We start from the raw sequence: 231,748 nt of genomic DNA, 5'->3' as shown, positions 1-231,748 counted from the left end.
GACTGATTTCTTTTAATTTTGTTCCTAGTGAGTCATGTCAGACCAAATTACAGACATTACAAATCCTGTCAATCAGTTTGTTAATGTCTGTAGTATCTGTATTACAAAATATTTAGTATTTGAATCCAGTGTATGAAGAAATAGTAAATAAGTAATGTATGTTGTGAATAAAGGTCTTTTTCTCTTTTTGAATTCAAAATAGTTCTGAACAAAAAATCAGAAAGAGGTTATGTTGCAATTTTTCAGTTGTTGGTAGCCACATACATCTAAAAAAACAAAATAGAGCAACCCAGTTTCTGTTCCCTGAATATCATACCTGGAAAGCATGGGAATAACTAAAACTAAATTATTTTTGATCACAAGCTCTGAGCTATTTGTCTAGCGTGAACACATGTGGAGTGCTCTACCCAGAATGATATATTATACAAAGCACAGTACATTTTATTTTGTGAAGTATGGTAGGAACAGATATGTTACCAGGTATTGCAGTTTACATGACTAGCAGTGAGTCAGTTACTCCTGGGACTTGTGATCAAGTTCCATACTCACAGTGTTGTAGGTGCAAAGAGAGGTTAATAAAAGTCAGATCGAACAGGCAAGTGAGTTAATACTAGTTGTGGTAAGTTAAAACTCATGCCATTGTGGAATAAGTTTTGCTTATTTACAGTGGAGGACCTTTGGCAGCCTGCTATGCAAATTCATACAACCCAGCCCCTGCGCTGCCCTGCTTCAGAGCCAGAGCTAAAACCCAAGCCTGCTGTCATCCAGCTTAGTCCCTGGCTACTGGCTGAAGAACTGGAGGGTGACTTCCTCCCTCTTTCCACTTTCTTGAAGAAACTAAATACATTTACAGTAACTCCTTTGTCTCAGTTTAGGCCGAGAACATTTTTTGGGGAAATTAAGCTTCCTGCTTGGTTCTTACTTTTAATGACATAGCTTCTAAAATTCACTGAGGACTGGTGGGCTTGTAAACCTCTGGTTTGCAACTGCCTCTGAACAAGGGTTCACAATCAGCAAAGAATACCGAGGTTCAGAGCATTCAAAAGTTCTCCAGCTCCCTACCAGGCTTAATGAAGTAATGAAAAGAAATTAATGAGCTTTGTCCCCATTGTGAAAGGAAAGAGCAGCTAGAAATACATAGGGACCTGATATGAATTGAGCATGATTAAGATGTTGTAACTATTGTTCTGATTAAAATGGTGCTGTTATACCTAAATAACCTACAGCAGTCCCTTGTCATTACCGCCATTTAGCTGGTTCTGCTTTAATTGCCTCTGAAAGCCACCCAGAAAGGATTCCTTTTACACCCTTCCCAGTTTAAAACTAGGGACAGAAATATGTAAGCACTAACCTGCATCCATTTAGATAAGGGGGATTCAGTGGGCGAGCCAGGAAGATAGGTATTTTATAATATGGAACTGCTTGGTACTTGACATGCAGGGTGAAGAAACTGATGGGCATGAGCATGGCTGCCACTGGACAATGGCTACCACAGCCTGTGAGGTGGGCTACAGAGCTCTGGGGTTAGTCACAGGCTACACCACTGAGTCCCACAGCTTGGTCCTGACCCCAACTCAAAGGGGCACTCAGGACCAGAGGGGTGGCACTGTGTCCCCATCCCTTCCTGGCTCCAAGCAGAGTCCCCCAGCATCCAGCTTCTCTCCCATGGGGACTGTCATTAACCAAAGAGGGGGCAGCAGACAGCAATCCTCTAATTCTATAATTCTCCTCTATGAGCATGTATTGTACCAGGACAGGCCTCTCCACACATGATTTTGTGCTACCTAAAAGGCAAGGGTCTCATTAGTACAACACCTTATTGTGGCAAACATCCCCTTATCTCAGGCCACACTACCTCATGCTCCACAGACGGCACCTTATTTGCTCCATGCTGCTAAATTCCACCAGCACTTCAGCTTTTTCCTTATTGACTGTTGCCACATTTGCCTGAACAAACCTATCATCGCACCACAGTGGGAGAAGCACCCCCTGACTTCTTCTGTGCCAGGTATAAGCTCCAGCGCACACAGGACTGAGTCTTTGGCTTGGCTCACAGCAGGAACACAGCATTGAGTCAATTCTGGAGATATCATCACCAAAATCATTTGAAAGAGGGCAAACCACATCACAACCACAGCATCCCTAAAAAAAAAATTGTAAGTATTATACAAGTTTAAAATGAAATGTCTAGCAAAAATTACTTTAAATTATTAAACCAAGCATTACTAATACAGGTTTACTGCATTTCTTTGCTGTATTATCCAGTGACAGAATAAAATGGTAATGTTCTGTGTAAGAAGATAATGTCATGGATAAAATGCAGTTTTTCTTGTGATACAAGAAGGGTGAAGGAAGGTGAGATCTGACACTGAAGTGCAGCTTTCTAGTACATGCAAGTTTGGAAAGTCACAAGGAGGAATGTTAAGGAGTGCTCCACCAGGGCACCAAGCATGTTTTTGAATCCATGTTTTAACACTTTCTGGATAGTTTGCAATGGCTTTGTTACACAATCAGTGTGTTTCACTGGGCAACACCAGAAGTTAAATGACTGCAGCTGAATTAGCTGGTGCTAGAGACAGTCTTCTAGCACAGTATTCACGTGTGCCTGTTTCAGTCGCCCTACCTCTCTGGCAAGTTTTTCTTACTTGTGATACAATTCTTCCATAACTGCTTTGCCTGAATTTAAAAGATAGGCTCATGGTAGCCATTTCATCTGCTGCCTTAGCGGAGAGTAGCTTATTCTGGGAATTTGCTGTTAGGTGATCTGTTCACTAGTGAATGCCAAAATGGAGTTTCTCTTGAATGCATTGGCCATCTTCCTTTAACCAGCTGTCTGGTTGCTGGAAAGGAATAAACCGCATGAGCCCCTTCTGTTGGCTTAAGTGTACTCACAGTGACTGGGTCCTCTCAGTGGCTGGGAGCCAGCTAGGGATAGGCACTGGACTGCCATCAGCCACTGAAACTAAGATTTGAAATGTCAGCTAGCTGCAGCGTGCTGTAGCAATGTAATTAGTAGGCATGTATTGTGCCTTAGCTTGTACTTTATATCCTTACAATGTATGTGAAGGGAGAGTGAGATAGATGGAAGAAAAAAACACAAGATGTTGAAACTCAGTAGTGGAAATTTAGCCGTGATGTTTATATTTGGTTTACTTGTAGAACTAATAGGATTAGGAAATAACAATTCCATATATAAGACAGTTTATACCAACAAGTAGCAGAAAAACGTCCAGCAATACTATGTCTTTAATAGGTCTGTACACTTAACTAACTTTCCATCTCTTAACAACTCTTGCTACTTTAATAGCATGTTTCATAACTCTTCCATAGTGTGTCAGATGATTAGATGATTGACAGACTTGTTTCATAAAAAAGCAGACCCTCGAGAACAATGGCCCTCTCTTATCTACTATTTTGAATAAAAATATCCGTTAGGCATACTACTATGTTGACACATTTTTACATATTCTTGACCATAACAAACAGTTCCACTTAGTTATCCACATTCTGCCTTGCACCGTCCTTGAGATTTCCCATATGTATGTGCCAAATCAGCCTGTATATGCAGTTTATTCACTTTTTGCTGTTTTGATTTTATTTCTTAGCTTACCAGTTTGAGGCTACTGAAATAGGTGTATGCAGTATGTTGTTTGCATGCTATTGTTAAAAGTTTTCTTAATATTTACATTTGCATTTGAAAAAGCAGCTATCTTTGTTCTGACTAATGATGCTGTAACTTCTACTGCATATAATTTTTCTAAAGATAGGACTTCAATTTTTTTATTCCAAAGAAACTTATAATGGTAGCTGAGGGCTTTCCCATCTGTGTCATCATTCCCTATAGAGACCACCAGTAAATGTTTAAGTGCTTTTAATCTCATGATTGTGCTGCACTTCCATATCAGCTTGAGATGTCTGTGAACAGAGAGGGAAAAGCGAGTATCAAATTCCACTGAAGAGGAGAGAGGTCTTGAAATTTGCTACGGAATTTTTAAGATGGAAAGGAATGATATGTGTGTGAATTCAGGCATTATCTGCGAGTTTCACGTAGGCGAGATCACTACTGTCTTTTCTGCAGACACGACAAAAATACAAGTAGTGTCTCCTCAGACCACTAAATTTCTTAATCAAATGCACTGCAAATGACATTATTATGTTTCAACTTTCCTTTCTTGTGGGTTTGCTTTTTTCTTTGCTAAAACACAAAAGATCAGTGCTGAGCAATACACTGTACAGCATACTTTTAGGGCCAGACTGAACTGTTAAAGAGTTGCTTTCTCTAGCCTGCTTGACATAGGCCATGGAAGGATACTGGAGAAATGTCAAGGCCAAACCTTGCCATTAAGCTATAACATCCATTTTGGAAAGTTGATTCTGTTGATGTAAAGGTTTCAGATCATAGCTGCTGACTATTTTTCATTGTAGCTTTTCTCATCTTGATTTCAGTGGTTCTGGTTCTACTTGCTGTATTCGCAGAGCGAGCTCTTTGACACAGTTGCTGTTTAGACAGAAGCATTGCCTTTTTTTCTCTTCACTCTCTCTCCCTTTCTGCCCAGGATCCAAGATAAATGTGGCTGTGATCCTTAATAGGTTTCTAGTAGAAAGTGAAACAAGCAACCAAAACCAGTTGTTTTTTGCCTAGCCCAAGTGAGGTAACAGTGCAAGTCACCCAGTGTACCTGTCAGGGAAGGGGAAGATACATGTCTGAATTGCTGAGGTGAGTAGCTCGAGAGAGGACGCCCTCAACACCGGAGCGGGGGGAGATCAGCGTCCAGGAGCCTCTACTCAGGGCGGCAACAGCCACCGAGGGAGCCTCAGGTCCTCGACAGGACTTGCCCAGGAGCCGGCAGCTCAGCTGACGCGAGCAGGGACTCACAGGGGGCGGAGCCACGAGGAGCGGCACCAGCCCTGACTGGTGAAAAACCTGCCCCAGGGAGCGTGAGCGACCGGGAGCGCGGCGAACAGGACGAGTCGAGGCAGTTTGCGCGGGCAGGTGAGCGGGATGGTGAGTGCTCGCCGTATGACCAGGGCCCGGTCTGGGAGCTCTGCTCTGGCTGCCCCGGCAGTGGCCAGCGTAGGCACCCAGACAGAGCCAATGAGAGGGGAGGTTGCAGTGCAGAGCTCGGAGTGTAGAGAGTGCCTGCACTGGTCTCCTGAGGGAACGGTGCACAATGGGCAGGGCTGCACTCGGTGCTCCCTGGTGGAGGTCCTCCTGCAGCAGGTGGCTGAGCTGTGGGATGCTGTTAATAGGCTGCAAGATATCAGGGAAGCTGAGAGGAAACAGGACTGCCTCCTCCAGGCCCAAACTGTGCAGGGGCCTCCAGCGTCCCCTGAAGCTCATGGAGTGGAGGAGGCTGTCAACCCAGGAAGCTGGGAAATAGTAACAACAAAAAACAACAAAAAAAAGAGGAAGAGGACAATTAAAAACAAGGGGCTTCCTCCTAAAGCTGTTGTCCTCACCCAGAACCGCTTTGCTGTCCTGCAGGGGGCTAAGAAGGAAGGGCACTTCCACCAGAAACAACCAGCTGCTGCGCCGGTAAGGAAGATCACTACTGGTGCTGCCAGGAAAAAGAGATGGGTCATAGTGGTAGGGGACTCTACTTTGAAAGGGACAGAGGCACTCATCTGTCGGCCTGACCCAGTCTCGAGGGAGGCGTGTTGCCTACCTGGGGCACGGATCAGGGATGTTGCAGAGAGGCTGCCTGCTTTAGTGAGTCCCACGGACTATTACCCACTTCTGGTAATCCATGTGGGTGCTAGTGATGTTGATAGAAGTAGCCTGGAGAACATAAAGAAGGACTACAGAGCCCTGGGAGAGGTGGTTAGGGGCTCTGGAGCTCAGGTTGTCTTTTCATCAATTCTCCAGGATAAGGAGGAGGACCCCAAAAAGGCTAGGAGGATTGGCCAGGTTAATAAATTGTTAGAAGGGTGGTACCATAGTCAGGGGTTTGGGTGTTTTGAATACGGGACCCAAGTTAGTAGGCCAGGTCTACTGGGGGCTGGTAGAGCTGATCTGACAAAGAAGAGGAAGAGTGGTTTTGGTAGGAGGCTTGCCAGACTGGTCAAGGTTTCTTTAAACTAGATGTGTTGGGGGAGGGGGGCATTGTTCCATCCCAATACATCCAGTCAGTTGCCAGCACCCATAATAAATGCTTGGGGCTATGCCGAGATATTCCAGCCGCTCCAGCCAATGAGCTGGCTTCATCTGGAGCTCAGCTCAGATGCCTCTGTACAAACACCCGTAGCATGGGGAATAAACAAGAGAAATTAGAGATGTGTGCACAACTACGGGAGTATGATATAGTAGGCAACACAGAAACATGGTGGGATGGCTCCTATGACTGGAGTGTTGGAATGGAAGGTTACAGGCTCTATAGAAAAGACAGGCCTGGCAGGCGGGGAGGGGGAGTTGCTATTTATGTTAGGGATAGGCTGGAGAGTATGGAACTCTGTCTGGGGACGGGTGAGCAGTCGACAGAGAGTTTGTGGGTCAGGGTTAAAGGGAGAACAGCAATGGGAGATATTACTGTGGGGATCTGTTACAGACCGCCTGATCAAGAGGAATCTGTGGATGAAGTGCTCTACAGACAGATAGGAACAGCCTCACGCTCACAGGCCCTTGTTCTCATGGGAGACTTCTACCACCCTGACATCTGTTGGAGTGAAGGTACGGCCCGGCACAAGCAATCCAGGAGGTTCCTCGATTGTGTGGAAGACAACTTCCTTCTGCAAGTAATGGAGGAGCTGACAAGGAGAGGTGCCATGCTTGACCTCGTGCTCACCAACAGGGAAGGGCTGGTTGGAAATGTGATGCTCCAGGGCAGCCTTGGTTGCAGTGACCATGAGATGGTCGAATTTGAGATCCTCAGGACAGTGAGAAGAGCGTGCAGCAAGCTCACTGCCCTGGAATTCAAGAGAGCAGACTTTGGCCTCTTCAGGAACCTGCTTAGTAAGGTTCCATGGGATACAGCCCTAGAGGGCAGGGGGCCCAAGATTCTTGGTTGTTATTCAAGGATCACCTGCTCCAAGCTCAGGAGTGTTGCATCCCAGCTAGAAGGAAGTGCAGCAGGAGGGCCTGGAGACCTCCATGGATGGATAAGGAGCTGCTGAGGAAAATTCAAAGGAAAAAAGAGGCTTATAGAAGGTGGAAGCAGGGACAGGCGGCCTGGGAAGAATACAGGGATGTTGGCCGGGAAGCTAGGGACCAGGTGAGGAAGGCTAAGGCCCAGTTAGAATTGAACTTGGCTGGGGATGTTAAGGATAAAAGGAAGGGATTCTATAGGTACGTAGCGAGTAAAAGACAGACTAGGGACAACGTAGGCCCCCTTCGGAAGATATTGGGAGAACTGGCTACCCTGGATTTGGAGAAGGCTGAGGTTCTTAATGACTTCTTTGCCTCGGTCTTCACTGGCAAAGTCTCTGACCGCACCACCCAAGTCTTAGAAGGCGAACGCAGGGACTGTGAGAATGAAGACCCTAGGCCCACTGTGGGAGAGGATCTGGTTCGAGACCATCTTAAGAACCTGAACGTACACAAGTCCATGGGACCTGATGAAATCCATCTGCGGGTCCTGAAGGAGCTGGCGAATGAAGTTGCTAAGCCACTGTCCATCATATTTGAAAAATCATGGCAGTCAGGTGAAGTTCCCGATGACTGGAAAAAGGGAAATACAACCCCCATTTTCAAGAAGGGGAAAATGGATGACCTGGGGAATTACAGACCAGTCAGTCTCACCTCTGTGCCTCTTGGAGCAGATTCTCCTGGAAGGCATGCTAAGGCACATGAAAAACAAGGAGGTGGTTGGTGACAGCCAGCATGGCTTCACTAAGGGGAAGTCCTGCCTGACCAGTTTGGTGGCCTTCTATGATGGGGCTACGAAACTGATGGACAGGGGCAGAGCAGTTGACGTCATCTACCTGGACTTGTGCAAAGCGTTCAACACTGTCCCACATGACATCCTTGTCTCTAAATTGGAGACATCAATTTGATGGGTGGACCACTCGGTGGACAAAGAACTGGCTGGATGGCCGCACGCAAAGAGTTGTGGTCAATGGCTCGATGTCTGGCTGGAGACCAGTAACGAGTGGTGTCCCTCAGGGATCGGTGTTGGGACCAGTCTTGTTTTAACATCTTTGTTGGTGACATGGACAGTGGGATTAAGTGCACCCTCAGCAAGTTTGCCGATGACACCAAGCTGTGTGGTTCGGTTGATACGCTGGAGGGAAGGGACCTCGACACTTGTGAGGTGGGCTGATGCCAACCTTATGAAGTTTAACCATGCCAAGTGCGAGGTTCTACACCTGGGTTGGAGCAATCCCAGGCACAGCTACAGGTTGGGCAGAGAAGAGATTCAGAGCAGCCCTGCAGAGAAGGACTTGGGGGTGTTGGTCGATGAGAAAATGAACATGAGCCGGCGTCAGTGTGTGCTCGCAGTCCAGAAAGCCAACCGTATCCTGGGCTGCATCAAAAGGAGCGTGACCAGCAGGTCGAAGGAGATGATCCTGCCCCTCTACTCTGCTCTCATGAGACCTCACTTGGAGTATTGTGTGCAGTTCTGGTGTCCTCAACATAAAAAGGCCATGGAACTGTTGGAACAAGTCCAGAGGAGGGCCACGAGGATGATCAGGGGACTGGAGCACCTCCTGTGTGAAGATAGGCTGAGAAAGTTGGGGCTGTTGAGCCTGGAGAAGAGAAGGCTGCGTGGAAACCTCACAGCAGCCTTCCAGTGTCTGAAGGGGGCCTACAAGGATGCTGGGGATGGACTCTTCATTAGGGACTGTAGTGACAGGACAAGGGGTAACAGGTTCAAACTTAAACAGGGGAAGTTTAGATTGGATATAAGGAGGAAATTCTTTACTGTGAGGGTGGTGAGGCACTGGAATGGGTTGCCCAGGGAAGTTGTGAATGCTCCATCCTTGGCGGTGTTCAAGGCCAGGCTGGATGAGGCCTTGGGTGGCATGGTTTAGTGTGGGGTGTCCCTGCCCATGGCAGGGGGGTTGGAACTAGATGATCTTAAGGTCCTTTCCCACCCTAACTATTCTATGATTCTATGTCAGCCCCTGTATGTCCCTATGTATGTAGTGCCACCTCTGCTCCCAGGCACTACCTGAAGTTCTAATATGTTGATTACTGCTAATTTACACCTATAAATTCAGTTTACTTTTAGTAAGATTCACTTTTTTGTGACAACCTGTTCTGCCTCTCCAGCTAGAGACAGTATTTCTTCTTTTGCCTATCCTCAGTGATTGGTGGGCTGTACAAACAGTAGAGCCAGTCACTTTATTTTTTATTTTAAGATGGAATACCCCAAAGTTATGCAAACATCACAGAATGAAGTTGAAGAACTTGCATATAAAATCACGTGAGATGAGTATCTGTTCTTCCTACTGAGCTCCTTCCCGTAGATACTTAAGTCTTAACCATACAGCAGTCTGTAAGTAAGTCAGCTGTTACCTGCCACAGTTTCTTTAGACTTAGCTAACTTAATTGTCATAGAATATTGAAAGAAGGGAGAGAGTTTCGTATTATATCCATGCTGTCTCCCCTCTACTTCAAAAATCAAGCATTTGAACAGCCCAGTAATGGTATGCCATTAAACTGTTACTCTGGGACAGTTCTTCAATATATATTGCAAAGTCTGGCAATCCACACGTATCTTAAGAAAGTACGAGAAGGACTGCCACTCCTGTGGTCCCTTTCCTGTAATTTTCATGTTTTTCAGTATTTTTCAATATTTTCCATATTTTTTGTATCAATTCAGTTTTGTGAATCTGAAGGACAGTTTAGCTTCAATTTTTCAGATGTTCCGAGAGTAAGCTCCTTCTTCCTGACTGCACTGGACGTAGTGGGTCCTTACCACCTCTAAAACATAAAGAACCTCCAGTCTTTACTAACTGTGTTTCAAGACAGAACAGGGAATAATTTTGGTGATTTTGTTTCTCACCTCTTACAAACCTGTGGTTTTGGTGCTGGATGCTCTTGATGCCAAAATAATGACAAAAATACACCAACATGTAGCACTGACCTTCATTCTGGGGTGTAGGGCAAATCCTACAGCTGACGCTGGCATTACTTGACGTTAGTAAAAGAGAACTGGCTAGTTTAAGATGTCAGTAAGACTTAATCTTTTTCGTGTGTCTGTGAATGTCTTACTGTTTTCATTGTATGACTGTTTCCTAATTCCCACTCTTTGCTCCCAGTTATCAAGTAGAAAAGCTGTGCATTCCTGTGATTTGACTGACAAAAGGATATGCAAGTGCTAGGGAGTAGTGGAGAAGGTGTGTACATAAAACGTCAGCAGACGGGCTTGGTCTTGCATAACGTGGACAACCTTGTGAATGATTATTCAACTGACCATCCATGTAAAAAAACCACCCAAACAAGGAAATAATTTATGTCATGTAGTTGCATTTTTCTTTATATTCAAGCAAATCCTTCTTGTAGTCAAAAGGAACAAGACACAACAATGAGTTTAGGGCATGACGGGCAGTATCTGCACAAGTGGTGGCAATAACAAAACCTTAACAGCAGACTTGCAGGGTAATATTGCCATATAACAAAAAGGGAACAAGAGAGAGCCCAGAACAGATGATGATGCCATGGCTGTAAAAAGGGACATGTGAAAGGCAGAATGAGGGAGGAGAGGGATTACATTTTACATTGGAGAACAAGAAAAAGGAATAGTACTTTTCAGGTATAAAGTTAAATAATCTAGAATGACATTTTAAGTGGTTAACTTTGCAGTTAAACAGGTGAGTTTCAGACACACCAAGAGGTAGATGCAGAATGCAGTAACATGGCTGCTGGCACACTGCAGTTGTTAATTTTGTTATGTTTGCAGGAGTTGACTGTATGGGGATACAGTTGTAAAGCAGATAGCTGTTACTACTAAATACAAAAAACTGAAGAACAAAGTTAGATGATACTGTGATGTAATAACATGAGGTTAATATAAGACAAACTGAAATACATTGTGGTGCCAGACACCATCATCTCGAGCTAGTCTGTTTAGGTCTGGCAACATTTAGGCAAGATGGCTAGGGATGATGCTACTGGCAAAACAGATGTCATTGGCTCAGGAAGGAAATGTTCCAGAATTTCAGCAGGGAGTCCCAGTGCTGGGACACTGCTCCCAGCAAGACCAGAGGAAAAGCCTGGAAGTAGTCTCGGAAACGGCATTTTTCAGAGATGAAAACATTAACTACATTAACTGAATGTTACAATGATGTCCAGCTGCTCCTTGGAGGCGTGCAAGGGGTCAGCACAGCTATCATTTCTGCAATGGGGCTGATTGATAGGCAAAACCAGGCTTTTCTATGGTAGTACTATGGGCCATACTGCTGGCAACTGTGCCAAATCAAAGCAATGCTCAGCTGAAAACTAAGATCTGTTTTCTGAGGCATAACATTACCATGAAAAAGCAAATCTTTACACAACTGCAATTCCTGTATGCCTTTAAATGAGTTATAACAAATGCCTGTTCTTCTGGCAGCTATAAGCAGAAGGAATCCGACCCTTAATTTTGTGCAGAAAACACACACTTAGTTTAACTCATACTAAACAAATGCAGTTTATCTCCCAAGCACTGTGCAAGTGTCTCAATTTCTTTATGAATGGGTACACTTTACTGGCACAAAATACCAGCCTGCCAGCAAGGGAAGTTTTTAAAATGATTTTTCCAACGTGTTGTGCTCAAACAAACAAGGGAACTTATCCATGCTGGTGTATACATTCAGTATTTGTATGTGCCTAAACTCATTATGCTTCTGGTGAAATTCTGGATGAGTAAGGCTCTTTTTTTGGTTGCTTCCTTGTTCTTTCTTGTAATCAATTTTTTCTTGTTGGTGGTTTTGACTACTAGTCTGGGTATCAAAGATTGGGGCAAAGAACAGGAATGTATTTAGATGTCTGTTAAAATCTGTGCCTGTTACAGAAAACATAAAACCGACTCGGGAATCCTGGGAATTGTAGCACAAAGGTAGGTATTTTATAGTTTTAAAGACCACAAAATACATTGATTTACTTTTAGATACTAAGAACTAGTGTCCTGGAGTAGGGCTTGCAGTGGATTAAAGTAAGGATCTGTGCTCAGCATGTGGCTTTATGTCCAATGGTAGTCTTACTATGTAAGTATATTATATGAGACTGCTTTGCTCAGAGGAAAATACCATGAAGTTACAGATGTAAAATTTTAATGTTCTTAGGTAATTCATCTCTAACTACTCCTGACTCTCTTAAATCATGCGTATGGAAGGACAGTCCTGTGAAGGCATGGAAGTGCCTCCCTCTTCAGGCACAAAAGCTACGTCAGCAGTGAGATAAAGCAAGACAATCTGTAACATGTGACTTGCTGTGTTCATGCACCAGCACTGCAGCACATACAAGACCCACGAGGTCCATGATACAGAGCCCGGGGGTGACCCAGTGTGACCTGGAAGGTCTGCGTTTTTCAGATACTGCCAGTCCAGTTTCTACATGGAAAAGATCAACACATAACTAGTAAAGCCTTTGGCACATAATGGCACACAGTATCTTAACTGCATGCTCATTCTTACCTATGCAGAGGAGCCTGCACCTGCCAACTAGCAAAACAGCTAAAACTTTCTGTACTAGAAATAGCACTTTTCAAGACTTTCATCAGCTGTGGAGATAGATAAACTGGCTGGCTGCAGTATTCTACATCGGACATTATCATGGCCTAGCTTTCTAGAACTTTTTTGTTTTCACAATATTCTTTCTCATAGTGATTTCTGTGTCAGAAATCCATATAGGCTCTTTATGCCTTGAGTCCTGTTTGTTTCTTCAAGCAAGCTGCCTGCTTGCTCAGGCTGTGTTTCTGGCTAGACCTGCTGTTTCCAGTCTGGGCTTTTTTACTTCCCTCTGATGTGTGAGGAATGGGCAATAGGGTACAGCTAATTCCATTCTAAAGGAGAAAGAAGCACAGAGCCAGCAGCAGCTGCAAACACCTCCCAGCAAAGCTGAAGACAGAAAACAAAGTGGAGAAACTGCTGTCAGTAAAGGTATGTTTTATGTAACTTCCTGTTTGTACCAGAAGGCACATGACCAGGAATGCAAATCCTCTGAGGCGTCAAGAGACTTGTCTAGCTCACATGCTCAACATGGTCTGCCTTTACTGTGAAGAAGCGACTCCAGTAAGCAGCACAGGATACTAATGGTGATCCTTGGCTAACTCTACAGTTTTAGCTTAAAAATTTACAGCTAAAGCTAAGTCCTGAAGAGAATCTGTGACATGTGAACCAGCTGCGGGCCTCGTGAAATAATCCGGTGTTCTGCAATGGGCTTTGTAATGCTATCCAAAGTAAAACTGCCACTGTGTTTGGAAACGACTGAATCAGGAATGGGAGAAAACCCAACAAACAAGAAAACAACAACAACAAAAAAACCCCACAAAATCCGAAAAGCTTTATTTTATTTAGAGGGGGCTGACTATGAAACAGAAGTAGAATGAAACCCACTTAGGGCAAGGATGCACTTAAATGAATGCCTACGCTTGTCATAGGCTTGTCATGTTGAAGTCTTTAAGTCTTCATTTTCAGCTCTGAACAGACATTTAATGCCGTAACCTTCCTGCCACTTTCCCCAATTGCCTAACCATACTTACGAACAAATGACGACAAATGGGCCATTCCCCTGGATTGTAGTGTGTTGATAGTCAAGTCTGGATCAATATATGATTCGATAAAACATCACTTCCAGTAGTAATTTGAGTTACAGTAAGTTTGGAAATGGATTTTTTTGTTGTTTGCTTTTATTTACTATAATTAGACTCTACTTCCTCCTCTCAGGCAGTTAATATGGAAACCTCCATGTTGGGAGAACCTTGGGTAAAATGAACAGTAACTTTGGCTTATTTTTTGTTCTGCTAGGCTTTCAGTAGAGCCTATTAAAAACTTAAATGGCACTTTGTGTGGATCACTGTGAGGTTTTTACATGATTCGGAAGGATTTTATGATAGTGCTTATGTCATATTCAGGAAGCTACAATATAATACACACAGGTATCTCCTGTTCTTCTTACTTCTGATGAATTACGGTGACAGTAACTACTTGAACTCAGCTTTAGCTTCCTTCTGGATGTGGAGCCTCGCTCTATTTAGCATAGCAATGGTTGGATTAGCAACAACAGGCCATACAAGCAAAGATACAGGGCCACAGCACACCTCTTTGCCATGTTTTAGGTTGTTTGGTGTTTTATTTTCTGTTCCTTTTATCAGTTCCTACAATGCATGATGGATCACAAAGTTGTGAGGGAAATCAATGTTCAAGTTCATGCTCACATTAATACTGGTGAGACAGACTGGAACAGCTGCAGCAAGTGAAATACACTACTGCTGTGCTCAGTCTTCAAAAAAAAAAAAAAAAGAAGAAGAAAAGTGGATAGTTTTTAAAGAATGAAAATTTGGTGGTATTTGCAAATCGTGAAATGTCTTACTTGCCATGTAGTTTTAACAGTATTGGCTATGAAGAGGCTTACAATGCATTTGATTCCTGAGCATCTTGTGCAAAAGCATTATCTGGCTTCCTTCCCTTACACAATGGTAAGGCAAAAAAGGCAAGCTGGTTTGCCTTGCTGGCATTTGCAGAAAGACCTGTGAAATGAAGTGTAACTCTTTTATGAATGGGATCCCTTAACAACTACATCTGTGAACAAAACTACATTAAAAGTCACTGTGGTATCTCAGCATGTTCTTGGACAACTCTCTAATTTTTGCTGCATTTGAAAGAAGTTGCCAAGTGTCCCATAATTCAGGTATTAACACTGTGCACCTCAAGGCGGAGGTCAGACAGTGTAGCGAGGTAAAGAAGAGCTGTACCATTTGACCGAAGTCGCTGTTGAGGCAGGCTCCAACCACCAGAACTATAAAATGAATCACCACATTCCATTTTGCTTGTTACTATCCATTAGCTAATGACTTTCAGCTGCTTCTGTCCTACTGCAAAAGCAGAACTGGGGTCATTCTTTTTCCTAAACTTGTAAATTAATGTTGAACCACTGTGCAACAGAAAGACTCAACATACTTGCAAAAAGTATTTATTTTTACAAGAGTATCTGATGTAAAACAAGAGTGTACGGGTAAGTACATTCAGAAATTTGTGCAATTTAAATTCCTACTCTCTGAAAGGAACAATTAGGATGTTTTCTGATCAGCGGGGCAGTATGTTCCTAGGAAGGAAGAGCTACACTCAATATAATCACTGTGCAAAAGGAGCACCACAGGGGTATGGAAGACATTTCAGAAAGTGGAAGGTCTGGCATTTCTGGTAAAAGTTAACCTAAACAAGACAGAGACAGAATGCTGGTTTTGTGCTTTCTGTAGTTCCAGGATGATAGCTGGTTACTTTTCACAGGCTATTTCCCCTTCCAATTAATCTCCCCAGCCCTACCCCAAATCCTGCTAATTTTGTCTTTTTAATTTGGCATAAAGGTTTTAAACAAAATGTTAAGTACGGAATATAGCTTCATTGAATTTCAGGGATTATTAATGTTAGCCAAATTACTGAAGTACATGAAATTATTCAAATCAAGAGTCCCTGGCATCTGCAAACTGGAATGGTTGTTTCACCAAAGAGCAAAGATAAACCCCAAATTTTTTGTACTAAAAAACAACCTAAAGCCACAGTAACGTGTCTGTGTGTAGTTTGTTTTGTACGTGTGCGATCTTGGGTACAGTGAGCCTCTGGAAGACATAAATACTGAGAGGTAAATGTTTCTCTCAGATGATTGTTTTAGCAGTCATATAATCCCTCCTTTGATGTCTTGGGTCAAAGAAATCCTAGTACCATCAGGGTTTAGTAGGAGATCTATTAAAAGAGTTTCTCTGTCATCTTTCCTGCAACAGAAACAGCAGTAGAAGTTATTACTCTGTCACGATAAAGGACTACCTGTGTATTCTTGATTGCCCCAGCTTTCTAATTGGAGTTACCGGTAGAACATAACTGTGGTTACAGAGTTATAATGATCTCTTTAAATTTCTAGAGCTGCCACAACAAGGTCTGGAGAAAACAAAGATTCACAGTATAAGCACATTCGCTTGGTTATTAGCAGGTTACTCTGAAAATAATGCTAGAGGTCAGTTACCAGAGCAATACTGTGTGATATGCTACATACCCACATACCTTCTCATCTCAACAGTTGTCTATATAGTACTGAGGTAGTTTTTCCACCTTGGGCCATTTAATGTTTAACATCAGGATATCACATAATGTATACTGATTTGGGTTTTGGGAGTAAACAGTAACATTTCTCAAAGGCTCTGACAAAAGGTACATCTTTTTTTGCTCTAGGGCTCGACTCCTGTTCCTGCTGAACTGAGCCAGTGTGTAAAATCAGAACTGATATCAGCTCAGTAGGCACCGGAGGACGGGTCCATCAACAGCCTGGAACAACAGCAGCAGCTGTAAGTTGTTTCCAACTGGAGCTGCCACAATTTCATGCAAACAACACACGGTGCTAAGCTATAACTGCAGAGAGATCATGACAGCATCCATTAAAGAGAAGACTATGAAACAAAGCTTTATAGACAATTCCAGGTTAAAGTCACATACATTTATTTACTGTGACATTTAGAAAAGCATGGTAACCAAATTATTGTAAGCAGTGCCTTACATCTGCAGTCAGGTGGAGAACTGGACGAGTGCCATTTATTCTCTACTGAAGCCAAGAGTCTTTGGTCCTCCCCAAGTCATCTCTGCCTCTTATCCTTGGTATCCTCCATCTCACACACATGCATTCACTGTAAATCTGCCCATTCAGCAGCAAGGTATCTCAGCCAGCAAATGCTCTCTGCCCTGCACAAGCTGACATTAAGTGAAGTTTCAACCCTTCTCTTCAGGTGTAGAACTTAGCCACTGTGAACAAAGAGGGAAACAATCACTGTTCACCAATTAGCTAAGCTCTGCACCTCGCCAGAGAGGTTCCCATCTCAGTGTAGCTAATTATCAGAGCAGGTTCTTCCACAAGCCATCTGCTGCTTTCCTCTGTTGCCTTCCTGTTTCACGGACAGGGCAGGTTCCACACTGAGCACAGATCAGGTAGTTAGCTGAGTTGCATAGGAGGAGCTGATTATGGCTGTGTGGTAATCCCTGGCAATGTGATTTTAATCTTAAGTCACAAATCATCATGCCAGGAACCCAAACAACCACAACATTAAAAGAAAGCTGTGCAGTCACACGAAGTGGCGTACTCCTAACAGTATCTTTAGATTACAGCTCACCATGTGCTTCTAGTCTGTCTGAAAGGCCAAATGGGCAATTCTAAAGTACTGCTAACATGTGTATCACCACGTAATTTTCCCATGCTAGATACTCACCACCAGAAGCTTGTACAAATTTTGATTTTCATTTTATTATTGAAGAAAATATCGAAGACAATTCCTAGTACACAGTGCCAGAACAAACTGCATCTCCATGTTTCTGGCCTTCAGACACTTGAACGCATCTACTAGACTAAAAATTGTTTAAAATTTTCTTGGCAGGCACAATTGTTGTCTATACAAAAGAACAAAATGGCTGTTCATAACCAAACTTGTTTTCATGGTATATATCATCTACTATATTTCATATAAATACAATAAACACCACAAATTCAAGTGTTCGCTACAAGCACTACTACATGTACAGGCTTGAATGGGAGAAAATGAAGATTTCTGCTCGGTACCCATTAGAAATTGATGATTTTGATAATTCAGATGCCTGAATTTTGATACCATAAATCAACTGTAAAGTTACGTGAACAATCAAGGCAACCAGAGTGTCAGTTGGGTTATATCATTAAGCAAAAATCTGAGGTATGCTGTACTGGAAGAGACCTTCATACCAATCCTAATTGGCTGTGTGTTAAACATGCTTGTACAGACACTGTAAGCTTACCTCTGGTTACTCAAATAGACTGAGAAATGGAGAATATGTTTGCAAATTACCAGTTTATAGCCTGCAGCAATCTTTACTCCACGAACATTTCTTGCAATTCTGCTTTTTCTCTGGCGATTCCTTCCCCGGCTAATTTCAGATTATATATGACAGTAAGCAGTTTTTTCATGTTAACATTGCTCTTCTTACCTCGTAACAAGTCTTCAAAGGCCTCACTACTCTTAACACAAAACCATTTGAATCATCAGCTTGTTCTCACATGTTTCAGATTTGCTTCCAAGCGCAAAGCTTCATACATCCATTGTAAGACTGTGCTGTCTATCAAGTCAACACGCAGCTTCATTAAACAGAAATGCTCCTTACACAACTTCAATTTCTGTGAGTGGAGTTAAGAATACAGAATGGGAAACAACTGCAGGTGAGGCCTGGCCCGCTCTGGCCATTTGGACTTACAGTTGCCTCTTCTACAGTCCATTGCAAAGTTTACAACAAAGCCATGCTCCATGCTCTCCAGCTAGGGTCTACAGGTATCTAACCCACTGCTACAGCAGATGGAATTAAAAAATAGAAAGAAGAATTAAAAAAAAAAAAAAATAGCAAGATACTTTTAACAAGAGTTATTTCTCGAGCGAAGCAGCCACAAGCTCTATGGTTTGCCAAAATTTACTATGTCTGCGCATTATTTCAGCATGAGGCAAAGCCAGGGTGTTTAATCTAAAAAGAAAAAATCACCTCTTCAGAACAACATCTCTGCCACCACTTTGGCTGAGGATGCATCCATATGTTCTCGTGCTGCAGCAAAGCATTTACGTGCAAGTTCTTGTTGTTCCACATCTTCATTCACCATTAATTCGCCATAGAGATACACACCCATTGCCTGAAAGAGGAACACAATACACAGGCATCCTATCACCAGTAATAACTAGTTAGCTGGTTTTCATTCTACTGACCTTCTAGTACTCATTTAACTAAAATCAAAACAAGACAAGACAATCCAAAACACACAAAATAGCATACACTCTAGAACATTTACCCTTCCCCCCAAACAAGTAGTTTTCTCTGGACCTCTTTAGCCTAAGGATGCTTGTCTGTATGTTGTATTGAGTGTGTAATAACAGGACACTAATATAAGGGGTATATGTTATGTCGTGACAAGAAAATGTTTTCTTGCTCCATTTTTCTTGCCACTTTTCAAGTTGAAATCTGTTTTCTTTTATTCACCAGCTCAAATATTTCCAAACGCCCATTAAGAAAACAGCTTTGTCCTTCCGTTAAATGGTTTCTGTCCAACTGGGATTTTTTACACACACATGAATGAAGAGGACATCAACTGAAACAGTCCACTCCAAAATTCCCATTTGGCAGTACCTGGATGTGAGCTGAACTCAGTTAGCTCTGTTTCAGACTCTTCTCTTTACATCTGAGGTATGGCCTGAACATGCACAAATTCTGGCTTGATAAGGCAGCAGGCTTTTCCTAAGCACTCATTCTGGATATAGCAGCTCTCAAGAAAGATAATGGGGCATCTGGAGGTGAGGTCTGGACCCCTTCGATGGCAAGCAGCAAAGCACTGTGTAATTTAACAGGGGATTGCCTTTTGTTCTGATGATACACTGGTTTTTTGCCTAATTACAGAAATTCAGTGTTAATCTGCATTTACCAAAGCAGGATTATACATGTGACAAAATACAAGCAGGTTAGCACGCTGACTTTTACAGTTGTACTTGATGTTTGGACGCTTGCCTAAGAGGAAAAAATTGGATAGCACTGAAAAAACAATTTTTAGTACTATTTCCCACAATTCCTACTATTGCTGGTAAGCCTTAGAAAACATTAGCTTCAGTAGGAAGGGAAGAAGTTTAGCAAAGACTGACATTAAAGGAAAAAGTCCCAGAGTGGTAGAAACCTGCCAGATTCCTTGCCAATCCCCTAAGTGTGTGTTCTGCCACCCGGAGACCCAAGAGCTCACATTTCCAGCGTCCACAGCTGCACCACGCACACACACAGAGCTTCGGAGCTAGGCTCCAGCTGCTTTCATACAGCATTTCAAAATGCTGGAGTTTAGTTACAAAAAGGAATATTACCTTCTCTACCCAGTGTTAATAATTTAGCCCCAAGCCTAAACATTGACAAGTAGTAAACACACAGAGTTTCTGCAGACCTGAAAACAGTCACATTTGCACTTTTTCCCAACTTTCAAAAAAAGGTAAATCTTGTGCAATCAGTAAGGAAATGCAAGTGCTCTGATTTGAGTTGTAGTCACTCCAGAAGCTGGTTGTGCCATAGACTGCAGGCACTGCTGGGGTAAGTAAATTAAATTAAAGATACTGAAGATTACATTTTAAAAAAAAAGCTGCAAGAATTATGTCCCTGCACTGCAGAAAACATTAGTCTTTATTTGGCATAGTATCTGTTCCAAACATAATGCAAGTCAGTATGTTTGGCTTTATGAACTCATGGATTCCCCCTCCGCCACGGTTTCTACTATGGTTATCTCCCTCCTTTCATGGGATGAACATAAGCACAATCTACGTAACTCCTTATTTTCATAAAGAATGTTGGTTTATGCCTTCTTTTTTTGTTTTGTTTTGTTGTTTTTTTTTAAGAGAAACAGCTTGCCAGGATGTTTAGCTCCTGTTTATTGGCTGAGATATAAATAGAAGGTATACTACAGAATTGGAAGAAAGACTGCAACAGTTTTATTGTGCTGTTGTGACAAAGTATATTTGCCTGAAATCACAAAAACCTCACTGGCCATAAATGGCTTGGTTAGTTGTCGACATAAAAGGTAAAAACATTAATATCTTGCCTAGACTTTGACTTATCTTGCAACATTTGCTGTTTTTTACATACATACATTTTAAATATGTAACAGTCATTCTAGGCAGTGAATTGTAGAGTTTATAGTGAAAAAAAATAAATAAAGGTGAAATAGAAAGAACGAGGCAGACGTGCAATTAGAACTGTAAGCTCATAATACTGTAAATAAAAAGCTATCGTAAAGATGCCACATGCAGCCAGCCTTTCAAGACCTTCAAAATCTTCTGGTAACATTTCTCCAACTATGGAGAGGCCTGTATTCTCTGGATATATATCACTGTGCTGTGCTTCTCCTGGACATCATCTTGAAAACCTGAAGTCAGCACAGCACTGACTTCTTTGCACCTAGCTCATATCTGTGCATTAACATTCAGAGCTATACTTGCCTTTGTCATCCTAAAAATGGAACCAACGCTGAGAAGTATCTTCCTAGCATCGTTTCTACCTTACATGATATGGGAGGAGAGGAGAAAATGTTCCCTATTACACCACTTATCAGAGGATCAGCATGCTGAGGAGGGATTGAATAAACTTCCTTGAACTACAGTGTTTAAGGGCAAAAGAGGCAAAATCTAAATACATATTTCAGTTTTTGACAAATTTAAGCAAGAAAATACATTTAAATAATCTTCTGGTTTCACACTAAGAATGTCAAAAAATGGATTATTTTGAAAGGGCTGATTAAATGTAACTGACCTGATCTTCTCTGAGAAATTTCTCAACATCTTCATACCCAGGCACATACTTGTGTTTAACAATAAGCTCGCACCACCGATGCCGAACCTTTGGGAAGAAAAAAAATATCAGAGAAAAAACCCAAACTGTACTGTATCTGCATACGTGCTGATGAAGGATACATCCCCTAATCAGTATGGTTTTGTCAGCGTTGTTGGGTCTGGGTTTTTTTGTGGGTTGTTTCCCCACTCCCAGCAGCCAGGCAGGTGCCTCTCAACACCGGTCGGTAAGCCGGTTGGTGCAGTGCTCTGCGTGTGCGTGTGCGAGCCCAGGCTTTGGAAACCCAGAATGCCTAATGACAAAATCCTGGTTCCAGGCACAGATCTGCAGCGTCTTCACCTCCACTGTTTTCAGTCTTGATTTCTTTTCCCTTAAGTTAGGCTAGAGGTGGTTTCTTTTATAGTGATGGAAGGGGGGAGGGTGAGGAGATTAGCACTGGAAACATCTGGAAGAGACACATGATACAACTGATAACTTCTCCTATGTAAGTGTATAGTCCAAGGGATAAAAAGGCTTAAGTATAATTCTGTACCAATATTAAATCCATGCCAAGGTAAGAGTTAGATATAAAACCATGAAACAGGGAGCTTTCAGTTAAACAAAACACAGTTGCCATCCTGTCTTTTGACAGTAAGAGATTTTAAGCACCTTGCAAAGCACTTAAAATGCTGGGCTATTCTACCAAATGCGCATTGACAAAAACAGTTATTAACATACAGTAATGAAAAGCATGGAGATTTGCAAGCAAATCACAACTGAAAAACATTTTTAAGTAGGGTGAACATTAATTACATGTGGGTGTTTTTTGTTGTTGTTGTATTTAGATTTCTGCCACTTCTGTGGCGTGTCACCTTACTCTCCAGCAAGGCTTCCGCAGTTGTAAGCAGTGATCAGCCTAACATTTTATATTCCATTAGTAGCTCAGCGCTGATTATAAAGGAAAACAGTCACGTGCAATAAAACTCCTCCACCCTCGCAATCCTTCTGTTTCAGCCTTTGTTCTTACCATATTCCAAAAGACAGGGCACCTAATAACAACAACCTGTCACAGTAAAGTGTTAGCAGTTCTAATACTTTGCAAAACCAAGTCCAAATTGTGCTCATGTCGAGTAACTGAACATGTACCTTTTTCTGAATGACAGATTTACTGGTAACATTGAGAAGGGAAGCCAGAAAGGGAGGGAAGAATGTCACACTTAAGTATACTGTTGCTCTTGGAGATAGGGTATTTGAAAATACTTGTCTTGTCCTAGCCCTTGCCAACTTTTCATCTCAGGAAAAGAATTCACAGACTTTATGTAATTAGATGTTAATCCTATTAGCATAATTAACAAGTGATAAATGCTCACAGGTCCTGAAGAGTCCTTGTTTGGGTACCTGATGCCTCTTTCCAGCTGACCTCCTCAATGAAAAGTCTGAACACCACTTACGAATGAAATAAAATACTGAGGGGTTTTGTGGCTATGTGGAGTTTGCACTCACAGCATGTAAGATCCTGAACAGTTACAGTGCAATGGGTGATAGGGAATGAAAGCAGTCTCTCGAAGCTTTCTGCTGACAAAATAAGAGCTGTTAAGACTCCTCAAGTGGGAACCAGAGCTAAATCTACTAAAGTACATGGCTTTCCAGGATTTATCTCACTTTGCTGTAGATGCCCATATCCATAATGTAAACCTTCAAAACCCTGCCCAGCTGCTGCTTCTCCCTGGAGACATTAAACATTTCACTAGTAAACCTTCCCAGGCAATCCAGCTTTGTTACAGAGCATTCCTCATAATACCGAGCAGCTTCATGCCAGGACCAAACCCTTCAAGGCTCAAAAATTAAGCATATGCCTATCTCATCCATAGAGTGAGTGAACCGAACAGAATACAAGCACATTTAAAGGGCTGTATATCTTCATCTGATACGCATTATTCTGCACATATTTTAAAAAAATCCTTATGTATTCTCATAATATGTATGAGAAATGTAAGGAGAAAGAGGCTGGTTACTCTCCTCTGATCACTGCTCTTCTACATCTCATGGTCCATCAGTTACAGCACTTACTCAAGAGGTGAACCGTCAGGTCCAGTTTCTGTGTCTGAAACTGCGTCATGAGTGAGAACATTCCATCAGCAGATTATAAAGCATTCTGGGGTTGGGGCTCTCTTCACACCTCCTGATGAAGCTGGTTTTGCCCCTGCAGTTACTAAAATATTTATTGATACTAAAGTAAGAGGTCACAAGACTTTAGGGCCTAAACTTCTGAGTGGTTTTGACAAGAAGCAGGGACCTGGTTCACATAGTGCACAAGCCAGCTCATCCCCACCACGCCTTTTCTGGTGCGACTGCAGTAGCTGCAGGGAAAGCAGAACACAAGTTCTCCCTGCGAAGGCATTCGTGTGGCCCTACTACCTCACATCTAATGTCGTGTATGTCTGCCTTACATTTGTATCATGGCCTGATTATCTGAATCCCAATGGCTTTGGAGAACACGCAACAATTGAGCTGTGTCTCTTCCCTTGATTTTTCCTTCCTCCACAGGGCTCGTCCTTTCAAATAGTTTAAAAGAAAAGTATTTATTTGCTGAGTGAGGCCTGGGATAGCACATGCTTTTCTTTCTTTCACTTTTCCCCCTTTCTTTCCCAGGGAAAGCACAAATCCTGGCAAGTTTCCAGACCTGACGTCCTGGCACTTCTCCAGCTGGGGCAGAAGCAGCACGTCTGTTAACCTCAGATTACACGTTTGCCTCCTGTTTTCCAAAATGCCCAGATGCTGCCATGGCAAAGCAAGCTGCAGGAGAGCCAACTGCTGCTGAAGTGCCCGCAAAGCCAGTCGGAGGGTCAGCCCCACCAGCTCTCCCTTGTCTCATATGGGACTCAATGGGCAAAGCACAGAAACTGAGGATGGCTCCAAGTGAAACAGGGCAGGGGGTGACCTGCACAGTGCTGGCACTGACATCTTCATTGCTACTTTGACTGAATATATATATTGGTTACTTTCCTGTCCCCCACGCCCCCCATGCAGTGTGGCACCTAGATGGCCATGTAACACAAACTGCACCTAGACCAAACACAGTCGTTTCTCTGGTACACGCACTATAAATAAGAATTTTTTCTAGTATAATCCACGCCCTAGGCTTACACCACAAACATGGGAATTTTATTCGCATAAGGATGGAAAAAGAACCATCAGTTCCCAATGTCTCAGCCAGTGCTTAGATCAAGAAAAGTAAAATGGGCCCCATAGCTTCACAGCCTAATGAGTGAGTCATATGAACAGGCACTTTTAACAAACAAGTCTCAAAAGGAAATTCTGGAAACTTAAGTATCTTGTGGTAGGGCTGAGCTAACCATACCGCATCCTGTACATGCTCCTCTTGGTTTTTCTGTTCCTACCAGGAGCAAATACAGGAATTCATTGGTCCTCTCTGAATCTCCTTTCTACACATTGCTCTGTGCTCTGATGCATGATTCAGAAATGCATACCATATGTAGTTCTGGCTGGTTACACCATAAACAATACAAACTGAACCTGAAAAGCAATTTACAGCAATCCATCCTGCTTTCTGCTGGCAGAAAGTACATACAACTTTGGCTCTGAAGCAACACCTGCAACCGTCGTCCTACCCACACACACACTGGTTTGGCAGCTGCAGGGACCCACATGCCAAACTGGGAAATGCAGTTTCTTCTCTCAGCCTCCAGTACTGGGCTGAGAGCTGACCTTCTGAGCCTGTGGCTGACACCCGGTACTCCCAAGGATGGGGAGAGGTGGATGGGCTGATAGAGGTCTACCAGGAATTCCGGTTTTTTGTGGGTGGGTCCTCATCACCTGGAAATTTTTCTTCCCTCCTGGCCTCCTTTTACAGCTGGTGTGAACGTCTCCACTACCGGCTTTTCAAGCTAAATGAAGACTGTTTTGCAAGACACAGCCCATATTAGTAGTGCACTTCTGAGGCACGGTTCATTGCTAGGAGAACACTGAGACACTCACTGTCTCGGGTACAACATTTGGAAACCATCTCTTACATTTTCATAAGTATTAACCACATCATAATCAAAGTACTGGCAAGCACTGAGATGAAATGTCTCGAAGGGATGCTACTGTCAGATAGCAGAGCGTTCCAAATTTAGAAGCAACAACTTACACAACTCCAGTGGTCTTGTATTATTCCTTTAGTTTCATTTTAAGAAAAATACACAATATAGCGCAACGGTGTTTGGAACTCAAACATTACCTGAATTTTGGCAGTGCATGGAAGATGTTGAGAACCAAGATTAACTACGCTGACTTAGTCTGTTCGCAGACAATGCAAGCTGTTGTGTAAAATTATTTAACTGAAATATAACATATACTAATAATCTACCTCTAACACAGACCCTTTGGTGTTAGCAACCTGGGTCAAGGCCTTTTGGGAAATGGTGCTTGAAGCTAACTGACGAAACCCATCTAAGGCATCAAATACATGCCTTGACTTTCAGAAGAAAAGTCCTCAGTGACATACCTGAGCAACAATATTTTAAACTATTTTGAACACATCTTAAATTAAACTGGTAATTTTTTTCTTGACCCAGGTGATAAATTACTTTGCATAGTCCATAGTATTCTCCCCTTCCACACATAAGCAATCAGACAAGCCTAAAACAAATATCCTGATAGAAAGTTTTATATTTTATACTGTAATGATCCAGCTTACTAACGTTCTCCATCATATATATACAAGCAAAAATTAAAAATTTTACTTCTGAGGTCTACAAGTAAGACTTAGAAAGCAAGTAATTTAAACCATGCCTTTACTAAAGGGAGAAGAAAAGCTAAGCCTTTTTATTAAGCCTTTGGTCTGCAGAATGGGAGACTAGCTTCAGGGAAAATGAGTACATTTTGCTAATAGCTGGATCCAATTTAAAAGGCGCCACAAGACAACAAATCTAAATCACTGAACAAAAGCAAATACTTCGAGATCTTAGAAAATGGGGTAATTTGAAATACAGTAAGAGTTACTGTCCAATAAAATGGAACCTTTATTAAAGGTAGGAGGCATTTGTGATCTTTATAAAACACAGGTTCAGACTCTGTTGAAAAAAAAATTATTTTTTAACAACCTGAATCTTAAATGTTAATTGAAGAATCTGAGAGGCCAGGCTCCAATCTAACGTGTAGAGGAAAAGATACAGAGGAACTTTTTTTAAATAACGAACCTATGCTACTAGAAATTAGCTCTAATTAACAAGAAGGAAGCTAGTATCTCCAGAGCACCACAGTGCTGTTCTGTTCCATCTGAAAGCATTTATCTCCAGTCTCTTCCTATCTACACATAAATTGGATTCATATATTACATCATTTTCCTAGGTAATTAAGAAATAATGCCAGTTGTTACAGATAAATATTTGGACTAAACCCCAGGTTTTACAATTGCTTAACATGGAAGAATTGCAGTTCAAGAATTGTCAATTTTAGAGTGCATTTAATAGTTTAATTTTTTCCCTCTGTCAAAGCTGAAATGGTTACTCTTCAGTATACCAGTCAGGTTGCATCAGTGACTTTCCGTTCCATATAGTGTGAATTTCAAACGGGCATTCCTGTCTTTTACGCCACAGTATAAGCATGCTTTAGCACGCAAAATTGGCTTCATGAACATCAGGGATGATCAGATGCTAAAGAAGCTCAGAAGGAGCAATGAAACAGCCAAGTGTGTTTCAACTGTGCTGACATAGTATCAGTTTGGTACTCACAAAAAATGTATTCAATAGCTAAAAGCCTACTGGATACAAGCAGAATGGATTCATCATTCTGACAAGGATTCTGCAATTGTGATCATTATGTATGCCAAGTGTTTGTCAGGAGACTGAGCAAAGAAGCTGTCTAACAGGTTAAATGAGCTTGTATTCTGGACCAAAACTTCCTAGAATTTTCATAGCCAAAGTTATCTCTCTGGCCTCACAGCACTCACTCTGACAACACTGCAAAGAATCACAGAATGGTTACAGTTGGAAGGGACCTGAAGATCATCTAGTTCCAACTCCCCCCCGCCCCCCCTTAATCATGCTGCTTTTCATTTTGAACACCAGAGGAACTGCTGCTGTTCATTGGGTATAGACGCGGCTGGTCCCGAAGCTGACTGAGTTCACTGAGCCTCATCACGCACAGTACATCACTGATTGTACAGACAGCCCTGTCCCAGCTTCTGCCACCTTGGACAACCTCCTTTCCTTATGTGCATCCCACAGAGCAAGTACGTCAACCCACTGACAAGGCAGCAAAATGTAGCACAGTCATTCAGGAAACAAAGGTAAGAATGATCTGGTCAATCAAAGTAATTTTTGTCACAACCTAATTATCATTTTGAGGAGGATTATCTGGAGGTCTAAATACTTTAAAACCTGGAGTATGGACCAGCCCATTAAAAAGCAACTTAAAAGTCAAATTTTAGCAGAATAACAAACTTCAGATTTTGGTAATACTGGTAGCAATAGCCTACTTCCTGAATTCATTTTATTATTTTGCATACTACAAAAGGTGCTGGCAACAGGGAACTTGCAACAGGGACTTGTAAGCCCTGTCTCTCCCTCCACTCAACATGGAGCTCTGTGTGCAGGTAGAGCTCATGCAGCAACCGCTTCCATTCAGTAACAGGAAACAGTTGTATAGTAGAACTTAAAAAAACAAATCTTGTTGTATGGTCAGTGGCAGACTGTGGGACAAACGGCAGCATCTGAACCTGTAACTGCACAAGTGTGACAGGAGGCACAGCAGCATGCTCCCATAGCTGTGCAAGCCTCAAGCAGCAAGAAGTGCAGGCCTGAACCTTCTCACCTTCTTAAGTGTGATTTATGTGCATGTATTTCTTTCCCATCCTTTACCTCCCCTCCAACTGTATGATCCTTTTTAGCATTCACCCAGTTCTACACAATGCAGTGTAGTACCACAGCCTTGCCTAAGAGCAACCTGATCAGATCCCTCTTCTCCAGCTATCGCAGACAGTAAACACAACTCCACTTCCACCTCCAAATAAAACACATGCTTCTCCACAGCCAGCATGGAGGCTCTTTCCTGCATAAGCATACAGAAACCCAGGAATCCCTACACATGCTGCTTAGGAACGTCCAAGCAGAGCAGAGCCATCCCTGCTGCTCTCTCTGTGATCAGAAAGGCATAGCGACCAAAGGGCAGCATTTCAGGACAAGATTCATTGCTGGTAATGAAGCACATGCTGAGGACTTGTTTGGAAAAGACAAATGTCCTTTTTTCCCCATCTCAGGTTCACAAACAGAGAGGTCCCAATTAAAGACCAGACACTTCTTTCCCTGTGTGGGCCCCATCTGTGATCAATGACATCTGTGTTGGTAGACGGGAATTTTCCGAAAGTCAGAAAAAGCAAGAGACTAAGCAGCCATGTCTAATCCTTCTTCAAAGGTGGCACAGGCAGTGCCTCTCTTCTGGTGTCAAAGCTGTCACTGTGAATAAGTGACTCACTTAGGATACCCAGTTCTGTAATCTCAGCACTCCTCAGCCTGCCCTTCCTCTCTCTTTCTAACAGGAGACAGGCACACAACAGGATTTGACTTCCAGTTTTCATTCTTCTTTTACAGTGTACCAGCAACGCAATGATAGGACAGTGCCCCACAGCATGGTTAGATGAGAAGGGGGCCACTAGCACCAAGGTAGTGTGACAACTTCACAGCACATGTGAGGTAAGGAAATGTTTAACAAAGCATGTGAACTCACTCGATTTGGAAAACAAAGGTTTTTAAAAATAAGCCTTAATTAAAAACATAAATACAGTACTTACACTGGAACCAAATGCTTCCCCGTTTTTCCAGTATTGCCTGTTCAGCATGCTGGGGCATTACTGCCATTCACAGCTTGCAGCAAGATGGAGACGGCAGAAAAGATGTCATAGGCTATGTTGCAAACCATTTCACGGGAGATGTGTGCTGAGCTCTGCTTTCCTGTGGTGCTGCTGGCCCTCAGTAGCAGGGCTGCCTTCTGGCCGCTAGCAGAAGAAAGGCTTGGGCAGTGCCACAAACCTCCCTGCACCGCTGGCACTGGGAGCAGCGCTGGTGTCTCAGTAGGACTCTGCGCTAGAGCAGGATGAGCCCCTGCAGCACTAGCCCTGTGCCTGTACCTTTACCCTGACATCCCCTCCACCTTCCTGTCCCCACTAAGGGCTGCTGGGTGCTCCTAGGGCTTTGTGGCTGCCCACCCTCCATCCCCACTGGTCCCTTCTCCCTGCTGTGTGCTCTGGTGAGGAAGGCTGCACAGCCCATGTGCGAGCAACAACAGGGTACTGTGGGTCTGGAGAGCCTGTGCCTCTGAGGCAGGGGAAGGAAGACCAGGTCCCAGCCTCAGGTACAATCAACCTCACACTGCAGCTCATACCAGTAAGTACTGCAGGAATAAGCCCCATAACTTTCACAAGGTAAGGCTGCCTTGAGCATATGTATACATCCCAGCTGACACCTTATCCAAAATGTATCACCACAACTGCCTCTCCATCTCACATACAACCCCATTCACATTCTCTGACACCCTACTGAAATGCCTCCTTACAATAATGGCTAGAGTATCTGGTACCACCATAGGGGTTTTTTTCTATCAATATCACAAGTGATTCAAACACTTCCCATCGCCAGTGTCTCTCTCTGCTGTCTCTGGACTAAGTCTGCCTAGCATTTTTATCCATATAGTCTGAGTATATGTATTTCAACAAAAGCTATTTATACATGCACATAAAAGTGTGTGGGCTTATAAAACCGAATGTTGTAGTGGGAAAAAGCACATAAACACCCATACATCTGAAGCAGAAATCCAACTCTGAAGAGCTGTCCAACTGTCCGTTACCAATTACTTTTAAATTATAACTCGTTTCAGCAAAGGAACGACTGCTGCAAGTATCAAGGCAACAATACGCTATCCCCTTCACTTATGCCTCGCTCTCCATCACTCTATCTTTTCCCTTTCTTAACTAGAGGCAAGAAAAAGCGCCTTCCTTTTATCTTTGGTCTCCCACAGTGACTGTGGTCCAGACATTTGTGATTTCCAGGCAAGATTACTGTCACAGACAGAATCTGGAGCTCCATATGAAAACGAGACTCAAATTCCAGTCAATGAACAATGTGGCTGCCTGGCTTTTCCACAGCTTAGGTCACAGCCAACATATCCAGCCTGTGTTCACATCCTTTCAATTTTGCATAGTTTAACACTTTCCTTCCAGTTTTCAAAACAATTAAACATGAGATTTTGACTCTAAAGACAAAGCCCTTTCACATCACTTTCACACACACACCCTTTGACTCAACCCCCAGCAAAAATTCTTAAGTGAAATATATATTGATTTTATAAACTCAGAAGAAACCTGCCCATTTCTGAAATTAGAACATCTAGCTTTTACTCCATGTTTCAGATTTGGAGTCATCTTCTCCTCTTTTATCCCCTGCCTTCAAAAACAGTGACCACTGCTGCTTGGGATGATGCATACACCATGCGGAACACAACAAAATTCCTCTCCAGGACATGGTAACCCCAAAGGTATTTAAATGTCACGGAGCTGGAAGTAGGACAGCAGACTTTTACCCACACATTACTAAGTCAGTGACTCAGAGGTGGAACTAGCTCTGTGTGGCTAAGGTAGTGATGTCAGAACCAGCTACATTAAGCAGTTTTGAACTGTCCTATTCCTTGCACTATTTAGACCTCACAGACTTATGGCATAGCAGATTTTTTCCAACTCTGCGGTCCTATCTAAGCATAACCTGCATCTACAGTCAGCTTTTATGCAGGACTGAAAAGTACTAAATGAGCTGTTTGGAAGTAGCCTCAAAATTAATTTATTTTAAATAAAATGTATCTTCAATTTTACTTTCTTTTAGAAATAGTGATAATAATAATAAATAATAATAATAATAATACCACCACCACCACCACAAACCCCCAAGAAACAAAAAAAAACCCAAAAAGATGCACCACACAAGCACAAAAATGCCTACAGCTTCATAATGAAACAAAAATAACTACAGCTCATAGCTAAGAGCTTTTGTTTCTATTTTTAAAACTACAGTCTCTTTCGCATTCTGGCTGCTATAACAGTGCTTGCATATATATGCAAGCAGAGTAACCTTTTGAATTTCATTACAAGGCCAGGTGTTTTGTATTACAGCGCTAGACTTGTACTGTCCTACACAGAAATACTGTATATAATTTCATATAAAGCTGTTGCACCCAATTCAGACCACCTCTGGGATTGACTTCAGAAGTCTAGAGGACTCCATTCTGCTTTCCAGAGAACAGGACATAGAAGAGCAGGAACCAGCTCAAATCCCTTCCTCCATGGATTCTTTGGATAAGCATTGAAAAAAACCCAAACCAACACAATTCCAGATTCAGTTCTTTCTTACCATCAGCTCCCCCACTTTCAGGTCTTGCTAAGCTTTTGGCCTGCCAGATAAGGAGGAAATTAGGCCCCAAAACCAGTTAGAAAAATACGGGTTGATAAGTAATGGCACCAGTCAGGGGCTTGGAAGCTCATGTTAATGCCACCCAGCAGCGAGCAAGATCACCTGGAACAAACGTGTTGCTGTTGGCTCCTGGAGTGGTGTGGGATCAGGAGTGCTGACTGGTGCAAAGCTATTTCCAGTCCTCCATAAATCTTGTCCTCTGATCGTGCCCTTCAGAGAACTAATGCTGATGGAGGGATTTTCTGTTCTGAAGTGGCTGGAAACGCCCCCATCCTTTGCACGTAGGAACAAAACAAACCCAAATTATAGCTATTCAAGATTATTCTTCGGTCAATCTTAGAAATTCATCCCAACACATTCACTCAGTTATGACAGGCGCATGAGGCAGAGTCTGTCCCAGTGAATGACTCTCACTGGTTTTACTGGAAATGTTTTTCTCTCATCCTGTTCCACATTTTTAGCCTCACACTGAAATTTGGGCCTCACCTTTGGGAAGTAAGTACACAGACCTAAAAACTACGTTCTTCAAAGCTCCTGCAAATGCAGGATTGTGAAAAACTATCTTTACCAGTAGTAATAGCAACACCACCTGTGCCAAGAGCCTGCAAACTGCATTCAGGTGCAACACAGTAAGAACGTTTGAGGGGGAAGACTCAAAACATATGAAGATCACAGAGGACCTTTTGGCAAGTGACTGCTGCTCTGGTCAATGTATTTCCTTTGTAGGAGATGGGCATAATCTGCTGTACTTTGAAATTAGCCCCTTTACTCATGACAATGGGAAAGATTTTCTTTGCTAGTATTTGCCAGGAGAAACATCAGGAGAAGGGAAACAAAATCAGTATTTCTGTGAGGAAGAGTGTGAAAAGCATCAGACTGATAACAGTACAGGGATTTCACTTCACAAAAACTCACATTACTTTTTCTTTTTTTTTTTTTTCATTTGATGAACATACTGCCTCTGTAATGGTTGGGTATACAAACCTCAAACCTGATATATTCCAGAAACAAATCTGGCATGCAGGCTGACTCCTCTACAGAACTTTTTCTAAGTTTCTAATTCCTAAACACTGAATTCCTAATTGCAATTCAACTGCAAGTTCAATGAAGTATTACCTAACTCTAGTGCTACAGCAATGCTCTGATTATAACATTAAGAAAGGAAGAAGCAGGTGAAATTTATTTTGCATCCATGACAAATTTTCACAGCAGCTTGCTAAGTTCCGCAAAGCATACTCTCATACAAATTAAAGTATCTCCTGACTTGAGTAGGGATTGAATAATAAGCTGCATGTTTGAATATGGAGTAAGTACAGAAACTATTTTTTCTTTTGCAGAAACAAAAAATTGTGTTTACTTATCTTCTGATGGAAGTAACATCCTGTAATGTGGTCATCAGCTGTTAATTTTTCATCTATTGAATTGGTGGTTCATACCAACAATGACATCAGTTAAACAAAAGGATCATGGATCATCCTGTTTGGCTGCAATGCCACTATCTGAAACGTACCTATCTGTTGCTCCCTGGTCCAGTCAAGAATGACTGACAAGCTTATGGAGGTATTTACAACACATTACTAATTTCATTCAAAAGCTGGAGACTGCTCCTGATCCCCTACCCCAAAGGAGGACGAGCCCAGTGGCCGTGCTGAAAGGAAAGCTCATCAAGTGCCTTTTCCTCCTGCAAGCATGGACTGACCTTTCCCTTTTCCCACCCCGTGTTACAGTGCACTTTACAGAGCTCTGTTTCATACCGGTGCCTTCCAACAATGACCAGCCACAATCAGCAGTACAGCTAAGTAACACAGTGTGAGAATGCACTCAGCTCAATGCAGTCACCATCAGATGGGAAGAGGCAAGACAAATACTGCATTGTAATTCATTTGTACTTCCATGTCTGCCATTTTCACGGGCTACGGAAGATCAGTGAATCAAAGTTATTCTGTCTTAATCACAATTCTCACCACTTTTAGTACACCAAGCACCTTATATGGTTTGTATTAGCATGACTGGATTTCTGTCTGTGAAACAAGATGCCACCACTTTTGTAGCCTTGGTCTTATAGGCAGACCTCATACACAATAAAGTCGTTGTGTGAGAATGGCTTTACGCCACCCACATGACTGCCGATATTATGATCTTAACTCATTTCACTCAGATTTTTCTGCAGAAACAGTTATAGTCTCTCCTCTCTCCCCAAAATATACCACATTGTGATCCAGAACAAGGGAAAGCATTATGTAAGTGAAGAACACTTCAGCCAACTTGCTGAGACAAGGAAAACCAACAAAGCAACTTTACATACGCCGTGCAGGCAAGATATATTTAAAAAGTGATGCCTGCAGTTAGAACGAAAGAAAAGCTAACTCTACAGTGAAAAGTCTGGGGAAATACACCATAAAACCTTCTGCTTCATACACATGATGTACTTTTTATCTCCAGGTCTTAGGTAATTCAGTAACAAGTAAAACATACATACAGAAGTATTTTCAAGTCTTGAATAGGACTGAAAGTGTCACACACATGCCCTTCCTTTCTCCAATAGCCTTAGTGATCTTTTCCCCTGTTGCCTTTTTTTACTATTCTGCAGGCTACTCATCTGTCCTGTGGTCTTGTGTATAAACACGTTACAGGCCTCTCCATGACCAATTAAGATGTTGGAACAGAAAGAACGGAAATAATCAGAGAGTTCTAGTTAACAGACTGTTATAACACTCTAGTTAACAGTGTTATCCAGAACTCCCAGTGTTGCCTTTAGATATTTGTAACTAATCCAATATTTTTACATTAAAGTCCTCAACAGCCTATCAAACAAGGCAACGTTGCACAATCGTATCAAAAGAGGTGTCATCAGTTAGGCAGAAAATACCAACAACCAGAAACTTTCATGTAGACCAACTCCCCATGTTCTGCCAAATGCTAGCTACTGAATAAATCAATTATCTACATAAAATAGCCACCTGAGAAAGAAATAAAAACAAGCCAGACCGCCTTCAATTCTATTATCCTAGTGCACTGTCTGATGGCAACTGTAGCTGCTTTATAACATACCCCAGTTCTCCTCAGTCAGCTGGACTTCCAGCTGGACTTTGTCATCTTCAAACTGCAGCCAGCTTCTATAATGCTTCTCTTGGCCACAGGATGTGGTACATCATGGATATGTAGCCTGTCTATGAGCTATCTTATTACGTAGCAGAAAGCAGCACAGAAAAAAAAATAGGGAACAGGAAGAGAAAACTGAGGACACAATCATTCCTCCATGCACTTGTTTGACAAGGTCTCAGCCACAGTGGGTTCAAGGCACTGAGAAGTGATAAAAAAATGGCTTTAAACTTTGAAACCTTCACTGCTCTCAAAATGTTTTTTTAAAGATATTTTGGATAAGCTCATTTCAAATAACTCATATACGTGAATTTCATCTCTGGAAAACAAACTGGTAATTTTGTACCTTCGCATATGTTCCAAGGAAACAGTAAATGGAAAATTAAATCATGATTTAAAGGAGCATGCCCAGCAGGTCGAAGGAGGTGATCCTGCCCCTCTACTCTGCTCTCCTGAGACCTCACTTGGAGTATTGTGTGCAGTTCTGGTGTCCTCAACATAAAAAGGCCATGGAACTGTTGGAACAACTCTAGAGGAGGGCCACGAGGATGATCAGGAGACTGGAGCACCTCCCATATGAAGACAGGCTGAGAAAGTGGGGACTGTTCAGCCTGGAGAAGAGAAGGCTGTGTCGAGACCTCCTAGCAGCCTTTCAGTATCTGAAGGGGGCCTACAAGGATGCTGGGGAGGGACTATTCATTAGGGACTGTAGTGACAGGACAAGGGGTAACGGGTTAAAACTTAAACAGGGGAAGTTTAGATTGGATATAAGGAAGAAATTCTTTACTGAGAGGGTGGTGAGGCACTGGAATGGGTTGCCCAGGGAAGTTGTGAATGCTCCATCTCTGGCAGTGCTCAAGGCCAGGTTGGACAGAGCCTTGGGTGCATGGTTTAGTGTGAGGTGTCCCTGCCCATGGCAGGGGGGTTGGAACTAGATGATAGATCTTGAGGTCCTTTCCAACCCTGACTATTCTATGATTCTATGATTTGTAATAGAAGTGGACTGAAAAAAAAAAATAGGAGGGAGTCACAAATTCTGCAATTAGGCAGTTGTCCTATAAGCCTCTTGTAGCATCCAAGACTGGGGTAGGTAAGTTTGAAATGTGATTCAGCTATCTGTATCTCACTTCTGGCTTGCTCAGCTAAAAGGTTGCTGCCAGAGATATATTATGCATTATGAATCAGAAATATGAACCTCTGAGGTTTCTTTTAGCTGAAGCATTCATATCAGTGTTTGTCTTAGAAGGGAGAGGCTACCATTCCCCTCCTACCTTCCTCAGAAGCTAACTATCTGTGGTGAGACCTCACTGGAGAGGACAGGAACTACAATGACTTGCTGAGGTGATCCCAGGAAGGACACAGCTTGAGTGCTCCTTGAAGAGAGAGGTGAAGAGTTAAATTCCAGGCAAAGGCTGGCTCACACCTCTCCTCTCCTGGCTGCAATGGAGAAGTCAAAACAAGGCAGTTAACCTGCTGTAAACCTTCATCTCCTTTCTGAAGTATGATGTGCCCTTATGTTTGTAAGACTGGACGTGGATGTGATAACCAGCGGTCAGGAGTACCAAACAGTGCTGCTGGCAACCTCTCCTGACTGAGGACAGACCTGCACATTGCCATGGGCAAGTGCAGACACTGCCAGGTGCATGACATTTTACAAGTTGAAATAAAGATGCTTCAGAAGTACAGATACAAAAGCTTTAAGAAACATGAACCAGGACTACCCATGCTGTACTTGTGCAGGACAAACTTTACAATCAACCAAACTCAAGCAGCTTTGAGCACCTTTTCCCCAGTTTCCAAGCTTCAGTGTGGTGCTTCAATGGGAGTGTGCTACAGAACTGAAGTGTGCATACAGAACATTCAGGTCCTTTAACTGGCAGAGACAGGAAGGTGCTTCTGTACTGATTTCACCAGTAAAATCCAGCAGGCATCTGTCTCCTTTACTCCTCCTAACACACTTACCTCACAAGGTGAGACTATTCAATCCTTTAATTGTTACACTACAAAGCGTGGAATATTCTTACCCTTGCAAAAGTGCAGAGCAGCACATACATACACTATTCTTCATATTCCCCCCGATACTGTAAGAAAGCCTTTTAGCTACCTACAATACATACAGGGAAAGTCTTCCAAACCCTGACTGTGCAGACAACACTTAATGAATACATTTTTTGTGAGAACCAAATTTTGTTTAAATACAGAATAACATACTTCTTCATGTACAACTCTCACATACTATTGGCCATATACTACTGGCTAATCCCTAAACCAGAAGATTAACATGAATTTAAATGCTACGTGTCAAAAATTAAAAAAAAAACAAAAAAAACCAAACAAAAAAACAAACAAGTCCTAACAATTAAACAATTTCCTAACTTTCTGTGCTGGACAGAAAACAGCTGACAGCCTCACTTAGAAAAATTGCTGAATAAAACCTCTGACATTCACGATTTTCTTTTTTCTCATTGGCATGCCTGCAAATTGTTATGCTTGCTTAACGATCCATTTCTGATGTTTACTGACAGCATCTGAACTTCAGTAACAAAACAGAATCACTGTGATTAATGTCTTCGTAAATTAAACCTAAACAAGAACAGCTCAGCTGTAGGCTTGGACTGTGGTTCTTTGTCCCTGGGTCACAAGAAAAATCCCTTGTTTTTCCCTCAGGTATGTGAGGGCTTGTGAACTAATGTTCCCTTTAAAAAGCTGTAGGTGTTGCATCTGGTGACTGGTCTGGCATCTGGTAAAATGCTAATGGTAATGTTATCTTAGTTGTACTTTTAAATGTCTGCTAAGCCCTTGCTTTCACTTTGTAAAATAAAATGGAGATTATGCTCCTTTCACTGAGGCTGCAATTCTGTGCTTCGTTTTTTTTTTGTTTGTTTGTTGGTTTGGTTTGGTTTTGTAAAGAAATAATTCTGACAGATCATGTGTGCACTTTTAAATGACACCACAAGGAAGAACTAAGGCCTGCAAGTGGAAAGAAAGCAAAAACCTGAGACACCAAAGCTTGTGGCCTGGTGCTTACAATTCACAGGCATGAAGCTGTAACACCACAGCTATTGCTTTGACCTATCTCCCTATTAATTCCTCTTCCCATTATAGAACCCCTGACATTTCACTGGTATTCAGATGTGATTCAAATATAATCTAATACCTATAAATAGAAATATCGGTTCAAGTACTAATTAAGAACAAATCTGACATTCGGAAACCTCTATCAACAACAAAGTAAAAAGGTGCAGTAAATGGCAACACTCAAAATATTGTCTATTTTTTTCCGAGAAAAAAGCCAGACCTCTGTTCTGTTGATCTTTATGTTAATGTCTGGATTCCCAGCTTTTTGTAAGTGTCCACCCAGCAACTTCAGCATAAGAGAAATTTTGCTCTCTCCTTCGATTTTAGTTATTGCCATACAGTTTCAGTTGTAACAGGGTAACTCATGCACACTGACTGTCCATGGCCTTCACAGTAGTTTTTAATTAAACAAAAGTTAAATGTCATGTTAAGTTTACCATGTTCCCTCGCTGCACATTAATATGCTACTTCCAAACTAACCCTTGCTTATATATAAATCTACACATCCCATATTTTCATGACTGATTCAATCTTCTTACCTCCCCTTCTGAATACTATGTACTCAAAGCAGATTCATTGAAAGGGTGCTTTCAGCCACAACTGCTGCTGCCTGTCACAGCTCCCATCTTAAGAAATTCATGGGACGCTATGAAACAGTCAGTTCTGCACTGATTGTAATAGGGCTTTACTGGTTTTCCCCTCAAAGTCATTAAGCTCTTTGCAGCAGGGATGCTCATATGTGCCTGTGATAGGGAATTCACATTCACAATATCATATAAACCATGGTTTTCCTCAGGGACAGTTAACATCCCTTGGTGCTTACTAGGAGCAACTGTAAAGAACTGATTCCTCCTTAAACTCATGCCCAAAACCAGAACATACTGTGGTCTCTCTGGAAAGCAAACTTTTCTAAATCCTGAGACTTTGGAGGAACAATACAGGCTGACCGCAGGAAAGAACAATTTTAGATCATAACAGACACAGTTGCATTTGGAGTCAATAAACACAACTAAAATGAAATGTGCTCTAATACACACTCACCATGTCGCAGTGAGAAATTTAACACTTGAGCAAATGTGCTGCCCAAGGTACATGTACAATCATTATGGCACCTAGGCAGCACAGTCTCCTACTACCAGAGTATGTAAACACACCTGGTCCCACATAAACCACTTAGAAGTACTGAGTAATTAAGGCATCTGAAGATGCAACAATACTGGAGTTAAGAACATCTGATTTCAGGCTTAGACACAGAAAAAAACAGAAACAACCCATCTGAATGAGCCTGGATCCTAATCCTATTGGAGCACAATTACTCCTAGTCAACAATGCAATGGTGTATGCTGGGGAGACTTTTTTTTAAGTGATTACCTCAGCATCTTGCTTCCGGAGCTGGTATGTTTTCTCTAAGCACTGCAGTATTCTAGGACACAACGTCTTCACCTCCAAGAGAGACTCCAGAAGTAAGACCAGCTGGTCAGGGAGAAGCTAAGAGGAAAAGAAATGCCAAAAGTGAATAAAGATCTCTACTGACTAACTAAATGGAAACAAACCAAAAAGGATAAGATTATGATAACCTACATACTTCAGGCATGTGCCTGAAATACAGAAACTTCTAATTGTTTCTGAAAAACCTCAGGGTTTCCATGTATGTGTTCTGAAACACTCCTGTGCTGGGGCTCAATTGAGATTCATTTTACATGGTTCTCATTACTACAGTTAGATCAGATCTAAAACATGCTTATCTTATTGAAACATAATCGTAGCTTATTAAGTAAGATTTTCATGGATACATATGCTAAGTAATTCTATGTTGTTTGGGCTTGGAAAGAATAAAATACCAGAATAATTTACAGTGCATAGTTTCAGGAATCAACCAGACATATTAATGTGTATTTTTTAAGTGTGGCATTTTTATCTGTTATACAAGCACTTACATGATATTCTTACAATGAACAAAGAAACGCAACACAAATAAGTGACACGCAAAGTAAGTGTTGTAGCAACATATTTTGAGGCATATGTTAGTGCAGTGAGTCACAAGTCATCCATCACTGTATGGTAAAGACATGTTAGAATGTTATGTTTGTGGCACACACAGTATATATCTATCTACACATGTATATGTATTTAGTAGTCACCTGACTCCAGAATCTCTAATTTTCAAGTTGAACCTACTGTAACCTCAAAAGAAAAAGCACAAGAAATCTGACGTAGCAAGTCCTTAAGTGCTCTGTTTAATAGGCTTATAGAATGAACAAATAAATAATTCAAACAGAGCTCAGACAGAAACTACACCAGTTGCCAGGAAACATCTATTGGAAATTCAGGGTTCAGGGTGATCAGTCAGAAGTTTCTTATACGCCCCAAAGCTTTCCGCACTATTCATCATTGCAGGGCACCAAAAACAGAAGGGGAAGGGAGGAAGAATGTGAATTTAAGCTTTGCACACAAAAAGAAACTAGCACTGCTCACTTCTAATGTTCTCCAGACAGATTAATGGAGAAAGATATCCTGTTACTTCAACACTAATTCTAGCTTTTATCACATCTGGTGATTCTCTGCTCCCGCCTTGCTATCTACATCCCCCTCTGCTGTGTCAATGCACTAAAATGAATTCAGATACAAAATTAATTCAGCTAAACGAAATGCTCCTTCCAACAAACAGCCCTGGCTGTGAGGTATGCACTGAACAAGTCAGGACCCTGATCGCTGACAGCATGCCCACGAAAATATCTAGGATCTTCTGGTAAGTCTAAATCTGTAAAATACCGCCATTAACAATTGAGCAACATGACATTTTTTCCCTTTTAGTCTGACATAATTTAGCATTAGAACCTAAACAGAATAAAAAGGGAAAGAAATCTCTAGGATTATAACGCTTTGGTTTCCTTGTATTTTGATATCCTTCTATTTTTTTATCATTAAAGTTGTATTCTTGGAGACTGAGAAAAGTTCACATCTTACTGGCTCTTACCGGAACATTTTCTAAGCGATACTGAAGCCTGCCAACAAAATCGAGTTGTTAAAAATAGTCATATATTTTAAAATACTGAATATTTCAATTTCAGATCACCTGCTAAAATGCAGTCCAACAGCAGTTGCCTGGACATGGTGAGACTCACTAAAATATAAAACAGGGAAGGCTTCTGGGAAGTGGCTCTGCTGAGTAACTGAATTCATTCTGAGCACTAATAAAATCTGAAATGTTGCAGAACACCATGCACAGAAAGGTAACTTCTTGTTTAAAAAGCTTTCCCTGCTAACAAAGAGGGCAGAGCAATACTTAATTTGTAGAAACTATAGAACAGCTGCTTTAATACATAGGTACAGAACAGCTGAAAGTTATTACTTTATATCTCCAGTATAATCGCTATACAGATTCACCCACGGAAAGCTATTTTTTAAGATAACATTACAGAATCTCACTGAAGCCAACAAAAGCACAGCAGCTGAGCAACAGCCATGTCCTTAATTTACCTCTGCCTCGTGTGCCTTATGGGTGAAGAGTTTTCAGAACTACAGGTTAAACTCTCACGAGTTTAGATTTGAGACTACAGATTAAAATAAATCTGAGACCATGCCTTCTGCTTTTTTCCCACGTTCCAGCTGTCCAAGATGAGATTTTACATACTAGTTTCCAGCTCGGGACTTAATTAAAATACAAGGTAAGCGCTAAAAAGCGGCGGTGAGGGGAGGGGGGGTGGGGGGTGGAAAGAGTAAGGGAGATACTAGCAAAAGAAACGCTGACAGACCTGTAACCAAAGTGGCACTAGTGGGCGCAGCTATCACATTTTGTACTCCTGCTACATTCTCTTTCATGTCTTACCCTGTACTAACAAAAGAGACACTGCCTAAGAGACAAACCTATCCTAAGCAAAGAAACATACAGCTTGGCTGAAGTTTCACGACAGAGACTACTACTGGATTCCTTCAGGGGGTTTGCACTCTTTTCCCTGAACACAGCAATATGAATAACACTATCTGCAAAGCAGCTTTTTAACGGCTATAAATGAACTTCACAAAATTGAACTCAAATTTTCTGTCAAAAACCCCACGCTCCATTATTTTTTGTTTTCACCACTGCCATTCTTATTTGTCCCACCCACCTGCTACTTCTCATCTTTCACATTTGAATTGTTTGGGTTGCACGCTGTCAATTTCCCATTTGTTTGCCTTATGCTTAATACAAAGAGGCCCTTGCTTTTAAGTGCTACCAAAACATAAATGCTATAGAAAACAAAGAGTAAATTTATTTTCAAGTATTGTGAAGACTGTTTTCTTTACAACAGGTCGTATTCTGAATGCATATTGAACATCTAACATATAGTATAAAAAACCCCACATAATACAGCTATAGCAAAATACAGCAGAATAAGTTTCACTGTGTCAATGTGTATCTCCATGTTGAAAATGTTTAGGAAACAACCATAATACCCCAAACACAAAATTTCAGTGTTCCTGTTAATAAAATAAAATAAATATATTTTACAGATATGTGTGCGTGTATATATATATAAAATCATACTCTGAACTGTACTAGAGCATGCTCAAAATGTTCAAATATATGCAATTATTAAAGTAGCTCACTTCAATCAGGAAATGTGGCAAGCATCAAGTAGTTTTCATTACAGCAATGACTGCTGCAACAGCACATATTTATATGGCAAACTAAACAGCTCCTGCCCCAAACTATGCCTGCCGCATGGAAATCATACTCTTTTTCCCAGGGTTCCCCTTCCCCAGTTGCAAGTACTGACAGTACAAATAAATATTGTTGCCATCAAGTACACCAGAGGTTTTCTGTCATGTCTCAAAAGAATTATACATCATCCCCACTATAACTATGTATCCCTGCAGTGTATACATTATCTTGCCCTTAAGACTGTAAAACTTCTGCAACTCTTCAGCCTTTTGAAGGAGTCTGCTTTGTCCTGCCACTAAACAGCCATTTGTCCCCTGCTTCCTCTATGTTACCTGATGTGGTGGCTTAAAAGTTTGAATGATGAAGCCATTAACGCTAAACCAAACTGCAAATGATTTGCAAGCATCTAAACTAGGTCTGTATTTGAAAAAGGCAAGATGAAAGAATTAAAGAAAATTAAAGAATTAAAATTAAAGAAAATTAAAGAAAATTGAAGAAAATTAAAGAAAATTAAAGAAAGGAAAATATAACTCAGACTACTACCAAAGCAGCTTACTGGTACTGAGTTTCAATGTATGCTAATTTGTTACAAGAATATCTCAAGACATAAGTAGGTTTGAAAGGGTTTCTACAAATAGTCTTGGAACAAAACCCATGAGTTTTCTGACTCCTAACCCTAACCTGTAAAAAGCACAAAGAAAACAAATCTTGCCTCTTCAAAAATCTGGTATGGCAGCTACAGAAGTTACCGACCCCACACCCCAGAAGACCACCCACACGTATTTATCAATTCCTACATTAACAAATGCAGTAAATGCCAGATTCACCCCTTATACTAGAAAAAAATGCCACTGAAACATTCGACTACTGACCTTTCACAGCCATGAAACATGACACAGATATATCTACTTGAGTATCCACAGCACCAGCACTTCCACTGCACCCCTAAGCCAGGACACAAATCACAAAAGTTGTACAGCTGGTATGCTGCATATCCCATTTGCTCCTGCCTGCACTTGAATGAAGTCATTGAAAGCCTCCTCCAAGGGGAAATCTGCCTCAGACTAATGCAGCAACCGATTGACAGTGGCGTGATTTCTATTATTACTCCATTATCACACTGGGATCTGTGCCTAAACGAGCATACTTCCTCCCTGATGCCATTTCCTTTTATCCTGGCTCTAGTCTAAAAGCGGATCAATGGGAGTAATATATATGATGTCACTTCAATTTACAGCTACTGCCTCCCTCTCACGCATGCACAGATAGATCGATTCTTCCCAAAAATGGGTAAGAAATGCTCAGGGAGACTCTTCTCCCAGAAAAGGGTTCTCTGCTATATTTGTCTGTGTAACCACAGCAAGGAACTGTTTACACTGAGCAAAAACAGGGGGGAAAGGAAAAAAAGTCACTACTGTGCAGTGAAAAATGCTGGCTGAAATACAACACAAACAAGGCACAAAACAGAATTAAAGCAATTTGACCTTTGAAAATTATACAGAAAAGTTTCAAGTTTCTAAGGAGCAATATATTTCTCCTGTACTACTTTAGAAGGTAGTATCATCCCCCCCACGAAACATGAAATGTTTTTTCATTTACATTTTTACAAGATTTTCCAAAGTCAGACCAAACTTCTTCCCACCCCCGAGGAAAGAAAGGGAAAAACCCCACCCCAGAGTTCAGTAGTGAATGGTTCCCTTCAGACAGAATTTAATCTTAGCATTATAGAGTTGTTTATGTTGGAAAAGACCCTTAAGATCATAAAGTCCAACTGTTAACCCAGCACTGCCAAGTTCACCACTAAACCATGTCTCTAAAGCACCACTTCTACACATCTTTTGAATACCTCCAAGGATGGTGACTCAGCCACTTGCCTAAGAAGCCTGTTAATATTTCCCCATTAATTGCAGGTAAGAAAGAACTGCTACTAGTCCACAAGACAGGATTTATAGGGCCAGGCCTATAAACCTTAATACCTACACCAGGCCTATACCCTGAACTGATCAAACAAATCCCTGAATGAATCTCACGCTATAAACTCTCCACAGAGACAATTTGCCCCTTGAGGGATGTTTTCTGCAGGCTGTAACTAAACAAAGAGGAAAAAAAAAAAAAAAAAAGGGAACAAACAAAAAAACCCCCTTTGTAAAACAAAACACTTCTTCCTCAAACTGACCAGAAAATTGTTAGCATGAAAATTCAAGAAAACACTATTTACTGAACATTTTTACACAGACTTCATCATTGTTTACCTCAAACAATCTTATTCATCTGCACAGTGACTTCTTTTAAATGAAAACACAAAGCCTCCCCCCGCCTCCTTCAGGGGCTAAAATGTATTCATATTATATGAATAATAACATATGAATGCAAAAAAAATGTCCCTGCAAACAGCTGTTAACTAGCACAGTGCAATACACTACTGAAGAAAGCCTAACTCTGAAAGAACCAGTCTGCAATTTGATTACTACACAGAAAAAAGGAAAAAAACCCACTAATCTGCAGCTGACCAAAAAAAAAAAAAAAAAAAAAAGCTTTGAACTGGTTCACTAAATAAAACCCATCTATGACAGAGGCTGCCGAAATTTCAGAAGTCCATAGCGAAGCAGTCTGCTCTGTTTAACTTTATTTGGGTCAGTCTGTTTATGACTTCCCTCTCCCTGAGAAATCAGCTCCACTTCGAACATTAATGCAGGTATCTAGGCTTCACAATATTTAAAAGCAAAATAAATGTATTTGTAACATATGCTCATCTACTTATGAACTACACTTTGATGAAATGTCTTCCCACTGTGTGCAGTTTTTCCTCAGTCTCTGTTCAGACAGTTCTTTCTGTGCTTGGCAATTTGTTTCTCAACGTCTATTTTAAAAAGAAAGAGCGGGAATTGCACTGTGTTTTTATCAAGGAAAAGAAATTCATATGAACTTCACATAAAAAAAAAAAATCTTACTTCAAGAAGTAATGATTGCAACAAGTTCATCAGTGTTTGATTTGTGTCACAATTCAAAATGCTGCTCCTGAGATATGTCTGGTATCACTTGCTTCATACTAGAAGACATGAAAATGACACAGAGCAATTTATTTAATAAACAACTGCACTTCCATGTAGTTCCCAGTTACTTTCCACTTTCTAACATCAAAATTAAGGATTTGGTTTTTTTGGAAGCAAATAACCTATGTCAGAAATCATTTTAAGGCCGCTACTCACTCAAATACTGAGGTGTCATTTATTCTAGCAACACAAATGAAAACATTGCTGGATGAAGGACACAAATCCCAAAGAACTGCACAAACTTAAGTATGCATGCAAGTCAAACGACCTGACTTCCATGGAGTTTTAACACTCCTTTTTAAACGCAAGGACAGAAATAGCGGTAGTGAGAGTGCAATTCTCCCTAAGCAAGCAATAAATGGTATGACCCAGCTACAGTTTCAGGTGGGTTTCTGGAGAGTTCAAAAAGGTTTTCTGCATAATTTTGATTTTAATTATAACTAAACCTGATATGTGCAACACTAATGTGTCCACAAAACAACAGAACTTGGGAAACTTTTTCTAACTGAGCAATATATTCAGCATTTTTGAAAAAGTTGCTGCCAATGGGCAAGCACTTTAAAAAATGTGGCTGCTTCTTGGAGATGCCCTCCTCAAAACCTGCCCTAAATTAACACCGATTTGTCAAGTAATGTTTGCATGACAAGTGCTTGTATTTCCCTAAATTTCACAGACACCCAATTCGGGAATGCTCTTGGGACTACTTAACATGCTTAAATTTCATCATGTTCATACAGGGGTTTTGTCCTGTTACATTTAGATGCTATCTTGACACTGTTCAAATCATTGTACAAATCACATCATATTACTTGCACCAAAACCTTTGGTACTTATGCATCAAATTTTGCATTTGATTTTCTTATCTGAAAAATATTTGTAGGGTAGCATGAAAGCAAAAGCAGACAGGGAAACTGTGGGTACATACATTACAACACTGAGATCACAGTAAAATGATTTAATTTTATCAGTATTTTAAGCTGAGTTTCAATGTGAGAATCAGCAGCAAAAATGAAATTTTAAAGCTGTTTCACATTCTGTGCCTGATACCCTGGTTATGCGTTACCAGTAATGATTTTAAAAGGCCAGCCATTGCTACCAGTCCATAAACTGAAATGCCTTTTCTTAAGCTATAGGACAAAATCTTTTCCCATAATTTACTTAATAGAGAGAAGATACACTTACAAAGAAATTCAACATCTGCAATCTAATATAAATGCACTGAAATGTCAAAAACAATTAAACATTTATGCTCTAACATACTGCTGAGCCAGTAAAATGAAAACCACGTGGCTTCCACTACAAGTTCAGTCACGTTACAGAGTGCTTTCCCTCAACCTGAGTATTCTCAAACAGAACATTTCACCATAACTATCCTTGAGCATAATAATTCCCTTTTAATTATAATAGGCTACACATTGTCTATTTCATGTAGATTATAATCTCTGCCACTTAATAGCATGATTCCAGCATGTACTGCTCTTGTTTTCAGATGAAATGGCCACAGCAGGAGAAAAGTGAACATAAGAATCGAGATTTCACACCCGAAATCATAGTCCACAGGACCATTACTTAAACAGACTGGGAAAAGGCAGCACTGCTCTGACAAAAACTGAAGCTGAAGCTGGCAACAGCAAGATCTTCGGTTACTCCTTCACTCAATCTCAGAAGCCTCCAGCACTGGAGAAGTAATGAGAACGTCAGCCCATGATCTCCAACCATGTGAAAGCAGCTGACACTAAGACCACCTTCTCACCTAACAGCAGACGCAACACAGGCACTTAAGGTGCAAAGCCAAGGAGAACTCTGGTTTTATTTTCTAGACTGTTAGACTACTATAAATTAAAGGAATCATACAGAAGAACAATGAGTCTTAGCAATTGGTGGAAAAAATTCTTACCCACATTGTAGCAGACGCTGAAGTGGAAGTTATCTCTTAGTTTCTCTACCCAAACATGATACATCTCAGCTACTCCAAACTGATGCTGATCAATGGCAGTATAAACCATTTCACCTTGAATGACCATCACCTAGATCCTCTGAAAACAAACAGACCAGTGATGTCCTCTGAGACATTAAAAGCTGCAGACTACAGCAGACTTTACAAACCAGCGTTTCAGTGGCCAGTCTACCAAATGAAGAGTTGAACCCTTATCACTGTATGCTAGCCACGATCATCAATGAGAGCACCCTCAGAGAGATTTCCTTTATTTTTCTGACTGTATATACTAGAAGAAGAAAGAGGGACAAACACCTAAGAGCCAAAAAAAAAAAAACTAACTATTTTTTCTAAGCTTTGCTAAGTTGCAAGTTACTGATCAAGTAATCACCCAGCACTGAAGTGCCAAGCAGCAGTAACTATCCTGGGCAGTTAAACTACCTCTTCAGTCCAAAATCGTTGCAACAGAACTGAGCAAGGGCTAGTTTGAAGAAGTGTCTCCTTTTTCCTTGAGAAATTGGCATAGACATCTAGATTTCTGGAACAGAAATTGTTCTACCTATGCCTACCAACACAGGACTCAGTCAATGCCTAGAGCTCATCTAGGATTGTGATCTTCAAGGATCACAGGAAATTCACTGTTTCCCAACTCTCATACAGTGTGGTCAGGTCTTGGGGCATGACTTGTTTAACAGAACACCTTCTTTTCTGGTAAGTCAAGCAAAAAAAAGTATCTGCTCCAAAGCGCAGGCATCATTTAGAGGAAGAACTTAAAGAGCTACCTCACTTTCTCCTCTCACTTCTTCAACTGTTGAAGTGAGTTACATAAATTCTATTTAGCTCATGGCTGCAAGATACAACACCACAAAGGAGGGCTGGCTGAGGTTCGTCATAAAGCACTAGTGATGTTCACAAGCTTTACTGGAGGAAAGGACTGAAGTACAGATGGGAAATTGCACTTCTGTCACTTGACCCTCTACTCCTGGAATCCACAACTCTTTTTTCTACCCTTTTTTACTTCAGAGTAACAGGTGATGGCTGACTTCCAAATATAATTATGTCAGATGTCTTTTAACATTTGCAGATTAACTGCATTTCCAGACCTCAGTAGCAGTACTTCCTTCTGACCTGAAATCTGGTTCTGATGCATTGTGTGTTCAATAAAGCCTATGCATACTCTTTAACAATTTTTCGAACCTACCACTTCCATTTTATCCTTTGTTATGGGGTTTTGTTGTTTGGTTGGTTTTGTCTGGGTTTTTTGGTTGGTTAGTTGGTTTTGGATTTTATTTCGTTTCTTGTTTTGGTTTCTTCTTGTTGTTTGGGGGGGTTTATTTGTTACAAATGCAGCCAACCATATTGAGTGGACTCATGTTTCAGAAATAAACACATACCTCCAAGCAAACTTTAATCACAGATGACCTTACAATAGATGTTAACTGTAACAGATGTTACCTAAAAGTAAGACTGTGTAGGTGATGCTGAAAACTTAAAAGAGTAGTAGGTAGAGTTTGCAGCCTCCATTGACTAAAGATGCAGAGATGCCAATCCACCACCATCAGCTTCTGAATTCTTTTTTTAACTAAGATCTCACAACAGCCATGACAAAAAATTTCCACTTGTCTGGGAGAACTCTCTCATTGCAGCTGAAAGTGATGCAGTTCCACAGCGGCTGTCACTTAGCCCAATGACCTCAGCGTCTCAAAATGAAGCCTTTGGCGCTTCAGAAGACTAAGTGGTACTGAACACTGCACTGCAACTGTAGCAACGCAGGTTACCACATGCCTGTCACGCTGGTCTTCTAGTTTTTACACTGATTCCCACCAGAATCCCCTCTAACCCAGTCACTGCAGCCTGTGCCGGTAACAGCACGAAGGCCACCTCTGACAGCCGGCCGAGGATAACAGGCGACAGCCAGCCTCTTCCTCCATTCCAAATTCTCCACTCACAGCCTAAAGATTTCTTGAAAGGGAGCCTGAACTTTCTAATGCGTTCGTCTAAAACTTGTACTGTGAACGAAGGTCTGGTCACAAGCACCACTACCTTCCACTCCAGATGCATGGCAAGTTTCCTAGTTTTGCCTGCTCCAGTACAAACATATAGCGGCATGTACTTAAGGGGGGGAGCAACCCTTTTTCCCTCCCAAGAAACGCTTTCTGAAACAAGACACTCCACTGCACGCAGCTCTCTCCAAGGGAGAGGATGAGACAATAAACAACACATGACAGATGTTAGTTCACTGCTTAATGCACTTGTGGAAGCTACTCAGATCCTATGGCAATGAGTGTGGTATGAAACAGAACAAGCATATCCCATTACTTCTCATTCCCAATTTAAAAAAATATGGGTAAGATTTTATTTAAAACTGTTGCAGAAAACAATTCCCATTGGAAAAAACCTAAAAAACCTCAAGCCTTTAAAAGATCTGAGGACAAGTGGATGAGTGTTGCATGACACCCTCATTATGCCCAGCGCTATTTGAAAAGATGCTGTAATTACTGGCAAGCATCTAGCTGCCAGATATTTTCTTTCAAAATCCTATATAGGAGCATTAAAATTAGCTATAAAAATAAATCCAAGCTGAAACTTGCTGGACACCAACTCTTTCAAACTGCAATTTGACTTACGGATTCTTAGCTTGAAGAAGTGCAAGAAATCGAGGGGCCTGATACAGGATTTGCACACCACTGGTGTGTGTAGGAGCAGGCCTTCATGAAAAATAACCCAGAACAACCCAATACAAAAAAAACTCACCCACAAAAAAGCCAGCAAACCAAAATCTAAAAGTGATTTAAAATCCTTGTTTTCAGAAGTAACTACCAGATAAGATGTGATTAAAAGTGCTACATTCTGCTCATGTTTCTCAGAAAAGATTTTCTGTAATGCCAAAGAAGATATGTGAATTATTAAAGGGGAGCAGGAGTGTACTGACCAGTACTTCCACATATAGACATGGCATTAATAATTACTTTTAGATTCAGATAATGGATTTGTTCCTTGACTCATAACTACAACTTCATGTGGTAACAACTCTATTCAATTTAATAGAATTACATCAAAGTTCTAGCCTCTGAAGAGCTCTCTTGAAAAAACAAAAATCAGTACTTTTTTGTGATAACAGAAAGGTGTGCTGGTTTTATGACAATGCAAGTGACAGAACCAGAGAAAAAGTATTATAGACACATTAAGCAACCACTAAGTTGATGAAGAGGTATGAACAAAATACATGACATTTAAGGCACAAACTCCCTTATAAATACACTGTCACAGTTCAGGTGAAACTAGAGGCTTTAAATATATTAATTTCCTTATAAAATAGGGATAAATGTAATTTCTAATGCTCACTTGTAATATTGGTGTATGCACATAATCATACAAATAGATGCTCAGATAATAACTTGCGGAAAAGATTTTACCTCTCTCCAAACCTCTCCTTTTTAATAAAAAGTCCCATTTAAAAGAACTATTTTTAAAATTACATTATCTGTAAGGAAGATTCAATGAGTTGCTTGAAAGACCTTACCTTGACAACCCCCCTCCATTAGGTTTATGCATCGCATTCCAGAGTACCTGGAATCATTTAACGTATTTATATAAAATGCAGGTACTTGCCACTTCATTTCCAGAAGCATGCACAAAGACAAATCTTCTTGCTGAAATGGGAGAGGGTTCTAGTTTCCCCATTTTTACAGATTTTCTATGATATATTCCATCAATCGTTTACTTTTTCACATATATTTGAAAATTCCCAATGCTTCACAAATGACTGAGGAAGGAAAGAGCAAAGCAGCCGTTGCAGAAAAATAAAAATAAACCCCATAAACCACTGTGAAATTATTTAATTATATTCTGAAAGTGTGCAAATAAATTATTCAATTTACTGCTCTTCATGTCCATACTATTTTCTCTTTAGCAAAAGGATCTAACATACATAAAGCAGAGAATACCCTGTATCACACAAACTCCTGACACTTTTGGGTTCCACTCCGTACAATTCATGTGCTGATTAACTCATACCTTTTTATGTGAGCCTGGAGGAACCGCTACAGGCCACAGCGACTTCCTAGTAAGCAGGCATCAAGCAAATACTGCAATAAATAGCAGGGGACCTTATCCTCTACAAAACAGCATTTGCTTACTTGTTCACTTCCAAGGCTGCATGCTGCTTAACTTCTCCCTCTTCAAGGATGGAGAGGAAAAAATATTGATCTCCGAAAAGGGTATGTGGAAAATTTGCTGACCTATGGCCTCATTCCATATTCCTTATGGAGGGAGAGCTTTTATGCACTTTAAGGGAAAATTTACTCCCATAAGGAGAGCAAGGCCGATGCTTAATCACTAAATTTACATACAAATGTTAAAACAATCAAGCAGATAATGCCAGGGAGCAGCAGGCTGACTGTGCAGCAGTAGAATGTTATTTATATGTGAATGGCTGGATAACCACTAAGTACAGTGCTTCAGCAGTAATTCATAATCTTATCTTCTAGTGGAAACAGTTGACTGAAAGTTGGTGTTAGCAAGAAGGTACAGTGCTATGCAGTGTAACAGAACCAGGTTAAACAGTGTAATCCTACAACTAATTTAGGAAATTACTTGGAAACATGATCTCATTTAAGGTAAGAAATAAAGCTTCTGAACACTGAAATGCAACCTGCTTCATAGTACAAGCAGAATACCTGCTCAGTATGGATTTTGCTCGTAAGAAGCAAAAGCAAGTGCTCACTCTGTCAGCTCATTCCATCACGTGAAATCAGTCTCATTTCATTTCAAATCTGTGTATGCTGCTGTGGCTAAAACAGACCTGAAGTTTCCATTATAAATGTAATTCTCAGGTGTTTATAACTTAACTATAAAAATTCCCTCCAGCAAGAAACATGGCATTAAAGTTTTCAGCCTACAAGAGATTTTTAAAAGATTACTTTCACTATTATTTTTCCAGATAAAATGTCCAAGGCAGTTTACTGATATAAGCCAAGTAGCTATCACCAAACTCCTACTTTTTAGAAATGAAAACTTAACAACTGATTCAGATGAGTCTAATGACATTTGCAATTCTTTGAAATTACGACAGCTATGGTAATGAACAGTGAATAGCTATGGCTACTTTAAGGAGTAAATACTTTCCACCGGCAAAATTAAACCTTCATAGCTCCATGTTAATTAATATAAAAGAAAATGATAGCACTTCTTTCAAACTAACCAGTACAGATTTAGTTTGCTCTGTTTTCTTCCCCATGCTTAAAAGCAATCCCCTTAATATGTATCTCCAAATCCTGACCACATCATCACCTACCCCAGGAAAACCCCAAGACAACCATGGTTTACGGGCACAATGCTGCAAACGCTTACATGCAATTAACTTTGCCTTCATGAGTACCTCCACTGAAAGGAAAAGCAGCCTACACGTGCTCACAAGTTCACAGCATCAGGCCTTCTTAAATGTCCCCTTTAAAAGGACATTACAGGGTTTAATAAATGAATAGGAGTCACACTGTAGAATTTTGCAGCAACAGTGCGATTATTGTTTTTTCAAACTAGAGGATTTTATATTATACGTATATATATAATATATATAATATTTATATATTTCTATTATATGCTGCTTATTCTCTTCAGAATCTAATGAACGGATTAATATGTATAGAAATTTATATGGCCCAGTCTGAAAATATGCTGAAATAACATATTCTTAGAAATTTAACACTTCTTACCACCCTGTTATTTTTAAACACAGAGAGCTACAACAGTATGTCAGGGTTTAAAGCAGTTTCTGTGTACCACTGACTTCAGCCTGGGAAACTGCTGCAGCAGTTTCAGTGTACATAGCCACAAGTCCTATAAAGCTAAGACCCAAACGCACGCAACACCTCTGGAAATTGAGGACCTCACAACCATAGTGCATACATTATAGTGGCCCAAGCAAAGCAGGCACTATACACTGAGTAATCCTGTTCCTCTTCACAGTTATTTCACCATAGATTGTTAAAAGGGCAAACTCATGCCCATAATTAGGTTAGCTATGCATGAATGTATTTGTCTTAATTTTGCCAATTACCTTTGTCTAAATTCCAAAGCCAAAAGACCTACTTTAAAGAAGAAAAACGTGTTAAACAGCCTTAGATTTCACCATTAGAAAAATTTAACCTTGAAGAAACATCTAAGCAGACATACGAAGCTGATTACATAGGTATTAGATATATTTTTTCTGTGTACTATTTCGAAAGAAGCTGCCTGTGTGTCACGGAACAGGTATCAGCTGTGCTGTAAATGCCCAGTCTGGCTCTGGCAGGTAAAACATGCTCAGCTAAGTACTGCTGTTTTAACATTACTATTAAACTCCGCAACAGACTGCAATTTTCTTTCATAAATAGCCCTGAAACAAGTGATTCATGATAAATCTAAGTTCTTAACCACTACTAATTGCAAATGGGTGAGAGAAGCATGAAGATGATGTGAAAGGAATTTCACTGATCTTCAAAACAAGCGTTGTAACTCTTAAAAGCTGAATTACTCCGAGAATTGGTAAGACACATACAAAAGAAATGCAGTGTTATTGTGAAACAGCCATAAGACAAGGCTATACTTACTGAAAATGCAATTTCAGTTCCACTTACTTGGTGAGAGCACAAAGTCCCTTAACCTGATCATACCTTTACTGCTGTGGCTTTATAGTATTCGTCTCCTCTTCAGACTACGTACGAAAGCACTTCTTCTTAATCTAAATCCAATCACAAACCAGTCTTAAACATGCTCCACCCTTGCAATTACATATTGCTGTCAGTGATCGTATTGCACCTCTTTCCTTCCCTCCTCCTTTTCTGCACAGTAGCCCTTTTTATTCAGTGCCCTTCTAGAAGCATTATCTCTCATCTAATAACCACATTAATTAGAAATTTTAATTTTGGCATTTAAGAAACATGAAGCTAGTTTTGACTAATCTTTCAATTCCAGGCTCAATAATAAAAAAAAGTAAAGCCCTTTTTCATCTGCCCCCAAACATACATTAATTTCTGAAAGACAAAGAAGAAGAAATGTCATCCTTTTGCTTTTTGTAACAAGATTAGAGTGTCCATTTGCCTAAAAGCTCTGCTAATTTCAAGTGCTAACGCACTGACTTGAAGAAAATGCACGCAATAATCATATCCTTTTGCTTTAATAGCTGAAATATCAAATAGGTGCACTGAGGTTTGCCAAGGGCAGTATGTATTTCTTAATCTTAGGAATAATTGCACCTTATTTTATATGCAACTTTAATGTAAATAAATGCAATTAGAAGCAAAAGTTGCAGTCTACTGAAACTGCAGTTTCTGTTAATTATAGATACTGTATGATTAGCATGCTTACAATAAATCATAAGTGCTGGTCTGCATGATTTCACAATGCCGATCTCAGCTCACATGGAGTCTGGCTGGAATAAACAAAATAAAGCAATGGTATTTCAACAGGTCTGTCTCATTAACAAACCCAGTGTAAACAAGCAGCTTTCCCACTACACACCGCCCTTCTATGTTAAGCGTAATTGTAAAAAAATAGTTTGTCCAAACAGAAACGAAGTGTTTACAATGCTGATTTGTTCTGAATGCATCTGCATGCAGCAAAATAACAAGGATCTGTACCTTTCTGGGAGGTATCTCAAGGGCAAGAACAGGAAAGTGACAACAAAGACATGCCGTGATACAGCAGCAAGCCATTTTTTTTTGTTCACAAAGCTGCCCAACTCTCATACAGTGCTGAGAACTGTTTCTCTCTGGAAAACGTGTTTTCCCTTTCTTCAGTCCCCTTGGGATCCTTGACCATACAGTTTGAACTGACTTGAAAAGTAAAGTGGGGGTTGTGAGTGGGGGAATAAGGGTGGTGTCAGCTACGAAATCCCAAACTGTCACGACTGGCTTTTTCAGCATTGTACATGGCTAAACTTACATCACCAAGGCAATTGGAGCTTATTGGCATGAATACTGAAAATGATTGATTTAAGCTTAGCAACCTTGCAATTAAATAACAACATTTGCTTCACACAATATGGAAATCAAATTAAAGGCCTCTCAATGTATACAATATGTCCTTCCTTTATTTATTTGTTAAAGCTCAAGTTTCCAATTCCACCAGTAAGTGCTCCTGTGTGCCCAGTGGTATAGCAGCGATATACATACTGTGCTGTGTATCATAATGTGGTTCTAAATTGCAGGGGTAGACAGAAAGAAGGATTAGTTTAATCTAGATTTTGGATTTGTAAAATTGCAAGGGACATAATGGAAGCTGGCAACTCAGGCAGCTGAGACCTCAACATCATAGGAACACATACTGCTGGCTTTTAGCCAGTTATTTCTTGAATGCCTCTCCCTGTTCCACTTATACATGCTACTGTTTACAGCAGTAAATCAAATGTTATCATCTGTGTTTTAAAAATGGGCTGCAGGTCATCCATACGAGAAAAATGTGAGCTCCATTACACTAACTTTTTTTTTTTTTTTTTAACTTACTGTATATATATTACAGGGGGGTTTTTTAGGTGGGTTTTTTTTTTTTTTTCAGTTCTTTGTGGTTTGATTTTCCTCTATTTTTGGAATGTTTACTTAATGTTTATTAAGATTAATTTAGATATTAATTTTATTTAGATTAATCTTACTGTTTCCTTTGGACAGTCAGTTTCTCCAGTTTTGTTGTTTGGGGTTTTTTTGCGGGTTTGTTTTTGTTTTGTTTTGTTTTTTCAAATTACACAGCAAGAGGGAAAAGGGAAAAAAATAAAATTTAAAAACCCCTCCAGGAAACAGGATTGTAAAACCACAAGATTTGGCAGAGTGACAAAGTGGGGGTGGGGTGTGTTTATATATTTTTAACTGGCATTTTGAAGGTAACTAGATTTCAAGTTGAGCATTTGAAAAACAAAAGGAAAACTAACATACTTCGCTGGATCAAAGGAGAGAGCTTTGACAGGGAATAGAGGGGAACAAAGAAGCATGCTTGTATTATGAAATCAACAGAAGGCAAGAAAACACTGCAAAAAAATAAATTCCATTGATAGGGTGACATTTTCTTCCCACTTTACACATTCCACCCTTTCACCACTTTTCAAAGCCCCCGTGGTTTTTTCCCAGAATTTCAATGCAACTGAAGTAACTCTCTCACTTGCTTCTCATTTTCCCACATTTTGTGTATTTGACACTTGATTACGGCTGTGCACACACCCACAAAGAGACTATCACCAGAACACAGTGCCTGGAGGCGATCTACGGCCGCGCTTAAAACACTTCTAGTGTGAATGGCAACTACAAAGGGGCTACTCGTGCACGCACAAGGCCACCTTTTCCAGGGGCAAGCGGGAAGCACTTGGTGCCTGCCGAACAAGGGACAGGCGGGACATGCTGCCACTTGGCACTTCAGGCACAGAAAATATTTCTACTTTGTTTTCAAAAGCCTTTTCTAAGCTACTTGTGTGCAACTCGCATGAGCTATGTCGAAAGGCTTTCACGTGTGGGTTAGGTGAGGGAGGCAGCCAAACATACCTGGAAATCCGCAAACACGACAGTTAGATTTTTGCTGTTTGTGGCCAAAACAACTAAACTCACTAATACACAATTCAAGGAAGAATAACCACGCACTGCATGATGCTACCTAGCACCTACAGACGGATTTTGTCAAACTGTATTTTGATGTTACTAATTTTCTACCACATTTGCATTTCTAAGTTTTAATACCAAGCAACTACAAGAGAAATTAAATAGCTAGAAACAGAAGTAAAACCTGTTGTATTTTGTGCAATTACTATTTAAAATCCGCATCTTTCTATTTCACATACAAAATATCTTCAGTACTCCACAATTAGTTTATATTGGAAACAGTGCTCAAAGCTGTCCTCAAAGTACCTTATTATGAAAGGCAGGTAAAAGTAGTATTTACTGAAGTGAAATTAGTATTCAACGTGAAGTAAAAAGATACCGTAAGGGAAGTCAAGCATGGAAACAGAGGCTCAAACTAAGCATCTGTATTTTTCCACATGAAACCTGATGTTAATTTTCTAGTTATATTAACTTACCACATACATTTTCATAATTACATTTTATGTAACACTTCAGTAAGCATATTAGGTAAATATCATGGGCACTTTAGGACAAGAGAGCTTGGCCATGTATTTAAGATTAGTTGCACGTTTCTGATACACTGCGACTGCGAAAGAAGTCCTACTGTGAATAAATATAAATCGATTTTTCCCAATTATACAAATCAGCAAATATATGGAAAACCTGATCTGCAGCACACTTTTTAATACAGATTTTATTACAACTTGAATGGAGCAGTGCGGGAAGTTACTGTTCAAGTAGATGTTACATACTTTTTTGCACATTTGCATCTTCATTACAACTTGCAAATAAAACTGCTTTGCACAGCAAATTAGTAGGTCCTGACGTAAAGCACAGATAGTTTTGCTCTACTTTTCTGACAGGTGTGCATATAATAATATGCTGTTACTGAGAATAACATAAGCTACATACAAACCCCTTAAGAACAGGCAAGACAATATCTAAAACATAATACAGTGAAAGTAAAATTGCAACAGTTTATGAATGCTGACAGAACTGACTAAACGCTAAAACTTTTTAAGAGGACCTCAGAAAACTATCTTCTGACAACAGTGCTAGAAACAAAAACAACAAAAAAGAGGACATAAATTAAATCTGACAATATTAAAATCTAACAAGTCTGTATAGTGGCCATTAACACTTTATTTTTTGTTGTGTTACGTGAACTGTCAACCACTCAAAAAGAGACTTGCACGTGGTTTTTAGAAACCAGGAAGTCTGAGTTGCAACTGCTTTGCATCAGATTTATGTTAAGTGTCTAAGACATAAGAAACTTGATTTTGCAGCAGTACTTGTCGAGACAAAATTCCCATAGATTTCAGTGAAACTCATTTGCATAAGCACTGTAGGGTAGGGCACCTTCTGAGTAATCATGTTAACATACACGCGTTATGACAATTCAATTTTATTTTGACATTTTATATTCTTTCGGTCAGATTTAAACTTACAGCTCAAAGCTGAAAAACATGTAAACATTAAATAGCATGACATAAAGAAAGAAAGTGCTGCAGGAAACAGCCTTGCTCAAATGCAGCAGAGGTTGAAGTCAGCATGTAATGCACTCCTAACTGCCCTGTTCAGAGTTTTTATTATTGAGGACACCTATACACTGCATCCATTCTTATTTAGGGATAGCATATATACTGATATAGATCAAGTTAATTTAACCTAGGGAAAAAAAAGGTTTCAAAATAATACGTGTGTGCAGAGCAGTATAAAATCATGCTTACAAAATGGTAAAATTCGGTACAGGTGTATTTTCAAACTCGTAACGCAAAGTTTTTAGAAACTAGCATGAAGCTACAATAGAACCTGAACCAAGAAAGCACATAACTAATATATAAGAAGTATAAGGGTAACAAGGGGTAACGGGTTAAAACTTAAACAGGGGAAGTTTAGACTGGATATAAGGAAGAAATTCTTTGCTGAGAGGGTGGTGAGGCACTGGAATGGGCTGCCCAGGGAGGTTGTGAATGCTCCATCCTTGGCGGTGTTCAAGGCCAGGTTGGATGAGGCCTTGGGTGACATGGTTTAGTGTGGCGTGTCCCTGCCCATGGCAACTAGATGATTTCAAGGTCCTTTCCAACCCTAACTATTCTATGATTCTAAGTATGTATTATCAAGGCATTTTCTGACACGTTCTTTGGTCACTGGCCATCTGTCCAAAACTTGTTCTAGTAAGTTGACTTCAGATGTCTCTGAGTACATTACAGAAACAGTTTGTGGCCCCGTAGACAAATAGACAAATGCTAAGCTTTGGCTTTTGCAACTGGGAACAGACAGATTTGTACGAGCAGTGAAAATGGGAAGTCTGAATGGCACTGGATGGAAGGCTTACAATTTACATCTCAGCTATAGAACCAGAATGTAATGTATTGTTACAATAATTCACTGCATGAGAAAATTAAGGAGGTTTCTTTATACATGTACTGTGAAGCCACACTGACACCTTTACGTATCCATACTTCCAATGTTTAAGCTTGTACAGTAGTGGCAGAATAGAAACTTTTCCTCCAGTTTTGAACTATTCTTTATTGGAATTAGGAGCTAACCAAGACTTACACACTCACAAGTCTCATGTAAACTCTGGGAATCTTGGCTTCTGAGCTAGAGGAACTATGTCTACGGTGTCTGTATACTTGCAACTTTGTAAAAGGATGAGTGTACTTCTGCCTATGGTCCCGCATGCAAGAAAGATCCACCAAATGGAAGAGAAGCTTGAACATTTACAGTGGAGTTTAAATACTCTTTTCTAGATAAATTTCCTTTCTAAAGAAATGCAACATTAAAAACAAACCAAACCAAACAAAAAAAAAAAGGTAGCTAAATGAAGTGAGCTTAGCTGCCTTTTAGTTCAGCTCCTACTGAAAACCCCATCCATATCACAAAAGCTGCCCTCCCATCTGGCAATGCTGATGGATGTGGCAATTGAATGAGTGTGGAAATTTAATTTCCCTCTCTCCCTGTAGGTGGCCCTTACGGATCAGGGTACAGGAGTGTCAGAACTCTGCACCACTCCTGTCCGTGATTCATCTGTTCCATGGACATAATCCTTCAGACTGCAGCTCCCCCAGTATAGCACTACCTAAGGGAGATAAATACAATTAAAACAAACAAACAAAAAAACCCCAACTGTATCTCTCTTTGAAACAGTGATTTAAGATAAATGTCTATTCACAATAGACATTTACAATAGGAACTCTCATTGCAGGCTCCTACTAATCTGATTTAAGCATGATTTTGTTTCCACTCAGGAAGCTTAAATTAATTTAGCTGTTCCTGAACACTGTTACAGAAAGATGAAGTACCCAGTGGCTCACTACTACAGTTCCTAGCTCAACAGCCACGTCTGCTACACAGTCAGTTTATGCTGAAAATTTATTTGCTTTAGCTACCATTACATAAGGGATTTATACTATTACACATTGTTATCCCATTACATTCAGGTTTTAGATTTGCACAGACTGCCTAGAAAAGCATAAGAACTCAGATCCTTATGCGTTTCATGCATGCTAAATTACCAGCTCCGAGATCTCTGGCATATTCCCCACACTGATGAGACACTCTCATTAATGTACCCCAACACTGTGAAGTCTGATATGATTTATTTCCCACGATTGTCTGCTTTCCTATTCCATAGTAGTAACAGTAGTAGTTGTTGGTGGCGATAACAACAACAACAAAAAATAAGAATTCTTCAGTAAACTTTCGGTCCTGAATTCATTTTTAATTTGAAAAGTTTTGGTCAGTAATTCATCCTGTGCATGGAAGACATCATTTTGGTGAGTAACAACAGGCAGAACAAAAAGTATTACAAAAAATGTCAAAATACTATTTGTTTGAATAGGCAGTCCTTTTGTTCAACTCTTCCATAATTATGTGGAGGATTCCATCAAGTCAATTAGAAAATCAACACACCTGACTCTCAGTGAAGTTTCCTAACTCTTGGATTTTTCTTCTACTGTCCCCTTAAAAATGAAAGGTAAACACTGACAACTAAACTAAGACAATGAATTAAGACAGCCAAAATCACTGTTCAAGGGATGTCTCATTACACAAAGAACTTCTTCAGAGCGTCAGGTCTGTTCCTCTGTGAATGACTCTTGCTATATACACAAGGGCAGGTATCACGAAACAACCCACAACCAGACAGACTGCTAGCACGATACAAGGAGATGCTTTGTCATTATGCAAAAATTCATGGTGTGGCTAACACTGTTGGCAATTAAAATAAATAGATGTTTCCAGTCATCCCCTTGACGCAAACAGCAATGGGAAAGGTCCAAGTATCATCACCACAATCAACATCTGAAGTTGAATTGTGTGCTGTTCCTGGCTGATAGGCCAAGGTTCTCCTTACTGATTTTTCATTTAAATCCACAGACTGCTACCTATGAATGGCAAGCAGCTCTTCTCCCCTCTCTGCCCCCCCCCCCCCCCCCATCTTCTTTACAGCTTTCTCTTTAAAACAGCTGTTAAACACACAGTTCAGGAAATACTGTAAGATGAAGCTGGCTGCACTCTTAGAAATAAAAAAATTAAAGTTTCAGTAAAACCTGACGTCTCCCTGTAAATTACACCTTAACCCCAACCAACCCCAAAACAAACAGGAAAATATACTATTACCTAATGTCTGAAAATTCAGAGACTATACTCATTCATGGAAAATACTTCTGCAAGTGAAATGAACTAAAATGATTTCCTCTGTTTATTACATAGCAAACAAGATATCCAGGTACCTTTTTAACCAGTGCCTGCCTGGAAATACTACATACTTTGTATTTATCAGGGAAAGTAAACATTGGTCTTGGTGTAGATAATCTTATTAGCACAAAAACATGCTTAACAAGGCAGAACTGAACACTGTTTTTATGGAGGCATGCTACAACAGTTTACAGTGTGATCCCCAACCCCAACAATTCCTGACCTCTGATTAAGACAGCTATCCAAATTCATGCTACTGAGGTAAAGACATAATATCCTTCCTGCTTTCAAGTGTATTTTCAGAGAAATAACTTTATTTGCAAGTGACACATCCACAATTCATTCATTGATAGTCTCAGGCTACAATTTAATCCCATGACAATCACATCATCTTTCAGATCATTCATGTGGCTATCACTGTAAATGAAACATTTGTGGTCAGTCCAAAACACAGACAAGATCAAAGGAGCTATATAAAGGCAGCCCCACTGTGATGACATTACATGCTGTGCCTATAAAATTCTGCTACTGCTTCCATTGACACAGCATTCTCTCAACACTGAAACTGTATCAGGCTCTGTAACACCTGAAAAAACCAGAAGCTTCCTCTGCTCAAAGCAAAGCACTATCATGTCGCTTTAGGTAAAAGTAAAAGCATTTTATTTCAAAGATAGAGCCACAGAAACCTTCTGCAAGATGGAAACATACAGGAAGACTTTTTCCTTGCACTGTATTATTCTGGCAAATGAAAGGCTTCTGCTCCCAGAGGCCTGTTTCCAAGAGAACCTCTGCAGACCTGCACAGCCTGTGTCTCTGTCCACAGCCTACAAGGAATCTCTCTCCAAGAGGCACAGACCTGGTGCAGGGTGTTGACATTTTGGGCAAACCGTCAAGCCTAAGTATAAGTTTAAAACCAAAACTAAGTGCCACTGGATCATGCCACAGAAATTAAGGCCTGTGGCTGCTCTTGCTTGCTCTGGTTTGGCCTAACAGCCACACAAATAGGTAGCAGGAGTTCATTAAACCTGTTATGACGCAAGCTGGCAGCAAACAGACTCAAGTATAGCTAGCGAGGACACTCTGAGCTTCGGAAAGAACACATAAGGTTGAAACATACTTAGCACTGTGTAACTCCAATCTCTGTACTACAAACCAAAGATTAACAGTATGAAAGTTATGAAACAAACATTCATTGTCCGAATGGGTGAAAGAAGCACGTATCTAAGTGATCAGATCCTTAGAGTGCTCTTAACCCTATTTCCATCAGAACTGTATTTAATACATGCCCATTAGGTAGCTGGGTTTCAAGGGCTATTGAATTCCCTGGATGGTCCACTGACTACCGCTTTCTGGCTCCCTTTTGCTGCAGTAGGATGTTTAGCAGAAATGGAAAGCACAGTCAGCATGGTAAGGCCACGTTAACTTGCTGAAAATGGGCTCAAAAGCAGCTCAAGAGCAGCTCTTTTTGCATTAGTTCTATGACTAATGAGTCCAGTCATATGAGTCAGCAGCCAGAGAAGTAGGTATTAATTTATCAACCAAATAATTCCAGAATATACAAAACAAAGCCCCTGTTTCTACTAGCTCAGGAAGGCTCAGTCACCCTTCCGGTTACTTCTGCACCGTGGATGTGAGTTATGATGACTACATAGCACACAAAATCATTGCAAGTTCTTTAGAAGTGGTCGCTCCTTTCTATAGTCCTTTTATGTCACAGTTGTACGTATCTATTATCTCTGTGTAAAGATAACAAAAAAAAAGCTACATTTATAAATCATTCAAATCATAAGAAATTATACCTCTTGTCAAATGCAAGCCAAATGCTACGTCACTCAAGTATGCCTCCAAATACATGGCACATTTAGCAAAAATAATTATTTAAGAGATTGTAGGTTCAGAAATGAATTGATACATCCAAATATGGTCAACAGTAGTTGACAGCACAGGAATACTACTTTTTACATGGGTGTTAGGCTGAGGAGAAAGGCCAATACTGAAATACCTAACTGTTTTAACTTGAACTCTGTGAAGAAAAATAACTATAGTGTTCGGTTATTTTGCAGCACAGCAAGAATAATCTATGTTGTATAACTTGCTTTTAGTGCAATATATATATGATATTGAAACCAATGATATTTGTTTGAATCTCTGAAATAGGGATTTACTCCTCATCACAGCAGTCTCACAATGACTGAGAAATATTTTTCAGGAATGTCCACACCTCACAGTTTGGTGCTGCAACCCTAATATTCCAATGGCAACATTGCAGGACTTTAAAAAATGACGTTTAAGAATCTAAGCAAATAAAGAGCAAAATGAGATCTTTTAAAACACTCAGGAATGCCTCTGCATTGATAACTCTCATATGTTATGACTCTCAAATGCCTCTCATAACTTGATCTATTCCAAGGATGCCTCCTGGCCTTGCCAGGTCACTTAACAGCTTTAGTGAGAAGCTTTAAAGAAAAGAGGAGAAACAAAGAGACTTTACACAACAAGGCAATTTTGCCTCTCATTTCCTTAAATAAACCCTGGTTACAAGCTAGAAGCATAATTTTTAATACCTCTTGAAAGTGGCTAGAAATAAATTGTAGCCTCATGATTACATGGTGGGGAGAGACAAAAAGAAATACGCAGAGCTACTGAGTCTGCCAATAAAACTTAGAAGCTTATTATGGAAACCTGATAATTCTTCCTAAATCTGGTTTTCTCATTCAGTTGCTAACAGCAACTACTATTTGTTTGAATCAGCAATAAAAAAAGCAGGGGTCTGGCTCACTGCAGTTGGCACTTTGACACAATATAATGGAGAGGTAATACATATTTTCATACTGACCAGTCAAAATGGTCAGTATGAAATGGTCCAGATGCTGCAGCCTACTCCTGAAGGGTAACTTTCCATATCATGAGGCCAACACAAACGCACAAAGTTACACCTTCCATTTATGTTGTCATCTCTCAGTGACAGCCATACTACCAGAGGATAATCAAGCTCTTGATATTCTGGCTGGGCACAAGTATCAACTCTATAGCGCTTACTATAAATGGTGTCTGCTTTCCTTTTGAAAATGGACACAGTACATGGCAGAGTTCACGTGGCCTAAAACAGCTGGTTTAACATAAAAATGAGTTTCTGTTAATGCAAATGAAACACATCAGTAATTTTATTTTGATGCATGATTTACTATGTACGTAAAGGATCAAGAGTTCAGGAAAAACAGATGAACTTTAAATTATTTAGAAGTAAAGAATTCACATCTTCCCAAAGTATAAAACTTTCTGAAGTATTTTTGAAAGCTCGTAAGCACATTCCTTTCCTTTTTGTTTCTAGAACAAAATAAAATTACGGTATTTGAAGTTCTTGTACTGAACTATCTAGCAAAGCAGAAGGCCCCACCTGACAACTTTTCAGTTTTATGTCAAAACACCACTTGGACATGATGACTAAGATACTGAGATATAAGTATGAGGGTCATACTTAGAGCACCAAAATCATCAAGTTCTAAACTTACACGAATTTCAGACTTTGAAAATAGAATAGGAAGATCGATGAACAAAGTAAACCATGCTCCTCCTCTCATCAATCTGAACAGTTCACAGCAGCAAAACCCACAAGAAACAAGTCCGTTCAGGTCAACAACTGTGCATAATCTGCGTACCATATTTCACTTATAAACCAGCAAGTTTTGATGGAGTCAAGTGACCACAAAGCTCATTTAACAAGAGACATTCAAGAACAAAGAGATGGTCATTTCTAGTGTCAACCTGCAATCAACCAACCACTCCAGATTTAAGGGGCTCTACTGCCAACTGCCTTGGGCCACCTCTCTTTTCATAAGGTAGAATTTCAGATGCAACACCCTATCCCATCAAAATCAAACCCCTGTTTTTAAGCAGAAAGCCATTTTATAGAAGCTCCGTTCACCTGCCACTGGAACAGTCAGAAGTAAACACCTTACAGTGTCAGCTGAAAAGGACAGAGAACCATTTAGGCTTCTATCAAGTTCCAGTGCAATTAGCTTCAGCAGTTCCTCTCCCCACCTCCCATTAACAAAGGAAGAGTACAATGGCTCAGGAGAACCCTGGCGGTTTCCATCAGCCCAAATAACACTGAGAGATACAGAAGATATTTTTTTTTTTTTTTTTTTGACAGAGAGGAAAGAGACCAAGTTGAAGAGGCTCCTGCGGTTGGAGTAAGAAGAGCTGTAAAGTATGGAATGAACTGGAAGTTGTTTCCCAAAATCATTCCCGATACTAGAGTCGTTGACATAAAAATTCATCATGTGTCAGTAGCATAGAGAGGAACAAAGAACTAATTCAGGATTAGGTCTTCATACTTTGCCATGAAAACAGAGTTGGAGCTATGAAACACTGCTTAGCAGTCAAGCTCTGGACAGGAGCGCTCCCCAATGCTTAATTCTGAATATGCTAGTATTAAAAGCGCATTTTCCACACTCTGTTTTATAGACATTCCCTATGCAAAATGAGGTTTGAAATAATACGCACTAGCCAAACCATAACATATTACATATGGGAAAGAAACAGCTACAGAATACAGCAGGTAGTATTGCACTGTTCAGATTATGCGACAAAGGAACACAAGCCATGACAATACAGTATCTGTTCTATATGAACAATTAAATATAAAAAAACTTCAGCCATTTTTTTAGATTTCTAGGAATCAGTAATAAAATTACACTTTTTTCCTTTCACCCTTCAGACAGCACTATCTTATTAAAAAAAGCTCGCAAATGGTTCACCTGCAATTAAGATACATTTCAGGATGGCACCACTATTCAGTGACTCTCCATTTCACGGAGTATCTCGTACATTTTGTTGTGGTAGAAAAGTACATCAGAAACAAATGAATTAAAATAATCTGTTGAACAACCTTTGATCAAGAGTGAACTCCGTTGTTTCAGCACAGATCTTATGTGCTGCAGCAACTGAGCACTCTGACGTTAATCTTAAAAGTGCTCCATTGAGACAGTTTAACAGTCAGGGTCTTTTTGTTTGGTTCTGGGGGGTTTTGGGTTTTTGCCTGGTTTTGTTTTTTTTTAATAAAAAAAAAATAAACTGAAGCAAGAAAATAGCATTACATTTTTAACTAAGAAGACAAAACCCTTCTCCCAGAAACACAACCACAGTGCTCTTTGGTTTCCCTTGCTTTAATGAAACCCACTGTGAAAATGAGGACAGTGGTGATTCATATGGTGCTGATGCCATGAGCCTTCACCTAGGCATGGAGAAAACTGACTCTACCAAATCTGTGTGGAAGATGGTGAGGTTTATCATGCACCACTCAGGAGAACGTCCCCAAATAGCACAGCTGGGTGCTGTCAGCACACAAATTTCCTATAGCCCCCTGAAGATCACTACTGCCAATGCCACTGCTTCACTTCAGTTAGGCATAAACTAAGGCCATGGGAGAGCCAGCACATCATCTTGTCTCAGACCACTAGCACACTGGATCAAAGTATCATTTATTTCATGAGTTCTCCCTCTCATTGTCATTTCTGTACCCTACCCAGCAAATTCCGTCTAAAATCACAAGTCCTGAATCAACTTAACTTGGCAAAAGTTTTGGTGTTTTTCCCACAGGTTTCTGCTGCAAGGTTTACAACTCAAAACATATGCCTACCATACTTCAGCAGAGTAGCACCATACTGTTTCTCTAAACCCCTCTACAGTATGAATTATGTAGAGCTTTATTTATGCCCCAACTTAAAGGGTGAACATAGTTTACACACATTTTACGCATGCTGCAGCAATTCTGTTCTGCTGTGCACATGCCAAATCCTACCACAGAGCTGGCTGGCTGCTGATCACAGTTGAAGTGATGTCTGTACGAAGTTTTTGCATCCGACCATCAAAGACACTGAGATCTTGCAACCAAACTGTGAAGGTCTGGTACACAACTAAAGCACTGATTCAGGGTAAAATAAAGAGTTATTGTTGTCTAAATGCATCGGTTAACCTTCAGACCACAGCACAGTCTCTTTAGTCAGATTCTAGATCTTCACACAGAGCAAATAGAGAGTATATCTAAATATTTACCTGTCTTCCTGACATTATTAATTTTCTGTGTTAAAATGCTCAGGGCTGTACTTTATTTACACCTAAGCCCTCAATCCCTTCCCACACTGAAATAAAGATTCCTTGGAAAATGGACACAGCAGACACTTTTTACAGCTCTGTTAATAAATCGATGGACATCTGTATTTTCTGCCTTCTCTTCCTTCTTAGGAAACCACTGTTGCACAGTGGAAAATGTTATGCTGCATTGAGGTACTCTGTAAGTTCAGTTCTACACTGGTTACAGCTTCTCCCAACACAAGAATTAAGAACACTGCACAGATCATCAGTGTGTGAAAGACTCTGAATTACCTGAAAATAAAAAGGAAGCATCAATCTCACTGCTGTTGGTGTCAGGCTGAGCAATATTACCCAAATATACATTTGTTAATACTGGTTATAAAATTGGCATAATCCAAAACCAACGTGCTTAAGGCATAGTGAACTGGGCTCAATGCACAAGGCTGTGTGTCGTGAAAATTCTTAATAGGCACTGTAACATTTCATTTTTTCTGTTGAAATTTTATAGATGTTAAGAAAGGACTGTATCAACATTTCCATTCTTAAAACTTGTATTTTGAGTGAGATGGTTTCACTGTCAAATCGAAAAGAAATTCACACAAGACAGATACTTTTGTATCAGATGCATTACTTTGAAGAAAAAAAATCATCAGATCTGACTAATACAAACTTTCCGCACTGCTCAGAAGAGCAGAGTGAGGATCATCATACACACTTCTCAACAGCAAACACACTGTTCATTCTTAAAATCAGAAATTAATGCCTGATCATAGCATTTTACAGACACCAAATACAATGTCATTTGTTATACTTTGCATTTATCCAACGGTTCTCTCAGCTAGATGGGTCAGGCTTGTCTCACAATCCATGTCAAAGATCATACTCTACCCTCTGGATAGTCAATCAGATACTATACCAACTGAGTAAATATATCTGATTATTTTAAAATTTAGGTTCAAGATTGCTTTCCTTCTATGTATCTTACTTTTAGACACTATTGCACATCATCATTTTTTGAAATGGAAAATTCCATTACATTTGACAAATTATACGGTAAAGGCTGGAAATATTACAATGTGTGATGTATATACCACTACATGCAACAGCTTTCTACAACAGATGCAACTACTCTGTACCACAGCACCAGACATTACTAAGGTTCTCCTGTACCGCTGCAGAGGCACTGTTTTCCTCCATTTGCAAGAAAGGGAGTCATCTATGGCCCCCTATGTTTAGTTTTCTCCCCACTTGATTTTCGAAAGCTCTGCCTGGTCTTTGAAGGATTCCCCTTCATCAGCTGGGAGACAGTTGATGCTGTACACTGGGAGGAAAATAAGGACAACAAAGATCACCACCATTGCATGACCTCTTGGCCTGCAAGGCAATAAAACATCCTGCACTCAGAATCTGCCAGCTGACATCACTACAGGGTGCTTCTGTGATGAATGTAAGAATTGATTTAAAGCAGCCGTTCTTCACATCTTATGTGCATATTACAAGGCAGAAGGATATTAGGATAGGTCTCCTATCCAGCTGGGAGAGAGGCAGAGAGACAAAAAGTAAGAAATAGAACAAAAGAAAAAGGCCAACAGAGGGCCAAACAAATGGCCAGATGGTGACGGCAACCCAAATTTTCGTTAAGTTCCCTATGCCAGTCAGATCCTCAGAAAATTAAAGGACTGGATAAAAAGAACAGGCATAAGATCTTCTTTATACTATGAGAAATGTAGCTAAACAAGCCGGGCGGATTTTCCACCTGTTTTAAATTAATGTGTAACACAGTCCAAAAAAATACTTTTCTAGTTAATAATATTATTTACATGCGCTCTGTGGGAGAGGCCAAGCAGTGTGCTTCAAAATTGCCTCAGGAGTCTTAGCCCAGCTTTGGAGATGGCGTTTTATAATGACTGGACAACCTGGGTGGAGCTCAACATTGATTCAGCCTAAATGAATCCACATTCAGTATAACTTAGAGAAAATGGAAGACAAACCACTCAGACTCAAACACCTGTTTTCACAATGCTGAAAGAACATCCCCCACACCACCTGATCTGACTTTTCTTAAAATTTTATTCACAAATAAAAACTAAGAATATACTTAAGAGCAGATTTTGCATTCCCTTCAATCTTCTTGTAAGATATTTCAACAGTTAGCCCTAGATCCTCAATTAATCTAAGGACCTCATCAGAATGTATTCAGTACCCTTACATTTGTCCTATCACGCATGGCTTTGCCTGATCACATATTACCATATTTGAGGTAAAATAGGTGGCCAGGAAGTCTTGTTCATGAAACACTCTGCGCTGAAACAAGAGCCCTAAGTTGCTAACATTATAACAAATAAAACTGTATTTTCCCCTTACACAGCTTTACATGTTGTAAGTGCATACTACATAAGCACTGGTGCAATACAAACAGTAGCAACACCAAGCAGTTTTGAACTCATGTTCAATACTCATGTTTTTTCAAAGTTATTTACTTTTGTGTGCATGTATATAATTCCTGACAAAAGTATTACAAAGTACAGGAAAGGATGAATAGGCAGTCTTTGAAGCTAGAAGATAAAGCCAGTAATGAATGGACAACCAGCCTAATTCAGGAGCAGAGGTCTACAAATCATAGACTGTGAACCACCACACTAGGTGTTCTTTGTAATAACCACTGAAATAGGCATTGCAGACATCTGTAGTGAACCCAAGTATTACATTGAGTCATTTGCAGAAAACCAAAGGTGAATTAGTTTGTCTAAAGGCATTCAGATAATGAGCATGAAACGGAGAAATAGACTTGTACATCCTGATTCCTAGTTGCAGATGCACCCAAGAGCCTAGTTTCCCTTTGACACTACTGTACAAGAAGGATAAGGTTGCACAAGCAAGAGCATCGCTCCATCACAATAGAGCATTGTGTAGCAACACTGTATTGTTCCAGAAGCTAAAGAATCCATGCAGTCCAAGTTTCCCTGGATATGTGTCCTGTGGTTGACTGTAAACATTCCTGAAGTTTATTCAGCTACTTCTAAGGTCTTTCTACAGAAGATTTGTTTTTTCTAAAGAAGATTTGTTTCTAACAAATCAAAACCTATCCTCAATGGCATTATTTTCTGATTCTCCTTCGTCTACCTGGCTAGTGTTTACTGTGTTAGTTGTCTTTGACATCTGTCTCTGTCATACTTGATTTAAATAAACCAGGTTACTAGAGAAAACATATGGATAAACACAAATACACTGAAATTAGCTTCATGTGAGCATATGTGATAGGAAACAAGACTAAAATAATCTCTGATCCTTTTAGGAGGTGAAAGCATCCATAAAATCTCTGAACAGCAACTATTAATACCACGGTATCACAAGCCCAGCCCCTGCAGTTACCAACAGAATTTCCTGGGAGCTGATCAGCTTTCTTTGTCTCCTCTGAAATCAGATGGGAATGTCCTTGAAGCAAATATATGCTTGTAGGAAACATTTAAGGAAAAGGGTAAATGGGAAGAAAAAATTACTTCAGTAATATAGATAAAACACTGTGTAAGTGAACTTCTGGTTGTCATTCAAAGCTATGAAATGGGGGAGGACTCAATTTTCAGATCTATTCTCTTCTCTGGTAGTACTGCTGGAGAAACATGAGGTAGGTCAGTGGCTGAACTCTGGCAGAGAGGAGAGAAAAGCCTGTGTGGCGCTAGGGTGACTTCTTAAGTCAGCTGAGACTGTTCACAATTCTGTGCCCCGGAGGATCTTCAGGCTGAAGAATCCGGCCTAGCCTGAACACAGACAGCAACTCCAGGGGTTGTAAGATCATGCCTTGACATCCTAAATTGTGCATTCAGTGCCATCCTCCTTGAAAAAAGAGAAATATGGAATGTGGAAAATTATTTGATAGCAGCTCAGAAGATAACTGGAGTAAACCAGGCATAATAACAAGAATACTACTTAACTAATGCAAACATTTTTAATAGTAAATGAAAACGAATACCAGAAAAAAGCACAACTGGAAACCCTAAAACCTACCCAGTGGTAATACATAAATGGGATTATACTAGTTCAGAGAAAAATAAAATAAAATAAAATTACAAAGGCCAGCGTGCACTGTAGTTTTAGGGGAAGTAGGTCCTTTAAAATTAATCTGATTTTATTCTGTAAGAGTTGGGTAGGACATCTTGGCTAATGACCAGTAGGGAACTATCAGTAACAGAGACACCTGCAGAAGGGATCTGTGATGCCATACACACAACTTCTCAACTCAGGGGAAGGGAAGCCTCACGGGACACAACACAGAGCCATCTACTTCACTGTCGTCCACAGAAAGAGACAAAAACTCCATAGTTGTCCCTCCGCAGCTTACACAGAGCTACACTGTTTCACTTGGAAAAAGTACAGTCCAGGGGAATCTCCAGGACTCCCATAAAGTTCCTTCACTGTAAGTAAGGACCACCATGGCAAAACAACCACGATGGCAGAAGAATTTAGAGCCGCTGCCTCAGCAACAGTCAGCAGGAGAAAACTTGCTAAAAACCAGGAAAGGCAGATGAGGTGGAGGAATTGTTAAGAAGGAAAATGATTCATCTGTTACCTTCATCTTCCATTGAAACCTCTCTAAAGCTGCTTTAAATAAAAAGTAGCATCTTGTGCAGACCACTGAGCATAAACGCTCTCCAAAACCATGAATATCTGGCACACAGATGTCTGATCTGATACATGCTGTCCCAAATGTTTGCAGTTAACCTATCATTTTGTCTTCACTGTTACACTGGTTTTCCTATGAAAGCAACGTACTGACTATCTGTAGAGAACTATGAAGAGCAATTCAAGTCACTAGGTGTACCTGTTCCTTTGGCCATACTGTTCAGCCACTGTAATGTGGCTAGACAAACCACCCTATGTTATCCTACCCTAATCTCTCTAAACTGATCCTTCTAGTATTACTAAAGGATGTGGTATATCTGTGGAAGAAGATTCAGAAATTGCTGGGTGCAGTCATTCTATCTATATATGCTGTACAGGATCTCAGAACAATTTACACTGCTTACATCCAGCCATTCTAATTTGAAAGGCACAAATACAAACCTACAATGAATTACTGGAGGAGCTCAGTCACTTTCCTATTAATGCAACTGAATTTCTCAGTATTTTCAAGAAGAGGAGAATTGAAAAATAAGACACTAGCTAAAGTATCTGGACATTTAGATTACTCTTCTGTGACCTTTTAAATCAAAAGATTATTTTTCATGCCACTGCCAAAATACATCAGTATGAACATATATGTAGGTAAACTAGAACACTCACAAAACTATTGAGCTTCTCTGTAAGCTGATGTAGAGCACCAAGTTCTGTATCACTCTACACCCAGCATAATACAATTGCCCTCATTAGGTTACACCAGTTCAGAGTTTCATAAGAGAAAAGTTTATACCAGTTCATAGTTTCATAAGAGAAAAAGCATAGAGTAATATTTCCTTTAAACTAGTGTGTGTCTACCTCAAGAGTACACATGCTCTTTTGTCACATGGAATACTCTACTGTAACTTACACAAAGTAGCTCCATTACATGGATTATAAGGCATGGAATCTCTGAAGCTACATGCAACATGGGACTAAACAAAACCACTTCATTCAAAACAGCGTATCTCCATCACAGCTGATGGACAGATGCGCTTTACTCAAGTCCTCACATCACACTTAAACTCTGAACTCAAAAGTGAACTTAAACCATCAAAAAATAGTTTTAAAGACCAGATCTGCAAACATCAATCCAGCGGCTGCATTCCCAGAACAGTAAATGTGTGCAGACCACTTTTGTAAAACCTTGCATTAATTTCAGCTCTTCAATCCTTCTGTCTTTCACCCCACCTGCAAAACTGCCAGTCCTTCCACTGGGATATACTAAATGGGAACAACTGTGGACATGGGCATCACATGCCTGCGAAGAGCTTCCTTAAGGACTGAAACCGTATGAGTAAGTACGTCACAAGAGAAGTATGTTGCCTAGATTTGAAACTGGCCCAGTACTAAAATGTCCAACTGACCAACAAAAGACAAAATAAGGTGTCGTGGTTTAAGCCCAAGCTGTAAATCAGAACCACGCAGTCTACTGCCCCCCCCCCCCCCCCCACACCTTTCTTCCCTCCGCTTCTGGAGGGACGGGGAGGAGAATCAAAAGAATGCAGCTCCCACGGGTTGAGATAAGAACAGTTTAATAACTAAGGTATAACACAAATCACCACTGCCGCCACCAACAATAACAACGACAAGAGAAATAACAAGGGAAGAGAACACGATACCGCCCGCCGGAAAAGACAGCCCGACCGACCCCGGGGACATGCCCTTCCGGGTAGCTCCCAGTTCCATCCCCTGGCATGACGTGCTGTGGTATGGAACACCTCCTTGGCCAGTCTGGGTCAGGTGTCCTGTCCCCGCTTCCTCCCGGCCCCTCCTCCTCCCTGGCAGAGCATGAGACTCACAAAGTCCTTGGTCAGTCTAAACATCGGTATTATCAGTTTTTTTTGTTCCCAAGCCAAAAGTCAAAAACACAGTACTGCAACAGCTACTAAGAAGGAAAAAAAAAAACAAAAAACTGACTGCCACTGCTGAACCCAGGACAGTATCCACCCCTTGTTCCATACCATTCACGTCATGCTCAGATCCCACATTTTCCATATACCCTCACTCTCATCTCGGTGCACTGTTATCTTAGTGCACGAACCAATTCCTATAAAGCTACTGAGTCCATTCGGTTCATGATGTTGGGCTCCATCTCTTGGAACAGTCTTTCAGGGCAGAAGAAGCTGTATGCAGTGTTGGATCGTTGCCTGCTGATGCTGATCATTCCTTTACTGTAGAACTCGTCCGGTTCTATCAAAGTTCATTCTCTGTTGGGATGATGGTCGGAGGGAAGTCAGAGCCAGTCGCTGGTGCCCTGCAGACTTCTAGTTGATGGACTATAGCAGGCAACAGCGTACAATTGAGTTCATTGTCTGTTTTCCCCTAAAATCAAATCCCCTTGAGGTACGCATCGGACTTCCCCATCTTCCCGCATTACCCACCAAGTATATCCAGGTCCCTGAGCAAAAGCAATCCCACGAGTGGGTTTGCCTTTACCTGAAGCAGGAATAACCCAGACTGTCTTCCCCAGCAAATTCTTCATGTGCACCACAGGAACTTTGTCCCCCTCTACAATATGTAAAAGTTCTGACTGGGCTGGGCCAGCCCTGTTGGCAGATCCTCTGGTGTTGACCAACCAGGTGGCCTTTGGTAAGTGTGTATCCCAATGCTTGAAAGTTCCCCCACCCATTGCTCTCAGTGTAGTTTTTAACAGCCCATTGTACCGTTCGATTTTCCCAGAGGCTGGTGCATGGTAGGGGATGTGATATACCCACTCAATGCCATGCTCTTTGGCCCAAGTGTCTATAAGGTTATTCCGGAAATGAGTCCCATTGTCTGATTCAATTCTTTCTGGGGTGCCATGTCGCCACAAAATCTGTTTCTCAAGGCCCAGGATAGTGTTCCGGGCAGTGGCGTGGGGCACAGCGTATGTTTCCAGCCATCCGGTGGTTGCTTCCACCATGGTAAGCACATGGCGCTTGCCTTGGCGGGTTGGTGGGAGTGTGATATCATCAATTTGCCAGGCCTCCCCATATTTATACTTCAGCCATCGTCCTCCATACCAAAGAGGCTTTAACCGTTTGGCTTGTTTAATTGCAGCACATGTTTCACACTCGTGAATAACCCGGGCAATAGTGTCCATTGTTAAGTCCACCCCTCGATCACGGGCCCATCTGTATGTTGCATCTCTGCCCTGATGACCTGAAGTGTCATGGGCCCACCGGGCCAAAAATAATTCACCTTTATGTTGCCAATCTAAGTCCATCTGAGCCACTTCAATCTTAGCAGCTTTGTCCACTTGTTGGTTGTTCTGGTGTTCCTCAGTGGCCCGACTCTTGGGTACATGGGCGTCTACATGACGTACCTTCACCACCAGGTTCTGCACCCGGGCAGCGATATCTTGCCACAGTGCAGCAGCCCAGATGGGTTTACCTCTGCGTTGCCAGTTGCTCTGCTTCCATTGCTGCAACCACCCCCACAGGGCATTTGCCACCATCCATGAGTCAGTATAGAGATAAAGTACTGGCCACTTTTCTCGTTCAGCAATGTCCAGGACCAGCTGGATGGCTTTCACCTCGGCAAACTGACTCGATTCACCCTCTCCTTCAGCAGTTTCTGCAACTTGTCGTTGAGGACTCCATACAGCTGCCTTCCATCTCCAATGCTTTCCCACAATACGGCAGGACCCATCAGTAAACAAGGCATACTGCTTTTCACTTTCTGATAGTTTATTATATGGTGGGGCCTCTTCAGCACGCATCACCTCCTCCTCTGGTGACATTCCAAAATCTTTGCCCTCTGGCCAGTCCATGATGACTTCTAGAATGCCTGGACGACTGGGATTTCCTATTCGAGCTCGTTGTGTAATTAGTGCAGCCCATTTACTCCATGTCGCATCGGTTGCATGATGTGTAGAGGAGACCCTGCCTTTGAACATCCAGCCCAGAACGGGCAACCTGGGTGCCAGGAGGAGCTGTGCTTCAGTGCCAATCACCTCCGAAGCAGCTCGAACCCCTTCATAGGCTGCCAGTATCTCTTTCTCAGTTGGGGTATAGCTGGCCTCAGATCCTTTGTATCCCCGACTCCAAAAGCCGAGGGGTCGACCTCGAGTCTCCCCTGGAGCTTTCTGCCAGAGGCTCCAGGTAGGACCATTCTCCCCGGCTGCGGTGTACAGTACATTTTTTACATCTGGCCCATTCCGGACTGGTCCAAGGGCTACTGCATGAACTATCTCACGTTTAATTTGCTCAAAGGCTTGTTGTTGCTCAGGGCCCCATTTAAAATCGTTCTTCTTCCGGGTCACATGATAGAGAGGGCTTACAATCGAACTGTAATTCGGGATGTGCATTCTCCAGAACCCCACAGCACCCAAGAAAGCTTGTGTTTCTTTCTTATTAGTTGGTGGAGACATTGCTATTATTTTGTTGATCACATCTGTAGGGATCTGGCGACGTCCATCTTGCCATTTTATTCCCAAAAATTGAATCTCCTGTGCAGGTCCCTTGACCTTACTCCGTTTTATGGCAAAACCAGCTTTCAGCAGGATTTGGATTATTTTCCTCCCTTTCTCAAAGACTTCTTCCGCTGTATCACCCCACACAATAATGTCATCAATGTACTGCAGGTGTTCTGGAGCTTGCCCCTGTTCCAGTGCATTCTGGATCAGTCCATGGCAGATGGTAGGGCTGTGTTTCCACCCCTGGGGCAGTCGGTTCCAAGTGTACTGGACGCCCCTCCAAGTAAAAGCAAACTGTGGCCTGCATTCTGCTGCCAAAGGAATTGAGAAGAATGCATTGGCAATATCAATCGTGGCATACCACTTGGCTGCCTTTGACTCCAGTTCATACTGAAGTTCTAGCATGTCCGGTACAGCAGCACTCAATGGTGGTGTGACTTCATTCAGGCCACGATAGTCTACTGTTAGTCTCCACTCTCCATTAGACTTTCGCACTGGCCATATGGGGCTATTAAAGGGTGAGCGGGTCCTGCTGATCACTCCCTGACTCTCCAGACTACGGATCAGTTTATGGATGGGAATCAGGGAGTCTCGGTTGGTGCGATACTGCCGCCGGTGCACTGTTGTGGTTGCGATTGGCACTTGTTGTTCTTCGACCTTCAGCAACCCCACAACACAGGGATCCTCTGAGAGACCAGGCAAGGTGGACAGCTGTTCATTTTCCTCAGTCTCCAAAGCAGCAATACCAAAAGCCCATCGGTACCCTTTTGGGTCTTTGAAGTACCCTCTCCTGAGGTAATCTATGCCGAGGATGCATGGAGCCTCTGGACCAGTCACAATGGGGTGCTTTTGCCATTTCCTTCCAGTCAGGCTGATCTCAGCCTCCAGTACAGTCAACTCTTGGGATCCTCCTGTCACTCCAGAGATATAGATGGGTTCCACCCCTTGACAGCTTGACGGCATCAGGGTACACTGTGCACCGGTATCTACGAGAGCTTTATACTTCTGCGGGACTGATGTGCCAGGCCATCTGACCCACACAGTCCAGTAAATCCGATTATCCCCTACCTCCACCTGGCTGGAGGCAGGGTCCCTCTAACAGTCATCACAACGTTGGACACCTAAGTCGCGTTGAAAGGGATTATTCTTCGTTATCACAGGAGCTGGAGTAAAATCAGCTCTTCCGCTCCATCTGGGAACCTGCTCACCAGAGACTGAAGCCGCAGCTCTCATGGGATGATTAGTCTTGACCCTTGTTCCTATTTTCAATACATGCACCCGTTCCTCCAAAGCTGAAGTAGGTTTTCCATCCCACTTCGTCATGTCTTCTCCATGATCCCGCAGGTAAAACCATAGGGTGGCCCCTGGTGTTTGCCTTCTATATCTTCTGTCTTGAACAATAGGACGTCTTTTGTTAACAGCTGAGACGTATGTTGGTACACGTGAGGAGCTGGATAAATCAGATAGATCGTCCCTCAATTGTTTGACATCCTGGGACAGTTTTTCCACAGCTGAGATGATGGAAGGGGTGAGATTGTCTTCGAACTCTATACTGTCCTGGGTTCAGCAGTGGCAGTCAGTTTTTTTGTTTTTTTTTTTCCTTCTTAGTAGCTGTTGCAGTACTGTGTTTTTGACTTTTGGCTTGGGAACAAAAAAAACTGATAACACCGATGTTTAGACTGACCAAGGATTTTGTGAGTCTCATGCTCTGCCAGGGAGGAGGAGGGGCCGGGAGGAAGCGGGGACAGGACACCTGACCCAGACTGGCCAAGGAGGTGTTCCATACCACAGCACGTCATGCCAGGGGATGGAACTGGGAGCTACCCGGAAGGGCATGTCCCCGGGGTCGGTCGGGCTGTCTTTTCTGGCGGGCGGTATCGTGTTCTCTTCCCTTGTTATTTCTCTTGTCGTTGTTATTGTTGGTGGTGGCAGTGGTGATTTGTGTTATACCTTAGTTATTAAACTGTTCTTATCTCAACCCGTGGGAGCTGCATTCTTTTGATTCTCCTCCCCGTCCCTCCAGAAGCGGAGGGAAGAAAGGGGGGGGGGGGGGGGGGGGGGGGCAGTAGACTGCGTGGTTCTGATTTACAGCTTGGGCTTAAACCACGACATAAGGTTTGGGCTTAAAAAGCTGCTTTTACTCTTTTACGTACCCTGCTTTACAGAACAGCATGAAGTAGTCTATGCAGTGTTTTCCTAGGTATAGATGCCTGGTACAAACAGAAATTAAAAGTGAAGGTTGAGCTTCAGATGCAAAAACCAGAAATTGCTGAATCTTTAATGAGATTAGGTTTTACAATTTTATCCTTTTTATTTTTTTTCATAAAGGTCGTAATTTAAAAACAAAAATAAGTATCTAACGACATTTAAGAAGAAAGAGTTTAAATCAGGCCAAGTGGCCCATTAAAATATAACCCAGTTATTATCAATCCAGAAAGCAGGACTGCCTTCTAATCACCTATTCTATGAAAACCTACCATCAATAATGTGTATTGCTGGTTGACAATGCAGTATGTGTAGATTTTCATTGTCCTGTGGATACGCACAAAACATAAAAAGCTTCAGTTTCATGACTACCAACATATAACGGGTAAGGGGAAAGGAAAAACAGTGACAGTTTAGGGCCAGAACTTAACAAAGAGCATATTAGGCATTTTTTCTGTATTTATCTTAAAAGTTTCCTCCCTGAAGTCATGTAGTTTATCAGCCTGATCACTTCAGAGCATACAAATGGGTAACATGGTGACTCAAACAAATATTTAAAAGCTTCTAGCTCCAGTTTCTAGCATTAGTCACAGCAAGGAGATGCAACATCCGCCATGCTTGCGCAGTTCTGGCAGAGCATCCCCTGGAGAACTTCTACAGCTGCTTCACAGCAGAAAATGGCCAGGAGAGGTTGCAACAGGCTGGCTCTTGCATGCCTTAAGAGTCAAGCAGGGAGAAATGCAGACCTTGCCTACCCCTCGTGCATCTAAAGACCTGCCTTCTGCACTTGATGAATAACCTTCACAACATCTGAGCTATGTGATGTCTCCCCACATTCTTGAGGAAAGATTGCTGCACCCCTAGCATACCTTTTGAGAAAAAGAAGTCAGTGGAACGCTGCCCACACCCGGCCATGTGAGTAGGCAGTGCTCAGGGACAGCTGTCGAGGACATTAGGTGGGGAGGGAGGAAGGAAGCCTTCTGTGGGTGTTGAATGCACTTGATGCAGACCAACCAACCTTTTCAGAATTAAATTTACATCCTCTGCTGTCACAGACCCAAATGTCTGTGTGGTTTACTCAAGGCTAGTTACTTTGCTGAAACATAGATGGCACAGGACAATACATGGCTCTTGCAAAGGACCAGGCAAGGACTTATATGGGATTAATCATGCTTTCTCAACAAGGTCAAAAAAACATTATCATCAAATTTCTTTAAAAAAAACCCATGTCTTTTAAACCACAAAAATGATAATGAAACCAATTAAAAAATTACAATTGGATTTCTTAAAACACAGCATTTCTTTATGGTTTTGGGTGAAAAGGGGGCAAACACTCTGCCTTCTTTAAGAATATAAATAATATCTTAGAGAAGGCTTCACCCAGTCTGAGAGGAAATCAAAACTTGACCAAAGCTCTTCGTCAGTCCCATTCCACTAATATGATTATATTTGTTGAAGAGGGCTATATACTTCTTGTACAGTATGTTCTTCCAGTGTTTTGCTTTCACCTACGCATTTTGCCTTCCCAAGCAATAGCTTCAGTCTTGTATTTTTCCACTATAAACTGACATCAGCTCAAAACCTGCCCCTTAAATATTCAAGGGCATGTTGGCACAAAAAAAATATTGCCCTCCTAAGCAGGCTGGGTGTGGTATTTGAATGCTGTACATTCTTTTAGTTAATTGAAAATAATATCTCTCTTTTCAAAGGTTCAGTAAACAAATGGTTTGGCAAAAAGACAATGAGAAATAAGCCAGGAATATGTATGTCAAATAACTTCTAGTTCAAGTATGCCATTAATACATATGTTGATATGCAACAGAATTTCTGATGTTTTAAGCCTTTAAAAGGAAAAGAAAGAAAAATCAGAAAGTAAGGCATTACTAAACCCTAAGCAACTGGCAGTGAGCCAGAGTGAGTATCTGTATGTACAGGTCTACTCATTCAGTGAATCATCACAAAATTGAGACCCAGATCAATACAAAGTAACACAATTCCTTCTCCCCTTGCTTCCTTCTTATTTTCTCTCCAGAAGACCCATCTGTGGCAACCATATTCATTTTCCAGACATGCCTTGCCTACTACTGACACGCAGCTGTTTCACAGAACAGGTCTGGGTAAATTTCTGAGCCTCTATCAGTACTATTATTTCATTTATTTACCCAGGTACACTTACCTGGAAGACAATTTTCTATAACATTTACAGAAATTATATACACATTCACAGTCACTAAATACAGTTTCAGGAATTCTTAAAAAACCACCAAATTAATTACTCAAAATAAATCAGCTGAGCACTAAGAAAAAATGTTTATAAACTGAGACATGCCGAGTTTGAAACAGTCTGTTTCATCCAAACATTGAAAAAGGGATAGACTTATTTTTAGGGCTTTTAGTATTTATTCTTAAGCCTCCTTTTTATGCAAGCAGGCTACCATTATTTTCAACATTATCAACTCTTAAAAATAGTCTCTCAGATACTTTTTCCTTGTCTTTTGTTACATTCATGGATTTGCTCCTTAAAACTTAGGGCAGTCTGCTCTCCACTTGAAAGAGATGAACATTTTCAGAACAATAGAAAAACACACAATAGAGAAGGTTAATTTCAGCTAAGTACATTGGCACAGTTGACCACATTTCACAACAACAAATACAAAAAAAAAGTGTTTGCATACGTCAGTAAGAATGGCCCTGTGCGCTCCAGCTCCCACAAGCCACCCCAACCCTCTCATCTGCTTCCACACAATAGGCAGGGACTGTGGACACAGATTGTTCCCTGTGCTAAAATGTCAGTGCAGCCTGGCTCAAACTTCAAGCTGCAGGCAAGCCTCTCTACCAGGTCAAAGAAAGAATTTTCTTAATAGTTCTACTTTAAATGGTCATGGGGAACGCTTCCCATGGTGCACTGAGTGCTCACTATGTCCTTTCAGCTGGGCAGCACAGCCCACCTCGCAAAACAATGGGTTTGTTAATTCATTTGTTCAACAAGTTCAGGAACTTGGAATAAGTCTGTCTACTCCCAACAACCTATTTCCAAATGTAGTATCAGAAAAATCAAAATAATTTAAATAAACCCCAACAAAACAACACTAGTATCAAAAACACACAGTTCCACTGGCCACAATTCCAGCTAAAGCTACAGCTTTTCAGAAAGGACATGTCATCCCCAGAGCAGAAGCAGCATATATACTGTTCTCTGGAGTTACTAATTCATTTTTCCACATTACCCTTGTATGTCTAACCCACTCCTTCCAGAAGCTGCCATGTTGGTGTGATCAGATTAAATAGGATTTTTATCCACAGTCACGAGGCTCCTCACTGCTCTCTGATCTCAGCACAGAATGTCAGCTGCTTAAATAATGGGCAACTGAAACTGCACACTTATGACCAGACATCCTGTTTGCTGTGAGTTCTATTTTTAATACTTTTCATGATGTTAATAATGGGAAGTCCAGGTTTAACCCGTTTGCTTTTGGTTATAATTAGTTATATGTAGTTAGTTAATCCCAAACCACTTTCCTGAGATCCCAGTGTGTACTGATTCTACTTCTCGCTGTCATTTAGAAGGTGTCCTTTTGCCCCCCAAGCTCCTTGTTCCTGCATTTCAGAAGCTTTTCAGATTGCTCTGAGAAGCAAAGACTTCAAAAGGGTTCCCCTGTTACCTAATCTTAAAAGCAGCCTAGTCAAGGAAAATTGTAACATTTGGTTTCTGTATGGAAGCCAAGACATTAGAAAGAATACGAAACTCAAAACATTTTATGCAGAAATCTCCTAATAGTGGACTAGCCAGAAGGCTGTGAAGGTTGGGAACTGCTGTGAACCCTCAGCACCCACTGGGAGACATATTTAGGACAAAGCATTTCTTAACAAGGACAGTTACTTCTTCCCTGAAACCTGTACAGTATGGACCCTATCTAAACTCAGCTTCATCTCACATACTGGCTTTTCTTAAATTAATTATTTCTTCTGTTTGAGGCAATAACCAGGCACCTCTCTCAGCTGTCTTACTGTTACTTACAATGTGACTGTAAATACTCATCCACTACTTCTTTGTAAATGATCTCTCTTACACACACATCAAGCGCAGCAGCTCCTGCTGAAAGGCAGTCAGCTGTTTCTTGCCCTCCCCGAGGTTACCAACCATCATGTCAGCTAGACCTAGCAATGGTTTAAATTTTAAAAGAGCTTTTTGACTGAACAGTCAAACTGACTGGCTTATACACAAAATACTCAGTCCTTCTATCTTGCTCAGTTCAAATTATCTTCTCTCCCTGCATGGACTATAGATTCATAGAATGAATGCTACACATTAAAAAAAAATAAATACCTAAAACAAAACCCCAAGAGGAAATAGAGGAAAACTTGATCTTTGTCCTTTCCAGTGGGAATACCTTTAAAGCCTGCAAAAAATATAAGGCTGAGAGAATGAGCATCAATTTAGAGCCTCAGATGTTGATACACATCTTCAATTCTATCTTTGGCTTTTGCTGAAACAAAAAAAAAAGATTTTAAGTAATACTAACATTCTTGTTAGCTGTTTTAGGAGCCATTCCTACTAAGAAGAAACACAGAATGGCTTACCTCACCCAAAATGCCCCACAAGCTTCAGATACAGCTAATTTTTAGCTAATCTTCTCTATACTACAATCAAGAAACAAAAGGCTCTATATGGTCACTGTTCTCCCCAGAAACCCAGTCATCAAAACCATCAGCATCCTGTAAAAATATTTAATCTGGGTAAACATTCAAGAGTTGCTCGGTTTTGATTTGGATAAACTCCCCCCCCCCCATCCCTATTCTGGAACAGCCTACTTTGTAACGGAAAGGCCTACTTCAAAAGCACTAGCCCTCACAAGATGACTGCACCTTCCTTTAGAATCTAAAATAACTGGGAGAACTATTGGATGGAGCCAGTATGTCCTGGGTTTTTGGCCACATGTAATCCCCACTTCCAAATTATAATCCTACTTTTACTGCAGATTAAGTGGAGATACTTTCATGAGGTGTGATTCGTGTTTGAGCTAAAATGAAATCACCACATTCTCAATATAACTTTTAGCATTTTCCTCACATTTAAAGATGCCTGAAATATTTAAAAAAAATTCTCACAGGCACATTCCTGGAGAACCCGTTCTCTGCAGTTTATATTATGTGACATTATCTTCCACAAGAACAGATGCACAATGGTACAGAAAGAATTAAAAAAAGGACAAGTGCAGACATTAACCTTTTATCTTCTCCTGTTTTTTCATAGGCAAACCACAACAGAAAAAAGCTAGACAGAGGCTTAAATCAGGTAAAGGATAGGTATTCGTAACAGTAGTGTATCTATAAACATTCTCTATTTAGAAACAGATATTCACCCTTTTTTGCAAAGGGAGGAAAAAGTCTTCCCTACAAAGCAATAAGGAAAACAAGCGCAGGGAACATGGTAAGAAACCAATGTGAAAACGCAGGCAGATGGGATTTCATGTAGGACAGGAAATGAAAACAAAAGGACTGCATTTGCTATGTGGTACTATGGAAAGACTGACTTAACGACTGCATGCTCTAACTTTCATTTCCCTACAGGCACCCAGCACTAACCCTGACTCCAGCAAGGCAATAATCCAGCAGGAACCATGGAAAAATACTCAAGTGTGGGCAGGTGACTGACTGACAATTTTTAACATTGCTTTCTCTAATTGCATATCAATAAACTTGTCAAATAAATGGTTCCTTCCAAAGCATAGCACAATTCTGACCTGAAAAGAAAAAGCTTTTAGGAGAGCTGTGATGGGTCATTTCAAAGTTTCATTTCTACCTGAAGTGGCATGGGACATTTCTTTCGTGATCCTCATTCATAATATAACATGAAATACTGGCAGAAATAGCTGTAGCATCCTACCATAAAAAAATCACAGTGATATAGATACAAAGCAGGCCAAGGAAACAGACAGGAAGACCATTTGGCCATTGCCACATCACAGAAGACATTTTCTAAAGTATTTAAAAAAAGACTAAAAACAAACACAAAAAACCCCAAACATTGTCTGGCTGAAATACATGGCATGATTATATGAAGCTTCAGGTGTTAAGAACAGAGCAAGAGAGAGAGAGGGAAATGCTTTATGGGGGGAAGGAAGATAGAAATCCTGAAGGAAGGGAAGAAAACTTGGGCAAAGACATCTGAGGGGGTTGAGGGGCTTTTTATTTTTAGAATTTAAAATTTCTTTATCTATGTCCCCTCAAGTCCCATAAATAAGAAACTTTTGTATCCTGAATGTATTTTTCCACCCAACAAAGAAAACATACATGAAAACTATTTGCATCCCAGTTGCCTGTTGTCAGTCACATGCTTCATAAAAACTTCAAATAATTCTTCTCTTATGACCATGCCTAATTTAATATTAAAGTCAGAATTTCAGTTCAAACCCTCAAGGGAACTCAGCTGGGTTTACTGCTAAATCTTTGCCAGTGTTTTGGAAAGAGTCTGCGTTGCAAAACTCCCACCCAGTCCAATCTTAACTAAGCCAAGATGGCAAAAAATTCAACAAACTGGAAAAAAGCCACTTGTATTATATGCTAGCCTCCAGAATATGAAGGATATCCTTGTAAGGGCATCTTTAATTGACATTCCCTTCATTTACCTTTACAGTCCCATTCCGACCTCTAACATTAAAAGCAAACATAATTAAGTAGCCAAATTCTCCTTACTTGTAACTTAAAGCAACTTTTTTACTATGCCTAGCTTTGGAGTGTTTTGCAGGCCTAACTCTAGACCTGTGTGTAATATTGCCACAAGAGAACAGAAGCCTCCCCAGTGGAAAATGCAGGTACTGGCCAAGCATGGGGTACACACTTTGACTCTCCTTTGACAATTCCTTTCCTGTGCCTAACAAGACATCCTCAGCCAACATGTGAGTAGCAGTGAGCATTATAATATCTCAAAGATATTGTTTGTGTTGATAACACTTCATGGCTTGGTCACTTCCAATTTTGTGACTTACAAATTCATAAAAACTGTAAATATAATTAGAATCACAATAATGAAAGTGACGGTATACTGATCCAACGTCCCAACTTCTCTCACTTTCCAGCTTTTTCTTCTGTGTAATGAATACTGAACTAGGTGGGGGGCTTGGCGGGGGTGGGGGTGGTGTTATTTTTTTTCAATCTGTAGGTGAGTAATCAAGAGTGCATCTTCTATGGCCATAATCAGGTCTTCATAAACTTTAACAGATATTCACAATGTTATAGCAAAGTAAAACTCAATGGTCTTCAAAAGTAACCCTTTTTCAATTCAGATTTGTTAAATCACAATGAGTTTTTTTACTCTGTCATGAAAAGACATTTTTACAACATTTTAATAATTTGTCTTATTCTGAGGTTTGAGGGTAATAAAAACATTCAAATGAAGATCACTTGGGAAGACATAAATTGAAAAACACTAGCTTCTTATTGATGAAAGGAACACAGTCAAACACTGGGTAGGGTAGTGGTTAGAGAAATGCACTGATGCACACAGTTTCCCTTTAGTTTAAAATAGGGATACAAACTAAAGCAGTAGCAGAAGTGAACTGTATGTGTAAAGGGACCTACAGTTCACTTCTCAGCTGAGTACTTAGGTGGGAAATAAGCAGGATATAAGCTAAGAAGGAAACCAGAATTCCTGACTCCTAATGGCTCAGCCATCTTTCTGTCACAACTAATGTGATGTCATAAAGACAACATAATTATGGAGCAACAAAGTCATCTTTTAGACATGATCATCTCATGAGACTACAATAAGTCAAACCACTTACTGTCATTTACACCCACAATGAGAAGAATCATGGATACATTAGGGAGCACTTTCCTCTACACCCGAACAGTTAAAATCTGACAATCCAATATAAATTGGAGGTTCTTAGTAGTTTCTTTAAAAAATAAAACACAGGCACCAAAATAAAGCAAAAAAATCGCAAGCATATGGCACTACGGAAGAGTAAACAATATTGCTTTCAGGCCTAGCCAAGGGATTACTGTCACATGAGGAAATCAAGGTTGACTTTTAGAAATCTAAAAATAATTTTAAGAATGCTTCCTGTCTCAATGCTCTGGACAAGAGAAAACAAATGAAAAGACTTAGTGTCTACACGCCATCTAGGTCTTTGGTATTACACAACCTCCTTTTTTAAAAACACTTCAAACAAATTCCTATTCCAGATATTCACAGGCTTTAACTGATGAAAAACAAGCACAAGATATGAAATATAATCTGGAATTACAAAACTGATTGTTTTCAGAAAAAGTCCCTGTGTCCCCGACAAACAGTTACAGAATCAGACAGCCCGATCAGATTTAATTATTTTAATTAAATATAACCTGCTAGGTAGTTACTGGCATGCCACTTTATACCAGAAGGCTGGATCACTACAGAGGACACTCACACAAAATACTTCACTCTACCTTTGTCTTACAGAGTTGCAAAGCAACACACATCATTAGGATAAGCATACCTCTACAGCAAAGAATTATGTATGCAACTGTTCTTTATCATAGGTTCCAGCTCTGCTCTACTTCCAATTAATAAGACAGGAGCAAACTTGTCCATCATACCTCTTTCTGTGTGGTGAAGACACCACACAAGCACATTTCTGTCTCTAAGTATCGTACCTCCAACACCCTATCATACCATGCCTGAAAATTTTACAATCAAAACTACTTGCACTGAAAAAAACATGATTTAGCAAGCTTTTACTAATTCCTCTAATCTCCCTTTGTGCTGAAAGTTACAAGACTGCATACGCTCATCTAGATGGTCAAAAGCAAACAGGTAAATATCTGTCCATTAAATTATTATCCTTTAAAATACACTCAAATCAACACTTACATTTGATATTTATAATCAAAAACCACTAACCATAGCCTTAATTATTAGAAAGCATGTTCTACTGCAATATTGTCATGATTTAAGCCCAGCCGGCAACTCAGCCACTCAGCCCACTCTCTCACTCCCCCCCTTTCCTCACCCCCTGCCTCCTCCAGGGGGATGGGGAGGAGAATCGAAAGAATGTAACTCCCACGGGTTGAGATAAGAACAGTCCAGTAACTAAGGTATAACACAAATCACTACTGCTGCCACCAATAATAATAACGATAAGAGAAATAACAAGGGAAGAGAATACAATCGCTCACCGAGCGCTACACCTCACCACTCACAGACCGATACCGATACCTCACCCCCCCCCCCCCAGCAGCGATCCCGCCCTTCCGGGGACTCTCAGTTCTACATCCTGGGCATGACGTGCTGTGGTATGGAATACCTCTTTGGCTAGTTTGGGTCAGGTGTCCTGTCCCTGATTCCTCCCGGCTTCTCCTCCTCCCTGGCAGATCATGAGACTCACAAAGTCCTTGGTCAGGGTAAACATTCTGACCAGCAACTGAAAACATCGGCTTTATCAGTATTATTCCCAGGCCGAAAGTCAAAACCACAGCACTGCACCAGCTACTAAGAAGGAGAAAAAACGACTGCTGCTGCTGAACCAGGACACAGAGCTGTTCCCAGGCTGAAAGTCAAAACCACAGCACTGCACCAGCTACTAAGAAGGAGAAAAAATGACTGCTACTGCTGAACCCAGGACAAATATAAATATCGATAAAATGAAATCATCCCATGCTTAACTTCATCTTTCCAGTCACACTGCTATACGAACTAGGCCGCTCACAGTATTCCCGTGGAGATGAAATCACAGCACCAGCTTCTGTTCCCATCTCTGCTACAGGTTAAAATATCACCAGCCTATTCTTACTTTGGTACATAGACCACTAATTGCTTAATGGACAATTGTCTGGCTGAATTCTTCAGTGTTTATAAGAGAGAGTGCTCAGGTGAAGGTTTGTGTTAGGAGACCAAAACTGAAGACCTCAATCCATTTCCTTGCTTTGCCCAACTTTCTTGGGTGTTTTTGGACAAGCTACCTAGCACTTCCATGCCTTGATTTACAAACATTCTCATTGCAATTCTGAAGAGCAGAATTTAAAAAGAGATGTTACATGCTATTTGGGCAGCTCACGCAATGGTAATGAGGTCCCGACATACACCACCTCTCCCAGTTAAAACACTCCAGGCAACGAGGAGAAGTAAAACCTCCTCTTCAATAAGAAAATTGGTCCCTTGGGAAGATCTTGAGGATGAATGACTAAGGCCTGACTCAGCTACGCCTTTAAATACATGAGTGGCTTCAATGAATTCGTCAGAAGTACAGCCAAAACACAGGGAAATCTCTCAAATTTAAACAAAAGCAAGACATCACAGTCATGCAGAACTGGCACTGAACTGTTAATATTTTCTTTGAAATAAACAGGATCTTGAGCCTGGAAACATCTAATATTCTCTAGCTTTATCTCATATCCTTCTGCAACACGGATGAGAGAACTTAAGCAAGGCAGTCATCAGCCTTCCAAACTAAGTCCTAGGCCCTTTTTTTCAGGTATTTGTGTTAGGAGTAAAGAAGGAAACCCACACTAAGGCAGTTTGTAACCACAGTTGTAAGAACACCCTATGTGGGTGTTCACCACATCTGGAGCATGCAACCTGGAGTACATAGGAGACAGTTCACAAAACCAAAACATTAAATTTTGTAAGGAGCAAAAGTAATGAAATCTAGTTTCTTACAACTTGCGTCTCATAGGCTCAAAGTGTCAACAAAAGTGTTTCCTGTGGTTGGTAGTCATAACATCTTCCCCCTCATGTGTCTGTTAGGGTTCCCAGAAATGATAGAGTACTTCTGCCTTGCCTTTATGTGGGCTTTTGTCACAGGCAATTCTTACACGAACATAGCAACATTAGACCACTAACAAGTTTCAGTGAAAATGCCCAATGGATACCTCAATTAAAGGCAGAATAGGGATAATTACACATACAGAACAACATAATTGCCTAAGCTTCTTTTCCATGAGCATTTTTTCTGGATAAAAATAAAAGCTTCTCTTGAAAATGCCTGTTAAAAACACAGCTATAGCACAGAGAATAACAGATTTCTTGTACCGTACTGGCAATCATTTATGAAACAAAATTATGGCAATTTGAAGTATCATTACCCTGTGCTTCAAGAATGCTGTTCAGATATGGAGATGGCCTGGGTCAACCTCGATGTAGGACAACAACCTGGCTTAACAGTACAAAGAGAAAATGAAAATATTTTCTGTTCAATCACACACTGCAGTGCAACTGCAGTTCCAATAAACTAACAGATATTAGACTTGAGATATATGTCTTATGAGATTAAAAATACTTTTTGTATTTATATATCATATGTCAATATACATTTATATAGCATAAACATCCATGCTAATGTAGAGATACTGTAGTCTAATTTCAAATGCTGGTATGGGTTTCACAAAACCTTTAAGCGAATCATCCGGTGAAAGGAACTAGACAATCGTGAATAGTCACTCAATCTGTCCACACAAGAAAAGTGACACAAGAAAATAGATATGGCACTGACCAAAAGAGTATAGTACAATTTACACACCTTTAAGAATTCAATCACATCTGTTTAATTAAAGCAACAAAGCATGTATTTGCTTTTAACACTGAGCCACCTTCCTGCTCAAAGCTTCTTGGGTGGCCGGAAAGAGAGAATGACAATATTGTAAATTGTACCCATGATTACTTTTAGTACTATTACCATCAAAAAGTAGATTAATGACTACCAAAACCTTTTTAACTGGTTTTATAAAAGGCCTGGAGTTTGCCTTATGTGCTGATATATTTCTTCCAATAACTATGTCCACACTTACAGACTGCTATATATGTGCTTTTACTATACAGTATGTGAACATAATCTAAACTGAAAAAGACATGAGGACAATAGTTAAGACTCATTATCCTGCTGCTGAAAATGCGTAAGAAATGTAAGACTGAAATAAAACACACATAAAACTGAAATACAGCACACATTTGAGCCAGCAGACCGTTAAACCTCGTCTGGAGTCATTACAGTCAATCACATCAGGAAGAACTTGGGGATACTTAAATCAAATGGATTATTCACCTGCCATGAACAAGAGTATATTCTCAACTAATAAAAAGTCCATAGGAAATTCCGTAGAAGAAAACTTACAGAGTGTTTGAATGCAGTGTTCCACTTTTTTCCAAATGTACTAAGTTGCTCCAGTTGGAAAAGCCCTGAAAGGGCCAGCCTTCTTTCTGCTCCCAAAACTCACTATATCACCCCTCAGAATCCACTGTATAAACACTAGTGCAGGCAGACATTTGAGAAAGACAAAAAATGATCAAATACTTTTTGGTTTTCTGATATTTTGTGAAGAACAAAACTGCTCTAATTTTCCATTTCCTGTTTTAGTAAAGAAAAAAGGTATTTGTAAACTAAGGTACAGAAGAGCACATTTCAACCACCAAAAATCTGATTTTAAAATTAGAAACAACAGCAGACTGAAAAGTTAGTGGCATTAGTTGATCTCAATAATAAAATTCATCTTGTTAGTATCATATGATATCATGCACAAACACTGCTCAGTTAAAATGCCTCCAGTGACACAGATTGCCAAACAGTGCCCCATCACAGTCATGTAACTAATTCTTCCTACAAATAACAGGAACAAAACTCTCTACTAAAACTGCCTTTTTCTTTCCTGCACAAACCCTATATTTTACATTAAAGTTACCTTAATCTTTCACTGCAGAGGATGGCTGCTGTCTTGGAGCTATACTTAACAGTGATGTAATTATCTGTAAACTTCATTTCAACACATGGCCATGTGGCCTGAGTTCTCCTAATTTAGAAGTGGTCATCTCAGACACTGGAAGGGAATGCATGCTGATAAGTTGCTTCACTGAAATGTGGCCTAATACATAAATACAATCAGAACTATTATAATTGTTTTGATATATACATATTGTATATTTAATACATACATAAACATAAAAATGTGGCCTGAATGTGGCCTAATAGGTACATTCACCCTCTGACAACATGAACATAATACCCATCTGAGACACTCGATGTGAAATATGCCACGCAACAGCACTTTCTTCGTAAGACAGATGGGTGCTACTAAAAAGTAAACTGGGATCCTGACACAACACTACTGCAAATAGGATAGCGCTTGTACTGTAGTCAGAACTGGACTAATTTTTTTAAAAACTATTGTGGCTCAATCAAAAATTCCACTCAAATTTCTAAGGTTTTGTCTTTAGTTCACATAGTTTTCTTGTTCTATTAAATGTTTCTTAAGTGAACTCTGAAGCAGCACTATCCTAAAAAATACTACTTTTTTGAAGCTGTACAACTATAGTTTCCGAACAATCCATAATTACAGGTATTTTTACAGGGATGGAAAACTAAATGCTGAGAACGTTTCATTTCAATGGCCTGAAATTTTATTCATATGTATTCACGGCAAAAGTTTTTTCAAATGGCAGGCTTTATTTCTCAGATAGCTTAACAACATCTACTGAAATTCAGCTCTTGTGCATGACGTGGGTGTAAAATTTTCCATTCAAATCCCTGTTTGCCACAAGAATTAAATGTTATTTGTAATCAGTGAAGGCCATCTAATACATTTACAGGGTTCCTAGAAGTTCTTTGAGATTAACAGAATTTGGAAAGGCCAGGTACAGCAAATGACTCCAGTGAACACTCTCTGACGAACACTTGAGAACTTACTGCCGTATTTCTTCTAGCTATTAAGCACTTTGTAGTGCACAAGCTCAAAAGATGTTTTTCAGATTTGATCCTTACTTTGATTCTCTGATTGGTGGAATCAAGTAAAAACATTCATTTTAAGAAACAAAAAATGCTTGGTAATTAAGGTCTTAAATTAATTTTATGTAATATTCCTTTACATAAATTAGCAGAAGCATATAATCCTGAATGAATTCCTTAGTTAAATAAAAGCTCTCTTTTACCATGTTATATTTTCTTCCCCCTACCTGTGTTTTGCTAAGACTTCAAAATATTTTCTACTTGAAGTATAACACAATTAATTTTAATGAATTACAAGATTTGGTTTTCGTGTTTCAGTTACACTGGTGAATTTGTTGTTAAAGGACAAAGCATTTAGCATTAGTCATACAAATCACAATTGGTTTTGCTTTGGTTGTCTGGGTTTTTTTATTGGAAACTTAACAGCTATTTCAAAGTAATTTTTTCTTAGGTTATTAACAGAGCTTAAATATTGACAACTGTAAATCTCTTGAGTGAGAAGAACAATCAATAGGAAAAAAAAATCAAAGACAATTACATTTTTAGTAAACTAGCGGACAAATTTTAAACATGTGAGAACAGCATTTCTGAGAAAACAGCAGAAATTATTCTGGAAAAGTTAAATTACTCCTCAAAGTTTCAGTATAGACACAAACTAAAACTCAAAGAGACAAATGTAATTTTGATAATCTGCACAAATCATCTTCCTTATCTGGTATATAAACATATATGTTTCAGTGCCCTCCCTAACTGCTGTGTACCCTTGGTATCTCATCGTATGACACTTTCTACCATAGGCATACTTTCAAAGCAGCTTTTGTATTTTAATACTGAACTTCATATAAAATTGAGCTAGTCTCTCAATAAAAAGGTGGTTTCCTCTCAGATCCCACACTGGATACAGATCATCTGCTACAATTCCTTTGGACTGATTGAAAGATTATTTTCTTCTGCCTAACACCAAGCACTGGCATACATAATGGAATTCTTTTTTTCCAAGCAGGCAGGGTCCAGTATCGCAACAAAAATAATAGTAACACTTAGCATTTCTATCACACTTTTCATAAATAACACAACACTAATTTTGACTAAAACTAAATGTGCTGACCAGCAAAATGACAAGATGAAGAAACAGAGTAAGATTAAATGAGTGAAGAGAATGCATGAGAATACGAGGGATGACAAAAGCAGAAATGCAACAGGTGATTGCGTTTAGGCTTACGTATGTGTACGCACACATCGTAAGAATATCTGCAGAGAACCATGAACAGAAATCAAGGTGGGCAAAAGGTAACTTAGAAAAAGCAACTGAAAGTAAACAGAAAGTAATGAACAGTACTGAATGTGACTGAAGGAGACAAAAGAGAACAGAGAAAGGAACAAGGGTGAAAAAGAAGGAGAGGAAAGATTGTAATAAAAGCTACTAAGAAAAAATAAAATACTTCAGAAACAGAGCAGTAAAAAGGTTGAAAGGGGGAAAAAATAAAAAAAAAATGAGAGAGAAGAGAAGCAAAAGAACAAGAGCCTTTAGTTACGTGACTAGAAAGTCTTTCTCACCCATGGAATCTGTTCACACTGCTGCAATCCACTGTGTGTGGATCCACCCAGGACAGCAGCACCACAACTTTCTACATGAGCTTCCCCACTGGTTTATATGCCCCTTGAGTGCAGTTAACACTAGCAGTTACACAGTTCTTATCCAGCACATGCTATCTTCAAATGTTCTTTAAATACACATACATGTATGTAAAGTCAGCTCCTACACACTTAACTGTTTAGAAGGCAACTTTTTTCAGTAAGTAATTTCCCTGTAATTGTCAGCAAACTTTCCTCCAGTATTCCGTTTCACTTATTCCATAGAGTCATCTGTCCTAGATCTTATACTTGGATGCAGAAGCAGCTGCTTTGATTTGGCGGTGTCTCAGTATAGCAAAGCCATCCATCTTATATTAGAAAAAGGAATTCTTACCACGAACAAAAAAAAGTGAGAGAGGGAAATCGGATAGCACAGGCACATGAAAGTTTAGAAGCTACATTTAATAAGTTAATGCTTATTTTGAAAGGATAAGCAGGATCAATGTGAATTTCAGTTTTCCACATGTAGCAAAATACATCAGTATCCTTATTTCAATCACACTTGTGATGTGAGCTGGTACCAGCTCTGACTTCTCTGTTTACTTCTTGCTCTGCTTCTCACCTCCCTCTACTCACTCCATGGTTTTTTTCCTACCTCTGCTAATTTTTTCAAGGGCGCCTTAGTTTTCATTACGTGTGTTTTTCTTTCTTGTCTTGCTTATCCCCAAAGGTACTTCCACTGCTTTATGATGTCATTTCTGCTACAAGCCAATGCAGACACGACTAAAAATCAAGAATTCTAGCGGAACAGAGGTTAGCACCATCCACACTGACTGGTACCACGCTGGAAACCTACTTGTAATCAGCTCCAAAAGAAACAATACAGTAAAGATCTGCCAGCACCAGGGAGTTCCCTTGTCTTTTTTCTCTTCTCTTGTCCCTAACTGTATTGGAGAAGTCACCGTTGCAAAGACCACACCTCTATGGCAGATGACGAATCCCACCCTTGGTGCCTCATCAGTGGTTTCACTACAAAACATGTCATTACGCCTTTTCCATGGGGTTAAGTACCCTGCCAATGCAGTGCTGTGAATCTGCACTCAATCTTCAAGAATTATTAATACTTACAGATAGTAGAAGACTGTATTCTTGTCTTCAATTTTAATTCACGTTTCTGCTCACAGACCTTACTCAAGAATTACTGTTTAAAAAAACCACGACTATACCTTAGGTTTACCCATTAGGTTTCACATTTCTAACAGTAAAGTAGAACAACTGCCCCCCCCCCCCCGCAGAAATGGAATTTTATTGGTACAAAGGGTTTGCACTAAGGAAGCCTTCTCCGATACAAAGGGATGAGAACAGGCATAACAGCATAAGGTACCTTTAAGACTACTGTTCAGATGTAGCAGGGAACCTACTTTGCACTATTTAAAAATTACATAAAAATGCGTGCAGACTGTAGCTTGTAGTAGGGCTGTATGTACTCTGAATTCATTTTGCTCTCAACCTCATACAGTGATACTTTTTTTAACTTTAAAATTCTTCATCTTAAAATGATTGTAAACACAAATGCTATATATACATACAAACAAACATTCACATACCAAAATACAAACAGAAACGGAATTACTTAGTGCAATAGTTTATGCTGTGTCTGTTTAGATCATGTAATTAGCACAGCACCACAGAACATCTTTCCTAAACAAGGTATTTCAGTTACAAAGTAAAAGTAGTAGTCAATTACAGGATGCTATTTGGTGGGTTTTTAACTGATCATGGAGCTCATAAATCCCCGCACAACAATGCACTTCACAGACATTTGTCATATACTGCAATGCCCATACTAAGGCAACACATCCAGGAGTTGGCAGCCATGCTATCAGCAAGAATTTGGCTACAGAAACAGCAATGATTCATCATGCATTCTAGAAGCACTGTCGAAACAGCAAAACAACACACTGCCATTTTAATCCTTTAAAGGTAACGAGTTTAAAAAAATAATTCTAAATCTGTTTGTCAAAGAAAACAGCTATTCAGAAAAGTGTCAGCTACTCACCTCTCTACACTGTGATTTAAATGGTCAACAGTACAGAACAAATGTATCACAACAGCTAAATAAAAAAATCTTTGGTTTAAAGATAGTTCAATTTAGGCTGTATTCAGTTTAAAAAATCTTCTGTAGTAATTATAAAATAACCATCTAGGTACATTTTCATTAATTGAAATCTACATTGCAAATAGATTATTTCCAAACTCACCCTCTGAATTATTTGACAACAGCACAGTCAGAGCTATTTGTTTCAATGTACAGATCACATCTATTACTGACCCAATATCCACACTGTCAGCTACCAGTAGTAGCAAATAGTAGTAGGTCCTGTCAAAAGCTCTCAAGTTCTACTGATTTCTCTGATGAAAGCACTCTTCTCTTTCCCCCTCAGAATGTTACAGTTAAAAACATTAACATCCAGTTAAAAACTGGAACATTCTGAGGAAGTTGTCTTCTAAATTACATACACCTGAAAAGATGATTGTTTCCATTGTAATTACATAGTGACACTGAAACCTTTATCAGTAACGCCTTTTCGCTATCACCTTGCTGAAGACACTAAAAAACACCTCTATAAAAGTTTAAGAAGATGTCATCGGAAAGCATTTTGGATCTGGCACTCTTCATCCCATTATACAAACGCACATCAGGAACCCTTACCTTTTGGAAAACAACTTCACTCAGCCTTCTTTTCTTTTTGCCACTTTTTCTCATCACCTGGTTTGTCCGAATCCATTTTGTGACCTGGATTAAAACCATAGTGCTTTTTTAGCAGGAAGATGTGACCCAAAGTGCAGCTATTCAACATTAGTAACAAGCTATAAACAGACTCAGGGCAATGTTTTTCCATTGCTTTCACTACAAAGAGGAACAGCACTTCTCCCCATCTAGAATGACATCGTCTTAGGTGATCTGGTTAGTTACTTGTGCATGGTCGAAGTGTGAGGTGGTGTTCAACTTAGAGCTTTCAGTTTAAAAGTTTTGCTCACATGTTTTATGACAGACCGGATTGCCAAACGGAAACCCGGACAGAAAGTTACCACTGCAGTGCACAAAAATCCTGGAGAAAATCTCTGCGCTTTATCCCTTACACCTTCTATTTCAAGTAAGAGGTTTATTTCCAGCCACCCAGTCCAAAGTTGTTCCAAACTACCAATGCCAAATTTAGACGATGGGGTTGTTATATTTAATAAAGAAGTAATACTTCAGTCTCTTCCCCCATACAAATGTGTTTATTCCCATATGAAAGCAACTATGTTTTAAAGCATGGCGGGGGTGGCGAGGGGCGTCCGGTGAAAAACTTGGGAAGCAGACTGGCAAAGGAACGAAGCGGGAGCAACGTAAGAGTTGCGGAAGATTTTCTCCTCACCTCGCCGCTCACTTGCTGGACGAGCCGACTCTTCTTCCACGTTTCACCCTCCTCCAGCAAAGGCTACAAGGGGGAGAAAGTGCACGCTAAGGCGGGCTTGCAAGGGGAGTATCTCCGCTTACGCTCCGCTCCCCAGGGCCGCGGGGCGAACGGTACAGGACGAGACGGGACGCGCTGCAGCTATCCCCGCCCGTCCAACACCGACCCCCTGCCAGGACCCAGCGTCACAGACCCGGGAGCGGGAGCCGGAGCCGCGCCCGTCCCGCCCCGTCCCGCCGTTGCCGTCCTCAATGGCAGCACACCGCAGGCTTCGGTCGGAAATGAAACACCTCCGCGGGGTCTCCCGCCCCCGAGCTCCGGGCCTCATGTCTATGCGGAGAGGAGGAGCGCTTGACAAGCGTAAGGACCAGCGGCTCTGGGGCGGCCCCGCCGGGGCTTGCCGCGCCTCCCCCGGCCCAGCCCAAAATACCTCCAGTGGTGCCTCGCCGGCGGCAGGCGGGGCCCGGAGAGCCGGGCCCCCGGCGATGCGAATACAGAGCCCAACCGAGCTGCGCGGAGCAGGCGGCGGTGGTGCGTACAGCCTGGCCGACGGGGCGGCCCTTCCTAACGTCCGCGTGAACGCTCGTTGCGGTCTAGCTTTCAGAGAGACGCTCTCTCGTTAAGTCTCTCATTATGACAAACGCTTCCCTGTTAACCTTCCTATAACGGCCCGCTATCCCAGGTATTCACAGAGGAACGAGCTAATGGGGCTGGCTCAAGAGAGGAAGTACCACCACCATTAAGTGCTTCAGATTACCCCCAGTATTTTTTTGATACCTGAGGAATCCAGCTATTAAATTACCTTGGAGGGCTGAAATGTGCCTTAAAAGCAAGAACCAAACCAGCTCATTAATCATGTGACAGCACAGCAAGCCCCTGGTTGCGGGTCCAGTTAAATGCTTTGTTCAACAAGAGACTGCAAGCAGGTGATTGCATTTGGGCATGTGATTTCAACAGATGTTTCTGTGTTCTTTGAAGATGATATACAAGCTCTGCCATGATGGAAGACACCGAAGTAATGTCAGCTATGCAAAATTTGAACACTATAAATTCCTAATTTAGGATTTTACTTAGTGATCTGTGTTTAGCATTAAAAAGGACAGACAATAAAGGACAGACTGCATCACACTCGATATAGTTAAAATTATGATAGAAAAGTATTTTTAGTATTTAAAAAATAATATACTCTGTGCTATATATGACAATTTCCTGACAGCGTCAAAAGAAAATCTACGCTCTTGTAAAAGAATAGGGCTCATTAAAGCACCTATTTGAGCAGATCCTCCTATATATAGAATTAGATGGATTTTGCAAACAGATTTAAGTAAATAAAGATAGGTCCAATTAGTGTGTGCTGTATCTTGGCAGTATCCCTTTATCACTGAAAAAAAAAAAAACCCACACCAAAAAAACCCTCTCTCCTACCCTTTTTGTTTTACTGCCACAACATGCTTTTTTCAAGATCAAAAGCTTCAGATCAAAGCCAAGATCAAACTCAATGCTTTAAATAGAAACAACTTCACTATGAAGCATTACACAAAAAAGAACTTTTTAATAGAGGTGTCACAGTAGAAAATCGTACTATAGATTTTTATTTCACACTCACCACAGGCCTACTTGAACTTGCATATTTTTATTTTGTAAAACTACAGCAGATTTCTACTAAATGGTAATTCTGGAAGCTCCTATAAATTGGCTCTTGAACTCTGCACATTTGAATGGAGAAAGAAGAACAGAGCATAGTTCAAAGAGACAAACAAGGATATGAACAAAAAATGATGTTAATAGGAAATACAAACTAATGTAACTACCTAAACAATATTTCTTTGGGTCAGCCAACAGATTAGATTGTGCATTCCCACAGATAAAGTTATGCAAAACACTGGGAAATAGAGACAGTGTAACAGATTTATACTATAAATCCTTTGAAGGATTACACTTCCTGTCCTCTCAAATGTTTGGAGAAAACTAGGGGGAAAAAGTTACATGAGATACTGATTTTCAGACCTGCAGACCGTGAGGCTGATTTGGGATGAAAATCCTTGTACACACACACATATGCTGTGTTAAAACTCAGAGGTAGCTCCTGTTTTCCTGTTAGTAACTGCACAGCAGTGAAGGAAACCCAATCGGAATTGTTACTTACTTTTTATTCTGGTAATAGACCTTGTGGAGCCAACACCTTGGGTGATGGCATATGCAAGTTAAAGGGAGAATGGCTGCATGATCCTCCATCAGCTGTTCTGTTTGCTGTCCACATGACACTTTCTGTCATACTTGAACCCCCTCACAACAGAAACTAAGAGATTAGTTGTTCCATCTTCCATGTCCTTCTTTACTTGGAAAGCCTTTCTTTCAGGGACTGCTAATGGAGCTCTCCTATCTAATGCTTAGGTTGGGAACAAGCATTTATACATGTCAGCTTATGCTAGGATACTTCATTCTTGGAGCAGCAAGATTAAATATAACTGAATTTTGAAATAGGGAGAGGAGGTAACACTTCCTACCAATTGGGTGAAGGCAGGCCCATAAATAACTTAGGTAAATAATTCAGACAATGATTTACATCAGCTATTTTTCAAGCCAGATCCCAAGGATACAATGAACTTTGAGGATTGTATATAGCCTAGAAAACAATAGGACATTTGAGTAACAGCCAACTCTTTCATTTTAAATTGAAATAGAAACTGGTTTTAAATTGTTCAGGCTGTGATGGCTGCTAATGATAACTCAATGAAAAATCATGATTATGCACTTTTCCTTTGCGTAAGTTGTCTATAATTTCAGTGGATCTGTGCTACTCTAACGCTAAAACATTAGATATTGGTGAACTTCTTAGTAGCCTGTTGTATCTAAGGTGAACACTGAGTAAGTGCTTACCAACATTTTTTGGATACTGGAAGGTAAAAAGAAAAGAATGAAAATGGAGGAATAAAAATATTTACTGTAAATAAATTTTAAAAGAGCTTTTGCAAATCAGAGGATATTGATAACTAATGCAGTCATTTTCCAATCTCTCCTTTCTAGAGATCGTATTTTCCTCTCAATTACTGAATTTTACCCCACATACACACACCTGCATTTATGTATTCAGAACTATGTGGACACCAGCAAGCACACAGGAAAGTCTGAAGATTTTACTATCACATCATGTTTTCTCCCAGAGGATGTAACTAACTTCACCAATCTACAAATTGCAATTTTGTACCTTTATACAACCTCCCTTGTAACATAAAACAAAAAATGGACTCCCCCCCCGATTTGTTTACAGTAATAGAATGATATTGCCTACATTTTAAGGCTGATGCCATCACATCTGTGATACCAGTAAAAGATAATTTAATGGAACTATGATAAAATTCAAGATAGGTAGGTGTTTTCCTACCATTTGAGGAGATTTATAGGAAAAAACCCCACTAGTTTAAGTTCGAAAATTAACTTACTTGGAAACTGAGAGTATGATGTGCCCTCAGCACAGCCTGTGTAACCTGAAAACTGATTCAGCAGAAGAGACCTGGCTTCCAATCTTTTGAAAAGGTTCAGAAAATGAAAATACAGCAGTGTGTTTTGTCCAGGTGATTAATAATGGCTTGAAATATTTGACTGTATTCCCCAAGGGCAAGAACTGCAAGGATTTTAAAACACGACTGTTACCAGAGAGACTAAGAGGCAGTAGGCTACAAGTGAACATGGTGAGACGGCTGGTGCATCCATATTGCAAGAAGCAGTATATCAGCAGCAGATCAAAGTTACTGGAAATGAAATCCAGCCCAGAATGTGGTCCTCTGAGAACAGCAAGTCCCCCAAATGACTCTGTGCAGTTTTCATGGGGACAGCTTTATTCACTTTGTGTGTTTGTTTTGGTTTTTTGGTTTTGTTTTTTTCTTTTTGGTTTCGTTTGGGGTTTTTTTTGGTTTGGGTTTTCTTTTTTTTTTGTTTGTTTGTTTGTTTGTTCTGGTTTGTTTTTTTGTTTTTTTTTTTTTTTTTTTTTTTTTTGTGATGGTGGTGGTTTTGGGGTTTTGGTTTTGGGTTTTTTTTTCTTTAATTTATTTTGTGTTTGGTTTTTTTTATTATTATTATAGAGAAAAACATGAACCATGACCTTTACTGCTCACTTTTGTATTGACCAATAGCTTTGTCAGCCAGTACACTTTTCAAACTTTTCCTTCTCTAGACATCTTAATTCTGGTATTTAAATTTTACTGTGGGCTTAGAGGGGAGTAGACAAGAATAGTTAAAGGAACCTGGAAAAACATTCCTTTCTTATGGAGATGGAATGAGTTTTAGGAGAATCACTTATTTACTCCATGATTAAATAGGAGGTAACCATCACTCACATCTTCAGTCTGACTATGAAGCACTGCTTAATGAAAGGGGATGACTGAAGGTAATATAAACCCAGAAAGATCTTGACATTGCTGGTGTCAGCTTTTGTGAAAGACAGCTAACTGATGGATGTGGAACAAAGACCATTACACAAATTTTTTTACCATCTGCTCTCTACAAGTTCTTCAGCAGCTCAGTGTTTTTGCAGAATGTGTGAGAAAAGCATTGGACTCAAAAGCAAGAGCTTCCATTCCCAACTCTAGCCAGCTGGGAACACAACAGCAGGACGTGAGCCCTCAGGATCACTTTGAGTTTCTGACTGGACCACTGCAGGAATCAGCAAGTCACAGTTTTTTGGGTTAGCGTTACACAGGGCTACATGCCTTACTCTATCCTCCTGCATTAAAACGATCTCAAATATTATTTCCTGAAGGAGCATTTCATTTCTCCTTATTTCATATTGTGTGTCCCATGCACTAAAACTACTTACAAGGACTCCAAACTGGAGAGATTTCAACCATTTTGAAGGCTACTCGTTCCTCATTAAAATAGAAAAGCTGTTTTCTTGCAAGGTAGCACAAAAAATGTTTTAAAGCTTTATGGATTGTTTCCACTGGGTAAAGAAAACAATGGGCAGGCTAAAAATTAATTGGTTGCTAATTTCTGTGCTTTGGATGTTTTTACAAGCAATGGATTAAAATTAATGTTTATTGCTGTGCAAGCCCAGCTGTGTCCTGATTGGGTAAGTCTCAGTTCAACATTTTTCTGTAAAAGTCCTCCTTCTCTTAGCTATGTTTCCACCCCCTGCACATGTAGGTGTGAGAGTGGGAACTTGGGAATGTGAACTTGATCCAGCATTGATCAGCCAGGCAGCAAACTGTTATTGTTCTTTAGATACCAAACATAACTCCTTTCTAGTAGGGATAAGCTCAGTCATTCTGCACATAACACAGCTTTTGTGTTCAGTGATGCAATTAATAGGGAAAGGGAACAAGAATGACTGCTTAAGATTTATTAAACTTAAAAGAGGTTCTAAGTGAACCGAGTCCACAATTATTTCAGAAATTGAACATTTGCTTCAAATGCATTGCAACTTCTTGAACAAGCTATGACTTGTGCAGATTTACAATACTACTACTACTGTACCTCTGAGCTGGACACGTACAATACTGAAAGGCAGCCTGAGGAAAAATAGAAAGACATTTGTGAAAATCTGGCTTTTAACTGGCAAGCCAATGTTCTAGCAGGCCATTAAATCCAGTAAAGTATCCTGCTCAGGCATCATACAGACTCACAGTCCCAGCAGAGAATCTCAAAAGCAACTTTTCCTGAATTATTCAATTAATGGTTAAATTAAGACTCCTAAAACTGATTTTTAAACTTTACTTTTAAACAAAGTTTAAAGTTTAACTTTCTTTTTTAACTTCTTTTTAAACAAAGTTTAAAAGAAGCGCTGAAGTATTACGGAAAATACTTTCCAATGTAACATTTAAAAATTAATATCTCCATTCAACCTAGACAGCAAGTTACTCAGCACTATATGGGTGTCCAGCTTGAGGGAGCCTGTTTTCCAATTTTAGAATGCAATCACACAATAATTTGTAACCATGTCATTCTGATCTTGAATGTCTGTGTTTTTCTCTTAAAATGACCAATCACATGCAATGCATGTGATTACCCCAAACCCTCCAAAACTATAAAAATACTATAAGCTATGCCTGAACTTGAAGAGCTCTGAAATATATTTCGGCTCTTACTGACATGTAATGATGTATTTTATGTAAGCAACTTCCTTGAAGTTTTGCGTATTTAACAAACAAGAATTTGTCACAGTTGTGTCTTGTTTAGCAGTATCTCAAATACAATTTATCAGAATGGCTAAATAAATTACAAGGCCATTTTGTGCCAAGAACCTTCTTCAGATCAACACAGGCTCTGTTTAAATAATAACAGACCTTAAAACTTAGTTGATAGTTTGCTACAAACAAAATAGCAATTCTCCATATACTACCGTCTATTTAGAAAGACTTTCAGATGGATAGTATTTATTTAAAACATCTTTCAAACAGTTAACAAAATGGAGAGAAAATGTCTCTCTGTGTGATCTCTCTTGATCCGTTTCGCTTCGTGATTCATCTGACATTTATGCACTCTACAGTACTATACACATTACTTGATTACATTATTATATTTTCAAAAATTTCATCTTCAAAAACTTTTTTCTTACTGTGCTTGCTATCATTAGAGAAGACATTAATCAATTTATATTGTTGACCTGTGCTCATTTAAATTTTGGACTTGCTAATAACCTCGCTAAGATTAAAAAAACCCCGCAATTTTTCTAGAGGGGAAGCGCTTATTCTTCAAATTATGCTTTCCATGTACAAGTACTTCTCTTAAAGTAGCAGTTATGCTTTCTTCAGATTCTTTGTCAAATGTCAACTGAACAGAATTCAGCTATGAAGTCAGCTATATTCTCTTCACTGATGTTAAAATACACACAAACCTCTCCATGTTCAAATAAAAATTCAAAGGGTGAGTAGCAAGCCTCAGTATTTAAGCAGCAGTATGTTATTCTTGTGACTAACAATACCAACTTTGAATTTAATCTAACAGTCACTGTTAAGCTTCACTAAATAAGTAAGAAAATTACACCTCTTCTTAGGGCCGTTCCCATTTTATTTCCCCAATCCACAAGCTTGAATGAGATTTTCTTACTTGACAGGTAATAAAACAAATTTGCAAGATAAGGCATGACTAGCAATGACAAGAAATATCAAACAATAACAAACCCAAGCCTTAAGTTACACTCTGATCGAGTAAGAGTGATTTTTCTCTTGGAAAATTTTTCTAACACCCTCTATGAAACTTGGGTGAACAGTTTAGTAAGTCTAGTAAGAGCGTTCGATTAAAAAATATTCTGATGCGGCTGGTTTGCTAGTAATTGACCATAGCTGCTACCCTGTGATGCATTCTTTTGTACAGCTATCCCTTCATCTGTATTTTTGTCTTAGTAAAAGGAAACAGAAAATCTAGAAACCTTATAATTGGGGCAAAAGACAGAAACCTTCTTAATAACAAACTGCTTTATCAGAAATCATATTAAGTACTTGAGCTGCTCCTGTAACATTCTCCTAATATCTATGAAACTACAGAAATAGGTTATTTGCATTGATTTAAAACCCTTTACAATATATATTTCAATTTAAAATTTTTAATAGTTTTGCTATGAGTTTCCTTTCCAATTCATTTCTTCTTCAAGCAGGACAATCCAAGAGCCAGTCACATGCAAACAAAACCAGAAATACCATGAACAGATGAATATTCAGCACTGGAAGATTTCTTTTGATTGTGTATTTCCAGAAATGAGTCACATTAGTAGATAAAGCTTAAACTACTGCTGCGCCACGGTAATAAAAAGTAGTGCAGAGAAGAGAAAAAAAAAAAAAGTTCTCTTTAAATGCCAAAATTCTTAGTATTGCAACAGGAAGCTGTGCTCCAATGTTTATTCAGTGTTAGAAAGCATGGAGTAGTGTTCTTGCAATACACACACTGTATGAGCTGTGCCTACTCTGAAATACTGCTTTTAGTCAGATATGCTTGACCTACCTTAAACATTAAGGTAAAAGAGTGGGTAAGAATTAAGCTTTAACAGGATAATAAAGTAGCAAAAGGGACTAGGAGAAGGATACAGCAGTGCTATCACCTCTTGCAATTTTTTTCATGATTTTGAGGGGATGTTTGTCTCCCTAGTGCCTACATCTGTATGATCATAAAAGACTTGTAGAGTACACTGTAGGATATGTTGAAACTAAACATCATAAAGGAGCAGGGCAGCTACTTCCCTCTCTTATTTTTTCTAACTGAAGAATAAATCTGGACAAAAAGATTTTCATAACACAAAGTACCAAATGAAATACCCAAGGAACATTCGAGATAGTAAGCTTACTAGTAAAGAGTAGTGTGTTATAAGTCAATGCAGTTTCAGAGGCAAAAGAAAAGGTGGTGAAACTGAAATGAGCTAAAAATATACATGTAAGAGTATGAGATGCAGACACTATCTAATGTTTATAAATATACTTCTCAATTGAACAGTGTACAACAGAGGTCAAAAGGGGAAATTATTTTAAGCATATTTTTTAAAGGTTAATTATCTAGGGTAGAATAAGAAATTCAGGTAAGAGTAACTGGCCAATATGAAACAAAACCAAGTCTGTACAGAACTGAGAAAAATTTCCTCAAGAAGCATATGGTCTGTTAAACTCTAATCACATAGACTGAAAAACACAATAGAAACTGTACTTTAGAGAACAAATCATTATCAGCAGTGGTCTTAAGTGATTTCATAGGTGTTTTCCAGCTCTAAATACTGTTTTGTTCTTCTATTTCTTGCCAACTTAACTCACTAAGTGATTACTACTTGCATATGATGAAAAGTTGCTATAATCCCCATGGTGAGTCACCTCTTGAGACAGAAGTACATGCTGTAGGTTGCTTGATTTGATAAAAAGTATTTTCAGCAAAACAATATGTTTCACCTTATTTAACACCACCATGATGTGCTCCCAGAAAAAAAAAAAATCCTCATGAATGCTTCCACTTCAGAAATGCTTGGTTTCATTTCTTATGTTCCTTATTGTTTTGCGTGTGAGAAAACCTTAATGCACAGCAAGCCTAAAGGCAACCACTGTACTGTGGCACTCTTCCATGTAAGAAAGAATTGGCCAGTCATCACCACACACCCTTTCCTACAACATTAACCTTTAATGCTTTAGAAAATTATTTTTTCATGGCAACAGGCCAAATTCTGGTTTAATTTATAAGTCTGACTCCCTTACATTAAGTTATTCTTGGTTACTGCTGATATATACATATATACATATATATATATACATGAGCCTGAAAAGTAGCCCAAAATTTAGAAAAGACAAAATGATTTTTCAAAGAATGAAATGGTATTAGAAATTGACAAATACCAAAGTTTCAATAGTTGCAAGTATAAAGGGGTATGTAAGTATGTGGTTCGCTGGACAGAGTTGCAGATAGGATTTGGAATGGCAAATGTAACAAAGCACAGGTAAAGGAGTACAAGATACTCAGTTAGATAGATACCATGACAAATAACGTATGTAAAGAGTACAAAATTCCTCTATTGGAATTCCTCTATTGGAAGGAAGATGGTAAGTAATGTTGCTTCAGCAATCTGGGAAGTGGAAAGTATTTACTCTCAACTATCTTTTGCACAAGTAGCTTTACACTGTCCTTATGCTAGACACTATGTGAAAACAGTGAACTGAGGGGTGGGCTAAGAACTCTGTTTTTAAGCGACCATGCTGTTAAGAAATATACCAGTTGTGTAAAGGTGATAAATTAGATATAACCACAGAAGAAAATTCTTAAAAACACTTTGGTAGCTAATGCTGTAAATTAATGATGAGTGGTGACTTTTTTTTATAGTCAATGGATGACATGAAATTCCTGAGCAAAAACCCACCAAAACATAGAAATAAAAAATGCCACAGAAAACAACCACAGGTACTATAGAATATAAAGGTTCTCATATGGGAAAGGTATAAAGAAACCATGTTCTGATTTGATTTTCAGAATGGACAGCATGATGCATATTCCCCAATCCCGTTACAGAGGATTGTCTCTCCAGTAAGGAAGTTTCCTCTCCAAATGCAGTGAAGTCTTAAACAGTTATTAGTAAATTTAAAATGTTTACATTCTCAATCAAGATATTTCTCACTAAACCAGTGAGAACTACTTTTTGTTCCTAAGGTGCTGCAGGATTGAGTGACTAACTATCATGCTAGAGGACTCTATCAGACAGTCAGTAAAACAGGGGTGATAAGCAGAAGGTTGCTGAATCCTGTGTACGCACAGGATGCTGCTTCTGTGCCATTGAGACATCGCTGGAACAGACATTCACCAACTGCTTTTCAGTTGCTTCAGTACTCAGGAAAGGTAGTCAACTTCAAGGGATAGTCTGTACCTCATACTGCTTACACTGCCTGACAGGAGAGTGAACAGTATGAGGAGGAGAAAGGAGCTGACAGAAACCTTCCTCTACACACACTCTAGTCTGTTCACCTGGCAACCTACATGAGAAGGTCAGTTCTGTGGCATTCCTGGGCTGATATTTGTTATGCAAGTAGTTAACTTGCATGTATGAAGGTGGTCTGTGTGGCTTTATGTAAGATTCAGCACATTAGCCAAGTGAATAGTTTGGTGAAATAAAGATAATCTACATACTTTTTAAGGGGGGTTCAGTATAAGCTCCTGTACAGCATATGAGTAGATTTATACTTCTGTAGTCAGTAAATACAGTCATATTTAGATTATAGATACTAATGTGTAGAAAGTTTTGATTTTAGGAATAGAGCATCCCCAAATTATTTAATAACACACAAAGGAAACAAGGTTTCCTGTTTGCTGAATGACAACTGCAGTTCTTTCAATAAAGTGGAAACAACCTCCCATAAAAGCCTGAGAAGTGCTTAAGACAAAAAGGGTAAACCGTCAAAAAGAGAGTCAGAGGGAAGAGGTCAGCATGCTGATGCTCAGAAGAAGAAGAATACTATGTCAGCAGATATTTTAAGTAAGAAAACTCTTCCATTACATTTCAGGCAGACATTTCAGCATCTTACAACTACAGCTGTGAAATGTCAGTTTATCCCATGTACTTGAAGCAGCTGTTCTACAACGTATTGAATTTTTTTATCAGGAACAAAACTTTAATCAAAGCACAGCATTAAATTCAAGGTCCTTTTTCAACAAATGATTGAATATCAAATGCATGACTGTCTCGTGGGCTCAGCTGTAACAGTTACTTTTCTCCTTCCTAGTAGCTGGTGCAGTGCTGTATTTTGGCTTTAGTCTGACAACAGTGCTGATAACACACGGATGTTTTAGTTGTTGCTCAGTAGCACTTACCCTGGTCAAGGACTTTTCAGTCTCTCATGTTCTGCCAGTGTGGAAGGGCAGAAGAAGCCGGGAGGGAGCAGAGAAAGGACATCTAACCCGAACTAGCCTAAGGGGTATTCCATACCACAGCACGTCATCAGCTTATAAGCCCTCTCTATCATGTGACCTGGAAGAAGAACGATTTTAAATGGGGCCCTGAGCAACAACAAGCCTTTGAGCAAATTAAACGTGAGATAGTTCATGCAGTGGCCCTTGGACCAGTCTGGAATGGGCCAGATGTAAAAAATGTACTGTACACCGCAGCTGGGGAGAATGGTCCTACCTGGAGCCTCTGGCAGAAAGCTCCAGGGGAGACTCGAGGTCGACCCCTCGGCTTTTGGAGTCAGGGATACAAAGGATCTGAGGCCAGCTATACCCCAACTGAGAAAGAGATACTGGCAGCCTATGAAGGGGTTCGAGCTGCTTCGGAGGTGATTGGCACTGAAGCACAGCTCCTCCTGGCACCCCGGTTGCCCGTGCTGGGCTGGATGTTCAAAGGCAGGGTCTCCTCTACACATCATGCAACCGATGCGACATGGAGTAAATGGGCTGCACTAATTACACAACGAGCTCGAATAGGAAATCCCAGTCGTCCAGGCATTCTAGAAGTCATCATGGACTGGCCAGAGGGCAAAGATTTTGGAATGTCACCAGAGGAGGAGGTGATGCGTGCTGAAGAGGCCCCACCATATAATAAACTGTCAGAAAGTGAAAAGCAGTATGCCTTGTTTACTGATGGGTCCTGCTGTATTGTGGGAAAGCATTGGAGATGGAAGGCCTCGATGACAAGTTGCAGAAACTGCTGAAGGAGAGGGTGAATCGAGTCAGTTTGCCGAGGTGAAAGCCATCCAGCTGGCCCTGGACATTGCTGAACGAGAAAAGTGGCCAGTACTTTATCTCTACACTGACTCATGGATGGTGGCAAATGCCCTGTGGGGGTGGTTGCAGCAATGGAAGCAGAGCAACTGGCAACGCAGAGGTAAACCCATCTGGGCTGCTGCACTGTGGCAAGATATCGCTGCCCGGGTGCAGAACCTGGTGGTGAAGGTACGTCATGTAGACGCCCATGTACCCAAGAGTCAGGCCACTGAGGAACACCAGAACAACCAACAAGTGGATAAAGCTGCTAAGATTGAAGTGGCTCAGATGGACTTAGATTGGCAACATAAAGGTGAATTATTTTTGGCCCGGTGGGCCCATGACACTTCAGGTCATCAGGGCAGAGACGCAACATATAGATGGGCCCGTGATCGAGGGGTGGACTTAACAATGGACACTATTGCCCAGGTTATTCACAACTGTGAAACATGTGCTGCAATTAAGCAAGCCAAATAGTTGAAGCCTCTCCGGTATGGAGGACGATGGCTGAAGTATAAATATGGGGAGGCCTGGCAGATTGATGATATCACACTCCCACCAACCCGCCAAGGCAAGCGCCATGTGCTTACCATGGTGGAAGCAACCACCGGATGGCTGGAAACATACGCTGTGCCCCACGCCACTGCCCGGAACACTATCCTGGGCCTTGAGAAACAGATTTTGTGGCGACATGGCACCCCAGAGAGAGTTGAGTCAGAACAATGGGACTCATTTCCAGAATAACCTTATAGACACTTGGGCCAAAGAGCATGGCATTGAGTGGGTATATCACATCCCCTACCATGCACCAGCCTCTGGGAAAATCAAATGGTACAATGGGCTGTTAAAAACTACACTGAGAGCAATGGGTGGTGGGACTTCCAAGCACTGGGATACACACTTACCAAAGGCCACCTGGTTGGTCAACACCAGAGGATCTGCCAACAGGGCTGGCCCAGCCCAGTCAGAACTTTTACATATTGTAGAGGGGGACAAAGTTCCTGTGGTGCACATGAAGAATTTGCTGGGGAAGACAGTCTGGGAGCACCACACACCACTCAGCCACTCACTCATTTCCCCTTTCCCCCCACTCCAGGAGGGATGGAGAGGAGAATAAAAATAATATAACTCCCAGAGGCTGAGATAAGAACAGTCCAGTAACTAAGGTATAACACAAAACCATTACTGCTACCACCAATAATAATAATAATGATAAGGGAAATAACAGGGGAAGAGAATATAAAACTAAAAGGGGAAAAGAAAAAAAAACAAACTAGCAGTGATGAACAATAAATACAATTGCTCACCACCCACTGACCAATACGCAGCCTGACCCGAGCAGTGATCTGGGCCTTCCATGTAACTCCCCTCAGTTTATATAGTGGGCATGACATGCTGTGGTATGGAATACCCCTTTGGGTAGTTTGGGTCAGGTATTCTGTCTCTGCTTCCTCCCAGCTTCTTGTGCCCCTCCTCATTGGCAGAATGAGAGACTGAAAAGTCCTTGATCAGAATAAGCATTCCTGGGCAACAACTGAAACATTGGTGTGTTATCAACATTATTCACAGACTATAGCCGAAAACACAGCACTGCACCAGCTACTAGGAAGGAGAAAAGTAACTGTTAACAGCTGAACCCAGGATAGTAGGACAGCAATGAAGTATGTTACCCTTGCATAAGTTCTCATGAGCAAGTCACAATATTCACGAAATATCAGAGTACAAATAATTGAACATTTAGTTACTGCTGTAAGTATGGCTTTTAGGTAATTCATATACTGTCAACTGCCAACAATGCTCCTTACATTTAATAGAGTCTACAACTATACTGTAAAGCATACTTCCGTATGGCTACAGTATTAAGCAATAGGATAAGTTTTGTAAGATTTGCCCTTTGTCAGGCTTCTTGAGGCAATGGTAGAAGCAAAAACCTGCAACCAATAAAAGCTAAACCCCTATAAGGATGTGGAAAGCAGTCATTATCGAAACTGTATTTTAAGCCATGTCTGTTTTAAGTTCCGGTAATGATTTAAATAACATATAATGTAATGAGAAATGCAAAAATGAGAAATGTAGAAAGAACTGTGAACTGGTATTTTCTATTTACCTTTGGTATTCCAGAAGTGTCAAGCCAATTCTGGAAGATGCTTTCTGCAGTTAATCCAGATCTTAAAAGAAAAAAAAAAAATAAATTGAAGACATACACAAAAATATCATTTTTCCTGTATGAAAGTTAACACTTTGGAAACTAAGCAAAACCCTCAAATCCATGTACTGATTGTACTGCATTGGTACTACATTCTTGGGGTTTATTAAATGAATAATACCATCAGAGGTGACATGAGAAAATTAAAGACAGATCAGGTATTATGTGCTTAAAACTCAAATGATAAATTCAGTGCTTATGAGGATTGACAGAGATAATGTAAGATGGTAAACTACATTTACAAAACATGTAAAGTCTGAACACGTGCTCTGTTTTTTGAGTGGACTTTTGTTTTTGCTGTTTTGTCGGGTTTTTCTTAAAAAAAAAAAAAAAAAAATCACAGAGAAGTATATTTAGCCAGAGACATACAAACCCAGCATTTTACTACAGAAGGAGCCTAAATGCAAACATATGATAATAAAGAAATGAAAGACAAACTTCCTTAAAATTTTGGGTTTTAAAAGGCACTAATATGTATTAGTTAACAAGTATCTCTTTTAGTTTCATATTGTCTGCACTTTCTTTGTATCTTGATAACATTCACAGAAAAGTCACAGAATATTCTGGAGCCTCAGCAAAAGGCAATAGTTAGTCTTGATCAAGATGTGTGGGACTGAAATAACCACATAGAATCATAGAATAGTTAAGGTTGGAAAGGACCTTAAGATCATCTAGCTCCAATTCCCCTGCCATGGGCAGGGACACCTCACACTAAACCATGTCACCCAAGGCTCTGTCCAACCTGGCCTTGAACACCACCAGGGATGGAGCATTCCCAACTTCCTTGGGCAACCCATTCCAGTGCCTCACCACCCTTACAGTAAAGAATTTCTTCCTTATATCCAATCTAAACTTCCCCTGGTTAAGTTTTAACCCGTTACCCCTTGTTCTATCACTACAGTCCCTAATAAATAAATAAAGAGTGTCATATTCATTTTCATATAAATCAACATCATCAGATCGCTGGAGTACATATTCAAGGCAGACAGGCTGCAGCGATCATTGGCTTTAAATGAGCAGAATCAGAGTTCAGGCTGCTTTCTGCAGATGACCCAATTATCCTCAAACCAATGCCAAGATAATACGGAAGTATTTGCAAATTCAAATGCTGCATTTCCCTTTTTACTTCTGTAAGCAACTCCTATTGCATTTACTTCAGCTCTGGTTGAAGATTTCCCAATTTTCAGGGAAGCCAATTTAAAAATGTATATATAAAAAAATGTGTGCATGGTAATGTGCACGGTAATGCCTTGCAAAAATCATTCTAATACCTGCAGCTACCTTCACATGTGTAATGTAGACCCGTAACCAGCAAAGCATTCAGAAAAAGAACAGCCATTTCAGGGGTCTGAAACAGGAAGCCAAGCAACCCAATACGATTTTTATTTTAAATACAAAGAAGTATTTTTTCCCCTTCCACCTCCTCCACCAAACCCTGAAAAAGCTGTGCTCAAAATTCTGATCCTAAAGGAGTTTATTTATGGACTCTATCAGTGACTAAAAAGAATGTGTAACAAATACATCAGTCATTTTTAGTGAATAATTTTTAAACACCTTTAAATATTACATTTCACTATGCCAATGGGAGAGAGATCAATCACTCTTATGTGTGACATGCAGGTTTGAAAACTAAGGCTTACAGGGCTTATGGAATCTCAAAAGCAGTCATGGAATATGATCATAAAGTAAAGGTATCTGTGTGTTTACAAATCATAGTTACTACATTTTTAAAACTTGGATAGTTTTACTTGGAATTGCCAAAGATTTAAATTACTGATATTAACAACAGCACTTTTCCAGACCTGGCTTATATCCTGACTTAGATAGTCTTGTCTCTCTTGAATCCAAGATGGGAAATTTATCCTCTGTCTCCAAGCAGAACTATGTGTTAGCATTCCCTGGAAGTAGAATTAACAGTTATAGCCTCCACTCTACAACACTGTGGGAGATCTACCATCCCTGCTTACAATGAACAGCATTCTGAAGGAGGTCCATTAAAATGAGCAGGTCTGCCTAACAGACTAAAATTCTGCCTGTGTGAGTTAGGGGTGGAAGAATCTGATTAAAGTGGAGAGTCACCTGGCTCCTCACTGAGTGATTGTTCAATAGTGTATGCAAAATATGAGCAATCTGGTTTTAATAAATTTATGCAACATACACTGGAATTTTGTAATAAAGGCAAAAATCAGACACCAGGTGCCTTAAAAATGAGAAAGCCCTGCCTTACAAATGCTGCCTTTTGTCATTCAGCTCCTAAAATATCCTTGCATACATGGCAAAAGCATCATACCAAAAAATGGAAGCTGCAGATTAAGGAAAAAGAACATTCAGATTACAATAACAATAAAACCATTTATACATGCTTTCATTTTCTAGTAATAGTTTTCTTTACTTTTTGATTGGTCATATTTTATGATACAGGACAAGGATCAAGACCCAGAAAAGATGACAAACGGATGGCTGTTTCAAAGTGAGCGTTCTGAGAAAGGACACAGGGCTTTATACTTGTAGAGGCTGCAGTTCAGTAAAGCATCAATATTCAGAAGAGGCACTTACCACCTGCTTATGTTGCAGTTAAGCATCTGTAAGGGCTTAAATCTGGGGTGTGTGTGTGATTTCCTGAATAGGAACAGGCCTTCTGGTTAAAGTACTCTATTGGACTGTGAGATCTGGGTTCAACTGATTCCCACTGTAACAGAGCTCTTACAAGGCTGGGCAGGTTCTTCAGCTGTTTTGTACTACAGTTCCCTACTGTAAAATGAGAATATAATGACATCCATTATGTCATTCCTTGTCTATTTGTTTAGATTGTAAGACAGCCTAGGAATGATCTCCTAAAATGCATACATACTGTTCATAGCCTGATTCAATGCTTCAGAGCAAGCTCTGTAAAATACTAATATTAATGATAATTTGAAAATTAGGATTACAAAAAAATGTCTGTACATCAAGTTTTCATTGCACAAGACCCCAAGGCACTCTACAGACTTTAACGTAAGCCCACTTAATTCCTCAATTGAGGAGAAGAAACCACTTTTAGAATAAGATGTTGCAGCAAATCAATGGTGCACATGAAGATGTGCAACTTTTTTTTTTAAAAAAAAAGAAGATAAAAAGTCTGCCATATCCAACTGAAAATACTCCAACAAACATATTTGTTTCATCTGCATATATACGTTCATACACATCCATCATTTTCAAAGTAAGCCATTCCAGCTAAATATGGAGGCATAGCTAGAACAAATCGAAGACTAGTGAATGATTAGTGATTCTGTTAACTAGCCAGACAAGATTTCGTGCAGGCAAGATTTCCTTTGGTTTTTGTCCAGCATACGTATATTGGCTTACGGACAAAAAAAAAAAAAAAAAAAGGAATTAAAACCACTGGGAAAAATCTTTCTTGCTAATTTGCTTTCGGAGTTAGGTGTCTACCAGCTGTTTGTCTCAATCAAAATCACCATATTTACAACAATGTGAGCAACAAAGAAAGCAAATCTGAAAGAAAGAAACATATACCTGTATAGTTGAGTTGTTTGAAACTGCAGCATTATTTTAACAAATCATTGATATTAATTAGTACTTAACTGACAACTTACTAAGACACCCAAGGACTGTTCTTAGTAAGCCTGAGTTATTAACAGTACAAATAGCAGAGCTGTAACACAAGCCTTCCTTTGTCTATTGTGAAATATTAAAACCATAGCTTTATTAGTGCACTTATTTTATGGAATGAAATTAAATAAAAAATACCACCAGAAAACCCCAAAGAACACAACTAACTTGCTCAAAAAAATCTGCAGTCATAAAGAGCACAAGCAGCTGTGACTCTGATTTATCCGAGGCTGGTAAAATTCACTCTCTGTTACAGGGCCTTAAAAATATTGAGTTTGCACAGCGCACATGTTGGGCAGACATGGAGGGGATCAATTTACAGCAAAGACTATGGGTGCAACTCCTGGAGAGAACAGAGCCACTGGGAGTGATATACAGACACGCAGACACATAAGAGGGTGTTTTTGGTTTTGATTGATTTAGTTTCATTTTTTGGGGTTTTTTTGGTTTTGTATTTTGTTTTTTAATTTTATTTTATCTAGTGACATTTCAAATTATATATGAGGAAATAAGATGCCTCTGTTAGAGGTGGGAAGTATTGTGGGTTTTTTTACAGAATGGCCATGATAATGAGACTATAGCCAATGCAAGTTATATTTTAAAAGACTTTGAAAACAGAGAAGGATAATGATAGATATTTTGTTTGTCTTTCTTGCCATTAGCCCTTCACATAAAGAAATGATCTTCTATAAGGGCAAGTCAGGAAGTTCTAAAGAACCAGAGGTAGTGCTAGGGCTGTCTGATGTCAGTATTCAGCTGCAGCCCAGAAACAGTCCTTGCAGAATGGATCCCAACAGCTAAGACGCCATTAAATTGAGTCAGAGCAGGAAGTGAAGTAGCCCTATAAACTAGGTATATAATCCTCCTCCTCTGAGTACAGAAGGCAGCAAAAAAATCAATAACTGCCACTTAAGAGGTTATGTCTGTATCTTGGAACTGCTCATTGCTGGGAATGTACTAAAAAATCTCATGTAACTGAAAACTAAAGGAATTAAGTACTGAAAGAGTGAGAATCTTTTAAATATAGTCTGCTGTGTCCAACAGCAGAAAGCTAATGTTGCATTACCACAACATAATAATTACAGAAATTTCCACACTGTTGTATGATTGCTTTGTGCCAATGTTAATCCTGTTCTCATTTAAAAAGTCTCCCATAAACCAAATTCTGCTTCTGGCTAGACTAGTTTGCCTCTGTTCCCGCAGTTGAAGGAAGGATTTGGCTTGATTCCCTACTAATAATTTGTATTTTCTTCTTCCCCCCCCCCCCCTTTTTTTTTTTTTTTCGGTAATTATTAAATCCAGCCTCCATTACGAACTTCAGTACATTAGAGTGTTTCATATTTTTCAAGTAAGAATTGTTTAGTTTAAACATCAAAATTTTTCTTGGTAGAAGTGAACAAGTCTAGGAAGTTTTGTGTGCTACAGAGAATTTTGTTGCTCTGATCTTGAAATGCATTTAATTCCTACAACTGGAACTTTGTGCAACTCATCAGCAGATGATCTCTAAAGATATATCATTTTTATTGTTCCTTCCTTTGCTTTTACCTCAAGCTAGTATTTATGTACTAGCAACAGAATATGTTCAAGAATGAAAAAAAATCTTTGTAGCAGATAAGAAATAAAGGACTTCCGTATATCCAGATGTTCTGTTGTTTTTGGCATTGCTGTTGATATCTGCACCCATGGTAACTTTGGCAGTAGGTAAGTTCAGATATGCGGTATGCCTGATTGTAAAATGAATTACCATAGATCTGAAATTTTGTTAATATATTGTGCAGTTTGATGGAATGCAAATAGAGACACACTTCTTTTGCACTAGTCTCACTGAAAGTTTAAATATTTTGGCATATTTCTAGGTGGAAAATTGGATGCTTATTCAAATAACATTTGCACTGGGTTTGGACTTCAGAGAAACACAAGTGAAAAAAGGCAGGGAAGTAGAGATTTCATTAACAAATCAATGTAAAATCATGCCATTAAATAATTAACTTTCATATATATTCCATTTAATACTCCTGATTATATTTGAGCCGGAAACCCATATTCAGTGACATAAACAAAGTATCATCCTATGGTACATCACTGGAAAATTTAACACCACCCAGATTAAACTCATGATGCCACAAAACACGTTATCTCAGTGATAACCAGCTTCTCTGTCCCCACCCCCTAAAACCAGAATTGTTTCACTAAAATATCAATACATTTGAATTCTATGTATATCTTCTCTCCTTTTTTTTCCCTCCAAACTACTCACCCAGAGTTATGAAGACTTTGGAATTTTGCTCCCCAAACCTGCATTTTCCAAGTGAATACATTGTTTTTAAAAGCTATAATATACAAAGCTCTTCCTCAAAAGAACCTGTATTTATATCACAGCCTGTAGTTACACAGAGCAAACCAATGGAGAAGCAGGGATGGTTTCAAAGCTCTGCTAAAGACTAGCTGTATCATCTTCAGCCAGTAACCATCACATATAGGAGGATTTTGAAGGACATGTCAGGCAATTAATGCTGGATTTCCATTTTTCCATCCTTCCCTGTTTGGAATACTGCATGACAAGAAGGGGATGGTACCACACTACTACTTGAGAAAGATCCATTTTCTCTCGTTTCCTGGATCCACAACAAAGCTCTGGCCTCCTTGCTCTAGGGTGCCATGTGCCAAAAGCAGGTGGCAAGAGGATCACAAATCAGTTTGAGCAGGCAGCTGTGTCTGGCACTTCAGATCACATAGTAAACACAGGACTTCACTGCTGCCCTAGCGTGCAAGTTAAATGCACTGCTTGGCGACCATGGCAATCATGGGATAGCACAATGCAGCAAGTCTTGTGTTTTTTGTGTATGTATCTCTGAGAATTTTCAGAGAAAGTTACACACACAAACTTGAAAAAAACAAGCAGAACAAAACTAAATGAAATCCTACTATTTCTGGCCAGCAAAACTGATATTCAAATTTACTTTCTACTTTCTTATTTGACTTTTCTAGACTGGTTCTCACTTACTCTTTTTGTTCAGGTATGTCTTCCAACAGCATGCAAAGAAAATCCTAGAAAATGAACAAAGCACCACAGTTAGCAAATTTGTGAAGATGTAACTGTGTCTGCATTGCTAGTGAGAGATGGGTTTTTTAAGACTGCAGATAAAATGATAAGAAAGAAATTTATATATCCACTATGGTGCTATACTGCTCGGTTATTTAATACAACATATGTTATGTTTGCCAGTTTTCCAACCCACTCAAGCAGAAAGTGTCAATATTGAAAGAAAATGGGCTTGAAAAGCCTGCTGACTATTTAAACACAATCCCACATTTCCATTTTTATTTAATCTACAATACAGACAAACTATATTTAAAACTGTTGAAGGCTGCAGATTCACACACTCAGGCGCTAAGAAACACCAACCAGAATGAAGGGTATTTGCGTTCCCTCCACTGTGCTTATGTTATCACACTGTCTTCAATTATATAACCACATAAGGCCTTTTTTTTCCTTAATGCACATACCTGGTGGGAAGGTCACACCTACTCCTCATTGTATGACAAAATTCACAATGTTGCTGCCAACTACAGCAACTAAGGAGCAAATTCATCAAAGAAAAGGTAGCTAGAATTGGTAGCTAGAATTTCTTTCATGGATATGTAAGAAGGTGAAATGCCAGTGAAAGAGCCTTACTATCATCCTCACTTACAACTCTGTGATAAACCCTCTTTAGAAAGTTACACCTGACGTCACTTGAAGGTTCTCTTGCACCTCACATGACATGACCCATTTTTAATGAGAATCACTTCAACACAATACACTCCTCTGAACAAATTCATAAGAAAAGGATTTATTAATATGAATTATTCATTTACATGCTATTTCATAAAACAATATATCCACTTTATTAATACTAATCTTTGTGAAGACAAATTTCATAGGCTAATGATGCAGTATCTGAGCGCAGGCTGATTTCTGACTGCAAGTACTTGTTCTCGAAGATTTTGAAGAATGTTTCCTAAAAGAAAACCTTATTTAGGTACTCTGTCACGGCATTCAACAGAAGATGCTGTTACTCTGATTATGGTATTGTTAGGGAATCAAAGAGTGATTGCACAATTGAAACTACTGGTAACATTGTTAAGCCTTCCTACTTTAGATTACAAGTGAAATTCAGGCTATGTTGCAGTAGCTGCAAAATTTGCTTACAACGAAAGGTTAAATTACACAGTGCTGGGCTCAGAGTTGCTGTGCCATGAATGTCATCATAACGTTGCCAGAAGTCATTCTGACCTAATTACAGTGTACTGATGACATGGTGATAAAGTATGTAATTCCCTTATTTCATACTACTACTTGCACTTCTGTACCATTATTCTGTATATAAGCAGAGAACTACTGTCTCCTTCCACATGTGGAAGTTTTGCTGGAGGTACAGAGTGAGTTTACACAGAAATAAAGAATATGGAAAGATTGTCAATAGAGTTGTCTCAAAACTGTGTGAAAAGTAATACTGAAGTAATAATTCTTGACACTGTTTGTGCCGTCTCTGTATACATTAATACAGCTAAATTCTCTGATTGGATTGCATCAACTTTTTATAATCAATCCTACAGGACTCTTGAAGATACATCTGGTATTAGAAGGTTTTTTATATTTTGTATCTTGTACTATGAAATTCAGCATTTGCTTTGTGATTAAAGACATCTTATTTTCCCAAATATCTGTTAAGAATAAGGCAGTAAACACCATGCTACACACTTTCTTAAAATTAGGATTTATCTATCTTATTTTAACCACTTCTATTATGATGCTCGAAAATAGAGTAGGAAAACACATTACCATTTACCTCATATTTGCATGGCTTATTACCAAGTCTGCATGACACATCCCGTTATAGGTCTGACTTTTCAGTTGCTTATAATTTTGCCAAACTTTAACCATCTGGAGTAAAATTCTATCCTTAGGTTTTTCTTCCTCCCACAATGATACAGTTAAGAAGTGTCCAAGAGAAAAGTCTGGGAATAAGCTGGGGCTTTTTAAGCTTTTATACCATCTCCTTAAAGGGTTCTAGTGACCTTACACTTTGAAGCAAAGACTTATGGATGACCAGGGTAATCATAAATAAATGTTGAGTCAGATCATAATACAAATTATAGTTTGGTTTTGCCTTTGTTGCAAGTAATTCAATTAAGCCAGAAAGAAAATATGAATTAGAAATCACATGTCACCAGTGTGCTGCATGATTATCAAACTGGCTTATATTCATATGATTAAATAATCTAACTTCCCGATATACTCCTGGTTTTCCCCGTGTGGAAAGCTGGAGGCTAGAAAACAACTTTTCCCTATATAAAGAAACTGCTACTCTGAGGTTTACTGAATTTTATTTATATTTGGCCAAACTGAAAAAGCCTTTGAAAAATGAGTCTCACACATTCACTAAGAACTTGCTAGACCCTCACAAATAAATTTCCTGAAGACTCTTGTCTGCTCTCACAGTATCATGGTATGGTAGAGATTGGAAGGGACCTCAAAAGATCATCCAGTCCAATCCCCCTGCCGGAGCAGGAATACCTAGATAAGGTTACACAGGAATGCGTCCAGGCGGGTTTTGAATGTCTCCAGAGAAGGAGACTCCACAACCCCCCTGGGCAGCCTGTTCCAGTGTTCCGTCACCCTCACTGAGAAGAAGTTTCTTCTCCAGTTTAAGTGGAACCTCTTGTGTTCCAGTTTGTACCCATTACCCCTTGTCCTATCATTGTTTGCCATTGAGAAGAGCCTGGCTCCATCCTCGTGACACTCCCCCTTTATATATTTATATACACTAATAAGGTCACCCCTCAGTCTCCTCTTCTCCAAACTATAGAGACCCAGCTCCCTCAGCCTTTCCTCATAAGGGAGATGCTCCACTCCCTTAATCATCTTAGTTGCCCTGTGCTGGACTCTCTCCAGCAGGTCCCTGTCCTTCTTGAACTGAGGGGCCCAGAACTGGACACAATATTCCAGATGTGGTCTCACCAGGGCAGAGTAGAGGGGAAGGAGGACCACTCTCGACCTACTGACCACCCCCCTTCTAATACACCCCAGGATGCCATTGGCCTTCTTGGCCACAAGGGCACAGTGTTGGCTCATGGTCATCCTGCCATCCACTAGGACCCCCAGGTCCCTCTCCCCTACACTACTCTCTAACAGGTCGTTCCCCAACCTATACTGGAACCTGGGGTTGTTCCTGCCCAGATGCAGGACTCTACACTTTCCCTTGTTATATTTCATCAAGTTATTCCCTGCCCAACTCTCCAGCCTGTCCAGGTCAGCCACTCCTCCCAGCTTAGTGTCATCAGCAAACTTGCTGACAGTACACTCAATTCCCTCATCTAAATCGTTGATGAATATATTAAATAATACTGGTCCCAGCGCTGACCCTTGAGGCACTCCACTAGATACAGGCTCACGATAATCCAGACTGAAGGCAATAATTTTAATCACAACTGCAACTCTGGGTGCTGCTAAGCAGATCAAATCTGGATACAGACTGTGAATTGAGATCACATAGAAGTTTTCCTTGCACTTTTAATGCACGGCGTGTCTGAATCAAAGGCAAACAGTGAGGACCTAATGACTGAGAAAGTACGTTGAAAGAAGTAATTTTGAGCACCCTAGGAATGAAGGCAACTTGAAGTTGTAACTAGATAGATCTGGGTTTAGAAGACCTGTTATTTTGTGACTAAAGATGGTATATTGTTACTCTCATTCTTGTTTTGAGCAATGGCCAGCATGTTTCTGCTCAAGTCTGGGGCACCAGACAGGTCCCTCACTTTGATCACGCATGTTGATATTAAATGAAGAACACTGAATATTAGAAGACAAATTATATCCTTAGTATGAAATACTGAAATCTACACAACCAATAAATAGATACTTTCAGTTAAATTCTCTAACTGAAATATAAATGGGGTGCATAAAACAATGGAGATTTCATGACTAAAAGTGATACATCTAAAAGGACATTCAGTTGGCAACAGATAAACTCCAAATACACTTACATCCAACTCCTCATGGAAGTTACCCATCCAAAATTAAACTAACTCTATCAATTATGCAGTTTGTAAATGATGTAAGTAAATGGTAAATGTTACTTTATTCCTTTCAGGCAGAAAAATAAATAAGGAATACCCTTTCAAGCATCCTGTTTATTTGGAATTCCCTCCCAGTTCACCTTCCTGGCTTTCAATTAACAAAATCAGCAACATGTTGAAATCCTTCTCTTGGGGTTTTGGTAACAAGCCCAGACAACAACTTCCTACCAAGAGTAAGCAAGACTCGCCTACAATATATTCTATTAACAGGCATCAATCATTAGCTTAACAGTTTAAGCCCCAGGTGATAGAGTCACTGACTAGTTCCAGTCAAAGGCAGAATTTGTTTCCCATTTACCCTGTGCCAATGAACTATGTTCTGATCACTAACAATTCCCTAAAAAAAAAAATGACCCACTATTGTGGCAACAAGAAAACAGTACATAAAAGGATCTGGGCAAGGGTTTCTGGTAAAACTTCCTTGTGAGTATTGAAGATGGTATCAGCCCCCTGCATGGCCCTTCCCCAGCATTTCTCTGAGTTGGGTTATTATCCCTGTGCAGCACAGCAGCAGAAAGTATCCCTGCCTGAGCTGCCCAAATTCAGTCTAGCACTTTCATACAGAGCAGTATTAGGTAAATTGTCCATACTAACTGGACTGAATTAATCCTTTTGGGTGTGGTGTGAATAACTAAGGGAAGCAAGTCTTAAATCACCCCAGCTATACTAGTGACAGGGTTTCTGTCAGAGCCCCAGGTCTTTCACAAAAGTCATCTTCATACATGTTAAAACACCTCATAGCAGGTAAGCCCATTCAAGGACCAGGTAAGGTGGAAAAAGTACATTGACTGTCACTTAATTCATTGAACAAAGCCTTGTCTTTCCTTCTTACCTTATTGATGGGTAGGTTCAAACTAGACCTCAGGCAAGAAAGTGAAGGCATGCAGCTTGAATGTGCCTTCTTCCTAACACCAGTGCCTATGTTGTCTCAAACTCATTTGAAATGTTCTGATTTCTTCAGAAGTTACACAATTTCTCACTGTCCACTAAAAATACCAAATATAACACCACCTAAAAATTTGAATTAAACATAGATTCCTCATATTCTACATGTATAAACATGTAAGACCACACATATAACTAAGAAAAAGATGAGGAACTAGATCTGTTGTGTACCAATGGTTCCACATAGAGCCCTCAATTGTTCTTTGGACTTCTGTTTAAGACTATCCAGCAGAAAATCAGGTAAGATGCATTTGACTGTATTTAAAATACATCTCACTAGATCAAAAGCTGGAGCTGTGATTCAGCAGTAATAAAGCCCACATGCTTTGAGTGCTCCCTTGTCAGTTTGCTCTAGTCAGAATTAAATAATTTCTCTTATCAATTTGTATTGCGTAACAAGCTACCATGTAATTTTTAGCTTGAAAAATACTAAATGGAAGCTAAGCAAATACAAAAACTTTAGGCCAGCAGAGAAGTGAGATACTACTGTAACAGAAGTGGAAATGCAAAAAGATACTCCACAGCTAAGAGTTAGGCTCAAGATTTGGCAAGTTCAGCAGCTATGGAAAGGATCTGTGTACTCTACTGGGAAGGTCCAAGACATTTTCAGATATATGGGTCACTTCCCTGATAGAAGACAGTTATGTGCCAAACTTACTTCTTCTTTTAAAATCTTTATACTTGAGATACAGAATACCAAAGGATACTTGGGGCTTTTTTATACAACTATACTCTGGGACATTAAAATGTCCATTAACTGAGGTTTTAATCGCTCATCTGTATTATACATAATTATAAAACATCTGCGCTCCTCTTAGCTTCACTACTCTCTGGTTTTTTCTCCAGTTCCAGTTCTAGCCCTACTTTGTTCTGATCTCTGTCCTTTAAAATAGACAGTTTATCTTACATAATTACACAAAAACTGTATTAAAATAAAAAGTCTTCTCAGAACACAAATCTTGGCTTATACCATGTTAATAACTTTTACTAACCCAGTCTTACTTACTTAAGCACAATATTTCATACTTTCTTTCTTTCAAGATACTTGTAGTGAAATACAAATATGGCCTAAAGCTAGTCAGATTATATAATATGAATACAATGGGTTGTCAAAATGTGCAATATAGTTAACTGATCCATACATTAATCACTTGTCAAATACATAAGCATTTTAAATTAATTTAAACAGTTAATTTCAGGATAAAATGTATGACCTAGTGAAGCAGTCTTTTTTTGTTGCCTTACACTTGTTAAGAGGTCGAACAGAAAGAAAAGCATACTGCACGGTAAATAAAGTGTCTATGAACAACGAACAGAGAACAAAAGACCAAGCAGCTGCTTCATATGAGAGCAATACCTATTTTACATAAATGAGGCAAAGATCTTTGGTAAAAAAATAATAAAAGGACTGTGATTATGCAGTAATTAAAGGTTGTCTTATAACGCATATATATGAGGAAAGTGACTAAAGGCTGTGTGGTGCACAGCTAAATAAAAGCAGGAATATGGGCATTTATGCAAGAATTGGAACAGGAAATGAACTCAATCTTAGCAAACCAGACCTATCTATTTCTGTTTTCCAAGCATATGAGAGTGTAGAAAGCAAGGACCCCTGTCCTGGAGGCTGCTCTGGATGGGACAGCGCCAGAGTCCAGATCATGCCCCAAGGATGTCAACAGCTTTTCACTCAAGGTCCCAGGTCAGTGAGCATGGAACACTAAGCATGAAACTGCAGAGATAAACTTTATCTAAACTTTCATCTAAAGAAGAGATTCTAGAAGTTGAAACATCAAAATACATGCACACTACATTCTTAGACTTCCAATTCTAGTTACAAGAGTTCTACAAGCTAACGAATAGTTGGACAGAGATTTGTGTGTGCAGATACCAATCTTATAAAACTATGATAATAGTAGGTACCCATGCAAATCAGTGCGCTGGAACATGTTACATACGTACATACAGAGTGGGCTTGGATTCACACATCTGCCTTTAAAACTTTCACAAATAGCATAAATTATGATTTTTAAGCGCTGCCTCCTTGAGTGTAATTTTACTACAGCAAACTATAGCTTATATCAGATAGATGACTACTACAGATGTTGGGTTATTATTATAGCAGGCAGAAATACATGAAAATTGAAGTCTTTGAACAATTCAGTTCCCAAGGTGTTCTTATTTCAGTATCAAACTGAACACCAGCTTTAACTGGTTTAGAAATATCAGCAACTTGCACTCCTTTCTATTTATTTATAGTCAGTAACACTCCATTCATTATTTTAAAAGTTAAGTCAAAGCAGTTAGTGAGTGAATTCTCTCACAGAAAGAAAAATGGAAGATTTTTTTTTTAATCTTTTTCAAAGATTCCAGACTTGCTTTACTTGTCTGTTGCTAACTCAACTAAAATAAACAAAAACTACTATTAAAAACATACTGAGCACGCAATCAAAATGAAGGAAAAAGGCAAACTGATTAATGTTTCACATCTGAAGTCATTTCCTTGCACCTGCAGCTCCCATCCAGGAAAAATACTGCAAACACCACTGAAAACAAGACTAGTATTCAGAACATGGGCAATTATTTTCACTGGGTTTACTTTCCCTCATCCCTACAATTCCTAAAGCTGGGAACTTTTACAATCATTTTGGACAAGGTGAAAGTACAACATTATGATATTTAAACCTACGATTTGCACCTCTATTTATTTTAAATCTTTTATTCATTTAAACACTGACAGCATGTTTGTTCAAAAACGAACTTGAATAATAAACTTTGTACTAACTTGACTTCATTACTTCTGCATTTGCAATTCCTGCTGTGATTGCTTATCTACCAATACCAGACACTAACATAAACATAATCTTTAAGATTTCTTACAAAAAAAGTAAATGCATTTGCAACTGATTATAGCCCTATCATTTCTGCATCCCCTTTGCAGTTTTTACATAGTGACCAAACAACAGGATGATGTTAAAATCCTGTTCCCAACAACTTCAGTGGGAGACAGATTTAGGCTGCTGTGAAACAAGGTAAAAGCACAAAAAGCACACAATAGAAGTTATACAGTACACAGCTCTTTTTCCACCAAATTAAGTATCTTCAAATGAAGAAAAGTAGGAAAATACCTTTTTTTTGACCTACATTAAGCACATACCTATGGACATATTGCATGTATTTAAATAAAAAGTAACCTAAGAAACCTGAAATAAAAGCATGACTTAATCTTGCTTGCATAATTAAAAACACTGAACAATGTTTTTAACCAATAACCAGAATGGTTGTTTCTGGGTGCAGAAACAACATGCAGTATTTCATCTTATGAGACTGAAGTTAGGTACACTACAAATTAACATTTCATAGCAGAGTGTTGGACAGAGGAAGAAGTCTCTAGTAGATGCGTAGTTCAATTGCAATGCAATCTAGCTATCATGACTAATAGTATAAATGTGCTAAGACATTTTGCAGCATTTAATCAGTCTACTGATACACCTCACCTCACATCAACCAGGAGCAACAAGTTGGTTGCTCACAATTTTGGTGAGAAAATGTGAGCATCTTTCTTACCACCAAATTTAAACACTGGGCTGCTTCTTACAAATTCTGCTGTAATTTTCAGTCAGTTTCCACTTGTGTTAATAGCAAAGCATCACATTTATGATTTTGGACATCGCAATGTAGACAAGGCTCATATAGTCACTGTCATCTTCCACACTATGCCAAACATAACCACTCAAGGTCTCAATAACATGGTTCAGGAAACAGCTGCAGCAGTGGAAACATTAACTCCCTTATCACCCCAGATGTTCCCCCACAGAGTAAAGCTGCTGCAGTAAAGCTACTACGCCTAACTTCTGAGTGACTTGACATACAAAATACTCTACAGTTCTGTGAGCTATCTGTAAGATACATGGGCGTACATCTCACCCCAAGAGAGTGAGACAAAACATCAAGCACACGAGCAAAGAATCCATGTGGCTAGAAGAAACAGGAAAGTGTTAGACTCCATTCCCTCAAAATCACAGGCCCTTATTCTGCATCGCAAGGAGATGTATATCACCATCCTGAATCCCCTCAAAGATCTTAACCGCAACTCAAGAAAAGACAGACTTCAGCGAAGAAACTGTTTTCAGAAATGTATTCCTCCTCCTCCTCTCTCTTCCCCCACCCCTCACTCTCATCACACTGATGTTCTAGTGATACCAAATATTTGTTATACTGTTTCTTTTGTTCCAGGCCTGGTTTTAACCATGATGAGTTCAGTGCCCTGCTTCACAGACACACCCATCAATGGTTGTTTTCACAGCATTACCGAAGCAACAAGCAGCAGTGCCATGGCACAAGCTGGACGCATCACCACTGAGAGGATTCCCTAGAACTTCGGTTTTGGAGAAATATGTCATTCCGTTCTCAAAATAAAACACTGGAGAACAAGACAGTCTCTCTTTTAACACTACAGCCAGTGGTTACAGGAAGTTTTCAGAAAGACTTAGGGGGAGGCAAATTTCTACTTATAACCTCATTTGGGCTCTACATAACAGATGGTATGAGATACTGCGGTGTGACTTGCTTTATGTTTTCTTTTGAAGCTATTCCACTTTGCATGGAGCAATTATATACCATTTATGTCAGGAAGAGAACAACTAAGTTTGTAATTCAAGTGATTAACATATGCAGTTGGACTTAGGAGGACAGATTCATATTCCTAATTCAACATTACTTTTTACAGCCAAGCCTTCACCAGTCTAGAAAGAAATCTTGTCCTATGAGAACAACTGCTCTTCAGATAGGGCTGCTACTGCATGGTATCACTGTCAGAGAAGGTCTGAAACAAAGAAGCAGAACATCTTAAACATCCTAGAAGGATGTTTCCTCCAGTAACAAAATGCCTAGGAAACATGGGAGTATGGACCATGATGACGAACCTATATAGAGGCTGTGACAAGACTGTGATACAGGTGGGTGTAATGTCAGAGTGATGGGGACATCACTCTCTGACTTAATGAGAAAGAGACTGTCATGCTTATAAGGAAGACTGTGAACTTACAAGCACTGAATGAAGCAGCATGCAGAGAATCAGAAATACAATGTGCACACACTGTTATGATGTGTAGAAGTTTTCAGTTGCATTCCTACTCTCTGCTTCTTCTCTGTCAGAAACAGAGAGCTATCAAGGAAAAGGCTGACTGACCACAACCAAAACGCATCAGCTAAAAGACTACAGGAGACAATTCCAGTACAGTAAATGACCCTGTCTTTGAGAACACCGGCACCTACGAGCACTGACCTTTCAAGGCATCAAGTTTAAAGAAAAAGAAACTCAAATACTAAAATCACCCACTATTTATATTAACAGATACTAGTAGGGTATCCAGTTTATGTATCACCCCCCAAAAAAATGTTCTGCCCTCTAGCAGACAGGAATTTTACCAATATTGCCAAGTTACAATTGCCTCTCCCTTTTCACCACAGACAGAAGTGGATTTTTACATAGTCAAACCAAAAGTTTAAGTAATCGTTTTGTTGGGGTTTTTTTTCCAGAAAGTGAGGAGCAACCCCGAGCACAGTACCTGAGAAAGTACAAGCTGTCCATGGAACTTATGGACAAATTTTCGTAAAGATGAAAGGTATGAAGCCTCTCCTATTGTCCTTGCCAGAGACCGCAAAAGGAAGTAACCCTGCAAATTAAACCAGAAACAAACAGGATGCTATGAATTTGTTCATGTCTAAAAAAAAGAAGTCTTTACCATATTAGTAAAGCAATTTAATTAAAAATCAGCTGACAACACTCACCTTCAAGTAGTGGACCTGCATGAAGGCTTTTTCTGCTTTAAGACCATGTTTCACAATGGATGCTCCAGACTCACTAGTTTCTCCTGTGCTCTCCTTTTTGGGCCTAAAATGGTAACAGAGTAAGTAAGTCTTGGAGAAGTGAATAAAGAAATTACTCATACATTGCACATTCTTATACTTGAAAGCATTGCGAATGGCATTGTAAGTTTAGACACCTCTGATTAGTTCAGTCTTTTTCTTTACCCTAAGTAAATAACTTGGCCTAGACAGACAAACAAACAAATTTCATACTTTCAATGCAATTTTGTACATAGGTGACCAGACAGCTGGGTTACAAACGAAATACATCACTATGTTGGTGTACTCTTTTCACAGCTAGCATGGCATCCCACTGCATGCCATTCTACAGTGCAGACTCATTATGAACAAAGAAAAACAAACAAAAAGAGATAGGGGAAGGTGGAAGGAAAGTAGAAGGAGAAAGGGAGAAGGGAGAGGGAAAGGGGAAAAGGGAAGATGAAGCAAAAAGGGAAGGGGAGGATATTGAAGTCATTATGTTCAAGTAGAATTTTCTCTTCTTATACCTAAACATTGGTTTAATAGTTTACATGACTATACTTGCAAGAATCACCTCTTTCATCTGCATGCAGAAGAAATACCCACAGCAGTAAAGTGTGGACGACTTCTAGGCTTTTATTAACACAGAGTGAAACTAAAGAGAAGCTATGCAAACATTTTTTTCTTCATTTGTAAGCAGTGCCTTCACAGTCATAGTACTCAAGACCCCTATAGCTTATTTTCTTCCATCCAGAAAATGTCTCAGCTGACAGTCTATCTTAGGAGCCTAACCCTGTGACTGAAGCAACCTCCCCAATTCTAAGTGTGGATTCTGAAATGGCCAGTCTTGGAAACCAAACATCTTTCCTCCCACTTCTCCACAATAGGGGCAACATAGGCTACAGCAGTACAGGATTCTTCAAAGCACTGATACACTTCTCATGAGCTAATCTCTGTGATCAAATTTATATCTATGTCTGCTTTGAGGAAAACATTCTTCCTTTTTTGTATCTGTGCAATGGTTTTTCATGAGTTTTGTCCGGAGTGCGAAGCTGGATTTTTTCACTTTTTAGGCACTATATTTAGGATGTGCACAGATGAAAAACCCACTTCACACAGTAAAAGCTTGATCAAATACACCTGTTTGAAATAAAACAGAAAAAAATAAAAGCAGATTCAATTTTACACTGTTCCTAACACATTCCTTTAACAGGCTATAGTTCATATTTTCTTTCAACACTGAAAGGAGGAGATCAATAACTGATTTCTTATCCTGTGGTAGCAGACAATGTAATCATTGCAGACCCACTGCAGGATAACAGAGGTCCACCTGTTTCCATTCTGGATCAGCCTCCTGGAAGGAAGGCCTGCTGGCAACTTTTCATTGTTCTCTGCAAGTATAAAAAGCCCAAACTGCTTCATTTCTCTCATAATAAATAGCCCAGCCTATAGACCTTGAAAAATGGAGTTTGAGCATGGGCTACAGGATCCACACTAAATTGAAATACCTCCCATAATTATAATTGTTCTAAATTAGGGAACCATACTTCCTTCCTCCTCCAAATTTGTGCCTCTGTAGATACTAGCAGGTGACTGGAAAGCAGTATCCCATCTGCATGATTGTACTCAAGAATTTCATTTTGCAAAGGGTGCATATATATACCCCTGATAATGTCTGCAAAAGAATAAATATTCAGAAATTTACGTTGTACGTTTTTATGTCAATACTTCAGTACACTATTTTAAAGCAATGCTTAGTATATTTACAACACATTGAAGGTAGAGACTGGAGGTGTGTTACACGGATCTACAAAACCTGGCAACTAACCCAGTAGATGAAGCTAGGCATAATGTTAAAGGCAAGCTGATATAAAGTAATCGAGCTGCTACATGGCACATTTTACATACTGGAAAATTTCTGAAGGACGCAGGAATTTTGTTTGCCGGGCTAAGAACTATTTTGTAGAAATTAAAATCACAATTCACCAGGAAGTACTTCGTAATTAAATGCTCTGATGCATTAGGTAGTCCTGAACACCTACACAGAGGCTATGAGAGACCATCTGAAAGGTGTGGTTCCTGTGTGGTATCTGTGTCTATCTGTGTGATAGAATAAAACTCTTTAAACCTCTACAGAGTAGTTAGACAGCATTGCCTCAGGAGGGAAATAGACTTGACTCAAATGGAACTCAGAGATAAATTTAGAGTTAGATATCAACACTGGTTTGTCTTAAGGAAAAACCACGAGCTGAAGTTCAGTCTTACAGGCCAGGACATGAAACAATCTCAACACCAGCTTTATTCCACAGAACAAAATAGACTTCTCTAGTTTTTGCTGTCATAATGTGAGACATTGGATGAGAGTGATGGATTTGATGCTTGCCAGCAGAATGAGTGTCAGCACATACTTCACAGGTGCTTTTATACCTGCAGATTTGCTTCAAACTCTGAGAAATTACACAGGATTCTGTCTGATGTCTTCCCCTGTATGAGCACTACAGTGCCACAAACTTCTTCTTCCAAACCAAGAACTGCTGGTGCTGCCTTTCACAGCTGCTGCCTGCTGAAAAGACACTTGTCTATTTCTTTTATACATGACTTCTTTTTTTCACAGGGACCTCATGAGATGCTACTATAATGTAATACCAAATATCCACAATAAGAAGAACCATCATGCTGATGATCAGTTTGCTGAGTGGCTTTCACCTAGTCTGAACAGGCAAAGCACAAAAAAATCATATGATTGCCCAGCAGGCAACCAAAAAGTAATTGAAGATTAAGTTTATGCTTGGGAAGAACAGGTTGGCTGATTTTTTTTTCTTCCTGACATAATTGGCAAGAAACAACAAACTCTTATCATTTATTTTTAATATCCTGGCATAAAAACACAAGCTTGAAGCACCACAAGCCCCAGTACAGACTCAAAACCCAGTGCGATGCCAAGATTGGAATTTTCTCTCTCATAGACAACCTCTGGAAAGCACATGCATATACTTTCAGAAGGGAGAAGGAAAGAAAAAAAAACCCCAAAAACCAGTAAACATGCAAAGAGAGAACTCTCTCCATTCAACTCTATGCCACGAAACCAGTAAAGAATATTTATATCTGACTGAACCAGTGGTAAGTCCTTAACTACGACCACAGGAAACTAAAGACAGCAAAAAGGAAGAGATTGCTAGGATCCTGAGCTGGCATCGTGTTCTGCTACTGAAGTGTACATTAGAAGCATATTTTTCAAACAAGAAATGATATATCATTCTTTTGTATTAGCACTGAGAATACCACTATGCAAAAGGTAAGCAGCATGCTTATTTGAGACTTATGTCTACTAACTGTGGAAGTCAATAGAAAGCTTAAGTTTCAATTTCAATATAAATCAATCCTTCCTGAGCTTCAAGCTGCAAAAGATATTTTGGCCCTTAGAAAAACGATTTTAAAAATTTACACCACATAGACATTTTATTAAAAGTAACGACTACGTAATTAGCACAGAAGAAGACAAATGTGGTTTCAGAACCTTGAAAATGGAAAACATACCCTGAGATAAGCCTCATAGCACAAGAACCAGTGTTCCTAAAAAACATTTATTTTAAAACAAACAAACAAAACCCCCAGCATCTGTCAATCAGTACTTGTATTGGCAGCAGCTCCATGACAGCTTGTGGTAAAGCCTGCTTTTGTATTTACACCTATCATCAAATTGCACAATTACAAATGTATAATTTCATTGACTCTGATTATATGTAGGATACACAATTAACGAATAGACATGAAGTAAAACAGATCAATGAAAGACTACAATTACGCAGTTGGTGACGTTTTCAGATTAGATGAGGCCATAGAGAGGAGTTTCTATGTTGGTGAACAATCTCTATTGCCCCAAAATAAAAGGCCTTTACGTCCTATGGGAAAAGCACAAAAAGAAGCAAAGATCTCAAAGTGAATGAAATGGCAACAGTCTTCAAAAACCATGTAAAAGATGATCATACAGAGGATGGGGATCAATTCATTCTTCACTTCTACTTGGTGAAAGAAATGAAGAAAACGACATAGTTTGAAATGAACAGTATTTCAGCTGTGCATTTTTAATTGTTAACACTAAAAACAGCTTAGCCAGGAATCATGAAAGCTTTTTTTTATTAAAGGTTTCTGAGAAAATGTTAGATAAGACCTGCTTTAAATGGTCTGTGCACACTGCCTGTATCTCAGGGTAAGAGAACGGTCTACATAATCTCTTGAAATCTGTCCCTGTAATTCCATTATTTGACCAAAGCTAATCTCAGCTAGGATTAGTAAACTTGTATTTTTTGGTTAAAGACGGTGGGCAGACAAGCAGTGGAGATGTTAGGCAGCCACTCAAGGTGAAAGACTATGGCAAATTCCTATGACACCAATCAGCACAGCTCAGATTACTTATCATTAGAAAAGCAAGAATCTTTTTTTTCATCAAATGTCTTTAGCTATGTAAGAAGAAGCCTTGAGCTCAGCATCTGGTACCTAAAGACCAAATTCTTGTTTAAATATGATTATTACTCATTTCTTATTAAAAAAAAATTAAATAAAGTAGATTTGTATAGCTCATTGTGCTTTTTCCCTTGTTTTTTAAATTTTCATTCAGCTTGGCAGTTAGATATCATACTCCAGTATGTGCTTGTCTTCAGCCACAGAAAATGAATCTGTTACAGCTTCAAACAGTGAAGTGTGTCAGGAAATGACCTTTTCTTTTTTTCCCAAATAAAGGGTCTTGTAAACTGCTTAGAGACATTTTATATGAAACTAGATCCCATGTTTTTTGAAAGCATTCTATAACAAAGAGAAAAGCAATTGCAGAATTATAGAGAAGACAAATAACCTAGCCAATTTAATTTCACTTTTCTTTTTTCTTCAGAGGAAATAAGGAAATGTGGTAGATTTAATCAGATTATTTGGATGTATATCCTTTTAAAGGAGAAAATGGTGGAAAACATTAGAGACAGAACATGCAAAAGAAGAAATCAAACTGTCATACTGTTACCTTAAAACTTGCAGCTCTTCTTCAGAGTTCTGCACCTCATCTCTGAGTCGGCGCCAGCGAAGTAAAGCTTTCAATTCGTGCTGCCCTTTTACTTCATCATGTGACAGCTGCTTAGTATACAAAAAGCACCGATCACTGATTGCTGTTTCCCAACAGACAATAATAATTTTCAGACAGACAAACTTGTTTCGTTTTCCCTTAATGTGCAGAAGATGGAGGAAACAGTACCTGTATCCATGTTAAAAAAACCCCAACAAAACAAAACCCAAACAACAAAACCAAAACATAACAGTTGCTGCTATGAGAGTTAATAGCAGCACTAAGGAAAACAGAAGCCTCACTGTGTGCATCAAATCAATAGTCAGTTAAATAGTTCTGCCTGAGGAGAGACATGGGCATGTTGTTTTCCCTTTAGTGACTGGCAATAAGTGAACTGAATGCATAGCACAGATACCTGGCAATTTTGGTTGCATCTTTACTTTTCCCAGCTTGAAAGAAAAGAGCTGCTTTGTATCCTGACTTCACTCCTCTTTCTTATTCTGTTACATTTGTGAAAGCTCTCTCTTGTACTTTCCTCCATATACATAGTATTGAGATGCATGCTTATGAAATAAATGCCAGGTTGTCATCTTACAAATAACTGCTAATTTATATTTCTCTATTATAAGAAAAGATGGAAGATGGGAGAAAGCAAAAGCAGCTAGTGTTATCCTGCATTACACCAGTATTTCAGTCACAAGTGAAGTCACTGTCAGGCACTATCGAGTATACTCATAATCCTACAACTGTACAATTGCATAATTGCACAGCACCAAAACTACCCAATAAGGCTAAAAAAAAAAAAAAAAAAAAAAAAAAAGGCATTTTTCTGACCTTCAAAATTAACAAAGGTGCTAATCATCCTGTTTTGTTGCTTACTCCTTTCCACTTGGCTACATGGAAGGGTGTCTACAATGAAAATGCTTTCAAGTGACTCACAAAAGCATAGAATTAATGGGAACAGCTCACAGCAAAGCAGTGATGCTCAAGTAAGGGCAGAAATTAGTTTTAGGACCAGAAGGGAAAAGCAAAGTGTTTCGACAGCCTTTGTCTCTTTCTTGTTCCAGAAACATGGTAAGTGACCAGAAATTCTGTTCTGGTTAGTGATATAAATATTCCTGATACTTAACAGAATGGAGGTTAGATTAGTATTCACTGTGAATAAGGAAGGATAATTTCTTTTAATCAAGTTAGCATGCAAAATCCAGTATTATTTTAAAAGACTTGTATTCTTAACACAGGAGGTTTAATTTATATCTAATTCACAGCAGGGTATGTAATTTTGATTGCCACATAACTGAATTGAGAAGTGATGTATCATCACCTTACCTGTTGTGCCCTAGCCCAAAATATATCTTCTAAAAAAGTGGCAAAGCCTTCACTTAACCACTCTTCAGTCCAGTCGCGAGCACCAATGGCCAGTCCAAACCAAGCATGAGCAATTTCATGGCACAGACGTGTTCCACAGAGCTGGCTCCCTCCTGATAGTACACTCTGTGACAGGAAGATGATGTGTGGGCTGCACAACAGAATGAGTGACAAAATACATTACTGACCTGTTATAACATGCACTACATGGCCATAATAGTATATAGGCTTTATTACTCTTGTCAGCCTCTATTACTATATGCATGATTAGGTCATGATGGATAGCTTACAGCTCAGGTGTTTTTAGAAATTAGGCTGTACTTTATTGTTGGTTGGCAGAGAATCAAACTAAAATTCTGCCAAGCAGTTGGTTTGTATTCAACTGTCAAACACCTAAGACCTGGAAAAAGTAACTTGAAGTTTGGTATTTTTCAAATTACAAGACTGCTTTATTTCAATAGAAGCATTTTATATATAAGCCAGGGTAATAAAAGATGAGCAGGTGCGCATATAGGCAGCAAGTGTTTATCAGTTAAATTATCAAAGCTGGAAATAAATAAAGCAGAAACATTTTATGAAGAAAACAAATGACTATCCGAAGGCAACAAGAGTCATGTATAGTAAAACACATGGGTTTATTAGAACTTAAAACAAGCTAAAAAGATACCATTTGATGATGAGAACTGATCATTTCTGCAAATGCAGAGGAAGGAAAACATCCTTTACCACAAGCAGAGAAGTCAGCAGACTCTATATTGACTAAATATCTGCTTTTCAAAACAAGGGAGAACAACCCAATCTATATCTACTCTGCTTTGGACTCAAGTACTAGAAGAAATTGGAGGGGGAAATGTTATGAATTATTCTTTATTATATAGTTTTGATGAGAAGCTCCACATGAGCCAGCAGTGTGCGCTCACAGCCCAGAAAGCCAACCGCATCCTGGGCTGCATCAAAAGGAGCGTGACCAGCAGGTCGAAGGAGGTGATCCTGTCCCTCTACTCTGCTCTCGTGAGACCTCACTTGGAGTATTGTGTGCAGTTCTGGTGTCCTCAACATAAAAACGACATGGAACTGTTGGAACAAGTCCAGAGGAGGGCCACGAGGATGATCAGGGGACTGGAGCACCTCCTGTATGAAGACAGGCTGAGAAAGTTGGGGCTGTTCAGCCTGGAGAAGAGAAGGCTGCGTGGAGACCTCATAGCAGCCTTCCAGTATCTGAAGGGGGCCTATAAGGATGCTGGTGAGGGACTCTTCATTAGGGACTGTAGTGAGAGGACAAGGGGTAATGGGTTCAAATTTGAACAGGGGAAGTTTAGATTGGATATAAGGAGGAAGTTCTTTACTGAGAGGGTGGTGAGGCACTGGAATGGGTTGCCCAGGGAGGTTGTGAATGCTCCATCCCTGGCAGTGTTCAAGGCCAGGTTGGACAGAGCCTTGGTTGACATGGTTTAGTGTGAGGTGTCCCTGCCCATGGCAGGCGTGTTGTACCTTGATGATCTTAAGGTCCTTTCCAACCCTAACTATTCTAGGATTCTATGATTGCTCTGCGATTGAAAACACACTGAATTGCAAGTTACTGCAGTTCCCTACTCATGTTCTGCTGTAAGGCAATTTCTGCTATACTTATAGACATTACAGACATTAACATCTCAAAAGTTACATAATTTGTGAAATTAAGTACATCTAGGAAGGAAAAGTAGTAGAATTAAGCCCTATGACTAACATTCACGGGATTAACAGGGCACCTTGCCACAGATAGGAGTAGCAAGGGCACAAATGAAGACCACCATCTGCAGAGTACTCCTGCACAAACCCTTGGCATTTCAACTGTTTTCTCAACTCCAGCCAGTTAGAAAGGAAATAAAGCACAATGGTAATACCTTCAAGACCACAGGTCTTTAAAACTATGTCTAGCCTTCCAAGCACGGGAGGGGAGCACATGGCCTTAAGACATTTCCAAGAGTCAAATATTATTCATCAGCATTCCAAAGAGCTTCCCCACCCGCCCTACCCTTCCGTTGGAAATGCTAAAAACACCAGTCAAATGTCTCGAACCAAGACCAAAAATATGATACACAATTAAACAGAAAAACACACTCAATAACCATCTCCTTATAAAAAAATAATAGTCATTCAGCAAAGCAAGTTATACAATTTCAATCAGTTGGCATTGTAAGAAACAATGTAAGAAATTAGAGCACTAATAGAGAAATCAAGTCACAGAGAGCAAAGCAAGAAAAGAAAAGCAGCTCTCCAAATCTTTGCCAAAAGCAATTCTGATTAAGAGAAGGGAGGGAGGGAGAGATGGGGAAAAGTGTGAGCACGAAAGCTGCAGAACATGATGAACCTTTTATTATTAAGCCCACAATGAGACGAATAAATGCAGCTTTGGGGGTACTACTTTGTTCAGTGGTAAGTAAATGACTGCTAACTGTGGCATGTGTACAGTGCTATGAAGAAAAACCACAGAAAAGGACCAAGTAAATAACATTCCAGTCATACTGCTGGCAGCGTTTCGGCCATTTGGTTAAGCAAAACAAAAGTAACTTCATGCCTTATAAACAGGCTTACAGAATGGTTTGCATTTTAAGTTTACTGTAGGTAAACATCCAATAAAAGATTGTATTTCCCGCTTTTTCCATTCACTTAAATAACAGAAATGCCACATTTGGACAATCATTTCCTTTACAGAAGGATTACAAATCACTTCAGTGAAGGAAAATGTATATGAGTTAAATTTTGGCCAAAGAATACAACTTCCTACAAGGCCAAAAATAAGATTATGTGCTGCAGCAGAATTTAATTTTAGAGTCTGAGTACAGCCAGCAACTTCCTTTTCTGAGAACACCTTAAATTATTCCTTTTATGTTGTTTGTTCTTAACAGCAGCTGTATCTCCAATTCAGAGCCTCATACAGCAACAGATATCACTACAGAGCAGTGCAAAGCTCCCATCTATCTTAAGAGTAAACTTATCAAAGACTGAACATGTTTCTGTAACATGTCCGGCACCTATAGTTTGGGGAGAAGTTTGATCCTATGTACTAGTTTTAAAATACAGATTCTCTGTTTTCAATACGTGCTTGAATTCCAGAAACTCTGCTCGGTCCCTACTGATACCAACCAAATCTACATTTTTTTACATCATCTAGGACGCGTAATGTTATTCATTGCACAGTTATTATAAGTGGTGTTCCTAAACCACTCAATATTTCAAAAAATTGTCTATGTGAAAAAATAAAGTATCAGAATTATGATTAAATTGCAATAGCCAAATCCTTTTCCTTCCTTTTTTACCAGAAAAGGAATTTGGCCCTCCTACTATCCATGTGATTTGCTATGAACAAATTATAAGGCTTGATATCCATTGGTTTCATTGGAATTGAAAAGGAAAGAAATCCATTCATACATTAGGAACAGATAAAGGTGATTTACCTCCGCAATTACATCAAGACCTGACAAGGTATGTGCGGTTTATAAATGCCTCCAGCTGATGTCTTTTCAAGTCTGGCCCAAGTTTGTAAAGCAGGCCAGAACAGGCTAGCTGGATGTGCTAAGGAAGATGGGAAACCTCTCCCAGTTAACAAAAAAATAAAAACTCCCACAAGTCCTTCCCAGGAAGCTGGACACGTTCCCAATGGCTCTTAGAGAAAAAGAAGTTAATGACTTGTTTTGAACAAGCATACACTGGGTTACATGTTTAAAGCAAAAAGGTGTTATTCTGACCAGAATCACACCCCCGTAACTTAGATCTTTGCATCATTTCACTGAAAGAAAGTGCAAGTTCCCCCTCCCAGTTAAATTGCAGTTAGGGAATCATTTAGTTACATCTCAGTGCTGTAACTACGATACAAACACCTATGAAGGAAAAACTGAGCCACAAAGGGAAAGAAATATCTGGTATGAGAGGCTGGAGGGTCCTAATGTTCCAGATGTCCAAATCCACACATGTAGATGTTCTTAATAATGGTCTCTTCCAAAAATAAAAGGTTTTCAACGAGTCCTAGGTTCTGAGAAGTGGTTTGACCAGTTGAGAGGCCAAATCTCTGAGAGCAGTTTTGCAAAACTTCTTCTTCAGACTTACGACTTGGATGCAGGTGCTGCTTTGCACACAGGCTGCAGCAGTGTGCTATCTTTGGCTGCTCACACATAATCAGATGAGACACATAGCACAAACTTTAGCCAAATGTATGTGCAAGAACTTAAGTACAGATTTAAGCTAGGAACATGAAGCTCATTTCTAACGGGCTTGTTCCATTCCTTTTGAAGTAGAAGTCTTTCTCTCTGAACACACAGGGATTTCCAGATACATTTTCTTACGTGTTTATTGAAATAACAGAGCCAAGACCACATCAGCTGGAAAATTATGCTTCTGGAATCAAAAGTAGCACCCAAAATCACTATTACAGATGGAAGTTACATAATGGGGAAAAAAAAAAAATCATGTTTTGATAATACTCCACATTGCTTATCTATTCCTATGTACAAAAAGATAGTAAATGGGTTAGACAGTTATTGAACTTCTAGAAAAACCCTTCTTAAACATGTAAAAGGGAGCAGGGAAAATATCTCTTAAAATATTTTCACAGGAACACATTAAGTTATACATTTCAAGATTACTGGAATTTGAGAAAGTGATAGAATTAAACAAGAGCTCTTTGCATACAGTTTGTGCAATCTTTTATCAGTAGCCTTCAACCTACATTACTCCAGTGATACATAGAAGAGTATTAGCATATTGTCTGCAGTATCTACATCAGACTTCGAGTATTAGCTTACTTTATCTTTGAGGGCACTCGTGCCATTGGAATTCAAGCACAAGAACACGCAACATCCACTTACTTTCCTCTATAACCTCCAGCATTTTGGAATATGTTATAGTCCAGTACTGAGAGAACTACAGAGGCAAACAACCTTTCAAATCTCCTAGGTTTACAGTGCACCAGAAACTCAAATAAACATGCAGATGCAGTTGTAAAGACAAGGATCTGGTAATTAGAAAATTCTGAGAATTGTTCCAGAAATAACGGCAATTTCGTAAAGTTTTCCCTTCCTACTATCATAGTGGGAAACCAACAAGTGACTGGAAGTCACAGCTGAGAGTCATTCTAGAGCAGATGACTAACTTTTTACTCCATAAATAATGGAATAATACAGTAGCTTAGGCAACAGGGAAAAACAACCAACCACTGTGTGTTGGAAGGATCCTCCTTGGTACCAGCCAAATCAGTACAGCAATTCAACATCCAAACTTCAAATTTCAGTCAAGCACCTAAAGTAATGATTTGAACACCTGAGCAGCAGCTGTCCCGTGAACTGGCAGATAATAACTTCAGTCTTGCTTATTTCATTGTACCAAACCAGATCAGTCAGCGTGTATATAAACAAGGGTGAAACCATCTCAGAAGAAACCCTATTTCTGTTCAACAGCAAAACCAGTATGTGGCATAAAACTGAAGAAATTATACAATGAAATGAAAAAGACAACACAAGCCTAAGCTCAAACAGCTGCTACACAAACAACCGGGTTTATAACAACTTGGTATTTTTCATTATCACCAATCCCATATTAGGCCAAATGAACAGTCTTGAAGTAAAAACCTCTATAAAAAGGCAGTATGTACTTATCACATACAACTGTGACATGTATCCCCTTCTGAAGTCTTTGGACATACAAGTCAAATATTTATTTGATTTGTCCAGACATTTTCACAGAGGAAATTTTATGAATTTTCTTCAGATACCAAAACAGCCCTCGAACTCCATGATAAGCAAAATAAACTAAATCACATTGAAAATATTGGCAATAGTTGAAAAATGCACTTTATATATGCCACAAGACCTTACTTTACTACTGCAAAAGGACCAGTCGTACTGATCTGAACAAAAAGGATACAGGTTTGATGTGCTTCAAAAATTAACACAGAATTTGATGCACTCCTAGCTAGTACAAGATCAGCCTAAAGGAAAGCTGTATCAACTCAACCCATTCCCTATGTTCAATTCTCTTAATTTTATGTTCACAAATGAAAAGATATGCTATTTCCTTCCATACTATATCATGCACATATTTGCACAATTTTCCTCAAAATTTCAATCATAATTCACTCTGAAACTTTTACATAAGTAACAAGTGAAAGTATTAAAAAAGAAAAATTTCTAGTATTTTTAGATTTTTTTTTTTTTTACTATAAAAAAAATTAGGAAGACTCAAGAAACAAACCAATTTACTGAAGAATTTCTTTTTTCTTTTAAAATTAGATCAGTGGGAACTAACCACATGCAGGGTAATACCATCTATTAACTTCTTTGAATAACCATAGGACAGTCAGTCCTACAAGTGAGATTCATGTTTCATATTTCTATCTTAGGGGACTTCAAGTATAAAATGCAGAGCTGGACCTGCTAAAACAAGATATTTATTCATTTTCCCAACAAAACGTACATCTTGCAGACAGGACACGTTTTGGAGTGTTTTAATTTTTGCATGAGTGTTGCCAAAAATGTGCCTTTTCTAATTTTTTCTAAAGCATGCTCAGCTTTCTCCTGGGGCTCAACTACTCTATTCTCTATCATGCATATTGTTCTCAATAGGCAATATTATGCATATTGAATGTTAAAATGGTGGGCTGAAAGTATCACTTCTCACAGAAGTGTTACATGACTTTCACTGGATCCAACTCTTGTGAACAGAAAGATAGCACAAGATGATCAATCTGGTAATAATGCAAGTAATTCCTTTAAACAGTGCTGTCTCATTCTCTAACACACACAGAGCACACACACTGACAGCGCTGAGAAAAAAAATCTTTAATTGGGATTTTACAAAAATTCATGAAATAACTTACCTGTGGCTGATATCTTGGTGCACTCATATCATGGTAATAAATCCTGCCTGCTTCCAATGTTCTGACTTGTGATGTAAACCAAGAAGCAAAGAAGTAACATATTTTACCTGTGGAATTTAGTCTGATGTCTCAGATGCAAGTATTGCCAATGACCTAATCCAACTCAGTAATAAGCTTATCAGGAACTTTAGGTGACATGACCAACCAGCAGTTAACTCAAGTAAGAACTGTGGAGTTGAGATATTCATCATTTGACCTCTGATGTCCCCAGGACACCCAACAACAGCTCTAGCTCACTTCTTTTCATCTTACACATTCTGTATTACAAGGAGGGACTGGCAGGGCATGAATCTTTTTTGAGCTTTCCAAAGAATGTTATGGAAGGCAAGTTATGCTGTTAACCATGTGAAAATAGTTAATAACAAATAATAGCGTGGAAAGTCTCTTATTAGAGCTGTGGATTCATATTCATTCTCTCTCATTTAAAACTGATTTATAAGTTTTGGACCACAAAATTAAACACTTGCTGAAATACAAAAGAATGAAGAGAAAACAGCAATGTATGGACACTGATTATTGTGATTAATTATTTTAATCAATCATATTATTTAACAAGAAGATGGAAATGGAAACAGATATAGACACAGGTACTTACAGCTGTCATAAATATAAAATGATTTTGTGTGCTAATAATATTTTTTAGGTTTTCTTCTCATATACCAAAGCAAAAACTACAAAAAATCATCTCTTATTTTACCTTAAAAATGCACATGGCATTTGTTTGAGAGACTTTCCAAGCTATTTTCATATTCTGGCTAAAATGATTAATATGATGAACAGTTGCTAACAATGTTCCTCAGTTACAGTCTAGATGATGACATTTGTCACTGATGGATGAAATTATTTTATCATGCATAGATCTCATTATTTGTAGTTTTTAGTCATTGTTATTGCTGGAAGACCTGGATTTCCTTTTATTACATCATGAAGTTTCTGGCAAATATTCACATAGCTGAGAGCCAAATTGCAAATAACCAGCTATCAGAAACAGTCAGACAGAAAGAGCAAAATATACCTGCTTCTCCATATTCAGTGAAAATACACCCAAGTTAAGGGCCTATACATTAGTGGTCTCAGAAGGTAACATGGACAAGACAAAATACAGAATGGGTCATTTTTTTCCTCATTTAACGTACAGAAGAAAACTTTTATCCACACATACTAGAACAAAATAACAAGCAACAACAATAAAAAAGCCAAACCTTCAGGAAGGAAAAAAAGGAAAAGAGATTGCTTATTCTTTGGGGTTTTCAGTATTCTTTTCACAATGTAAAGCCTTTTGGTATCAGTGTTGTAAAAGCAGCAAGGAAACAAAATCTGCTTGAAGGCAGAAGTGGTCATTATGAAATCTCTAGACTACAGTTAGCATCACAAAACCTAAATATTGCTCTTTTTTTTCAAGAATTCCTATCACAAATACTTCACCTACAGAACAAGAAAACTGCAGATATATCTCTGAATCATTCAGAAAATCTCAAATATTACTGGAGGAGAGATCACTACAAATCCTTGATATTTCTAAGAAAAACAAAACAGAACACCCAAACAAATTAAAAGGGAAAAGCTCAGAGGTTTTTTGTTTGTTTGTTTTTGTGGTTTTTTTGTTTTTTTTTTTTTTTTTTTAAAAAAAATCAGAACTTCACAAATCACAGAAGCACAGATTCAATTCTTTCAGATTTTCAGGTCATATCTAATATGCTCTTGCTTCTTGTTCCAACTACAAATGTGGGACCAAACAATGACATTAAGGTGGTTATCCATTTTGCACGTGATTTAATTTTTGCCTATAGGCAGTATCATCTACAATTCTTGCTTTTAAGAATTGGTACCTAGAAATCCATTGTCTGAAGCCTTTCATTTTACTCAGAAAAATGGGTGCAAATCCAACACTCCGATTTCCAAGATCCCTGTTAAAATTAATTATTTCCACTATGCCTTTATCCTCTGTATATATAAATGATACAACATTCTGCACACTAATCTTAAAAATAGTTCACACAATAGAAATTTAATTAACTAGTCCTGCTATCATGCATTACCTGTTTTTCTTATTTTTATCATCTATATGTAATTTGATATAAAGGCATGCTTTAATTTTACTCAATGAGTATCCAGTGCTTCTTGTTAAATTGATTGATGAGATACATGTTGTTAGCAAAAAGAGAGAACAACATAGGAGAATACGTAATAGGTTCAAAATTATTTTCTTAGTTTATTCTGCACAGCAGCTATACAAGCTTTCTTTTTTTGTATGCGTCAGTCAATAAGATATCTGTTGTGCTTTTGCACAAAGAACAAAGATGCCTTTATCAATTCTCAAAAGTCTGTAGGACAAACCATTCATGCTGTCAAACCCCCTAAAACCCTTTCAGCAAATAATGAAATCCATCAGTGACAAATGTCAACATACTAATTTGTTAAATACAGAACAAAAGCAACATTCAGAAGAGGTCCTTCATTTCATGTTATATCAGCCCTTCAATTTGTAACAACTTTATGGTAGCCCACAGATCATGCAATATTAAAACAGAACAGCATTATAATTATTAAAAGTAGAACAATCTACTCTCCTTACAATAAATACTTAATAGTTCAACAAAACTGTAAACAGAACCTTTTGGGAACATCAAACTCTCTGCAATGCATTCATTTTCTTCATTTTTGGAAGATTATTTCCAAGTAAAATCTTACATACAAACACAGATTCTATTTCACACACAGTCACATTTATTGTGGTGTTGGAAAAAGAAGATTAGAAGATTAAATTACATCATATCCAGTGATAGAGGGGTTTCAGTGTGCCTGAGAATTACTTTATCCATTATACAGGACATCCAGTTATTATTGTTGAATCATCTAGCAAAGGGACAGTTTAGCTGGAAGTAGCTAGCGTGCATGTGAATTACTTTATTCATCATACAAAGACATCTATCTATTATTATTGAATCACACAGCAAAGGACAGTTCAATTGGAAATAGCTAGCATAACTGGGAACTGTGTTAATGTCTTACAGTATTAAGTATCACATACTAATGAACTTTTATTCTGTTGCATCTTCTATCAGTTTACCGTTTCACATCTCCAAATTTGTTTAGGTCCACCACAAAGACTAAAGAAATATTATTACTGTTGTCCAGGACACTGCCACAGAATATATTTACCTATTCTTTTCAAAGATGCCAAAAAGAAGCAAAAGGCATTATATTCTAGAAACATCACTGCATCCAATATTTATTCTAGAGATCTCCAGCAGTGTCCTGATAACTTGTGCTCTGTGAATTCATCAAATAAATAAACCTTGAAAAATAGAAAGGAACCTCTGAAGTTGTTAACTCGAGAGTGCCAAATTCTGAATTTAGCAAAATGTAAAGGCCAATACGATTATATTAATAAGCATTTTTCGAAGTCCAAAAGAAGTGAGTGAGGTGGTTTCCTGCCTTGCAAGACCCCAACAAATAAACTATCACAGGTCAAAAGATATCAATTTTGAGGTGGTTTTGTTGGGTTTTAAAGATCACTAAGGATTTTAAGTTTTAAAAACAATAGAAAATTTTTGATTGCTCCCCATGTACTCCTCTGACAATGGTTATGCCAATACACTGAAACATCTCTCTTTTTGTCAGACTGTACATTCATATTCGCATGTGGATATTGCCCCTCACAGAAAGCGAACATATTCCAAGATTTCTACCGAGTCTGTACATTCTTACTTGACTGCAACTTAAATTTTAGTATAGCAGTTTCATGTCAGTTTTAGAACAGAAAACAGTTAAAAAGGTAAATTTCTATCATACTGTCCTCACCACCTGTTAGCAAAGTCTCAGGTAGAAATAAGAAGCTGTTACCTACTCCATGGCTTGACACTAGAAAGGACAGCACAATGTCTGCCAGTGTGCTTCTTCTGGGCTCAGTTCCAAGTTCTGGAGAGAGAAGCTCTTCAGTTACAGCAATGCATACCTCACCCCTGCCAATAGCTATCACTCTATGGCTATACATCCAGCAGCTTTAAAGTTACTTAACCAAGAATTCACCACAAGTATTACAGTTATACTGATACATACAAATTGGAGGTAACTGTTTCTTTGCAAAAAGCACTGGAAAAACATCTATGACTGCACTGCTTTTTTTTTTTTTCCTGGGAACTTAAAGAATTTGCATTTATGCATATGCAGAGTTGTGTTAGCTCAGATCTGCCGAGCAAAAACAGAAATTAAGCTCCAAGAGACAAATAACATATGTAACCTGGCACTACCAGACAGCACAATAGCAGCAGGATCTGTTCAAAATCAGAAGCCTGTTTCTCTGGTATTATAAGATAAAAAGTAAGCAGCAATAAGTAGAGACTTTTGGTTTATATTGGCCATGATGGCAGAATGGTTTGCATTTACAAGGACATGCGCATTATGGATTTTAAGAAAAAGAAGTTGCTCAGTCCATTAGTAGAGTTTGGTGAATACTACCTTCTTTGCCAATAGCTCTCTTTTCAGAAAATTATGTGAACTAAGACTTTACATAAACTGTAGCCATACAGTACAGCTTCATTTTATCCTTTTCTCCTTCCTTACAGCAAAAACAGATAGTTTTTTTAAATCAGGCATCTTCGTGACACTAAAACACTACAGTACTCCAACTGTTCTGGGAAAGCCCATGAATAAAAGCAGTAGTCTCTGCATTGTTTTAACACATCTCTAGCCTATCAAACTCTTGCAGAGAAAACACGATAACCCAAACTTCAGTCATGGGATTCAGAAAGAGCAATTAATCTGTAAAACTGTTTGTTCCAAGACACAACTTGCGCATACTGCTTTCACGTATATACCCTGTAATATTAATATGCAAGCTTTAGCAGTACAAATACATCACACAAGATCAAAATCAGAAAAACAGAAAATATTTTGCTTTATTATGCTACTAAAGTGGGAAAGACTAAAATTTCCTCAAATAGGTCAAAACCATGTTCTGCAGTTACTTAGAAATAACTTTGTGTTTTCTCCAAACTAATAATCTTGTATCTCATATGCTGCATTTTTGTTTGGAGCACTGTACTGTAAGTAAAATACAACAGGATTTCAGCTAGCACTGAGAAGTGCACAAAACTTTATATGCAGAAAGAAACCTCTGAAATACAAGATATATATATATATACATATATATATATATATATAAAAGATATACAAGATAGTAGCGAAGCCATTTCAATCACTGACAAGCAAGTCTCCTTCCTCACTTCATTATCCTAACATCTAATTTAGGTCTCTGAAAAATTTGCTCAGTGACCGTGCCATATGTACCTTTCTTTTGGTGGTCTACAAGTTATCTTCAAGATGACTATCAAGACTATTCAGAATTACATCATAGCTTTAACTTAGTATCTACCACTGCTAAGCTGGTTATCATATGAACAATGTATTCCTGACAGTGAACTCCCTGATGTTTACTTTACAAAATAGCTCGGTATACAAAAAATGAGAAAGAATATTCCAGCGAATTCACTTTTACTGGCTTAAATTTCACCTTCAAACAATTTAAACAGAAGATAACAATTTTCCACATAATCTTAAAGATACTTGAAATTCTAAAATTATGCTATAATTAAAGGGAAATAATGAACCTTTATAAATACTTCTGCAGCATCATACCATGAATGAGACAGACTATCAAATGAATATGACTTCACTGTTCAATTTCAGCATTTAAAACTAGACTTAGAAGTCAAAAGTATTATCAACTTGTAATACCAAAGCACATAGTAACCTCCTTTGATAAGCAGAGACATAATTTATGCGATATTGTAGAATGAGTAGGCAGTCATCACAAATCAGATGCCTGCCACCCGGCAAGAAAATGGACTGGCCTTTAAACTGAAAGGAATGAAACCATCTATTTCCTTCATGCTACCACAGATAAAGGAAATCCAAAAACCATCCCAGAAAACAGAAGTGGTGTTTTATTCACAAACGCCAAGCAAACTTTTCATATTCTCAAATCTACACATATCAATTCATTTCCCCCAAATCTGTCACAGATCCAGTTCCCTCACAGAAAAAGGAAATACACAGTACCCTTCCTTCTCTCCCTTCTTGGAAGCCCACTCAGCAGTCTACTTGTCCTTCTGCTCTTGCTAAGGACAAAATGTTCCTTGTTAAGGACATGTGTTCCTCCACAAATTTCAATAGTTTAATTCTCAATTTATGTCACAACATCCCTATTAGTCCCAGAGCAACTCTGCAAGAACAACAAACCAGTGGGAAGCATGAGCGTGTGCAGAGAAAATTTGTATGACACTCAGACTGCAATGTATAACAAATCAGCCCTTGAAAAAATGAAAACTTATGTTTCAAATTTCTGGTCAAATATCATGATGCACAACCCAACAGGTGCTAACTTTTATAGGACAAGCTATACTATTTTGACAGTACGCTGAAATATTCTGTAGTTCCACCATTCAGGTTTTATCTAAAGAACCCCAACTTTTCCTTAGCTACATCAGAAATTCAATCACCGAAATGTAAGATAAGGCAGCAGGATTTCTTTTGAACCCCATTAAACTTTTAGGGCTTCATGGAAGTACTCACAAACTTTGGAAAGTGTGAGGGTTTTTAGTTCATACATTTCTTCTAAACATTAAACAATGTTGCAATTATTTGAATGGAACAGACGGAAGAAGACCATATGAAACTGGTTTGAAAGGGCAACTGATATTTTTTAATACAGATTCAGATCTAAATAAACAGTTACTTTACTCATACAGGTGTGAAAATTTGCTTGTACCTTCCAAAGAATACTCTTTCCTATGATATTTTTTTTTTAATGAACTGTGCATGGTAATCCACTTTTGAAGAGAAGAATTATCATATTCACTTTAAATATAGTGATCAGACACAAGGGCTACATGACTGTTCTCAGGATACAGAATTCTGCTTTTCACTCTGTCCCTCACACATCAATGAATAAACACAAGGATGCAGAGTAACCTGGAGATGACCAACACATCTGAGGAATTTGCTCAGTATGCAACATAAAAACTTTAAAAATTTGGCAGTGGCAGAGAAAGTGCAAAACCTAGCAAAGAATCTTTTCAGATGTTTGCTATAAAAGAATTACAATAACCACCCCTCATTTTATTAGCTTTATCAGTGTATTCACTGCAAAAGTCTCAGAACAGGGATAAACCAAGGCATTAATATCACTACTGCCCAGGTTCCCCCAGTGCATCCTATAATGTCCACTCTCCTTTCAACACGTTTTTCACTGTTACTTAGTGACTGTTCTTAGGCATAACACTGAACATTTCCGAAATGAGCATGTGGATATTCATGTTGTGGCAGAACATTGTATCAAAGTTAGTTCTATCCAAACAGTCTTCTTTACTTGTACTTACATGTTAAGGAGGAAAACAACTAAAATTAGAACAGTTCCCTACACCTCATGAAAGAGAAATAATCTACTACCAAAGAGACCTAACCATATTGGTTAAAGCCCAGGATAAGTAGATGATAATGATTAGCTGACAACAAAGCTTGTTGGAATACCTTCTTTCACATCTGAGCATTAGTAATAACAATGGACACCAGCCCTCCGTTTTTAAATTAAGCAACCTTTGCAATAAGTAGAAAGGGATCAAAACATCAAGAAATCCACACAATTGCTTGAGGGATTTGCCAGATTTATTGTCGTATAGGCATCCCATTCAAATGTCAAAAGTCTAAAAATTATGTGATCAAGACAGTGGTTTCTAGGCAGAAAATAAATAAAGGACAAGTTTAAAAAAGAAAGGTTGAAAAACATCTGAGGAATTAGATATAAAGGAGCAGACTCTTGCTATCATTCCCATTGCAATCAACAGGCATAGTACTATGCTAGAAGTAGTCACAATAATAGCAAAAATACCTTTTCCCATGGCTTAAGATAACAAAGCTAAAGCCAGCAAGGTGAAACAAGATCATCTGAAATTACCATATAAACAGAAATCAGCTCACTGACACTTTGTAAGAATTATGGTGTCAGCATGGGTGTCTTTATGTTAATGAGTAAATTCCAAGCCATTTCCCTCAGGGTCAGAGTGAGAGGAAAGGGAATCCTTTTGTACCATAATACTTGAGTGCATCACCAACACTTTTTTTTGCGTTTTTTTAAGCAGCAAAAGTGTTATATAAAAACAAAAATAAGAAGTTGCCAGCGCGTAACAATTGTGTCAAGGGGCAATATAGGACTTCCCAACCACACTGAACACTTATACTCAAGCTAAATCTGCTAGAAAGGTTAGCATCGAGAAGCAGCATCAAAACCTTTTTCTTTTTAAATCCCAACTTTATGACAAAAGTGCTAAAACATCTAATTATCTGAAGTTAATAATAGATTATATTGTTCCGCCCTATTTTCCAGAAGAGACAAGTCTTGAAGCATTTTACAGATCCCATGGAAATCCTCCTTAAGCTATGCTACAAGCATCAGATGGGAGCCAGCAGTAATGAACATGACCACAAAAAAACCCCAAACTCTTTATCCTCAGTAAGATCCCTAACTACCAGTTGCTTCCTTCAAGCACTTAGTAACAATGTCACTGGAGTTTAATTCTGCTAGATTAGCAAGTAGGAACCAGTCCAAGACCTTGGTAAACTCTGGGGGTGCCTGTGTTTACAACTGCAAACACAAAACTTTTAGGAGACAGACTAAAATACTAGATTTCCTTATGGAGACTTATACCAAACCTCAGAAAGAGGACAAGTTTCCTCTTCAACGAAGTCTCATTTGCCAGTCAAATTTCCTCAGAAAGATCAGGTGGTATTCTACTCCAAAACTAAATATTCTATTTAACTATATGAACACAGGAGCACAGTGTTGGGTCAAGAACTGGCAACATACTGCTCACCTGTATTTATCTCCTATATATGACGCCTGCATTACTAAGTCATATATGGATGACAAATCTGGATTTGGGCATAAAATAACCCAGTAAAGGGAAATAATGCTGCTTTATTCAGCATATGCAGAATACACTTTTCTTCAAAGAATTCCATACTGTACTATTTTTTAGCTGAAACTTTCCAAAGGCATGTATCTTTCTCCCGATATACAGATCAGGTAGTGATATGCAGGAAAGCTGAATTAAGCCAATACCCAAATAATGCAGCCCACTACTCACAATGTCAAGAATCACTCAGCTTAGCACCCCCAGACTTTATCAGCTTCGGTTATTAGTATAGAAGGATTTTCCTTCAATTAAAAAAAAAATAAATAAAAATCTGCAGTTAATGTAGACATCTGCAGCCATGTCATGAACACATACACTGCACTGGTAAAATGGAAAAATGACAACCACCTTAGAACTGAAAACCAGGAAGAATTTAGATTATAAATATGTTACTGTGCAGCTGCTCATCTTCCTGGCCACTGCAGTGCTGTGTTTCAGCTTTAGTCTGAGAACAAGGCTAGTAACACACCGATGTTTTAATTGTCGCTCAGTAGCACTTACCCTGATCAAGGACTTTTCAGTCTCTCATGCTTTGCCAGTGAGGAGGGGCACAAGAAGCCGGGAGGAAGCAGAGCCAGGACACCAACCCAAACTAGCACGTCATGCTTGGTATATGAACCCGGGAGAGTTACCTGGAGGGGATCAATCGCTGCTCACGTCAGGCTTGGTTCAGAGGGTGATACGCAGTTGTATGCAGCCCAGAGAAGGGAAGGCTACATGGAGACCTCATAGCTGCCTTTCAGTATCTGAAGGGGACCTACAAGGATGCTGGAGTGGGGGCTCATCTTCAGTGACTGTAGTGATAGGGCAACAGGTAATGGGTTCAAACTTAAACAGGGAAAGTTCAGGTTAGATATAAGGAAGAAGTTCTTTATTGTGAGGGTAATGAGGCATTGGAACAGGTTGCCAAATTAAGAGGTAAATGCTCCATCCCTGGCAGTGCTGAAGGTCAGGTTGGACAGAGCTTTGGTTGACATGGTTTAGTGTGAGGTGTCCCTGCCCATGGCAGGGGGGTTGGAACTAGATGATCTTAAGGTCCTTTCCAACCTAAACCATTCTGTGATCCTACAGTTATATGATTATTATTATATTTTATTTGATTTTATTTCAATTATTAAACTGTTCTTATCTCAGCCCACAGGTTTTATCCCTTTCCAGTTCTCTCCCCATCCCACAGGGGAAGGAGGAGGAGTGAGTGAGCGGCTGCATGGTACTTAGTTGCCAGCTGGGGTTCAACCACAACAAAAAGAGAAAAAAGTAAAGCAAGAAATGCACCACATGCAAGAATCACAGTATTTCTCTGCATTGACTGTACAGAATCCTTCTAAGAATCCTCATACAGACAAATGAAAGCCAGTGATGCTCATACTTTACGTCCGCGAAAATGTTTAAAGCCAAGTTCAGTTCTTCATATATATGCATATGACTCTTGTTATTTCAGTAGAAGAGACATATACATGTATTTCAGATGAGAATTGTAATATTCACATTTATAAAGCATTTAAACACATAATGCTTTGGGTGAGTTTAATATTGAAGTTAAAAAAAACCCAAAAAATTGACTGGCAATGGCTGACAGCAGGACACCAATACCCACACAAGACAGCTATTCACATCCTTAACTAGAACAGGAGGGTCTAAATGGAGCTAAATAAAGAAGATCTGCTCAGTGACCAATAATTCTCTCCACAAATTAATTATTCAGTAAAAATGTGCCTCTTGCAAAAAAAAGCTGTATTCAACAATGATTCCATAGAATTAGCAGAATCTAATAAATCAGTAGATGAGACTTCTTGAAAGAGGGCAAACATTCTTTCTCAGCAGTGGAATCAGATGAAGCACCACTATTTTTTTTCCTTTCTTCCTATGAGCATTATGTCTAGCTGAACTCAGCCAATTCCTTCTTATGTAAGCCTGTGAATCAAATAGTGGGAAAGCAGAGCCTGTACTAGTTGGGTATGATGACAGGGAGGTGGGTATCTTCAGCATGCTGATGCTGGGGAAGAACAGACCATCTCAAAGACTCCCTCATGGCCCTACATGAATGTTACACAAAGAAATTGCCAGAAGAGATCCCTGCAAAACACATTACAAAACAGACCCCAGGAATAATGAGCACACAACAACTTCATTTTCTGGGATCTCATAAAGGAATATGTGCAACTACTGCACGAAGCTTCATTAAAAGCTTCTGGAGCAGCACGCTGCTCTCTGCGATTAGTACCATGAAAAGAAAACCCCAAATCATCCTTATTTGCAAGTTCCTTGTCCAATGAATGGTCCAAGTCACACAGAACTTGAACATCATGTGGAAGGAATTAAACAGGTGCTGGTCTTTGCCAGGACTACTCCACTGTGCCTTTCTGACTTTTGTAGAGAGCAGATATTTTTAACCAAGTTATGAACACTAGCAATTTAACCAGAAAAAAACAGCCTATTTGTAAAAGAGAATACTTGGCACTCATCAGTTGACTGGAAAGTTCTAATGAGCCTGTCAGTGTCATATCCATATCTCCTATGTTAGTTTTTCCTAGCCCTAAGTGGCAAGAGTCATCTCAGCTCACAGACAGTGACTCTCAGCAAATCCATAACCAAGAAAAGGAAATCATGTTATGTCCTTGACTCTCCATGGCTTAACTGCAGAACTGTAACAGCAGCCTATACTAGCACAATTCTTTCTATCTGAACACTGGATAATTCTTACTATAAATTATGCACTTGGGAGAAGGAAGTTGGGTTTTAAAGTGCTGCATATAACACAACTTTCTGTTTGTCTAATTACTATGGAAAGAGAGAGAATCATAAACCAAACAAAAAAATTGTTTCCAGGAGCACAATCACTTAGATTTTAAGTAACACAAATGCTTTTGTATACTATTCCTATTTACAGTTTTTGCAAACTCAGTTTATCTAAAAGTACTGCACAAAATAAGGAGGATTAATTATTTGTAATTTGTAAATTTTTACACACTTGTCATTTTTTCTTATTTACTTCAAAAACTTAGAAGAGACAAACTATGGACTAGAAGCCACAGAATGCTTTACTTAGCAAAAGCTAGAACTGAGAGGCAGTAAAGAACAGGAGACAGAGAAAAGGCAGAGCACAGAGAAAAGCTAAGTGCGTACACAGTGCAGACTCTTTTGTCTAGAAAAACCTGTATCAGCTCAGATGCACCAGAATGGACTTCACATAATCTATTTCAAACCTGTATGGCCTCTGATCTGAATCCTAAGGCAGATATAACCATAACAGAAATATGGATGTTACCCCCTCCCTTCCAGTCTCTTATATAGGAGTCCAAAGACAGCTAACTATTGTTGTGGTAAAGGTATTGAGACCCACAGTTTTCCTAGTATATAGGACATCCTAAGGTTATTTACAGATGATAGCAGCATAGATACCATAGTCAGCCAGAGCAAATACCTTAAGTAACTCCTGTACTGTCAGCTTAGTACTTAATCAACTCAGGTGAAAAGTCTGGTGTGCTAGGAAGCAATTGCAACAGCAAAAATTGCTAGTTTAGTCTATGATGTGAAAAAGTGGCTAGCTATGAGTTATAATACAGCTCATCTTCTCAGTCAAGAACAGAAAAAGAAAAGAACAGTGTGACTACAGTTTATAAACAGGAAGGATTATTCTTTTATCAATTTGGTGTGGTAAAACCAAAATCTAATCAGAATGAAAAAGAACAAACTGGCAGACTAAAAAAAACCTTAATGCAATAACAGCCCTTTTTAATGTGATATTTTATCATTACCTTCACAACAAGATTAGAGCACAACAATATTACATTCAGATCTGGATAATTTGTGCTTGACTACATCTGGCTATGCAAAAGATATGCGGTAGTGGGCAAGCTTTCTAGCCTTTCTGAAACTAGTTTAATTCAAGGTTTGATTTTAGTTTATTTTTTTATCCAAACCAAAGTTAAATTTATAAGCTCATTGGGTATGATCACAGATTAATCTCTTTCATTTTCTTAAGTGCCAAGATCAACATCTCAAGAATGCCTTGCATTTTCAGACATACTATAATAGATTAAAATATCTAAAACTATGTCTACACTTTTAGCCATTCCATCCGTGCCTCTCTATTTAAGTATTTCTGTGGCTCCTATAATCTTGGTATCTAAGCACTGATCCATATGTTATGCAGTTAAAAACAAACAAGTACACTGTCCAGATCTGAAAGCATACCTTCTACTGACATCAATAGGAACCCTGCAAAGATCATATGCCTGAAGACAATCCCAAAATCATTAAAAATAACATCACAAAAACTATGTAAATCTCAGACACATGGTTATTCTCCCCTCTCTTTGTGAACAATGCCCATTACCATTAATAAGATTTATGCAGGCGTTTTGAAAGAGCAGCACATATTCTATCAAATCAATGTTTTTTAGGCCAGTTATGGTTATAAAATTTCCTAGCTATCTACAAGCAATGCAGCGACACAAAGAGGGCTAAGCAGTTTCTGAAAAAGCAGTGAACACATTTGGCTTTCAGTGGAAGCTGAGGGCATGCGACAGAACAGTGGTCAGGCCTCAAATGGACATTCAGTCGTAATACTTTCAGAAACTACCAAATATATTACTTATTATGTGAAGAACGAAAACTTATTATGTGGAGAATGTTGACTTTTTCATGAGACTCAGAAGTTATGGCAATCCTGAGGAAATCTGTGGGAGTAAAGATAATCATAACTGAGTAGACAGAGAAGAGGCAGCGCATCACACAAATGTTCTGACCTCTAGATATGCCAGTAGTTCTCTTTACTATGATTCAGCTGTGAGATTTTTGCGTCGTCTTTAGTGTGTACGAAGTCCATTTCACTTATAATTAATCTATGTTAAAATTCATTCTAAATAGCAGTAAATCACACAGAAAAAAAAACAGAAGTGGAACTCTCCAAATATTTTGGCTTGCACCATTTTAATGGTCTGCTATCACGATAATGTGATTTATGGGTAACATTAATTGTAAGTACAGAAAAAAAATGTAATGATGAAATTTTGATATCTTCATCTGGATCACTTCACAGAACTGACAGCTCTGGTTTTTTCTGCTTTCAAGGTGGTTATTATTGGAAAGGTATTTCTGTTTTGACACATTCAGCATTCTTGTTGAGCAGTAAGCTACAATGCTTAGAATATAGTTTTATATAGGAGTTCAAACATCTGTTCATTTTAGGTCAAATTATTACAACAACCCACAAATAAAAGCTCATAAGCAAATGCAGCTGTCACAAAATAATAACAAACTCCCATCTTTGCCTTATTTTTACCATATTTAAGAGAAGCCTAAAGTGAAAGAATCAAGTAAAAATACAACTCACTTTGAGATGGGGAAAAAAAAAAAAATCAATAATTCCTGCTTTACCCTCCTTAAGCATTGCATTAATCAGCAATTTAGAACACAAGTATCATAAACTCAGATAGCATGTTTCAGTCTTGTTATGCAGATGCTAATTAATAGTTCTTATGCCATGAGATGACATTTTTTAAGCATAAAGTATTTATTTGCTGAATCCTGCTCAAAAATAGCACCCAAACTCTGTGTCTATGACAAACAACTGAAAAGTACCTCAGAGAAGGGAAATCTTTCTTTTGCATTAAGTAAAATATTATCATTGCTTTAATCACTGGAAAAGTCCTTGGTATGTTTCTATCCTCCTTTCTACAAACTGTTGCCACCTATCTTCCCAGATATTAATTGAACGCACAACTACTTTTCATTTAAAGAATAATTTCAAGGTGTCCAGAATGTTTATTACACAAGTTTGCAATGCAGTTTCATACAAAATATGCAATGTATTCCATAGGTTATTATAAATTACTTATTATGAATTATAATTACTTATTATAAATTACTAATTTATTATATACATAATGCCTGGTAGGCATGTGTATAAAACCAGAAGTAAAACAGAGTACTGTACCAAGTACAATACCTTAGGACACTCCTTATTAATTTTGTTTCACTAACTTACGTTGTGCAACTAAACAATAAAAACAGTAATTTACACTTTTACATTTTCGGGAGTTCTTTTTGCTATACTACTGAATTACCTACGAAACTCCTACTACAAACACTTGTGTGCTTTGCTACACAAGGAGAAAGATTCGTATCAGTGTGTCCTAATAGCTTTAATTAGCTTTTGCAGGGCTTCTCAAGTGAGTATTAAAGAAGCAGTAAAAAGACAGTGCTATCAGAATGAAAATACTATATAATTGGAAAAGCAAAACTAGTAAAATACACATGATTTTCAACTTACTACTGCTGGAATAGTGATAAAAGATATAGTGAAAATACTTGCAGTGGTAAAACACACTTTTTCCATAGTTTTGATAACTGAAAAAAATGTTCACGTGTACATGTAGCCTGTAGAATATAAAAACTCTTTTGGTAAGCTATAAAGCCACACTAATGAAATGTAAATCATAAAATAAGATGATAGTGTCCAAGTACAGGTTCAGTATTGTCCTATCTCCTACTCCCTGAGAGAATTCACTTGGCAAAATTAGATCAACCCCAGTGACATTTAATCCCCTGCATAAACCTCAGTTTTCTTCAGTTTTCCACTGTGCTGCAGATCACTACACATTTCCCTATGGTGAAAGCTTACATGTCTTTTAGGTTTTTGTGCCCTTGTGACAGAGTGTTTTTAAAATACTCAAAGCCTTGAAATTTAATCAAAATTCTGTAGAAAGCCAATTTAAAAAGCAAAGGTTTAATATATTCGTAAACCAAACTCTTGCTCAAGGAAATGTGCTAAACTCTCTGTTTACACAATTTCCCATACACTGAGTGTTTGGTATGCAGGTAGATTGCACAGTCCAGCCAGGAGGTCACATAGATGTGAACAACTGGAATCCATTTTTTTGCCTGTCAGGATAGGATGGCATTTCCAGGCTGGTCAATAAATGGTTCCAGCCTTGATGGGAAATGCTCACAGTAAGTTGGCTCAAACAATGGCCCAGATATGTGTGAAGTGTCTAGGTCATTCTAACCTGCTGATCTGAACTCAAAGTTTTAGCATATCAGCTGCTCTCAGGAAAACAGACCCTACTCCAGAGTTTTACAAATCTAATTCTGCTACTTCCTGCTACCATGGCAAAAAGCCTTTCTTAGCGTAATCATTCCATGCTTCTTAGACACACGGATGATATCAACATGTAGGTGTTTGTTAAGCTACCAGTTCAACACCTTTTGCCTATGGTGTTACATATATACGCTGATGTCTGCAAAAGATCTAGTTAGTTGGGTTTAAACATAGTTAATTCATGTGGTCACCAATGCTAACTTGATTGCTGTCAAGGAAGAGGTTTGCAAGTATTACTGGCTCTTCACATCCAGGTTGTTGTGCAAGTATTCAGTCACAGGTTCCATTATGGTTCCTTCTGCACTGTCTAGAGCTTCTTGGGCGACACAGGCTACTAAGTAGGCCTGTTTGACATACTGGTGTATTTTACAGGCAGGATGTCTGTGGACTATGATGATCAGCATCTTTGTCTCACTGAGACAAAGGCACAGGATTCAGACCGGCTCTGTACCTCCTCCGTGACTGGGGCACATGCCTTACATAACTGCAGCTTACAGGGATGATACTGTCATATGTGTCCTGCTGAAAACTCTCCTGATCTCCAGCCACAGACTAGTCCAAATTTAACTCCACAGCTGCAAACTGTCCTAAGAGTTTACTACTTACCAAAACTTCCGTGAACAATACCATTGAGACAGAGTGAAAATTAAGCCATTGAAGGTATGTTAGTGTCTGACTTTTCAGCAGGAGTATGGCAGACAACTGCAACAGAATACATGAATAGAGAAAGAATGGGAGTAACTGGGTGTGGTGGCACCCAGAGTAACACAAAGCAAGAACAAGGCTCTCAATGTCCTGTGCTAATGGCACACAGATTAGCAGGTCATCAAGATCCCAGCTCACCTGTTTCCAACAGACATCCAGCTCTGGAGACAAGGAGCAGTGATCAAAGCCTGACCACTCACAAAGGGAGAAGAATGGGGAACACTAATCACTGTTAGCTCCAAAAGGCTATTAAAAGGTCTATCCAAAAAGGCATATCCAAAACCTGTACCTGGTTGCCAAGATAGGAAGAATCCAGGAGACAATCCAGGACTGAAACATGTCCTTCATGTCATGGTTATTGCTCCAGTACCTAACATCTGGACAGAAATACCATGGTGTCAGTCTACAGAACAAGCTTCTGTGCACATTCTCGTGCTCAAGTGTGACAGTGAGTGAGTGAAACCTACTCCATTTCAGTCTTTATTTTAGGATTCACTTTCCCACCTATATCATCTCAGAAGTATTTGCTGCATTGTTACTATGTACAATAGTACAGTTAAATACTATTCCACACAGTTTGTGTGCAAACTGCTTATTGCAGTTTGACAGAGTTTGTTGCTGCAAGGTTACGCCCACATTAGTGTTTTGATTTGGACCAACAGTGTATTTTTAAAACAAATCTTCCAGTCATTCACACTTACATTTCCAAATCAGTTAAGCTCTCAGGGAGATTTTGTTGCAGGCAACTAGGATTATTTCTAAAAAAGAAATAAAAGAGGAATCTCTCTTCCAGCCGTGCACCATTTCACCCTAAAATGAACCTGAGCATGTGAAAAAAATAAGCACTCCTATGAACAGCTTCAGTGCTTAGGAAGGGATATTTAGCTCAGGGGACCAGACTAAATCATGCCTCTCCAACTGTACATACTCTAGATCTGGGGGTCTCCATCATCTTCAACCTATTCATCCACTGTAATAGCACTGTATTGTTAACACAGTCAATGCTAGTAACAATGTGAGTTTAAGACTAATTTTTGCCTGATTTCTCTTTCAAGCAGAGACACAAAGATTTATCCAGAAGCACTTGTAAAGTTATTGACTTGTATATCTTAGCATGCTGACCTCTAAACTAGAAATCAGTTCAGCACTGAGTCACTGGAAACTTGCTTATTACATTTAGCTTTTGAGTCTGATTTCCATGCAAAGCAGGGACATAATGTACATAACAAATAATATCTGGACTGACTTTAAGAAACCATTTATGTGAAGTCACTTAGCTCAACTAAAATTCTTAGGTTTACAGGCCCCCATGACAAGACATCTGTGACTTAAGTCAGCATCCACGGAGTTCATTTAAGTAAAAGGCCCAAGGCACTCCTAACTACATCTGTTTCTGTCTTATTACAGGCAAAAAATCTAAAGAGAAGACTGGCCAATCCCCTCAACACACACACACTCCAAAAATAACAGTGAAGGATCATGAGCTCTTTTCACAGTTGCTGGACCAAGTGCTTCCTATAATAGTATCTACCAAAAACGTGTACTTGCGTACTTTGCTGAAAATTTAACACTGCCTAAGCTGTTCTTAGCAGTTCTGCCATCCCTCAGACCTTGTAAACAACCAGAATTTTTCATCTTAAAATAGAAAGCTTTCCTGTGGAAGGTGTGGTAAACTACCTTAGCACTCACCTCCAAACATTCTTCACCAAATGAAAGAAGCAGAAGGCTATTTAATTTTAAAGAAAGAAACATTATACGGGTACTAAAGTTGTGTGTAAAGTAGCTGGAAGTGATATACAGTGGAAGGAAGCCAGAAAGAAAGAGGAAATTATGTTCCTTGGCAGAATAGGTCCAAAGCTGCCAGCATCTGATTGTGGCAGTGTTGAAAAATGAGTCCTGCATTCTTAGCCAGACAGCAGCAGCAGTTTATTGAAGGTCATAATCACAGCTCAGCAGTGGATTCAGCAGCAAATTTAACTAATCAGCATTGAAATGTCAGAACAGTAACACTAGCCAAGCAGACTGGATTAACCATTCTAAAAGCATGGAACATGTGACAGATGAAAATGATACCTTTCGACACATGCTGGAGTCTCCTAAAGATTATGGTCCAAGCTCAGAATCACAAAGGCCAATAGACCAGTTTGCAGCCCACTGCTGCAGAAGTTAGGGAAAACCATCAGATTTCACATAGGAAGGCAATGTCAGAGGTTTGCTTAGAAACTAGCACCACATCATAGAATCACAGAATCATAGAATAGTTAGAGTTGGAAAGGACCTCATGATCATCTAGTTCCAACCCCCCTGCCATGGGCAGGGACACCTCACACTAAACCATGTCAACCAAGGCTCTGTCCAACCTGGCCTTGAACACCGCCAAGGATGGAGCATTCACAACTTCCCTGGGCAACCCATTCCAGTGCCTCACCACCCTCTCAGTAAAGAACTTCCTCCTTATATCCAATCTAAACTTCCCCTGTTTAAGTTTGAACCCATTACCCCTTGTCCTGTCACTACAGTCCTTAATGAAGAGTCCATCCCCAGCATCCTTATAGGCCCCCTTCAGATACTGGAAGGCTGCTATGAGGTCTCCACGCAGCCTTCTCTTCTCCAGGCTCAACAGCCCCAACTTTCTCAGCCTGTCTTCACACAGGAGGTGCTCCAGTCCCCTGATCATCCTCGTGGCCCTCCTCTGGACTTGTTCCAACAGTTCCATGTCCTTTTTATGTTGAGGACACCAGAACTGCACACAATACTCCAAGTGAGGTCTCACGAGAGCAGAGTAGAGGGGCAGGATCACCTCCTTCGACCTGCTGGTCACGCTTCTTTTGATGCAGCCCAGGATACAGTTGGCTTTCTGGGCTGTGAGCGCTCACTGCAGCCGGCTCATGTTCATTTTCTCATCGACGAACACCCCCAAAGTCCTTCTCTGCAGGGCTGCTCTGAATCTCTTCTCTGCCCAACCTGTAGCTGTGCCTGGGATTGCTCTGACCCAGGTGTAGGACCTTGCACTTGGCATGGTTAAACTTCATAAGGTTGGCGTCAGCCCACCTTACAAGCGTGTCAAGGTCCCTCTGGATGGCATCCCTTCCCTCCAGCGTATCAACCGAACCACACAGCTTGGTGTCATCGGCAAACTTGCCGAGGGTGCACTCAATCCCACTGTCCATGTCACCGACAAAGATGTTGAACAAGACTGGTCCCAACACAGATCCCTGAAGGACACCACTCATCACCGGTCTCCAGCTGGACATTGAGCTGTTGACTATGTCATGAGACACTAAAGAAAGTTTTAATTACTCCCCCCTATAAAAAGTAGCTGAAATTTGTCCTAGGCTCTTGTGAAGCCCGATGCTAGCAGATGTGGGGACTGAGCAGAGACAGAAATGGATTAACAAAATGTCAAAGTGAAAAGAATCACTCTAAGGTCAAACAAGTTGCTGATTACAATGAATTTAATAAAACTGTCCTTCAGGAATGAAGTCTCCCAACTAACAGAATGTTGTGACAGTAAAGAAATAGGAAGAATAGCAAATACAGGAAGTACAGGATTCAAGCCATTAACCAGAGGAAGGCTTAACTAAATGGTCCATGATATCAAAGCTAGTACTGAATTACAACATACATGAGGAAAAGAAAATTAACTATACAATAGCAAAGAATTAGAGGGGGTGAATGTTATGAAAGTAAAAAAATAGATTTGCAGCAGCCGAAAGAAGTTGAGAAAAAATACCAAGTGCCAATGCTATCAAAAAAGACACCTTGAGATAAGTTTTTAAAGAGGACAAGGATAATTACAACCAAAAGCTAAACTGAGGTCTAGGAAGGTAAAGTTACCTTGTTCAGAAGCAATGAGCATATCGTAAAGTTGCAGAAGGTCTCAAAGTTAAAACCAAACAAACCTAAATACAACCCAACTGTGATGAGAAAGGCCTTCCTACCTCCTGAATCATATAAAGTCAGAGCTTTTACCACCATGGTTTGTGTAAGAATTTACAGGAGAAATCGTATTTGAGGAACAGAAACTAGCCTGAAAGCACTGTAAAACCATGAGCTCGAAATCCTCACTGCAAAGGAGTGTGGTGGTGAAGGTCTCGTCTAACTCATATGCAACCACTTAGAATCATAGAATCACAGAATAGTTAGGGTTCGAAAGGACCTTAAGATCATCTAGTTCCAACCCCCCTGTTATGGGCAGGGACACCTCACACCATGTCAACCAAGGTTCTGTTCAACCTGACCCTGAACGCCACCAGGGATGGAGCATTCACAACTTCCCTGGGCAACCCATTCCAGTGCCTCACCACCCTCTCAGTAAAGAACTTCCTCCTTATATCCAATCTAAACTTCCCCTGTTTAAGTTTTAACCTGTTACCCCTTGTCCTGTCACTACAGTCCCAAATGAAGAGTCCCTTCCCAGCATCCCTATAGCCCCCCTTCAGATACTGGAAGGTTGCTGTGAGATCTCCACGCAGCCTTCTCTTCTCCAGGCTCAACATCCCCAACTTTCTCAGCCTGTCTTCATGCAGGAGGTGCTCCAGTCCCCTGATCATCCTCGTGGCCCTCCTCTGGACTTGTTCCAACAGTTCCATGTCCTTTTTATGTTGAGGACACCAGAACTGCACACAATACTCCAAGTGAGGTCTCACGAGAGCAGAGTAGAGGGGCAGGTTCACCTCCTTCGACCTGCTGGTCAAGCTCCTTTTGATGCAACCCACTTACTTCTCAATGAGAAACAAAGATCCTAACAATAATTCTGTTGGTGGCCATGGAAGAGGAATTATTCTTAATGATCAATAAATTATTACACTAATAGGTAGTTGTGGTAAGTTGTTCTTTTCCTGCCAGAAAATGTGTCAACATTAATACTGGTACTCCAAAAAGCTGAAGTGTGTATTTGGGAAGGATTGTGGAGAAATGTGGAAGGAACACATGCATACAAGAGAAATTATTAATTGCAGAGAAAGACCTAATTTTCATCACTTCATAGTCTATGTTTGAAATCTTCTGTGTTTTTCTGAACTTATGCTATTTTCTTTTGTCCTTCTTTCCAAGCTTTCTAGAAAGAAAACAGAAAGAAAATCTTGAGTCTCTGCCCCAGAGTAAATATTTAACTATTTTGTATTCCAAAAGATCTAAAAGCCCCTGCTTGTTGTTCACTTTAAATTACCTGACAATCATACTTCTGGAAAAGCACCAAAACCAGGAGGCGAGTTCAACTCACAGACCAGGGGAGTTCTATTTCTGTTTGTAAACATTCTGTGGTCCTTCCACTTGCTTCACAATCAAGTTAGACTTGAATTTCCTCGTATCAAAGCTTCTATTCTGAATTTTACTTTACAGGAAAAGGCACAATATGATAAATAGGCTTTTTAACACCAGTTCATAGGAAACCAATTCAAACAAGCCTTTCTAGCAGAGAACAAACATCAAAAAAGTGCAAAAATACATATAAAGACTTTGAAAACCTTTTTTCACAGTTTTAGGAAGGTTTCTGGGTTTCTTCATATTCTTCACATTGTACATCACAGTACAATGCAAAATCTCTGCATTTGTAAGCATTCTACTATTTATATGACCCAGAAAATGAAATGAAACATTGTAATACTGGTGATTGTAACATTAAACAGTAGACAGACTATTTTACTACTGATCTGCAACAAAAAATCTTTTTCCATTATTCTGCTTCTGTTGGTAGGAGAAAAATTTTGAGGGGCAGAGATAAAGTAGGACACAGAGAGGAGAATTAATCCAGAAAATTAGTTTGAAAAATCTCAAACCCAGTGTTTTAATTATGAAAAATAATTACCACTTTTATCTCTCTGTATTGTATCTCTCTATACATAGCTCACTTCTGGGGGAAAAGAATACCTTTACTTTGTAAATGCCATGCAACTCTTACAACAAAAAAAATTAATTAATATTACCTACACACATATATATGCACATATATGAAGGGCAAGCATGGATATGTATGATTAGGCATACATGTATATATAATCTATGTACGTGTAACAAATATAATATGCATAAACACGTGCCAGCCTCTCACATATCTGTTTACAACACACACACAGTTTTCCTGAGCCAAAAAATTTATGCCAGCGTTAAGCTGGGAACAAACCTTTACAACCAGTTATAAACCATTGAAATACAAGTTTAGATTATAAATGCTTACGCACCTTTATGATGCTCATAGGCTCTGCAATAATTCCAGTCCTAAAGTTTAATAATATGCAGTTACTGTTCTACAGTAGCATCAAAAAAGTCCCATTAACTCTCCATTTACCACAAGAAGAAATGACATTTCTTGTAGCTAATGCCAAGAGAGAGGGCAAGAAAGGACAGGGAATCACTTGCTGTTCCAACTTAAGGGCTCACTTTAAATTAATGGGACATTTTACGAGGTTTATTCTAGACGATTTAATGTTTATTTTGCTCAATTGAAGTAAGTGAATTTCTGCACAAGAGCCAATTTTAAGGATGTTTATTTAATAAATAGAGATATGTCTTTTTTGTGTGCTTTTCTAATTTGGTACAGGTCCTATCTCTTCAGTAAACTCAGATGCAAGTTTCAATGGCCAAGAGCCCATTTAACAATATATGTCCCATACAGCAAAAGAAGCAAGTGGTTTTTAAACACCTAAACCAATATTCCTTATTCATTATAAACAGCAAACTATTTCAAGTTCCATATTTGAGGCACAAATAAAATCCCATGTTCTAAAACATCACTTTTTATTTTAATTTTGGCCAGTAATCTGTGACTGATATGTTATTTTCTTGCAATACTATTCAAGAAGTGAAGCATCGTACGACAGGTAAATATTGTACCTTGTCGTATGAAGACAGGCTGAGAAAGTTGGGGCTGTTCAGCCCGGAGAAGAGAAGGCTGCGTGGAGACCCCACAGCAGCCTTCCAGTATCTGAAGGGGGCCTACAAGGATGCTGGGGAGGGACTCTTCATCAGGGACTGTAGTGATAGGACAAGGGGTAACGGGTTCAAACTTAAACAGGGGAAGTTTAGATTGGATATAAGGAAGAAATTCTTTACTGAGAGGGTGGTGAGGCACTGGAATGGGTTGCCCAGGGAGGTTGTGAATGCTCCATCCTTGGCAGTGTTCAAGGTCAGGTTGGATGAGGCCTTGGGTGACATGGTTTAGTGTGGGAAAGCTTTATGGAAAACTATCAGAAATGAACACACATACACACACCCCCCCACTGTACAATAAGCATCTGACTTGTTTAACATGTTCCTGTAGTAAAGGCTCTCTTTAGGTGTTTACTATACGGAAGGACATGTTTCTGAACTACAAATGAGACTGGGGGTTAGTGGCAGGGGTTGGAGCATGAGTTGGTTTTGTTTTGAGGCACAGATGTAGTTTGCACATGCAAAGCTGAATGATCAGAAGTGTGTCCTCAAAGGTAGCCTAAAGGCAGGACAACAGGTTTCACATTGTCCTTTTTTGCACATCGAAGTGGAAAAAAAGAAGGACATAGTTTTCAGATGACTGGGTGCTCAGCCAGTAGGGAAAACCAAACCAAACCAAACCAAAAAACCCAAACCGAAAACCAAACCAAACCAATCAACCAACCAACCAACCAAACCCAATCAAAAACCCCCACCATATTTAAAATATATAGATATCCCACACATTAACAAAAAAAGGCTTCAATCACTTAGAAATGTGTAGTTGCCAGGACATCAACTGCCTTTTATTTTTACAGTGTCATACTGCAAAACTATGTGGATGTTAGGTGGTGGGAGGAGGTAAATAGTCAAAAATAACAAAACAAATTATTTACAGTATCTGACTTCTACATCCCACTCTGTCACAGTGAAAGTGATTACTCTTTTATTCTCTTTATTCAGTGTGCTGCAGCAGTCAAACATAACTGATGTCAGTGAAGATACCGATACAAAACCAGATAGTATCTGGCTTAAGAAGCTACCTTATACAAAACTTTAAATGTTTCTTGAAAAGCAGTCATTTTCTTTTCCAATGCCATCCAACACACATGACATAACTTTTGCCAAGTTAAAATTAACGAATTCTCTACTTTTTAAGTACTTATTTTGAAGAAACTGAAGAGAAAAGAAAAGGTATTGAAGGTAAGAAATCTTTCTGCTTCGTTAATCATTTAAATGTCATTCTGAAGGGGAAAAGGGACATGCTCTTAGGAAAATTCAGTGTTATTTCTGATATTTGTTTAAAGTAATAACATTTCCTTGTAGCAATTTTATAAAATATAAAAACCCAATTTTTGCTTTCCATCAAGAAATGAACTTATTTTATTCTCTTTGTAGGTTTACATTCAAAAGAACATCTGTTAAGAATTAATAGATCAACAGTGCAGCTCAGCACCTCAGTAAGGAAATGTATTGTACCTTAAATACGCCAAATCCTGTTTCAATATCAAAATGACAACCTGACCAAGGACCATGACTGCCATGGTGGCAAATTACACTTCAGGCTCCAGCTAAGAGTCGGAAAGTATTCTATGTCTATATACTACTAAGTTCATATGCATGTATACAGCCACATACTCTGAATGACTATTATCACAGCTAAGAGTCCAACTAGGATGAATTTTGAATAGCTTTATTATCTTGAAACAGTAAAGCAGTGCTTTAGCAAAATTAGAAATTACTAAATTTTTATTCCATTAATAGATCAATGTTCGTTTCGTCAAAATTCTAACTAAATTGTGTAGAAATAAAAAATGATTCCAAATCCATAGGACCGGGACAAATTTGAGGAACGAAAGACTAAACTAAAATATGATAAATTAAATGTTTAGATGTCTGGAAGATAGATCCAAGATCTCTTTGAACTCAAAACTGACTGTAGGTTACAGTCTGTACAATCTACAGACTATGTCATCCAGGACTGATTGCCTTTCTAGTATTAAAACCAAACCAAACATTTAAAATGTTTTTTCTCTCTTTCAAAAAATTTCCCCAACCAGGACATGTTCCTGTGTAACCTGCTGTAAGTGGCCCTGCCTTGGCAGGAGGTTTGGACTAGATGATCTCCTTTCAACTCTAGCAATTCTGTGATTCTTTGATCACATTTCCCCCTCTCTATTCCTCAAGGCAAATCTCTGGAGTCCCTTTGCTAAACATAGGTATATTGAGTTATGATTTACAGCAGCACTGAAACAGAGTGTGTCAGGTTAGCAAACATGCCAAATATCTACCAAACCAGCTACTATTCAAAAGGAATTCCATGTAAATAAAAGTAAATATTTATAATTCTCTGTGGTAGTCTTTGTACCACAGACAACATAGATTTCATAGTTAATTTCCATAAGCATATATATTTGTGTATGATTTATGAAATACCTCATTTTCCACATGAAAAATGCCAACCGGAAAAACTGCTCTAGAAAAACATTGCTTATTTGCACCCTTTCTTAAAGAACTCAGCATAGGTGGTCATCTAAAACAGGACAGGAAACCAGCACATAAGGTTAAAAAATTATTTACGTTCAAGCCTGTTTTAGCACTTCTATTTGCATTGATTAATGAATTTCATGGTATTTACAGCAAAATATCCTGCTTGATTTTTCATCTTAAAAGCACGAGAAGGAGAGATACTATTTCCTCCTAGCTGCATTCCTTACAGATTAGAGCTCCAGATTCTACAAAAAAAACCCCAGAAATGTATACCAAAGCATCTCTACTTGCAAGTATTTCCAGGAAGTCTAAGATCAAGCAGCTTTTTCTTTAAATTCAAATCACATTAAAGTCACTTGCAGCATTAAGTTAAATTCACATATGTTTAACCAAGTCATGATCCTGCCAACAAATGCACTAAGCAAAAATGCAAGTATGGCTTTTGAATGAAAAGGACTTTTGCATGTAAAACCACTAGCGGGATTGGGAATTAAAATCTCATGCAATTTGCAGTCTTTCATATAAAAAAATAAAAGTTCAAAAGAAGAAAACACCACACACACAAACAAGCAAGTATGCAAGATTCAAGTTAAGATTCTCCACTACATAATGCATCAATCACTACACTTTTTGCTTTAATTTTTGTGGTTATTTCTGTCTGCATGACAAACTAATGATATGTACAAAACAGAATAAGGAGAGCTGAGCTCTAAGTATTTTGTCAAATTAGAACAACTCAAAATGTGCAAAAAATTTTATATGGAAATACACACTCACAAAAGGCTCCTACAACTGAGGCATATGGTCAGTCACAGATTTGCAAGACCGAGCAGTACTAAAGACTCACATTTAAGTTTGACATTTGGATGTTTTCCAATATTCTTGGCTGATTTTACTACAGACTTATCAGTTGTCACAAGAACACTGCAGACATACAGATCGGATAAACAGTGGCCACAGACACATGGATCAAAAGAAACTGCTCTAAAATAAAGAGCCAAAGAAGCTGCTTTCCCCCACCACACTTTTTTTTTTTTTTTTTTTTCTTCTTCCTCCTTTTCAATTTAAAAGTTAACAGCCTTAGTTACACAGTCTGGAAAGACTCAGGAGTTCTGCTGATATACCATGTTTTGAAGAAAGGGATATTCTTTCCTCTTAAAATACCAAAGGCTATTTACATGAAAGAAGAGTGACTAAGATCTTTAAAAATAGGAGTTGAAAGGAGAGTTGCTAAATCCATATATAGCCAGCTATATGAGGTGACCTGATTTACAAATATGCTAAGCATCTTCTATGTTTCTGTCATCAAACACCATTTGGGTTTCAAGGGTGTCTAGCCCTTGTTTCATACTTGAAAATGAGGCCACTAATTTTAGAGCCCAATAGGATTCAATTAACCTAACACTGGGATCCTGTTATGAAAATGTTAGTTTTCTTGCTCAGAAGTTCTTTGGTTCCATTTACTTGCTAGCTTTACCGGGCAAAATTGCTATAAACACAGCCAAAGTAGGTAAGACCAGAAGTCCATCTATCCCATTATTCTGTTTTCAGCAGTAATAAGTGTCTAAGGAAAAACTAAGAGCATGGTACAAACAAAAGAGACACTTTTCTCATTATACCTGTCTAGCTCTCAGCAACATGTGACATGACTCTTCAAGTTATTGACACATCCTGCTTGGCTAAGAATTTTAAATTGTGCTAGCACTTACTATAGAACTAGTACAGTTAAAGCACATAAATTTAAACAAAAAAAAAAAGGCAGTAATCTTATGTTATTTAAACTGTGTGTGACGGACACAAAAGGCTCTGAAGACCATTGTTTCAAGAAAAGTACTTCAACTCAACACAAACAAAGGCTTACAACCCCCGGGGGAGTAAAATAAATATCAGCACATTTGCTGTGAAGAAGTAGAAAGAGGTAAGCTGTTTCTAAAACCATAGAAATACAAGAGATTGGTGTGACTGTTATCAAAGAAAAAAATTATTTCCAAGGAGAAAAAAAAAAAAAAAAAAACAAAACCAAAACAAAAACAAAAACAAAAAAGAAAACAAGGACTTAGGCAATTAAACACTGCAAGAGAAGTCAAGGTCTCAAGCACATGCTCAGGTGGCATAAAAAGAGTTCCTGTATTTGAAAGAATGTTCTTCCTTGGGGAATGAAAAAGAACAAGGAATTCAGACTCTCTTCAGGTTTGCCAAAAGGAAAGGAAATTAAGTTGTAGTGGGAAGATATTTTGAAACACTATGTTTTCAAATGTGATCAATAAAACCAGACTAGAAAATGAACTGATGAAGAACCAGGGAACACACAGACCCTATTTTTTATTTGAAGTCTTCCAGCCAGCTTTGTTCATACGAGTAACTACTGGCTCACATGAGAGTACTTGCAACTGTGAAAATAACTGCTACTTAAATGCCAGCAGAGTTGACAACTCCTCAGGGAGTAGCGTGTCATCATCAAGAGCAGCAGAACATGGTGCTACTTTTAATCTCCTGCTTTTAACCTCGTAGCTCTCCAAGTACATGAACAATGCGTACTTTTCAGTGTAGCACGAGGTCAGGGATCTCTTCGCTAAACTACCTAGAGTCTTTGCTGTCTGACACACTTACCTACTCTTTTTTCTCCAATGCACTCCCTTCTGCTAGTGACAACTTAAAATCAGACAATTAAGTGCTGTTAGAGGTTCATGAAACTCTCAAAATTCTACAGAAAGCACTGAATTTCTGGCTTTTAAGCTATTTAAATCTGGTTCACAATACTTTATTCATTTAATTTCGGTACAGTTTAACATAACATTAACAACAAAGACATGTAGGCCACATTCTTCTTTTACTAGCATAAATTTGGGAGAAACTACACTGAATCACTTGAACTAAAATAGTGTAAAGCCAAGAGTGAGTGCAAAATTAAATCCTCCAGCTTCAAAGATCTGCAGGGGGAAACAAAAGGGGATGATTGCAATTATTATATACAGTCAAGATCCTGTTTCCATACAGAAGTCCGTAACAAATTAAAAAACACATGAAGACATGTACAGAAAATACAAGTTAAATTAATACGCTTTCAACTAGAGTTTTTCTCATAAAGGATGTGTCAAGAGAAATGCAACTGACACACACTAGTGGCAACTGCAATAAACAGCTTAAAACTCCTAATTAGGTCAATCTATGCAAGAACTCTAGTCATTTCATAGCAGTTTAAAATGTTGGGGAAACATCCCCCTTAAGCAAAAGGAAGTATTTTGGGATACAAAAAAACCACAGTAAGTATTGGCAAATGAGGAACAGACAAAGTGAAGTGCCAAATGCTGTAAAGCCCCGATACTTCAGATAATGACTAAAATTTATGACTGCTTCCTTCCCTGGCAGACAGGAGTACAATTAGAATTCTCAAAACAGCAGCTCCTTTGTGCTGGCATGCTGTGTTATGTTTATACTGCTACAGACAGACTAGAAGATAAAAAAAATAAATACTACAGCACCCCTTTCAACCCAAGATAACAGCTAACTTTATTTTTTAATGTGGGTTTGGACATGGGTTTGCACATAGCTTATTCTTAACTGAAGTAATTTAGGTAATCATCATTGCATGCACAGGAATTAACCATTTAAGTAGCTTGCTATATACATAGAAGTCTCTATTTGAAAAATCACATGGAACAAGAACAAACGAGCTATTATGAGTCACTTAATTTCCTTTGCTGTCCAAATACAGCTTGACATTTAAACAGATTAAATTATTCCTTTATTTCAATTTTGAAAAATTTGAATGTGCTTGGCTTGACGAACTGTTGAATGAAAAGCATTAGGAAGTATGCATGCTCTTTCTTTCAACCTTATATTCAATGATATGGACCACTTGGAACTCACAGTGGTTAGAAGAAGCACAGGGAATTAAAAGGATAGGTTTTTCTCATCTCCTTCACAAAGAAAGCACAATTACAATATTCTGAACATGCAATCTGGACTCGGACAACCACAGATAGTTTTGCAACAGAACACCCTGCAGGTATCTTTTCCCTATAAATTCTGGGACATGTACGTCCAGGGGAAGCTCTGACAACTTCCCGAAGAGCAGTAGCATATCAACAACTGAAACCTGAAGATTTCTCCTACTGTGCTATCATTTGGCCTAGGCATCTCTCTCCTCTTTCTCTTTTTTTTTTTCTAGTGTCTTGCCCTTTATGGTTGCACTGATCACTCCTCTTATTACTCAGCTAAGTAAAACGGCCAATTTCTTCCTTAATTACAGTGATCCATAAGGACCTATGTCAATCTTTTAGTACCATGCCTTTGAAGTCAGAGGGAATTGCTAAGCAGCGTTACCAATTTCATATGGCTTTAAGAACACGGTACAGAGCATCACACCTCCAAATCAAACCACTACACAAAGTATCAGAGAACACAATCTGTGGTGGGTGCCCAAAGCAACCAGGACTTACGTAAGTTTGTTGATACTTTCGTTCAGGAGTTCACTGAGCGAAGAGCTATCATGAAAACTCAATAACTAGTATAAGATGTCTAGAGTTACAAGGCTTATATGACAGAGGGGAGGTCACTGAATGGTTAAGTTTTAAATTTTATAGATCTTCACCCAAAAAAAAAGAAAAAGGAATTTTATAGTAAAGCTATATATTATTACACTCCAGCATAATTGCATGCTTTTATTCCTAAGGAGGACTACAAGAGGAAAGCTATAGAAAACAATCTATATAAATAAGAAACAAAACACGTAGCATAAAATGCTTCCTAATTTGATTAATTATATAGTTTGTAAAAAGAAATAAACCTTCTGGTTGATCGCAGCACTTGGACTCGCAATTTATGCAATCTGAAGTTGCTTCAGATACCAAATCTACTCAACAACTTCCCTAAAGAGCTCCAAAATACAAACCCAACAGTCTGGGAATACACCTCCCCTTTCAGTCCCCATCTTTCTCACAGAGCTTTGCATTTAATTCTTCTCTGGGATGTTGCATCCATCTGCCTAGATGAATCCACTCTACTGCTGGTGCTGAGCAGAGGGAGTACAAAGTTTCATTCTCTGCTATTAACAAATGCTATCTTATCATCAACTTAAAAAAATATATAAAGAAAAAAGCAAATGGGTAATTGCAATTGCTACACATTGTCTTACAAATAATAGAGCTAAAATTCTATTGTCGTTGCACAAATGGAAATTATACTGTAAAACCAAAAAAATTTCATTAAGCTTTTTATTCTCAATAATTCCATGAAAACTTGATCCTATAATCCTTACAGTTTGCCTTACTCAGCTTCCAAAGACCACTGCTTGACTAGAAACTTGCAAATTACAAAGGCTTATGAATAAACTCTAAATCTGGATTTTAACATGCTTTTGATCTGTCAAGACATAACGGCGAAATAAATGCCAAAAGAAAACATGACAAAGTGATAGCAGCATTGAGTATTTAAATCAACAGAACCAATAAAAAATGCTGTTTGGCAAATGAGGAAATTGAGACCCATATGTCTAGTAAGATTATATTTTCCTTTCCTAAGCCTTTCTAAAACTAAAATTAAAGATCATAGCACAAAGGATATAAACAAACCTACACACATGAAGACAGAACTAGAGTCTTAAGTTTCAGTTAAGAAAAGTAGCACAGCAACTTTATATTGATAGCAATTTGACACTGTTAACTAGCTGATAAAAAGGAGTCTAAGAAAATACAGGAGACCATATACTAGGAAGTTTCTTTACCTAGCCATTCCCAGGCTGGAAAAGTTGGAAGGAACTATCAAAACATCAAGCCTGGAAAAGGGGTGGGTACCCAGTGTGGTGTAAGCAGCTGAGAGGCACTGAGGAATTAGCTGAAGCAAATGTTCTTCACAGCATTCCATAAGGCAATGAGGAGTAAAGACTCTGTAAGGAATGAGTGCCTGCAACCTGGCAGCAGGATCCTGGAAACGGCAGGGATATTCCACATGACCACAAATTTCTTCATGCCATCTGCCAATAGGAAAATTAAAAAAAAAAAAAAAAAGAAATAATAGTTTAATGTGATACCAGAAATGTGCACAACTGTGTAAAATGAGAAAGATCTCTAAACATCAGAATGACAGTTAGTTCACATAAACCCAACTCATTTGTATTCTCACACTGTTCACACATGTGCAGCACTGTGAAAACACTCATTACTACATGTCTGAGTAGAACTGATATAGTTAGTCATATCTAAAAAGACTAACCAAACCTTGTTTTTATAATAGAAATGCATCAAAAGAATAAGTGCTGAAAATGTACATAAAGAAAACTAATTATACAAAAATATTTATTCAGAGAATTCATATTCAAACTTGACTACAAAAATTAAATTTTATATATTATTAAAATAGTAAGTGTAATTAGAATGAAATTCACAGGAGGCTTTTTTCTGTTGTTACTAAAATTCTCCAGGAACTTTTACTGGGTTTTTGTTTCTTTGTTTGTAAGTAAAAACTAAGAGTAGATATCAATTCAGGGTTATCACTATAGACATTTGAAAATGTTTACATGCTTGGTTTTTTTTTCTTAGGATCAAGCTTAATTTACATTACTTTTACAGTACCTTCAGAGCTGTAGCTGGAAGAAAGAAGGGGTAAATCAAATCCTTCCTAAATACTAACTCATATACCTTCACAATAATTTATCTGCTCAGACTCATATCTAAGCAGAAATCAGTTTCATGTTTTCACCTGCCAGCCTGACTTCTCTACAGTGCACAGCCTCTCCTTGATTTGAGATTTTAACTTAAGGAAGCTGGCTCTATGTCTGAACGGGCACAGCATTTATTGTTATCGCACCAGCACTGCCCAAAGCATTTATATTTGGAAGATCATGCTCCAGGTGAGTGCTGCCATACAAAACAAAATAGCAATACACAGAAAAGGACTACATTTTGCTGAGGTGTCAACCCTTTTCACACCTTACGTTAACACCTTCACGTAACTCTGTGAAAGAAGTGGACTCTATGCTATTTCATTGATTATATATGCAAAAAATGTACATCCATCATTATACATTTTTTTTCCAAGTGTGGTCTAGCCCAGTATATCTCTGCTCTAAAACAATGTCACTTTGCATTTCATTATCAGAGTTGCCATTATGCAAGAACATGAAAGCTAGCATCCTATCTCTAGTAAAAGTTGCCAAGTTCTTAATGACCACAAGGAGATAGGAAACTTATTTAACACTCTAGTTCCATTTACCATTTTCTTTGATACAACCTTCTTATGTCAAATTCACTGGCATCTGGACATAAATTACATTAGACACTCCAACAGCTTTCAGAAATCTTTCCTTTTCCCGCTCCTGAAGTGTTTATCTCCATTATCTTATCTGATATACTACCTTAACATTTGCTTGTCTGTCCATTTAATATCCTTTCTAGAAATGTGTGCTACTGTGCATAATGATGGTTTGGTTACCTAGTCTTAATGACTAAAATAAGTAACAAGTGTCTGTTGTACCAACTCCCAAATGAAGACTAACTGGAAATAAGTGTAAGAGCAGATTTTTAAGAACAGAGATTTTTATGTCCTAATTAACTGCACAACAACTTTGTAGACTTAGGCTCTCCTTTTTTTCTCTGTGCATAAAACACACCACACTTTCAGAGGATTTTTTTTATTTTTTCTTTTTGCTGAAACACGTTAGTTCTGTTTCTTCTACTGTCACTAACCCAACTGGTGCATACACATCATACTGCCTGGGCCAATTAACTCGTCCAATAGCCATCACACAGACTGACTCGTAACAGTGATCACCACACTGATTAAATTTTGCACTTTCGCTACAAAAAGCTACAAAAATATTTCACTTTTTTAAAAAGTTTTACAAAAAAAATTTGAAACTTTCATTTATTTTTTCAGTGCTCTGCCAGAATAATATTTTGCACCAAATCAATAAAAATGTCTACTACTGAACACGCTGTACATTAGAGAGGAATACATAGTGAACATCTACAGCATATTTCTGTAGAGGCAATCATATTAAAAACATACTACAGCAGAGGAAACCCCCGTCTCCCCATAAAAACCTACTAGAAGCTTATCAAACCTATAAACTATTTTAGAGCTTGAATAGGCATGTCTTACTGGTCTGAGATAAAATATAAGAATTCTTATTCTCAAGATTTATTACAATTTTCAGTTTACAAAACTAGCCATGCTGCAAGCCATCAGAATACTTTACTTCAAAATTTCAATAAGAAATCCCTATTAGGTCCTCAAGTTCCAAATTTTCTCTAGCTTTATCAAATGGTGAAGATTTCTACTGTCTTTACATTAACACAGCATAAGCCCAAACCATCAATTTAAAAGTGAAGTATTGTTTTGGTTAAGTTTCTAAGTGCATAACAGCAAAAATACTTATGGCCTGACTAAGCTGATCCCTTTCTACAACAAAGTAACATTTTCTGTTGACATGGAAAGAGTAGTGGATATTGTTTGCCTGGACTTCAGCAAAACATTCATCAGTTTCCCACAGTCTTCTGGACAAACTGATGAGATACAGACTGGATGGATGGTCTGTAAGATGTGTGGGAACTTGACTCACAGGCTGCACTCAGAGGGCAGTGATCAGAGGTTTTCACTCAGGCTGTCACAAGCCCCCAGGGATCAATGATGGTCCCATGCTGTTCAGCATCTTCACAAACATCCTGGATGATGGGATTGAAAACATCCTCTCCAGGTGGGCTGATGACACCAACCTGGGTGGTGAGGTGAACATGTCAGAAGGGAGAGCATCTTACAGAGAGACCTGGACAGGCTGGAAGACCGGGCTAGCAAGAATGGTGTGAAGTTCAACAGACACGTGCAAAGTCCTGCACTGGGATAACACAACCAAAGAACCCAGCACAGGCTGGGTTTCTGGGGAGCTGCCTTCCTGAAAGGGACCCAGGGTTTCTGGTGGACAACAAGCTGAACATGAGTCTACAGAGCACCACTGCAAAAATGAAGGCAAATCAGATCCTTGGCTGCATCCACAGGGGCGTTACCAGCAGATAGAGACATGATCACCACACTCTGTTCAGTGCTCGTCAGGCTGCATCTGGAGTACTGTGTCCAGTTCTGGTCCCCACATTTCGAGAAAGACACAGACAGTAGAGGGTTCAAAGGAGGGCCAAGAAAATGAAAAAAGGGCTGAAGAACCTGCCTTGTAAGGAAAGGCAGAAGGAGCTAGGCTTTTTCTGAGGACAGGAGCAGGGGAGGGAAGGCTCAGCTGCAGTATTCCAGTACTTAAAAGCATCTACAAAGGGCACAGAGAGTCTCCCTTCACAGGGAGCCACACGGAGAAGGGAAAATGAGTGCTAGATAACCTCATCTAAGTTCCCCTTCCCGTTAAACATTGAACCAGATGATCTTTCAAAGTGCCTTCCAACTTGGGCTGTTGGAATTCTGTGATTCTATGACTCTATGGATTTCAAAAGTTGAGAGTAGTATGTGAGTAAATCAAGTGCCATGTCTGAGACTTCTGCTAACTATGAATACACATGCAAACAAATGTTACTTCTCCACAGAATTTTTAGCTTCAAATGGCACTTGCAGACCTATATAGTATTGTTCTGTTCATCCATTACTCTGTAATAATTTAAACTTAATGAGCAGTTTTGACTAGATTAGAAGGAGGAACAGATGTATCCAAAAGACAGCTGAGTAACCACTGCATATATCAGGTAAGAGGGTATTTTTTCATTGAAAAGAATCATTGGCCCAACTTTGTTTTACGAGACCATAGCAACACATCTTTCATGTACCCAGTCATATCATCCCCGGAAAGCCACTGCACAGGCCAATTCTAGCTCTGGGATGGGACTGGACAGGAATGAAAAAAGTGAATGAGCAGGCAATATTGTGAGGGGCGTTGGGTATCCAAACAGCCTGAGTCTGGTAATGTCAGACCTTAAAGCCAGGCACTGTAAGAAACAAGGGAGGATGTGTTATTGCTGCAGCAGGGCATTAAGAGATACAGGATGTAGAATACAAATCCAGAGGACACTGGGATTTTTTAACCCTGTTGCTCACTAGCCAACTTGTTTTCACATATAAAGAACCACACCCTTGCCCATGAAAAAATGCCTTCGGAATTATTTTCCTGTCAAGATTTTTCTGTTCAGATTAAACAAGTTCTGTTTTGATTCCTGTACTGACTCATTTTCACATTCCAGAGAGTAAATGAAAATGCTACCCATGTACTTCATTTTTCAACAGTATTCTGAACACTAACCTGAAATCAGCTTGTGAAGATGGCAAGGAAAACTTAGTGTTTGTCTGGATAGCAGCTGTGAAGCCCTGCTGTTTAACTTCCTGCCAGCACCCCACAGCAATAGTGAAGGTGGATGCTGGCATTGGCATAGTCACATAGTAGTACCAGCTCATGATACCTGTAAATAAAAAAAACATTTGTACAGACTCATCAGTAACAGCACACACTCAGAACTCATCATTTTTATATACCTTAGATTTTGGGCCAAACCTCCCACCTTACTTCCTGGTATTTCTGTTGAGGAAAGAAAAATAATTTCATTGACACATAAAAGCAGTCATGTGTAACCACCATGGATTCAGTACTTTTCATTTAGATATGCAACTTTCTTCAATCTGTCGATGTTTTTATCTATAAAGAAATCATCCATTAAGTGGGATGTGATTAATGCAGCTTAACATGATCGTATTGTCACTGCCTAAGAATTGAAACAGATATGAAACCTAATAGCAACTTCAGAGCCACATATAGCGAAAAATTAAATTTTAAGTCTTTCAAGCCTGGATCAACAACCTTATGGTTTTGTCCTGACTGTATTATCTCACATATAAAATCTTTTCTTTGTGTTCTGGACAATACCAAGCTGATAGGCAAGTTCTAACAAACACCACCAGTCCTTGTGAATTCAACCTGGAAATCTGAGATACGTGATATGCCAACGAGGCAGTGAGAAATCAAAGCTTAGAAACAGATGGTATATTGCCTAAATCAGTGATTTGGTCATGATAATCCAGAGCTGCTAAAACATGTTTACAGAGTGTATTAGAAGGTAAAAAGATGGTAAGTCTTATCATTATGGGAATACAGTGCTGGAAGACAAGTAGTACAGTATAGGATGACTGTACTTATGAACACATTTGAATAAATTGGAGACGTTTATGCTGGACAGCATACTTTCATTAATCTAAATGTTGCTTTGGTTTATCCATTTGCCTATTGAAAAGACTATAGCTTCAGAATTACATTCAAGTACTTATTTATGGTCACAAATACAGTTACTACACCATTCTAATAGCTTAATCACTCTCGGAAAAAGCGTAGCATGAAGTTACAACCTGCTGAATTATGTGCAAATAACTGTAGCTGTGGCAACTGTGGAAACATACAAACTTTGGTTATTTTAAGAGAACATGTACTTGTTCTTTTGCAATAGTATTATGACCACAGCTATGGAAGACTATCAAATGGAAAAAAAGGGGAAAAAAAAACCCAACAAACAAACAATAGAGCCACAAGGCAGAGAGGAAAGGAAATAAACAACTGCAGCAAAGCATCTGTGGGTTTCCTACCTTAATGCCCACAGAAGATCAAGCTGTACAAAGGAAGGACAAGCAAAAACAAAGCCTCAACAAATTTTCCACCTACTATTTAGTATGACAAAACAATAGTATTTGTGAAGTCTTCTGAGATGAAGATAAAGCCTCTGCCTCTTGCATGCACTAGCAATCACTTATACTCTCTCACTCCATTCTACTTTTGGCAACATTCACCGCTACCTTCAAAAACCTTTTGTCTGTATTGTTCGTCAGGTGAACATATATTACTCCTGTAATTTTCCTAACCTCCTGTCAGTATGTGAGCACAAGGAACTTATTTGCTCAAAACACATTAGGAACAAGGTGGGTAACTGTTTTCCAAATACCACCTCCTCTTTTGTTTTGGGAAGGGGGCTTTCAATGAACTTACCAAAGCTACAAATGAGCTAAGGCAAGTAAATGACACCTGGAGAGAAAAAAAGTCACCCAGGAGAGCAACAGTTTATTATTTTGAAATACCAAACTCCTGGTGTGGAGAGTTTCATTGGCACACTGTCATTAATAACAGCTTTCCCAGCTTTCCCATTGACTTAGATTTGTACACAAGCAGGCCCACAGGTAGGCTACAGTACTGCACTTTATGTGGAATCTGTTACATACAAAGCATTACAGAATGTTTTATGCAGTTACGCTAATTGTAAAACCTTAAGAGTTAAGTAGCAGCTGAGAAGGAGTAAAAATCTGAGGAATCGTAATGGAAAAACGAATGTGTTTTGAATTGAGTTCTGAAACAAGCATGAATGTCAAAGGCAGTCACAGAAAACTGCTCTAGATGGCAGAAGATGTAAAGGAGAAAGCTGTCACAACAGTGAGGAGATTGGCTAGAGGGAAAGTGTGTCTGTGGGCCTATAGTGTTTAAACAGAGGGAACAGAGAGGGTTATGGTGAGAAACAAGTTCAGCAAGACAGGCTAGAGCAAGCAAGACCATAGAGGTTTCTTATAAAACATAGGTAGATTGAATAGAATGTCAAAATGAATAGAGAATCAGTTTAACAGTCCAGAGAAAAGAATGGCTTGCACCATATTCACAAATTTATGTGTATTAGCAATGAGTAAATGCTATTTGGAGTTGCAGCAAACCCTGCAAAAGGGTGAAGGTACCAAAGTCAGTTAGCTTTTCTTGGTATGTGTTTTTAGATTTCTCTAAATTTGGATTTCCTGAAGAAAAGCAGAGCAACTAACATACAGATCCTTGTCTTGTTTCCATGCCCCTTGTATTTTGCAGACATTATAGAGAGCATGTGAACTCTGGATACTCCTAGAACAAAATCCAAGACTTATATTGTCTTTACACACCTAACTGGGGCTCAATCTATCTTCTGCATTCATACTCTCGAACTGTGAAGGATGACTATATACTTATACCATAGTTATTTTGCCTTGAACAGCTGAAATCACATGCTTTGGCATGACAACTGAATTCTCTCTAGAGTGCGTTCACTGACCAGCGACTGAAATAGTCTTTATGTTGGCAACAGTTCTCTACAGCAAGCACCATGCATTACTGTTTCAAGAGTCTAACCTTCATTTATCTTCTGTCTTTTCCCCTCACTACTGGTAAGACTGTCTTCCAGCCTGCCCTTTTCGTCATAATTTCCCTTCCTTTAACTTTCTTCAGGTCAAGGGGATTTGTTTTGTTTCCCTTTATCTCTAACCTCAGATCTATCCCAGGGTATAGGCTGGGATCATAAGCTCTATGCTACTCCTCCTTTCCCCTGGCTGCCCTCTGCTTTCCAAAGGGCAGCCTTGGAGACAGCACCACCTCCAGGGTAAGAGAAAACAATGCAGCTGAAACGGGAAGATGGCTTGCTTTACCAAAACCAGTATTTTGTACCACAGAAACATTTTCAGACTAAGCAAGGAAACGTTGGGAAGTACAAGAGACTAAGCTGGGGTTTGCCCATGGAATAAACAGAGGAAAAGTGCATTGGTCCTTTTATTTATAATGCTAATACTCTCCTGCTACAACAGGATAATTTAAAAGCAACTTGATTCCTACACATAATTATTTTATGTGAAATATTTTCTCTACAAGTAATTTTGAAATATTTTTTTAAGGTTTTTTTTTTCCAGTTCTGCAAAGCAAATCTATCATGTCATAATTGCACAAACAGTGCAACAACAATCACCTACTCTATGAGCTGTGAGGGGAAAACTTTCCATGCAAAAATTAGAACTACATTTAAGAAGGGTAGGAAATAATAATCTATTTATGATTGTGCAAAAGAACAATTTAAAGGCCATTTATTTCTTCTACTTGAAATAATAATGATGAATGATGTAATTACTTCCTAGAATTTTTAACTCATTTAGCCATCTTGGAAAGCATTAAAATTGTTCTGAGTCCTGTGGAGTCCACTATAACTGAAGAAACATGTAACAGTCAGTATCTGCTAATGCCAAATGCAAGAACATTAAGAGTATTCTTACTTATAGTATATTTTCTCTCAAACAGTTTGCACTAACACAAATATAAACAGCACAAAATACAAACAATGTCCATGATTTACTAAAAAAAAAAAAAAACAAAACACAAAACTCAGCTACCTCTAGGGAAAAAGAGAAATAGTCCCACACAGCATTTGATATACAAAGTAAAGAGCTAGTGCTAATACATAAAACTGCAGCTAAATAAGTAGTTATGCCAAAACTACTCTTTGGTTGGAGTACCAGGACTAAGAGCCCTCCAGCTTTCTAAAACTCTCTGTAACTTGTAGAAATCTTTGATCTCATCTGAAAGCCAGAATTTCCCACAGAGCACATTCATGCCAGGGCATCAGTTCAGCACTGGCTCGGAACGATGAGTAGCACTGGTTCGGAAGGATGAGTAGCACGTGATGAGCTGTCAACTCCCATGCTGTAGTTCCTGGTACATGCTGGAGATCAATCAACACAAGCACTGGACTCTTGTTTTGCCTTGTGAAAAGCAAGAGGAGAGCAAAACACACAAAAGCAACTACTGTTGCTGCTAGCTACAGAGCAGTACCAGTGCCTTCTCCACCACTATACTTCCTCTCAATAACAGAATACACCTTCTCATAGGTATCAGAGATGGCAAAACAAAATCATGGACTACATAATGTAACCACACAAAAAACAAGCCAGTCAATTTCACACTTCATGGTTGGATATTTACTTCTTGAACATGAATTAAAACAAATATAAAGGTGCTTGTGATCAAATATATTTGCACCTTCAATATGTTACAGCAATATGCTGAAGGAAAGTAAAACTGTCAACTGCTGAAAAAGAAATCCATTGGTTGAATGGTTCACATTACACATCCAGAGTGATCCCTGTAAAGCTTTCTCCCAAAAGGCATAGTCAATTGCATTTTTCTAATAATTATTTTATTTTCTCTAAGTACTGCATAAAGAATGCTTGGTATTTTCACGCACTTTTAAGTCATACTTGAATAGTTACAATACGTACTTAAGTAAGCAAAGTATTAGTATTTTCAAAGAAATGTGGCCTCACTTTATTTCAAATGACAGCATGAGCCATAGTTTAGTAAGAGGAAGAACGCAGAAACAGAGCACACAGAAGAAAGTATACTGTTACCAAAATCTGCAAACACAAGTGGCAAATGAGGAGGTTGTGCATGTTACTAGTCTAGCTAATACTCTGGATTGCAGCATCTGTGCACCTAGAGATGTAGGTCTGTGAAGCAGAATGCAGAGCTCTGTTTAAAATAATGAAGGTATCACCCTTGCTTGGTGTTCTTTTATTGTCTGTCTGCACACTTATTACAATGTTTAAAGGAAAAAATATTCAGATAACTTGTAATTCTATTCAGAAGAAATTCATCCACAACTGTTTGCCCAAATAGCAACTTCATTTTAAAAATGTTTTTGTGTTCTGCCTGTTATGTAGGATTTCATAAATATGCAATACAGCAATAGCATACCGTATATAAAAATAATTTGTCATAGAATCATAGAATAGTTAGGGTTGGAAAGGACCTTAAGATCATCTAGTTCCAACCACCCTGCCATGGGCAGGGACACCTCACACTAAACCATGTCAACCAAGGCTCTGTCCAACCTGGCCTTGAACACCGCCAAGGATGGAGCATTCACAACCTCCCTGGGCAACCCATTCCAGTGCCTCACCACCCTCTCAGTAAAGAATTTCTTCCTTATATCCAATCTAAACTTCCCCTGTTTAAGTTTGAACCCGTTACCCCTTGTCCTCTTACTACAGTCCCTGATGAAGAGTCCCTCCCCAGCATCCTTGTAGGCCCCCTTCAGATACTGGAAGGCTGCTATGAGGTCTCCACGCAGCCTTCTCTTCTCCAGGCTCAACAGCCCCGACTTTCTCAGCCTGTCTTCATACAGGAGGTGCTCCAGCTCCCTGATCATCCTCGTGGCCCTCCTCTGGACTTGTTCCAACAGTTCCATGTCCTTTTTATGGTGAGGACACCAGAACTGCACACAATACTCCAAGTGAGGTCTCACAAGAGCAGAGTAGAGGGGCAGGATCACCTCCTTCGACCTGCTGGTCACGCTCCTTTTGATGCAGCCCAGGATACGGTTGGCTTTCTGGGCTGCGAGCGCTCACTGCAGCCGGCTCATGTTCATTTTCTCATCGACCAACACCCCCAAGTCCTTCTCCACAGGGCTGCTCTGAATCTCTTCTCTGCCCAACCTGTAGCTGTGCCTGGGATTGCTCTGACCAAGGTGTAGGTCCTTGCACTTATCATGGTTAAAGTTCATAAGGCTGGCATCAGCTCACCTTACAAGCATGTTGAGGTCCCTCTGGATGGCATTCCTTCCCTCCAGCGTATCAACCGAACCACACAGCTTGGTGTCATTGGCAAACCCCGAAAGACTTTTAGGTATGTTTTACAAATATAAAGACAAAATTTTAAGCTGGACAGATTTCATATGCCCTGCATAACTGCCTAACAACACAATCTACGTGAGACAGGTTATTTAACATTACAGACCACTTTTAACTTTTTAACTCTTAAGGTCTTCTTAATTAAATTAATGAATTTGAATTTACCCAATGCTTCAGATTAGCACTTTAGCGTTGGGTTTGTCTGGTTCTTCTATTATTTCTTACAATATTATTCTTTCCTCTATATCTGTTTTGCAAATTTTTACAATTCCAAACAACTCTCAACACTGATTTGTCATTTCCAACTGCGTGTAAGCACGAAGATAATGAAGGCCTCATCCATGATTAAGTCTTTGAGAGCTACTGGAGCAAAATGCCTACTACCTTTAAAGAAACCCAGCAACTTTGCCTCATGACATCAAAATTAGCCTAAATAATGGTGTGTGCCTCACATAGTCCATAAGCAGAATCTTCCACACTCTTGGGAATTCCATCATGAGGAAAGGTAGAAGGACAGAAATGCACTAGGTGCTCCTGCTGCTTCTCTTCAGTTAAGTTGAGCACAAAACTTTGACATTGTCACATGGCTCCTAAAGGAGCCAGCTTTAATGCTTCATTTGGCTCCTCCCACTTCACACATTCCACTCAGTACTTCAATAGCACAATGAAGCTAAAATGAGTCATTTCTTCCCTAGTAGTCTTTCCATTAAAGACTTCTTACACTATTTCTTGCTTTCACATTTCATAGGAAAGGAAATATACTGGGTTAGACTTTGGAAAATTAAAAAAAAACCAAACAAAACAAAAAAACACCAAACAGAAAAAATAAACCTAAACCAAACAAAGCTTTAAACTGACACATGAATTACCAACATAAAGTAATCCACTACAAGGATTTAAATAAAAGTCCCTTCTATTCTCTATGGGTGACAAGGCTGACTTTAGGTAACTAAGTCCCAGTGCTATCATTAATGATAGGGTACTCTGATGTACTTCTCAACACTCCATCAACAACATTTTTAAAATGGTTTTTCCCACAACTAGTTATCTTTTTTTTCTTTATTCAAGTATAAATTTTTAATAGGTGTTTTAAAGTAGAATGACAAAACAATGTTAATAAGGAAATAATTATTTTGCAATACAGTATTTTCAAATAGCTAGTTGGCCTAAGAAAGTATCAGTTTTAACTGACCTACGACTATTTTTATTGCCTGAAGTTTTTCCAAGGTTTCTGTTTCTAGAAATTCACATAAGCACTCTTCTTGCTCTTAATATTTCATACCACATAGCTGCCACTGAGGGCCAGACAGAAAAGTGTAACTGTGGATTAAATTAATCAAACAATGATGGCAGAGCTGTTCTGATCTGAAGTCAACAGCACTCTTGCTTTCTTGATGTGAGACAGGAAAGTAGTATTATCCAAGTGAGCTGAGTACTCGTCATGGCAGCTTTTCATATTTCAACAGCAGAGACAAGGCTTGAAACAGGCTTCACATATGGCCAAAAATAACCAGATAATTCCATGCAAATGGATTAACTGATGGTTCTCAAATCAAGGAGACTTTAGTTATTTTTTTTCCCCTCAAGAATAAATTCGAAGTGGAACATAAGAGGTTTTTTTCCCATAAACACCTAAGTCTAATTGTTTTCTATACGCTACTTTTCATCAGAACTATTTATACTAGAAAATACTGACCCAGTTTGACAAATTATCTCAAAACTATGGGAGCAAGACATACTTTGTATTATCTGTAGAACTGCCTTAAAAACTTCCTTCGTTGTGAAGACAGAGGTTTAGAGAATAAACACCACCGAAGAAAAATATTTGCTTGCTTACTGCTGCACAATGTATTATCTACCAATGCCAAAAAAACCCAAAGATCAGATTTGCAGGTGACTGACCTGATATTCTTCATCTATTCCATATATTTCAGGAAACAGACATGACACAATAACTGCTTCTAATCAGTGGCATGCTGATCTATACTTTGACTGGAGAACTAAAACTGGAAGTTAATGATTTACCAAGGCCTGAAGTTGTCAAGAGCCTGGTAAGTACCTCATCTATGGAACATTCAACTGCAGAGTGATTAAATCAAAGCAAGTTTATAACAAGTGAAGTTTAGGTTTGGAAAAAGTAAAGGAATAAAACCACAGAAAAAACTAAGTAGAAGTAACACAGTGAAACGTAGATGCCTTGAATTCTTATTGCTAACCTGAGGCCTTGGGCAGGTAACTTTCCATAGAATGACATGGAGATTACGGATATGTAATCAGACAAGTGAGTGCTTTTCAGGTTAAGAACTTCATTATTTCAAATATTACATATCTACTAAGCTATATTTATAATTATAAAATTACTGAAAATAATTTGCTATAGAAAGTATATCTCACCTTCTTGAAGCTGGACTGGCTCTGCTGAGTTTTCACCACTCATTAACACAACAAAGTCTGCAGCCGTTCGAACTGAGGCTTGCCATGTTGACAAGGCAACAGGTGGCTCTTGGCATGGGAAAAGAGCTCTGTTGTTTATTGGCGATCCCATCGTATAAACACATGGCCTAGATGGAAGGAAAAGAGATTGAAATTGGAACTGCAGTAAGAAAGAGTGAATTAATTTTTCTCTCAAGAATCAAACCTACTGTTGTACTGAGGTGTTTATTTTTAACCTCAGCTCTGTAGGTTTCAAACCTGTATGACATGAACCAACCAACATACAATTTAAAGTCATTTAAGACAGGATGAAGAAAAGCAAGACTGCCACAATAATTTTTACATAAACTAGAAAAGAGTAACTACAGTCTTTCCCCTCGCTTGCTTATGCATGAGCCTTCCAGCCTTATATAATGGCTCTCAGCTGAATCCATAAGGCCAAAGAAGGCTTCTGAGTATCTTCTGATGATACGCCTTTGCAAGGCTTCATTTGACACCTTTGCCACCTCCCTGTTGTCATCACAGTAGTGCTTTCATGATCATTAATCCCATCTCTCCATGCAACCTGGAGGCTCATGCAAACTGTGAGCAACAGATCTAGCCTTGCACCTTCTTTAGTCCAAGCCAAAATAAATCCTGACTATTTTACATTTCTTCTTGTACTAATGTAATGCATGCTAGCTCACCTGCCTTTCAGAATTTCAACCACAGGGCATATAATGAGAAGCAAGTATTTCTTCCTATCAGCCTCAGTCTCCTTCTTGCTTTTCATGTAGCAATCTTCCTTGTAGTACTGTTCTTTTTGCAGTTTCTCTAACCCTCTCCTAGGTATCCTCTCCATCTACTGCCCCTTTCCAATTTCAGCTGCAATATTTCATGCCAGCCAATTTCTTACTAGCAGCTTAGCCACAGCTGGGAAGGTAACAAGGCCTTTCATTAACTCCTACCTTGCTATTGTTGGTGTTCAGATATAATAATCCTTCTTCTACTTCTTTCATTGCATTTTGCAGTTTTATCTAAATTCCTAGTACTAAAAAAGTTAGATTTTCAAATATAAATTATATAAGTATAATATAAATATAAACATAACTTAATAAGTTTATATAATTTATAAATTATATAAACTAAACACAGTCAGTAGGTTTCTCCAGATAAAGAAAATCTTGAAAGCATCACTTCACTGCCTTGAGTTTTTAAAAAACTATGATATTTAAATAATCTGGGAGCATGACAAATTATTTTGTAAATGCTTGAGGCTAAAAATATTTTGATCAGTATCTTTCATAACTTGAGTGTAAATATCATCAGAACACTTTGGAAAACAGAAGACAAATTTTTAGGGTAAAACCTATTTTGAAATGGCTAAGATCTGAGTATCTTCTTTACTCCCATCCAAACAGCTCCTCCATTCAAATTATTCCCAGAGGAAAGAACTTGGAAGATACTGATGGCCACACATGAAAAATATTCTGAAGCTACTTTTGCCCTCTAGTCAAGAGTGCTATCTATGGTATTGAATTCAGAGCTGCCCATGGCACAATCAAGTTACAGTGGCTTAACTAATGCAGGCCAGCTTGATCTTTCAGTGAAACTGAAAGTTTATGTAGGCCTATGCAGAACCAGAAAATGAAATTAATCTGGCTCCCCCTGCCATGTGTCAGAGTGAATAGAGTAGGACATAGACATCCAGTAAAGCTCAAAAGATACCTGTAGTTATCTTTTGAGAAAGTGGTTATCTTTCATCCAGTAAAACACAATGCACAGCTAAATGTAAAAGACCACTAATGTGTATAAATCTTTAATTAGCTTTAATTCTTTGGAATTAATCTACTAAAACTGAATCTGTAACCAACTCTGACAATACATTAATACTTGGGTTTCCTCCTAGAAAAAGGAATGGTGAGTTCACAAGGAAAAGTAAGAGCTTGCTTTTTTACCTCCTACAAGGTTCTGCCTTCTCCTTGTAATCCTAGCTAAGAGATACTGGACATGCTACTTATACTAAATCATATGTTTACTGGGAGGGGATGGGGAGGGAAGGATGGCTCCTCATTCATAAAAACTTAATAAAATACACAAGATATAAAAACAGATCCTAGTAGTGATTCTAGGAATGAGGGGAAAGGTGGGGTTAATGGCTACTGATATACGTATTTTACTAATGATTTACCATGCATTTGTGAAGGTGGTTTTGCTGGCTGCCGTTGATTTAACCCAGTCTTAAGAGCATTACAGGAGATTTTCATATCCTAAGGGAAATGTCACAATAACTGGGAAAAAGGGCTAGCAGAACAGCGCTAAGCATAATGTTACAATGCTATGTCAAATACAATACAAACATAACACGGAACAGACACTACCAAGACCATGAATATTATCTTGTTCTCAGAGAACATTTTTTACTTGCAGACCACGAAGTGTTTTACAAATAATGTCAATACCGTTTCACAGATGGGTAAAACGTAAAACAGTGAACAGATTTGCTTAGTGCTAGTGCTCAAGCTGTGCCTTCAGGCTTAGTTTCAAGCCTCTCAGTCCAACAGCTTTTACGCTGGACTAAGAAGCATCTCATTATAAGAAATAATTATTCAACTATCTTTTTTTATCCTAAAACATTTTCATTCTAAAATACGTACACAGGCAGGTCACAAATCTCTACAATTACACCCAAGTAAAAAGGGAGTTAGAAAAGTGGAGAAAGATTGGTCAAGCACATAATCTTTTTTTCAAAACAGCCTCCTTTCCACTGCTCATGTGTCTTAGCATCATTTTTGTCCAGGTATCCTTACTAACTTCATTATATCAAATAAAAATGTATTCAAATATGTCAAAGTCTGCAAAGAAAATAGTAATGAAACATGTAAATTCTAAATTTCAAGAGGAAACTATCAGAACAACAATTACATCTGCTTTTAATTAGGTATTTGTATATTCATAGTGAGACCACCTGGAAGCCTGACTGGCAGCACGACATCAACTATTATTTTTTTCTTCATCTTTTTGTCCTGGGTTCAGCAGTAGCAGTCATTTTTCTTCTTCTTAGTAGCTGGTGCAGTGCTGTGTTTTTGACTTTCAGCCTGGGAACAGCGCTGATAACACCGATGGTTTTAGTTGTTGCCAACTAATTACTCTGACCAAGGACTTTCTGAGTTTCATGCTCTGCCAGGGAGGAGGGGAAGCCGGGAGGAAGGAGAGACGGGACACTTGGCCCAAACTAGCCAAAGGGGTATTCCATACCACAGCACGTTATGCCCAATATATAAACTGGGGGGAGTTACCTGGAAGGGCCAGATCACTGCTCAGGTCAGGCTGGGTATCAGTTGGCAGGTGGTGAGCAGCTTTATTCTCTCCCCTTGTTATTTCCCTTATCATTATTATTGGTGGTAGCAGTAGTATTTTGTGTTATACCTGAGTTATTGGACTGTTCTTATCTCAACCCATGGGAGTTACATTCTTCCAGTTCTCCTCCTCATCCCTCCAGGAGTGGGGGGAGGAATAACTGGGGGGAGTGAGCAAGCAGCTGCGTGGTTCTGAGTAACCAGCTGGGCTTAAACCATGACACTTTTCTTTCACTGGAATTTTTAATGTATTTTCTTCTCACCCTAAGAAATACCTCCACAGATTGTTTTGCTTCCCCTGACACATCACAGTTTACTTTGCTAATTTTTTATACTTTATTTAGAGTAGTAATTTCTTTTTCCAGCATTGGTAATAGTGCAGTGTGACTTTTGAACACCCAGCGCAGCTGACGGTTTTCTTTGTTCTGGGTCAGGCCATCCCAGCATGTTAAGAGGACCAGAAACATAATTCTTATCCTGATACAGATAAGATTTTATACCTGACTGAGAAAAAGAAAAAATACTATGCAACCAATCAAAGAATAGCAATGACAAACAATTACTTTTAGACTACCCTTGTTAGTGGATATAAAATTCTCCATTTTTCTGATTTATCCCAGTCAGCAAGAAACTTGCACAGATCCTTTCCTTTTTCCTATCCTCTCCATGTCTCTTCTTTCAGTTTTAATAGTTTTGTAATGTTCAAATCATCCATTTATGTAATATGTTGTTTATGCCAGCCATAATCTTTGCCACCATAAACTGGAAGAGATAAGGAAATTGAATACAACAAAAGTAAGGTAAGAGAGAGAACTCAAGACTATTTGTCTAATTACTTGTTACACTGGAAAAACAGGCAACCACAAATCTGTTGTTCAGTAATATCCAAAGCCAATTATTCTGAGGCAGATTTGATTCATGCAATCCTAACTCATCAGTATTTCATATATTTTCATAACAAAACCAGTTCAAACCAGCTCTTGGCAGATCTCACTCTCCCATGTAAGCATATAAATTACAATAACAAATTAAGCTACTACCTTAAAGCTAATAAGAAATGTTGATACTCTGTTCTCTGAACAGGAATCTGCAGGTCTTCCTTGAGATACCTGCCATCAAACACCTGAATTATGTCCTAAGGCTCAGCCATGTCAATCTGTTTTGGCTACTTCCTGTTTAAAGCTTTCACAAGGAAAACACCCAGCTCAGAAACTATCCCTTTCCTGTGTGTGAAAAAATACATTCCCTATTTCTTCAAGGGTTGTCTTTGTGTAAGGATGTAAGATGGCAACCTCCTGCAACTACAAGGCCACTCCCTGTAGAACTACTGCTGTTGGCAACTTTTTTTACTCTAAATTACAGTGCGATTTCTTCAAAGCAGCAGGATTTCCTGGCATGTGAATCACACAGATGTTTTTGTTCTGCCTCATCAATTTACGTATCCGCAAGGTGCCAGTGACTGTCACCAGATTCCAACAGAGCAGGTATTCTTGTTTTCATTTTTCTGTTGAATAAAACGTCAATAACTAACCATGCCCTTTTCAAATGATTCTCCAATTTAAAAGTATTAAATATGATTGTGAGAAGAGTGATTCCACTGACTTGCCCTGTAATCTCTGTTACTCTGATGCTTTTCTTTCAACAGCTGGATGCCTATGTTTCTAAAGTGATGCTTCATGACTTTTGCCCACTAATTTGTGGTCCTCATTGATAGGAGAGGACTCATTTTACTGATTGTTAGCTGAAGCAAACTGCCAAGTTGAACTTTAACTGAACCATACATATGTCAAGAAGAAACAAGACAACTGTTGTGGTTTAAGCCCAGCCTGTAACTCAGAACCATGCAGCTGCTTGCTCACTCCCCCCACTTCTTCCTCCTCCTGCTCACAGAGGGATGGAGAGGAGAATTGAACAAATGTAACTCCCATGGGTTGAGATAAGAACAGTCCAGTAACTCAGGTATAACACAAAACCACTGCTGCTACCACCAATAATAATAATGATAAGGGAAATAACAAGGGAACAGACTACAACCACTCACCACCCCGTCGACTGATGCCCAGCCCAATCCAAGCAGTGATCTAGCCCTTCTGGGTAAGTGAGCATGACATGCTGTGGTATGGAATACCCCTTTGCCTAGTTTGGGCCAGGCATCCTGTCTCTGCTTCCTCCCAGCTTCCCCTCCTCCCTGGCAGAGCATGAGACTCAGAAAGTCCTTGGTCAGACTAAACATTACTGAGCAACAACTACAACCATCGGTGTTATCAGCACTGTTCCCAGGCTGAAAGTCAAAAACACAGCACTGAACCAGCTACTAAGAAGGAGAAAAATGACTGCTACTGCTGAACCCAGGACAACAACAAAGAATTTTCCTTGCCTGTCCGGCTCATTGATCTGGGAACCATTCCTCACAAAGTCAGAAGAGAAGCCAACCTAAGACCATAAAAGGAAGATAACAAGAGAAGTTCAGCCAAAGGTCAAGAAAAACATGACTACCAGGAGTCCCAGGTACCCCTGGGAACCTCACCCAAAATAAACTGTGCTAATGCTGGGAATTATAATGTATATGTATGAGATAAAATGTTTATAAGCAAGAAACCTGTACAAATCTGCATGCATGTTAGACAGAGATATCCCCTATGCATCCAGCACCGTTAATATATAATGCCTTCTTCTTAATGCTACATTGGTATTAAAGACTTCTGTTCTCCTGACTTTCGGTGACAACATCAGGTAATATCAATCCTGCTTCTTCTAGACACAGTGCCTGTACAATCTCTTGTTTAAAAGTTTTACCTTTTGGTACAGCCGTCACCAGAAAGCAAGGATAATGAAGTTAAGACAGAGCATATCTTTTTTACCCAAAGTAAATAAATTTAATAGTAATTGTGCTCCTACTTTGCTTCTAATAATAAGGATATTTTCACTTACTTTGACCTGTACTTTTGGCAAATGCAATGTGCTTAACAGCTTCCTCAATGTTGTTACTAGAAAGTTTCCTAAATTTGAAGTCACACATCTGACCAATCCCTTAGGTATTCCATTCCCTGTAAATCTTTTAATACTACTTCTGTAACACATGAGGAAGTACCACCTGACTGTGCTTAAGCAAAATTTAATTAATTAGCCATAACTCCTGTTTGAATGGTAGTAAATATTGGAAATAACATTATTGGCAGAGAAATCAGGAGATTTCCTAATTGTTCTATTCCCACAGCAGGGACAAAAAAAAAAAAAAATCAAACCCCTTGTAAGCCTCTGTCTTTGAAAACAGAAGATGGTTTTCGTATGGATATGAACAGTGACACAGCTGGACTTTCTCAGCTCTGTTCTAAAATCAGCAGTTGCTTGGGTTTCTTCATTGACAAATTCACAAACACAAATGCTGATTTGACTCTTCATTCCCCATCACTAGCTCTTCAATACTCTGCTTTCACCTCCTTTTTCGATTTGAAAATTAAAACACTTAAGACTTATTGTTCATATGGATAATGGTATTTTCATAATACTATTTAATTCTCAGCCTCCTCTGATCAAGTGTGGTTCTCTCATTGGCACATTTTAGTGAAGCAGCTTGCCTTTTGTATTTCTTCTTCCTGAAGGAGTATCATCAACCTAGCTCCCTGTACCGCAGTATGCAGTGTGTCTGCGAGTGCCCAGCTCTTCCTTCCTCTGTCCTGTACCATAGGCATGTACTTCACCTACATCCACCTACATTGTCCTGCCAGGCCATGAAATTTGCTGTAACTCTGAAAAAGTATGAAGTTCCCTAAAAAAACCCTCATTTCTCACAGTCTTCCTTTTTTTGTCAGGAAACCAATTCAGAGGAGCTATTTTTAATTTTTAGAAGTATTTGTTCATTGCCATCCACATTTCCAGAAATACCAAATCAGCTCATTTTCTACTCAGTCTGCCTACTTTTTTTTTTTTTTTAATTTTTACTTTACTTCTCCATTCTATTCCTGATACCATTTGTTCTTCATTAGAAATCACTGTATCAAACATTACTAATCCATCAAAAATTCAGACTGCTTCATTAATTACTCAAATATAAATATTCATCATAGGAGAAAAATCACAGAAAATAACAGGAGAGAATTCCCCACAGTTGATGGTAGCCATTTAGGATTTAGTCTGTGATTTGCTTGGATTCTGGAGCACCTTATTCTCCCAAACCTTGCCCATGAAGAAAAACAAGCTCTTTATTTCCTTCCTGCATTTCCAGATTCCAAGAGCACATAATGATGCTAACCCATGCCACTGAAAAATAAAGAATTATTTTCATCACATATTTTCTGTTTTACAGTTTGAAAGTGACTCATCTTTCCAACCTCTACCCTGGAGAAATCTGCTTTGAAAACATCAAATACATTATGAAAAGTGAAAGGATGCCTGAGACTCCATAACAGCTACAGATAGAGGGTTACACTGGCACAAACTTGTACTATCAGTGAAACAGATACCTTCCAAACCAACTGCAGTAACATACTCCAACTAACTCCTGTAACACATTCCCTTCCTCTGCCTGCTTATTTTCAGTTATCTTAGCTCCCTCATACGCCTTATCACCTAGCTGTACACACACCTATGTCATCATAACCAGTGGTGAAGGGAACTAGCATCCAAGTTTACAGAGGTCAAGAGCATCTCTTTCAGCAAGTGTACTTTGGTAAGCTTCTTCCTCATTCCTTTTAGCTCTCCGTCCTTCCCTCTTTTCATTAGTGCAAAATAGCTCTGTGGTTGACTCTATAATGTTAATAAACTTTGGAGACAGACAATACAAAACTAAAACATTATGCTGAACTTTGAGGGTAATCAGAAAGGCTCCAGACTAAGTAGGGAGCAACTATTTGATCTAGCCTGGGAATCACTACAATTACCCTCTTTTTTTTTGCAGGTCTACTGCAAACATGTTCTAAGTATGGTCTAAAATTCCCAGGTATGTGAGTATGATTAGGGAATAACTTGTAGCCAATACTCAGACAATATGCATTGCAAATTGCTAGCTCATTGTAGCCAAATGCTGTTCTTCACTCTTAAGTACCACTCAATCACTAAGGACACAAACCTTTTTTGCAAACCTTTTTGCAGCCTTTAGATAGAATCATTGAATGGTTATAGTCGGAAGTGACCTTCAAAGATCACCTAGTTCCAACCCTTCTGTCACAGGCACCTTCCACCAGACCAGGTTGCTCAAAGACCCTTCCAGTCTGGCCTTGAACAATTCCAGGGATGGAGCATCCCAACTTCTCTGGGCAACCTGTGCCAGTGTGTCACCAGTCTCATAGTAAAGAATTTCTTCCCAATATCTAATCTAAATTCCCCCTTTCTGTCTAAAGCCATTCCCCCTTGTCCTGTCACTACATGACCTTGTAAAAAGTCCCTCTCCAGATTTCTTGTAGGCCTCTTTTAGGTACTAGAAGGCTGCTATAAGGTCTCCTCAGAGCCTTCTTTTGTCCAAGCATTTAATTATAGAATACATGCTAGAATTAGCACTTTCACCAAATTGTACATTTATGCTTGCTGTATTCACCTTTATAGTTTTCATAAAGGCACTTCTGAATTCTTAAAAAATAACTGATATTTTAATATAACAATAAGATATCATAATCAACTACAGAAGTACAAAATATTTTGTATTGGTAAGACATTTACATTGTTTAAATAAATATCAAGATTTCATAATAATTTTTTAAGGAGGTAATTTCATGTTTTCCAATATTTCCCACTTCAGAAAATTAGCACGTAGTTAACTCTTTCTAGAGCTCTTTCCCCCAAAACTGCTCAATCATCCTTTAATAGCTTCTAAAAATGTACTTCTCCCATAAACTCTCATGAAAATCATACACTTGGAGTAATTCAACCCATCCCCTTTACTTTCCAGAATTTCTACTTTTCTGTATACCTGATATCTTGGACTCAACTTGAAAAAATAAATGCACATGCCTGACCAATTCATGTACCTATTCATGTATGCCAAGATAAATAATGAACAGGTAGCTTGCAGCATTAGGACCCTCTACTGAAAGGTTTCAGTGTCATGGAATGTTTTTCACTGATTTCATTCATATCAAAGATACTCTTTCATTCCTAATCCCACCATGAGAAAATTAGTTCTATCCCAGTTGTGCATTAATATCAACAAAACTGTTAACTAATTTATGACAGTGCTAGAAATGGCAATAAGGGCAGAAAAAAGGTTGGAGAAATTTCCTATTAGAAGTGAATTTGCAAGGCTGTTTGCTAGGGATATCACCTCCTCAATTTTAACCCAAATGTGTTTAATCCTTTTCTTAAACAATAAGATATGGGATCCCTGGATATTTTAGCAAATCATGATTCTTAACAATGATCATGAGAAAGCATTATTTTGAAAGACACTAGTAGCCATGCTGACTTAACACTGCTACACAGAGTTAGGCAAAACTGATTCAACACCTTGATGGGCTGGCAAGAAGTTTCTCCTTCCAAGTAACGAATGATGTTGTATACACATTATTCCCTCCACGAGGTGGTTATTACAGTGTCTACAGTAAGTTTTTTATTTTAAATAATTACATAATACTAAGAATACTTCAAGCAAAAGTAATTTTGCTAAAATTACCTTCTTAGTTTCAAATCCCAGTGCTGTATTGTGCTAGTAAACAGTTGAAAAACTTTAAAACAGAACTGCTCTTTGTTCATGATGAACATATTACAAATATTACAATCAACACTTTATTTATTTATTTATTTATTTTAATAATTTTGTTATTGAGCACTGTTAGAAGTTACCTGCCAGTTTTAAGAACTGATATAGTCCTTGCACCTTCTGGAGACACACAAGAAAAAGTGGGCATGTTTATACATATATGTGTATTTACATGTGCATAGCCACATACACTCATATAATTTATTCTTCTATTTTATCCCCTTTTTATTACCTGGGCATAAAGGCCCTAAAAAGCATATTATTACAAGAAACATGTTCTAAGGCTAAAGAAAACCTTTCTTCTTGATCATTAATATATTTTCTAGTATCAAAAGCCCGAACAAGCAAATACTGAAATTCCATGTGTTCAGTTCCTCCAGTGAAAGCAGAACTGTGCGTTGCTATGCCAACATCAGGTTTGCATACACGTATCTCAACTTGACTAAACTCATCCCACACAGCACTGTTGTAACCTTTCTTTTTTTTTTTATGTGTACTGTAATACATCATTGTTTAAAACAAATAAATTGGAAGTCTTCATAAAATAGTTCATAGGTTGAATTTCGAAACATTGTATTAGTGTTAAATTAGAAGAAACATATTGGAAGTGGCTATACAATGTCTGTAATCATACAGACTCCATTGAGAAAGGATTTCACATCTGCCTAAAAAAGCACTATACGCATAAATTGGAGAAATCTAAATAATTCCCATATAAGAATATAATGTACTTCCTTCATACATTATGAATCGACTTTATTTTTAGAAAGGGAAGCAAAAATATGACAGCATTTTGTACACTGAGCTTCACCACTGTATTTATGGGTTCATCACATACAGAATTTGATTTTTAAAATGCAGCAAGAAAGAGTCTATGACTGTGATCTGAAAACTTATTTTCTCACAGGCATTAGTTTCTGGAATACTCTATACAAAAGACTAAAAATAAACCAGCTTGAGACTATTTGCTAACATCAGACTACCTGACCCACATCGAGCCATCTTTGCCTACTTCATTATTCATTTATGAAATTCCATGTGCTTGTGTACAACTGTACATTCCTGGGTTTAATGATGCTCATGGTTTAGCAAGAGAACTACCTAACTATCAGTTACACAATTAAAAGGCCTCATTTCCCTCCCTAACATGGATGCCAGTGAGAAGATTCTTAATTTCTATTAGCGTAACTGAAATTAAAGGTAACCATGTATCTCTAGTTTGGAGATGAAAAGCAAGTCCTCAATTAGACCAATTTCTTCCTCATCTCCCAACTCTGTTTCTGTTTTTCAAGACATCACAAGGAACTAACAGCCATTCAAATCCAGCTTTGAAAATTACAGTAAAAAATTACAGTTGCAGAAGTCAAGAGTGGACTGTTTTATAGGACCTCCTCCCTGTAAAGAGCTTATCTTAAAGATACAGCACTGTACAAATGCTAGATAAACTGCAAATTCTTCCTGCAGTTTCCGTTTGCAGTTCGTTTGCTACCATCAATATACTTTATATAATAAAGATTTTAGAAGTTGATTATGAGAGACTAACAGAAAAAGACTGCATTTCTAAACTTATTACAATATTGATAAAAGACTAGTTGTGAAGCAATTGTATTAAATATTATGTATACTGATCTTTATGTTATATGATCAGTTGTGTGTGCTAGTACAAAGTATTAAAGTAACCTGTCATGCATACCTTCTCTTCCCCCAAGTGATAATTCCTTATTACCTGCACACACTTACTCTAATATACAATTATTTACTCCCGCTCAGAATGAGTAAATGCAAATCACTTAGACAGGCCTGAGGTCTGCAAGTCTGTTAAGGTTTCTTGAGCAGAGTTTGCTTTACAGCAACAGGATTCAAAACAAGAAAATAAAAACAGTGGAAGAGGATGCTCATCATCTTCACAGCTGCTCAGCATTACATGATTCTACATTCTTGCACTTATGTTTAAAACTATTGTGTGCAAAGCTTTTAGTTAATAGTTACATACCTGCCACTCTGGTCTGTAGTCCATGTAACAGATCTTCCCTCTGGTTTGGTTTTGTACCATATTCTTATTGCATGAGGAAAGTCTGTTGGAGTCTGAACTCCTGATTTTCTTATCTCCAAGCTCCAAGTACCAGTAGTAAACTGAAGCTCTCCACAGCCAGGTGCCTGGCTGCAGTGAGTAAAATAGTATAGCTGTTCCTTCCAGCGATCTGCAGGTAAAGTCACAAGTTCATGTACAATCTGATTCCTGAGATTTTCCAACTCCTTTGAAACATTCATTAGCTTGGCAGACCTTGTGAATTTTTCAACGCCTGACACAGCAGCAACATCTACCTCCTCAACCTTCAGCACAGATAAATCACAGCAGTCCAGTATCAGCAGAAAATCCTTGTTCCCGTGATTCTGTATGTCACAAATGTCCTTTGAACTAGAAATCCCAGAAGCCTGTGCCTCGTTGCTATGGTTACCATTTTTATCAGAAGTGTCTTCTTCACCTTTACCACAGACAGCAAAATCATTATATTCTGGTTTAGGTGAACAGGCACTCACAGTTGTTACAGGCGTGTAGCAGGGTTCACATGCCTTCACTTTACAGGTTTCATCAAACTGTGACTGGCAGCATTCTTTGCCACTACTGCTGTTTTTCAGGTACTGGCTCCCAGTGTCAAAGAATAAAACTATGATGCCTTCAATAACTTTATTTTTAAAATCCACATCCAAGTCCAATACATAATGCCTTACAAGCATGTAATTTGTGTTGGCCATTAAGGGCAAATCATCCTTCGTGGGGTCCAGCTGTGGCTCCATTTTCTAGTCTATTGGGCAACAGTTTCACAAAGACTCAGACATTGCTTACATACGACGTCTCCATAAAGAGCAAGGATATTCAGCCTCCCAGTTTTAAAAATAATTTTGATTAATATTACAGTATTGAAATGAATTGCAGCTCCTCCTCTTCTCACATTCTACTAAAAAAATAAAAATAAAAAATTGTCAGACAATTGTTTCACAACCATTTCAGAAATTCACTTTTAGATAATAACTAGAAGTTTAACTTTTATTAATAAACTTAATTATAAACTAATAAAAATATAAATAAATACAAAGAATAAAAGTAAAAAATAAAACTTATTAATAGCCTATTTATTTTTTGCTTTTATTTGAAACAGCACAGCCAAAGGATGATTTTGTCTCCAAAGGCTGACATCAAGGTAGTTGCTTCAGGATTTGCTGTCAAAACCACTGGCTTTATTTTTCAGAGAAGACCCCAAGTGAAAGTATTTGTAGACAGCTTTTAAAAACTGAAGGAAACAAAGTTTACGACAAGCCTCCTGTTGATTCTCTTCAACCACAATAATCTTTTAGAACAGATACATGGTTATGCAACATCTAATTTAATCTATTACTGCACTGTTTGTTTTAACGGTTGCCATATTTATTTCAAATGCACTACCTCAAAAGATAGGGATCATTTCTCTACTGCGATTCTAAGCAACAAGAGTAAGCCTAAATCATCTCAAATGTCTTAAAGTTTTAAAGCAGTAATTTAATATATACAATGCACAGTTTAATATACTTTCCACATTACAAATGCTCTCATATCCGCCCTTCCAGTAAATTACAAGAAAATGAGACAATTTACTATGAGTGTGTTCCAAATATTCCTCTTGAGATTGCTCATGAAGATTTTTCAAATTTATAATTAAATACTTAAGGTATATAATTACATTTTTATAGCTGGAAACTCATTAACACTTGAGGTAACAGCATCTTACAGAACACAGAAGTCTTCCTACTGGAAAATATCTAGATACCTATAAAAGCAAGTACATAGTTTAACTTTCATTTAACACATTTACTTAACATTAAGCAACAGGGCAGATTAAAAGGTGACAAACAGTGCTATACAAGTAAACTCAATCCAAATAAAAAACCCTCCACAATTACCTGAAGCATCATCAAAAAAATAAATTCTATAAATACAAATCCCCTTCGAAACTATCATACCAAGCATGAAATGCATGAGATTTTTAGAGACAATTGAAAACAAAGGCCAATAAGGCTAAAAACCACACAGAGTGGACATTCATTTTCTACAGTTGAAATTTGTTTAGTGGTGATGACACATCTCATTGTGTTTACAAACACAGCAACAGACAAGAGGAACACACTGAATTTTAATTCAGTTGTAACACTGTGTCTGTTTAATCTTCTCTCAAATCACCCAAACTTTAGACATCTCAGCTTTCAAAAATTGTAGGTAGCCTCTCTATCTCCAAGCACTAGTAAGTGAATTTTAATGGTTGTTTTCAGATGTCTCAACTTCTGAACCTCTGAAGAACCTTTTAGTGGAATAAATATTTTTAGGAGCCTACAGAACATCAGAACTGTAAAACAAAGAAGCTGACTCTGTTCTGACGGTATTGGGGACTCACGCAAATATCTTTGTATTCTTGTACTTCATTTTGACAATTTCATTATTGATAGCAAAAAGCTGTGTCTTCTGTGCAAAGCACACTTCTGTTAAAAGTGATTACTTGATTTCTTGACTAAAGCCTTACATTGGATAGTTGCCTCCTATGAAGTGATGTGGTGTCTCAAGTAATTTGAGATAGTCCTCTTTAGAGCTCTTCTAAACTTTCAAATTAAAATAGAGACTAAAGACAGCACTCTGTGTATGGAAACATTTAGCTGTACAAAATAATGCTAGGTATTAGTAGAGCACTCCTGCTACCTCACTGTCTAGGGTTCCACAATACCGACAAGGCATGGGACTCTCAGCTCTTGCCCTATCCTATTCATATTTGCCCAAATTAGCTGTGCACACTTATCTAGTTTGCTGAATTTAAAATATTTAGAAGTCCACAGTATGACTCTAAATATTTGCACTGCTCAAAATACACCCCCAATCCTCAGTAAAAGCAATAATTTTCACACAAATGGAGGGAGCCATTTAAAATGTGTCCTGTATATGTGAACTACAATTTTGTAGGTTACCCTTTAGTCATATCAAAATGTATTTTCATCAGCCAACTGTGTAGTTTCTACCATATTTGGCCTTTATTACCCATGTCATCCAAACTCTAGTTTCTTTAAAAATATTCTCAAAGTATATATTTTTTGGTTGGTTGGTTGGTTGATTTTTGTGTCTCCACTATTGCATACATACCTCATATATCTGACAGATTAATTATATCGTCTGGAAAAGTCCTGAGTGGAAGATTCTAGTTCTTTCTCTTGAGGTAAGCTATCTCAAGGAATATAAAACATACTTTTACTGCTTTATAAATACCTGTGCAGAAGGGAATTGTTCAGTTTCACTAGTTAGCATGATCCAGTTTTTAATACTATGTAATTACATATTCTTTCCTATAAACATTTTTCCCCCTCTAAGCTTCACTAAATTCATGATTCCTAAAGTTTTGGGTACAGAGGACTTAGCTATACTGTGGAAGCACTGATTTGCTTCCCACCCCTTCCACCTCTCCAGTCACTCCACACAGCAGTTCAGAATAGGCAGATTATTAAAATAAAGTTAAAATTGTGCTCTGAGATGAAAGAGTTCATTTTGCCCCCAATAAATTAACAGCACTTACACAGCCTGGTCATTCAACAGATCCACAGGGGCAGCAGAGCCCCTGTGAGAAAGACAATAAATACTTGAATTGCTAAAGCTAGAAGTGGTGTTTCTTTGTAACCTCAGCAAATCTTAGTGTTTGTTCTATTAAACCTGAGCCAATATTGCTACAACTACAAAACAATTATCTGAATGTTTCCCAATTTTTTATTTGCACCCTGGATTTCTCTTTCCATAATACTTCGTACTTAATCACAACTGAATTTCAGCTTAGTGATTTAAAGTCATTTTTAAAAATCACTTACACACTGAATTACAAAGTGCTTGCAACCTCTACGGATTGAGGTCATCCAATGACTCCACTACTGCTAGCATGACACACATGAGGATGTGTATTCATAACAAAACAAAGCTAATCTTAGCCTGGGATGCCACAATATGAAATGTGTCTTTTTTCCTCAGATTTCTGCACAGCCTTCCTTTGTATGAAGCTACACAACTGCAGAGGACAAATGAAGGGAAGAGGCAGGAACAGGCAGATCGGAGGAGAATATGACTACCCTTCAGGAGGCAGTTCAGACCGGGATGGACTTAGACCAGGCATGGGGCCATATCCAAATTTAACAAAAATTGAGCAAAATCTGGGCAGACTCAACTACGTTTAAGTATGTTGAAATAAATTTTAAATTATCTCAGAGTTAAAAAATAAATCACTGCTGAATGTTGAAGATGGTTTTAAGAATTTGGTTGGTGGGGTTTTAAATTAAAAACAAATAAATTAAAAATTAATTCAAAGGCAAATTAAAGTTAATATAGGACACTACAGTCCTTCCAGAGGCAAAGCAAAACATCTACTATTTCTTCATTATTTAACAGCTCAGTTGCTCAGTAAGAAAAAACAATCAGATTATTTTAACAACTTTTAAGAAGACTCTACTGCGTGATTTTTTTTCTTCTAAATAGTCATAAGCTAAATGCCTAACAATTCACTCAGCTTACCTTAATCCTCTGGAAAGAAACTGAGTTGATATTAATTCTAATGAAAAACTGCAATTTCATTGACACAACTGGCCTAGCAGAGAGCCACTAACATGACTGGAAGACTGAAGCACACAAATATAAGAGGACAGAGGCTGATGGCACAGGATCTGGTCAGTCTTGGGATGAGACAGTTAGGAAAGATCACCTGCTACATGCCAGTAACCAAAGGGCTGCATATAGAACATGCAGCCAGACTTTTCTTAGAGGGGCACAGAGAAAAGACAACCAAAATGATTTTAAGCTGACTTGCAGATACAACTGCATTCTATATTATACTGCATCCCACAGAATTGACTTTTTAAGAATACATTTTCATATTCTGCAGAGCTGCTTTTCTTGTTGTTGAACTTAAACATTACATGAAAAGGTAAGGAGCAAATAAAGAACAGAAATACACCATTTTAAAGATGAGTCTAGAAAAATATACTCCCATGAAACAGTGTTTTTTACATCTTTAATAGAAGTCTAGAATGTAGCTAAAATTATAAGAGGACAAAGTATTACTCTTCTGCTCCAGGGTCAAGTTAAACAGAAATTTGCAAAATAGATTATATGGTTAGTAGCTGTCAGACTACACCACTGTCTCTGAAGTTGCCGGTTCATTTTCCACATAGAATTTAGTTTTAGTATTGCTCTAGTATTAGGGAGATCTTCCACACAGTATTCAGAGTGTGTGGAATACTTAAAAATGTTAATTGTCTGTAATAATGAAGATGCCTAAGCATTATTAGCAGCATTCATTGTTTTTTGAAAGAAGATTCCTTAAGACTCTTTTTACAAGCATCTTAAGCCATCTTCTGCAATCTGTATGATATATTTTCAGAACATATTACAGATCTACATAGAGAGTATATAGTGCTTTTAATGGAGATTAGGCCACTAAATGTCTTCTTAGGAAGAGAAGGATGAGAAAAGCAGAGAGATGAACAGAAACCCAGATGCATAGTAAAGTCTAATTATTTAGTCCCATCAATGACTCTAAAAAAGCTCTGAAGCAAGATTACAAAAACTAAAATAGTATAGAAAAGACCAAGAGGAAATGGTCCTTAAAACAAAAATTAATTGTTACTTCAGTAATAAATTAAGAAAAATCCAAGGACAAAAATTATTCAAGCAATACTAATATATCTTTAAAAAAAAATAAATCACTCTACACATAATTTTAGCTATGGAAGATAAGAAGCATTGTGCTTGTTTCAGAGAGGGAATACAAAATAAAATCTCTAACGTGAACAGGAAAGAACTTTACCAAAAGTTAACAATAATTTGAAAAAGTTTTCCAGATCATTAAATGTCTGTATTTGAATCGTGGAACCTCACTTCACCATGGTAACTCTTTATTTGTAATCTTTTGACTATAACACACTATGGTAAGAAAACAAATATGGCATGTTAGATTACTTTCTTTTTCTTTTCTTTAAACCAGTTTAAACAATAATGATAATCTTCAGTCACAGAGCTCCACGTAACTAAACCAAAACGACTTTAAGGTAAGATTAGTTGGGTTTTCTGGCACATCCACAATATATTCATACAAAACATTAAAAATTATACACAGCACCACATTCATGGTGTGCCTTTATTATTTTCTTTGCAGATATTATTTACCCTAACTGAAAAGGTTTTCACAATTATAGTCCAGAGGGCTTAGTGTGCCCTCTTGTGTGTGGGTAATGTTACACCACTATGCATTATAAATTGGATATATACACAATAAAATCCTCTCTTTAAAATTATACTGGAAGTGATTATAAAATACAAACAACACACACATCCGTTAAACTATTATTCTTACAACCTCAGACTCACATCAGACCAAAATTTATAGAAGTACAATCAGTGCTATCACATTGTATTTTTCCAGATTTTTTTTAGAGTCAATAGTAATGGAGCTACAAAATAGTTGCTTTATTGAAAAGACATCTAATGGTAAAAATGATACTTTTTTCTTTTTTTAAAGCACATGGCATTGACAATACAGAAAACCAGTATAAGGCTACTAAGAATTTAGACCAATCTAGTAGAAATAATTTAAGGCATGCATGCATTAGTCACCTAATTAAGAGCTAGAAAGATGATTTAAATGTTTCATTTGGGCCCAAAACTATGTTATATAAAAATTACCTTGAGATGAGATGAACAGATGCATTGTATTCAACAGCACTGCTGATTTTACGACATTAAAATACATGGATAAATGGCTGTGTTTCAGACAAGACAGGTATCTATTTTTCCTTCAGGCTGTGCTTGGCTTATGAAATATTGGATCACAATCACCCTAAGAGAATGTCTCAGTTTTATCCAAGAAGAAAAGACAGAAATTAAAGGAATGAACTGTTTATTTGGTCACTTACATAGACAGCCTTTTTAGTATCATGAAAAAAAAGTAAAAGATCAAGACTGTTAATTACTATATACCCAACCTCTGTACCAATGAAACAGATGAAATAGGAATCACATTAAAGCAAACTAAAAATCAAGTGAAAAAAGCATAAAAAGACAAGCTAAAATTTGTAAGAGAACGATGCACTTCAACAAAAGAGGATAAAAATTACTGCAGAATGTAATACCAGAGATTAAAGGTCTGGGGTTTTGTTTCGTGGGTTTTGTTTTGTTTGTTTGTTTTTGTTTGTTTGTTTGTTTTGGTTTTGGGGGGGTGTTGGTTTTTTTGTTGTTGTTGGTTTGGATTCTTTGCTTGTGTTTGTTTGGTTTTGTAATTTCTTAAGAGCATCATTGGGAAAAGCTATAACAGGACAAAAAGATACACATGCATATATATTGTTGTACTTATTTAAATGCTAGGCGCTATATCTTTGCTTTCAATCAGTGCTGTTACTTCAACAATGTTGTAAAAAACATGCTGATATTTTGTATGAAGTTTAGCACCTACACATAAACTGTCATTGGTCCAACATGACTAAATCAGTGGGAAACAGGCAGAAAGTGCGTGTGTGCACTCACTGAAGCAAAATGTCTTAATGACAGGTACAAGAGACACATTAGAAAACAAAAAAAAAAGAAAAATGTAGCTGTGAAACAATCAAACATGCTTATAAACCCCATGTTGTCTTCTTTACTTGAACTGTGATGTCTTTTCATAAATATGTGGTAATTTGGGGAGTTTAACTCAACAGTCTGTAAATAATGATTTTATTTACCATTGCATTTGACTAAATGCAACTTGTGTCTTTTCTTCAATCAAGTCTTCCCCTAAATATGTACAAAAATAATATCATTATCCCAACAATGTGTTTTCTATTGCAAGTACTGAGGTAAAGCTTATCAAAATCCTAACTGAAATCAATAGCAGCTGCAATGTTATGCAAATTTGCAAGTCAAGCCTAGGTATACAAAGGCAGGATTCTTCTTTACTTTTTTTCTGACTAATTGAATACAGACTCAGATGAAGTGTAACAAACTTGACTCCCAAACAGTGTACGATTACGGAACTAATAATTCAGGCTAGCACTTGTCATTCAACATTTTCCTCACTTTCACTGGAGAGGAGTTGGCGAATGGAAGATATAAAGAGAAATGGGGCTTTTGTTTTAAACAAAAGGAACTGCCAATGCTAACTACACAGAAATTGAAAGTTTTGCCTATGTATTCATACCTCAAGTATTTTTTGAAAAGTGATATAAAGTACGTTGTGTTGTTACTAAAGTGGTTTAAATATCTCTGAAGTGCTTTCCAAACAATCAAAAGCCACTGGTTTGTACTGCCATGCAAATCTCAAAACATGCAGATATCATTTGGTTTATTTTGTGGACCAGCTACCTCATACACTCTTATACCTGAACTTTTATTCATTCTGCATTTCCTTCCATTCAAGTTAAGAGAATAAACTGTAATTACGGTGTTCACATAATACAAGAAACAAACTAGCTCAACTGCTGTAGCAGTATCTTTGCTGTACACCTTGGAAGCTCTCTCTATGTATCTAAGCTTTGTATATGCAAATACTGCATCTTTTACTACTGCTTCCTGAATATGCTGTTCTGAGACAGCATTCCTTGGATGACAAATTTCTCACTAATCTTACACCCATATAAAGGTATTATCATCATACAGAAGATACTAGAGCCGTTATTTCTAACATCTTTTTTGAGATACTCCTCTTACAAAACATAGAATCATAGAATCGTTTCGGATGGAAGGGACTTTAAGATCATCCAGTTCCAACCCCTTGCCATGGGCAGCGACACCTCCCACCACACCAGATTGCTCAAGGCCCCGTCCAACCTGGCCTTGAACATTGCCAGGGATGGGGCATCCCAGCTTCTCTAGGTGAAGAACTTCTTCCTTGTCATTGCAATATTTTCTTCCAATTTCTTTCCATTGTTTTCTGTAATATTTTTTTCTACATTTTGTCCACAATATGAGTATCTGGTGGGTTGGCTTTTTTTGGAGTTTGTTTTGTTGGTTTTTTGGGGGTTTTTTTTGAAAGTAATGTATTTCGCCTTTAGAAAAGGAGGTTCGTATCTGGATTCTAAGCATGAAAACAAATTAGTAACTGTAATGCTACCACATATTCTCAATGGTCATTTTACAAACAGTTTTGTGTCATCCTTCTTCAACACAAAAAGATGCAACAAATCACTAGTGCATTTTAAAAATACAACCTCACATTCAATGCACCTTCCTTACCAAATGTACTTTGTAAGCCATAAAAATATAAGGCAAGCTAATTGTTTGGTTGTATGTTTGAATATTTTAGAAGACAGATGTTTGCAAAAGAATAAACAATAATAGCAGATGGTGGCCAACATGAATAGAGTCACTCTTGATCATCTACGCATAACAGAGTTGCACAAAAGCCACACAGAATGGGAAATAGAGGAGAAGTGATCCTTCAGGGAATGATATTTGTATAACATTGCTTTTCCACTTAATACAGAAAGCATTGGCCTGAATTAGAATCATATGCTTCTGAAAGCAAACCTGAGAAAAGAGCTTCCAGGCAAAATAAAACACAGTTGCGAAGTAGACAAGATTAGAGAATAAGCTTCCTAAAAATATCTAGAGAGGAACAAAAGTGGTTTTTTGTGGTAAGAAATACATAGTAATGCACAGTTTTGGCTGTTACAATTAAAAGGAAAATTAGACAGAAGAAAGAAAGAATTTGGAAACATAATCCCATCCTACATGGGAAAGTGGAGAACTAAAAAAAACAAACAGGTATCTGAACTGCTCTGGGAATATACTTATTACAAATAGTAAATTAGGAAAGTGAGGATAACTATTACACAAACTAGTCTAGTTAAACCTGTAAATAGCTTATTAAAAACTAGAATGATCAATTATGATGGTTGATAAAGAGGTTCCATTATTCCAGAAAGCTGTTATTTTCAGTTCCTAACAACCATCTATGCCAGCCTAATTCCACTCTAACACCAGTAATCCACATGAGAAAATCAGAAAACCATCTGAATTTGTTGGGAGGTCCAGCACAGGCACTACTAGGTAGAAGTAAATGAAAGACTTCCAAACTTCAAAAAAAAAAACCAAAACCCAAATCCTTGAAAAACAGAGACGATATCTGGTCATAAGAAATCACTCTGTAGCACAGTGGCACAATAGAAATGTACTATCCAGAATGCACCGAATCATCTACTCCCTTTCAAGCACACACTTTATTTCATTGCGCTCCTGCTAGATCAGCCAGTGGCAGACTGTCTTACATTGTTAATGCACGAGAGTGAGAGGCATGCACAAAACGTAGTTGCCCAAGACATGTCTTCCTGGAAAATGCAGAATCACGCCAAACATGCTCTTCCATAAGCATAAACAAAATACCTCTTATTTCAGAGCACAACTGTAGGTGTTTCTTTTCATGAATTTCCAGACTCTCAGGAAACAAAACTAAATGAGAGGGCTGTATGAGGGAAGATCAAGAGAAATGATCTCCAACCAAACCAGGCAGTCACAACTCTGTATTTGTGTCTGCCAAGCCCTGGAAAATTCCCAACTTAAACCTGCTCCAAAAAGTTTAATATATTAACTGGTTAATGCCTTAAAAAACATACCAGTATTTTTTATTGTGCAAAATCAGAGCTGCACAAACTTATTCACACACACTGACACAAGTAGCAGGCATTAATCCCAAGACAGAGGCCATTTCTGTCACTGCTCTTCTGTTTTTCAGACAGTACACAAACTCACTCACTGAAATGAAAGCCAATTAAAGTAATTAAATGGAAATTTACACAAACTGAGTTTCCTAGAAAACTGAGGACTGTCAGACAAACCCTACCAATTCATGCTAGGTCTTTCTTAAGATATTTCTCCAGGCTGCCAGTTCTGCCAGAATCATTCCCTTTGAACAACGGTCAAGAGAGATGGATATCCCAATGCACAGTCACTCCAGCCCACAGCCTGGCACATTGGTAATTTGCACAGCCAAACTGGTAATTTAAGCTAATATTCTGGGCTGCAGACAAGGATCTCTGAAGAACAGACACCAACTTGTTTGTATTATGTACTCATTATATTCTTTAAAAGTGTAGAAGTTTTTCATCAACAGAGACGGTTCCCTCTATGCCACTGGTCAAGATCCTGATGCTGCACGTTTAAACAACACCAGCTTTTTATCCCTATAAACAAGACAGCGCAAAATAAAGCCATGTCTGATTTCTCTCCAGCTAAGCATTTTGCTTCATCTGTACATAAAAGCTAACTCGATTGCTTTCAACATGCAGGCGTCAGAATTATAACCTACAATGCTCTCCACTAAGCATTTAAAGAAATTAGAAAATGAAAGGAAAAAATTAAAAAAAGAAGTAATTTGGACAAACACTCTTTTATTAAGAGGCTTATAACTAATTCCCTTTAAACTGCTTTCAAAGGAAGCTTCTTCCAAACCCACTTCTATAAATTTTTAACACATGGCAGGACACTAAGATCTTACAAAAGAAGTCAGTTTTGAACATCAGCACCAACAGTAATTTTATGCTTTAAATATCAAATAATATGTATACATAATTGTCAGTAATTACAAATTTAGTTTTATTCCACACACTTAACACAAATAGCTAAGCCATCTTAAGCCTTTTCAAGGCAAGAATGAGTTCTTCTATAAACGAACGTAAACCTTAAAAATAATATCAGGAACAGTTGCTACCGTCAAACTACTGTAAACGAACCCATACAAAAGAGTTTACAAACCTCACTCCCCATCACAAGAAAACCAGCCTTCATCATAATGAGGTTCTGATGGGAAAGTTAATTCAATTAGTAATAGCTCTTGACAAAGCAATTGGTGCCTCTCCAGAAGCCTCCTTTTAAGTCTGGAACTATAGAAACTATGAGCATAATGGACAACCTTCTTTACCAACTACAAATTAACAGCAGTGGAAGTTGCTTCCCATGAGTTGAAATTACAAATGAAGTATTAAAGTCGTTCTTTCTTTCAGCTGAAATAAGGAAAATACTAAGCTCCTTGTTGTCCACAAAATATCCATGCCCAAAGAAAAACACGCAATTAACTAAAGACTGAGACAGATGGACAACTTACTATTAGTAAATAAGATAGGAGGAGCATGACCATCATATTCCCCATAAACTCTCTTTATTCCACTGGTGGTTCTTTGTATTACCATAGAGACCAAATATCTCAAATTGTTAAACAGAGCCCAAATATATGCAGCTAAATCTTTTACAAGTCCCTGCTCACAAACCTACAATTACCATGCTCACAGAAAACCCATTTGTGTAAGGATGGAATTTTCAATTTCTTTTATTTTACAAAATCATTTCAAGGTGTACATGGTCCTGGGCAGCCTGCTTTATCAAACCCTGCCGGAGCTGGAGCATTGAACTAGATGATCTTCATTGGTCCCCCTTCAACCACAGTGATTCTGTGGAGATGCTGAACAGCATTAAAGAGGTGCACAAATACCTTGGATTTTATTTCCACTCAAAATACTCAAGGAAGGGGTATATGTGTCTGACTTTCAGGAGATGAAGCATGCAAGTGATTAGATGTTCATACACAGTAAATGTCCAAATCAAATCTGTGCTGAAATAGAATGGCTATTTTTAACTCAGTGCAGTTGTCATTTAAAAATACCACCTACAATGTGAAAGAACTATATCCTTGAGGCTAGAATCAGAGAGTCTTCTCTTTCCAATGTTGACATTGGCAAGCCACTTCAGTCATTCAACTCGACCTCTGCAAAACTAAGCATTATCCTGAGTAAAGAACCTAACATACAACTAAGCTGAAACCCTCCAGTGAATTACAAAATGCCAGTTATTAAGATATGAGTTTCACTTATGTGTTTCCAAGCGTTAAAGACGCCAATGAGTGGAAAAGCTTGTTAATCAGCTTTGACATGCTTGAACGGAATTACGTTTAAAGTTATTTCAGGAAATTACACTTAGAACTAGAATCCTACAAGAAAGGCACCGATTCAAGCTCCTTAAGCAGTGTGAAAAAAAGACGACAGGTAATGCTGGCTGCACACCCATTATCCTGCTCACTGCACGGTGAACAGCTCCCCAGCTGCAACGGTTCAGTTCATACTTCCAGAGGAGAGGCCTGGCAAGGCATGGCAGAACATCCCATCGCTGGGGGGGTGGGGGTGTGAAACGCCGCGGGACGAGGGATGCCAAGGCGCCTGGTAGAGCGCGGGTCGACCCCTTCGGGGGCACTGGGCTCCTCCCCACGCCTCCCTCGTCCGGCGCGGGGCACCGGGCGCCGGCCACGCCGGCGGCACAGGCCGGAGGGGGTGACAGGGAAGGAATGATACAACGGCAGCCTTCGCCGTGCCGGACCGGGGCCACACGGTAGGTGCGGAGGGGGTGAGAGAGTAGAGGAGGGCTCAGCGAGACGAACGGTCGCTACCGACCCCCTCCCGTTCCAGCCCCGCCCGGCGTGACCAGCCACCAGCCGCCAGCGCCCAAACACCGCAACCGCGGCTCTACCTACCGAACACCCCCTGCCGCAGTCCAGCCGGCCACCGCGCCGTTTGATGACCTCATCCGTCCGGCCCCGCCCCTGCTCGCCTGCTTTCCACCGTCAGGATGCGGCACGCTATCGGCGTCCCCGGCGGCGCGGTGGTGCTGGTATAGGTGCCCTTTTAGAGGGCGGTCAGGCCCTCAAGGTGCTGCGTAGTGTGCGTGGCACGGCTGGGTAACCGCCGTCACTGACAGACCTGGCTTCATAGTGCAAGCTGAATGTTGAATTTCCTGCTCTCAGGTGATACCGAATTAATGTAGTATTTCAGTGTATATGGAGCCAGTCATGGGCAAGGCTACAGAAATTCTCGAGATAAGGAAGGCTTGCAACAAAAGGAGCAGATGCCATCTCTCAGATCAATACAGGCCTTCCTCCTGTTGCTGAGGCCTGAGAAATACGTATACGGCTGCAAAAGAAATCAGATGGAGGAGCCTCACAGGGTTGTAAATAAGCCCAAACAAGAACATGTAGTTAGTTGGAGAGACTAAACAGGTATTCCAATGTCCTTAAGTAACAGATTTCCATAAAATGGTAAAACGAGTGGGGCTGTTTCTCCCGAAATGACCACCATGACCCCCAGAGACCACTCCTCAAAATCACAAGAGCCTGTGCCACAGCTTTACCCACCCAAATTACCACATGCACAAGTAACGAGAATTGGGTGGGCACTTCACGCAGTTATAACGAATATGTATATAATACAGGTATATAACTGTAAACTCTGTGTGCATGATAGGCAGTAATGAAACAGCTTTCTAACCTGTTGTTCTAGTTGTAGAGATGTTTGCACGAATTTCAGTGACACAGGGAGTGAGGGGTGAAGGAAAAGAGCAGGAACTGGCCTTCCAAGGTAACTGGTGACATTGCTTGGCTGCTTATGCCAGTCTTTGCAGGCAATTTATGTTCACAGGATGGAGAAGCACAGTTAGTCTTCTTCACTCTGTGGATGGGGCCCTATCGCTGGTATGCAAGGCAGCCAGTACCCCATTGACCTTATCTTAAGGGGTAAGTAAAAGCATTTATGTTTTACATCACAGGTTTAACTAGGTACTTTATCCTCTCGCTGTGGTGGGCAGTGCATGGCCAAGCTCTTGGAGCCTTCCCGACGGTGAGCTGCTGGCACACCCTGGCCCGGCTCCCAGGCATGCCAGGATTGCTTCTCCATGACAAATTGTCCTGTTAATTCTGTTAGCAAAAGGAATAGCCACTAAAAATGCTCAAGCACTGGTTGCTAGCACTGAACCAGTTGTGCAGCTGCCTAGGAATGGTAAGCAGGCCACTGGGGGCTGAAATCAGGACTGAGAAAGGTCTTTGGAATAATTAGGTTGGCTTTCTGGTATTTGGTTTTGTAAATCTTACCACTTATCTACGTTTTCAATCCACAGGTGCCCAGGCTCTGTGACAAGGCTAGCATAAGGAGTGGGGGAGGAGGGAATGGAAATGCCTCTGCAGCTTGTCTGGTATCAGAAGGGTAGTTAAATATTCATTAGAATAGGGATTCAGACCTGGCTTTCCAATGTGAGCACCTTAACCACAGCTTGGCAAAGGCACATTCTCGTTCTCCTTAGCCCCATGTGCATTTCATTATTTATGCAAAGTGGAAAGATACTGAGAGGGAAAATTGGGAGGGTCTCTCCTAGAACTCCCAATTGCATTTTCTAGGACATTTTCAAGGGAGGGGAAAAGTTGGATTCAGATCCTTACTAACCAGGGAAATATGCAAACAAAGCTCCCTCACCCCAAGCAGATGCTATTATCCTTGGAATATCCTTGGAAAACAAATAGATCATCTATAGTGCAGACCTCCTGAACAGGGTATGCTAGGCAGGGAATTTGGGAATGTTATGTGAGAATCCTTCAGAGTGGAAGGATTTGGTTTAGTTTTGTTAATGCTTGCTAACAGAAAATTTGGGCATATTATGCACAAAACAGTGCAGCAATGAATTTTGGACCCTGAAAGCAATATATCTGCTTTATATTGCTTCAATGCCAGGTGAATTAGCTTAGTCTTCACCTCACAGCCAGCTGTAAAGCACTGGTTCCAGACCTAGCCTGTGTGTTTCATGGTAAGGACTGCTGCCTCATTTGCTAGGTAAACCTACTTGAAGATGTCTTAAAGGTTGCCTTGCAGAAATTTAGGTACCTGGGGCTTCAAATCACAGTTGCACAGAAATGTTAAGGTTTTGGAAACTCACAAACATTGGACTCGGTAGCCTAAATGACATTTGCAGGCCTACTTGCCATTGTAAAATGCAGAATTATTATGGACAGGTCTGACTGAAATGATTTTTTAAAGCATTGGAAACTGCTAGAAATCTCAGTCTTTCCAAAACAATTGGAATATACTAGTACTGGTAGGACAATAATAGAAAGTATTTCTGACACAGCCAGATCCAGTATGGGGTCCTCTCTTTGAAAATTACATCCACACTACCCATACTTATGAAGGACTTTCTGCTTAGGGCTCTCTGCGGTAATTAGGAAAGGTTGAGTCCAAAATCACTGGACCACTTTGAACAGACTTAAGTGTGTCTTCCGAATACAGATTAAACTTGTAAGAATTATGTTTGAGAAAATCTCATATATATAAAGAAAAGTGAATTACCGTGGAAGTACTCATTACTTTGCAAATACTGGAAAAGTGATGCATTTCTTCTGATCAGGAATATTGTAGCTTAAGCAAAATCTGCACTACAGCAGTCTTAGTGGGTTGAGTTGGATTTTTTTTTTTTGTTTTCAGCACACAATATGGGTTAAGTTTCCTACTGATGAAACAGTGATGTACAGAAATCAACTGCACTTTGTTAAAGGTCAGTAGGTCTGTGCACTGTCAACACTGTTGACTGTTCTTGCTTTTACTTGTGTGTGTGGCAGCCTTTTCCAGTGACCAAGAGAATACATTGTTCTAGCCTAAAAAACCTAAATGAGGACCTCATCATGAGCATAAATCAACCTCTCTCTTGCTCCATATTTACCTGAAATCTATTTATTTCTTGAAAGAAGACCTATTTTCTGAGAAATAGCATGGCATGTTGCTGTCACATGCATACAGTGTGACACATCATCATCCTTCCCATTTACAATAAGGCACTCTGGATTGCTATTGTCAAGTGAACAGTGAATAGCCTGATGTATAGGAATATTGGAAGTTTGCTTTATTTGGCCTTACACAAGAGCAGAGTAATTACGTGCTTGTGATTCCAGTAGTGAAGTTCATTTGCCATTGAAAAGAAAAGCTCAGTGTAAAAATATTGCTGTAACTGCCACAAAAAAATCTAAAAATTACATAAAGGGATATTTTGGGGCAATATTTCAATCATATTAGTATTTTACACCTTTAGCAGTCAGGCATAAGACAGGTTCTGAAATTAAAAAATACTCAAAAAGTAGTGCTACACGTGAGTATGGTCCTGTTGGAACAGCAAATTAAGCTGTTAAATGTTAGTTGAAGATTGCATTTGTTGATCCATTTAATTGAGCATGTAGAAAATTTTGGGCATAATTTGAAGCTGGATGTTGGCTTCTTTCAAACTCCTTTGAACTTATGGCTTGCCTTGCACTGCTCATGATTATGTTTGTGACAATAGTGCCTAAAGAACCAGTTGAACCAAAAGTTGTACCAACACAGAGGAAGAGGCACCCTGTATTCAGAAGAGTTATCACGTAAAGAAATGAGAGACACACAAGATAGGTGAAAAGGGTGTAACAGAGAGGCAGCATGAATGGTGTGATGACAGCAAGGATCTCCCACACCTCCACTCTAGTGGTGCTAGTGTGTAAGTAATAAATGTCATAAATGTTTATAAATGCTATAAAAGGAAACAAAAGAGAGGGTGAGTAAGAAAGCATAGTGGAGGAGGTGGCATAAAAGCAGGTATCATGAAACTGAATTTAAAAGCCTGGGAAACTGGCATAGCTCAGACTTTTTAATTTATTTTTATGATTTTCATAGCTGCTCTCACCAGCAAATTCTTGGCTTGCTGGATTTTTTTTTTGCCAGTGCCACACATTCATTAGGAAAAAAAAGTTAACAGAAGTACCACCTTGTATGCTGCTTGATACTAAACTGGAGCTTTTCCCCACACAGTTCAGAGTGATGGGGCGGCCCTGCTGTGGCTAAGCTTCATCCTTTCCAAGGAAGTCCTTTCTACTTTAGTTGCTTCTGCAGCTAATGGATGGAGCCACTATCCTCAGTTGCTGTGTTTTATCTTAGCTATACACATACAGCATTTCCACTTTTGGGTTTCCAAAGATAACTCTTACATGAAGTTACCTTTTGGAAGCAAATACAAAGATAAATAGGGACATCTTATATTAGGATCAAATTTTATGTGTATTCAGTGGCTTTTACTACCAGCTCATCACTTGTAAGAATTAGTTATCAATTGCTAGATATGAATGTTCTTATATAGCTTTACTCTCACACCAGGTGTGTTGTCATCTAATTTAATCTATGTTTTCCTAAAAGGATCATTTATTTTATCCAGTCTGTTATTTCAGCTGCACTGATTCTTTTCATCCAGTGCAGAAAAATAACCACTCCAAAAGAACAACAATGGTTCTCTCAGTTTGGCCTCATGCTTTGATACCAGTTTGACCTGATAAAGTCCTGATACAGTCATTCAAATATGGGATAAAGGTTCTGAAAAGTATTGCTTTCAGGAAAGCTTTCTCAACCAAGACAAGAAAATTACTTGTTGTCCCTAAGAGTGTGGGTTCCATTATGCTCATTATGCTTAACTCATTGTGAACCCTTTCAGCTAGTACTCCAAAAGGAAGTTGAGTGGAGTGAGTCATTATAAAAAAACTTCTATTCATTCTGATTGCCAAATGTAATGTAAACAAAGGACGTTAGTAAACATATGCATAATTTAATATTTTCCTGCAGGCCTGTGACTGTTAATAACATGAAGTGGCTTGCCACTAGCAAAACGAAAGAAAAGGTTCAGGAGCACAAGAAATGCTGAAAGAGAGGATTAAATATAAGCAAATGAAGGTCTCGAGAGTATTTTATAATCTGATAGATAGGCTGAAAAGTGTCTGACACATAACTGGAGGAGAATGGGTGCAGGGAATGGCCTGTGATGCTGTAACACCTCCAGCTCCATGTATGTCAGAAAGAAATGCAATTTGCAGTCCTGAAATATATGGGTTACTCAGTGCTGAAATGAGCTTCACTCATTACCTAGAGACCTCTTGAGCATGCATCATGTATCCTCTGTTTTCTAAGCAAGAAAGCGAAGAAAGCTGGCAAAGGCCAGCTGCACTCCTGCATGTCATCACCTGCATCCGTCACATCCACAAGAATCCACAGGAGTACACTGAAATATTTTGCTGCAGCCTGTGCAATTTTTCCAGACAACGCAAAAAAAGAAATATGGTGAAGGTATCACATCTGCAGTCACATGAATTTCAGCTCCCTGCATCACTTGATTAAAAATCCACAAAAAACCTTACACAGATATGGTGAAGACGTAAGTGGAAGAGCTTGCCAGAAAGATTTATGTAAAACTCTTGTCTTTCTTAGGCCAGTAAGCACAATCTCAGTATTTAGGTGACATGCATACCTGTCTGAAAGGGCACTGATGGAAATTGAATGTAAGGTAACTTAGCATGTAAGTGTGACAGTTGTTTCCCCCATTTTGAACTGCCCTCCAGTTACTGAATCTGGGAACCAAGAACTCAGAACTGGACTAAGAATATCATAAAAGGTGATTTTATTTCAAAATCAAGGTGATTGCATTTAGAATTAATTTAAAATCCAAGTGTAATTTTTTGATTCAGCTTTCTTCAGCAGGTTCACCACATTTCCCACACATATGAACTGAATGTGAACTAGTCAAACTGTTTATTCTCACTAGTCAAGCTACTTCATATTTTGGAAGGGGAGAGAGTAGATGTAGTAGAGATAAAATTTCTATTTCAAAACATTTTAGAGGTGTTGAGGTATCAGGGTGATGGGTGACATATAAAAACCACTGTGCCAGCCTTAGTGAGGGGAATATATGTATATTTTTCATCAAAATAAGGCTGTTGCCTTTTTGAACTCAAAGGGGCATTTTGCATCAACTGTTTGTGAAAATCCTTTCATTACACTTGGAGGAGTGTGTTTGACGAGGTTGACGGAACGTTTGCTGGATTTCCACCACACCCTGTGCCTGTTCTGGGCAATCAGTCCGTCGTGTCAGCATCAGTGTTTTTGTGTGAAACCTGAAAGCACCTAGATTAAAGAGCAAAATTCAGTATTGCTTTCACAGGACTCAAGAGTAAGTTTGTTCTAATTTAATATGCCTCTAGTAAATTATGCACTTGAGTGCAGGGAGGGTTACTTAATATTTAACCTGAATCTTCTGCATGACACAAGCCAAAGTATGTCAAAACAAAAAATTGCACTGTGTGGATATATATAACATAAAAACCAATTTCTTGAAAATGTGTTCAGACTGTGTACTAATCATTGTGTTCACTAGAGCAATAAAATTATACTTTTTCCATAAACTATACATTGCAGCTTCCAGAAGAGGACACACTGCTCAACACAAAATTCCATAATAATACACATTACGTGCCTTCAGTGACCTATATGATTCTAACTCCTACTGCTAGTGGCTGTAAATGTTGAAAGATAATTTTTCTCAACTGATCAATGAATTAAAGGTTTTATTCTCATGATTTAGACACTCACAGTATACAAAAAGGTAATACACCAAAACCGAATGCATTTGTTTGTAATGTTAGACCATACATGTAATAGATATAAGAGAAATAGCATTTTTTTTTTATATTTTGCACATTTGAAGAGATGTTCTTTGATACTGAGTTTCTGTGGCTAAGTTTGATAGGGCAGACAAAAGACCTGAATCTCTGACCCGAAAATAACGTCAAATTCACAGCCTGTCTTGTGTTCGCAGTTGAGAAGAGGCTGCCCATCACATGTAAGTATAGGCTGGCAGTAACATGGATACTGAAAATTTTGGTAGGGAAAAAGTGATGTACATTAACAATGAGAGAATTCTGTCTTCTCATTTACTCTGCAGGTGGAATGTATGTTTGCCACCACTACCATGTGATAGTGGTTGCAAAGATACCTAGAAGTATCACCAGAGAAGCTAGTTCATTTCCGAGGATTAGAAGAAAAAATTCTTCAGTCATGGGACTCCTGGTAGTGTTCCTGAGACTGTTTTGGGATATGCAGGGAAGAAAAGCATGGCTAGGGCATATGTAGGATTATGGTGATACTGCAAGAATTCAAGCTTCCAACAATCATACCAAAAAGAAGACTGGAAAGTGAGTGTCATTCGGTAAATCTGTTTGACACACAGGCTTTTTTTAGTTTGTGATATTCTTTCAACAAAATTTGACAATTTGCCTTTTTGATAGAGGACCTGGTTAACTCACTTCTCAAGGACAGTAGATATTTCCCATTGGACTTCACTGCTTGTATAGGATGGGGACCAGCTTTATAGGTGGTATATAAGACCCAGTGCCCCCAGGTTTTTGAATAGGTGAGTAGTCCCAGCAATATAAGGTTATCTTGGGGGAAATTTTCTCTTATTCCTATAAGCCACATTTTAAGGATTCAGTCAATGTCTCAGGTTACATTAGCATATTTTATAGGGAATCTGGGATGGTTTGAGAAATTCCTGGAACACCTCTGCTCACCTTAAGTAAATTGGTGCAGTCATGTTTGACTGGAATGCGGTAGATGCCACTGTGTGTAAGAGGGTTTTTCTTTGTCTTTCTTACAATCTGAATACATGTGAAAATGGTCCATGTGAATTTCATATTTTTCATAGGCACTTTGCTAATGAGAAATGTTATTTCACATATTAGAGCTTATAAGAGAACTTGCTGCTTTTGGGGATGATGTGAGTGAGGAGAGGGGTTGGGAAGACAGAGTCATCTTCTCTAAGTGGTTTGTTGCTGCCACTTTGTGCCATTGAATAATGCTGGAATCAGGAAGAGGTGACTTAGCTCAATATGTGGCAATCATGAGTCGATTCTAAAGCTTGGCATTAGGAAATGACATCACAGAAATATTTCTAGATCACGGCTAAATACACAGTTGAATTATGTTCAGTTTTGCAGCCATGATCAATAGCATCTTGTGCAAAACCTTCAGTGGGAAGGAAGGGGGCTATCTTTGCATCTCTGGGGATGTTAAATCCTTGAGAAAATGAATCTTGATAAGTTGTTGAGTTTTTGCCATTAAGAAAATGCAAGCAAAATTCAGTAAAGATTTTTTTTTTTAAGCTATGTGTTACAGCACAATACACTGTACAGGGTTAGAGATGCTGACCCTGCTATATACTCGAGATTGTAGAGAAAGACAGAGACATTAGGTCATGTGTTAGTAGCTTGAGGATCTTTGCACAGTATCCTGTGGAGTCAACATACTGTAAAGGGAACTCAGGCAGAGATCATGACTCTAAGCAAATTCAAAACAGCAAACCTGAAGACTCATGCTGAGGTGCCGCTTACAGTCTTACTTGAAAGCTCCCAAGCTGTAGGCCTGCTTACAGGCAGGATATTTGCTTTGTAAAAGGGACTCCTCAGTTCCCTCTCTTCCTGCATTCAAGGCTGTTTCTGTGTTTTAGATTAACCAGTCACTGGATAAAATGCAGGACTAAAGACAAAAGTGCACAACCTACCATGTAAAAGCTTACACTGGTATCATGGTTTATGCAGCTGCATGACCTCAAAGTTTATGGCACTTTTTGCTTCTGCAGTTAACTGTAACGAATGTTAACACAATGCAAATCTACCCTGGTATTAAAGTAAGGACTAGTATTTTGACTGGAAACTGGCAGAGTAATCAGGTAGTTTTTATTTATTAAACTGAGCTTCCCCAGAATCTAGGAAAAAAAATCTAATAAAAAGACAAAAGGCAAGATTTCATTTGATATGAAGGTAAGATTTCATTTGATATTAATAAAATACACAATGAAGCCCATCAGTGCTGATAATTTAATTTACTGAAGACCACTGTGTAGGTCAGTCATGGTTTAATTTTCATATACTAATCATAAATTCACTGGCATAGCCTCTGTGTTTCATTATATCATAATATCTGCTAAATTAATTTCCCATCCTTCTTTAATTTAAAGTTAATCCACTACTCATCCTAAGTATTTTAAGATTCTATGATTCTATGATACTTACAGAAACCATGTTTATATTACACACACTATAGTGCTTTTAAATTTATAGCATGTGTATTTGTGTTATATATAATCAAGTAAAACTTAAGGTGTACAAATCCTTAAATAACAAGCTGTTTTACAACATTACCTTAAAGTATTAGAACCATACAATAAAGGTCAACTAATACAATAAAGGCTAACTAATCATGAGATAACTGTCATGCTCTAAAAGACTATCATTGAGAGCAGAAATTACCTTAATCTCTAATGCTTTAGTTGACCGCTAGCTTGAATAAAAATCTGCACAAAGCTACAGAAGATACTGTGTCCTGGGTACACATCAGTAGCTACAGATCCCGTGATAGCTTCTGGAAACAGGCAGTAGCGATCATGGCAACTCTGTAACTTCTGATTTATTATTACATGTTTATATCTCAGTGGCATTCAGAGATTCAGGCAATGGAATGACAATGCTTTCCAGATGTCTCTAGATGTTTACCTTTCAAGGGGACTAAAGATGACAAATGCTGCAGGAGTAAAGATATAAACAAGTTAAAGTATATTTTGCACTAAAGCAGTAGTATTGTACTACCCGTATTGTAAAAAGATAAAAGAACAAAGCTTCAAAATCAGGTTTAGCTTATGCAAATTTTCTACGTATTTATTCCAGCAAAAATTATAATCACTTGGTTGTGTCAAAACTAAGTCCTGATATAGTAAGGCATGGCTGTGGAAAACTGAGATTTACAGCTCTGAATGTCTGCTTACATCTGTGGTGAATTTGTTCTGTTGCCCTTATGTTATCCTATTTATGTTATCTTAATAATGACTGCTGCATCCTGAGAGCTCATTATTGTACCATTAGTTTGGCATGGGATCACCCATGTCCACCACAACACAGAAATATCCACAAAATAAATGCTTGCCATAGTAATTCAAAACTAAGGTATTTGCTGATGCTTTGTTGCCCTATTATATATTCACTTTTTCATGTTCTCTTTCCATAAACAATGACACTGATAATCTCTTAATTTCCTCCTTCCCTGTATCTTTTCTGTACACTGGGGTTTTTTTGTAAAATAAGCAACCACAGATGTGTGTGGGACAACTCTTCCGTTAACAGGTATGATTTTTTTTTTAAAAAAAAAAAAAAAAAAAAAAAAAAAAAAAAAAAAAAATTAAAAACTCACTGCCTGCAGACAAAACTCAAAACTGAGTTTTATGAAGTCCCGCATAATATTTCACGGTATTTCCTTCTGTGTTTGAGTTCACATCTCCCTGATGAGCACCCCTGTGTTTCTCTGCCACAAAAAGGATGTCTCTTTTAGAACTGAGCAACACTTTGAATTCAGAAGTGGATTTTTGTAGGCCTGGTCTTTCCTCCCCTGTGGAAAGAAGAAAAAGCTGTAAAGAGCTTTCCTGATGTGTTTGCTTTCATAGCTTTTTTTTTTGGTTTTAATGGGATGGGAATTTGAAGGAAGGTACAAGCAGCACAGGGATAGAGAGGGTGACAGGGAAGCTACCCAAGGCGTAGAAGAAGGTATTAGCAATGTTAACCAAATTTTCTGCTGTAATTGCACAAAAAAGCTGGTAGAGACTGCGAATTTTAGACTTGGACTGAGAATAAGGATACTCTGTACTCCTTGTCCCCTGAGGACTAACTGAGAGCTAACTGGCCATCCAACAGAAGGAGCTAAGGCTGAACAAAATAATTGTTTGGAGTGACTGAGCTATCAGATTGATATTCTTGAGTCAGTAAAATTCCTTTTGTGATTCATAAGCTGAATCTCTTTTTTCACCAAGCCTAGGGAATTGAGTGCCTGCTTCAGAATAGGATGAAATTATGAAACCACACCTGGTTTGCACACTGCTGTCTCTTTTCCGAGCAAAGACGCCTTCCACTACACCAGATTACTCAAAGCCCCATCCAACCTGTTCTTGAACACTTCCAGGTGTGGATAACCATCTGTGCCAATACCAACATCATCTTTCTGTTGAACACTCAAAGCTAGAAATGAACGCGTGGTGTAGGTCAGGTCTTTGTAGATGGTTCTGCAATTGGTAACTGTTATCTGTGATGTGTAGCTATGAGGAAACTGAATTTGATCATGCAATTCTTCCAGTATTAAGTTCTAGCTAGGGAACTAGTTGGTTTAAAAACCTTGGGGTTTTATTTGCACTCAGGACCCATAATCTGATGCAGAAGTGGCTGGGATTTTTAGCTCAGTGCATAGCCATGCTGATAGAATTTCAATTACACTTCTGTATAAAAAGCAGTTCTTGTGGATATGACTGCAGAACAAGTGGCATAGACTGTAAATGCTAAGGAAAAGGTAGCCACCTTGTCTCAGTTCTGTCACGTACCTGTGTAAACAAATTTTACTAATGATGGGGAGGGAGCTGGAACTCTCAAATAACTTGAGAATTCAAGCGAAGACCAAGAAAAAACCTTCTTGATATGCATTTCTATTTTTCTAATTGGAAGGAAAAAGTAAAAAGCAGACAACAATTTTTTGGAATTACATTCATATTTATTCTTGAAAATTTAACCAAAAAGCAGGTGAAGCTTAAAAGCACTTTTTCAGTGGACAAACTGTTGTTCTTGTAAATGTAATTGTCAGTTTTCATGCAAGATCTCTGTTGGTTATAATTCAGGGAGAAAATAATGATTTTTTTTCTCTTAGTTTTCAGTTCTCCATTTCATGCCGTATAGGAACTACTCTTCTCTTAGCACATAAGTATTGATCAACTGCAGAAGAGACAGAACTGAGTTTTAGCAAAAAGCCTCTGAACAATGTCAAACTGTTATATTAAGCAGCTGTGCCAGAAAACTGCAGTTAAGTGTTTCAACAAGAAAATAATTAAATTACTCCTTTGGTGGACAAAGCTGATATGAACAAAGAGTAGTTAATGGTTGACAATATGCATTTTTAACCCTCATGATTTTTTCTTTCAGAAATACCACTGGGAAGGCAAAAGGCATTGAAAGAAAGGGATTAAAATAATGTGTACTATTATGGCCTAAATGGGTTCCTCACTGGAGATGACTGACCTGTTTCTATTTCACTTAACTGCTTTACTGTAAAGAAGTTAGTATTTGCAGAGAGATTTCCTGTAGCTCTTTAAAAATTTTATGACTGTCCATGCAGTCCTTGTTATGCATTCCCATGACTAATGAATCAGCCATGGGAATGTTCTTGGCATTTCATATCCTGACCTTTCGACTGCTATAATTGTGTAAGAATAAAGAAAAATTGTAATAACATAGCCAATTGGCATGTTTTGCCTAAGTGTTGCTTCCATTATTCTTCATTTTTAATTCCACTGAAAGAATAAATGTGAAATTGACTGGTCAGGGGGTTTTCCTAGCAGTCAATCATGAAGTGGTCTTTGGCTTCTCAGTTACTGTAGAGTGTGGAGCTTTATGCTGATAATTTACTGTTTTCTCTATCATTGCATACAGAAAAACAGCATAATATTTGTGGATACTTGGGCACTAATTCATTCCAATATCCTGGTACTTAAACCACTAGTATTCATTGCAACTATGAGTCCTTGGTTTATTAAGCATTATAATACCTCATTTCAAAGCCCATGGCTTTATATAATATTTATTATTATTAAATAATATTTATTATTTTCTAGTTCATGTTCATCCTGGAATTTACATAGGGTGGTTTAACTTAAAATATGCCACTATTTACCTCAGTTCATGTGTTGATTGTAGCCACCATATAACTCGTACTCTGCTAGTTCACTAAAGAACATTTATCCTGACTGTAACTCTATGCTGTTTCTTCAAAGCAATTAGGATTTCCAATAGTCTTCTGCTTTTATTTTGTAGCACAGACTGAAATTAACAAACTGAAATCAGAATTACAAGTTCCAAAAAAACAGAAATGTGAAAGCCGTAACCAGTCATTTGGCCAAGGTTTTACTTTCCTTTTTCCTGTAGGAGTCCACCTGCTTACTTTCATAGGTAAATTGACCTTTCCCAGCTTCTTACTCTTAAACCTACAGAGTAGGTTGAGACCTGAGGGGAAGACCAAGCATTCCATCTTGTTTTCCCAGTTTACAGAGGTGTAAACAAAGTCTGAGCTGTGTAGTCTTCTGCATTAGCAGTGAAGCAATCCCAGTAAGAACCCATCTTAGGCAGCAGACTGAGCTTGCAGGGCTGGCAGTGTAAGCAAAAACACAAACACCATCTGAAACAGAGCCCAAAGTTAAAACTGAACATTGGTGACAGTTTCTAAGATAGTTGTCATCTGAGGCAAATTTAACAGCAACTCTTCACTGACCATACGAAATTACAGCATGTCAAAGGCAAAGACAGTAGTTTGCCAGATTGTCTTGGCAGAGAAGGAGGGAGTATCTATCACACAAGTGCTATTCCACCAGCCACATGCTGAAGCTCATTCAGAAAATTAGTGAAAATCATCCCAAAGGTTATGTTTTCCTGCAGTGTATGTTTTCCTGCAGTCAAAACTCAGATCTAGAAAACAGTTACATTTCCAAAGCAAGTATCCAAAATCAGATTTTTAAATTAACTCTAGTAGAGAGTTGGCTTGACTTGCAGTGAAAGTGAGATTCCCGACTGAATTATGTTCTGGTTTCAAACACTGTCCATCTTTTAGAGAAACAAGCTTTGCCTTTGAAGGTCTTTTTTCATCAGACCATCAGGCAACAAACCATTTGCCTTTTCCCTGTTGTGGTGCTGTGCCAGCTCGTCAGTACTATGTTATTCAAATTCTGCCTGCCTCTATGAACCATTCCAAGCACAGTTTCTAGAAGGAAAGAGCAGTTGTGACTGTCTGAAGATCAGTAGCTCGGGGAACACAGGCTAAAGAAATGTACATGATGTTGTGTAGTGTCCTGGGTTCAGCAGTAGCAGTAGACATGTAGAAACCCTGTATTCTCCTGCCACAGTTTTGTCCATTTAGCACTTGCTCATCTTTGTGAGACTGTTCTTGTCTCCATGAGACCAGCAGCAAAACTGGCAGAATTTGAAACACTGGAGTTTCAGTTTTCCTTTTAGATTCCCTTATGTATCTTTTCATTAAGAAGAGCTCTGTAATGCTACACATTCCCCAAGCCATTTTAGATAACAAACCTTTTCTAAAAAGCATTCAAACAAAAGGAGTTCAGTGGGAAGCAAGAATACACTTGCTAAATATTTGTGTAATTAATGTAAAATCAGGACAAGCAAATTTGCTGACTAGCTGATTTAACTTCCAGCAGAGGATATAATCTCTATCAGCAGGGTATACCTGCAGCAAAATTCATTTATATGAAACAAAATAACCGTAGCTTATACCCAATCAGAAATTTTGTACTTATTCAGACAAGCCTTTGTGTACTGAACTTACATTCTCTGGCACTAATGTTAATATTTAAAAGTGAATTAAATGCATGTTATTAGCTGAAAATGAAGAGATTATTGTGAAAAACAATGTGAAACAGCACAGTCCTTTTTCAGGTCCAAAACTATTTGCTTTGGATTGTAGACAAGAAAAAGCTAAATTAGAGAAAAATAGGGCTAAATGTGAAAACAGGGGGATTTTACTTCAAATATATCATTAAGCATTCATAGAAAGGAATGTTGCCAAAAAAGCACTCAGTGGAGTTTTCCATTGCTGCTGCAGTCTATAGCTTGTTTTCATCTTTTGTCTTTAAGAAGAATGCAGGAGGCCAAGAAGTTTATCTGTCACTTAATGCCATTCAGCCTTTTAGCTTCAAGTGTGATTCATGCAATCCTATACTAGAAAAATTATGCTTAGTCCATATGATCTTAAGTAATTAGGCTAAACTCCTACTAACCCACTATATAAATGCATTTAAGAGTTGCCTATGAACTTTCTGTAGAGGGCAGTTCTTTGCTCAGGTTTATATCTTGCCCTCCTCCATAAAACCTGGGGTTTAATACGATCTGCTGTCCTCCAAGAGAGCTGAATTTAGACCTTTGAGGGATGACAAAGTGAGCTGGAGTTGTGCAGATGTGCAGCCACATGACAGCTTCATCTTGGGCTGCTTGGGGGACTCTAACCTCAGGCAGAAGGGGAAGGGAAACAGCAAGGGCCAGTGACCCTATAAACTGCTATAGCAAGGTTTACCAAAGTCAATCTGTCACATCCTCTAATGGTGTTTACATTCCTTCAGCTAACACGTGCTGATTAGTGCAAGATTTAAAACACTGTTTAAGCCTATTCCAAGCCTCAGACTATCACTAATTTAAGCTTTGTACAGACTTCAGAGAAGTGACTCCTTATGCCCAGGCACATTTTTAAACTTTTTTGCAACTCTTATAACCATTTTTTACATTCTTTTGGAAGTCCAAATTTATGCAGTAACACATGGCTTCTGCAAATTTAGAAGATACCTGGAATAAGGTGGCCACATGCTTTAAAATATACATGGGCCATGCAAAAGGGTAAGACTTAAGGAGAGGGATAAGCTGCTAAAAATGCACTGCACACTTGTGCAGTGTATGTGCAGCACTCTGTGGTAGCATCAACCAACCTGAGGGCTTGTGCTACAAACAGTGTGACAACAGGCCAAATGCACATCTCAGTGTATGAACACTGAAGCTGCCTGCTTTTGAAGGAGAGGCTGTGAAACAGGTACATTCAACTTCTGAAGTTAGAACTGTGGTTGGGGTTAGGGTATGCATGGTCGGCCAATGAGCTATAGTTACTTCTGACAGCAGTAGAGACTGCTGGGCTAGATTGCAGTCTGGCATACAGCCAGCACTGTCCAAGTTTCAGGAGAGTGCTAAAAAGTGGATTGTGTTTAGGATCAGTCAGGAATGATCTGGTTAGCTAAGAATAGCTCTGAACTTCGCAGATGATGCAGTGCTTAGAATACTTTAGGGGATAGTAGCAATCAGAAGGCAAAGTCTGGGATTTGGAATAGAGCTAATACATGACCTGCACAGCTCAGTTATACCTTAGTAAACAAAGGGCCACTTGATCCTGGTTTAGGGGTGACTTCATTTGGATTTCCATTTGGCAGCAGTCATTGCATGCCTGAGACTTTGATTAATGTTTGGTTGAAGTTTTGGCCTTGCTAGAAGCTGGGTCTAAGGCTGAGAGCAGATGGGCACATTACTCCATGATAAGACCTACCATGTGGTTAATGGGTCTAGGCTTCAAGTCCTTAATGGGCTATTACTAAAATTGAGATTAAGTTCAAGATTAAGGTTTGTCGTAAAGAAGGCCGACAAACTAGGCAAAGGCAGGTGGCTGCTAGGGTAAATAAGGAGCTGGCTAAACTTAACTTTTAATCTAAATTTGGGGCCCAAGGGGAATGATAAACTATAGATAGTCCAGCATCTGGCAGGGGGTCCCAAGGGTAATGTAAGATTGGTGATAATAGGGCCCAGATGGCCATCCTTTATGCTTCTATCTAAAAGGATCATTTAACGCTGCATAAATGTGAGATTTGGGTTACAAGCCGAACAGCTACGATATGATCTAGGCAATACCTTGGCTGAGTGGAGATTTGGCTTAAGATTTGATGCTTACTCCAGCCTTCAAGCTGCTTTCAGGACTGTAGTCCAAAAAAGGTTCAGACGAATGCTGATAAACTGAGGCTATTCCTAGAAAGAGAAGGGCTGCTTGAGTAGCCTTGGTTTGTACTGCTTAAGACTGTTAAAACCTGAAATGGGAGTATTATTATGTCTTATACCAGTTCTACCTGTTCAGCCTGGAGAAGAGAAGGCTGTGTGGAGACCTCATAGCAGTCTTCTAGTATCTGAAGGGGGCCTACAAGGATACTGGGGAGGGACTCTTCATTAGGGACTGTATTGACAGGACAAGCGGTAATGGGTTTAAACTTAAACAGGAAAAGTTTAGGTTAGATATGAGGTAGAAGTTCTTTAATGTGAGCGTGGTGAGGCAAGAGAATGGGTTGCCCAAGGAAGCTGTGAATGCTCCATCCTTGCAAGTGTTCATAAGGCCGGGTTGGATGGGGCATGGGTGAAATGGTTTAGTGTGTGGTGTCCCTCCCCATGGCAGAGGGGGTGGAACTAGGTGATCTTAAGGTCCTTTCCAACCCAAATCATATGATTATATGATTCTATGACTCTATGAATAAAAGTTTGGAGACTGCTGCTCTAGAGCATCTAGTTCACTTTGAGCACTATGTAGCTATTATCTCTGTACCAACTAAAGTACACGTAAAACCCTCTACTTTGGTCTGCATCTGTGGCATGAAAAAGAAATCCTATCGGGCAATATAAAAATTAGTATCTTTTTCCCTGTACAAAAATAAGCTAAATCAACTTCCAGCTGTGCCTGGTTGGGCAGTGCTTGCTCATCCTCCGTAATTAAGACACAGTGGAAACCGAGGGCTGAATGTTTTGACGCCTGCTGTCTCATAAGGAGTTCATGTCAAAAAACACACATGGGGCCTATTTAATTGGTTTTGGTATTCAGCCTATAAATAGCTGAATGTGATCTGGGCTTACAAACAGAAGGAAATACTGAATGTGCAAGGACGCTTTGACATCTTTTTTTTATGTAAGCTGGAAGAGTTAAGGATGTGGCACTTGGCAGCCTCACCCAATTAGAGCATTGAAAATTATCTTTTTAAACTCAAAAGTATGTTATTACTTTTTTTTTTTTTTTTTTTTTTTTTACAGTTCTCGTTATTTTTTTTCCTTTGCAGGTGATATATTTAGCAGACTC

At 38.9% G+C, this 231,748-nt stretch overlaps 1 protein-coding gene across 2 annotated transcripts; it reads right to left on the bottom strand.

Moving 5' to 3' along the window:
* Nucleotides 1–18,156: 18,156 nt before the first annotated feature.
* Nucleotides 18,157–201,151, bottom strand: AOPEP (aminopeptidase O (putative); the record flags this gene model as incomplete). 2 transcript variants are annotated; one of them, XM_080636534.1, is made up of 15 exons in its annotated part: nt 18,157–18,766; nt 21,406–21,492; nt 39,435–39,551; nt 97,318–97,401; nt 98,027–98,089; nt 112,323–112,383; nt 119,038–119,081; nt 129,668–129,775; nt 129,891–129,993; nt 134,962–135,071; nt 136,330–136,519; nt 175,188–175,436; nt 179,694–179,850; nt 188,285–188,451; nt 200,346–201,151. In XM_080636534.1, 15 exons carry the CDS (start codon nt 201,149–201,151, stop codon nt 18,626–18,628), a joined length of 2,487 nt encoding a protein of 828 aa, XP_080492660.1. In that variant the 3' UTR covers nt 18,157–18,625. The 2 variants fall into 2 exon arrangements, with proteins under 2 accessions (XP_080492660.1, XP_080492661.1); XM_080636535.1 differs by having other exon boundaries at nt 134,962–135,068.
* Nucleotides 201,152–231,748: the final 30,597 nt, after the last annotated feature.

The sequence above is a fragment of the Psittacula echo genome (genome assembly GCF_963264785.1).
Source record: "Psittacula echo genome assembly, chromosome: Z".
In the NCBI taxonomy this organism is placed as follows: Eukaryota; Metazoa; Chordata; class Aves; order Psittaciformes; family Psittacidae; genus Psittacula; species Psittacula echo.
Note: the sequence above shows the minus strand (reverse complement) of the source record. Positions and strands in the feature narration are given on the sequence as shown.